The 288,358-nt window shown below is 31.8% G+C and overlaps 8 protein-coding genes across 15 annotated transcripts; 3 read left to right on the top strand and 5 right to left on the bottom strand.

Annotated features, from left to right (window-relative positions):
• The first annotated feature begins 55,429 nt into the window (after positions 1-55,429).
• On the top strand, positions 55,430-73,881 carry LOC143082844 (G-protein coupled receptor daf-37-like). The gene is made up of 2 exons (XM_076258838.1): positions 55,430-55,540; positions 72,125-73,881. Exon 2 carries the CDS (start codon positions 72,142-72,144, stop codon positions 73,129-73,131), a length of 990 nt encoding a protein of 329 aa, XP_076114953.1. The 5' UTR covers positions 55,430-55,540; positions 72,125-72,141; the 3' UTR covers positions 73,132-73,881.
• A 50,371-nt stretch (positions 73,882-124,252) lies between these two features.
• LOC143079533 (cysteine-rich with EGF-like domain protein 2) lies at positions 124,253-149,685 on the top strand. 2 transcript variants are annotated; one of them, XM_076254938.1, is made up of 11 exons: positions 124,253-124,584; positions 127,848-127,930; positions 129,178-129,232; positions 131,760-131,874; positions 132,252-132,340; positions 133,480-133,606; positions 134,423-134,524; positions 135,508-135,588; positions 137,428-137,523; positions 138,324-138,458; positions 142,807-147,585. In XM_076254938.1, exons 1-11 carry the CDS (start codon positions 124,474-124,476, stop codon positions 143,028-143,030), a joined length of 1,218 nt encoding a protein of 405 aa, XP_076111053.1. In that variant the 5' UTR covers positions 124,253-124,473; the 3' UTR covers positions 143,031-147,585. The 2 variants fall into 2 exon arrangements, with proteins under 2 accessions (XP_076111053.1, XP_076111062.1); XM_076254947.1 differs by lacking the exon at positions 142,807-147,585 and adding an exon at positions 149,560-149,685 and having other exon boundaries at positions 124,255-124,584.
• A 5,568-nt stretch (positions 149,686-155,253) lies between these two features.
• Positions 155,254-173,281, bottom strand: LOC143079526 (carbonic anhydrase-related protein 10-like). Its single transcript, XM_076254927.1, has 10 exons — positions 173,193-173,281; positions 171,809-171,862; positions 169,289-169,425; positions 165,500-165,679; positions 163,890-163,985; positions 160,703-160,769; positions 159,724-159,878; positions 158,446-158,574; positions 157,126-157,165; positions 155,254-155,813 (listed from the first exon to the last, which is right to left on the bottom strand). Exons 1-10 carry the CDS (start codon positions 173,236-173,238, stop codon positions 155,269-155,271), a joined length of 1,449 nt encoding a protein of 482 aa, XP_076111042.1. The 5' UTR covers positions 173,239-173,281; the 3' UTR covers positions 155,254-155,268.
• A 5,301-nt stretch (positions 173,282-178,582) lies between these two features.
• LOC143079647 (pseudouridylate synthase RPUSD4, mitochondrial-like) lies at positions 178,583-198,531 on the bottom strand. Of its 4 annotated transcripts, none has more exons than XM_076255134.1 (9): positions 198,436-198,531; positions 197,090-197,303; positions 193,025-193,069; positions 190,340-190,460; positions 186,457-186,564; positions 185,697-185,784; positions 182,478-182,604; positions 181,423-181,562; positions 178,583-178,778 (listed from the first exon to the last, which is right to left on the bottom strand). In XM_076255134.1, the coding sequence occupies exons 2-9, from the start codon at positions 197,286-197,288 to the stop codon at positions 178,584-178,586; spliced, it is 1,023 nt and encodes a 340-aa protein (XP_076111249.1). In that variant the 5' UTR covers positions 197,289-197,303; positions 198,436-198,531; the 3' UTR covers position 178,583. The 4 variants fall into 4 exon arrangements, with proteins under 4 accessions (XP_076111249.1, XP_076111233.1, XP_076111240.1 ...); XM_076255118.1 differs by having other exon boundaries at positions 198,497-198,528; XM_076255125.1 differs by having other exon boundaries at positions 198,417-198,439.
• LOC143079677 (protein LLP homolog) lies at positions 184,208-212,831 on the top strand. 2 transcript variants are annotated; one of them, XM_076255168.1, is made up of 4 exons: positions 184,208-184,300; positions 203,897-204,050; positions 206,760-206,801; positions 209,907-212,831. In XM_076255168.1, exons 2-4 carry the CDS (start codon positions 203,897-203,899, stop codon positions 210,062-210,064), a joined length of 354 nt encoding a protein of 117 aa, XP_076111283.1. In that variant the 5' UTR covers positions 184,208-184,300; the 3' UTR covers positions 210,065-212,831. The 2 variants fall into 2 exon arrangements, with proteins under 2 accessions (XP_076111283.1, XP_076111275.1); XM_076255160.1 differs by lacking the exon at positions 184,208-184,300 and adding an exon at positions 198,738-198,844.
• Positions 212,832-218,608: 5,777 nt separating this feature from the next.
• On the bottom strand, positions 218,609-229,241 carry LOC143079548 (gelsolin-like protein 2). Of its 3 annotated transcripts, none has more exons than XM_076254966.1 (14): positions 229,094-229,241; positions 228,106-228,139; positions 226,074-226,157; positions 224,854-224,927; positions 224,091-224,165; positions 223,590-223,661; positions 223,030-223,157; positions 222,490-222,598; positions 221,955-222,065; positions 221,159-221,245; positions 220,484-220,575; positions 220,029-220,107; positions 219,289-219,384; positions 218,609-218,859 (listed from the first exon to the last, which is right to left on the bottom strand). In XM_076254966.1, exons 2-14 carry the CDS (start codon positions 228,107-228,109, stop codon positions 218,764-218,766), a joined length of 1,107 nt encoding a protein of 368 aa, XP_076111081.1. In that variant the 5' UTR covers positions 228,110-228,139; positions 229,094-229,241; the 3' UTR covers positions 218,609-218,763. The 3 variants fall into 3 exon arrangements, with proteins under 3 accessions (XP_076111081.1, XP_076111087.1, XP_076111074.1); XM_076254972.1 differs by lacking the exon at positions 229,094-229,241 and adding an exon at positions 228,738-228,792; XM_076254959.1 differs by lacking the exons at positions 228,106-228,139; positions 229,094-229,241 and having other exon boundaries at positions 226,074-226,164.
• Positions 229,242-236,659: 7,418 nt separating this feature from the next.
• LOC143079580 (gelsolin-like protein 2) lies at positions 236,660-258,745 on the bottom strand. The gene is made up of 14 exons (XM_076254992.1): positions 258,617-258,745; positions 255,513-255,544; positions 255,065-255,145; positions 253,276-253,349; positions 250,420-250,494; positions 249,298-249,369; positions 247,393-247,520; positions 245,687-245,795; positions 243,245-243,355; positions 242,210-242,299; positions 240,050-240,144; positions 238,856-238,934; positions 238,561-238,656; positions 236,660-236,875 (listed from the first exon to the last, which is right to left on the bottom strand). Exons 2-14 carry the CDS (start codon positions 255,514-255,516, stop codon positions 236,780-236,782), a joined length of 1,110 nt encoding a protein of 369 aa, XP_076111107.1. The 5' UTR covers positions 255,517-255,544; positions 258,617-258,745; the 3' UTR covers positions 236,660-236,779.
• A 4,315-nt stretch (positions 258,746-263,060) lies between these two features.
• LOC143079570 (gelsolin-like protein 2) lies at positions 263,061-287,497 on the bottom strand. The gene is made up of 14 exons (XM_076254983.1): positions 287,357-287,497; positions 278,866-278,903; positions 276,486-276,566; positions 273,012-273,085; positions 272,632-272,706; positions 272,081-272,152; positions 271,173-271,300; positions 268,101-268,209; positions 267,462-267,572; positions 267,033-267,122; positions 266,353-266,447; positions 264,764-264,842; positions 264,216-264,311; positions 263,061-263,383 (listed from the first exon to the last, which is right to left on the bottom strand). The coding sequence occupies exons 2-14, from the start codon at positions 278,867-278,869 to the stop codon at positions 263,288-263,290; spliced, it is 1,110 nt and encodes a 369-aa protein (XP_076111098.1). The 5' UTR covers positions 278,870-278,903; positions 287,357-287,497; the 3' UTR covers positions 263,061-263,287.
• Positions 287,498-288,358: the final 861 nt, after the last annotated feature.

The raw sequence follows: 288,358 nt of genomic DNA, 5'->3' as shown, positions 1-288,358 counted from the left end.
TTTACGTTATTTCTAATAAAAGCTTGTATTTAAGAAAACAACACTTCATGAGAAGTAGTCCTTGATCATCCGAGAAAAATAACTATCTTAACAATGTCATCTTGGTCCAATTCGGTCACAACCGAAATATAGATTATCCCAGACAAAGAGTCTGCCTAATAGATATCATTGATAGTACCATCTTTCCTAAAGAATAAAATTAGTCCATAGTATTGAACAATGTTTCTAACTATGGATATTCTATAATTAATTACAATGATACATTGATCCTTACCGCATATGTCATTCTCTTTAATTAAAAAAATTGACACAGATCTATAACCACAATATTCTTATTATAATGAGAATTATTTATGTATCTTTAATAAAATATGTATTAAATCAATGATTCTAAAGCAATAAGAGCTTTGTTTTGCTGTTTACTGGATTTTCTTAAATTAAATGCACTTTTTTCATCATTTTTTATGTTTTATATTTCTCTTGTTTGAACTTGGATATCTTTTAGATTGCAGTATAATATTATTTGATGGTAATCTTGCACTTGATTTTGTATTGGTATTTAGAATAAGTAGGCAATTGCCAAAGGGGAAATTGAACAAGTTTTATTTAGGCTAACATATTTGTTTTAATGGTTTTAATGATTATGGTCATTTTGTTTGCAGTGAGTATCATCAGTCCAGCAGCCTGCACTTTTGTTAATAAGTAGCTAGCACAAATAATATGTCATCAGGTAAAACGCAATACTTTGTTAGCATTTTGCAAAATATTTGTCGAGGTGAAATTTTAAATTTATCAGCTGAAGCTACTAACAACGACTTGTGTTAATCAAATACAATTTTATACTCAAGGAAAATGCTATATTAAGATAGTGCAAGTTTTTATCTCTTATCAATATATCTTAATGTTTACTTAAAATTTATAAGCTACATCAATTTAGAGTTTGTTTAATCGACAAAACTTATTTTAAAAACTTTGCTCGAAAGTTACATTATGATTTCCTTAAATGAGGGCTGCTGCTCCGAAAGAAGCATTCGAACCAAGAATTCCAAGTTGTTAACTTGAATTCATCCCTTCGGAAATTAACAGAATCCATCATGAGTTGGTTGACTGTTTCACAGATGACGACGGATATGTTCCGAATGTCGAAACTATTATCCCGTCCCTTTTCCTCGAATGTGACCTGCCGAATTAGATTTTTCATCGGGCTTGTACTTACATGCGTATTAATATGGCACAGAAGCTGCTTGACCAGTTGTATCAACAAGATAAAAATCTCTTGCTTTGCATACCTCATCCGTCAGTGAAAGACATATCATTAAGATCAACCAATTTGTAACGGTTACAGTAAGACATAAATGCTGTCAATAATGTGAACATTTTTTGTTTCAGAGATACAATGCTGTAAATAAAGTCCCTTCAAAGAGAATATGCACTTGCGTAATCTTACCAATTTAGGACATGTAAACGTCATTTGATGAAACAAAGAGTATGCCTCTCCTGAGCAATGGAAAGTTGAAAATGTTAAAGTATACAGATACGTGTTATTTTTCAATACACTACAGTGTATTAAGGTTTTTATCGTGTTATTTCTATACACGATAATTTATAATTTTTTCAGTTTGCATGCTAATTTTTATGCTGCCCTTTTCTTAAAAAGAGGACTCTATTTGTTAAGTTTGCTGAATCCATGTAAGTAACTATTTCTGTAGTGTTTTAGGTTTAATTTTCATCGTTAATCAACCCATTGTAGGATAAAAAAAAATAATGGTAACAGGAATATCACAAATCCGTTTAAGCAAAATACGTCAACAGACTATAATGATAAATATTTTTATACTGCAACTAGTTGTGTTTATTTCCTAAATATATTAACGCAGCTATATTTTTTGCAATGCCAATTTCATCATGGTACACTTTTACCACAGTCAGAGGTTCATTAAGGGATTAAGATAATTTTGAAATTTGCGTTACAATTTAAATAGCTAAGAATTTATTGACTTAAGTTGTAGTATAAAAACAATATTAGGTCAATGTCAGTAAAATATCATTTTTTTGTACTTGGCACAAAACTCGGAAGTGCTCGGTAGAACCTCGCCCTTCCCCAGTTTCACAGCCGCATACAAAAAAGTTGATATTTTTCTGACATTGACCTAATATTGTATATATATATTTCAAATCATGTAGACTCACAAAATATAAATGCAATCAGTTATGGATGATTGATACATTGTTTTCTTATTGAAAACACTACTTCAATAGATAATTTCGTATATCGTTACATGAGAAAACGTATTCGTCTTAACCTAAAGATGTATTAATATTCCATAAAGTTGGAATTATCAATTGTTATGAAAGACTGAATGCATCTGTTAAATAAAGAAGCGATAATAATATTTCACAAGCAATGTAGACGTTATTCAATACTGTACAGACAATGAGGAAGTATTCCTGCAATTATATCAAAAACGCTGTCAACTGCCTTTTGAAATCAGGATCTGCAAGTATTCATTTATACTTTTATTTTCGTCGAACTATTCAGTACTCACTAGATAAGACGAGATATTGCTTCAAATTCTAAAAACTAGAGTTATTTCCAAATGGTAAGAGATGTTTTTTTTATTAGATTGCGTCATTAAACCTTTAAGGTATATCTACAAGATTAAACTAACCATAGAGTTTTATAAACGCCATCAATACATCACTTTAGAAATATTTCTTGAAAAACAGTGGTGTAGCGCTTCGATTTATCTTAAATGCAAAGGAGTAAAATATGTTATAATCAAAAACTGCTCATGTAAGATTTTTTTCATTTTGCCTTATAACAAAAGAGGGGCAAAATATATCAACGTGACATTCAAACTCCTAAATAGAAAATAAACTGACAACTTCTTGAAAAGATACCAAAGGGACATTCATACTCATAAATCGAAAATAAACTGACAACTTCTTGACTAAAAAAGAAAAAAAAAACAGACAAACAATAGAACACAAAACACAACATAGAACAATAAAGAATATGCAACATGAACCCCACCCAAACGGGAGGTGATCTCAATTTTTGGTAAATGATTTTCATGAACGAAACATTTCTCAAGTATCTTAAAAATATGGGTACAAAATGGGTAAGCCGTATAACTTTTTGTGTATAAACACCACTTGTTTATGTTATGATATGCATATATAATTAAAATAAAAAATATAAAATTAAAATAACAATAAAAAAAAATAATTGAAAACAACACGTTTCATAATTTCTTGCGTCCGAAGCGCTTTTCTGGATTTACCTTCATCAGGAACGCTCTAAGCCAAACATTTGAAATACGAAAATGTGTAAGTACCGAATATCGTTGGAGAGCTATAATATGTCAAAAATACCTAAAACGAACAGCCAAATTTATCTAAGGCCAGCTTTGCCTGAGGGAGTTGAAACCGTAGTTTCATAATAATTTCAAAATTTATATACGGACAATTTTAGTAAAGTTTGTTAAAATATGTCAGTACCGAAGCACTGATTACTGAGCTGTGGATACCCTCGGGACTGATAGTCCACCAGCAGAGGTATCGACCCAGTGATGTTAACAATTGAAAACAACACGTTTAATAATTTCTTGCGTCCGAAGCGCTTTTCTGGATTTACCTTAATCAGGAACGCTCAAAGCCAAATATTTGAAATCATCATCTTTGCATTATGATTGTCAGTAGAATGTTGAAAACAAGCTTGTCAGAACTTAATATATGTTAGGTAATAATCATACCACATCTTCCTTTTTATAGGTAATATCGGTTTAAATTAATAAAATATCATTATCCCCTCTTTCTAACTCTCCAAACTATCTTACGATTACGATGAAAATAGCAGCCAAGTAGATGGAAGATTGTCATAAATCCGCAAAAGCACATGAGTAAGAGAACCAAAAGTAAGTATTGATAGAATTATGGGTGTAATTCCAATTCTTGTCATCAAGCATCCAGGTATTGAATGAATAAATTAGATAAAATAAAAAAAAATGTAGAAAAAGAAGTTTAGACTGCTTATCCGCCGCAAAAGAACACGAATAATACGTTAACGATTACAAACTCTTTAAATAAAAAGTAGCAAAGATAGCGGTAAGTGTTAGCATATAAATATCAATAAATTTATAATCCTGACATTTATTTGTTTTAGTGACTTTTTCACTGGTATGAACAAGGAGTAGTTGTGTTGTAAGATTATAACAAAACTCATAAAAAATGTCTGAAATTTAACCGTCTAACGCAAATATTGAATTGGTATATAGCAACTGAGGCTTTTACAGTAAACCTGAATATTTTGTTTTCGCAATTTTATCACATCAACTTTTCTATTCTTGGATCGATCGATAAGTTGACAATTAATATTTAAATTATTAGATTTGTAGAAACTATTCATTCTAAGATTGTAAAAAGAAACCAAAATGCAGAAGCGAAAAAAATGAAATACTCGTGAGACAATTTCCATCCTCAAAGTAAGTTTAACGTGATTATGACGTCATAGTGACACAACATCTATCATTTCTGAATTGACAGGTCCATGTTATATAATAGAACACACCTAATTCCAAAGTTTGATGAATTTTACTATTTTTGCAACTTTAGGGGCTAAATGACAGCTCTTTTGTACCTCCCTCAAGTGTACTTATCTAGACGAAGCTAAACTGTTTGACAATTGCACTTAAAGTAACGAAGATATAAAGCAATGAAAAGTTAACTGAGTGTAAAATGAATACTTAGAAATGGGACGTAATCCGTAAAAACTTCTTATCTATTCTATTTGAATTTCTAGCGTCAACAAAAAAATCAAGAATCCGAATAAAATATCAAGATCCTTATCTAATAGTTTGTATATTTTAAAGATAGAATTTTAGGTATTAGAAAACATTAGTATTCTGATTTTAAGAAATAATTAAAAACACGTACAACTCGTCTGTGTCACTAACCTCTCTTTATAAGTTCATTGAATATTAGGTATCAGAAAACATTAGTATTCTGATTTTAAGAAATAATTAAACACGTACGTCTCGTCTGTGTCACTAACCTCTCTTTATAAGTTCATTGCAACATATCCAAAGACAATAACCGCAGTTACTTATTACAGTAATTAGACTGGCCGATAGTAGAATTACATTAATTCAACAAGACACGAGGCCCTCGACCTGTAATTATTTAGACATTCTTACATTTGTCTACTTGTTGAAATTACACGTAACACCATTATTACATTAGTTCTCAAACTAGTGTCAAGAGAAACATTTTAGGTTACAATTTTAATAAGAGGATACTGTTCATTTTCTCTGAAACTTGCGGTTGATATCATTAATTTCATATTTCCAGATATAGCAAGAAAGTATGCATGAATAGCTTAAAAATGCAATTTACATAAAAAAAAGAAGGGATCGTCAAAAGTTCGCAATACCGTAAAGGTAAGCATGTTTCAGTTAATCAGAAAATTTCTGAATAAACAGGAAATAATTCAAATTACTAACATTAATCAAGGGTTTTGAAACAATTATTAAAGGTAACCGTACAGTCTTTATCGATGAGCCAAAAAAAGATATCGTTAATAAAGCAATGAAAGGCACTGGAATTTAAAAAGAAGATCGTTCAACTGAGACAACCAACAACATGCATTGTAATATAGGCTAAATCGGTCACGACCAAATCAAATATGGCAGACAATAACAAAAGTCAACCATTGAATTAGAAGCTCTTGATATGTGCAGGTATATACAGAATACCGCAAGGGTAAGAATTTCAAAATTTTTTTTTTTAAAAATCTACCAAGGGTTAGGTCAAAATTTTATACCACATCATTTTATTGTGTAATTAAGGTTTTCAATCATGCTTTAATTGATTCAACTGACAGATAATTCAAAATCTGAATATCTGGTCTCTTAGTTCCTATTCAATACTTCTTTTGCGTTACTTTTTTTTATCGTTTTGTTGTGTGTTTTATATACATTCAATTAGTTGTTACTGGTTTATTCGAAGATTGTCAAGGCATATGAGATAATACAAATGCCCAAGTATTCCTGTCAAACCACAATTACTGCAAATATCAATCGCATTCCTGTTTCTCATGCGTAATAAGCCTTCCGTCCTTATAGTTCAATTTATTAATGTAATCGTGTTCAGCAAAACAGATTAATAAATCTAATAATTCTTACAAATTAGATGCCATATATTGAGTTACACAACCAGAGGAATTATGTAAACGTATTATATAAATGCGCATGATATGTTTTTCCTAATTATCTTCGCTCGAAACGAAAAGTGTTTGCTGTCTAATGCATAAAGAGAACTATAACATAAATAAAAACAACAAACATAGGTCAAGATAAATATTTTAAATAGTATCTGTTCTATTGTTTACATGTATGTGTGTCAAGAATTGGTTTAGTTCTTCAATCTACTTAAATATCATGATTATTTTTCATTTTTCAAATTTCTCGAACGAAATATTCATTAAATGTAGCGTCAATCTGTTAAATGAAATTTTTTGAATAATATAATGATTCAATTCGAGAGGTTTGTCGATGATTCATTGTTCTTTCTATCATTTTACAGTCTTGTTTCAGATTGATGCATTTATATCAATTTAACTAGACCCAAGGCGTATTCAAACAGAATGGTAATGTCTCTTCAGTGATGCTAAATTGGTTTTTTTTCTTCTAAAAGATATAGAAATGCAAACCCTCAAACAAATATTGGAGAGACGATAAAACAACAAAAGGACCTGAATCATACAATGAATCAGCTTATCCATAAAAAATCCACAAATAAACAATAAATTTGAGTACGATTTACTATGTGTTTACTTCTGCTGTGCTTCCTACTATTTGCTTGAAGAGATGAAGCTTTTGCTGACAAAAGTTATCCTGTAGAAGTGTTTTTTATGGTTTTTTTTATAACGTCATATGATAATTCTATTATACAAAACTGTTTAATATGTTTTGTATTAAGTTGATAAGTTTTACTATAAAACAGGTCTACATGGACTTTCTTTTAAGAGAAAATCTTCAGAAATTTACTGCCATTGAATTCGCCGAAAGCGTTATCGTATGCAATGACCTTAACCATGAGGAAAATCGTTAGCACAACGTCAAACTCGCGATTAATAAAAACGTATAAATATTACACATTATTATACAAACGTGTAAATATTACAGTATGGATTGATACTGAAAAAATAAAATAAACACCAAACAACTGTTATGACAAAAAATTGAAAACAACACGTTTAATAATTTCATGCGTCCGAAGCGCTTTTCTGGATTTACCTTCATCAGGAACACTCAAAGCAAAACAATGAGTGTTGGTAACAAATGGCAACCCATAAAAATGTAAAAAAAAATTAATATATACTTTACAATTGTTGACTGTTGTTGTGGTTGATAAATCATAGTATCAACTGAAATCAAAAGTCAACCCTTGTTTTATTATAGGACTTTTTATCCTTCACCAATTTTCAAGTATTTGTTCAATAGTCTCAATACATTTAAAGCTGATCCTTGTTTTTTTTTCCTAAATATATTATCTGCTTTTGTCATTAGTTGTATAATTAATAAAATGTACTTAAAAAAGAATACACCAAAAACAAAAAGGGGAGAAAAATTACATAGATTACATGAAGAAAAAGAAAAAAAACGGGAATTTAGATGGCGTCAAAACGCCACGTCATTGATATTACCTGGGAATATCTATATTTAGGAACATTGACATTTTTCCAAATCTTATACTTACCTCTCGTGATTTTACCCGCGCTGAATATAATGATTGATCAAAGAAGGTGTCTTATGCTATTAGCCAATAAGAACACAGAACATTTACAGTCATATAATAAACATTTTATTTCATATATATTATCTCACTTCTTCCCCCTGTCCTCCATGATGCTATATTGATTGTTTTTTATGATCACAATCGGTAAACAATAAAAACGGTATTTATTCGTAATAAAGAAAAACAAAAAAAACATGAAGTAAAGTTAACAAAATAACAAAAAATACCGAACTCCAAGTCAAATTAAGATTAAAATCCCTTACCGGTTGTTAAAAACAAAAGCACAAACACATCAAATAAACGAAATACAACAGTTGTATTGTTAACTTAGTACAGGCATTTCCTTATGTAGAAAATGGTGGATTAAACTAGTTGATTATAACTAGCCCAACCTCTGACTTGTATGACAGTCGCATAGAATTTCATTTTATTGACAACAATGTGTTAACAAAACAGATAGACATACTATATAAATTAGTAATAATTGGGGTACAACAGTCAACATTTTGTTTAATTGTAATTTCTTTTAAAAATCAAACAACTATGTCAACAAAGAAAAAAACAAAATGGTATATAAATACTCTATAGACAATGCACATATTTGAAAGTAAAAGACAACTACTTAAAAAACGACTATAGTGAACTAACAAAATGGTGGGATGTATAAATACCGAACTATGACAAAATAATATACTGAAATGCGGATTAATCATTAAAGGTTGTGAACATACAAATACAAATAAAAAGAACACTAGATTAACGTATAACTTTTTCACAGCGTCTAGCAAGAAAATTGTTCGCACTTTTATTTTTAGTTCTACGTTGTTTCTACCACTGGTTCGATTCATTTAATAGTGGTCTGTTAGTCACAGAGAGTAATACCAGCCCAATGGTCAGCTCTTACTCGAGCATACGGATGTTGTTTTATAAGAATTTGCTGCTACAATTTTGCTTATCAAATTACTTTTAAATAAAGAATATATCGCTCTGCTTCCTTATCGGACTAAATTTTAATCGTCCTTTTTGGATTTTTAGCTCTTTTTTTTTAATATCTTTAGATTTTTAAATATTTTGGCTTCGATCACCTCTGGAGGCATTTATTGTCATTATGGTGTACGAAAAATAGTGCCGTTGATGTCATTTTAAATATTGGTCATGCAACAGACCACGTGGTTGCTTATTTTTAGCCATGGCGTTGTCAGTTTATTTTTCAATCTATAAGTTTGACTGTCCCCCTGGTATCTTTCGTCCCTCTTCTAGAAGTTCAGACGTTAAAGCGTAATTAAATCGGTAGTAATGGTTATATTCGGCCTCACCACTACTCAACTAAAATATTCTGAGAATAAAACAAATCCTAAACGTTTATTATTGGATATAGTGTAAAGTACAATACAAACTATATTTTATGTGCTAAATGACCATTTTCGTATTTAAATGTCAGACATTTTGCGAGAATTGCCCTAACGATTCTAATTTTCCATTCTCTCTTCTGACAATATATTATCTCGTTGATAACTCATACACTTACAACCTTCTAGTGGTTTGTTTATTTTGATACACTTGTGTTATAAGCCTTTGGGTTATATAATTAACCAGTGCATCCTGATCAAACATCTTACATCGTCGACAAGAGCATACACTTAGATGTTTATCAATTATGGCTTTGAAGATAATACTTGAGAAAAAAAATAATGCAATGTCATCATATGAAGATGTAAATGATTACTTTGATGTTAAAAGATAAATTAATTGGTAAGTGATCAACATTTCACAATTTGTACAGATCGCACTACGGTCAAAGACAATGCATATGATAACTACAGTAAGAAAATGCACAATTATGTTACCTTACTATTATTTTTAATGACACAAAGGACTGCCAGTAAAACTTCAACGATTACATAAATACTGATATAATATTATATTTTGTAAACCTTTTGTTATTGCAAATGATTGTACTCAATCTGTAAGCAACTTTTGAATAATATTTGTAAAACATATTACTTATATTTGCGTTTATATATCCTGATTTATTGGGTTAAAACGTTTTCTGCGTATTGCTTCACAGGGAAACAGATGAACACTTATTATATAATTCACTATTTATCAGAGATGTTTGAAGCATTTTAAAAGAGGGCGATGCCAATGAGACGGGAACATTTCTGCATCTATCATGTGGGTGGCTTTATAAGTGACCACATATTCTGTCAGTCATCTCAGCTGGTACTCTTTTAAGAAACTAAGACTTAAACTTGTTATGAGATTATTCAAACATGCAATTCATACCTCATCTTGTTATATCAATTAATTGGTTGATTTTTTTCTATACCTGAGTAAAAGTGGGTTTTTTTCAAAGGGGAATTTCATACATCAACTATTTGTGTTTATATACGTATTCTGATAAATATTTGCACAGTAGGGCGTTATTATTAAATAATAATTTCCCTATTTGGGACATTTTTACCTATTATAAAATTGAGAATTGAAATGGGGAATGTGTCAAAGCGACAACAACCCGACCATAGAGCAGACAACAGCCGAAGGCCACCAATGGGTCTTCAATGTAGTGAGAAACTCCCGCACCGGAGGAGTCCTTCAGCTGGCCCATAACCAAATATGTATACTAGTTGAGTGATTATGGACGTCATACTAAACTCCGAATTATACACAAGAAACTAAAATTAAAATTAATTCCAGACTAACAAAGGCAAGAGGCTCCTGACTGAGGACAGGCGCAATATTGCGGCAGTGTTAAACATGTTTTTTGAGATCTCAGCCCTCCGCCCTATACCTCTATCCAATGTAGAAAAGCAAACGCACAACGATACGCACAGTAAAACTCAGTTTAAAAGAAGTCTGAGTCCGATGTCAGTGATATCGAAAACATTGGTGTAATAATTTTTCAGTAATACATTAATTTCTCTCGCTTAAATCTAATACGTTGTTACATATTATGTCTATTTGTGTAGTTTACACGTCGTGTCGTTGTCAATATAATAGAATTTGATCCGACTATCATACAGCTGAGTGGTTTAGCTAGCTATAAAACCAAGTTTAATCAACCATTTTGTACATTCGAAAATGCCTGTACCAAGTCAGGAATATAACAGTTGTTATCCATTCGTTTGAAGAGTTTGGGCTTTTGATTTGCCATTCAATTAGGGACTTTACGTTTTTAATTTTCCTCAGAGTTCAGTATTTTTAGTTTTTTTTCGTACCAAATGATGCCAGTCAAAACTACTCTTTATTCGCTATCTGATTTTTGCAAGCATTTTGTCCGACATTGGGATCTTAACAAATTTGTTACTGTTTTCTAATTTAGATCGCGATTTATATTACCAGAGTTGATGGTAACTAATGGGTCTTTCAAGAATTAACGTAAACATTTTTATTTGACAGCAATTTCATTTGATTTGATGTTAAGAAATATAAATTTTTTTAAAGGTTTGTTCTTAGGCATATAGTGTCATCGACCAAAATATAAACAAATGTCACCAATGTATCATTGAATCGAATCAAGTTTAATTGTAGTTGTCTAAATTGTTATTTGTTATTGACTTGTGTACCTTTAATACCAATATGGGACTAATTTTTGATATGCAGGTCATAACCAATCATAAAACTCAAAAGTGTCGGGGAAGATTCTTGTATGTTACATTGTGTAAATTGGCCATTTCCTGAATTTGCATGACTATTTAAATGCAACTACCTGTAGAGCGTGTGGCATTGTAAATGTTTATCGAAATTTCAGATAACTTAGAAACTTTCATACTTTCTGAAAATTGTCAAATTCGTATTCATGCACCCATGTATTTGATTGGATGCATGAATACGAAAACAAAATTTTGTACATTTTGTTCAGAATATATTTCAATTCATGATTTTTAAAGTAGTTGATAATAGTTCAAAGCTGTCAAATATGATTCTAAAATTTCCTAATGTTTTCAAAACTTTTTGAATTTTCTTCAAGGGGGTCACCAATAGTCGTTTATCTAGTTGAGACAGTTATACTATCTGATATAGGATTTTTGTTCAATTTTTATTGCAATGGACATTGTATTCTTGTGTTGTTTGGCCATTGGTTCCTGAATAGACCGATTATTCATTCTTGTGAACCTGGCTCGTGATTTCCATTAAGCACATATACAATAATTTGTTAATATGTGCATGCTATTACAATTTTATGCCGTGGTCTGTAAATGTAGACGCCAAGGAAGAAATAAATCATGTTTTTTTAAGTGCTTGTAGGTACTAGATCATTTCTTTTAATTGCACAATGATTTGAAGTTGATCTAGCATTCGTTCTGAAACCTTTTTGTTGAAAGGATGTAAGTTGAGCTATTTTAAAAGAAATCAAATGAATGCAACATTAGAAAGTAAAACACAATATCGTGGATAGATTTGACCTACATGGAATAATTCTTAAACTAAATAAAAAACAATTTCGTATTTTTAAAGATCCATGACATGAAATCAAACTCTCCCCCCCCCCAAAAAAAAAATTAAAAAAAATTGTCTGTATACGATTTAACGAGTTTATTTATGTATTTCAATTTCGATGTGGGTCCCTAGGTTTTGGTTTTGTGACACCGATTTGTTTTCGCTTAATCGATTTATCAGTACGTCTATCCTATTTTTGGGAAATTTTTAGAAATTCAAATGTGACGTCACTTTGTGGGTTTATCGATATGGGTAACGCGGCTGTGAATGTTTATGTTCTGGTTTAGGTTGTTTTATCTATCCGTTTTTATTCTGTAGTTAGTCACCGGTTTTATCATGTATATCTATTATATAGGCATTTTATTTTTTTAAGAATTTGAGAAAAAGTATAATATCAAGACTAATTTTGTAGAGTTTTATGGTATTTTAAGTGCTATTCCAAATAGATGGAAAAGTAGGATAGAAGGTAGTTCTAAACTTGATAATATTGAAAATAAATTAGTAGATAAAGTTAAAAAAGAACCAAAATCTTGTAAATTTTTCAATAATTTATTTCTGGAGGATAATAAAGTATTATCACTATCTTCCCGTAACAAATGGGAAATAGACTTAAATATACAGATTGAAGATTGGAATGCTATTTATTCCATGCCCTTCATTATAACAAGAAATTCGTTTTTACAAAATTTTCAATTTAAGATTGTTCATAGAATTTTACCATGTAATTCCTTTTTATATAAATGTAAATTAAAAGAAACTGAACTTTGTACATTTTGTTCAGAAGTTACAGAAAATATTTTTCACATTTTTTGGGAATGTAATGTAACAAAAAACTTCTGGTTTTCCATTATAGATTGGATTAGAAATTATGACATCTTCTTGCCTTTTAGTGCAAAAGAGGTCATTTTAGGTGTGTCTGAGGATTTTGTCAACAGTAAAACAGTTAATAATATTTTGTTGTTACTTAAATACTATATATACAAAATTATGTAGATGTAAGAGCGTATTGCCCACAAAATATGGTGGGATAGAATATTTAAAGTATTGGATCAAAATAGAAAAATACTCTGTATGTTTCTTAACCCCTACACAAAAAATAAAATTGGATCAGAAGTGGCAATTGTTAGAAGCAGCATTAAATTAACAAAATCAATTGTAATATTTATATCTTATTATACCATTATGATTTAATTGACCTTACAAGTGTTATTTAACTTTTTATACTTGTGTCTAATACTGTATTATGTAATTTCACATGTTTCATCTTCAAAAATAAAATAATTACAAAAAAAAAAAAAAAAAAAAAATATTATATAGGCATTTTATAAAAATTTACTGTTTGCAAAAGTATGAATTATTCTAAATAATAAGGCTGTTCTAATCTCAGGCAGAAAACCCTAGCCGTAATGGTCACAACTTTTTGGAAAGTTTGGTCCTCAATGCTCTTCAAATTTGTACTTGTTTTGGCTTTCGAACTTTTTTCATCAGAGCGTCATTGGTAAGTCTTGTGTGGACGAAACACGTGTCTGGCGTACTAAATTTTAACCCTGGTACCTTTTGTTAGCTGTGATTCGTGTGTTTCTCTGTCCTATATGTTCTCCCATTTGTTTGTATTTTTGTCCTATCATGTAATGTTGTCATTTTAATGTTACACGTATATTTTACATTACATAAAAGTGGGAAGTTTGGCATGCCACAAAACCAGGTTTAACCCACCATTTTTTTTTATTATTAAAATGTCCTGTACCAAGTCAGGAAAATGGCAATTGTTATATTATACATTGTAGTTCATTTCTGTGTGTGTTACATTTTAATGTTGTGTCGTAGTTCTCCTCTTATATTTGATGTGTTTCCCTGAGTTTTAGTTTGTAACCCGGATTTGTTTTTTCTCTCAAACGATTTATGAATTTCGAACAGCGGTATACTGCTGTTGCCTGTATTTATCTGCCCTTACCGAGGTCTCCTAAAGTCAATTAATATATTTAAGGGGATGAAAAGATTTTTCATCGCAATTTTTTCTCAGAACTCTTCCCTGCAATTAGTACCAGTTAACATTTTCTGATGTGCTATTCGTCAATACTATTTCATTGCAATTCTGTTATCGTAGTCTGTATTCGCGCTCAAAACGTGAACTTGACTTCAGGAAATCCCACCAGTGCTGTCTTTGTTTACATCTTGAATATCGTAATGTGGTTATCTTTATTGAATTTGATATTAAATTCAGATCTTTTGTAATATGATAAATATATTCACAGCCCTGCACATCTAATTGTAAATGGTCTTGTCTTAATATAAAGCGAATACTAACAATGACCACTGCCCTTTCCTCGATCTTGATATCATATCACTAACGGAAAGCTTAATACTAAAATTTATGATAAAGGAGATGATTTTTCATTTCCTATCGTTAATTATTCATTTTTAGATGGTGACGTTCCCTTGTCACCATCTTACGGTGTTTATATATCTCAACTTGTACGATTCGCTCGTGTATGTAACAATGTTTTAGATTTTAACGAGAGAAATTTATGTATTACTGAAAAATAATTACACCAGGGTTTTCGATATCTCAAACTAGTCAAAACATTTACTAAATTTCATCATCGGTATAAGGACATCATTCGTAAATATAGCTCTACATGCAGACTTCTTATACGTTCAGGTATTTCACATCAAATTTTTATGGAAATATTTTTTATAAACCAGAAAAATGTCAGTATTCACCTCAAAAACTAACAAAACCTTTAGATAGACTTATTAAGAAGGGACATAGTTACGATACTGTTGTCAGGTCATTAAAGATTGCCTTTTTTGGCGTTAATTCTGATTCACTTATAGGGTATTTCCATCGGAACTAAACACATTTATTCAAAAACAAGTTGTTGGCATGACACGGGTTATGTTCTTCTCATATATGTTATGATGGTATGATACTAAACCCCTAACGGGAAGGATTGTGCCTGATGTTCATATGATGAAATCATAATCTTTCAATCAGTTTAATTGAAGCCTGGAGCTGGCATGTCAGTTAACTGCTAGTAGTCTGGTTATTTTTATGTATTATTGTCATTTTGTTTATTTTCTTTGGTTACATCTTCTGATATCAGACTCGGACTTCTCTTGAACTGAATTTTAAATGTGCGTATTGTTATGCGTTTACTTTTCTACATTAGCTAGAGGTATAGGGGGAGGGTTGAGATCTCATAAACATGTTTAACCCCGCCGCATTTTTGCGCCTGTCTCAAGTCAGGAGCCTCTGGCCTTTGTTAGTCTTGTATTATTTTTTAATTTTAGTTTCTTGTGTACAATTTGAAAATTAGTATGGCGTTCATTATCACTGAACTAGCATATATTTGTTTAGGGGCCAGCTGAAGGACGCCTCCGGGTGCGGGAATTTCTCGCTACATTGAAGACCTGTTGGTGACCTTCTGCTGTTGTTTTTTTTCTATGGTCGGGTTGTTGTCTCTTTGGCATATTCCCCATTTCCATTCTCAATTTTACATCTGCAGCTGTGACCATTTGAATATTTTAACAAACTGTTTCATACTGACAGAGCCATTAAACCGTTATCTAGTTCTCTTCAACTAATAAATATGTATTAAATTGTTAATATCTAGGATATTTTGCTCTAAATTATTCGTAATTCATTACTGATATAGCGTATTATGTTGACAAAACTCAACTTTCTAAATCGTTTTTATTTTATTTGAACATCTGTTTATGAGTGAGACAAACCATATTAAAATCGTGGTTCTTTTGTATTGTTAAACACATAAAGAATATGAATCAATTCAATTCAGAAAACTAATTTACAACCTCCTAAAATTGAAAAACAAATATGACAGACATGAACAAACGACAACCACTAACTTCATGCTCTAAATAAAAACAGACACATATAGAATATGGCGGGACTTAACTAGTTTGCTGGCGTCAAACAATCTCCTAAATCTAAGACAGTGACACAACAGTCAGAACAACAGGAAAACAAACTATAAAAACCACAATAAAAAAGAGGTTATTCTCATCAAATCAATACAAAGCAAAAAAACATCTAACAATAACACAGACCGGACTTTGAAGCGTATATATACCCCCTTTTTACACGCACACAGACACTAGGCAAAGGTATGTGTGTACTCGCAGTCACTGACAACTGGTCCAATAATAATTATAAACAATCCTGTATCTAAAACTAAATACAAAGCATAGATGAGAACTTCTGAATAGTTCTAAACATGATACAGCATAAATTTCAGGTAAACGTGTCACAAAATTCATTGCTTATTAGTACTTTATAACTGCTGACATCATTAATGTGTTTTAATTTTTACATTTGTGCATTTTGGTCTCTACTTTTTGCAATATTTCGTATTTCAATTATTAAAATAATCATTAAGATATGATACCTAGCGGCTGTGGTTTCGTGGGGTAGACACACAAAAAAGCAGCTGACTAAATTCTTATGCTTAGAAAACCTCATTTCACCCCCTCCTTATTTACAGTGACTAACAGAAACTAAATACAAGAACAATAAAATTAAATTCAGTAGAAGCAAAGCTCTTAACTTCTAGATAATAAGAAAGATGACAAAACAAGTAAAAAAAAAAATGAAAATTACTTTTTTTTTATTTATATCCAAGAATAATGAAGTTAATATGATTCATTATAATCCTGGTACCTTTGATAACTATCATCATATAATCAAACAGTAGTGCATATAGTGAATAATCTTCAAAATCTTTTAATAACTACGTAAAAATACTTAACCGAAAGTATTTGCCTTCAAATCATTATACGTGCTAAAAAAATATGAATATGTGTTATAAAAGAATATAACAGAAAATATTACTTTTTTAAAATTAACTTTTGGTGTCCAAAAATTCGATATTCAATATTTGCAGATGTCAGATTCAACAGCAGAGTTAAAAAGTTATGAAGATTTATTTAAATAAATGAAAAAAAAACAAGCAAATTCAGCAACTTTTGATTATATACGACAAGATGAACATATAAATTTGTATGTTCCTGTCAGTGGTTGTCATTTGTTCCAGCCTGTGTTATCCGAATTGCTTTGTTATATTGGTATTCTCGTTTGAATTATTTAAATTCTAATGTCGGCGCCTTCTACAGCTGACTACACGGTATATGCTTTTTTTTTATTATTTAAGGCCGAATATATCAGATTTAGAATAATGTGTTGTTTGAAAATCTATCGCAAAGTGTTTCTATAGTAAGGCAAAGTTGCTGTACTCCTAACTCCTCATTACGTTTTTTTTTTGCCTTGAAATAATAAATTGTATTGGTAGTTGAACGTTCTACAGGAATCAATCAGTTTCAAAGTTTTGGAACCTCGGTGACATAATTAGGCACTTTATTAACAGTATGTAACCAAAAAATATTGGTTTGATTCCTCAATGTTAAAACCATTTCTTCTCAAGAAATTAAGTTAAAGATAAGTCACATCTTTAGCTTCAAGGTATGATCGTTTGTAATCGTCTTTGCTTCATTGTGAAGTTTCTAATTGTTCTCTTCAATATTCCATTTTCTGGACATTGCACTATAACTAATACTTTTCAATATATCTAAAGGCATAGTTATTGATTTTGAAATGAACAATAATATTAAGCGAACGAAATCTGTAAATCAAATAACACATCAAGCATGTATTTGCGATATAAAACTAAGGATGTTCTGTGATTACCAATGTGACAACTTTCCACAAAAAACAAAGGGATAACTGTTTAGTCAGGATGTGTAACATTTCGGTATTGTGTCTCTGATGTATCGTAGTTCTCTTATATTTGATAGTTTTAGTTTTAGTTTGTAACCCGGATTTGTTTTTTCTCTATCGATTTATGAATTTTGAACAGCGGTATACTACTGTTGCCTTTATTTAAATACACTACAATCCCAATCAGCATCAGAGCAATTAACTATCTAAATGGTATTCCTTTTAAAATCTCTATATACTTCGGAAACCCAACTGTCGTTGAAAGTGATACATACTGAGTGATCTCTATGATTCATCGTATTAACGTGTCGGTCATTGTCTTCTATTGAATTATATCTACAGTATATCCTTATTAGTCTTACGTCATTTATTAAATACAAGAAAAAGCTTATGTTGTATGTTGAAAACACAAGAATATAACGGCGAAGTAAGAGATTATCTAACCTTTGTACTAAAATTGCAGGTACATTCAAAGGCACTACTACTTTTTTATTGTTTATATGACATGTATAAATGAAATCGATAATTTAAAACTGATAGCGTCCTCCACTGAGGTTTTCTTGATTAAAATTTATCAGACGCTCAGATTGAAAGGTGAAAGCCAGTGATGTATAAACAAACTATTTTGATCAATAAGGAAATTAAGAGAAAAACTAATATTCACAAAATTTTACTCCGTTACATTCTCTGTGTGTCTATTAAAAGCCAGGAGCCTGCAATTCAGTGGTTGTCGTCGGATGTTGTATGTTTTATCTGTTTCTGTGTTGTTTGTTTTATTTCATTGTTTGTCACAAATCAGGCATTCAATTTCATCGTATACATTCTGTGATGTATAGACTTGTATAATTGATAAAACGGAATGTGTTTTGCCTATTGTCGAAGGACGTACAGAAACCTATAGTTGCTTAAATTGACATCATTTAGTAGTTTCATTTACATTGATACCTTATTTCTTTACTGTATAAAACAAAATTATACAAGGTCAGTTTAACCCATTGGAGTTGGATTCAAGGTTTGTTATTTCTTAACTTGGAGTTTTTGAAATCAATATAATACAAAATTGACGAAATACTGAATAATTAGACAAATGTGTTAGGTTAAGGTTTGCAATTATAGTAGAAATAACTTAGGATAACTGATTTGGGGGTTGAGAAAACCCTAGCAGAACTATTTATCATTCCATATTGCGTGTCAATAAGATCAAGAAAGTGTATATAGAATAAAGTTGTGGAGGCAATATTTCTAAGCCTAAGCTATTAATCAATTGTAAATTTTTTTCAGCGGTAATAAGGCGGAGGCTGTGATACCTTCACGAATAACCGAAATTTATGAATTTTATAGAGATCCTTTTCTATGTAATATATGATTTATCAAAACGCATATAGCTTAAAGTCTAGGTAAGAAAAAAAGTGTAGCTAACCTAACTAAATTTCAATATATCTAAAAGTAATTGTTAGGAAAAATTCTACCATAATATTCATCTGTAAACTGCATCCTTTTGATTTTACATGGGAAATAAGGAATACAGAAAAGTTACGATATACATAAATATTTCGATCTTTTATGAATCTATTCAGTTACTTTCTAAAACAATATCATCATACCAAACTTATGTGTATTTCATTGAAGTAATTGAACAAATTACAGAAACATTGAAGTTATTTTTTGCTTATAAATATACCTTAGACTATGTTATCGATTATCATTGGACTGTTTTGTCATCAAGGTCAGATGTTTTGAATTCAAATAGATTTAAATTCTTAAAACTGAATATTTCAGACAAATCATTTCAACTTTCTTAGTTCAATGAAAATTTTAATAGAAATAAGGAGGGAACTTCTAAAATTATTTCTTAGAATTTCCAGATGTTCGATGAATGAAAGTATCCAAAACAAAAGTAAAATAAAATGTGTTGAAAGAATTTCTATAAATCTTGATCTACCAGAATGTTTATGCGTTACCGAAATTTTATCATGATATTCTTTTAAAGTTTTTGGTCATAGCCTGTCGTTCATAACAGCGTTAGTTTTATCCGTCATCAAACATATCTTTTATACAACTAAATCATTAAGACATTGACTATGTACAAATTACTGAATTTTCTTATTTTTTTTTCTAATGTCATATGTCGAAAACAGTCTATTTGATAGATGAAACGGTTCTGTTATACAAGTAGTTAATTAAGCAAAGCAACCCAATTATTTTTTCCTGTAAAATGACGTCATGCGCGTAATAAATCTATTATTACATTTTAAAAAGTACGTCACGAGGAGAAGACATCGTTACAGAAGTGAAGAATGGCTGATGAATCTGATTGTGAGAGGATTGCAGATAACTTTGATTTGCATAAAAGCAAACTTTATTGGTTCTTAAACGTTAGAAGTACACTTCATACTGTAATATTGATATTATTCGCTTGTTAAATAAGCATACATATAGATATGAAAATAGTAAAAATTGTTTAAACCTAATTCCCAGATCATGAATTTACAAGCTGTCTTTATTTTGAATGCAGACAAATGAAAAGGTCGCAATTCTATTAGAAATAGAAATGTATTATTTCAGCTGAACTCTTTTTTGACAGTCGAAGAAATATTGTTCTATTAAAATATAAATACATGAAGACCTATAAATGTAATTCGAACTTTTTTTTAAATGTTTAGACATTTATTTCGGAAATTGAAACATGAAATTAAGTTTTTCTCGAAAAAAGATTGTCATATGAGGTTGAATATTTAAATTAAAGCATTAATTTCATACTCAATACGTTTAGTTTAGTTTAAACATATTTATTTATAGTGGATTGAGAAACAAGTTTTGCAACTTATATCAATCCCTTTCCACTGACTCAATACGTTGAACATCTACTCCATGAATGCTTCATTCAGATATATCTATATCATGTTGAATGCATATGGCAATAATTCTTTGAAGTGTCATAGTTGATTGATAATTTTAATTATATAAGAAAAATAAAAAGACAGTGGCAGATGCGCATGTCTGGTACACCAAATTATAAGTCTGTTTCTTTGATGAGTATTTATGAAACTTGGCCATTGTACTAAATTCATACATTTGATAGCTTAGCATATTCAACATAATATTGAAAATATATAACAGTACTGTGTTTATCGACAGCCATGTTGTTTGATTTTTATATTAAATCATTGAATAATTGTACTGATTATATCTAAATTTTCTGCTCAATTTTGAGAGAGGGACGAAAGATACCAGAGGGACGGTCAAACTCATAGATTTAAAATAAACTGACAACGGCATGGGTAAAAACAAAAAGACAAACAGACACATGATAGTACAGAAAACACACCACAGAAAACTAAAGACTAAGCAACATGAACCCCACCAAAAACTGGGGGTGATCTCAGGTGCTCCGAAATTTACGAAGGGATGATTTCAACTTCACCATTTGAAACTCTTGGTTTAATAGCTTCCTTGTGAGCAGCAATCCTCTATCAAGGAAATCATGATAGGAAATACAAGCCCGGGAATATTGTATCAATTGGGAGATATAGTTTCCTGAGCTGTGATTACCTAACTATTAGTATTTTCTGTTCACTTCTAGGTCGTCTGTTGAAAAAATGTAAGCATTTAAAGTGAAGTGTATAAACGTCTGTACAGATTGTAAAAAAATAATAAAGATTTAGTTCTTATACAGATCAGATGAATAAACCAAAAACAAAATATGGGTGATTCGTGTTTGCAGCATTTTGTAGAATGCTGTTAGGCTTTTCGTCCTATTTTTTGTTACGATTTTGTCGGTCTGTCTTCGACTTCAAGTTTTCAGTCAAGTGTTAGATTAGCAGGAACTTTAAGACCGATGTTAAACATGAGGATCCCACACTCTTTTCCACCACATTTATCTTTATAATTCTTTTATCAATTTTAAAAATATCTACGGTGTAAATTAAGCGCCAGATAATGATTTTCATCCTATGTTACAATTTTATAATAATAATGCACTAAAAGTTCACCAAACGCTGTCTTCGATTGTAACTGTATGTCTGTAAGTGTGGTTCTGTGAAATACTTTAAACGATGTAATACTTTTACAAGTTTTATTCTAAATATTTCTACTGTTCGAAATATTTATTTTTGTGTCTCAAATTTTGGCAAATAAGTAAGTAAATGTTCTTAAACAAAACACCGACAAGGGGTTAAGCATAATTTAAATAATATGCTAAGGTGTTATAATGATGATGTCAATGTGTTTGCAGCTTGTCTGGAACAGAGGCTTTGTGGTCTCCGACGTTTTGCTAATGAGTTACAATATTAAGTCACTCAAGTTTTTTTCACAAAGCACCAGCTGAGTTATAGTGAAAATGTTTAAACATTGCATTAAACGTTGCTGTCATATGAACATATTAGGTTCACAATAATTTGTTTTGGCAACTGCGCTAGAGCAACGCTTAACAGTTTGTTTGCTTACCATAAAGAAAAGCATAACATTCAATCAGGTTCGATTGAGCAACGCGCAATATCGTATTCTTAATGAGTTTTACACCAGTGGATTGATGCCACAGGTGGTGAAAGTTTCGTCTACGAAGGTATCATCAGTTCAGTAGTCTACACTTTTGGGTTGACATGAAATGTCATTGATATGTTCATTTAACACGAACCAGTAAGCACGTGTAGCGTACAAAACTATAGTCCTGGACCCATGCCAATACACTTCAAATAATCTCTTAAATATTTCAGTTTATCTGTAAAAGGCAAGCGTTGCTTCTTTTAAGAAAAAAAGAACCCTGTAATATGTTATATAAACTTACGCTGAGTATAAAATTTGTCATCTGAAAGTATTTTATGGAACTATTTGTCTACGAAATTCAAACAATGTAACACATTTGGATATTTAAACGAAATTTAATAACGAATACTTTATTTATTCTAATTACATCGTGATAGTTAAATATTTGCGTTAGGATATTCGTTATTCAATTTTGTGCTTTATATTGTAATATATGTAAAAATGCAGGATCTATTTGTGAACTAGTCTTTGGACTGAACATATTATCCTATTGAAATAAAGGAAATATTAAAGTCATTATTAAATTTTGCATGCAGAAGTAAATAAGCATACAGGTGTTTTATTTAGCAAGCTATCAAATGTATCGAAAATGGCTATTTTAAGCCCTTCATAAGACACATGTATATATATACTAACTTCATGACCGAAAGTAGGACACATATTATTTAATGAGACTTTCATTTACCTGACTTAGGACTAAGATATGCTCTTATACCATACTAAGAACCACCCTAGTCCTAAGACAGATTGGTAAGCATGACCCCCGATATCGTTGAAGAGATTTTTGCATGCCTTAGGGCAACGGGTTGTTTGCGTTGTTCGCTTTGTTAAATATTTCAAATAACTTGTCTCTTCCGGTATAATTGTCAATCAATTAAATTACTCCATACTCGACAATTTCAAAATGACGATTCAATTTAATCCTATATGAGATGTTAAACAAAAGCTAGGTGCCCAAATTTCAAGATTTATTTTAAAAGGCAGAGCCTGTTAGTAACGGAATGTTTCACCAGCTTATTTAAGAGTAATCTCATATTCATAAAAAATATTCTGATTATATATTAAAAAAAAAATCTAATTCGACAAGTAAGGACTGTTGATTGAGGATTCTTTTGTTCGATAATAAGTGGGATAGCTTTTCGTTGGATTGGCAACCCCTAGAGAAACGCGAATCCTATTCACATTGCAACACGGTACTGTATCGTGCGCGACCAAACTGTTTTAATGAATACGGCAAAAACTACTACGGAATACTCTAACAGTAACCTATAACTTCAGAGGATGCGAACAAACTTGTACACATTAATAATATTGCTCTAGTGGACGTGTTTAAAATGCATTAAAATTTGTAAATTAATTTGGAGACCGCCTGAGCACCTCGTAATAGTTATTGGAATTAACACAGATCAACACAATACATTTTATTTACGTATGCTACAGAAACAGTAGGTCTTCTGCGTGTTGCTTGATCTACTACTCTATGTGTTTAGTTGTTCGCATTGTTGCCATCAACATAATAAAGGTATTGCTTATCCTATATATTTTTCGAGTTTTAAAAACGTGTTTACCTAGAACAATTGGCCTTTAGTCAAAATTTCCAATTGGAAATTAAAACCCATTTTAGAAAAGAAAATTAAAAAAACCATTGTGCTTTACTCGATTTTATTTGGAAATTAATGACTGCCAATGTAGAAGGTAGATCTGTAAGTAATAGTGATGAAAGTATTTCGGAAGGTTTAAATTCATAGAGGACCATGAATTCCGTTCAAGTTTGAGGTGCAATATGAAAATCATGAATAACTAAAATAACAATGTTATGATAAGTTATGAATTGTTTGGTCCCCAATGCTCTTCAACTTCGTAATGTGTTAGCCTTTTTAACTTTTCTTGATTCGAGCGTCACTAATGAGTCTTTTGTAGCGCGTCTGGCGCAAATATAAAATTCCAATCCTGTTATCTAGGATGAGGGTTTTTTACAACAATTTATTTACAAGCATATACAAGCGTATATATATACAACTCGTCTAAAACATCAACCCAACAATGTTAGATCTGTAAATTTGCTTTCGCAAATTTTTTGTTCTTCCCTCGCCGGGATTCGAACCCATGCTACTGAGATATAGTGACACCAAATCGCCTGCACTATATATGTTCCAGACCATATGAGTATTTGGACCATACGCGTATGGTCATTACTATATGGGTATATACTCATATGGTCCGACTAAACGCGTATGGTCCGACCGTACGCGTATGGTCGGGGTCATTAACACTCTGTTACAGTTTACTTTTAATACTTCTAAACTCTTCATATGGTATGGCCGTTCAATGAAAAGACGCTATCATCTTGGTAATTTTATTATCATATTATAATAAGAGGATTGGCTAAATAAAGATTAGAAGTTTCACATAATTAATTTTACTTACTTGTCAAAACTATAATAAACACATTGTATACCGATGGTCGACTTAAAAAAAAAATCCAAAAATGTCTTAATAAACTTACGCAAGAAGTCACTGGAAAGTAGCATAGTTTATTTAAGTTGTCTTGTGAATATGGTGTATTGCAGTCATGTTACGATATTTGAGATCTAGGGCTTCTTAAAAACACCGTAGACATATCAGAATGGCTTCGGTATCACTGTACGGAGCTGCAAAAAGGCTAGCTTTTTGCTAGCAAATAAAAGGTGTAAATGAAAAGGATCGTGCACAACCAGGACTTGCAAATGCAAAAAAGCTATGAAACCGTGTGGAAGTACAGTCACCCCAAGCCTACATGCAAGACTGTAACTAGCGATGAAAACTAACTATGGCATCAATATTTGATTTTTACTTAGTCTTTGAATTATAAAATTAATAGATTGTCATTTAACCATGATTTTTGTTTTAGATAAAGTTTTTGTATTATTGAAACGTTGAAATGTAATTTGAAAAAATTACCTATATGGTCCAAATACTTATATGCTCCGGTCGGTTAATAACCAAACGAGTATTATACTCATATGGTCCGACCATACGCGTACGGCCGGACCAGACGCTTACGGTCGGACCATATGCGTACGGTCGGACTATACGCGTATGGTCGGACCATGTGAGTGTACGCATATGGTCCGGAACATATATACAACTCGTCTAAACATCAATCCAACATTTTATATATACTTATTATATATATATATATATATATATATATTTATTATAGTATATGTCTGCCTGTGTGTAGTGACAACTGCAAATTATACCTTGTCCATCGGATTTCTTATGATTAAGAAATACCAGGCCTTAGAATATGTATAAAGTGCCTAGAAAATCAACCTAACGATGTTAGAGTAGATTTGATTCGTAACTTCCTCCCCGGCGCCAGGGTTGGAACCTGTACTTTATTTTCTAACTTCTACAACAACACCGCCTAGCATTGCACAGAGACCTTATCCCTATAATAATAAGTATTACAAAACAACAGAGCTCCAAGATACTAAAATGGATTAAAACACAGACGAATTCAGATGTTATAATCAAACGATCCGAGTGAATTATAATTGTCATACTTCTGACTTGGTACAGATATTTCCAATGGAAATGGTGGGTTAAACCTTGGTAAATACAACGTCTAACCTCTTACTTGTATCACAACTACGTTTGAAACCACTGAAATCACTTGCATCACTATGACATTACAAACTTATCATTTGGAAGTATTAAAACAATAATATAAAAAAATAGATACGTCCTTTTCAAAAATATAACTTGTTGAATACAAAAACACATTAAATTCATAGATTGACTTAATTTTCTATTTAAATGTGTATACTCTGTTAATTTTAAACAGAAAAAAATAATAACATTAATGAATCTATCACATGGTTTTGAATTCTTGTAATGTTTAGATTTTACTGACCTGCAAAGAAATAAGTTCCATTTCAAAAGAAAAAAAAACCAACTTTTTATTTGTTTTGAAAATCTTGTAAATTACCCTCTTCATACTATTAAAAAAATACTACTGCTTAAAACATTCTAGAGGAGGTTTAATTGCCATTCAGTCTGGACGTTTAATCAAATAAAATGTCAAAATCGGACATTTAATCAAAGTTGAGTGTCAATTGGGAAAATAGTTGATTGCAGTTAGCATTTCAATGCAACCTTTATTAAACGTAGATACAATGTCACATTTTTGATGTTCAATTAAAGAAAACGTTTTTCCCCTTCTTGTTGAGTAAATGATTTAGCGCAGATTCTGAAAAGCATTAGTTATAAATGTGCAGCAAATTCATATGGGAACGTTATCCAATTGTCAAGAAAACAGGACAAGACAGCAAATGCTTTAGAGAGTTGAATCCTCATCTTGTGAGGGTGATTTTGACGAAACTGTATTGACAAAAAGGATTTCGGTAATAACACCCACAACACTAGTTGATTGGACTTAATTTATGACGCCACTCATGTAAATATAATGGCATAATTAATATGTATATCCTTCCAGCTTACAGCTAAATTTACTCTTTGTAGATATGTACGTGCTACAATTTTCCAATCCCGTGATTCATAATAACTATAGTTACTTTTCAAAGCACCAAGAATTAATACTTTTTAAGTCATAAAGCCTTCAGAGAAAACTTGGAAAAAATCGGTCTCAAATTTAAAGAAAAGAAGAACAAGTAAGTGAATGAGTATTTTATATTGATATGGTTGACAAAAATCATAAAACATACAAGCCCTTGTTATTTTTTTATAAAACAGACCACAATTGTTTTCGAATGTGTGTGGTTATTGTTTTCACTTTACAAAGTCCGATATTTTCCTTTTTAGTTATTGATAAGTAGAATGTATTGATGTAGAGATATTTTTCAGATTTGGCTTTTATTTCTATGTTCCTTTTGTTCATATATCTCTTGAAGCGTTTCAATATTTATACATCTTTGGTTTTAAATGTTTTGGTTTTGGTTTGGATTAAAGCAAATAAACAAAGACAATGTAGAATAACATTTAAAAATCTTATTTCCATTTAAGTGTTATAAACCTGTCTTAGTTCAACCTAGACTAGAATGATAGTACGATGCAGTCGATATCTATAAAATTCTAATAAGCCTTTCAAAAAATTGTTGCTGGTTAATTGATTTTGTTAAATTTCATGAATATCCAAAATACAACACAACTGTATACTGAATACTTAAACATTAACGGTCGTTATCAAGAAATATAATGTTCCTCGTAAAAAATAATGCTTTATCACTCAGTTCAACTTGTATTGCCGTTCATAGAACTAAAACACTGAAAAAACGATATCAGTTAAAAGTGATTTTCTATCGACATTTTGACGTTTCGCAATGTTCTCACATTCTTTTAAGTAACAGTCTAATTGAAATAAAAATATTTTGACTTAAAGCTAAAACATTCACTTTAAGCTGGTTTTTTTTTAATTATCTGATACTTTTTTTAATGTCTATCTGTTATAGGCATTTAAAAGAGAACTAACACGTTTTAATCGTTTTAATATTTAAAGTTTTGATATATTGTAAATCAAAAAGTATATTCGAGACTTTCCTATGTATTATTATTTTATTAAAATACATTGATCTGATTATGCACATTATTTTCCACAGTACAGTAAACAACCACCCATCATTATTATTGCAATATTGAAGACATTTTCAAGGTTGTACAATTTGAAAGCCTCTAACCCCCTACTTTTTCCCAAATAATTTGATTACATATAATCCAAAATGTTCCTTTTTGAAAATCTTATAAAATCTCGGTTATTTTTTCATCGTTGTTGTAAGAAAAAGGTGTCAATGTTAAATGTACGAAGAATCAAGAGAGAATTAAATCCCGAATTATTTTCAATGGCTTATATTCCGAAACAAGCAAACGGGCTCTTCATTTTTTTTCTGCTTTTTTAGTTCCATCATTTTCATACTTTCAATTTATAACAGTCTTTTAAAAAGCTTGTTATTTTGAAACAGAGCAACGAACATCCTTTACTCAGAGAGTTTCTAAAATTTCATGTTCACAGTTAATAGGTTAACAAGACAAAAACAACTCATATGTACATGTATGCATATGTTACTTGTATACAAATAAAGTACATTAGTCGTGTACTTTTGAGATTAACTGGATAAAAATATTTACTAAAATAATTTATACTCAAGGGTTGTTTGCCTCTTCGTGTCAAGTTGACGTTCACAGTACTAAAAATGCAAAAGAAATTATACAATCATTTATGTATAGAGACACACAAATTTGTCTTTGTGTTTATAATAAATAACATGAAATTTATCAGAATGCAATGTATAGTTTTTAAAGAGAATATTTAAAGAAAATTCTTAGTCTTTTATTTCTCCTTATCTTTGTTCTAAAAGTTTTCAAAGAGGATCGTTGTTTCCTGGTCACGGTTATACTACAATTATATTTCTCCTGAAAATAACTGCAGCTGCTACCTTTCAATCCGCATTCAAATATATCTTTTGAGTTTCATATTAAATCAGATGTTCCTGATATCTCACAATTCTATCATATTTCTATTTTTGTGAAATATATTTATCGACATATTTGATAGTATTCAATTCATAAATAACTAAGTATTCAATTATGCTTTTTATATTTCAGTAATGTTGTAAAAGCGTTGACCAAATCACTTTTTGCAGCTATTCATACTCAAAATCTGCGCACGAATAACCGCCTCATTCAAAGGAAACACACACAAAAAACCTCCAAAAAAACCATTTGAATCTTAAAATTACATTTTATCGGCAAAGTGGGAAATATCAGTTAAACAAAGATTATTGCCTATTTTCTTAGCATTGTTGTAAAAATAAAAGAAAAGAAGATGTGGTTTGATTGTCAATGAGACAACTCTTCACAAGTGACCAAATGACACAGATATTAACAGCTATATGTCATTACACAGCCTTCAACAACCAGTAGAACCCTTACCGCAAAAGTGAGCTATAAAAGGACCCGAATGACAAATGAAAAACCATTCAAATGAGAAAACTAATTGCCTAATTTACATAGGAGAGTATACGGAGTCATTAATATTTTGTGTTATATGTGCATATGACATTCATTTGAAAATATGGCTGAAATAAAAATGAGAAACTGTTAAAAATTGTGAAACATCTAACTAAAGTAACGATTAAATTACTTAGCAGGGAATGACGGACATTTACTAACTAAAAAGGACACACTTTAGACAAAATACCATGGTATGCTATTGTTTTATTTTTAATATGTAATTGTTACCTGTATTTAAAATTTAAGAAAGTAAAGTGATTTCTAATGAGACAAACCCTTTCAGAAATTGGACATTGTCATTTGTTGTTTTATATCATATTTGTATCTCGTTCAATATTTTTATATATAAATCAAATTTTTTTTTGGTTTGATTTTCTTAACATATGTCATTTCGAAGCCTTTTATAGCTGACCTTACGGTATAGGTTTTATTCTTTTGATTTGGCCGTTGGATGACCTATAATTGTCACTTTGGTGGAGAGTTGTGATACTAAAATTAATTAATGGAAATGAACTTACGATGAACAGCCGTATTTAATTTACTGGTGAAATGCTTTGATCGACCATTAGTTGCATAATAACTGTCATCATCTTCAAAATAAAACAGAAAATTACGTGAGATGATATACTGTATAACATGGTAAGCATGGTACAGTTATAGACAAACATCAAGTTATCAAGTACATACTGAATATTAAAAAATAAAATGCATACCTGCATGATGTTTTGTAATATGGTTATACCTTTTCATGGAAAAGTTTAATCATTGACCTTTATTTCGCTTGATTTTTTTATATCAATTAGAAGAAACTTTAAAAACTCGGTTATTGGGAAGAACAATCAGTATGAGGACCATTTATATGGTTTATTTTAGGGAAAACAAATTAATATTTAAAATGAATAATATCTACCTCAGGAATAGATTACCTTAGCTGAATTAGGCAATACTTTTATGAAAGAAGGTTTAAATTCATAGAGGACCATGAATTCCGTTCAAGTTTGAGGTGCAATATGAAAATCATGAATAACTAAAATAACAATGTTATGATAAGTTATGAATTGTTTGGTTCTCAATGCTTTTCACCTTTGTACTTTATTTGCCTTTAAAACATTTTTTTATTCGACCGTCACTGATGAGTCTTTTTTAGACGAAATGCGCGTCTGGCGTAAATATAAAATTTTGATCCTGGTATCTATGATGAGTTTATTTGATTGGAAAATTTTACAACTTGTCGTGACCATTTATCATATATGATGAAATACGAAAGAGTGATAGAAGCAGGTTTTTTTTACACAAAGACTGTATGTGTTATAATATTTTCCAGCTGAACAAAGCAAACTTCATGTTTTCTTTTGGGAACCCACAAGTTAGTTAGGTAAAAGACTAAAAAACATTTACACGAAAGTATATGCAAGAATTTTATTTAAAGAATTTAATCGAAATCAGTATATTCTTTTTTCTAAAAACTGTAAATTATAGTATTATACCATGTCTTTTATCTTTTTTTATCTAAAAAGAATGAAGCGGTTGTTTTGACTCATTTCATTATTCTTTTACGGAATTTTTACCTGGCTTATAGTTTCAAAGACTTTGGAAAATAAGGTTGCTATAATTGTTTTCGGGTATTTTATTCTTATCTTTCATTAGACAAAAATGACGTTATCGACTAGTTTGTCTCGATAGGAAAAATACTTATATATCTAAAATAGAAAATCTATAAAGTTACTTTAAATCTGTCTATCCTCGTGACCGATTTTTAAAGTTAATCGAATATTCACCACGAGCATTGTTATAAAAAACAAAAAAATATCTACACGAAAACATGTTGACTGACAAGGTATGGGTAGGAACAATTAGGAGCGAACGAATACCATTTTTATGGAAAATACATGCTAGGTGAATGGATACCAAATACCATTGATTAACCAAAACTTGTACCCCGAAAACTTACCTAATCAAAATCCATAACATATTAACTGAGTTAAAGTTTCAAGTCAATTGACCCTGGCTTAGAAAGTGAAGCAAAACAATCACCATAGAAATAAGATGTGATATTCCTAATACTTATCCTTGCCAAATAATATTGACTTGCCCTATGTGGTCCTGTTAAACTGAACTGTTTCAAATGTATTATATCGATGACATCGGCAGATGACACATCGTAAATGAAACAAGACTTTCTAAATTTCGTATGTCAAAAGTGTTTTTTTCTGAATTTACCTTCATCAGGAATGCTCAAACCTTAACATTTGAAAGCACGAGAATCTTTAAACAAAACAGGACATAAACAGAACGTGCAGACAAATTTATGCTTCAAATAGCATATAGTTTTTAAGGATAAAACTTTAAAATGTTGTACTTTGTCATTGTTACATCTATAATATCAGATTTCAATTTATATATCATATAATGATACAACATTGTTCCTAAATGATACCAATACATATAGCACTATGTTTTACATCATTCAATTAGTCCCATGCAGAGACATCATGCCCAAACATTCTGTTCAAAAACTGAAAATGTTCAAACTTGTTTAACCGTAAATTAGGATGATTGAGTTTAAACATTTAAACATTGACAAATGCATATGTATTTGTCATTTAGATTAAAGAATAATCTGCGAATATCAGTCTAATGTTTTATTCTTTTTTTCATGTTATCTGTACAGTACCAGATATCAAGTACATAAATCATTTGCCATTAACCACTTCCTCTTTCCTTCAATGTCAGGTAGGCTTAATAATAAATAATTATTCCACACCATTATCCTTTCTCAGTTTATATACTGTCTTTTCATCAGCAAATGGTTAGGGTCAGTGGAAATCTATCGTACATTTAACGATCGATTCATGATAGCCGATAAAACAGAACAATTCCTACGAAGACAATCTTTTTTGTACACCGGTATGAAAAGAATGTTCATGGAGATATATATATACATATGGTCTACGCATTATTAGTGAGGTAGGAGCATTTTTTGTTTTATTTTATTTTCATTAATTAAATTTCTTTTTTTCTTTTTAATTATTTGATAAGATTTAATGTCTTTCGAATAATACAATGATTTTAAAAGCATGCTAACATCTTTTGAACTTATTAAAGGAAAATGACTTTAAAAAAAAAAAGGGACCGTCAACCTCATAAATCGAAAATAAACTGACAACGCCATGGCTAAAAATGAAATGGACAAACAGACAAACAATAGTACACATATGACACGAAAGACGAAATTAAGCAACACAACCAAACATAAGGTTAATGTTTGTGATGCTCATATCTATGGTACAATTTAGTCTATTCTTGAAATTAGAGGCATAACTTAAAATATATGAATGTATAAAGTTGATGAATGAAAACTGAATTTTTTTCAAGTACATACTATATATCAAGTCAAGTTTATTAAAGAAAAAAACCTTCATTGTTTGGTCTATGAGACTATGATATATTTAACCTTATTTCATGAAAGAAACTAAAAGTATGCAACGTGTTGAATTTTCCTATTCTGTTAAATCATCCAACACGGCTCATTGAAGAAAAATGTCTATTTAGAGTATTCTTATTTTCAGAGTTACATTTATTTAACTAGCAAAATCAATGACGTACTGACAAACCAGAACATTATTCACATTGTATGCTTTTTTGGGTGTATTTAAATTGTTAAACACGCTCTATTCCAAGCGCCATAGTAGTCAAAATTTATTTGCGTTCAGACAAATACAAAAGACAATATGAAAAGCAGAGAAATTTACAGTCCTATTGAAATGAACGTTTAAATATCATCTTTAACTCTAGATCTGAAACACTGAAAAGGTTACCTTTTCCCAGTAGCAAAATTTAACATATAATTTTAAAATCAACATTGACCTTCTTTCATTTTTACCTTTTCAACACTTACCAAGGTAACTGCGTTTAGATATACATGTTCGGTCAGTTTTTTACTCTCAAACAACTGACGCAAAACAATCTCCCAATCTTTTGCTATAGAGTAACATTGTATGTTTGTATGGCATAATTATATAGTCAAATGTAATAAAAATTCTAAACTGACGAAATCATGCTATAAAGTTTAAAATTATGAATACTTTTCGTCTTAAACTCTTGGCAGCGAAATATTTTCATCTCTTATTATCATATGACTGTGTTGCCAAGACTTCTACATTGTCAAAGTTGGTATAAATGTTTAACCGGAGTTACCCTGTAGTGTCAGATTCGTATGACATCTAAAAACAAACACAAAACAAGAGTTGTGTAACATTGCATCTTTCATCAAATAACTTGTGAACACATTTCATAAATAAAAAATCTTAATATTCTTAAAATCAAATGATCTATTTTTAAAAAAAATCTGTAGATAAAAATTTGCCTTTGAAACTAAATCTTATAGCAGAAAATATTACGTAAATCATTGAAAATTGCTAAATATTGCCTCAAATTATCAATAATTAAACCAAAGATCGACATTTAGTTTTGTTTCATCTAAAAATAAATTAAACTGCTTATTGCAATCGACAAATTACATAAAAACTTATTTTGATTAAAAAAAAAAAAAATCCTAATTAAAAGGAAAGCACGTAATGAATAACATGAGAATGGAAATGGGGAATGTGTCAAAGAGACAACAACCCGAACTTGTTACACACTTTCTTTTTCAAAACCACTGAATTTATATCAAAATTAAATCTAAATTTCATATCAAAGTTCTTTTTTATTTCCATATTGTTACCCTTAAAGTTTATAGAACAGACAAAAGTAATCATATCCATAAAACAGTAGTAAAACTTATTGAACGGGAAAACAAATAAAACTCCGAATTCATATTTAGACTTGAAAAATATTTTTCTACATTGTCAACATCGTATCGACATTAGTTAATTGCTGTTGTCTACAGAATTCTGGGTACAAAGTATATTAGACATAGTAACAAAGACAAAATTAGAAAAATCTTATTAAAAAATTATTAAACAAAAGGATGAAAAAAGTGTGATGAAGGTGATTTGGTTTATTATCATGCGTTATAAACATACTCACTATTTTGTCTATCTGACACTCGGGAATATGATATAGACTTCACATTTGCAAACTAAATGTCTTGAAGCAGTCTACAAAAAAAAAAGGAAATTGAATAATATAAATCATTGAAGATTGAATACATCAATGGCATTAACTGTTTTTCGTCTTTAAATTGCAAATTACTTATACATTTAAAAGTTTCTTAATGTAAGAACTAAAACTTTAAAGAGTGTAAATTATAAAAATCATTGCAGACAATTTTATAGATGTTGATTTGGTGTAGTAAAGTTGATTCTTTAAATTTTAGTTTTAAGAAGTGTCACTGTTCACCCAAAGTACACAATTATATTGATTTCAGAAATACTACCAAACTACGATCAATAAATAGACCCCGGAAATGATTATTAAAAAAGCAAATGTTTTAAAACCAAAGCCATACAAGAAGTAACTGCTGAAAGAGAGGTTTCAAACATCTTCATAACATGACGATATGTAGATAAAACACCTACGTACCGTCATAATTGTGGCTATGATTCGACCTATCAAATTATGTAAATAGACACAGAGAAGAATGGTTTTATAGTCAGGACAATAGTTTTTTAATGAAACAAACCTTCTTGATACCAATTAAGAATGTATCCTTACTTATATAAGCTCATATAAACGCTACCTTATACCATTCTCGAAAAAAAAAAAAAAAAAAAAAAAAACCCGTAGAATTTATATACGAATATTTTCCGTATCAGAAGTTTCACTGTTAAATCAATATACAAAATAGAAATTGCATCAAGAATAAGATATAAAATACAATAAATAGAAAGCCTCATGTAACATCTAATCCGAACAGCATTATTCAAACAATGTAGTTACAAGGACAATATAAGCAATTTGACGAATCATAACACATCTACTTATTTATTAATTGGGGAGTGCTTCAATTTTGACTGATAAGACGAGAAAATTCTTGTTAATGTATTATCATAAAAGAAAGCGGAAACTCGTGAACAACTGACTTGATGACCTATTTCATGTTCTACCTATTCAGTCCCCCAATATTTAGTCCTGTAATAATAGTAACTTCATTTATAAGCAAACAGATCATGAAATATAGATATTTAAGATACATTCCAAGCACAATAGCATTAGTATTCTGATAGAATTTAATATATGTACATATGTAAAGACTGTAGCCATTTTATTTGAGAGTTACATGGCCTTACCAATAATTATCATAAATCGAATTATGCACTGAGTTTGTCTTTTGACCCGATTGATCGTACATATGATTATTACATTACCCGATAAATTATAACTACACGTAGTTGCTAATTTTCCTTTTTAATCCTATTGTTGTTTCTTATCAAGTTACTGGACTCGATTTCAATACAACATATAAGAAGCGTCGAGTATAACACCATGATTAAAACTATCTAATGGTGTTAAAATAGAAACAGTTAATCCCGTTATACAATTATTAAATTGTGATTTAATAAGATAACCATCTATTATTACCAATTAGATATACCTTATTACTGGCAAAACTGATGTCAACATTTCCGATAACATTTTCATGACATTTTAAGAAGTACCTTACGAATGATTTTGCTACTTAAATTGTCTTGTTTGAACACAATTCATAACTTTAATGTCGTCATAAATAAGACAAGGAAGACGATTAATAGATAGACTCTGGAAACATACTTAAGAATTATATTTAAATAAAACAAGTAATTATACGGTGTAACAAGATCAGGTAAACAATCTAAGCATGCGTTGTTAATAAGCACCTCGTTATTTATTACATTTGAATGAATTGATAGGCGCCGTACTTTTAAAAGATTTTTGTGATACTGCGTGTACAGTATAATTTCCTTTCATACCAATTTTCGTGAATTCTGTAGGTAATGCCCAGCCAAGAACTAAATTGTACAATATAGAACACATTATTTAAAATCTCCCCTTGCTTCGTCAGGTTTCGTGTTGCTCTTTTGTATCTTTCGCCTCTCTTTTGTCATAAGACTCGTATGCAGATTTGTTCTTATCAATTAATGCAGTAGGAATCTAAAATATGAAGGGTATATGTGACTGATACAGGAAATTATTCCTTTTGAAGTAATCAATTCTTGATATTTACATTGCCCTATAGACCGTTTCATTTTAATTCAAAACATAGGTCATATTCTATTTCAATGAACTCAAAAGAACTCGAGATAGTCGATGAACAGTTGAATTGTACATGTATTTATTACATCACCGGTCTAGATATAACCAATACTGCTATTTGTTTCCAATTCTTAATCCACGCTTGTGTTGTTCTTGCAATTATGTGCATTGATAAAATTTTGTGTTTCATGAATTTACTGATAGATAAACTGAGTAATTTGCAATTAACATTTGCATAAGGTATCGGATTTATCTTTAAAAAATTCACAAAAAGCTTTATTTAATCTGAATGGAATGTTATGAACTTTGGAAACAAGCTTCTTCAAGATGAAAAAACGACATCTGTGAAAATGCTTGAATACCTGTTGGTGACCCTCTGCTGTTGTTTTTTTATTTGGGCGGGTTGTTGTCTCTTTGACACATTCCCCATTTCCATTCTCAATTTTATTGAATCCCTTTCGTATTTTACTGATAATGAACTATTTGTTTTGGTATTTACCATTACACTTAACACTGACGGAAGCAGTAGCAGTCACAGGGGAGAAAGGGATCTCTAACCAATTTTTTACCAATTTTGCAAAACTTTATACTGAATAAACTGATTTAAGCATTTTCTACAACATTTCTCATATTACGTAACGTTAATTTCTCAAGCATTTGTTTTCTATAAATAGTGTCAATGTTCTACAAAAGTGCATAACTGTAATGACGTCACAAATAAGACTGGATAAATGATTAATAGGGCAGACTCAGGAAAAATGTCTTCAAGAATAATACTATTATTGATACCAAGTTAATAGATAAGTATCGAAACAAGTTACACAATCTTACGTATGCACTGTATAACCGTATCTCTCTTAGAAGGAAATAAATAAGAATGTTACTGAAGTCATTACATCATTGAAAGAGGATGTGAAATATGTAACAAAAACAATACTAGATAAGCAAGTCAAAAATCAACTAACAATGACATGACAAAAAGCGAAACACGACCAAAAGACACACAATAGTACTCAAACACAACAAAGAAAACATTAGAATCTAAAATGTTTTTATAATTGTTATCTGAGGATATCTATTTATTGCATTCAATATCTTATTCTTGATTCTTTTTCAATTCTTTATATTGATCAACAGTGAACATTCGATGTGGAAAATATATTCGTATATAAATTCTACAGGTTTTTTTTTCTAGACACGAACCTTTTTTTAGAATAAGGTCGTTGTCCGCCATACCAGCGATTGATTTACAAAGAACCGTCAGTGCCAATCGAATAAAATAGATAAAAGATAGTAAAAATGTAAGAGAATTGAAGAACCAAATTTTGAAAGATTTTGACAAATACAACTAAGATTATCGTAGAAAAATTGAAAGTTGTGTAAAACTTTCTATGATAACTCATGATTGTGATTGAATAAATGATGAAAATTTTACTACGCTATGGAACTAACCAATAAACTATTGTTAACTTGCGAAGTTTTATACGATGGTGTTTGCACGAATTACGCAAGTAGATAAAAAAAAACGAAAAAAAATTGATAGTCGCCAATATGCAAAACTGTCATCTTCTTAGATTTCAATTAAAAAGTTAGAAAATTGCATAATATAATCGACCCTGACACAGTGTAAACGCGGTAACAATAATCCGAGAAAATAAGTAGATTTCCGGCATTGAAAAAAAAACGAACAAAAATACAGACACTTTTTACAGGATTCATTGTATGTTTATGTTAGAGAAAATAAACATCAAAATAAACCAATGTTTAAAGTTGAATGCTTATGTCCGTCACAAGACTGTTTCCATGACGTTATGTCATCGTAATGTAACACGATTATTGTTTTATTGTTAGGATGTTTCTGGCTTTTTTTTCTAATGTTTCAAACAGTTCTTATTTGTTCAGATTTGGTATAAATACTTGCATTAGATACTTTTCCATTTGAGGTATGTATTTCTCAGTATCGTTTTTACAAAAAGAGAATAGGACAAAGTTTTAATTTATTATTTCCAAATTGTATTTGTTCGCTTCAGGAAATTTACCATGTACTTGCGGATTTTGATATTAGTTAATTGTGAATGCTGACCATTTCACAAACATTAATTTCCGTATGTCTAATAGAGTTTTTCCTGCATCTCTGACAGATTGTGCTGTTTATAAAATTAGTTACAAACTATTTAGATGTCATTTGAATGTAACAACGTTATCTAATATCATAAGATTATTTTAAGATGCCATTTCGCAATAACCCATTTCTGATAAATAATACGCAAGTCGCTTACACAATGAATTTCTAGATAATAATGATGAATGGAGCATACTTCCATACAAAATAATGTAATTGGGAAGACATATCACAGAAATGTAAAGAAACTAATAATAATTAAATTACTTCTATTTTTGGCTTTTAATCTCGTATTTGGAGGAGATATATCATAACATCTTTATATCAACTTATATTTTTTCATGTACCTTACTCATATACTTTAATACTTCTTATATAAACTTTAATGGTGACAGCACTACCCTTACAGAACTGAAATGTTTGCAGCAGATCTGCTGCAAACAAAATGCTTGCAGGAACCCTTTGAATAATGTTTGCAGATGTTCGCAGCTAGCTGCAAACCTCCTGCAAACATTGCAGCTTTTTGCTGCAAGCTTGCGGCAAGCTTGCAGAAACAAATATGTTTGCAGTAAGATTGCAGGAAAAACTAGAATATAAGGGATGTTCGCAGCTAAATTGCAGGAATCTTTGACAATTTTATATGCTTGCAAGAGCATTGCAAGAAACTACATAAAACGACTGAGCATGCCTATTGGCAACTTCCTGGAAGATAAAGATTTGAAATTTGAAAATGTTGGTGATGTTTGTGTCATGATATATATTAGTGTTCAGGGAGGCATTATAGTTTGGCAATTAACAGATAAGTTTTTAAAGACATTATTTGTAAGTACATATTCATCGTAGAATGTTAACTTATGAAATTCATTCCTTCCACAGATATATCTGCATGATCAGGTTTGAAATACATTTTCAAATATGTAACCATGCAATATACAGTACTCCCTCATATGCTTAGAGATTATTACTTACAAAATATCTGTAAGTCTAGTTGAATTTTGTGACAATTTTAGTTTAACTATAGCTGTATATAATCATATACATGAGCAAAGAAATTTTCAAATAAATCTTTTTAACTTCAGATTCATGCATGTAATTCATTTGAGAACGTATTTGGAATTAATTTAACTTATTAAACATGTTAAAGGGTATAAACTTATGCTATGACAATTTTTCAAATGATAAAGTAATTGAATTATTTTATGAATGAATGGATGTAACATAACTTTTTAAGAATTTGCTGTGTAATATAGATAAAATGATGTGTACACAACATGCATGACATGACATTGGTTAATTGTATAACAGATTGATTTGAATAAAAATGTTTGCAGCAGGTCTGCAGCAAACACGCAGGAGAAAGATTAATTTGCATAAATATGTTTGCAGCAGGTCTGCGGCAAACACTCATTTGCATATAAATGTTTGCAGCAGGTCTGCAGCAAACAGGCAGGAGAAATATTAATTTGCATAAATATGTTTGCAGCAGGTCTGCAGCAAACACTTATTTGCATATAAATGTTTGCAGCAGGTCTGCGGCAAACACTCATTTGCATGGTAAATTGTTTGCAGCAGACCTGCAGCGTATTTGCAGCAAACACGCCGCAAACACGGACTCTATGTTCGCTGCAAGTCTGCAGCAAGTTCGCAGCAGACTTGCAGCAAATGTTTGCAGGAGGCTGATTTTTTCAGTAAGGGTATTAGCTCGCTATTCCAGTGGATTATTTAAAAATGTTCCTCGTATTACGTGTCTTACATCTAACAAGTAGAATTTATAGAAGGCCGTCTTATATAACAGTTCAATATCAGATAGATTGATGATGCATTTTCTCTCAATAATTCCTTTTCCTGATTTATTAGATATCTTATTTCTTAGTAAAGTTATCATTAAGGATTAATAATTAGCATATCTTTATATTAAGACTCAATTGATTGTGATTAAAGGGAAACCTTTTAAGAATAGAAACGTACAAAACCAAGACTAAATCCATCTCATGTTTCTGCTAGGATAATCAAAGTAGCATGAGTATCCGTCCATCATCGTAAGCCCTTCTTAAATGCTTTACTACTTGTGAAAAGGAAAAACAAAATCTTTCTGTAATTGTTTTGTTGAAATAATTAATAAATTAATATCTGATGAAAAAATAGAAGTTTTATTGTTTAAAGAATCATAAAATAGTTATCCTTTCAAAATTATGTTCCTTTTATCTATAAATGAAGAGGTTGATATAATGTTATGTTGTGATATACATTGTAGAAATGCAATAAAGTAAGACTATACCAAAGGACATACAAAAACCATAAATCGAAGGAAGAAATAAAAGGGAGAACGGACAGTACAATAGCTCTTCAAAAATCGGTATCAATATCGAATCAATTTCTTGATAATTCATTTAATTTTTCTCAGACAAACATCATCGAGAACTTCTCAATAAAATAAGACAAAGTTGGCGTCTTACTTCATTTTTGCTATATAGATGATATCATTTTACTAAATAATTCAAACTGTGGTGATAACCTCAAATGTATTTCATATATCCTATTGAAATTGAAATAAAGAATACCTCCGATACATGACAATATGGTCATATCCAGAACTATTTTCACGCCAAAGGATGGTTTGAAGTTATATTATTGTACTTTCGATTCATGAGCAGCAAAACTTATTTAAAAACGAATTTTAAATGGTAAAGTTGAAGCTATTTCTCTAAAAGTGCCAGCGCCGCCTTCATGATTAAGGTTACCTCTTGATGAAATATCACGCATTTTGCATTTGCTGGAGCCACACTCCCGTCCTTTTTTTCTACAATTCAAACCTCACCTAATATACTTTTCATCAAATTTTGATTTCAATTGAGTAACACCGTAGGTCCTGCTAGTGAGTCAGGCAGTGCTTACTCTTTCAAAGAGTTATGATTTTAAAGTAGTTTATCCTTAAGTATAAGTAATTGATTTAATCTTCCGTCTCTTTTGATAATGGCACCATAGATGAATCTTTTGCAGAAGATAAGTGCATTTCTATACGTATAAATCTGGCGTCTTTTGTTGTTCTTTTTTGTTAAAAATAATGTTTCTGTAGTAGCTAAAATCGTCTTAAAGTAGCCATGAGACATATGTTTGACACGTGACAATTTCTTTCTAATTACAATTAATATAGAACGTATTTTAACAGTCAACGTTTAATTTAGGTCGTAATACGTTCTCTATTTATCTATTTTTTTTTTATTTTTTTTTGGTTTTCCATTTAAGAAATTAACAGGTTTATCAAAGCACGTCGGCAATGCGTTGTTAGTTCAATTTTTTAATGAAGACCTGTGTTGAATAAATAAAATTATATGCCAAGAATTTGTAAAAGAATAGTTCGCCCTATTTTGTCCCAAATAGAACATTGTGTGCCAAGACTGTACAGCTAAATACTCACTGTAAACTTCACTATAAAAAACCAGTAGGATTGAGTTACAGATATTCGGGGCTGTAGTTGTGAATTATTTTATTAACTGTACAGTTTTCCCTTTATTTTTCTCTGTACTTTTATATTCCTATTTGGCCGTACGAATTTTGACTTGGTCTATATGTTTATATAGTTCGTTTTTTCCTCAGCTCGTTTCTGATACGGTTAGGTTTAGAGGTGTAATTCGAACGCATAAGGTTGGGTTTTTTTTTGGTGTTATTTTCATTTTGTATACATTTGTATTTATATTTAACTTATTTTATCCAGAATGTGATAATTTCATCATATAAGCAACTTAATAAAGGGGTTTATATTGCCGTTTTGTCAGATTTATTTGTATGTTGTTCACACAGATAATTTAAACATATTTATCTATAGTGGATTGGGAAACAAGTTTTGAAACTTATACTAATCCCTTTCCACTTTGCGGGTTCGAGTGCTGCCTTGTAGCGGCATTAGCCTGCTATTTTTTCGAAATCTACAAAGGTGTCTTTTACGTGCAAGAGATATGGCTCTCTCTCAACACGAGTCAGCCATTTATCGTCTCCTTCCGACGGAATATCATCGTTTCCTCAAGACCGTACTCGCAAATGTTGTCAAGGGAGAGCCGAAAATTCAGTACCTGAAATTTTCATCCCGGGACGGGAATCGAACCAGGAACCTTTGTGTTAGTAGTCCGATGCACTAACCACTTCACCACGGCTCTCACGTGGTCAATTATATGATTTCAAAAATTCAATATTTGCAATAATACATTCTTATTATATTTTTCAAACAATTGTGTTGTATATCTCTGGTGTATATTTGTAAATAAAAGTGCTGGATCATGATTTTTGTCCCGATAACCAATTATGTTTGTTAGTTTTACTCACAAAATTTTGTTAATTTAACATGTTTAACTAATAACAACTTTTAGTGTGATGTTTAGCTAGTTATAAAACCAGTTTAAACCAGCACTTTCCTCGGAAAATCATGAATAAGATAGGAATTTGAATTCTTTCCATTCGTTGAAATAGTCGAGCCTTTGCTTTTCAGGTTTATGGACTTTCACTGTCTTGAATTTGCCAAGGAGTTCGACGAACTCGGCATACAAGAGCATATATAAATATTCACTTATGATATCCTCGTATATCTATGTAAGGCCTACTCTGCATTTTATGTTCTTCGGGAAACACTAAGCATTATTTCCACGATATTGATGTTAAACCACCAATATATGATGCAATGACACACAATGTCAATTCCCTTCAATTAATAAAATAAATCGTGATATGGCATTCAATACACCAATTGTATATATGGTGTAAGATGTCTGTGTGTGGATGATGTTAATATTCCCACCTCATCATTTATAAATTTTAATCCATTGTACCTTAAGATATTTTGGCAGTGACATATATATATATAAACGAGTCTAAATTGAAAACTACGTTTAAACCTATGATTGCGTTGGATAAAAACCGCAATTTTTATACGTGTGCATGTAAAACAAATTTCGTTGTAGAAGGGTCTAAAACAGCACAAACAACATTTTCCAAAAGACCAAAATAGTAAAAAAGTATATTTAAACAAAACGCATTTGACTAACAGGTCGAACAACTGATGTTCTTTAACCCTGCTGACTGTCATTGGCGATTGCCAAATAAAATTGATCACAAGATGTAACAAAATATATATACATACATTTGTATATTTTATTTTTATTTTTTATGAAATTAGTATCAATAAAATTGAGAATGGAAATGGGGAATGTGTCAAAGAGTCAACAATCCGACCATAGAACAGACAACAGCAGAAGGTCACCAACAGGCCTTCAATGCAGCGAGAAATTCCCGCACCCGGAGGCGTCCTTCAGCTGACCCCTAAACAAATATATATACTAGTTCAGTGATAATGAACGCCATACTAAACTCTAAATTGTACACAAGAAATTAAAATTAAAAATAATACAAGACTAACAAAGGCTCCTGACTTGAGACAGGCGCAAAAATGCGGCGGGGTTAAACATGTGTATGAGATTTCAGCCCTCCCCTATATCTCTAGCCAATGTAGAAAAGTAAACGCATAACAATATGAACATTAAAATTCAGTTCAAGAGAAGTCCGAGTCTGATGTCAGAAGATGTAACATCATATGAATATCAGGCACAATCCTTCAGCGTTAGGGGTTTAGTATCATACCATCATAACATTTATGAGAAGAACATAACCCGTGCGAAGTATATGATTTCGCAAACTCTATGTTTGCAATAACACATGTTTATTTGTTTGATTTCTTATTATATTTTCCCAATAGCTTCCGCTACAGTTTGTTTTAGTTCGAACATTATTTGATAAATGTATTTTGATTTTGAATTTTTCAATGATTAATAAGACAATTTTAATTAGTTTATGGTTGAATCTCTGTCGGGTAGCTACCTGCTAAGATTATTTCAAAACATGTCACCTGTTCACTTAAAGCAAATTCCCAAATTCAAAATGCATAATTTTGTCTAGATTGAGTCTCAGTAGATCTATTTAAAAATGGTTGTCTAGTGACGTGTATCCTTTAATACATTAAGAGAGCGCTCAGCTTTTTCGTTCCTAGTAATAGAAATGAAATATGAAGAGGAAAAAAACAAAGTGTGTTCTTTATAATTTTCATAGTGTAAAACATGCAAATATAAAGCTATAGACCGCATGTATTTATGCATAATTTTCTAAATTAAACAACACTTTTATCAACAATTGCTATGCTTTATTATAAGTAAACAGATCGTCGTTTTTGTTGGATATTTTGACATTTATAACCTACAGTTGATTATGGTATTTTTTATTTATTTAGTTCCATTTTGGATTATAAATCTAAGTGAGATAATTATATGATCTAATGTGATGTATAAAGTACCATCGACTTGATAAGTCTTAATTGCTTTCTTGTCGTATAAGCCTTAAAGAATAGAAAATTGTGATAGTGGATGTGTCTTGAAAGTCGGTCTAAAAATAGTTGTATGGTTAAGCAGAGACTCAATTATCTTTTCCTTTGAAACGTCAAAGTGAAATTGTAAAATGCTCTAAAGACAGACTCGTCGAGGCTGACTGTTTTCATCGCATTTTGCATACAATGATATATCTAATTGTCTGATACGTGCCTTTTTCTTCTGCTTTACATAAACAGTTTGAATGCACGTGATTGAAAATGAGAGAAACGTTGAAACTTCTCAGAACTCAGGGAATCCCAAATCAGGAGCTTTTGACTTTTGTTGGTCTTATATGTTTCTTTAAATCTTAGTTTATTCATATGGTTTTTAGTTTAATGCGACTTCCTTTACCCCTTCAATATTTTAATATTTCAAGTCAGGCATGTGACAGTTATTGTCCATTCGTTTGATGTGTTTTATTATTTGATTTTGCCATTTGATTAGGGACTTTCCGTTTTGAATTTTCCTCGGGTTCAGTATTTTTGTGATTTAAATTTAATTTTTTTATCATTAAGGGACCAGCTGAAGCCCTCCTTAAGTTGCGGGATTTTCTTATGTGTTGAAGTCCCATTGGTTATCTTTGGCTGCACTTTGATTGAATTATCGTCTTTTTGGCGCATTCTCCATTTCCATTTTCTATTTGTTAATAAAAAAAAATGTAAACGTTACATACAGCCCGTAACAGAGTAGTGATCGAATTCGCGTTTCTTTACCGTCAGAATAAGTAACGTTATCGACAAACTTATTTCAGAAGTGACATAATTTAATTTAATTTTCTTCATCGACAAAATATTTCATGTCCAACGTGTAAGTTTTCATTGTTTAAGTCGAAGTTTTTTTAACACAGTATTTTTATAATCAACCTCTGTCATTGGCATTTTCATTTTAACGGTAAAGAATCAAATACGGGATCTCCGAAATTTCTATCATTTTTTACGAGGAAATCATTATTCAATCGAACATATGTCTTTGTTCATGACACATATTATGAAATACAAAGGAGTTGAATACTTTCGAACTGACGGAAACAAAAATATATAATCTAGAATGTGTGTTCTGTCATAAACAATGGCTTCGTCATGCGAATCGATGACATTGATCATGACTTTATCGGGGTCGCATCCATCGTTTCTACAATAAACATGACCTCATCGATTTGCTCAATGTAGATATTATATACTGCTTGTACTGTGAATATTTATGGGATTCAACACTGTAATAGTTTTTCTTTCGTCTGATACAGAATACCCAATATCTTTTCTTTTTCATACCTATCTGTTTATTATGTCAATCGTACATTGTTGCAATACCGACATGCTTGTACTTTGTCACAGAAAAAACTGAAATAAATTTCCTTCAAATCGAAGTAAAAAATACAAATGTACCCTTTAACATTTGAAATGTTGAAGACAAAATTGCTCTATATCTTAAGTTATTGACGAATATTTGAAATTGAAACCTCTATAAGATGTGATGTACGGCATTTCATTTTATCATTGGTAATGATCCATATCTGACAGAGAAGAAATATTCATAATTCTCAGAAAGTTTTCATAAATATTGTTAGATACCACTAATCGTTCCAACAATCAAGACAACAGAGACAAACAGGGAAAAAATATGAAAATGAAAAGATATGACTTTAAGTGTTAGCATGTTCTGGGAGACGGCACTCAATTAACAAAAAAATAATTGATGTTTTAAGGAACTGTAGAGGTCTCCAAGGGTAGAATTCAAAACCTTGAATATGAAAGCCTCGAAATCCATGATACTTTTTCTGTGCGGTAGTTATATCTACAAAATCCAATCATGTACACGACATATAATACATGTATATTCATACATGTATATTTATATATTGGGAATTTATTTTTGTTTCCAAACAGAATTATAAGGTTATGTATAAGTGCCTCCGTTCACTGCACAATTGTAAATTGTCTTCCTAAAGACCAGCAAAAATAAATGGCACAAGTTCACGTAATCATAAAAAAAAGTCGTATAATTTACGTTTTCGAAAAAAAATCAGAAATACGGAATATTATATGTGAATGGTTAGGAAATCCGTTTCCCCTACACTTTTTAAAAGTCAAAGAAAACTGTTTTCCCTGATACAAACGTTTTAAGAACCAGCTTTGTGTAACCTATAGACAAATTCGACTGGATACAAGGAAGTTAATATGTTTACTCTGATTTGAAATTATCTTTTAGAACTTTTTTTAGTAATTGAGAACCTATGTTGTTTATGGGTAATAGGTGAAATGTTGCATGATCCCTCAAAATGACAGCAAGCGCAGTTTTTCGGACTATTTTCGTTTGTACACTGCTAAAAACTGTCAGGTCCTGGCCATGGTATATTTTGGAGAAATGTTTTTTTACTGATTTTCACTAAAAAAAATATTCTCTGTGTGTGCCATTGCAAGAAATAGTTTTGCTCGTTATTTTGTCATATTAAAAAAAGATGTCAACAAAATTTTCCCGTTTAAACTGTACTAGAAAAAAGTTTGGCATGTGAAACGGACGAACATATTCTAACAGAAGTACAAATACCAGCCCTCCCTTTTGTGTATACATATGAGAAAACATTTCAAAGTTATTGATTGAATTCAAATCCATCACACATACGGTACACCTTGTAGTCCGAAAAAAGAAAGGACTTCATTTCTATCAAACACCTTTTTAATTGTTTACCAGTATATTTCTTTTAGTTTTGTGTAAAATTATAAAGGAAATAATACTATCAAGACGTCCTTCCATAAATCTTTTTTTTTTCTGTTCTGACTTTGAAGAAATGACTACTTTTCGCCCAATCGAAATGGTGCATGGACATATTTTGTTTCATATTATTAGAATTATTTTCAATATTATCGGTATTAAACTTGATTATCGACACATGAAAGTGTGTCAGCATTGTCAATCTTTTTAACGTTAAAGTACCAATAGTTCGGTCACTACTCAATTAAGTTTGTCGATAACGTAGCTAATTTTGATGGTAAAGAAACATCAATTCGATCACTTCTCTGTTACGGGCTGTATGTATCTTCAGAAATTCACTGAAACGTTGCATTTTAGTTTTGGAGAACGCTTTGCCTTGTGCTTTGATAGTTTACGATCGAAATTTTAAGATTTGTTTCAATCTTCTTTAAATGGAAATTTAAAATATCATATATTTACTTTTTAATATGAAGTTATATAAATAATGTCGAGGGGACGCCAATTTAATATTCCGACGGAGGGCCAGGAGGATTTTGAAAATAAACAACTCAGTCTTGATGATAAAAAAAATAAATAGTTTATTGGGTAGTTCGAAAATTAAAAAAAAAAAGACTTACGTTCTATTGAAAATAAATAACTCGGCGCATATTTTAAGCCAGTTTTTAATACATGCTATTCTTAAAAGAAGGACGAAAGATACCAGAAGGACAGTCAAACTCATCAATCGAAAATAAACTGACAACGCCATGGCTAAAAAATGAAAAGGACAAACGGACAAACAATAGTACACATGACACAACATAGAAAACTAAAGAATAAACAACACGATCATAAACACATCTCTTAAGTATGAGATGCCGCAAACCACAAAAACAAAAGCTTGTCTTCTTATGAAATTGTTTTTACTGAGAGTGTCTTGCAAGAAGGAAATTCTGTTCACCCTCTGACGTAGCCCCCATTTTTCGGGATCCATGTTTCTCATTTATTTTTAGTTTTTAGTTTTGAGTGTTAGAATTCGCACAGGTAGACATAAAAATAATTTTGTCGTATGACGGCATACATAAATGCAGACTCACGTAAAGTAGATATAACAAAAAAAACAGACTTACAGAAGGACTGTCAAACTCATCAATCGGGCTACGTCAGAGGGTGAACAGAATTTCCTTCTTGCAAGACACTCTCAGTAAAAACAATTTCATAAGAAGACAAGCTTTTGTTTTTGTGGTTTGCGGCATCTCATACTTAAGAGATGTGTTTATGATCGTGTTGTTTATTCTTTAGTTTTCTATGTTGTGTCATGTGTACTATATTCATTTGAAGTGACTCTGTGGTTACGTAAAACCACATACTTTGAACGGCAAAATTATTTCATTTATTGATATTACTTTTACTTAAGGATCTTGACATACTATGAATGACTAAACTATTTTATTCAATAAGACTACTTTTTCTGTTTAGTCTGTTTTTTTATGATCGTGTTGTTTATTCTTTAGTTTTCTATGTTGTGTCATGTGTACTATATTCATTTGAAGTGACTCTGTGGTTACGTAAAACCACATACTTTGAACGGCAAAATTATTTCATTTATTGATATTACTTTTACTTAAGGATCTTGACATACTATGAATGACTAAACTATTTTATTCAATAAGACTACTTTTTCTGTTTAGTCTGTTTTTTATGATATACATTTGACGTGAAACTGTACTTATGTATCCCGTCATACTTTGAACCACACCATTATTTTATTTATTATTATTACTTTTACTGTTAAATCTGGTTTTTGTTATATCTACTTTACGTGAGTCTGCATTTATATATGCCGTCATACGACAAAATTATATTTATGTCTACCTGTGCGAATTTCAAACGCGCAATTTTACACCAGTTATGAAAACCTTCTATCATTTATGGGTAGACTTTACATAGATAAATTCAGCCGTATTTGACGTGAAACTGTACTTATGTGTCCCGTCATACTTTGAACCACACCATTATTTTATTTATTATTTTTACTGTAAGTCTGTTTTTTGTTATATCTACTTTACGTCAGTCTGCATTTATGTATGCCGTCATACGACAAAATTATTTTTATGTCTACCTGTGCGAATTTCAAACGCGCAATTTTACACCAGTAATGAAAACCTTCTTTCATTTATGGGTACACTTACATAGATAAATTCAGCCGTATAAGAAAAGCAAAATGAGAATGTTAAATTTGATGTATGCCTTTTTGTGCTACTTTGTTACATTTGTTGTTTATGTAGTGATATTAAGATGATAACACAATATTGACTGTTGTACCCCTATTTATGACATTTTTACTCTTTGAGTATGTTTGTTTTGTTCATGCATCGTTGACAATGTAATGGAATTTGAAGCGACTGTCATACAAGTGAGAGGTTTAGCTAGCTATAAAACCAGGTTCAATTCACCATTTTCTACATTCGAAAATGCCTGTACCAAGTCAGGAATATGACAGTTGTTATCCATTCGTTTGATGTGTTTGGACTTTTGATTTTGCCTTTTGATTTTTGATTTTGCCTTTTGATTTTTGATTTTCCTTTTTGAATTTTCCTCGGAGTTCAGTATTTTTGTGTTTTTACTTTATACTGCACTATGGGATTTACATGTTTTGATTTATCCTACATATTGATCTTTTGATGTGATCCCCAAAAAAAAAATAAAAGTCTTGCACTGAATATATATATATGTTACTTTGAGACCAAAATATTGTCGAAAAAAACATTTAAAACAGAACTTGGGTTTCAGATGAAGAAAGGGGCTGGGAAACCATAGCTTGCATGATATTGCATAATTTTCTATAGCTTCTTGGGGCCTTCAACAGTCCAAAAACCCGTCGCCGAATTATTTTTTTCGTCTCGCTTCTTCGCTCGTCATATATGTTAACCATTACTTTTAAAAGATGCTAGTTACAGTCCAGCTTAAATAACTTGTATATATGCAATATATACAGTTTGCAATTCAGAAGATTCACTTCCAGCATATCCAGAAGAGGAGGATTGATTCTGAGGTACACAATAACTTAACTATTCATGTATTATTTGTTAAAGAATAAAAAAAAGTTATTTAAAGATTGTGTGCTTTTTGACTAGTATATCTATAATTGTGAAAATAAATAATCAGTCCCTTGTTTTATTGAAAATGAAAAATCATGATTCAACAGTACAGAAAATAAATAATCTGTCCTTTTAATCCACAAAAATAAACAACGGACCCGAAACAAATCCTCCTGCCCACCTTCCATCCCCCTCATATCAAATGTTCGTCCTCTAAGTTTGATTTGAACTGATCAAGTCATCTTCCGATTTGCTGGTGAAACACAGAAATCACTTGATTCTTTCGTAAGAAATACGTGGAAAAAAAAAACGATAAATCGATTACCTTGTTGTCTCGTCTGTCTGTAGATATTGAAAAAAAACATATGTTTGACAAAATATAATCCTTTTTAAACTCGTCAAAAAGCTTTACATTGTGCATCGCAGCTTATATTTAACGACAGCAAATACCAACCAGTACTAATTTGCAACTTGATTTACTTATTCAGAAGATAAATAAAATCGATTGACCGTCGAGACTTGTCGTTAATTGAAACAGAACCAAAAAGTTAAGGTCTCTTTTATGAATGTTATTGTGTGTGTTTGTTCCGTGTTACTGCCACGTAGTGTTTTAGCTCTACTTTTTAACATTATCATAAAGCGGGAGGTTTGGCATACCGTTAAACCGGGTTTATTGGTGTTTGTTTTTGTTGATGTGTTTTCCCCGTTTTTGGTTTGTAACCCGCATTTGTTTTCTCTCAATCGATTTAAGACATTTTAACACCGGTTTACTACTGTTGCCATAACTGAATGTTTGCCATTACATCATATCAGTCTTATTTATAGTTGGTGTTTGTGTTATCTTAAGCTATTTCTATTAATCTTTTCTGTTTTTTGTGTTTTTAGTCATGTTGCTTTTGGATGATACCATTTTTTAACGAGGGACGAAAGATACCGGAGGGACAGTCAAACTCATAAATCGAAAATAAACTAACAACGCCTGGCTAAAAATGAAAGACGACAAACAGACAAACAATAGAACACATGACACAACGCAGAAAACTAAAGAATAAGCAACACGAACCCCACGTGTTTAAACTTCACGTCTTGTGCATTTAATCATTCTTTTCCTACGCTTTATATGCATTTAACCTACAATTTCACCAAGAGGAACAACATATTTACGTGTACGTCTGATAGTAAGTAGGGGGATACTATTATAAACTTTAATATTTGCAAACTGGATTTCTTATGGTGCTTCATTTAGTTTTATGTATGTATTACATATATATTACTTACTTATATTGTATTATAATGGTTAAAAGTAAGGATTAATAGTTGTTATGTTGCAATATGTACCCTGTCCTCTGGACACTTATACATTTATGTACAAATGTATATGTAAACTATTTTCACATGGTATATTTTTCAATTGAAGTTTAATCGAAGGATGGGTTGAAATGCAAAGGTTTTTTGTTTGTTGTTTCGATTTTGAACTACGTTGTAATGTATGTAAATTAATACAATAATGGATTACAATAATACTATAATAACTGTTGATTTTGAGCTCGGGTTACTAAGAGATCGTTCGATTATAATATGAGTTCGTTAATCTAAAATACAATTGAATAGTATAGATTTTTTTTGTGAATTGGTATTAGAAAAAAACAATGTACATAAATATTAATATTTCGTTGAGCAAAAAATATCAATCATACTTTCATGCCAGAATACCAGACGACTTTATTTCATTTGAGGTGAAGTTAAGTGAATTTATATACAAATATATATGTTTTTAAACGATAACCAAACTGATATCGATGTAGCTCAATTGAATCAGTCTATACAAGAAGTAATATATGTCAAAACGTTCTGTATAAAACATCTCTCTTTCACTGTTTTTTTTCTCATTTCTGGAGAGCTCTCATGTCTTTATTTTTCTTGTTCTGGTCTCGGATTTAATGAATGCAATGTTTTAACAGACATATATCGTTAGTAAAACGCTAAAACTTTTACACTTATCGATTAATTTCTTCATACGAGACACATTTCATTAAATTTCCCATTTGTATGACCAAGGTCAATTGTTGTCCCGCAATATTTGTTTCTAAATGCGACAGTATTTGATCATAATTGTACATGTGTATCTTATCAGCATCGTTGCACGAATTGTTAGACTTGTAAAGTATAATAACAGGTTAGAATATTACATAGTTCGACTAATGCAGAGAATTTTAAAGGGAATAGAGAAAATCGAAAAATATTAAAACGTCAGTTCACAAACAAGAGAATTTATTAATCACGCTAAAACTAGAAATACGACTTCAGCGATGACGAGGTGGTATAGATCCATCACATTAATGTACTTGCACCAAAGAAAATCGGGATAAACCGATTGATACTATTTGCTCATTATGGGTAAGTTTATTGCAGTTGGAAACTAGTTTAACTACTGCTAAAAGTCGTTGGTATATCAAATTCAACGAGGGTCAACAGTAGTCTAAAGATGTTCGAACCACATGAATACATTTTGAAATTGCACTGGACAAGAAAGAATGCCTTGACAAAATCAGCATATTTCGTTCTCCATGCGTTGCCAGCTGTGCAAAACAAACCTCATAAAAAAGATCATGATTGATAATTCGATCGCAATCGATAAATTTAACAGATTAGGGAAATGTAACATTTAGGTAAACAATTTTTTTACGATCATTTGTGATAGAATAGCCCGTCCGATCAATTCTTTGAGGAACAGACGCTAGTTTTACAGCGATTATGTTAAATAAGGTTAAAAGTTGATATTAGAATGAACGAGCAGTAGACGTGTTAGTTCTCCAGCAGGTCACTGTTATGGACATACGATCTTAGGAAAATAACACTGATAATGCATACCAGAATAAGTATGTTAGGTCTGTATTTAGCAGATGTAAAATTCATTTCCTTTCAACTAAAACCATAAGGTTTGTCAAATGTTTATCCTTCAAACGTCGTCATAACATTATAATAGAATTATTGTAACTTTTGTACATGAATGTCTTCATTAAACCTGTATATCCGGTTTATTGAGAATAAAGATATATTACAAACGTTGAAGACCAAAACACACAAAAGAATTAGAACGAGAGCAATTTTTACGGAAAACGAAGTTTTCATTATTAGACGAATGCGTCTCGTGAAAAGGATGTATACTATTTCAAACGTTCATGTAGAAAGTCTTTGATAATTGTTTCTTCTAGCTGATCACACCTGTCTGTCAAACATTGATGACGGTAAATTGACGCGATGTCCGTAATGCTCTGAACCACTATTACTGCTTTGACTACGAATGCTTTTATGGGGGTCATCAGTATGCTAGATTTGACAATTAAGTTAGAAATATTGCTGTAATGAAGTTAATTAGTATCCTTGTGGTTTTCATTATAAAATCATGAGTGTGTTATTTCCTCGTGTTATGAAATTACTATAAATAATAAAATGCGTGATCTTTGTAAATCAAGTTCGATTTCATCCTTAATTACTTTTTTCACCTGTTGGTATCAAGTTTCATTAGAATTTGACAAGTCACATACATCTTAAGCAAAGGTCATTTACATGCATATCTATGGTATTAGTAAAATTATAATCATGGTACCTTTGATAACTATTAGTAAAATATCCTCTGTCGACATCAACTATAGTTTTGGAAACAGAAACGTCAATTTGGCTATGATATAATTTTCCGTGGTAAGACTTTTTTCTTTCTTTCTTTCTTTCTTTCTTTCTTTGTTCTTGTTCTGGTTTTATTCTTTATTTTGTTCGTGTGCTGTATTGGTGATATATAATAACTTTGCTGGGTAAGGTTTCGTGGAACGTCCATTTCAAATCAACTTATTGAACTTGTTATGATACTTGTAGGCATTAACCTTACACCAAGTCGACTTTGCTATGTTATCATTAAAGTTGTAATCAAAGAAAATATTACAAACACAACTACTATGTTATTTCATATATTTTTTTTAGAACGGAATTAAGAACACAATATTTTTGCTGTTGGAAATGGCACATGAAAAATCAAAAATATACAATCTATTCAATGCGTTTTACTGGCAGTTATCTAGTTTCTTGTGTTTTCAATTCACTGAATAAAAATATTTTTGTAATAAAAGGGTACATGATTTGTAAGAATTTACGAATAGTTTTACTTTACACTCTGTTTGAGACGACTTATGATAAACATGATCACTTATCAAGAATGTAAAATGTATAGTACCAAATCATTAAACATTTAATGCTACGTTGCAAACATTATCTGTGTCGTAAATAATGTCTGATTATTACCTTCATTTTTCATAAGGTATATCCATGTCTCCCAATCAGAAAATAATTACAACATAACACACAGTAAAATACTTTTTCCCGATATCTCACGTTTAGTGATCAATCCTTCGTCCGATGAAATAGCGGTATTCCGATGAAGATGTCAAGTTGTTTTACGAGAATAGACTTGGATGAATATTAGTTAACAAACTGGAAGGAATTTAATTTTACTCATTTATAGGTAGGAAATAAATTACTTTATAACTTATATGCAATACTATCAGACAGTATACATTCAAAGGATATTTATAACGATACTAACTATGCTAGACTTCATTTATTTAAAACTCAATTGTCGTATCAAGCGATAAAATGTTTCACTATAAATTTCTTCTCGCCATGCTACTGGTTATTTCTTCTATTTATTTTATTCCTGTCATGTATTTATGTAGAATGACGTCAAAAGCAGAGTTATTAAAATTATTTTTATGTGTCTTGAAATCTTAGTCATATCAGTAGTAGCCTGTTGAAACGTTTTACCTCAGTAGACAATCTAAATTATTTCCTGACTTTTTTTAACCTTTGAATCATTTCTAAAATAGATATATTTATTACAATACTTGAAAAAAGAGGATAACGGAAGTACCTTTTATATTTAACAACACACAAAACCACATCAACCAGTAATACCAGACTTCTTAAAAAAAATGCAACAACATACCACATTATATAGGAACCCAGACTTTGTAGAGTAAAAAAACCGAATTAGTCAGTTTATGGTAAGCACAAACCTATCGCTGTGCTCATTTCGACAAAATGTTGTAAATATGCAAACGCGCCATAAAATAACTTGAAATAAAAGAAGCTATTTATTTAGAAGCATGGTCAATATGTGCTCGCTTTAATGATACATTTTGCCCACCTCCCAGCCCTTACTAAAAGAAAATTTCGAAGATTAAAAAACAACAGGTTTTATGAAGTCGTATTGTAAAATCAGTAGTACTTTTTAAGGGGTCACTGTATTTTTATAATTGGCTGACATTATCACATCGTTATCAGCTAGTTCAACTCGTCTGTAGCATTGAAGTGATGAAGATGTTAGCGTCCTCCCTAGTTTAACTTCATCTTTTTGAATGTTGTTTTTTCTATTTACGACACATGTGTGAAATATACTTTTGAAAATTATACAACGATAGCGACTTTAAAAAGTGAAAGTATCCGCTATGTTTAACTAGGTAACGGTAACTTAAGATTTGATGTCAGAGTACGTTATCAAAGTCAGCTTTGATAGAACCCATTTTTTTTTGGTTCAAATACGAACTTTATTTCTCCATGAAAGTAAAGAAAGCTTTAAATTAATTGAAGTTCATTAGGTCGAAAGATTAAATGTTCTGTACCGAATATTTGAAAAAGATATGTTGGAATATGCATACAAGAGGTAACACAATAAGTCATTTTTCTAATTAAAACTTATTTTCAGTAGACTATATATCTTTTTGATACTCGGATTATAACTGATTATAACTTATTCAATCAAAGTCGAATCGTGTAAAATTTTATGTTCCTGTCTTGTTTTTTTCTTCTTCCGATGTTTTTGTTTTATATTAGCTAATATAGCGACTGACTTTTGTTGCATTTTATCAATTTTTTCTTAATGAAATCATTTCTATGTAACATAACGTACGCGAAGATATCGATTCATTAATCCTGGCTTTCTATAATATCATATGTAAGTTAATATTATAATAATCAAATTATTCAAAATAAATAAGTTGTATGCTATACAGATTTAATGATTTTATTATATACAGTTATAAAGTTATCGTATTCAAATCATACATTCATAACGCTTATACATTTGAGTAAATTATTATGTAATGGCCGACCTTAACAGTAAGAACTATATCATGATTAATCACCGACATAAACTTTATAACCACGAAGTAATAAGACAACTGCTATCAATTGAGGGAGAACTGTTTACCTTTCCAGATCACCTGAGTGTACTTCCGACCGGTTATTGTTTGGTGTTTCGTTTTACTTCATCGTTTGTTGTCTCTGTGATGTTTTAGGCTGGATTTGGGGTTATATATATTTTTTCTACAATGGTATCACTGTTTCAGTGACATCTGCAGTACTAATGAGAAAAATGGTAATTGTTTTATCACACCCTAAGCTTATTGCTTTTCTGAGGATGTGCATGGTGTAGTGTCAGATTATATTCCTCTTAAATAGTTTTAAAAGACATTTAATGAAATGCTTTTCTCACAAATAATCTGATCTGAAAATTATACTATTACCTTTAAAGAGGTATACATTTGCTTCATAAAAAGATATCCTTTAAAATAACAGACACAAACTGTATACATACTTGCATTTTCAATTACACACACACACCACAATCATCATCACGGAACACTTGAATTTAAACCTATGGCTTCTTAATTAATACTACTTTTTAATATTAGATAAAACGTTTTTAGTCCGTCAAATAAATGACATTATCGGGGTTTTTTTCTTTATCAAATTGATGGTATAGTAATTTACAGAATGTCTGGTTTAAAACTGATTAATTGTACTCTTCTTTGTTTATAATGGTTTTCTTTCCTGTTACTTGTTAGTTAGAATTGAGATCACATGCAATTTATCTAATAGAACAAATAATTTAATTAAAGTTACTTATTTGAAATTATCATTATATTGATATACATAAAAGAAGGTGAGAAAAAAGTAAAATGACAAAAATACTGAACTCCGAGGAAAATTCAGAACGGAAAGTCCCTAATCAAATGGCAAAATCAAAAGCTCAAACACATCAAACGAATGGATAACAACTGTCATATTCCTGACTTATTGACAACGATGCGTGAACAAAGCCAACAGACACAATAGGTAAAAATGTTAAATATACAGCAGTCAACATTGTTTTATAATCTTTTAATCACTAAAACAAATAACAAACAAAGAAGCACAAAATGGCATAAATTTTGAGATAGCAACTTAAGGACACAAAATAATGACAAAAAAGGAACGACAGATACAAGAGGGACAGTCAAACTCAAAAATTGAAAATAAACTGACAACGCCATGGCTAAAAATAAAAAGGACAAACAGACAAACAATAGTACACATGGCACAACATAAAAAAACTTAAGAATAAACAACACGAACCACACCAAAAACTAGGGGTGATCTCAGGTGCTACGGAAGGGTAAGCAGATCCTGTTCCACATGTGGCACCCTTCGTGTTGCTTATGTTATAACAAATCCGGTAAATAGTATAATTCGGTAGGTCACATTCATAAAAGGGAAGGGGATTGTAGTTACGACGTAAGGAACATATCCAATATCATTTGTGAAACGGTTTTTCCATAACGGTCAACCAACTCGTGATTGCGTAATTTACGAAGAGATGATTTCACCTTCACCATTTGGAACTCGTGATTTAATAACTTCCTTGTAAGCAACAACCCGCTAACAAGAAAATCATGATAGGAAATGCAAGCACGGGAATATCGTATCAATTGGGAGATATATACGTATGCAGGTGCTGCTGGAATGTTGCTACTTAGAAATGGAAAGTTCACAATTGGAAAGCTGAAATCATCTCTTTTGTCGTAAAGTTTTGTTTTCAATCGACCCTCATTGTCATTTTCTAGATGTGAGTCAAATATCACGGCAGTATTACAACATTTGTATCTATAAAGTTTGGTAGTCACACAGTGTTAATTTGTCATTTTAACTTGTAAAAGTGATTCCCATTGGTCGTTAAATTTTCTATTGCAATTATGAAATGATATTGTATGTTTCTTCAGAAAACAGTCCGTAATGTTAGTGTGTGTGTCCATAACTTGATAACCAACTACGAGATCTATTTCAACTCTCAATGTGCACCTTATTTCATCAAAATGAAAGATTAAGACCCTGTCACAACCTATATTTTAGATTGGGGTTGAATGTAGATAAGCTCTCTCGGAAGATATTAGTAAATAATCAGTATAAATATAAAGAAAACATTCCTGTTATTGCTGTTATCCAGCTGAAGAGTCAGAATCTCAAAAATTAATTGTACAGCTCATCAGATTTTTTCTTATCTCAAATTCGAACAGTAATTTCTTATTAATTACTTGTACTAATAAATGAAAAGGTAACTTTACGTAACGTAGCAGCTAATTGCTAAAAAGTAAACGGAACCAACAGGCAAACAACAGCACAACACAACAGTACACAAAACACAACAGTACACAAAACACAACATAGAAAACAAACGACTGAGCAATACGAACTTAACCAAAAACTGATCGCTGGTGCTTTGGAAGGGTTGGCAGATCCTGTTCCAGATGTGGCACCCGTTGTGGACTTCGAAACGTTTTATTTCGAGCATAAATAGTTATCATAGGTACCAGGATTATAATTCAATACGCTAGACGCGCGTTTCGTCTTCATAATACTCATCAGTAACGCTTAGATCAAAATAGTTATAAAACCAAACAAGTACAAAGTTTAATTCATAAATAAATGTCATGAAAACTTTATTTAAGCAATCATATCATACAAATATAAATTTAATGATAAATTTTGAAGTTATGACCATTCCTAAATAATCAGGGTTCTGATACACTCATTGGTAGTCAAGATCAATAAAAAAAAGACTGGTCGATGTAGTATGGAACGACTTACTCTTTGATTTTGTGGAATATAAAAGAAAAAATTGATTTCGATTTCTAGTAAATAACTTTAATTTGAGAGAGAAAAATGCGTACTGTATCCAGGATGAGCACAAGTTGAAAAACGTATACATCATAACGATTTGTAACATATTGACATGCAAACGATTTTTCATTCAAAATTGAAATGATTAACAAATAATAATTAAAAGGAGTAAGATTTATCTCATTGAAATAAAAATAAAATATGACATAATCGACAAAGACGAATCAAAATGATATGATAAACGGATTTGTGTGCGTGGACAAAGTTACTATTGAAATGTTTAAAAATCTAAATTTTCCAGAAGTAATTCAATTGCAAAAATAACTGTAATAATGCTACTTTCAGTCTTGTGCCAATTATCTCTGGAGATCAAAAATGATAGATTGCTATTCAACGTATTATGTTAGTCAAATGCATATTTACAGCGATTGAGCAGAAAGAAAACATTTATCAGGATATTTTAATGACAATTACATGGTCATGTGGAAGATTTGAAAATTGAGACGGTTATTTAACGGTTCTCGTTTTTATTTATAATCAGTTCAGTGGAGATGCATTAAAAGATTTTTTTACTAAAGCTGTACGAGTTGTACATAAATTATCGATGAAAAAAATGTATTTAAAAATGTGCAATTTTCACACACACACACACACACTCACACAACAATAAACGAAAGTTTTAAAGTTAAATAATTTAAAATATAATCTTTACTCAGTTGTCCCCACAAATGAACTAAATTGTAAATCCTAATTCAAACAACAAACTGGATAAAAACTGTCTATTGAAAAAAATGAATTAGATATCATGGTCTTATTGATAGTCACATTTATCTCTTTGCCTCGATATTGAGAAAATTACTTCTCTTTTGATGATTTAGAATCTTTAAATGCATTCATTGTCATTTAAAGGATTTTAAAATAAACTCATATCTGAGTGAAATATATTTTTTTAATATTGATTAGACCGTGGGTTTTCCCATTTGAATAGTTTTACACTAGTACATTTTTGGCCCTTTTGTAAAATGTAGCTTGTTGTTCAGTGTGAGCCAAGGCTCCGTGTTGAAGACCATACCTTGACCTATAATGGTTTACTTTTATAAATTGTGACTTGGATGGAGAGTTGTCTCACTGGCACTCATACCATATCTTTCTATATGTATTAAGATATCTTCAGAGCAAGGCCAAGCAATTATTGTTTACTTTGTCAAGAATGACAGAAGACCATTACTGGCTATAATTACAATCTGAATTGATACACATTTGTTCTCTGTAACGTTACAAAAATATATTTGAACCTTTCTACAAACGACCATACTGCAAATACATGAAAAACTAATGATGCGTTTGCAAAAATTTATATTTGGCACAGATGTCGCCGATAGCTAGGAGTCAAAGCAAGTATTCGGAAACTGTTAGATTCCTATCTAAGTGTTTCAATCAATTAATTACAAATTAACACAGGGGTGATAAAACCAAGAGGTTAAACCACTCAAAAATGTACAGTATAGGGAGAAGTGTCTAAACCTATTAAGAAGCAAAAATATGACATTTTTGTCATTAAAGAATTCTTTAATTTTATATATATATATATACTACAATTCTATTCATCATGCATACTGACTAAGAACATCAACAAGTTTAAAAGCTAAAACCCAGCAAATTGATATGTAAAGGATTTGTAAATATGTGTAATCTGATTAGAATTATATATTTCAATAAGCTCGGTTGTATTTGTTTTTCACTCGGTTTTACATAACGGACAAACAAATCTAACGAATCGGAGTAAGAAATCTGATTGTATTTAGCTATTGAAAGTGTTTTAGTTAGTATATTTGTTTTTCAAAACAACGTAATATACAATGCTGATATGTGTAGTCTTCTTATACGTGTTCAGGTTTAATGTCGAACTAAGGAGAGTTGTGGTGTAGTCCGTTCCAGGAATACATTTTCGGATCTCCCTTGACACCATTTGCAAGTATGGTCTTGGGAAAAGATGATAGTGTATCGGAAGGGAAGATAAATGACTGACCCGTGTTAAGATAGAGCCATATCTCTTGCACGTAAAAGACATACTTTTAGATTTCGAAAAAGAACAGACTATTGACACTACAAGGCAGCACTCGCACCTACAAAGTGGAAAGGGATTAATATGAGTTGCAATAACTTGTTTCTCAATCCACTGTAAATAATTATGTATTAACTAAATCATTGTAGATTTCGAAAAGAAAAGCAGCATAAGGCCGCTACAAGGCAGCATTCGTACCCGCAAAGTGGAAAGGGATTTAAGTTACAATAACTTGTTTCCCAATAATCCACTATAAAAAAAATTGTTTAAACTAAAACCTAGAAATGTTCATCATGATAAATTTTTGTTAAAAGCAGTCTATATGTCAGTAAAGAAGGGTTGTCATCACCTTTACACTGGTAAGACTGGTACGGCAGAATAACTTCATGGTATAGTATTTTTGGAAATATTACCCTTTTGCAAGTACATAATACCATAAGACTAGTAAATGATACGCTTAGTTAAGAGTTCGTTATTTTACTAATTTCACATAGGGTACGAGAAACTGAACACAACCAGCTTAAAAGAGAACATCACAACAACAAAGAGATTTCAATCTCAAAATATATTGCCTTTAAGTTAGCTATCTTTGGCAAAATCTTTTCAGACATTTAAGCCTACTATCTATGATGAGTTTATTTCCTGTTCGACAACTGTATATCTGTTGATCTTTTCATATTTTTTATAATTGTAGATAAATAACTAAAGCGATCATAATGGTCATTATTGATTATGTTAAAATTCGTTTTGTCAATAAAGGGTAGATACAATAAACGAAACTATCAAAATACTAGACTATCTAATATCTATAAATATTTATCAAATTTACCAAGCTTATGATTTAATACAGCAGACGCTCGTGATTAGTATGCTGGAGTTTCTTATTGACAATATATTTGTTGAATTTGAAGGTAGACTTTTTTCAACAAATTTTCGGCATTCCTATTGAAACTGTGCGCCTCTCCTTGTCTACCTCTTCTTTTTTTTATGTAAATCGCAGTTCCTTCAGACACATATCAAAACAAGAAGATCAAAAGAGCCATGATATTTAATTTCACTCTCAGACTTTTCATTAACAAGCCAAACTTCCAGTAATATATCCCCCAAAACTAGAAATTAAAGAAACAACATAAACGTATAAGTTAATCGAACCATGTGTCTGTAAGGGTAAGAATTCGGTCCCATTGCTTAAAATCTTTCAATCTTTTATGGGTAGATTTTACATAGATAAATAAAATTGTATAATAAAACAAACAAAATGAGGTATTTGTATCCCTTTTTTACATTTTTACCTGTTATGTCTGTTTGTTTGTTCACGCATCGTTCTCAATATAATGAAATTTGATGCGACTGTCATACAAAAGAGAGGTTCAGCTAGCTATAAAAAGCTATATAAGCTAGCAGGTTCAATCTATCATTTTCTATATAAGGAAATGCATTTTCACGCCAGGAATATGACAGTTGTTATCCATTTGTTTGATTTGTTCGAGCTTTAGATTCTATAATTTGATTCTAGGAACTTTCCTTTTTAAATTTTCATCGGAGTTCAGTATATTTGTTCTTTTACTTTTTTTCTCACGCACGTATAGACATATTCGTCTTCAGAAGACTCGTCAGGGTCGCTCTGATCAAAATAGTTGAAAAGCCAAATAAGTACAAAATGACTAGCATTGAGGATAAAGAGATGATGTCAAGTGCCAAAAGGCTAACATTTGCATTTCAGGAAGACTGTCACTTAAATTTCTCTGCAAGTACGATACACGAGTTGACTGAACTACATTTTTCACAAATAAAAAATATCTATAAAAAAAACCAAAGAAACTGCATGTGCAATGCTTTAAATTTGACTGAGCTGATACATCCAAATTTATTTGAGTTGTGAAAACCATATTTTGTTTCAAGTTTTTATATTTTAAAATTTTTACCATTTTACCTACTAAAATAATAAAAATGAAACAATTTTAATTCAAGATTAAAGATTTTTTCAAGTTTATACAAATGATCATTTACTGAGATTTAGTAATGAATCAATGTTTACCAGTAAAAAGAAAATTTCTTTGCAAAACAATTCCAAGCACCATCAAACAATTACTGATCGTGTCAGAAATTATAGAAGACTATTACCTTAAATCATTTTGAGATGCAGAAATGGTTTTGAGTCGAATAAAGTCAAAACAAAGGAGACGAGTTGATCACATCTTATCTGCAACGACATTTGCATCTGATCCAAAAGAACTAAGTTAACTTTTATCCGTCTGCATCTTTTACGTAAATGCAGGGTAAATTTGGTAAATCAGATTGATACAGTAAATGAATAAAAAATTTGACATTTCCTTCATCCATAGCAAAGATTTCATCGTACTTTGTGAAAAAAAGAAATGTATAATTCATTTAACTATAACTCCGAATATTGAATATGCTTTTTGCGCAATCGGGACTGTTTATCACATTCATAAGTTGATTAAATGCAATACAAACTCAAAATGTCAAATAAATCAAGGTTAAACCTGCATGCAACGTTTCGTTTTTCTTTAATGCTGTGTCAAAATTTGGCTTTGTCAATGTCCTTGTTAAAAAGAATTTAAAATAAAAAATACGGTCACCAAATATCTTTTAAGGCTGTTCGCTTCTCGTATTTTTTACTTTTGTCAGACATTTGAAATGTTTCGGTTTTATCTATGTCGTGCCATTGAAAACTTTCCACCACCTTACCCTAACATTTCTTTTCTTTATTTATTAAAGATATGTTCGAAAAAAAACAATACTTGAAAATCTTTTAAAATCCTTGTTATTGTAATAGTTTTGAAGAAAAAAAATGTGCTAATGATAAATGTATGAAAAAACAAGCGAGAACCGTTTCCTGTCAATTTATATATGGTTTATGTCTCGAAAACGAAGGCACGGACCATTAATTTTGTCTGCTTGTTTAGATTCGTAAATGATATACATTCAATTTGCAACAGTCTTTTAAAGTGTCATACAAGCTAGCTTGATTCACCATTTTCTACATACGGAAATGCCTGAACCAAGTCAGGAATACGACAGTTGTCTTACATTGGTTTGATATTGAACTTTTGATTTTTCCACTTAAGGGGATTCCCGAATACATTTTTCATATAGTTCGGTGGTTTTTGTATACTTACTTTTTAAAAAGCTTGTTATTTTGAAACAGATCATTAACCTTATACTTCATTCAAAGTGGTAATGTAGGTGGGAAAATACCACAACACGTAGAAATAAAACAACGTTGACTGACAGAGTTTCATTAACTCATTATCATTAAACAATTACCCTGATACATAAAATGAAGTGTACAGATCCGAAGGATTTATTTTTTGCTTTTATTCATCAATATTGAGTGTAAGGCTCTTCCAAATTATACCTTAATGTTTCTCCTGTAACATTTTTGAGGTAAGAACGTATTCACAGTTTTTCTATTCGTTCAAATGTCGTCTGCTGTGGTGCCAAATAATTTTTCTAGTAAAATAATTTCGACGTAAAAGATCACTAATTCTAAGTTTATTTTCTCGGAAAATACTTTTGATATGGTAATACAAGTTTTGGTGTGAAGACGTAGAAAAATACTGTGTGAGATAATTTGACTAAATAATTGTGCTGAAACTTTTATAAAACCAATGCCATTAGCAAAAACAAAATTGCATTTAGGACGTTGACATAACCTTGCGTATAAGTCTTGTATTTGCATCATCCAATCAATTGTTAAACGTTAGTATTTAATTCCGAAGAGAGAACTATAATCTAGTACTCTAAACATATTATAAATATTTTACGGGGCTAAGAATATTGTCAATCAAAAAGTATTACACATTTGTTGTTGATTAAAGATGAAATCTCTTATGATCAATACATATTGTATTGTTGACAAAAGTAGTCAATAATAAAATCATAAAATCAGTAACCACTTCAGAGAAGGGTAGAGAGCGGACTTTAAAAAGTATGTACTTGTATGATTGTGTGTTAATAGTAAAAAACAAATATTGAAATGTCAGCTGTAATTTTTGGTATTTGAGACATTTAAAAATTGAAAACACGATGCCCGATTGTATTAAATACACAAGAAAGCAATATATAAAACAGCACTTTTCTTGCAGTTAATCATCAAAACTAGCTCTATGCGCACTAAATTATGTACATTTTTGGGGTTGTATTTTTATTTAGCAAATACCAAATTCCAATGAATCAATAAATTCTTCTATCGAAAATGCATGTTCATGTTAATATAAAATAACCGAAGGTCATACTTCCTTTGTTTGAATACGAACATCATTTAAGTGCAATGTAGTCCCATTGCACCGCCAGAAAAAAGCAACATGAATGCAAAAATTTGGAGAATACTACATTTGTTTTAACAAACGCAAGATAGCAAGTTTTCTTATAAGGTGCTAATCGTGTTATAACATAAATGAAATAAAATTTATGTTGGAGTGTTGATTAGTGTTACAAATTAAAACGAATTTCACCGATATAAAATCGAAGAAAAAAATTAAATGCATTTATGAATGTCGATAAATATTTTAATTGCATAACACGTACATTTAGCATATTGTTTACGCTTGTGAGTCCTTCCATTTGCTAAAGTGTTCATCCTTTCAAATCCTCTTACAGCTTTTTTTACCAGAATGTTTATGTAATACAGCTGTACAACTGTAATGATTTTTTTCTTCAAATTATTAACACAAATATGGTAAGATTAGTGATAAGTCAGTTGTGAGATACCGAAAGGGTATTCAAAGTAATACAACGAAGACAAACGAATAATGACGAATAGACAACTCAGCAACATAAACCAAAACACAAACCAGATATTAACTATATCATGTTTAAACTTGTTTATTTCTAAATATTTGGTACACTTTTTGTCCACTCAACGTGTCTAGTTTATATACACATACTTATGTCCAAGTTTTCTTGATTTTTATTTTTATGAGGATTTTACTAACTAGTATACTTAAAAAGACTGAGAACTTACTAAATGTTTCCGTGTGCATATATCTTCAGAATTGTCCTTTTAAAACAGAGAGGAGAAAGATGCCAAAGTGTTATTTAATCTATATGGCAAAGTGAACTTACAACGCTATGACAATATAAAAAATACGACGAAGACAACATATGTTTCTAATATCAGAAGCAGTTGGTACTTTATTTTATATTATCTTTTATTTATCCAGGAATAATCGTCCCTGAAACATAAAATTTTGTAACAGCGTATTATGATAATTTTTAAGTCAAATCAAACGAGTTTCTTGTAATTAAAATGTTAAGAAAATGATTATATTTAACTAAGTCATCCATGTACTTTATCGTCACATCTATAACGTATAAATTTGACAATTATATTTTACTCAGAGATTATTTATCGGAAACTGGTTGGTCATTGGTTTCTTGTGATTTTTTGATTACGTTTACCGATCATGACCTTAATAAACAATAAAAAAATAATGATATAGCAAGTGAAAAAGCATGATGATAAACACTGCGATGTTTTTTTTTTTTAGATTGTTAAAGGGTTTGACTTTGACGTATACAAAAATAATTGAATCAATTGAAAAGTTATATTTATTCCATGTTAGTTTCTCTTTACTTTTATCGCGGTATTCTCCCTTTCAACCTCGCTATGTGGTTCCAAAACTCAAACATGATGTCTCGTTATTGAGGAACTACACACGGTAAAGCTATTATAGGTGTATTACTGAAAAGTACGGAAAGATGATAACTAATTAGCAGCGCATTTCTGAAGATTTGGATCAGATACATGTAAAGGATTTCCGTTCAAAAGAATGCCCATGTACAAGTGTTTTATAAAAGAGTTCAACCATCTAAATGCACATTTGGTGAAAACAATGTTGATTTATTTCATATTATTACGACCGCTGAGTCGATATCTCTGCTGATGAACTGTTAGTCCTACAGGTTATAACTAGCCGAGTAGTGAGTGCTTCGGTATTGTCATGGAAAGACAGATATTTTGTCATTTTGATTTCCTGTTACAAATTTTTTGAATTATTTTGAAATTAATGAAAATATTTCCCTCTTGGTCTGAATTTTTGTCTTACTTTGGTTATCCTTGTTATCCACTATGCTTAAGGTCTTCATCTTTTATAAGTTTTTGGCTTTTAACTATTTTAGACTTGATCATCACCAAAGAGACATTCATTGTCGAAATGAGATATGTACTGTTAATGAATTTTAATCTGGAATGTCATGACTGTAATGAACATATTCATTTGACTACGGATTATTTTTTTTAAAGCTACTCCAGTGTATTGTTTGCAATCTTTTTTTGATATTTTGTTGTCTAAATTTTTGAATGAGTGACTGCACGTTTTTGAAACTGCTTAAAATCAGAAAGGACGGAAGAAAATAGCCAAATCCGTCTTAGGTTTTGGGCTTTTAATATTTTAACCTCGAGCTCCATTGATGATTATATCTCACTGATTATAAAAATGCGCATCTGTTGCAGGAAATTTGGAACTGTGTTTTAGAAAAGGTCGTTAATTTGGAGCATGGAATTTCGAAATAAATACGTATAACTATAATTCGTCAAATGACATTCTTCGGATGTTAATAAGAAAATAAATCAGTCAGTAATTTGTATTTCTATTTTCGGTTTTTTTCTTCACGACATATTATGTCTTAAACTCTTGTTTTTAAAGTAAAACAATAAAAAAAAAAAAACTGATAAAGTAGCTGGTAAGATCTTGGTATTCAGGTGTGAGCAGCAGTGTTATCTAAATATAAAGTTTATATATATTTATAAAGTTGAAGACATCATGGTGACATAACAGATGCCAATTCTTGCGTCACTAGTTGAAAAGGATTAAGGATTTTTATCTATTTTGAAAGTACAGTTCTGTCTCTCATCAAACATAATGTTTATAAGAATTTTTGATGTTATTTCTGGTCGTCTCTATTGAGTTTATTCACATCTTATCTAGCAATAGACACGGGGCAATATTGATCATGCCATTAACGGTAGATCACTGTGTTTGTTACATTAGGTTTTTTTGGGGGTTTGTTTTAAACTTTGCTCATATCAAATCATAAACATATGGTTTGATGTTTAATGTTACAGAGTAAATTTTGGTTTGATGTGGGAGGTCGTGGGTTAGATTACTTGCCAGGTCAAAACCCAGATTTGAAAATTGTTACGTGGCGTTAAGAAGTAAAGGCAAAGTCTGGTGGACTGGGCGTCAGAATACGGTGTTTCCGCTAGGGTGACATATCATCTTAAGGACTTCTACCACCTGAACTTGCACGTTACAACTCTGTCTAATCGTGTTGGTTAAGTATAAACCAGGTTTAGTGATATTGGTTTTAATAAATATAAGTATATTGTCTAGCATTATTTTCTTCAATTGAAGCTAATAACAATAAATAAGAACTGCGATACACTATGTCAAGCCCGTACATATGTCATACTGATCTCTCCATAAGCTTGATTGCGCATATTATCGTTTAATAGACTGCGCATTTGTTATTTTGTGGTGTATTATAATCTCCAGGGTTAGTGACGTTGAAATGTATAAACGTGTAATAGTACTGAAGAAAAATAAAATAACAACTTTTATAATTAATAAATCTAGCATTATAAATATGGTCAGTAGGCATTTGAGTCATATCTTTACTACTTTTAAAAGACACACATTACACAAACAAATATATATGAATTTTAAACATCATTTGTTATTCCAGAATTCATTAAATTTTGCAAAACCGGTACTCGATAGTATCAATAGTATTACAATTATCAAATCCTCTAGCTTTTCATCTGATATTTTCTGACATGTATCACCTTTACTGTTTTCGTCCACTTATTTCTTTGGACCACTTGAATTTATTTGTCATTAACCACAATTATACTGCAAATCTAAAAACACTATTTGCTAACTTCTTTGCAATTTCATTGACGCTGCATCTTAAAATCTGACGATAGGTAGTTTTTATGTAAAGTATGCATGCACTATAATAACAATAACCCTCTCAAGAACGGCTTGTGAGTGATATTTATCGCACATATTGAAGCACGCAATATAGAAATGCATGATATTTTGCGGAATCCTCTTTGAAGAAATTAGTTAGATATCTTTTCGGTCAATAGTTTGTTCAGCAAGTAGCCAAAGCTACGGATAGATATAAAAGCGTTATAAAAGTTCGTTTGATCTTGTAATAAAAACGATATGATTAAAAAAAGAGGGACGAAAGATATCAAAGGGACAGTCAAACTCATAAATCTAAAACAAACTGACAACGCCATGGCTAAAAATGAAAAAGACAAAAAAACAACAGCACACACGACACAACGTAGAAAACTAAAGAATAAACAACACGAACCCCACCAAAAAACTAGGGGTGATCTCAGGTGCTCCGGAAGGGTAAGCAGATCCTGCTCCACATGCGGCATTAATCGAACTCTAGCTTATTTTGTCATATTTTGTACATGAGAGTTTTTCCACAAAAGCGTCAGCAATGATCCTAATAAAGTTGAACGGAATTCTATACAGTAAAGTTGATTTCTCGTATTCAAAGAAGCATTTTAATTTGGCTCATATTGATAAAAAAATTAGGCTTTTAAACTGAGTATTGTTTGTTCGTCTTTTTTCTTTTCTTTTGACTATATGGTTGAACTTTTTTTAAGGACTCTCCACCTTAACATTTTATTTACTTTTTAATGTTCCTTTATTTATCCTAAGATGGGTACATTTTAGCTAAACTCCTTCCCTCGGTTTGGCTATAGTTGTTTGTATTTTTGGGCCTCGAGCATCACTCTAGAGACAATAATGGTCGAAATGCGCATCTAGTGCAAATAGATTAAATGGTGTTTATGTTTTTTTTATGGGCCACATAATTATTTTCTTGTTGAATGTGTTATAATGTCACAGTATGAAACGACACATCTGTTGACCTTGTAGAATATGTCTTTAAAATGTTTTACAATTTTTTAGTAAACATTGTATTAATTTATTGACATACGTAAATCATTTATCAGCTGTCACAACAATCGTAAGTTTTTTCCTTTAGTTACAAAATCATTTCGTGTTTTATGAAGAAACTAAGACTTAATTGGGAACAAAATATGATGCAATAATGAAAGAATGTTATGTCTTTTCTGAAAGACATAATGATAATCTGTTATACAGCTTTTTAATTTTTTTATGCAAATATATATTGAGTATAACCCACTTGAGATTGTTAATCTCATTTTAGTTCAACAAATACTAAAAGCGGGATAAAGTGTATAAAGTTGCCTTTAAAGTAGAACTTTTATTTTGTTGTTATAATCATTCAATAGTGCTTGGTTGTGTAAATTTAAAAAAAAAACAACAAAAAAACAGATCTATTAAAATTATCATCATTGTGAATGTCTTCCAAAGTATCTCAATACACTAGTATTATTTTCATCAGTTGTAATCCTTTTTAACTATAATATTCTGCTTATTTCTATAACTGCTGTACCCATATTTTGACTACTTCATTTATTATGTCTGTTTAGTTCACGCATCATTGTAAATATAACGGAATTAGATGAGACTGTCATCAATGTGAGAGGTTTAGCTCTTTAAAACCAGGTTTAATCCACCATTTTCTACATTTGAAAATGCCTGTTCCAAGTCAGGAACATGACAGTTCTTGTCCATTCGTTTTTTATGTGTTTTGTCATTTGATTTTGCCATGTGATTATGGACTTTCCGATTAGATTTTCCTCTGAGTTAAGTATTTATTTTTGTGATTTTACTTTTTTGGAGTCTGATATTAATCATACAATATAGAAATAAATAAAACAATTTCCAATCCTTCTTCTTTTTAACTGATTTCAAGTTTCAATCAAAAAAGCAAACATGATACATGATATATTGTCATGATAATGATTGTTAAAATAACCTCGATAAGGTAAACGGATAAACGATCTCTATTAGAAAATGATTATGTCGACATTATTTTATTACTTCCCCAGAAATTAAAAAAAATGCTTTTGTTATGAGATTTTTTAACAGAAATTCATTTGAATATTCCATATTTTTACTTCAGGTGAGAAGGGAAAAGACATGGAGAATTACACAAATGCAACCAATTTAACTCGAATTTCAGCATTTCTACACAAGAACGATAGTGTTGTTTTCTATAACTTTGTGGCAGGACTGTATGTATATGCCATACCATTAATCTCCGTCATCGGCGTCATTGGAAACGTTTGGTCTTTTAAAGTTTTTGTGTTTACAAGTTTTAACAAACATCCTTCTAGTATATATCTGGCAATGCTTGGAGTATCGGATACTTGTTTTTTAATTGCTCTAATATTCGGATGGATCGGAACAATACACAATTCAACGGTGAATACAGGAGTTTTATGTTTAGTATCAGTGTATATAGCTTATGTGTCAAGTTTTTTGTCAGTTTGGTATGTTGTGTTAATTATGGTAGACCGTTTCATTGTTGTCTGCTTTCCGTTAAGAGGATATCGACTTTGTTCAAAACGACGCTCACTTATTGCTGGAACTGTAGTTACAGTATTTGGTATTTTATTTTATAGCCATTCCTTTTTCACAGTTCAAGTTGTTCCAACACCAGGCGGTTTTTCTTGTCAATTGAACAACGATTACAGACATCTTGTAACCGTCATCACATATATCGATACGGGTATAACTTTTGTATTTCCGTTCGTCGCCATATTTGTTTTAAACATTGTTGTCATCGTGACTATTCGGAAATTTAGCTTCAAGCATGTGACACTACGCGGAAACAAATATTACTCACCGCCCCACAATATTCTTTCGAATGCACAAATGAGACTGACAGTTATGTTGATTGTAGTGGCTATTGTATTCCTCGTTCTTAACTTGCCGAGTCATGGCATTCGATTCTACATTCTAGTTAAAGATCTTGCACAAACAAAGGATTTGGTATTGTTTTTGTCCCAACAGATATGTCAAATATTATATTATATCAATTTTTCGGTGAATTTTACTTTGTATGTCTCTTCAAGTAAAACATTCAGACGTTGTTTGTTTGAAAAAGCCAGATGTTTAAGGCACTGATCGTAAAAGGATAGCAAGCCGTTGATGAAGGTACATTTATAACAAAATTGTTGTTTTGTAAATTATAATCAAACATTCCTTTGATATGATATAAGTTAGGGGATTTTCTCTATGTGTGGTCAGAGTCACACGATTCTGTTAAATCATCAATATGAACATGTCCGTGTGTGTGCCCTTGAGATATTAAAGTTTCAATTCCAGAAACTATGCCGGAAAATTAGTGTATCCGTCGACTGAATTTTAATCAAAGAGAACAATGTATGGAGGACATCCATTTACAACAAGGAAAAGGGTAAAAAGAAATAATAGTTGCAAAATCTGTAACTACGATATGTACACAATAACAATAAAAAATTAGACGAGTTTTGGGCAATTCTTAATGCATTGTTAGAAGACTTACAGAAAAGAAACGAAATTGCGAGCTGCGATCATTATTGCTAAATGACTAGAACATGGTGTTGAAGATTTATTCGTCAAATTGCATTATATATCTAGATGTTATCATTTATTCCATTTTTAATAAGCAAGAGAAGAAAGGAGTGAAATTTGTTTAAGTATTTTCTACCTGCAGCTATTTTTTCATATATGATGATATGTTGCAACATAAACAAAATATGTTGGTACGAAAAGTTCACATTGTATAAATGATCACTGATGTCAGCTTGATACATTTACAAAAAATATCATAAAGATTTAAGGTTTGAATTACATTATGTATTTTTCTGGTATATTATCTATTGATTAAACAAACCGTGATAATTCATTTCTATTTTGGTTTTGCTCAAGCGTTTCAAAAGTCTACGTTCGTAAATTTTAGCAACAAATAAAAGTCATATTTTTCGTTTCCGCACTTTTAATCATAGAATTATCGTTTTTCAACGAACATCAGTAATAACAGTTAGTTTCATGTTAACTTCTATGAAACGCAATTGTTGTCTGCACGAATATGTTTAATTCGATATTTACTTCCTAAAAACACATTAAACATCCTACTAAAGTCCTCCTTTCTCACCGTTTAAACAAAGTTTCATAAGTAATGAGATTAATGCACATTTAAGAATAAACGCTAAAAGAATAAACCGGTGTGTGATGTATATGCACACTCAAATTATCTTTAGCATAACAATGTGCAGATTTGATATGATAGAAAATGAGAGAACTATCCACCAGAGTTAAAATGGAGTGGTGGTAAGCAATTATAAGCAACCGTACGGCATTCATCAATGAGAATAATCCAAAGCGTACAGCCGGCTAGAAAAGGCCCCAACATGGAAATGTGAAACAATTTAAACGAGAAAACTAAGGGCATAAACCTAAGGGCAAAAACTTAATTCATAAACAAAACAAAAGATTCATTGGATAATATGAATAAAATAGCAGGGTCATTTTGTAGTTTACGGTAAACAAATCCGACCAAAACATATTGTTGCATTTCAAATCAATAAGACTTTGTTGTCTATAGACCTGTATATTTTTTTGACATATTTGTTTGTTTATATAGTAGTTCTTGTTATAACACAATGTTGACTGCTGTACCCCTTTTTCGTCATTTTTACTTATTATGTTTGTTTTGTTCACACATTGTTGTCAATATATTGGAATTTCATGTGACTGTCATACAAGTGAGAGGTTTAGCTAGCTATAAAACCAAGGTTAGTCCACTTTTTTTCTACGCAGGAAAAATATTTGTACCAAGAAAAACGACAAGTATGATCCATACGATTGGTGTGTTTGAGCATTTGATTTTGCCATTTGAATGGAAACTTTTCGTTTTCGTTTTTTTCTTAACATGCACAGATGTGTAAAATGTCCTATTTAAGGAAAAATAATGGAATAAGAAACAAAAATACAGACTCAGGGTAAGTTTCGAATTGTCAATATCTATATACACTCATCCCTTGGGAATAGCTGTCTAACACGGTTCCATCAATGTGGTACTTGAAGTATCCACTTACAAAAACAATATCATTTACTTAATGATATCATCTTGATTCCAATGTTTTTAAACGCTTTTTTCGAAACATTTAGCGAGAGATTCATTTCCTTAGATTAAGCCATGATGCGGACAATGCTAACTGTAGTTAGTTGATTACGATTTTCCGTCCTCCTGACAGAATATTTCGACTGAGAGGAAAGTCTGACTTACAGTTAATAGTAAAGTTACTGCGATGGCTTTTCATACATTTTAAAATAAAGCTTTGGATAATAGTCTGTAGTTAAAAAATATACTTGACCATTATATTGTGTCTTATACTTGACCACTATTTTGTGTCATGTGTGCTGTTGTTTGTTTGTCTTTTTCATTTTTAGCCATGGCGTTGTCAGTTTGTTTTAGATTTATGAGTTTGACTGTCCCTTTAGTATCTTTCGTCCCTCTTTTATAACCATTGGGTCGATGTCTCTGCAGGTGGACATTTTGTCCCCAAGGATATCATCCGCCCAGTAGCAAAACTACAATTGCATGAATTTACGAAGATCAAACAGGAAACTGGCACGGACGTCGCCCAGTATAAAAAGGTCAGAAACAGACGTTTTTGATGACACAGTACAACACTGTCGCACGAAATGTGAGACCAAAGGCTGCAAAACTTGTGCAATTTTAATTACAGATGCTGAATTTACTAGCAATTTGACCAAGAAGTCATATTTTACTGTGATCTCAATTGTAAATCGATAAATGTCGTCTACGGATTAGAGTGCAGACTTTGCGGATTGGTATACGTCGGTGAAACGAAAGGAAAGCTAAACAAACGTATGTGCGGTCATAGATCAGACATTAACCTCAATGTTAACGACATTCTATACCAGCATTTCAATCAGCCCGATCATTTCATCGTTTCTATGACAGTTCGCATTATCGAAAAAATATACCATAGCTCTAACAATCATAATCTTTCAACGACTCTCCGTAGACAAAAAAGGACTACTGGATTAGACAATTGCGACACCTTATGGTTGCAATTACAAAATTGATGGTATAGGTATTCTATCTAGTCCTTCGTGTTACTCGGTGAATGTGATGAATATTTTCAACTCGACTCCTCGACGTAGACGCAGTCATGGTCATCGTCATTATACATCACCTTCTCTGCATGATGTATCTGTTAATGACTTGCTGCCATTTATACAAAAGCCGTTGGGTATTCATCACATTCGCACGAAACTTTATTCATTACCCCTTTCAAAACTTCATTCTCTGTTCAATTTATGTTTGGAATCCACTGTTACAAACCTTCATTCAAAACAATACAAACTTGAAGCTATAATTTCGGATATTGAAAGTCACAGACTTTTCAAGCCAGTCCGCATTGGAAAAGATGAAAAAGAGAAAAGATCTTTCCTTAATCTTTCCCTTGCCAACAAAGGTCTCGATGGCGTCAACCTAGGCAATATCCTTCATCATAAATTAGTTCAATCGAAAATACCTCCTTATTTCAAAGACCAGTCTGTACCAATCATTTCTTATACCTATACCCAACCTATTGCAACTAAAATTTTCAATTGCAAACACGTTTTGCAGGATCTCGATATTGACGACTTCAAGTCTAAACCTCCTGATTGCACTTGTGCTACATTTTTTGTAGTTCCCAATTCACATATAATCCTGCTGGCCAAGTTATTACCGAAAACCTCAACATTGTTAATAACTTCTCTACGAAATGTGTTATCGGAAGTTCCGAAATATCGTGAGCCTAAATCCATCAATTGGAAATACAACTTTAAAATTTTGATGGATTCAGTAGAGGATTATGCCAGGGAATGGGCTAAGCGCGAGAAGGAAGACGTAGACACTCTTTTCGAATGGATTAAGGCAGTGAGGTCGTTGACACAAATCAAAATTAAGAAACTGAAAGGGTCTATCAATGCCCATGATACGTCAATCTTTAAAGACCCATCTGTTGCAAAGCACCTATCCTACCTCCATGACATATATGTTGTTGTCCCCGCAGATAAAGCTCCAAACAACATCGTTTTTGTGTGTAAAACTCATTACATTAACTGCTTGATAAACGAATTAGGTATTGACAATTCACTTGAAAACTCAGTACATACCCTCACGACACTTACCAAATAAGAAATCCAGGATAATCATAGGTCTGTTCTGTGTTCCTTTGGAATTTCAACCAAAGATTGCTCTACAAAACCTCTTTCTAAATTATTAAGATCTATTTTATCAGCAATCAAAGACGGGCTTGAAAGATATTGTGAAACTGCCTATTCTAGAGGTGGCGTGAATCAGATGTGGATACTTATAATTCCAAAGATCATTTAGAGTACATACAATCTAACTCTCTTTCATCTGTAACAGTATTAAAACATTTGACTTTTCTACTCTTTACACAAGTATTCCACATTCCAAACTAAAAGACAAATTGAAAGAGTTGGTATTTCTTTGCTTCATAAAAAAGAATGGCCAACGTAGATACAAGTATCTTGTCTTAGAGAGGGATAAATCCTACTTTGTAAAGGATCACTCTGATTCAAACAAAAAATTCTCTGAAACTGATATTATCAAGTAGCTTGATTTCTGGATTGACAACATATTTGTTACGTTCGGAGGACGTGTTTTTCAACAGACTGTCGGCATTCCAATGGAAATAAATTGTGCTCTTCTACTTAGCGACTTGTTTCTTTATTATTATGAGGCTGACTTCATGCAGGAACTTCTTAGGAAGAAAGAGAAGAATTTAGCAATATCCTTCAAATCTACTTTCCGCTATATAGATGATGTTCTTTCACTAAATACTTCAAAATTTGGTGACTACGTGGAACGCATCTATCCCATCGAGCTAGAGATAAAAGATACAACAGATACAGTAAAGTCGGCCTCATATCTTGACTTACATCTAGAAACTGACAATGAGGGTCGGTTGAAAACAAAACTTTACGACAAAAGAGATGATTTCAGCTTTCCAATTGTCATTTTCCATTTCTAAGTAGCAACATTCCAGCAGCACCTGCATACGGGGTATATATCTCCCAATTGATACGATATTCCCGTGCTTGCATTTCCTATCATGATTTTCTTGATAGAGGGTTGCTGCTCACAAGGAAGCTATTAAACTAAAAGTTCCAAATGGTGAAGTCGAAAACATCCCTTCATAAATTTTACGGACGCCATCACGAGTTGGTTGACCGTTACTGAAGTTTCACTAATGATATCGGATATGTTCCTTACGTCGTAACTACAATCCCCTTCCCTTTCATGAATGTGACCTACTGAATTAGACTATTTACCGGATTTGTTATCACATAAGCAACACGACGGGTGCCACATGTGGATCAGAATTTGCTTACCCTTCCGGAGCACCCGAGATCATCCCTAGTTTTTTGGTGGGGTTCGTGTTGTTTGTTCTTTAGTTTTCTATGTTGTGTCATGTGTGCTGTTGTTTTTTTGTCTTTTTTCATTTTTAGCCATGGCGTTGTCAGTTTGTTTTAGATTTATGAGTTTGACTGTCCCTTTGGTATCTTTTGTCCCTCTTTTATGTTTGTACGACAGAGTTTATTTTCTGAAAACTTTGCAAAGGGCTGAAAATACATCGGATAGGAAAAATGACATGTTATGATCTTTTCATCATATGCTTCAACAACGGAGAAAAATATCAGTTAATATATTGATCCTTTTATTAAGTTGTTCTCAAATAGAAGTTTAAAAGGCGAAAACTTTTTGGACGTCGGACGCCAAATGTAATAATCCAAAATCTAATCTTTCTATCATATGCATCAACAAAGGGAAAACCAACAGTGTAATTTATTTTCATATTGACAATACAAAAATAAATAAAACATAATACACAATTTTTGGAAAAGTCAACATTAGAAAAGCTTTTTCTAAATATGATGGAAACTTAAAATGCATTTATTGCACATAATATATATTCCTCTTTTCAAATAATCGTTTTGTTTTTTACTTTGTTATGTTTTTCACTGAAAACGTACCAATGATGCGTACTTTCTAGAATTTTCCAAGTTATTTAAAAAAAAAGGAATGCCATATGATGACATACCTGAAAGGCATTTAGCCGGACGCATGTGATAAACTTGTCATATGAGCCCGGTAAACACCATTTCGAAAATATTTAATTCACATAGATTTCATGCTATTATTTTACAGTAAAAAATCTAAGTTATTTACTCTAATTATTTGATAAACTATAATATTGAAGGCGTTGTAGGTAAGGCAGAATTAAATATATGATTCCTGTTCAAATTTTTCTAACTTCATGTCAATATAAAAAAAGAAGATGTGGTATGATTGCCAATGAGAAAACCGTCAACAAGAGACCAAAATGACACAGAAATTAAAAACTATAGGTCACCGTACGGCCTTCATCAATATCGCATAATCAGCTATAAAAGGCCCCGAAATGACAACGTAAAACAATTCAAACGAGAAAACTAACGGCCTTATTTATATAAAAAATGAACGAAAAACAAATATGTAACACATAAACAAACGACAACCACTGAATTACAGGCTCACTTGGGTGACTGGCGTTAAAGAGGTGTATGAAAAAAAACGGTATAAAGAGAATGTTAAATTATAGTTCACAAATTTCTCTAAATGCACGATTAAACTGTTTTCATTCAAATATTTGCCCTAATGTACATCACGTACAAATATCGGTTTAAAGACGGACCCATATACTGCCAGAACATACGTTTTGATAAAACATTAAGGTTTTGATTAATTAACTTGTTTAATGACTTACTAGACAGACTATTGCGTCGCTCAGCCAAAGTGTGCAGTAAATATAGAGCAGGCCTTCTTTTGTAAATAGTGTTTGCCATGAATTCAGATACTAGACACTATATGTTACAAAAAGATGAGCGATATGTTATTGAACCAGTCGACCATGTATACCAACCAATAATGGAATCGTTTGTTGTAGAACTTCAGTCTGTTAGCGTCAGAATATTGTTTTTTGCTTCTATAGATCACTTCTCTGTTTTTGATAACGATGAAACTATTTTATAGAGTATGCTGACCATTGAAGAAGCAGCAAATGCCAATTGTAATGTCTTTTGTTTGTCATAGCCGGGGTAGATCTCACTACCTCTCGCTATCGAAGAGGGCACTTGACAAAGCGACCAAGGAGGTGGTTTTTTTAAGTAACAACACTATACAATTAAAAATACTGATATCTGGTAGACTCGACATTTAGTAAACATCCAAATGATGTTATTTGATAGATAGATACATCATATTTAAAAAGGGCCCAAAATTGAACTTATCATGCGCTTTCCGATGTTCATCAAAAGCTTTTCTTGGAAGACTAGATACTAAAATGGCCCTTCAGAAACCTATCTTTATTAACATTAAACCAAAACTGGGTGGTATTTCTTGGTAAATATATAAAGGTGTAAAATTTGATACCATCAAAAAACAATTTATATTTTGGTTAGAGTATCAGAATAGTGAGTATCATTCTTTAAATAACACATAATACTTAAACAAATATCAAAATGCTACAGACAAACGATTTCAAAAATAATGCTACTTCTGATGTGTTCTCTTAACCATGAAAATTTATAAAATATCAGACTTTGACTGAAAAAGTTAAGATAGATAATTTGAAATGAAAACAATGTCTGAACAAAACAATGAACCTAAATCGATCAACAGAATGGTAATTTAAGAAACATGAACTGTTAGAGTATATTTATAAATGTATATTAGATTTCGAAGTATGTAATAATTTGTTTATGACAATAAATTGGCGACGTGAATTTCCATTGCATGTCCTTGGAAATATCAAAACAACTAAAATAATCGATCATACAAAGTTTGAGTGTAATATATTCTTGGGTCGTTGTTCAGTTATACTGTCTAGTTTAACATTTCTCACATTCACGACATCTATCCATTTGTTAAAAGTGATTGATGTGAAAGGTTATAGGATTTTTTACAATTTAATTAACCTGATCTGTCCATTTCTAGAAGTCACATTGAATTTGCAATTATACAAAAACCTGATATTATACTACATTTTGAATACTTCTACGACAAAACGAACAATTTGTTGATGTAATATGTGCCAGAACAAGTTTTCGTTAAAGATACTTCTGGATGAAGATGGAGAGTTGTATAAAATTGAAGTTTAGAATTTCTCAATATATCAGTTGAATTTATAATGAGGGACTGTATGAGTCTACTGCTTATATTACGGTCAGGTCATGCGAATCATGCAGAGGTATGCGTTAATCGTTCAATCAGTCATTTCATCATACTCCCTTCTCTTGAAACATAATGAAGCAAGAATAAACATTGAATCTATATCATAATAAAAAGGGCATGTACAATCTTCTTGTTATAATAACAAAAGACTTTCCGTCTTAAATTTCGTTCGGAGTTTGGTATTTTGGTGATTTTACTATTTGCTGTATAATGTAAGTACCTTGACATACGGAATGTGGTTTTTGGGCAGCTATCACTATGTAGAACTGCATTAAATAAAAGCTGTACATTCATATGATGCATTCATAATATTTGTTTGTTTTGTTCTAATTGAGTTTGTGACCCGGTGATGTCTGTTGTAACCCTATTTTGACAATTTTCCCTATCTAGTCTGTTTTGTTCACGCATCGTTGTCAATATAATGGAATATTCTACGACTGTCATACAAGTGGGAGGTTTAACGCTATAAAACCAGGTTCAATCTACCATTTTCCACATAAGAAAATGCCTCTACCAAATCAGGAATATGACAATTGTTTGATATGTTTTATTTTTTTATTCTGCCATTTGATTAGGGACTTTCCGTTGTGAATTTTCGTCGGAGTTCAGTATTTTTGGGATTTTCTTTTTTGTTCATACTTCACAGCATGAGATTGTCCTATGTAAATTTAACTGTATACACTACATATTCTTTCTTAGTCGTGTGACAGTATTGTGAATGATTGATATCCAATTCACCATTCACATATAATCAAAGTCAGGAATATAATATTAGTTACACCGTGTGCAATTGTCCTAATACGAGAATCTATCGGGTCAATAAAATTCATATGGGGTGAGGCGAAGCCAAACCCGATATGAATTTTATTGACCTGATAAATTCCGTATTAGGACAATTGCACACTGTGTAACGAATTTATCCTGATTTTGTTATATTACATATTTTTATATTTAAATTCAATATAAGGACAATATCAACCAAATATATGTTAGATATTTAATCAAAAACTGTGAAAAATAAAAAAAATATTATAACTATAAAGCAACTCAAATTTAAAAAAATAATTTATTAGGTCAATGGAATAAGAGAGATAATCCCAATTGACGTAATAAATAAGGGAGATAATTCCTATTGACGTAATAAAAAGTTGTACTGAAATTTATTAGGACAATATCAGCCAATCAAATTGCGAGAAATTACTCTAAATCAGGATAAAAGTTGTTATCTAGTTGATGTGTATGAGCTTTTGATTTTGACATTTGATTAGGGACTTTGCTTTTTGAATTTTCCTCGGAGTTCAGTAATTTTTTTTTTTTAATTTTACTTTTTTCTCTATGAATGAAATATCAAACATGATATTTAAATGTTTTCAAATGTAGACCTTGTTTATTGGGTTTCATAGTAACACTGATATCTGTATATGGAGGTATGCATGCACTTTTGCTATTGTCCACCAATTCTCTTGACAACCTTCAATACGTTGATAAAATATAACAGATATGGGAAAAAACATTTATGATTGAGTGGCAACAAACCACATTACCACATTGAAAAATATGTAGAATACCAAAATAAAGTATGATACTGGGTCTTTACATTGATAAAAGTCTCTTTGGTAATTAAAATTTGTCGATGTTTGTTTTTTTAATGTTATGTCCATTCATTCAGGAAATTGGAGTTGATTTCATGTCTTTGGTGGACAATTTGTATTGATTAATAAAATTTAAAAAAAAATAGGCGAGAAATGTAAAATGATTTCCTGAAAGTCTTATGGAGGACTTCTATGTTCCTTTCGATATTGCCGAGCGATTTGCACCCTTCTTCACAAGAATCGTGAATGGGCCCCTAGTTACAGCGTTCAATCATCTGAAAAATAAAAATGAACAAAATAATCATTCTTCTATGCATCATTTTTTCTATCTTTATTTTCATTGGCATGAAGAATAAAAGAGGAGCGAAAGATAACAGTGGGACAGTCAAAATCATAAATCCGAAATAAACTGACAACGCCATGGCGTTAAATTAAAAAGAAAAACAGACAAATAATAGTACACAGGACACAGGACACAACACAGAAAAGTAAAGACTTAGTTGTTTCAATGCAATCATACCACATCTTCTTTTTTTTATGTAAGCAACATGTTATTTATCGTGGAAAAAAGGACCAAAATTAACGTTAAAACTCGAATAATGCATAATTAATGGTTTCTTAGACTAAATTTCTAAATCATATGCAGAAAAGAGGTTAGTTTTTACTAATTCTTATATCGCAACTATGTCTATGTAATATTTGTAGTATTTTGTGCAGATGAAACAATTTGAAGTGTTAGGGCCACTATTACCGCTTTGTTTATCACTCCTTTTCAGCCCTGTCTTAAACTTCAAAATACTACATTTAAACAATTTCATTTTATAAAAAAGGATCGATTTGAACACATGTATGTTTGCTAGAAAACAATACTTAAACACTGAGCTGATTTCAACGAATGATCAGTCTAAAATTTAATCATTCAAGCATATGTTCTTCTCAAGATCAAAGTTAAAGGTTTACAATGTATAATATTTCGGACAATTTTTTTCCGATACACTTTGGATATCAGCTATTCTATATTGAACGTGACATATCCGAGAAAGCAATTTCCAAAAGTATGTTCATCAGTTATTAATAATTTCTTGCATACTGAAGCGTCTATACGGTGTCGGCGTTTATCTATCTTGGATCATCTTGGTAAACATTTTGTTGGTCAATGGATTTCTTATTAAGACCCAGATACACCTCCGTTCTGTTGTATGAAATATATATTAAAACAAAACACAAACTAGTCTAAGATGTTTTGACGGATCCATTTATATAAATCATCTCCTTTTTCTAAAGTTTCTAATGATACGAAAACAGCTCTATTAATTACTTGATGTAAAAGTGTTTATCTTAATTTTATCAATGTCAGTTAAAACCATTTTAGGTTGTATCGGAAACAATACAATTCAGATCTATTTATCTAAGGTGCTACAATTATCGTTATCGTGTAAGCTGAATTTAGATTACTTATATTGCCTGATCAACCTTTATTCCATGTTGGAGCACAAAGTGGTTGATAAGTTATAATCACAAAAGGCTGGAAAATAAGCATGCAGAACTGAGACAAAGTCAAAAGAGTATTTTTTAAACAAGTAGGATATCCGGTTTATTGTTTGTTGTCCAAAAGACACGAAAAGGAGTGATCTAAAAGCATTCAACTCCGTCATATCTTTATTTATTAAAGGTGAAAAAATAAAACTTTACAAAATCGCTTTTAAATTGAAACAGATTAATTGCTCGAGTGTTAACCGGAATAAAATACATGTAGTTATTATCATATATGTTATGATTAACGCAGTTTTATTTTTGTGCTGCAATTGATCATTTGGAAATGAGGAGAAATTACTTTAAAATGTGAGTATAGCATGCACGTGTATAAATTAGATCTGTACTTTCTCATTATAAAAGGTAGCAGTCTGGAAATAGAAGGTGTTCGCGAATGACTCGAGGAAAGAGACATATTTAGGTCTGGTGTTACACGACAACACTTTGAATAACGTAAACAAAATATGTATTCTTGATCATTTTTTTATAACCAAAAAGGTCAAGTGTCAAAATATTGTATCTACAAACTTGTCTGAACCTAGAATTGTTTATTTTGGGTTTATGATTGACAAACACTTTTATATAGATAACCGAGTTTAGAGAACCAAGATTCTCTTGAGTGAGTAAATAATTTGATATTGTGGTATAGAGCAAACTAGTCATTGAAAATTTTTAGCTAACTATTTGAAAATCTTGCACGTTGATAAGTAATGTCGAAAAGATGATGGTTTTTAATTTTTTTCTGTATGAAATTGCTCAAAATGAAATAATTTTATTGTTGGAAATCGTCTGTAGATACACAAAAAAATATTCTTATATTGCAAAACAATTTCCGCTTAGTGAATATTACTTTTGAAGCTGTGTCTAATTAGAAAAGCTCATAATGTGAGTCATATAAGTCGAAGTCATATCAGTTTTGTTGATTAAATAAATAGTGTGTATGATCATTTACTACCATGGACCTATTTCAGTCTTATTTTTTGCTACGAGATTCATGCTGGACAACCAAAGCGGGACACACGCTTGGGTTCTCAACCTACAAATTTGCGTACAGACGTTCGGCTAGGTTTTGAAAAAAAATCACACATTCATATATTGGTTTAGTTAAAAATACCTAACCATTCATATATTTCGTAAAAAAAATCATAATCCATTTATATATTATTAACTTTCCAGGCTATGATGACATCGTATTTAAATGAGTTGTTTACACCATATGATACTTGGTTCATTTTATGAGACCAAAATATCAGAAAATATTTTTACAGACATTTTAATAAAAGATTAACATTTATCTTCTAAACATTTCTAGTAATATAATTGGTTAAAAGCAACCACTTGGAGACCGTGTATATTCCATATAAGGTAAGTAGGCGGGGTTTATTAAATACACGGTTACAAAAATGTAGTAAATGTACATTACGTCCCTTTATAAATATAATATGGTACTGAGAAAAATCCTAAAGGTTTACAGACGAAAGAATTGATGATGAAAATTGAAATAAGTTCTTAAAACACATTTAAAGCCAACAAGTTGTTACTGTTGGCATTTGTTTTTGTATGACGAAGGAAATAAGTTTTCTTAATGCTTACGGTATTGAAGACTTGCTCACTTTGATAGATAAATAGTCTAAAAACCACGTGTAAAATAGTAAGATAAATTCGTTACATAGTGTGCTAGTGACGTGATACAGTATATATTGGGTCAGTAAATTTTACTTTGCTCTCCCCATATTGAATGCACTGACCTCATATATACCGTATTAGGACACTAACACACTATGTTACTAATATAGTATGACCCATCGACACAAAGATGTCTACCTATTAATTTATTATATCCCTGAAATTGCACCCCACTGATATGTTTCACATTTTTAAAAACTGACCCAAGTTTATGTTTACCTTTATAATATAAATACAGGATGAAACACCCCTCCTTTCTTTGGCATGATACATGGTTAAAAATATGACGTCATATTCATGTCATTTATTGGCAGGCATGTTTGACTTTCAATTGCAAACTTTCTCGTAGTTTTTGGAGAAAAAATATAGGTTCGAGAAGCCCCAAGCAGTCCTTGCCTAGTAAGTTTCTGTCTTGAAATTATCAATTTACTTCTTGTCAGCACTTGTAACATTTTATTCGTTCTGTTCAGTTAAAATTTATTTTCCAACTAAAAATTTCATATAACATAATTTTATGGATTTAAACTATATTCCTGACTTTAACATTTTTACTTCGTGTGGATTCACATAGCGGGTGATGCATACAGAGCTTACCCTGTCAATACACACAACCTCGCTACTTTTGGCATTCCATAACTTGTTAATGTTTATCTTAGTGTGTCTTCTATACTATTAAATGAGAAGACCCCACTTTGTGTGTCGCTTCTCTTCCTTCCATGATAAATTAATTATCATGCCTCTGTGTTCTATAGGTAACATGCATAGTCGCATTTGTCATCCATTCTTATGATTATTCAGATTGAGTTATTTGAGAAAAACGACAAAAAAGGAGTCCGGATATTGATTCCGCCATCAGACTAACTTTAAGTCATAGATAAGACTTCCGGTTTGAAACATGCACAAGTACAACCAATCGTATGATAGATAACAAAAATGAAAAATAGATAAGCCAATCAGAGCGTTCTCCAGATCGCAAGAACCATATGTATTATACCCCTTAGAGTGAACAATTACTTTTTTTTTCGCGTTTATCTATATGTAAACTACGATTATACTACTTTTATATATAGAGACTCTCTTTATTCTGTCTACTGGTTTCTTTGATGTTTACTATTTAGGGGGTCATACCAGTTACATATTAAAATAAGTAAAACATGTCGGGAAACAAGAATGTGTCCATAGTACACGGCTGATGCCACATCGGCACTATATTTACTAAGTTTCGAGTTGATTGGACCTCAACTTCATCGAAAAATACCTCGACCAAAAACTTTAACCTGAAGCGGGACAGACGAACGGACGAATGAGTAGAGATTGGAGGGAGGCAGGACCTTTTTCGGGACGTCGGGATCGGGTGTTTTTAAGCTCATGATTTGGGGATTGATCCTTACGGGATCCGGGAATATATTTTTCGATTTCGGGATTTCGGGATATGAATTTCTTTGAATTCTGCATCTCGGGATTTCATATTTTTAAGCCCGGGATTTCGGAATCAGGACCCTCCGACCACCCCTCAAATTAGCCTTAGTCGGTCTTAGTCATTTATACCAGATGTATATCCTACCATTGGCATTGGCATGTTAATAAGGCTCTAAAAAGAAAAAAAAACACTGATAAATTGTCCTAGAAGCATATTTTATTAGACTAATAATGGTTTATATAACTTTCAGTTACATTTATTTCATGTTTGAAGCGGTGCAAATTTTTAACTTAATTTGACTTTTACCAAAAGATGCATTGTAGCAAAGGAAAAGAATAATTGTGGTTTGAGGCCAGAAACACGAGAAAATAATTGAACTTAACAGAAAGGAAACAAATATCGGACTTTGGAAAAAGGGAGAGAGCTTTTGATACCTTTTATGAAATTCTCCATACATCATATCTTTTACAAAAAATCATCCAACAACGGTTCACAAGCTGTATATGCCCGCATTTTCGCGGGTGTGTTCTAGTATTAATAAATTTATGAGATTTGACAATCGGTAACTTTCTGTTGCCCTAACGTGTTGTTTACTGATAAAACATTCTATCTCATATGAAATAATGCTTTCCAAACATTATTTGTCACATGGGAGATTTGTTTAAGTTGGGCTTAGCATAAAAAATAATTTTTCAAAACGGCATGGGAAAATTTCGTCACTACTTGTACAACTTGGTCGATATATATGGAAATTTACAGCAATTAGTATTTAAGGGAGCAAGGATACAATATTTGTTCTATCAGACCATGCAGATAACAAATTTTTACAGTTAAAGTTGAACTATCTTTTATTACTAAATAATTTCGATATGAGATAAGACTTCATTAATGATACGTCAAAAAAGCTCAGTATTTATGAATTTCTTTTTTTCAAAGTCATATTTAATTTGTAATTCATTTTGGTTTAATAGTAATAACATATAGTACATGCAATACAATCGATGTAAATTGATTCATTCAAAGATGAATTCAGAATACTTTATTTTAAAAGAATGGTGTTGTCTAAATTCTAATAAATCCAATTATACAAAAATCATGTAAACGAATATTTTTTACTTGACGCAGGTGATTGCCATCCATTGTAATGTAAATTATACTAAAGCGTATTTTAGAAATGACATAATGTAAATATTGTGACATGAGCTATGTGGGATAATGGCAATTGAACTGTCAATATAGACGTGTTGAACTTGACATTTCTTTTCCCGAACATTTAAGTGTAGATAGTTCAAATTGTCTTGTTATTTATAAAAAGCGACATTCATTTTTTTCTATCTTTTGAAGCAGAATCATATTAAGATACTGAGATAAACACAACGTATTATCAAATCCGCTTGATTTCTTGATGTAAACATCGAAAGATTTTTTTATAATATTAGATTTGATCATTATTTTTCATGTAACAATAAATCCAGTCCGGTAAAATTTGTCCCCCAGACTTTTTTGCTAGGTAATCTAGCCCAAGACCATAGTTGCCTAAAAAACTATGTCTTGGGATAAGTGTCGAGAGATTATTCCATAGCCACAAAAAAATATGTCGGAAACTTATTTTGCCAATAAAACAAATTTATGGGACTTACTTTTCGAAGAAATTATGAAATGGAGAAGTTTTTTATTTATATAACTATACATATCTTTTTCGTGTAATGCAAATAGAATACACGAGTCACTGCTTATGTCAAGTTTGCTGTTTAAATTATTTGAAAATTACAATCGGCAGTAGTACTTATATCTAAATATATGTATTATATTGAAACACTTTTTTGTGTAGTGTTTTGTGGTTTTGTGTCTGTTGGTCTCTATTGTTTTAACTTGATTGTTTCCGACTTTATCTTCTTTTTTAAATCTTTTGAAGAACTTCTTTCCTGTTTTTTTTAATCTATCTTAATATTACCAAGAAGTAGAAAAATTCGAGTCTCTCTCTAGATTAGCAGAAACTAATTTTACAATAATTTGCAAAACATAATGACACAACTTAATATATAACGGTTTAAGGTCTTTTAAGGTCTATCATCTTTTCAATTATTTTGTATTCAAAGATTTTTTTTATTGAAAACAATCAATTCAAAAATAACGTCAGCGTAAGTAAATAGTATCCATAGGGAATAATTGGGCTGAAATGGAGTTTTTATTTTAATTACAATGTATCTAAATATTTCGTGTTTTAATCATCATGTATTCTGTAGAAATTGATATAAATGTATCCACTAAAAAACAAATGATTACTTAATTTTATATTTAAAAAAAAACTATCAATGTCAAGTTATAAATAAAGGCAACAGTAGTATACCGCTGTTCAAAAATCGTAAATCTATGGACAAAAAACAAAATCGGGGAAACAAACTAAAACTGAGGGAAACGCATTAAATATAAGAGGAGAACAACGACACAACATTTAAAAATATAACATATTCCTAATATCTTTGAAAAAAGAAAAATACAACAAAATGAATGTTATTACATTAGATGTAAAGGCCGATAATATCAACATTTCTCTAACAAAGATTTTTCCCATTGAATAAATGTTTGGAAAACAAGATCACAAAATAAGAGTTGAGTGTAACAATAGAGAATATATCATCAATTATATCTTTTTTTGGAAATTATACCGATGTCTCAATTTATCCGGACTCTTAATATGGATACTGCTATATCGATTTAAAAATCACTGCATAATAATTGTCAAGGGTTAAAATCTACACATGCCAGATTTCATGTGATCCAGTCATTGCTGAAGTATTTACAAAACATTACAAAAGTAACACAGTGCGTTTAGTTATCTTAAGGAAGTTCGCTTGTCATGTTTTGGATTTTTTTGTCAGATTTTCGGAATCCTCTGGTTTTATCCATTTGAATGCCTTAAAAGAATTGTCCATGATCCCAATTTCTCTTTAATAAATCTTTAACATGAATAGTTATAAGCCAGCTGTAAAAGACTTATGAAATCTTTGTTATTTTTTTATCGTTTTTGAGAACTTAAGCATGTCAATGATAAAGCAATGAAAAATCAAGAGAGAATATTCTCTCGCCAACATTTCAATGACTCATATATCGAAAACAAGTACATTGACCTCTGTTTTATTTAGAATGAAATTCAAAACAGTGTGGCTGTGGCCATTGATTGACACATTAAATTATTCCATTGACTGGGAAAATTTAGGTGAACGTTTGTATGTAACGACCACTGCTCACTATGTACTTTTTAAAGACACTTAAACTATGGGGTCACCAAAGGTTCTCAACACCTTAATAAAGTAATTCGAAAAATTAATCAGAAATAACACGATGTTTTGATTTATATCAATTATATAAATCAAAACATAAAGGTTATTCCTGATTAATTTTTCGAATTATTTTATAATTAAAGGCGTTAAGAAACCTTTGGTGACCCCACAGTTTAAATGTCTATCGTAGGTACGTCGTGAACAGACAAACGTTCACGTAAATTGTCCCAGTCAATGGATGAATTTAATGTGTCAATCAATGGCCACAGCCACACTGTTTTGAATTTCATTCTATGCTCTTTTGGTTCCTTTATTTATCCCCCATCAATATATACTAGTTTTATTAAAAGCTTGTTATTTTGAAACTGAGTAGCGAATTTCCTTAAATCATCAATAAATATCCAGAAGATGTTTACAATATTTATCTAGCTACAAGATTATTTTCAATTATCATATTTTCGACGTGTTCTAAACCAAGACATGAAAGGAAATTACAACATCTTAGTCAGAGGAATCAACTATTCAATAAACTCATCATAGATACAAAAGTTGAAGTTTTGCATGTGTGCTAGGCGCGCGTTTCTAAAGACTAAAGACTCATTAGTGACGTTCGAATCTAAAAAGGTTAAAAAGGCCAAATAAAGTTTGAGCATTGAGATTTTGCCAAATACAACTAAGGTAATCTATCCCTGAGGTAGAAAAGCCTTAGTATTTCAAAACTTCAAAAGATAATATTTGTTTATAATCTAAATTTAGAATAAAAGAAGCATGTTTTCCTTTCTCTATTTCCATGTTTGGTGTAAGATTTATAAACATTAACTTTTCCCTCAGAAAGGTGCCGGATAGCATTTGCCCACGTGACAGCTAGTACTACGTACTTACTTTCACTAAAATATATCATATAACAAATGCATGTAAGAAATATGAAAATAATACAATTTCAATTAATGTTCTGCTTTTCATTTAGAATATGATACTAATAGTTATCAAAGGTACCAGGATTATAATTTAGTACGCCAGACGCGCGTTTCGTCTACACAAGACTCATCAGTGACGCTCGTATCAAAATATTTATAAATCCAAACAAGTACAAAGTTGAAGAGCATTAGGATCCAAAATTCCAAAAAGTTGTGCCAAATAATGCTAAGGTAATCTATGCCTGGGATAAGAAAATCCTTAGTTTTTCCAAAAATTCAAAGTTTTGTAAACAGGAAATTTATAAAAATGACCACATTATTGATATTCATGTCAACACCGAAGTGTTGACTACTGGGCTGGTGATACCCTCGGGGACGAAACGTCCACCAGCAGTGGCATCGACCCAGTGGTGTTAATAGTTATCAAAGGTACCAGGATTATAATTTAGTACGCCAGACGCGCGTTTCGTCTACACAAGACTCATCAGTGACGCTCGTATCAAAATATTTATAAATCCAAACAAGTACAAAGTTGAAGAGCATTAGGATCCAAAATTCCAAAAAGTTGTGCCAAATAATGCTAAGGTAATCTATGCCTGGGATAAGAAAATCCTTAGTTTTTCCAAAAATTCAAAGTTTTGTAAACAGGAAATTTATAAAAATGACCACATTATTGATATTCATGTCAACACCGAAGTGTTGACTACTGGGCTGGTGATACCCTCGGGGACGAAACGTCCACCAGCAGTGGCATCGACCCAGTGGTGTTAATAGTTATCAAAGGTACCAGGATTATAATTTAGTACGCCAGACGCGCGTTTCGTCTACACAAGACTCATCAGTGACGCTCGTATCAAAATATTTATAAATCCAAACAAGTACAAAGTTGAAGAGCATTAGGATCCAACTTCATCAAAATCACTGATTTTTATACAAATAAATCAAAACATGTCAATTGGTTAACAATGTTTGTTATAAAGACATATCATATATAATATTTCACCTGCAATTAAGAAATATTCTTCAAAATAATACTGACGATAAAAAAAGCAAAAGAATACGTTCAGTTATTTAACAGAATTCGTTGATATAATTTTGTATTTACATTTAATTTTACGTTGTCATCTTTAGCAATCCGTACTTAATTCTTAAAGACTTTATAAATGAGTGGTTATACTCGTTGAAAACTATATGTTTCACTATTATATATTTACCTTTGCTTTTAGTCACATGAAAATGTAAATTACATAAGGTTTAAGTAAAGTTGAGGTGTTTTTCTAAAGAAACAGGATTTCGATTACACAACAAATCAAATCACTGAATTGTAAATACTTGTTACCAATTTCCAAGCGCACCCAAAGCATTCCCTTACAGGAAAAGATTGCGATGAGACTAAAAGCGGCTCATAAAAAGAGAAACTGGTTCTTGTTTCATTCGTTGTGTGAATAGAAATATAATTCATTTAAATGCAAAAGTTATCTTGCTTACAGTCACTCTTTAATTTCGCTCCTAAAATGTTAGCTGTTTGAAGAGAAGATGACCAAAATTCATCTATGTGCAGTGTACTGTCAGTTTTATCAGATGATAAAATAATCGTTCGACAACCGAAGTAGTAAAATAGGAACTTATATTCTACACGTATATATAAAAAAAACATAGGTTTACGTCAATCTTATGTTTATGTTGTCGTTTGATAGTCACTCACAGTACTTAATTAAAATACCGAGGAAAATTCAAAACGGAAAGTCCTTTATCTAAAGGCAAATCAAAAGCTAAAACACATCAAACGAATAAATAACAACTATCATATTCCTGAATTGGTGCAGGCATTTTTTATGTAGAAAATAGTGGATCAAACCTGGTTTTATAGCTAGCTAAACCTCTTACATGTATGACAGTCACATAAAATGACGTTATATTGACAACGATATGCAAACAAAACAAACAGACATAAAAGGTAAAAATGTCAACAATAGGGATACAGTAGTCAACATTGTGTTATAATCTTAATCACTATAGAAACAACAAATATGTAACAAAGAATAAACTCTTACGAGTTAAAACATTTTAGCCGGCCATTGTACATTTGATAAAAATATAGGTAGTCAGTAAAATTTCCTTTAAAGGATGCATATGCAACTTTAGTTCTAAGAGAGACGAATGATAAAAAGGGACATCCATACTCAAAAGTCGAAAGTAAACTGACAACGCCATGATTAAAATGAAAAAAACGGCAGACAGAATAATAACAGAAGAAAAACACAACATAAAGAACTAAAGACTGAGCATATCCCTACCAAAATGGTGAATCTCAGGTGATCTGGAAGGGTAAGCAGATCCTTTTCAACATGTCGAAACCGTCGTGTAACTAAATAAGATGGAAAAACATGGCTACTGTAGAATTTAGATAAGTCGGTTGTCAAGTTGGAGTTTCACCTCAATTAAAGTTCTTAGACTTTATGTAAGTTCTATAAACGAGTACTGATTTGTAACACGTCTGCTCCTACATTTGGATTTAGAGTAAACCCTCTGAAAATAAAACGAGGTAAGTTATTTACTACGAAGAAATAACTTTAGTGTAAAATATGTTTATCAATATGTTTAAACGTCTCAAAACAAATATATATCAATTATTTCAATCCGTTATTTAAGATAAGTGATTCTCTAGACTGTAATACACATTTAACTTTTAACTGACGTAATTGACTGTAATTGAGAAACGATTTCTTTCTTGGAGTATAATTATTTGCTCCCGTGTAATTCTTTTTATGGTCTTGATTCAAAATCTAAGATCTCAAGAATCGCTGAGGAATAATCTTTACGATTAAAAGAGATGTCTTCAATTGTGTTATTGTAAATTTTCCATTTAACATGACAACTTTCAGTAGTGATTACGTATGCGATATATATCTCAATGTCGAAACAGTATTCCAGGACTTGTGTTTTCTAGGTTTTTATTTGTTTGATTAAAAGTTGTTGCTTACAAGGAATCTATTGAACAATGGTTTGTTCATGGTAAAGTTGAAGCCAATACTAGTAATGGAATACTGTGTAATTTGAGTCAAAGATGAGAACAGATGTGTTCAAGGTTTTTTTCAACATTATTGTCTAATATGATATGACATTAAATAGATGTTTACTTTTATTGGCAGGAAGAACAAGCCGGTGCCCATCCATGACGTGGAAACTGCTTTCCTTTTTATGGTATCTGCTTTTCCTACAAGTAAATCTAGTTCTAAGTGTTTTGCTTCACTTTTCTGTGCTATTGGATATATTTTTATCTAATTTTGTTTAATCCATGTATTGATTTCTATCGGTCATAATATTGTCCATCTTCTGTCCTTAAACATGGAAAATATTCAATTCTAGACCTAACATTTGGTCATATATTAGGATAAGAGAGTTTATAAGTACTGCTGATTGTTCATGTCTAATGATGTGTTGCCTTGTTACATAGTGATACCGAATTATATTCGTCAGGTGAGCTGATCGAATATTCCCTGTAATTTAATGCCTGCTTATTAACTTCCTGACTGCACAATGTTGACCTCGGGTGGATTTTGGAATTGTTTTCCATGTGATTTTTTGTTAATAAAACTGTTTCTATTCTGATACATTACTGGCTTTCAAATATTCGTGTTTAGTATTCCAAAAGTTGAATTCAGAAAAACGTTTCGGACGTATGCAGTTTATTTAAGGAATGACTGTAATATTTCTTATGTTATTTCGAATAGACAGAAAAAATATTACAGTCATTTCTTATAATTTAATTCTAAATTCCATTTTAAACCGTAGAATACCATGAAAAAACGTTGATGACGTCATGGTCACATGACTAAATTATGTCTATGGGCTCATAACAAAATAACGTCAGCCAATCAGAAGACGCGTTACATCCAAAATTAAATTATAAAGTGTTGTTTTGTTTTTGTTTTTGTTATACACATCGCTTACACTTGCAATCATATTATCATACAGTCTGTTGTCATTTAACATTATTATTTCTTTCACATAATAGTATATGACGCAAACAAAAATTACGTCAAACGCAAGTACAACATACAATCATTATAATGTAATTCGTTTATAACTATGAGTTGCATTGCAATTCGAAGTTGACAAATGTTTTAAATGGTTAAAGTGTACGTTCTTCCCGTACGTAACTAAGGAAGGCACTATTTTGAATACCGAAATTTTTTAGCATTTATTTCTAAAACAAAATTTTGGCTAGAAGTCTTATTTCTGTTTATATTAAAATTATTTAGAAGCATACGAAGTTTAAATACTTCTAGTCTTTATGTAACCAGTTTTACATCGGGGGTACAGCTATGACGCCACATTGTTTGGATGCAAAAGACAATAACTTATTTTTCAATATCACAAATATCCGTTTACGTAGCTCCGCTACCTATTGCTAGATAAACTCAAGTTTGCGACGATAAAATCTACGTTTTACGAAGGCCAAGCTTAAAATACAATACAGTTATCTTATAAATGGGTATGTGATAGACGTTAAAATAATTGTATTTAACGGTTTCAAAGAATATGATCAATTTCATATAGTTAAGAAACAAAGTAATACTCATCCACAGACACTCAAGCCATAAAATACCGTATTGCAATTTGCAATTGCTGAATACATCAAATATGCGTTTATTTGATTAAGCTACGTTAAAATATGAAATCGAGGAAAATAGATAGCTGTAGGCATGAACAAAGTAGTGTCCCATCTGTTTATTCTTTTGTTCTATGTTAGACAGGATGTACACTGAAATTATATCAATAACTTTATATAACTTATATGATCCAATTTTATAATCCTGATAATTAATGTTTTACATGTAAACATAAGTTGCATTTTAATTTCCTTTCGAACTATTTTTATAATGTCAATATTTTCAACTATGTATATGCTTCCCAATTTCTTGGTAATTATTCAACATGTGAACTGTGTCTTACTTAGTCCATACAGAAAGGCAAACAATGGATTCTTATGCATTATCAAATTTCAACTTAAACGTTTTACTTTAAATTCTAATTTACAGTACAGTTCAGGTACGAATTATAAGTGATCTAATGTATACGTCAATCAGCATTGAAGAAGTAGAAACATATCCGCTGAAAATTTAATAAATCCAACGACATTAATTAGCCGTCATTATGCTGTAGAATTAATTTACCCCATAGTCATGTAGGGTAATAGAGGAAGCAAGTGGCAGGACGGACGTGTCAAAACATTTATAAACGCTATGATTTATGATTGCACTACGCTGTGTCCACATAAGAAAACTTCATATGGGATGATATATTTATTTCAGACCATAGGAAAACTATCAGGTAAGATGAGATGGCTATTTCAAATACATTCCTCATTCTTCCATTCGATCTTTCCATTTGCCAGCTACATCAGTTTATAAGTCAAATTAAAGGTAATTCATACATTATACAATAATCATACAGTTTGTTACCAATGTTATTTCAATTGATCGGAGGAGCTTACGTTTTAATTTGCGTAAGGACAGTTTATTTGAAGATGTGTGTAGTAATGACTACCCATCTTAAAACTACAGTAAAGTATAGCTGTGTATAAGTGTAGATCGTTTGTGTAGGCTCTTCCATGGACATTCCTTTTTTGTTTGTTTACAAACAAACGGACTGGCAATATGTTTTTTTTCAGAGGGAGGGGGTTTGAACAACAAGCATGGACGGTTGTCGTATCTAGGTCAAATATGCCAATTGCTATTTGTAACACATTGTAGTCATAATAAATGTATTAGTAACAACATATGCATCATTGGAAAGTTTGAAAGTGTTTTAAGTTGATTAAGTATATTAGATGCATACCAATTTGATAAAATTCATTTTTCTGCAGTAGTCAATATACGCATGTGCAAACAATTTTTAATGGATTTCGAGCATGGGTTTATTTACTAAGCGAAAGAATCACGTCATATTAGAATCACCTATCAGTGTCACCAAACGGATAAACAAATGAACTGAGTGTATGATATGGGACGAATAATTGAACACTTCATTGATGAGTTTATCCGGACACACCTGTCTATAGATGGACTGGTCTTATATCAGCGAACCCGTTAAACCCCGCCCAGTCAAGTGAAATAAGTCAAGTAATAGCCAGTTTCAAAAACCTGTCTTCGGTGACCTTGACGCTACAATCCAGGATGCTGAATTTGCATCAGGACTTTTGAACTTGTTTGTCATCAACATTTATTACATCTCTTAAATTCATTGATTATACATCATGCTTTTTCTTTTGTTCCTGTTCTTATATGACGAATATAGAACCAACCAAAGAAATAAGAGTTTGAGATATAATATCAATTATATCATATTGAATGATTTTGTTTCAATAAGCAATAACATATCATATTTTCAATTAAAGTGCATATTAAGAATAAGTATAGAGAAAGGTAATTGCTTTCTATTTAGATCTGTTTTCTTATAAATTGACACTGAAACCCAACCTCAATTTAACATATACTTTTACAAATCGGTGAATGGTGGAAATGCATCCGTAGATTTTATATTGTTTGTCACTGACAATGACCATGTTTCTTCGTTTCATTGCTTGATTGCTAGCAATTCCCTTGTTCTTGTAAAAGAATGTATATAAATCTGATCAATAGACACAGATAACATTTAGGTAAATGTATATGCATGTTATTTCCTTGTGTGATCTTTTAAAAACTCATCTGTACTGTAAAGTTTGAATAAACGATAGCATGAAGAGAACAGTGATTTTTGTTACATATTTGTATTTATTTTGTATTTGAAAGCTTTTCCTCATGTATACACATGGAAAAAAGTATTGCAACACCTTGATTTTTTAAAACTTAAAAAAAACAGCCTCTTTTTTTGGATGAAATATAATAAAATATGTGTATAATATTATTGAAACAAAGTTTATGATAACATTGGCATTGAAACAAACAAAAAATGTTTGAAAAAAAACTGATTTATATAACCACAATTTTAATAACAAAATCAAGTGTTTTTTGTACAAAAAAAATGCATTTTACAACTTTTACTGTAGTCGAACTTTACAATGTCAGACATTTCAAAATTAATCTTCAGATGACTGTTCACATCATGGTTGATCGTTATACGCAAAAACATTAGAACTTTGTGCGCAGCCTCCATTCAAACGGATAACCGCATCTAAACGTCTTCTGATTCCTGCCATAAATCGACTAATTTGTTGCTAAGGTAGCAGCAACCATTTCTGATGAAGGGCATTGTTTATTTCATGATGCGTTTGAACTGGGGTGTCCTATCGCGCACTTTCCACCCAATAGTGTCCCAAATATGCTCGATATGGTTCAAATCCGGGCTACGATCGGGCCAAGGAAGATGAACCGAATTCCATTTCAACATTGGATCTTCCTCCACGATGCTAATTTCCAACTTTAGCGAGCTCTGCACTACATTGGATACGAAAAACTGTGTGTCTGTTAGTAAGCAAAGGTCTCCGAAATGGTCTTATCGCACGATAACCAGTAGCGATGAGTCGATCTCGAACAGTTCTTGTTAAAAGGCTCCTGTATGGCCACCACTCTTTTTTTATGATTGTCTTGTATGCAATGGGTTTCCTTCTGACCAACCTTCATTATGCTTGATTTTCCCTAGCAAATGGTATAGGGGGTCTTCATTATCTCGGAAGGTCTTTAACAGCGTTTATTGCCTGATTTTTATTCTCAAAACGACTTATAGTGGAATGATGATAACCAACAATACGTGCAGTTGTTACAGCGACATCCCTGCTTCTCTTATGCTGATATTCTGCCATCTTGCTGCAGTTAAGAGTTGTCAAGGACCCATTACAAGGTGTCCATCACATAATTTTAAAAACTTGGTTATTTAAAGTGTTGAAAACAATGAGGATAAAAACATCTGTTTTGCTGTTTACGGGTACAGTAGCTGCATGTGCAGATAAAAACTTATCGAGTCGATATTTATTGATTAAACTCAGGTGATACTTAAATAATGTTTAGCTAGTTCTATTTTATCAAATTATATAACAAAAAAATAAAGAGTGTTTTTTTAATTTCAATTTCAATTTGGTGTTGCAATACTTTTTTCCATGTGTATAGTAAAACAACATGTAATAAGGTCGTTAGTTTTCTCGTTTGAATTGTTTTCGGGGACTTTTATAGCTGACTATTTGGTATGGGCTTTAATCATTGTTGAAGGCCGTACGATGACCTATAGTTATTAATTTCAGTGTCATTTTGGTCTCTTGTGGAGAGTTGTCTCATTGGCAATCATACCACATCTTTCTTTTTATGTTAACGTAAAATTTGTATAAAGATATAAGAGGATGTGGTATTAGTGCCAATAACGTAAAAAAAATACAGGCATGTCATCACTGATAGAGGTAAAGTCTCAACTTAGTGAAAACTGAAATGATGTTCACTCCACAAGATGCAATCACAAACCTGGATTTATTTCAGTTAAATCGACTTATGACTATTGAACAGCGGTATACGACTATTTCCTTTCTTTGTTAAGTTTCTCTATTTACAAAGAACATGTTAACAGATCTCTAGAATCATTGTGTCCACTATCGTCAATCTGATATTATAAGTGGCTTGTTGTGTTCTTAGTTTTGTAACTTTTTATTAGTTTTGACTAAAACCTTTTAATGCATACGCATGAATTGCTAGACTGTCTATCTCTGTCAAAATACAATTTAGTCATAAAACTTATTTCAGTTCTTGATGTATAAAATGTATGCTAGAAACACCAATCAAGTACCTTGTATTTCGATTGGTTAGATAATCATGCGTTTTTACGTTCGTGCTATTCATTTTTTTTTTTAACGTCAATGTTTTGTTTTTAATTTTTCTTTGAAATTAAAGTTTCAGACATGGAAAAACACGGCCTAGAAGTGATAAGATATAAAGGCTTTTACCATTTAACTAACTACATGCTGTATTCTTAGTCAATTCCGTCGTATAGCACTTTAATCTTAATATAGATTATATACAGCTATAGTTAAACTAAAATTGTCACAAAATTCAACTAGACTTACATATATTTTGTAAGTAGTAATCTCTAAGCATATGAGGGAGTACTGTATATTGCATGGTTACATAGAATGAAATTCAAAACAGTGTAGCTGTGGCCATTGATTGACACATTAAATTCATCCATTGACTGGGACAATTTACGTGAACGTTTGTCTGTAACGACCACTGTTCACGACGTACCTACGATAGACATTTAAACTGTGGGGTCACCAAAGGTTTCTTAACGCCTTTAATTATAAAATAATTCGAAAAAATAATCAGGAATAACCTTTATGTTTTGATTTATATAATATATATAAATTAAAACATCGTGTTATTTCTATTTAGACTATTTGCCGGATTTGTAATCACTTAAGCAACACGACGGGTGCCACATGTGGAGCAGGATCTGCTTACCCTTCCGGAGCACCTGAGATCACCCCTGGTTTTTGGTGGGGTTCGTGTTGTTTATTCTTTGGTTTTCTGTGTTGTGTCGTGTGTACTGTTGTTTTTCTGTTTGTCTTTTTTATTTTTGGCCATGGCGTTGTCAGTTTGTTTTAGATTTATGAGTTTGACTGTCCCTTTGGTATCTTCCGTCCCTCTTTTAAGTGTCTTTAAAAAGTACATAGTGATCAGTGGTCGTTACATACAAACGTTCACTTAAATTTTCCCAGTCAATGAATGAATTTAATGTGTCAATCAATGGCCACAGCTACACTGTTTTGAATTTCATTCTATTTGAAAATGTATTTTAAACCTGATCATGCAGATATATGTGTGGAAGGAATGAATTTCATAAGTTAACATTCTACGATGAATATGTACTAACAAATAATGTCTTTAAAAACTTATCTGTTAATTGCCAAACTATAATGCCTCCCTGAACACTAATATATATCATGACACAAACATCACCAACATTTTCAAATTTCAAATCTTTATCTTCCAGGAAGTTGCCAATAGGCATGCTCAGTCGTTTTATGTAGTTTCTTGCAATGCTCTTGCAAACATATAAAATTGTCAAAGATTCCTGCCATCTAGCTGAGAACATCCCTTATATTCTAGTTTTTCCTGCAATCTTACTGCAAACATATTTGTTTCTGCAAGCTTGCCGCAAGCTTGCAGCAAAAAGCTGCAATGTTTGCAGGAGGTTTGCAGCTAGCTGCGAACATCTGCAAACATTATTGAAAGGGTTCCTGCAAGCATTTTGTTTGCAGCAGACCTGCAGCAAGTTTGCAGCAGATCTGCTGCAAACATTTCAGTTCTGTAAGGGAAGGTAATTCATACATTATACAATAATCATACAGTGTGTTACCAATGTTATTTCAACTGATCGGAGGAGCTTACGTTTTAATTTGCGTAAGGACAGTTTATTTGAAGATGTGTGTAGTAATGACTACCCATCTTAAAACTACAGTAAAGTATAGCTTGCATTAATTATTTCGATTCTGATTAGGACAATTAAGGTAATTTCAAAGTCCGATGTGTATAAGTGTAGATCGTTTGTGTAGGCTCTTCCATGGACATTCCTTTTTTGTTTGTTTACAAACAAACGGACTGGCAATATGTTTTATTTTCAGAGGGAGGGGGTTTGAACAACAAGCATGGACGGTTGTCGTATCTAGGTCAAATATGCCAATTGCAATTTGTAACACATTGTAGTCATAATAAATGTATTAGTAACAACATATGCATCATTTGAAAGTTTGAAAGTGTTTTAAGTTGATTAAGTATATTAAATGCATGCCAATTTGGTAAAATTCATTTTTCTTCAGTAGTCAATATACGCATATGCAAACAATTTTTAACGGATTTCGAGCATGGGTTTATTTACTAAGCGAAAGAATCACGTCATATTAGAATCACCTATCAGTGTCACCAAACGGATAAACAAATGAACTGAGTGTATGATAATGGATGAATAATTGGACACTTCATTGATGAGTTTATCCGGACACACCTGTCTATAGATGGACTGGTCTTATATCAGCGAACCCGTTAAACCCCGCCCAGTCAAGTGAAATAAATCAAGTAATAGCCAGTTTCAAAAACCTGTCTTCGGTGACCTTGACGCTACTCTCCAGAATGCTGAATTTGCATCAGGACTTTTGAACTTGTTTGTCATCAACATTTATTACATCTCTTAAATTCATTGATTATACATCATGCTTTTTCTTTTGTTCCTGTTCTTATATGACGAATATAGAACCAACCAAAGAAATAAGAGTTTGAGATATAATATCAATTATATCATATTGCATGATTTTGTTTCAATAAGCAATAACATATCATATTTTCAATTAAAGTGCATATTAAGAATAAGTATAGAGAAAGGTAATTGCTTTCTATTTAGATCTGTTTTCTTATAAATTGACACTGAAACCCAACCTCAATTTAACATATACTTTTACAAATCGGTGAATGGTGGAAATGCATCCGTAGATTTTACATTGTTTGTCACTGACAATGACCATGTTTCTTCGTTTCATTGCTTGATTGCTAGCAATTCCCTTGTTCTTGTAAAAGAATGTATATAAATCAGATCAATAGACACAGATTACATTTAGGTAAATGTATATGCATGTTATTTCCTTGTGTGATCTTTTAAAAACTCACCTGTACTGTAAAGTTTGAATAAACGATAGCATGAAGAGAACAGTGATTTTGTTACATATTTGTATTTATTTTGTATTTGAAAGCTTTTCCTCATGTAGTAAAACAACATGTAATAAGGTCGTTAGTTTTCTCGTTTGAATTGTTTTCGGGGACTTTTATAGCTGACTATTTGGTATAAGCTTTAATCATTGTTGAAGGCCGTACGATGACCTATAGTTATTAATTTCAGTGTCATTTTGGTCTCTTGTGGAGAGTTGTCTCATTGGCAATCATACCACATCTTCTTTTATTTTTTTATGTTAACGTAAAATTTGTATAAAGATATAAGAGGATGTGGTATTAGTGCCAATAACGTAAAAAAAAAAATACAGGCATGTCATCACTGATAGAGGTAAAGTCTCAACTTAGTGAAAACTGAAATGATGTTCACTCCACAAGATGCAATCACAAACCTGGATTTATTTCAGTTAAATCGACTTATGACTATTGAACAGCGGTATACGACTATTTCCTTTCTTTGTTAAGTTTCTCTATTTACAAAGAACATGTTAACAGATCTCTAGAATCAGTGTGTCCACTATCGTCAATCTGATATTATAAGTGGCTTGTTGTGTTCTTAGTTTTGTAACTTTTTATTAGTTTTGACTAAAACCTTTTAATGCATACGCATGAATTGCTAGACTGTCTATCTCTGTCAAAATACAATTTAGTCATAAAACTTATTTCAGTTCTTGATGTACAAAATGTATGCTAGAAACACCAATCAAGTACCTTGTATTTCGATTGGTTAGATAATCATGCGTTTTTACGTTCGTGCTATTCATTTTTTTTTTTAACGTCAATGTTTTGTTTTTAATTTTTCTTTGAATTTAAAGTTTCAGACATGGAAAAACACGGCCTAGAAGTGATAAGATATAAAGGCTTTTATCATTTAACTAACTACATGCTGTATTCTTAGTCAATTCCGTCGTATAGCACTTTAATCTTAATATAGATGAATATGTGTAAAAGTCAAATGTTTTCTGCCCTTCCTGCATAAGACTATATTGTAATCATCATGCACATGATTTCAGCAATTACGTAATTCTATATATCTAATCAATAAGTGGTATTGAATAAACATGTAGGAAAAGGAATGCATCAGCTCATTACCTCATTTGATTTGAGTTTAAGATAAAATATAGAACTGTAATCAAAGGATGATTTAAGCAGTTAGTTCAAAAACACTCATTAAGTTACAGGTATCTGACAACAGGTATTGAAAAAGTTGAGTTTTTTTCAAATGGATTGCTCAAGTTTAAGGCACTAACCGTATTGATTTTTAACAAGTGCAAATAAAACATCTTAGTTTTCTATTGTACGTAACATTTTAATTCTTATTGAAAAGGTATTACTTTAAATTCAATTTCTAAGAAACACTTAGACAATCACAGAAATAACCACCAATGAATTAGTATCAATGATGTAACTTTGTGCGTTATCTTACTCTTTGAATTTGTTTCAAAAAAGTATCAATTTATACGAGAAAACAAATTTTTATATTACTAAAAATTACTCGTTTGCTAATGAAATTGCAAAAAGTTCTTTTAATCATCTGATCATGGAGACACGAAATAACCCTTAGCTTCGTATTGAGATATGGCCTAGAACTGACTGACCTTATGGTATTATAAACAGGTTTTAAACATGCAAGGTTTTTTTTAATAAAAGTGCGTAAGATCATTTCTGCAAATAATGAAGGAGAGGAACGCGTTAAATAAAATGTACATAAATAATGTCATCGTGTTTTGAGTTTGTAATTGACTGTCCCATTGTTACCGAATTTATTATCTTTGTTGTCAAATTGAAGACTTTCTTAACAATATGTAATATGTTTATCTGCGTTTCCAAAATTTGGTAGACAGTTACCATGATTTGTGTTAATTAGATTAAACTTAACGGCCAATCAATATATAGCTTTCCAATTCTTAGGTTCGGATTTTTCTGATGAAGGGTAAACCAAAAAAGAGCTGCGGACGTATCAAATATGTCAATTTCGAACTGCAACACATTACAGTCATAACAAATGAATTAGTAGCAACATGTGCATCATTTAAGAGTTTGAAAGTGTTTTAAATTAATGAAATATATTAAATGCATGCTAATTGAATAAAATTCATTATTCTGCATAAGTCAATATACGCATGTGCAAACAAATTTTATTGGATTTAGAGAATGGATTTATTCACAAAACGACGTCATATTAGAAAAGTATTTAATTCTTTTTAAAATGTTTAACTATCCTAAACGCTCTAGAACTTTGTAATTGATTTGACTTTTGTGCTCTCTTGATTTGAACATCATTAATGAGTGTACAAAATTACAAGTCTGATAAGTTTTTATATATACTAGTATCATAATAAGTCTAATAGGGTACAAAAAAATCATTAACTAATATCCTTCATAAGTAAGATGTAAAATGATTCTTGGGAACAAGTGTTGGTAGGGACTAATTCAATGTTTTTTTTCATAAATGCCCTCTGGTGAAACTGTCCTTAACTTTCTTATCCAAAACTTTCCGGATCAAGCCAGTCGGCCATTGACCAACCCTCGTTGTGGTCTATGATAGTTATGGTAAGGTTTTTGACATTTGCTTGGGCGTGCCCAGGTGATCTAAAATGACACAATTTTCAGGGAAGTCGGGCTTGCATGTGTAGTCAAATTGATGAGCATGTGTTTGTTGAATTGCTGCACTTTCTCGCAAGCTTACTTCTTGCCACATCGACACTGAAGAAGGTATAGCCTCGGTCACACCTTACCGGATAGCTCGAACGGACGCCTAACGGATAACTTTTTTCAATCCGTTCATGTCCGTTAGACGTCCGTTCTTATCCGTTAGACGTCCGTCCATATCCGTTGCATGTCCGTTAAGCGTACGTTTTATCCGTCGGCGTCCGTTCTGTCCGGTGGAAAATTTTGAGCATGTTCAAAACTTTGAACGGACGTCCAACGGATAAAATGTCCGTTGAACGTCCGTTAGGCGTCCGTTTTGTACGGTACTCGTTCGTTTCGTTTCCGTTTTGTATCCGTTAAGTGTCCGTTATACATCCGTCTGGGGTCTGGAAGATAAATTCACCAACGGACTTCTACCGGACGTTTAACAGATAAAACGGATGTTGAACGGATGAGAAATGGACTTCTACCGGACGTATAACGGATAAAACGGATGATGAACGGATCTGAAACGGATAAATGCCAATTTAAAATTTTGCGTCAGAAATGCCAATTATTGGTATGTCAGATTTCTTAAGGTTCATGAATTCTTATTATTCATAATCGATCTTAGAGGCACGTCTTCACAATCAAGCAGTTCTTATTCAGGCCAGACACTACCCTTTGGTGGAATTCTGAAGAATAAACCAAAACCAGTTACACAGAAACATTTTGAATATATATGTGATTTACATGTATTATTATTGTCGCCTTTGATTTTTCCATATATCTTGTTCATCCGTTTTATCTGTTACGCTTCCGTTAGGTGTCAGTTTTATGCGGTACTCGTCCGTTGGATTTACGTTCGACATCCGTTCTGTCCGGTACGTGTCCGTTTCTCGTACGTTGCATATCCGGTGTGTGTCCGTTATGCATCCGTTACATGTCCGTTTTATTCGGTCAGTACATCAACGGACTCCCAACGAATCGCAATTTTGTCAACGGACAACTTTTATTTTCATCCGTTAGGCGTCCGTTCGTGTTATCAGGTAAGGTGTGACCGATGCATATACAACATTCTGAATTTTGCAAGTGACTTGCAAAATATAGTGTACACAGATCTATTTGAGGAGAATCTAGAGTTAACACAGTACATGTAGTCCATCAGCTGGTAAGGTAAAATTTCAGTTCTGTGTTACACCCCAGGGTACCGCAATTTTTTTTAAATAAATCTAAAGTAATGTCTGAAGAATATTTTAAAAGGTGTTAGACTTTTAAAAAAGTGTCCAAAAGGGGTTAAAAGGGGTCTTATTAAAGAGTATATCAAAATCTTTGTTTAACCCATATATATATATATAGAAAAAAGAAAATGTAACCAAGTATTCGGTACTATTTCTCTTATCAAATTAAACGAATCATATCTTATTAATACGGAGGCTAATTTTTATTTAATTTTTAAATCGTATAGAACCAAGAAAAAAAAGGGGGAGGGTAATATCCAAAATTCATGATTTTGAATGAAACAAAGCATACATACTAGTTTTCTTGATAAAAAAGGTATCCTTTTTACATTGAAACATAGAGCATCAAGTTACTAAAGGCAGTTGAACAAAATTCAAAGGTAAGAAAGGGAAAAACATGGAATCAATGACAAACACAAACATAAGCAATGTACATCACAGTCATTAAAAAACACACATAGTACTAAAAAAATAAAAGAACTGTCAGGGTTTCAAGATCTTGATTAAAGTTCTTTTAACAACAGAATCACCACATTTCAAGGTCATGAAAAAGGTCAATCCATAGAATCATCTTCCTTTTCGTCAACGCCATCTACCGAATTATCATCACCATCATCTTCATCATCTTCGTCGTCATCGTCAGCCATATCAACGATTTGATTATTCTTGTTGCTACAAGCATTCGTACATTTGCAGTCATCTGTACAGAATAAACCTTGTCGAACACATGAACATCTTTTGGTGGCACAACCAGCTTTATATAAACAGCATATCAGTATCAATAAAGCATCTAACACTGGCGGTTGGTCTAGCCAATTGATGCTGATCAAATCGTTCTTAACAATCTAACCATGGTTGCTTGACGATGGAACAGTGTTGTGTTGAAGAGCAGATTTCCAAATCTTTGCCTGAAAGTTGGTTCGTTTGATGTGCTTTAACATTGCATCTTTTGTTGGGGGCAGTAGATGATAATTGCACAATTATTAATCTGCATTTGGAATAATAATATTAGAACTGATATAATTCTGAAAATAGCAGGCCAATACTTCCATATCCGTGTCAGACGATTTTATACCAATGGAATCGTAACCTTTGTCATCTACGTGTTTTGCATGAATAAACATCTTTTTGTCGGCTTCTTCCTGTATGCTTAGAAGCTCAATGCATTCTATACTTGTCACTATTTCATTTTCGACATATATTTAATATTTTTGTGGCACATACTTCCATATGATACAAATAAACTGGGACTATTATACTAATAGTATAAGTCTTAGTCTACTAACTGACAAAAATTTCTTCAATTGCCGAGGACAAGATTTTTTTATCTAGAAATTGTCGTAATGATTTGACCTCCCAAGGACCTGCGATCCCGTTCTAATTTTTTTATGGATATTGTGGGATACTGATCAGTGACAAAATCAATGCGGGGAGCTCTTTCTGAAACTAAAAGGGTGTTTTACTAAACAACAATTGCCAAATCAGAAAAAAGTACTTGGTATCCTAGTAAAGGATTGAATAACTGCCGTGCCATCAAATATCCACATGCTTTCCGGAATAGCTTGCATTTCTTCAACGTCCTTTTCTTAAAGACCACCTAGGACAGATTTATTTGTCTTTACAGGTGTATCATCAACGTTTGCAAGAGACCATGGACGAGGATATAATTCAAACAGGAGTACCTCTCGTATATCCAACTGTCTAGTCTGGGCTATGACATGCAGGCTACCAAAAAGATTTTTATCTGATTTCAATATGATGCTGTTCTTATTACCCATTAACTGTTAACCTTTTATTTCCTTTGTTGAAAATGTAAGCAACGATTGTATTTTGATTAGTTTGAAGATATTGGTTGACTTTTGAATAAGCCGTTCATTAATGACATTTTCTGATGCCGACTTTCCCTTTTTATACGCGTTTGGAAGGTCGCACCTTAATTCCGAAGAAGCAACAGTACCCGAGGAAAAGCCAGATAACTGCTTAGATGTTTCAAATGGATTTGTCCACCTTTGTAGTGTCTGTACCAATTCTAATAGTCAGTTTCTTCTCGCTTCATTTGAGTTTTTCATGTTCTTTTTTGCGGACAATTCCTGTCAAATCTCGACATTTTAATGATATTGAAGCTCTTTCATGTGCATTTAACAACCAACATTTAGTAAAACTTTGATTTTAACTGAAACCAACAATGCCACCTATTGTTTTCGTATCTCTGTTCAATGTTTGCTCTGTTGTTTGGTCAACTGGAGATCTAGAAAATCCATGAGAGCTTCTCTGAACACAAACACAACCAGATGAAAGATATTCATGCGCATCAGGATGGATATTTTGCATATGAAGCAAATAGACTGCAATGTATCGGGAATAGTTTTGACGGTCAAATGCAAAAAACTGAATGCAAACAAAGTAACAAAATCATTTGAAAATATGTACAAAATTTAAAAAACAAGATTAAATTCATTGAACAGTGAAGCAAAAAGTAAAATCACAAAAATACTGAACTTAGAGGAAGATCAATTGGGAAAGTCCATAATCACATGGCAAAATCAAATAACAAAACGCATCAAAAACGAATGGACAAAAACTGTCATATTCCTGACTTGGTACAGGCATTTTCAAATGTAGAAAATGGTGGATTAAACCTGGTTCTATAGCGCTAACCCTCTCACTTTGATGACAGTCTCGTCAATTTCCGATATTTTTACATTGATGCGTTAAATAAACAGACACAATAAATATAATAGTCAAAATATGGGTACATCAGTCATCATCGTTTAACAATTTTAAAAGGAACAATTTAACAGAACACAAAAACATCTACTATCTACGAACACATTTATTGAGTGTCTGACGTCAGAAAATTTTATACGTCACATAAATTTGTCGTTCAATGTGCGTACAAACAATTTTAAAATTAACATGGGAATGTTAGCATACAGGGTTAAAAAATCAAAAGTATGTAAGAATAAATTTAAGAAATAGACCGAGATTTAAACTAGTCCAAAAGTTATATATAGAATTTATAAGAATCCAAAAATAGTTAATTCCACTACGCGATTGAATGATTTTGACGTTTGTGGTTCAACGTATATTGTAATTCATAATAGAAATATATCATAATGACATATAATAGAACAATATCATACTGACGGGATCTTTTAAAGTACAGAGTCACGTTATAAGAACAAAAGAAATACAAAAAGTCGCAAATACAAAACAAACCACAAACAATGAAAGCCAATACAAACACATTGACGAGATGTATAAGTACCGAGCCACGTGAAACGGATATCACATGAAACCATTCAACAGTAAAAGTAATATTAATAATAGAACAAAGACAAATGAAAGAACTATAAAACACGTTAAGATGATAAACAACATCAGTACGAAGAATCTATACATCAAGACCATCGTGTATTATTTGAGAAGTTGATACGGAATATTTATCAACAAGGTCTTGGTACCTTCCGATGAACTTTTTTAGAAAAAGAACGAGACGTTCTTTGACATACCCCTGTTTCATCAACTTTCTACTCAGACATGATGACGTATTACAAAGTCTGAGTAGGAGCTGCAAGCTCTTGAATATCGAATAAGTTGGGAAATATATATCCCATATGCAGGTGAAGTTGCAATATATCCAAGCAAGAAGGAAAGAAAATGAAAAAAAAATATCAAATGAGGAACAATGTATACATTACGAAAAGCAAATAAATAGTAACCAGGCTATGTCAAATCGACATAGTTTTGGCCAAAGAAAGTAAAAAGTCTTAACAAATTCCCCAACTGACTATTTGACCTTCTTTCAAAGCAATGTTTGTCGATTAAATGACTTAACAATCTTAACTTAAAGGAGCACTAGCTGTCAAATTCATGGTCACCAATTTGACTCAAATTCTCATTTTTGATTTATAACAATGCGAAACATTTATCCAAACTTTCAAAAGTCTAAAATAAACAGTTTACAGAGCATGGGGTAGAAAATATGTAGGTTCGTTTCGTGTGTTTTTTAGTCCAGACGCCATCTAATTACCTATCGATTTGACCTCAGATGACCATATAAGCGATGTAAACATAAATAAAGATATGAATAGATTAAACCAACACGTGCAATTGGATTTTTATAGATCTGTTTGATTTTATTTTATAGATTAATAGATGTTTCTCATTGTTTTTAACCATATAAGAATGATTTTATGTGCATCGAATTAGTAATCAAATGATTTATCGTAGTTTCACTTTCATTGTTGACATTATTTTTCTTTAAATAACCAATACACGTACAATGCATGCGTTGTCAATCTCTAGCTAGGGGTTAAATTGAAGTTCACATGAATACGGATTTAAAGAGGTCGACTCATTCACTTGCAAGTGAATTACTAATTATCAATGTTTCTTAGCGTAATTTGACAAAATTGAACCTTTTTGGCTGAAAAAGCGAATTGTTATTTCACTATTTCACTTTCATTATTGATTGAACAGAAAAAAATCCAACTTAAGATTTTTTTTATATATCTCGTAGCTAGTGCCCCTTTAACACGACATAGCTAAAACACAAAATGTAAACAAGCACACCTTTATTGAGTTCGATAGAGTGCACCCTTTCAGAACGCAAAAAAAATAACTTTTATTTGTCATTTTTTCATAAATATTTTTTTACACATTTACTTTATAAAATAATTTGTCTCACAAAAGTCAATTTAATGTTTGTTTTCAGTTGAAAATTAATAAGCTTAAAGTGCTTATGTGTGCACTCAAGTATGAATATATTATCGACTGAATCGAAGACGGTAATGTGATGATTTCCGGTATTTCAAGAGTATTTGCACGTACATATGTTTTATTGAATAATTCATATTTTAGACGATATATAAATACTGCAAATAGTTTAAACATTGCATACCGGTCAATTTTAAATTTTAATTCACAAAAACATTTGCATTACGAATTTCTTTATGAAATGAGAATATGCCTTAATTTTAACCCAAAAAATCGGATTGTTTGTTATGTAAATAAACATTTTTTTTTAAAACAAAAAATCTTCAGAGTTACATTAAATATGATAGTTTTATATCTGTTTTAGTTGTTTAAACCTATAATTTATTTTTTTTTAAATCGCTTTATATTGAGAATTTTAATTAAAAATTACTTAGTCGTGATAGCTAAATGAGGGGACCATTGAAAGGGACGTTTTTAAACCTCTTTTGGACACTTTTTTTTAGTCTAAACCTTGTATTTTATCAATAAGATAATGAAGTTGAATTCTATCCAAAACAAATCGCGGTACCCTGGGGTGTAACACAAACTCCTTAACTAGAGCGCTTTTGAAAACTAGCTGATGGACTAATGATATATTAGGCAAGAACATAGAATCGATTGCAGATTGGGTAAACATCTATCGTAAAAGATCGTAAGATGTCTAAACAAGTGATAACTCTAGGACATATCCAACCATTTGATCATCATACAAGTTAAAGGTTTAGCTAGCTATAAAACTAGGTTTAATCCATCATTTTCCACATACAAAAAAGCCTGTACCAAGTCAGGAATATGACAATTGTTATCCACTAGTTTGACGTGTTTGAGCTTTTGAATCTGCCCCTGATTAAGCACTTTCCGTTTTGAATTTTCATCGGAGTTCGGTATTTTTGTTATTTGACTCTTCACCAGTAAAGGTGATACACGCCTGAAAACACATGTTATATATGTTGTTGGAAAACCATTTGATGCTATATTTATTGTATATTCTCACTTGTAGTGTCAAGATGTCATCCTTTTGTGCATGCGAAAATAATGTTAAATGTGGTAATGTATAGGGGAAAAAACATGTACCACACTTACAGCCTAAACACAATAATCATTAAACATCACATACATGTATCTCGTTCATAATCATTTTCCGTTAAAAGTTTGGTACCTTATGTTTTAAATTTTGACATTATACTTAATCAATTGACGATGCTGTGTTGTATCTTGTATTTGGCAAATACATCGATTGAATGATAAAGGTTGGTTCATTAGGTTTGTTGATATTCTATCACTATGATCAATGTCTTCACTAAAAATGAATTAATGGTCTTTGAAACAAAAAAAGCTACACCAGACCGACTGTTACATGACATTATAATTGATTCAGGATTATGTATGTCCACTCCTTTTTCACTTTTTTGCTACGGAAACCATGTCACGATCAATTGTGTTTAGAACTTGAGGCTGATATGTACATTACTATAAATGTACAGAAATGACGACGGATATGTTCCAATTGTCTAAACCACAATTCCGTCCTTCTTTCTCCCGAATGTAACCTACCGAATTAGAGATAACACCTATGTTTTACTTACATGAACAACACCACGGATGCCACATGTGATGCAAGGTCTGCTTACCCTCCCTGTGCACCTGCGATCTCCTCGGTTTGTATGGGGTTCGTCACCGGTTTCTATGTGTTCAGTTTTATGTGTGTCTTTTGTAAATTGTTGTTTGTATTTGTGGTATTTTTCTTTCTTTTTGCCACGGCGTTGTCAACTTGTTTTCTAGTTTGGGTGTCCTTTTTTGTATGTTTAGACTTTGCTTTAGAAAAGATTTATTATCAACAACTGAAATTACACACGACACCGACTATGAATCATACTGGAATAAGATTGACAATAAAAACAGCAAATGACTTCATACTGGTTTCTATTATAGACCACCTGACAACAGAATAGAGTCCATCGAAAGTTTATATATACACATCACTTGCCTGGCTAACACATTCGAATAATCTTCCAAACATAGTACTCACTGGCTATTTCAACACGACAGACATTAAACGGGAAACCCAAAATGAAAACAACTTCCAAGTAAGGGATCGGTCAAAATTTATCTACACATAGGACCGGTGCAAAGTGCAGTAGGACAGATACTTTTTTCCGGAATCGCTTTTGTTTGGACATCACTTTTTTCACCGATAATAACCATAGGACACAACTTTTTTTTCAAACGATTACTTTGAAATAATTTTTATTAACATTATAACAAAACTTGAAATAACAGTCTATAACATATAAATGTAAAAGAAGATACAACTATCTAATGAAATTGGAATTATTAACATAATTGGAATAACTATGTACATGTAAACAGGTTCAAATATATATAGAGAGTTAAACCAAATGCTATTGAGTTTCATGTTTCTCCTGGAGCTTGTTTTTATAATTAATACTTAAAGGTATTGATAAAATTCTATATAAGATACATGCAGCTTCGTTAATTTTTCAGCACCGGTCCTATGTGACGATAAATTTTGACCGGTCCCTAAGAAAACCAAACCAAATTTATAGTATGGATATCAATCATACGTTGATTGAACCACTTGAAAATTGTATAATCCAAACAATAATGGAACCAACACACCGAGATAACATATTAGACCTTTTACTAACAACTGATCCATCAAGTATTGAAAAAGAATCAGTCCAAGATGGAATTAGTGATCATGGCATAGTCATCACTGACATAAATTTAAAAGCAAATAAAATGGGTAAGTACCGAGGAATGTATATATTTATGAAAAGTGTGATATGAATGGAGAAAACAAAAAACCTAAAGATAACTAAAGGGTGGACAATTTTCATACGAAAATCAAAAACAAACACCGTACAAGAATGCTTAAATGGATTTAAATATACAAATATTCCAACCAAATGCTGATAACCAGATGGAATGTACTCTGGATCAATAGAGAGATTAATACAATGATAAACCCTAAAAAATAAGAGCCCACAACAAGGCTTAACGTGCGAACAATGAAAACACTGTGAAGAGTTAAACCTTATAAGAAAGACGGTTCAATCTAAACTGGAAGGAGCGGAACAAACTTTTTTCATAGAAGACATAGAAAGGAAAACGTCCGTTGTAGGAAAAACGTTTTAAAAATACTTCAAACCAAAACAAAAGAGAATCGCGTAGAATAGCACCACTAAAATGGGATAAGACAGCTTTTGGACATCAATATCCAAAAACGGCTAATTGACCTAATAACATCAATAATAAGGTCTTCAAAGATTGTGTTACAATTATAGCAATAGTTTGTGGTGAAAACCTACGAATAAGGATCCGTTCCAGATGATTGATTAATAGCAATCATTACATCAAGTTTTTAAAAGGGAGATGAAATAAAATTGAGAATGGAAATGGGGAATGTGTCAAAGAGACAACAACTCGACCATAGAACAGACAAAAGCAGAAGGTCACCAACAGGTCTTCAATGCAGCAAGAAATTCCCGCACAAGGAGGCGTCCTTCAGCTGGCCCCTAAACAGATATATATATACTAGTTCAGTGATAATGGACACCATACTAAACTCCAAATTGTGCACAAGAAACTAAAATTAAAAATATAATGCAAGACTAACAAAGGCCAGAGGCTCCTGACTTGGGGACATGCGCAAAAATGCGGCGGGTTAAACATGTTTATGAGATCTCAACCCTCCCCCTATACCTCTAGCCAATGTAGAAAAGTAAACGCATAACAATACGCACATTAAAATTCAGTTCAAGAGAAGTCCGAGTCTGATGTCAGAAGATGTAACCAAAGAAAATAAACAAAATGACAATAATACATAAATAACAACAGACTACTAGCAGTTAACTGACTGCCAGCATCAGACTTCAATTAAACTGATAGATAGATTATGTCTTTATCATATAAATATCAGGCACAATCCTTCCCGTTAGGGGTTTAGTATCATACCATCATAACATATATGAGAAGAACATAACCCGTGTCATGCAAACAACTGGTTTTTAAATAAATGTGTTTAGTTCCGGTGCAAAGACCCTATAAGTGAATCAATATATAGGCTAAAATATGCAATCTTTAATGACCTGACAACAGTATCGTACCTATGTCCCTTCTTAATAAGTCTATTCAAATGTTTTGTTAGCTTCTGCGTTGAATACTGACATTTTTGTGCTTTATAAAGAATATTTCAATAAAAAATTGGATGTGAAATACCTGAACGAATAAGAATAAAATTGAGAATGGAAATGGGGAATGTGTCAAAGAGACAACAACCCGATCAAATAAAAAACAACAGCAGAGGGTCACCAACAGGTCTTCAATGTAGCGAGAAATTCCCGCACCCGGAGGCGTCCTTCAGCTGGCCCCTGAACAAATATATACTAGTCCAGTGATAATGAACACCATACTAATTTCCAAATTGTACACAAGAAACTAAAATTAAAATAATAAAAGACTAACAAAGGCCAGAGGCTCCTGACTTGGGACAGGCGCAAAAATGCGGCGGGGTTAAACATGTTTGTGAGATCTCAACCCTCCCCCTATACCTCTAACCAATGTTGAAAAGTAAACGTATAACAATACGCACATTAAAATTCAGTTCCAGAGAAATCCGAGTCTGATGTCAGAAGATGTAACCAAAGAAAATAAACAAAATGACAATAATACATAAATAACAACAGACTACTAGCAGTTAACTGACATGCCAGCTCCAGACTTCAATTAAACTGACTGAAAAATTATGATTTCATCATATGAACATCAGGCACAATCCTTCCCGTTAGGGGTTTAGTATAATACCATCATAACATATATGAGAAGAACATAACCCGTGTCATGCCAACAACTGTTTTTAGAATAAATGTGTTTAGTTCCGATGCAAAGACCTTATCAGTGACTCAATATTAACGCCAAAATATGCAATCTTTAATGACTTGACAACAGTATCGTAATTATATCCCTTCTTAATAAGTCTATTCAACGGTTTTGTAAGTTTCTGAGGTGAATACTGACACCTTTGTGCTTTATAAAGAATATTTCCATAAAAAATTGGATGTGAAATACCTGAACGTATTAGAAGTCTGCATGTTGAACTATATTTACGAATGATGTCTTTATACCGATGATAAAATTTAGTAAATGTTTTGACTAGTTTGTGATATCGAAAACCCTGGTGTAATAATTTTTCAGTAATACATAAATTTCTCTCGTTAAAATCTAAAACATTGTTACATACACGAGCGAATCGTACAAGTTGAGATATATAAACACCGTAAGATGGTGACAAGGGAACGTCGCCATTTAAAAATGGATTATTTACGATAGGAAATGAAAAATCATCTCGTTTATCATAAATTTTAGTATTTTAGCTTTCCGTTGATGATATAGATATCAAGATCGAGGAAAGGGCAGTGGTCCTGGTTAGTATTAGCTTTATTTAAAGTAAGTTTAACAGGCTAAATTTCTTTAGTATACATACTGAAGTCGTCATTATTGAGAGCCAAAATTTCATTCAAATATCGAAAAGTATTATTAAATTTGTGTATCAGATGTTGTTTCGATGGGTCTTTGCTGATTTTTGTCATAAATTTTAACTCATAGCAATACAAAAACAGGTCCGCAATAAGTGGTGTACAGTTTGTCTCCATTGGAATTCCAATAACCTGACGATATACGGAATCTCCAAAGCGAACAAAAATGTTATCTAGTAAAAATTCCAGGGCAGATATAGTATCAAAGCTTGTCCAATTGACATAGTTTTTTGTTTATTGCTACTACAAAATGACCTGAAAGAGTTTGAACATAATTATATATTCACATTCTGACTTTTTAAATGCCCATTTAATTAGGTGTGTGAATGTCAGTTGATAAGTGACCTGATTTTTTTTGTTTTTATCCTTCACATGTTACTTCAAACACATAATGTAACATCTAGAGAAATATGTAATCTTAATCTTGCAGTTGCTAATCAGACTTTGTAAAACGTCAACATTGTCTTAGCAAAAAGTAGATGAACCAGTGTTATGTCATGTCAAAGAATGGCCTGTCCTTTTTCTATAAAAAAAAAAAAGTCATTAGAAAAAAACAAGACCGTTTTTTATCAATATTCAGTTGAATGCGATATTTCTGGAAATGCCTTTGTGAAATCAGGAGTACCTTAAGCAATAGTTTTGTGTCAAGAGTTTTAAATTTTGTTCATCATTGATATTGCAGTGAAATCAAGTCAAAGCTGTGCCTTTTGTACCTGGGAATATATTGTACTGATGCAATCAGTTATACAAATATATCTTGAAGAATTGGTTGAGCTGAGCATTTAAATGGCAGATGGAATTAAATGCTTCAAAAGGTTATGTATTAAGAATTTCCAACAAGACAAAGATATAAAGCACTCTACCACATATATGGCCAAATATGGAATATGCAGCGATAACCCCATATCTTGGAGTTCATTCTTCCGGCAACCTAAATTGGATATGTACAAATCAACAAAATCGTAGTTAAATCAAATTAAGCATTAGCTTCCTGAGAAGATACATCAATAAATTTAGAAATTAAGAAATGAGCATACCAAGCCATTGGCATACCAATATGCGAGCAGTGCTTCGGATCCATACCAAGAAAAACACATAAAATAGATAGAAATATTATAAAGATTATCAGCACGTTTCATCAAACATCAGTAAAGCAGAGAACCAAGAATCCAAATTACCGTCATTATAGAGACTAGACGAAAAATTAAAAGGGTTTGCTTGTTTTTTAAAGCCCTACATTATAAATTAGCCATGAATATAGCCGATTAACGATCAATTATTAGTGGTGAACAAACACAGCTTAAGTTCTCGTACAAACGAAGACCTGAACAGAGCTCACCAACAAGACTGTTAACTGTAGATGGTACATGCGGAGGCATTCCAAAGTAGCACCACATCTTATTAAATAGAGTTGTCACACAAAAAACAGCATAATTCTAATTTTAACGCGTATTATAAGCAACTGTCATCATCAAAACACACACATCCATGGGTTAACATCCAGACTCGCCGCTTGAGTAGAAGGAAAACAAAAGCTTAAGGGAGATCAAACACCACCAAAAACTTGAAGGATTAGGCACGTTATATAGACAATAACTGTTTAGTGTCTTTAAATATCAGCTGTATTTGTACGAGGCTAGGAAACAAAGTGTATGCGAGCTTTTAGCAAGCTACTACACCTGTTCGAGCCTCACATTACGCTGAAGACGGGTTCGAAAAAAAGAATCTCGAATGGTCAACCTTAATACATCGCTCAAGGTGAATAATTATCTATTTTAACAAAACAACTAATTTAAACAGTAAAAACAAATAACAAAACATTGTCAAATTTGAAACAGAAGTGTACGAGTTGCCCTACGCTTCAGACTTGACATTCACTAAACATACATGCTGAAATTGACATGACTGATTTTGTAACACAATCATACACATTCAAGTTTGAAATCGACAATTGTCATCGTCATTGGAATGCAACTGAAATACACATTCTGAGGTCACACAGGTTCAAACAATACTCAGTCCGGCAGTGGGCGGAGCTTTAAAGCGATATCTGTAGGGCTGTATCTGTATAGTAGGACACCCAATTGCAGGATAAAAGCAGAAACACCGAGATGAATGAGAACAGCACAGCGTGAATTTATAAAAAAAAACATCAGTTAATCAGTCACCAATTTCAATCTGTGTACACAGAAGAGGACTTAACCACAATGCCTGATAAAGGTCCAAGTCCATATGAAAGCATGAATGACATCCGAATCCATGAAATTTGTATCAGCAAGCTATTGAAAGGACTTAATCGATACAAAGCGTTTGATCCAGACCAAATACCAACCCGGTTCCTGAAAACATGTGCACCTGAGATCTCGCCAGCACTCACTCTACTATTCCAGTATTCCATCAACTCAGGGACTGTTCCATCAGACTGGAGAGAAGCTCTTATTACACCGCTTTTTAAGAAAGGAGAGCGCAATGTTCCATCAAATTACCGACCAGTGTCCCTCACATCAGTTGTCAGCAAAGTTCTTGAACATGTTATTTATTTAACCATCATGAGACATCTAGATAATTTCAAGATTCTGACAGATTGCCAACTTGGATTCCGCTCCAAAAGATCATGCGAATCACAGTTGATATCAACGATCTAAGGAATAGCAGAAAAACTGAAAACAGGGAAATTTCAGGTTGATATAATACTACTGGATTTTGCCAAGGCTTTCGACAAGGTGCCACACCAACGCCTTTTGTACAAGCTAGGATTTTATGGGATTAGAGGAAACACCCAAAAATGGATTTCATTATTTTTGTCATCTCGAACACAAAGAGGAATAGTAGAAGGCTCTACCTCAGAGAAACTAGATGTTCTTTTTGGAGTTCCTCAAGGCACTGTCCTAGGTCCACTCTTGTTCCTGGTATACATTATCGACCTGCCCGATACAGTGTCATCTTCTGCAGTTCGCCTTTTTGCCGACGACAGCTTGTTATATAAGCACATCAAGCAGATGCAAACAACCTTCACCAAGACCTGGCTACCCTAGAGCAATGGGAACATGTATGGCAGATGAGCTTTCACCCTGGTAAATGCACAGTCATCAGAATAGGCACCAACCGAGAAAAAAATATCTTTGAGACACAGTACCACCTACATGGACACCAACTCGAAGTTGTGGACAGCAGCAAATATCTTGGTGCTACTCTTATAACTCTTAGCGAAGATCTCACTTGGAAAAAGCACGCAGAGATAGCAGCAACCAAAGCATCAAGAACTCTAGGATTATTGGGCCGCAACTTCAGGGACTGTAACAAAACAGTCCAAGAAACAACCTACAGATCCATGGTCCGACCATCACTGGAGTATGTCTTCGCTGTACAAAGTAGAAGACATAAACCGACTCGACAAAGTGCAAAGAAGGGGAACCCGTTATGTCTATAATAACTTCAGAGATTAAACCCGTGGAAGTGTCACCAACATATTTAAGCTTCTCAAATGGGAATCAGTACTTGTACAAGACCGACGTTAGAGCCAGCGCCTATTGATCATGTGCAAGGCCATCAATGGCATGATTTCCATACCAGAAGCCGACAGTATCATCAACAAAAGTGACAACAGAACCAGAGGGGCAAACAGATTGAGGCAGATCTACACCAAAAACAGAAGTGTTCAGAATATCCTTCTTTCCTCGCACTATCCAGAATTGGGACCAGCTGCCAATAATTAAGGGTGACCAACTCATCCACTCTGGACGACTTCAAGGCCATCCTCCCTCCATGCAGCTGCGGCCTGAGGACAACCACATAAACCACCATTCGATGTAGATAGTTTTAACTGTAAGTACCAGCTTTTTATTTGTACATATTAAACCTGTGTGGAGAGGGGCTACCTCAGACCTACGCCTGGTCAATATTTACAGTCGTCTACAACTCCTGACCATTATTGGAAGATGATGATGATCATGAACTTATTGGACGACTGACTTTATACTTGGTGGATTGGTATTTGCATTTCAACCCCGTAGATTGGGATGTAATTTTAGATGAGGAAGTCAAAATTACAAAGGTAAAACTCGACTCACCTAAATGAATATGTTTCACTGAGCGATGTTGATTTCAATTTGAAACATGCTTGAACAGTTATTGATAAAGTGTATTGAAATGCCAAGCTGCATGCATGGAAATTTGGTAAATAAAATTGAGAATGGAAATGGGGAATGTGCCAAAGAGACAACAACCCGACCATAGAGCAGACATCAGCAGAAGGTCACCAACAGGTCTTCAATGCAACGAGAAATTCTAGAATGAATGGTGATATATATATATAGCATATGTATGCTATGGAATGTGGTAAATAGGTGAAGCCGAGCATTGAATGAATTCTTTAATGATCAAGAATACCATCATGATATCATTATAAGGACTATGCTTTAGGTGCATACATGTACCTCTCTGGTTTAAGCACGACGATCTTAACATATGTTAGGCTTGGAAAAAGACAAGTAACGAAGGTTATCAATTTAGAGGTTATTTTTTATCTTTTTCTTTTTAATTTTTACTAGAGGAATTACAGCTGCTTAATGTATGGCCACAGTGCACTGAATTCACTCAAACGTTTATTACGAGTCATTTAAATGAAGAAAAAAAATAACAAATGCATGGATTGTTGATCTGTATTAGGTCGATGTATTAGTGTCTTTCAAAACAATTATGTTTCATCGAATTTTCAAGTTGAGCTTATCAGTTTGACCACCAAGCATATACCCAGTGCCCTTGGTGTCACTGTTACATCTGTGTACTCATTTCAACCCCTATTCTTATACTGAAAAAGAAAATATCCCATAATTGGACATGTTGGATAATGGTACATATTTAGAGACATTCTATTTTAATATATTTCTAAAAAAAATCTAAAATCTAAATCTTTTCGTTTAGCGTTATGATAAAAAGACCCCTCCGTAGAGCCGATGGAAAGGGCTAACTGCTCTTAAAAAGATGGGGACCATAAAAAGTCGGGTATATATTTACAATTTCAATCCTATAGGAAATCACATAATTATGTATATCATACTACTATATACTATACCAGAAGTCAGTTACTAAAGATCTGGAACTACTTGATTAAAAAAAAAAGATACCCATTGGTGCATTTTTTTAATTTGATAAAAAATCTAGGGTACGTTTTACATTTTAATTTTTTCTCTTCCTGTTGTTCTGTTTTCTTTCTTTTTTATTTTAAATTTATATATATGTTGTGTACAAGTTATCATTTTGTACAAATTATAATTTGTATTTTGACTTTGTACAAATTACAAATTGTACAAAACGTGCTTGTACAAATTACAATTTGTACAGAAATTGACAAAAAATCACTTATAACTTGTACAATAATTTATAATATGGATTTTGGTGAAAAAAGCATTGATACATATTATAGATTTGTTATGAAATGACTAGACAGTACACCTTAGTTACAAAATTAAAAAAAATAGTTCTTGATCATTGTCTGAGCAGGTGATCCATTTTTTGAGTGATACAATAAATCACCAAGTGTTCTTTATATAAATAATTTGTCTGACCAATAAATCGCAAATCTGTCTACAATTTTGCAGATTTGGGCAAATAACTAGACCGAACTTGGATTGTACAATCCAAGATGGCGGTATACCATGAATCTACCTTAATTATAAATGTGTTTGAACTTTAAATTCAGTTGTGTTGTATGTCTGTGATGTATGCTGCTTGATTCCAGATATGGCCACATTAAACATTAGTATGTATGTTTGTATTGCTCCCCTCAACATTAAACAACTGTCCATACAAATGGGCGTATTAGCAAGAAAGAAAGCGAGATCAAACCCTCCATTTGCTAAGGAATATGCCTATTCCAGATCAGGAATATGTCAGTTGTTTTTCTGCTTTTTTTTATCAATGCTTTTAGTCCAATTTTTGAAAAAAATCAGCAAGGATCTTTGTTTTATAGATATGGCAACAGATCTTTTAAGGTCCTTTTCATGATCATAAAAATGATGTACACGATCTTTCACGATCCGAAATATCATTTTTTACAAACATTATGGTTTTCACAAAGTTTCTGATAAAAAAAATATCATCAAATTAACGATTATAACCATTTAAACAATAATATTGAATGATATTGTTAATAAAAGTAGTTTATGCTTTAAAATTTGAAACAATATGTTTGTTAACATTTTTTCTCTTTAAAATTTTGAAGAACAATCTGACTTTTGTAGTTTTGTAAAAACGGGGTATTTTGTTATTGAAAATGTTTACTAAGTGGTCATAAATTACAATTCTATCATGTGAATCAATGCTATTTTTTCACCAACATTTTTATTCTAAATTATTGTACAAGTTTAAGTGAATTTTGGTCATATATTGTACAAATTATAATTTGTACAGGCACGTTTTGTACAAATTGTAATTTGTACAAAGTCAAAGTACAAAGTATAATTTGTACAATATTTTAGTACAAATTACAATTTGTATAAAATGATAACTTGTAGACAACATATACATATAGCTATCCCGTGCTGATTACAGGACTGTTATACTGTTTGTAGACAAACCGGATATTGACCCGGTTTGACGATCGTGGCTTACTATGATTGGATATTAATTACTGAGTTGTCAACAAAGATTTGGCCGGTACACGTGAAAATGAAGACTGTTATCATGGTGTTTAAATGTTGTTAAATATACGATATCTACTGCCAAGAGCAAAGAGAATCAAAAATCATAGTACTTAAATTGAGTCTGCAACATAAGTTGATACGCAGAGACAACCATCAGCTGATTTGTGAAATTTGTCACTATACCTCTGACAGAAATGACAGTTAATCGCTTGACAGTCTTCAGCTTATTTATGATAAGTTTAATTGAATATGTGGCTCTAGACAAATGTTCAGTATGCAGGGGAATTATAGATAATTTTGATGAGGTAAAATAATTTGCTTCAATGGTTACACTACATCTGTACATAGTTAATATGAAGCAGGCATTACCTGTAAATGAGGACGAAGTCTGTATGAATTATTTTTTTTGTAACTTAAATATTTGTTAAAAAAAGTAGAGGAAATACTGTAACGATGCCGATTTTGGTTCTGTTGTTAGGGATTTTAGTTGTGACATTATTTAAGTTATGACGTCATATGCAATGTAAACAAAGAAACACTATCATCAGGTAACGTTATTTCATATCAAGGAATTATTAAACATGAAATTGGAATTGCGTTCCTTCCTATTTCATACTACACTGATAAATATATATTTTACTCAAAGTTTCATACAAACGAGACCGGAAAAAGGAAGTACATTGTAGATTTCTTCGCAGATGCGTGATTTCAAAACATTACATCCAAAAAATTTTCCTGATTTTGAGTTCATTAGTACAATAAAAAAACTAAGGGAAAATTTTCCCGATTTTTTTTTTTTTTTATTATTTATATAAATTGATTTATCTACTGTTATTGGGGACTTCATCCCCATATTATACACCCGTTTACAGGACGTATTATAGTAAACTGTTGTTGGTCGGTCTGTCTGTCCATCCTTTTGTCATCAACATGTCGGACAATAACTCAAAAACACTGTAACCAATTTGCATAAAACTTTGGTAAATTGTTTATATCTATTGACGTGAGCTCCCTTTCGTTTTTTTTATAAATTTTAGATTTTATAATTACCAGTTATGGCAGGGGTTCAAATAAGCGGTGGTCCGAGGTTAGCGACCTTCCATTTTTGCAATCAGACTTACGTTTTGGTTACTAGCTAGGCCCGACGGACCTTCGACTTGAAAGAAAATAAAAATAAACTTTGCAAACCTTTTTACCAAATTTCCAAATAAACGATCTCAAAACTTATTTTCATCTAATTTATTCATGACAGAGATGTTCATTTTGTTCAACCGCTAGCTGTATACCGAAAGTCATCAAGTAATGTGTAAATTGAGTAAAATTGTATTTGATTAACAAAAAGACATTGAAAAACAATGGATGCCGGGAATTAAGACAATCACAATACCAGATCCAATTATGGAAGCGAATAAGGGTAATTCCGGGTTTTGGCGATCAAATACATAAAAAAAAAATCCAGGTTGGTGACTAAATACATCTATGATTATGAAATATAAACACTAGAATTGAAAACTAAACGATATACATGATATATGGAAAAGAAAGAAAATGCAGAAAATATTTTATTCAGAAACTCAAAATAACTTTTTGATAAATTTTCATTTCAAAATCCAATTCAATATGACAGTAATTTTCTTTATCAGTAATAAATGTTGATAATGCATGTAGATGCTTTTAAAGTCTTTTTTTTTAAAAAACACATTACAATATATATTAATGTCAAAGGGTATTTTTTTCTCAATTTTTGGGCCAGTAAATAGCTGGAAGATTCTTACTTTATTTTCACAAATAGTGCAATTAGATATGATACAATGTAAGCAAAGCAACACAAGCTCAAATGGACTTTTAAAATCGAGCTGAAATATAGACTAGTGCGAGCCCTGAGATAATCATGGCAAAATTAGTAATTAATTACCAATCGTTGAGACAACACATCCACCCACAGTGACACCCTCCCAATACTAAAAAAAAAGATTACTTGAATTCATAATACATGTATATACAAGACAATTACATTTATCATGAACAACCATGAAACTGACAATGAAATCAGCTAACCTAATACCAAAAGCACATTTAATTTTGTATCTTACTGAGTTATGGAATCTTTTAAGTAAGAGCAGGACCTGGAATTAAGGTTGTGGACCTTTCAGTTTGGAGAGTCAAAGGTCCTGAACCTTCTAGTACCAAATGTTAATTTGAACCTCTGTATGGGTGTTTTTTTTAAATAATAAAAAAAGGCGGGGGGATTTTCCAATTTTGAGACAATAACTCAAAAATGCTTTTAGCAGTTTTCATGAAACTTTGGCAAATTGTTTATATCTATTGACCTAAGTTCCCTTACAACTCTTATAATTTTAGATTTTATGTGTCTGGGTTATGGGGTTTTATTCATTTAAAAAGGGTGGGGATATTCCAGTTTTCAGACATTAACTTAGAAATGCTTTCAGCAGCTCTCATGAAACTTTTGTGAAATTGAGCAGTTACAGTTTTGTACATGTAATGCGAAAATGCGACCAGAGTCTCATGTGCACATGGCACATCTGTTTATTTTATACTTCTATACACTTAACTCATAGTCATACCTTTATTCTTTACCCATTCGTACATTTTTGTACTATTACCAAGTTTTTCTACCAAATGGGAGTTTTCAGTGGTAGCAAGGAGCCTGTACTGTGTCTAGTTAAAATTACATTTTTTCCACAAAATAGTAAACATGTACTGATTGTGATTGTAGGGATGTGCACTTTTTTAATCTTTTAATTACTACAACTGCAGAATGTCATGCTATCTGTATCAATATTAAAAAACTGAAACTCCCCTTATTGTAACAATACTGTAAACCAGTTTCGATGGTTCCTTATCACCAATACGCTTGATTCAATGCAGGTGTTATCTTTCCGTCAAAGTGTTTGGTTTTAGGTGACGTCATTAGTGCATTTGTTGAGCATCAACTCTACTTCAGTATGTTCAAGCAAAGTGGTGAATATTCTAATGAGGATAACTTCATTGCAAAAATGTATGACTGCTTCAATTGCAATTTTTAAAGATACAAAATGTAGAATTAATATATTACTTTAGGCAGGGTTGGGTTATCATTTACGTATATTAGATTAGAATAAAGACAAGTGTTTATAAAATGTCAAATAGTCACAATTACTTTATCAGTTCAACGATTCAAGGATCGAGTGAGCACTGCCCACATAAATGTAAACGTTAAAATATATGTAAAATGTAGCATGTAATCAGCAAATAGTTAATGAGTATTTTTGGAAGTGGAAATGATATACATGATACATGTATAGGTCCAACATTTTGACTTAAATGAAAATAAATGGTCAGTATACATTTTTGTACCATGTTTTATCCAGCTGTCAAATTTAGGTAATCATTGATTGAATTTTGTTGCGTTAACCAAAAAAATAATATTCATAACTGAAAATTTCAAACAATTGTTGTTAAATTACGGTACTATGAATATACATCTCATTTTCTCATTGTGTATAAAAACAATTTAATATTTGTGAATAGATTTCAATGTAATGTTTTCTTTCAATATATTTTGTAGGGTCTTAAAAAAACTGCTAAGGCCAACTTCGGTGGTGGTAATACAAGATGGGAAGAGAAAAGTCTAGGAAGTTATGCTACAAGGTTTGTAGGCTCATTAAGTTTACATTGTTGTTTCATGTACATTTTTGTACAGCAGTGCATACAAAATTAGGACATTTTAAGATATGGAATTATATCCAATAAGACAACTATCCAACAGAGTCTAAATGAAGTTGAATACCAATAAAGCAGATAACGGACACCAAAAAGTCTTCAACAATGAGCAAAGCCCATATTTCAGGCCTCACTTTATAGGGCAACTTATACTTTGCTTTTCCATCTGTCAAAATTGACATCTAGTTTCCAAGATGTTCATGACAGTGCTTTAAGACACTTTCATCATCAGTAAATTTTAATAATTTTAACCAAGTTGTTGAAACAGCAATTTTCATTTATATCTAAAACAAACAAAGACATAAAAAATGTATATCTGTAGAAAGTGGGTCTCATTGAGGTCTACATGTAAGCGTGACACGGGAATGATGATTTTTTGTAAGCGTGACATGTGAAAGTCAAATTATTGTGCCGCGAAAATGGGAAATGAATTCTAGCGGGACACGGGAAATGACAAAAAAATGAGAATTGCCTACACATATAGTGTAAGCGAGGTACGGGAATCTGACAAAACAGTAAGTGGGATCCAGGATCAGAACCCCCAATGAGACCCCCTAGAAACCTGGTGAAAGCATTAACTATACATGTATATTGGTCATATTTTATTTGAAAGAAACAAATTTTTAAGACATACTTTCCTTCTCTTCTGGTACTTTAAACTACTTTTGCCTAAAGAGTGTACATCAAAACATTCTGCTGTTTTCAGAAAAATAGATTTGTTACTTAACTGTGAAAAACTTACTTTTCTTTTAATTTAAATTTGCAAATTTTGAGAAACCTTTTTGTGCTTGGATTTCAATAAATCATTAAATATGCAATTCCAGATTTTTCTTGTAGTCAAATATTGGGTCACAAGTTAGTTTTTGTGAGAGAGAAAAATCACTCTTGTTTTTATTCCCAATTGTTCCCTTTGTGTATAAATTTTTGGAAATATTATACATGTATACGTTTATGCAAGGATTTAACTAGAAATTGATATGGAGGTACACTATATAATTTACTATTCCAAAATGAGTTCCTGTGGCAAATCATTGTTTGCTCACCATTTTGGAAAATGACCACCCAAATACACAGTGCTTACAAATTGATAAATAACACTTTAGTATATATATGTAACAAGATCACATCCTGAATTAACTGTTTTTTAGTTTAAGTTTTATTTTCTTTTTTTGCAGTGAGACAAGACTTGTGGAAATTGTTGAAAATTTGTGTTCTAAAGATACCAAAGAGGTAATTTGAAATAAACATAATGTAACTAATTGCCTACATATACGGGTCATTTTCAAAAAATGTCGAATTTTGAAATTGAAAAATTTATTAAAAGTTACTTATTCAAACAACCCTCTACATAAGCAAATCAAAACAAACAGTACTTTAAGAACAACATATTAAAAGATGCAATCTTAATGATGTCATACAAGAATATCTTGAAACATTTTTTGATCGGTGGTACAATATTTTGTCTATCCTGTTACCATTTTCAAAAGAAATTTTTGGTTATTAAGAAAAGGTTTAGATAAAATGTTAAACTTTTTTTACGTTACCAATTAGATGGTTTTCAAGAGAATTAACTTCTATATATATTCATTCTGTAAAATAATAGATTATTTGCCAATTTTCTAGGTTGTACTGAAAAATGGCTCTAAAAATTGGTTTTCAAAGGTTGTAAAAATTACCACCAGTAATGCAAGTCTAAGATAGCAATTTATATTGTTCGGACTTTTTTCACCCTTTCAAATAAACCCAACATCAAGTAAATCCCTCATAAGTTAATTTACTTTTCTCTTTATTTCGTTGGTAACAGGAACGTACGTTTCTGATATATCACTATATAAAAGTCTATCCTGTTACCTTTTTGTCTATCCTGTTACCGATATCAGTATTGCACCTGCAAATGGTTAATTGATAAGATTAAGACGTTATAACCTTAAGATGAGTTCAAACAATGAAATATTTCATTCCTTTTCCACCTACATGTAAAGATAAAAAATTTAACGACGTTTGTGTCTATAATTGTCTATCCTGTTACTGTAACCATAGCAACCATAGTAACAGGATAGACATAACAGGATAGACAAATTTCTGCGTTTTTGATTGCTGTTGTGAAATAACTACTCCCTTTGGTGAAGTGATTATGGTTTTCTATTGTGAATTTGGTTTCCAACACGTTATTGCACTTTTTACAACCATACTGTTAGTGTAATTAATCAAAATGGTTGGTAACAGCATAGACATGAAAAAAAGTACGCTCTATTTTTTTCACTAAATGTCTTGAAATTTCTTTTCTCTACACTGTCGTTCAAGAAACGAGGCGTTTTAAATGTAAAGATTACTTTGTATATTTGAAATCAACACTGACTGATTCAATATTCATAGGGAGAATAATTTAACGACTGATTTAAGTAGCGGTAACAGGATAGACATGAACCTCCTGTACGCTGATTGAATTCAGTTTGTAGATAATCTGTTACATACAATGATAAAGAAGCTACGATTTTTCGTAAGAATTATAATTAACGTTCTTAAAAAGTCCCTTTTGCAGAATTCAAGGCGATCAGAAAATCGAAAAAAAATCATTTGAAATGTGTTTTTCTGACAATGTACGCACACAAATACCCCCAAAATCGGCCTTAAATGCAGTTTAATCTTATCAAAATAGATGTAAGGTGTGTTTATTATTAATGTTCTGAATCACAAATCCGACAAGCTTTCATTTAAACCATTACAGCTGAAATTTCCATTAGAAATAAAAATTTTAGCATGGGTGTACTGAAAATTCGACATTTTTTGAAAATGACCCATACATGAAACAGATAGGTCAGCATGGAATTCTTGATGTTTAGAATGGATCCTTGTCAAAATGATATGATTTGTTGCAGACTGACAACAGATTGGAAACAAACAAATCTGTTTGCCTGAACAGTTGTAAAAATAATCATATGTTTTCTGCAAACATGTTAGTCTGTAACATCCTGGTAAAATTCTGACAAACCTGTACATATAAAAGGACATGTTGAGTACAATGTATATGTCAATTTGACAGCAACGTTAACCCATCAACAAAAATAACCATGATTCTTTATCTCTAAAGCAAATATAGACAATAGATAAGTGCCGATAACATCTTTTGAAAATATACTGAGATAACCTAGAGTGAATCACCAGCATTCATTGTAAAAAAATTATCAAGAGTGTTTCTTTTACGATTCATTCAGCATATACTGTACTGAAAAAATGATAACTTCAAAAAGTTTAAAAGCAATGACTATCTATAAAAATGCATTAAGATACAATACTTGACAAATCACAATAAGACAGTAAGGACCATTTGCTGTTTAATTGTTAACTAATAGAAGTTGGGAGTACTAATTCTTATACCAGCTTATTATGGTATGGTGAGTCCAAATTATATTGTAAGTCTCATCATTTTAAGGATATAAAATTCTGCAATGGTCAGTGTTAAAATGAGAAGCCTATGAGTAAATTATAACATGATTTTTTATTTAGTTGTTGTGTAACTATGAACATGAGGAAAATATTTACATTTTTCAATTTGCCATCATTAAATTTTTTGGTATTTTCTGTCTCTTATTAGAATTGTATATACCAGGTACTTTAAGGAATTGGATGTTATTATAACATCACAGACTTTCTTGCATTTTAACACTAAAATTATGTGACGTCAGAACAGTCTTTTTAATTTCAGATGTGCTTTAAAAAGACTAATTATAACTTTTTTTATTTTTATGAATATCAGTGTCATACCATGGTAGAAGAATATGAAGACTTAGTTGAAAAATTTTGGTTTAACCAGTTTAAAAAGAAAAGAGATGCAGATTTCTTCCAGTGGTTGTGCATAGAAAATGTAAAAGGTATTAATTTGATACAAATCTAATCCAATATTTAGTTGTTTTGCTTTAATTTTGTTTACATCTATGACTGTTATATAAGCGAGAAATACAAGCATGGCATGTAAATGATTTTGGGATGTCTTTAAAAGTTTTAAAAAAAGAGGAACTTGTCTATAGATATTGAAATAGGCTTAATTGTCATTTTGGTTTCAAGGTAAATAAAAATAATTGCATTCATCACTGTTGAATGATTCCTACTCCCACATGACTTCCCCTTAAATTTACATAAATAATTTGACTACATATGAAGATGTTTTTCCTAATTGCCATAATATTCCATTTCATGTTTTAGCGCATCATAAGTTTTAAAAACTTTTCTTTTTAAATTTTCATTTCAGTTTGTTGTCCAAAAAATACCTATGGACCATCATGTTCACAGTGTAAAGGAGATAAAGATGGACCTTGTACAAGCAATGGGAAATGTGATGTAAGTAAATACATGAAAATTAAAAGAAATCAGAAATTAACAAACATATTGGACAGTATAATAGACCATACCTATCAACTTCTCCAAAAAAATAGATGTTTAAACAAAAATAACAGTGAGCAACACATTCTCTTGATAGCCTGATTTAGAACATTTTGCACATGCTTTCCTCCTTTCAGGAAAAGATGAATTTTTATCTTCTAGTATAATAGTGGAATCTCAGTGACTGATCTATTTTGGTGCAAAAGGACAAATTTGATATTCATTCTTAACTTCTATGTCATTTTGGATTCTGATGGAGAGATGTCTCATTTGCAATTATACCTCATCTCTTTATTTTTATATTAAACATACAGTTGGTGAACAATTTCAAAATAGACCAGATTTATTCAATATTTCAACAGTGAGTTGCTATTAGTAATTATAATATAAAAACACTGAAGCACCTGATTATTGTGTATTGTCTATCTATTATATCTTCCTCAAAAACCACAAAATTGATCAGCAGAACAAGATTTACAAATAAGTCAACTGTATAATAGTTATCTCCCTTAAAAGACACTTTTTACCAATATTATGTTTTTTTGTGGAAAAAATTATCGGCAGGGCAAAATAAACTAAAAAGTGACAATGGCCTCATTTATTATTGGAGTAATTTCCCTTTAAAGACTAAATGAACCCACTTTATGAGAGCTTTAGTAGATAGATGTCTGACAGCAGGAAAAGAATTACAAATTAGTCTATTTTGCCAAAATTGTCAGTTTGACTTCTTTAATTTTTATCTTTTTGTGTTTGTTTGGCTTAAACAAAATTGTAGATTGAGAGAAACTGTAAATAGTCAATTTATCAAAAAGTCAAGATCTACAATCAGTCAACATGCTTGAAAGAGTTATTACACATTATGGAATTACATTTCTGGTGTGTTTTTGCTAGAAACTTTTTGAATATTCTACTTGCATGGTATCATTTTTTATCAAATTGACTTGTGAATGATTCAGGTGCCCTAGTTTATTTTTTAAAGTTGAAGCATATAGTGTAAGTCCCCCACATGCAGGCATATAAAAAATTACTAATTGGCAAAACTCATCCTTCATGTTCTTCATAGTTCTATTTTTTCAAATGTTTGTATATTTATTCAGGGAGAAGGCACAAGAGAAGGAACTGGAAAATGCAACTGTGATAGTGGTTACCAAGGAGATCTGTGTGATGAATGTAAAGATGCATACTTTGAAGAAAGTAAAAATGATACACATATAACATGTACAGGTAAGAGTCTAATCACAGCCTGAATCCTGAATGATAAAATCGTATGCTTTTTTAGCATCTTTTCATTGTAAAATGACTATTCTTTAAGCAAAAAAGTTTATGTAATTAATTTTTATTACATTAATGTCTGTCCGTCCATTCAACCGTCTTCAACATGTTGAACAATTACTCAAAAACACTTTCATTAATTTTCATGAAACTTTTGTGAATTTTTATATAAATTGATGTTAGCTATATTTTGGTTTTCATTAATTTTAGATTTAACTTTTTGGACTCTAGGCACTTTATTCATATAAAAAAGTGGGATTCTCCAGTATTTCCGACAATTACTCATCAATGCTTTTAACAGTTATCATGAAACTTTGGTAACTTATTTTACATCTATTGAAATAAGCTCCCTTTTGTTTTTGTCCAGTTGTGATGGGCATAGCATGCACTCATATTGCAGCTCTTTATTAAAGTTTCTGAGATTATTTATGATTTATTGAAAATATGGAATAAAGTTGCAAGTATATTGAATGCACATTAAAATTGGGAGAATATTAAAATAATAATGTGATTTCTCATAAACCTGTCCTGTTAAAATGCCAGTAGTTACCAATAGTATCCTACTGATATGAAATTAAAAACTCTATATGGGTGGCTGTACTTTGGAGAAATTATCAGACAGCATAGTCATATAAAACAGAACAGGAATACTTATTCTAGCATATATTGTTGTTATAGTCACACAATTATTACATTAACGATACTATATTATGTTTACATACATGACCCCTTAAACCTCTAATACAATTGTTAATGATTGCATTGTAGCTTGTCATATGTCATGTAAGTCCACATGTTGGGAGGCTGGTCCTAAAGGATGTGATGAATGTGGAAAGGGATGGGAACAGAATGAAGAAGAGGGTTGTAAAGGTAAATAACTCACCTTTTGATAAGTCTGAAAATTTATTATAATTCTTGTCAATAGGTCAACTTCATTCAGAATGACAGTAATATTAATGACAGTACATATTCTTGTACGTAAAGATGAGAAAAGAAGATGTCTATTAGTATGGTCGTGTCCACAAAATTTGATTCATTTTAAAATTTTTATCAATGTACTGTTGCATGCATTATATAAACATTTAGTCGCACTATGTCTTAAAATTATATCCAAATTGAGGTTTGATCAACATCATTTTAAATTGAAGCCAAACATGCTTTAATGTAAGAGATAAATTTTATACCAAAAAAAGTTTGTTTGAAACAATTGTATAATTGAGAAACATTGTTATTGCTCTTTGGTTGGGTTGTTGTCTCTTTGACACAATCCTTATTTCCATTCTCAATTTTATAATTGTAGTATTTAAACTATTGATATTATGTAAACCTCATGCTTCATTTACTTTATCTTATCTTTGTTTAGGAAATAATGCATGTACGTCATAGGTTTGTTGGAAATTGGGCCATTATTATTATGTATATTTCTGAAATTCTGAGTCTGCCCTAACTATAGATATATCGAGAATTTTATTATGGTGATGTTTACAAAGCGAAAGATACATGTCATATTAGAAATCTTGATAGATATAAGAAGATGTGGTATGAGTGCCAATGAGACAACCACCACATAGAAAGAAACACTATAAAATATCAATTGAAATGGCTTAACTCAATCAAAATATATTAACACAAGTGAACATACACTGAATGAATAAATTTGATTTCTGGTACATTGTAAATACAGTTCACATTTTGGAAACTTCATGTGGCTCTTCACATTTTTAGGAAGTAATACATTCTTTGCATTTATAATTTTTTTGGATAAAAGAGTTTCTGATGAAGGTTATCCAGAAAAGTGCCAATATTTATACATTTTTAATTCAATAATTTATACTCCTGACATTTAATTTTAGATATAAATGAGTGTGAAACAGATGCTACATGTGAAAATGGACAGTATTGTTCCAATACACAAGGCTCATACCATTGTGCAAGTAAGTTTGACCATGTATATTACAGCTCAGGTCTATGTTATCCTTTCTACTTGTTAGCATTTGTAGTACTAGTGGGAATATAATTGGCAAAACTTCTAGATGATAATCTGTGTCCATCCAAAGAATATGTGTGTCATCTTTTGTTCTTTCATTGTAAGACTTGCATATATGATACCCCATAAAAAAAATTCTGTTTTTTACCTCTAATAAAAAAAAATTAGATTTCATATATCTTCAAAAAGAGCAAAACCCATTCTGCATATCAGCTATGAAAGGCTCACAGTTACTGAAAACTATTTCAAAGTGAAAAACAGACAATAAAAAGTCTTCATCTGAGACTTTAATATCAATCAATACACATCCAATATCCAATGGACTTAGTTTAAACATATTTATTTGTAGTGGATTAGCAAACAAGTTTTGCAACTTATATTAATCCATTTCCACTTTGCGGGTGCAAGTGCCTTGTAGCGGCATTAGCCTGCTCTTTTTCGAAATCTACAAGGGTGTCTTTTAATGTGCAAGAGATATGGCTCTCTCTAAACACGGGTCAGCCATTTATCGTCCCCTTCCGACGGACTATCATCGTTTCCTCAAGACCATACTGAAATTTTCACCCCGGAACGGGAATCGAACCAGGAACCTTTGTGATAGTAGTCTGATGCACTTACCATTACACCGCGGCTCTCTTTTGGATTTAGTGTAAAGACTTAAAAAAAGTAACAGTCAGAGAAAAACGTGACCTTGTGTAATGCAGACACAGGTATCCACAGATTGTAGAGCCATGAATATGCATATTAATATATAAAGAGTATTTAGTTTGCTGTTAATTTACTGATAACATAATCAATACAAAACCAATTGTAAGGTATATTTGTCTTAAAAAAAATAATCCAGAAAGAGAATGGCCGATTTTTATGGAAAGTTCATAATTTTAAATTAATGTCTCAATATATCAGAACCATGTTATACCTGAATGCTTGGAATGCTGTTATTTATGGCCTGCTTTTTGTCGAGCCTTCGACTTTAGTCGAAAAAGCGAGACTAAGCGATCCTACATTCCGTCGTCGTTGGCGGCGTCCACAAATATTCACTCTGTGGTTAAAGTTTTTGAAATTTTAATAACTTTCTTAAACTATACTGAATTTCTACCAAACTTGGGCAGAAGCTTGTTTATGATCATAAGAAAGTATCCAGAAGTAAATTTTGTAAAAATAAAATTCCATTTTTTCCGTATTTTACTTATAAATGGACTTAGTTTTTCTGCGAGGAAACATTACATTCACTCTGTGGTTAAAGTTTTTAAAATTTTAATAACTTTCATAAACTATCCTTGATTTGTACCAAACTTGGACAGAAGCTTGTTTATGATCATAAGATAGTATCAAGAAGAAAATTTTGAAAAATAAATTTCCATTTTTCCGTATTTTACTTATAAATGGACTTAATTTTTCTGCGAGGAAACATTACATTCACTCTGTGGTTAAAGTTTTTAAAATTTTAATAACTTTCATAAACTATCCTTGATTTGTACCAAACTTGGACAGAAGCTTGTTTCTGATCATAAAATATTATTCAGAAGTAAATTTTGTAAAAAAAAAAATCACTTTTTCCGTATTTTACTTATAAATGGACTTAGTTTTTCTTCCAGTTAACATTACATAGAGTCTTCAATCAAAAGACAGTACCGAGAGGGAAATTTTTATTGATGTTTTTCCTTATTTTTGTTGAGTCTGCCATTAACAGCAAAAGTAGGCGAGACACTGGGTTCCGCGGAACCCTTACAAATTTTTATTTACATCTAGATAAATGGTAGATATCTTTTGTATGTATTTGCAGCTTGCCATAAAGCGTGTGATGGATGTACATTGTATGGTATAGATAAATGTGATAAATGTGCAGAAGGTTATACCATGGAAGATAACTCTTGTAAAGGTAATGTATGCAGCAGAAGCATTTAGAAATAATAAAAATGTTTATTTGATAAAAAAAGAAAATGAGATTTTTTTTTCTCAACTAAGTTTCATAAAACTTCTAAAGAAGACAAAAAGACATAAAAAAGTCCACTAAATACTTCACACAAAATGACTTTGGAAAAAAACAACAACACAGGAACACTTGAATCTCATAAATGTCTTGCAAAAAATTATAATCAAGTGAAGAAGGTTGGATTACATATACTATAAATGACATATATCAACCAAGCCATTGTTAAATAAAAAATGTTTTGCCTGCCAAAAGGCCAAGTTCACTTAATTATATATAATTGATGTAAACCCTCAAAAGTTTCATTTTAATCCAGGCTGGAGGAAGTAGTATAGATCTAACGAATCCTCATCTTTCCTATTTAATTTTATTTTTACTTCATCAATAATTGTGATTGAATTTTTTTTTAATCCAAAATAAGTAGATTAATAGATTCTTAAAAACAGTAATTTGATTATCATTTGTAGTAGTCAATTAATAACTTAACTAATTGATAAACTTCATGTGCTACTTTACTTAGTTCTGAACTAGTTCCACTTGAAAGACACAAAAACAAACAGAAAAATAATAAAATAAATAGTATCTAAAGATTTATGACGGTACTTGCAGAAACAGAAATTACAGTGTCTGACAACAAGTTAGACAAAAGTGTGAATATTGGGTATGGAAGAAAATTATCAAACTTTTACTTTGAAACTTGCTTTCTTATCTAGTAAAAGATATCATCTCAGAATTTGAGTATTTTGCAGATGTAGATGAATGTCTGCTAGAAGATATATGTGAAGATGAAAATAAAGTCTGTACAAATAAAGATGGCGGCTATGATTGTAAATGTAAAGATGGATTAATAGAAGAAAATAATACATGTATACCAAAACCAAAAGGTAAGAGTCTTTCTTGTATCTAGAGTGAGTGTGAAGCTTTATTATTTTTTTAACGCTAGATCTGTAATTTTATTAATTAACTTTGATGGTAGATTTACCTTTAGATAAAGAATTTTCTTTTGTTGTCATTGTGAAGTTTGAAAGCTCTTCTTTCAAAAATGCATATGCCATCATCCTTGAATCTTTAAAAACCGGTTCATACACTTCAGAAATATAAAAGAAAACAACTAATTGATATTTTATCATTTATATTTACTTATAGTCCTTTCTTACTATACAACATTAATTATTGTTCCCGTATTGTAATAAATCACAATTTATGGTCAAACTCAGTAAAAATTCAAAATACTTACCTTTATCTTGATGCTATTATTTGTTAAATCACAATTATTCACTAAATATATAGCTGAAACTTAACCCAAGGAACTTACTTTAAAAAAAATGAAATATAAACAGCAGTATTCTTTCATTTAGATATTTAAGTTTCACATGGGAAACTGTAAAAAAAAATTTACAATGAAAAAATATTTTTTGTTCCCTACTTACTATTTTTATTATGTTAATACATATTTTATGATTAAAACATAATGATTTATGGGCATTATGTTTTCTGGAATGTGCGTCCGTTCTTTCATTCGTCATACCATTCGTTCATCCGTCTGTTCGTTCGTCCGTCTTTCCTGCTTCAGGTTAAAGTTTTTGGTTGAGGTAGTTTTTGATGAAGTTAAAGTCCAATCAACTTGAAACTTAGTACACATGTTATTTATGATATGACCTTTCTAATTTTAATGCCAAATTAGAGACTTTACCCCATTTTCACGGTCCACTGAATATAGAAAATGATAGTGCCGATTGGGCATCCGTGTACTGGGGACACATTCTTGTTTTCTATAAATAAAATTTATTCTATACTTAATGGAAGTAGAAATAAAAATATGGGTCACCATTCAGTTAACCTCACAATCTGCCTTTGAAAGAAGCATGCATTTTTGTTGAGGTACCTTTTTTCTGTTGAACTAATAGGAGAAAAAAATTAATATCGAAAAAAGAAAAAGACAGAAATTGCTTAAATTTTACAATAGTTTAGTTTAAGTACAGTTTATTTGAAAAAAATAATAAAAAATGTAGGTCACCCATGGTCGAGGTAGTTTTTGATGAAGTTGAAGTCCAATCAACTTGAAACTTAGTACACATGTTAACTATGATATGATCTTTCTAATTTTAATGCCAAATTAAAGTATTGACCCCAATTTCACGGTCCAGTGAACATGTAAAATGATAGTGCGAGTGGGGCATCCGTGTACTATGGACACATTCTTGTTTGTACCGTCAAAGCCTCCTTATATATACTTTGTTTTCCTGTGATGTTCCTTTAGCCTCATCTTATGTGTTTATATACCCCAACTTGTTTGCTATGCCTGCACTAATGGATTGTGAATAACATAAACAGGGTATACATAATTTGTAAATGCATGATCATATGACAATACTAAAGTATATATGAATGCAGCTAATACATGTGTGGAAGTTTTGAAAAGATCTTTTTTCTACAAATGTATACCCCTGCAAAATTTTTAATTTTCAAATATCATGAAAATATGGATTGAATGATTTATAAGGTAAGTCCAAAGGGGTTTATTCCTACATGGAATCCTTTTAAAAACTTCGTTACAGCATTCTGTTGCAATCATTACTTGTTTTTACAAACTCAGTACTTCAAGATAAACACATAAGACAATACAGTAAGAAAATGTGATGTAGAAAAAAATTGTAAAATGATGGACCGCAAAGATTTTGTTTTTATTTGAAATATTAGAATTGAGTCTAGGCCTGAGTTTTCAACATCTTTTATAAGGAAGATTGAATACACTTGTTTATATCTTAAGTTGCAACAAAATGCCTTGATTTCCCAGTCAGATATAGATAGAATAACTAAATTAAGAATTCAAAAATAAATTTAAAAAAACCAACTATCAACATTGATAATTCATATGCAACTTGTGTGGTTTGCACATGCATGAATGTTGTTCAAAAATCAGATTATGAAATAAGCTATTCTATAATAATTTATCATAATAAAAAATTTAATAGTGAAATTTAAATCTCGCTCAAAATATTTGAGAACTATTAATTGATTAATCATATGAAAACACATGTACAGTAACTCCAAATTAGCACGATTTTTGTCGAGCCTGCGACTTTTGTCGCAGAAAGCTCGACATAGGGATAGTGATCGGGCGGCGGCAGCGTTAGCTAACTTCTTAAAAGCTTTATATTTTAGAGGGTGGAAGACTTGGATGCTTCATACTTTGTATATAGATGCCTCATGTTACGAAGTTTCCGTCAGTCACATGTCCAATGTCCTTGACCTCATTTTCATGGTTCAGTGACTACTTGAAAAAAAAGTTTAGATTTTTTGTAATGTTAAATTCTCTCTTATTATAAGTAATAGGATAACTATATTTGGTATGTGCGTACCTTGCAAGGTCCTCATGCCCGCCAGACAGTTTTCACTTGACCTCAACCTCATTTCATGGATCAGTGAACAAGGTTAAGTTTTGGTGGTCAAGTCCATATCTCAGATACTATAAGCAATAGGTCTTGTATATTCAGTGTATGGATGGACTGTAAGGTGTACATGTCCAACTGGCAGGTGTCATCTGACCTTGACCTCATTTTCATGGTTCAGTGGTTATACTTAAGTTTTTGTGTTTTGGTCTGTTTTTCTTATACTGTATGCAATAGGTCTACTATATTTGGTGTATGGAATGATTGTAAGGTGTACATGTCCAACTGGCAGGTGTCATCTGACCTTGACCTCATTTTTATGGTTCAGTGGTTATAGTTAGGTTTTTGTGTTTTGGTTTGTTTTTCTTGTACTGTACGCAATAGGTCTACTATATTTGGTGTATGGAATGATTGTAAGGTGTACATGTCTAGCTGGCAGGTGTCACCTGACCTTGACCTCATTTTCATGGTTCAGTGGTCAAAGTTAAGTTTTTGAGTTTTGGTGGGTTTTTTTAATACTATATGGTCAACTAATTATTGGGTGTATGGAAATATTGTATGATCTATATGTCAGTCGCGCAGGTTTTATTTGACCTTGACCTCATTTTCACAGTTCATTGGTCAATGTTAAGTTTATCTGACAGTTGTAATAAAGCTTTGTATTTAGGACTATCAACATAATATCAATGATTAGTAAAGAAGGCGAGACATTTCAGTGTGTGCACTCTTGTTTTTTTGTGAAATTGACTTGTGAAATCGACTCCAGAATATTTTTTTTAGGAAAACCATAAAACAAAACATACCCCCTTTTGAATTTGGAAGTTAATTGTCGTTCCCTAATGATTTAAATCTGTGGAAAAATGGATCATTTCTCAATATGTCGCAGTTTGATGTAGCAAAAAGTAACATATAACATGGGCAATGTCATTACTTCCCCTGTAACTGTATCGAAGGGCCCTGAATGCTGTTCTAGCTGTTTCTGAAAAGTCAAACTGAGTTTTATTCTTTGGTCTGTGATCTCTGGTGGATGGTTTTCTGATTGTCAACCATACCATATCTCATGTCTAGTTTTGTGCGGTCCTATATTGGTATCACGTCGTCGTTGTTGTCATCATTTTTGGAATGAGGGAAGGGGGAGGTGAAAAAAAAATTGGGTTGGTTCAATTTTTCTCATTTCAGATTTCAGAAATTAAAAAGAAAATTTCTTCAAATATTTTTTTTTGTTGATAGGATTAATTTTCAACAGCAAAGTGAATTGCTCAAAAGCAAATACAATTTTCTTAAGTTTATTAGACCACATTCATTCTGTGTCAGAAACCTATGCTGTGTCAACTATTTAATCATAATCCAAATTCAGAGCTGTATCCAGCTTGAATGTTATGTACATACTTGCCCAAACCGTTCAGGGTTTGGCCTCTGCGGTCTTATAAAGCTGCACCCTGTGGAGCATCTGGTTTTAAAGAGTTCTAAATTTTGATTGCCCTGTTGTTATCTTCCCCCCTATATATCCTTTGAGGAAGGCAAGTTAGGTGTACATTGGAATATTTGGAAATAGCTGGGACTCAGCAGTTCAAAAGGGATAAGTACAAGGACTCACCATGATATATCCTGTGTCAATGTCAAAGCAATTTAGATCAAAGCAAAACTAATAAGGGGATTAGCTCTCATTTATGTCAGTTTTATTCTGTCATCATCATGGTTTCCTTCTGATTGGAAGTAAAGAGACAAGATTATTTGGAATGGAGGGATCCTTGTCTATATTTTGTTGAGGAAATTGCTATTCATAATAGGATTCTCTCTTGCATTTCTATGTCACACTTTCTCTTTTCCTTTGTTTCAGATATTCCCAAAAAGAAGGAATCTAAACCACATAAAAAGAAATTTTCAAGCAAAGATAAAAAATCTTTAAAGAAAAGGAACAAATACTCCCAGCCAAGTTTACTTCTTCATTTTGCAATTCTTGGACTTTATGCATTGTGTGGATTACTAGTCAGAGGAAATGTTGTCATTATAAGTGTTCTAACAGTTTTTCTTGGCATATATGTTTACTGGTTTGCAATATGAAGGTCTTGTCATAGGAATAAAACTGGTGTGATTTTTTGCTAGTAATAAAACCATTGATATTATTTTTATACGCCCGTCAAAATTTTGACGGGACGTATTATGGTATACAAATGTCCGATGTCCGTCCGTCTGTCCGTCTGTCTGTCTGGCTGGCATAAACATGTCGCACCGTATCTTGAGAACGACTTGTCCAAATTTAATGAAACTTAATATGGTTGTTTCTTATGATGGTCAAATGATCTGTATACTTTTTGGTGATGATTCAAAATTTGATTTTTTTAGTTATTGAGTATTTTGTAAAAAAGGGGGAGGGTTTTTTTTACATGTCGCGCCATATCTCAAAAACGATTTATGATTATTGCTTAAAACTTAACACATGTCTTTGTTATATTAATCTTAAAATCTGTATACTTTTTGGTGATGATTCAAAATTTCATTTTTGAGTTATTGAGTATTTTGTAAAAAAGGGGGAGGGTTTTTTTACGTGTTGTGCCGTTTCTCAAAAAACAATTTATGATTATTGCTTAAAACTTTACACACTTCTTTGTTATATTAATCTAATGATCTGTATACTTTTTGGTGATGATTCAAAATTTTTATTTTTGAGTTATTGAGTATTTTGTTATGCCCGCGTCACACTGTCCCGATTTTTACGCCGATGGCAACACGATAATGGAAATTTTCAAAATCGGGACTGATCGTATCCAGATCGGGCTATTCGTAGTGCCATCTTTAACCATCGTAGAACCATCGGCCACTTTTTCTAGCCTTGGGGACAACTTCGGGAAGGGTTCTAAATTTTTTAACATGTTAAAAAATCCCCGAAGGTGCGTCCGATGTTGAGGGTTCGTATTGAGTTCGTATCACCATCCTCACCATCGTAATGTCACCGGGAATGCATCTTTGCACATCGTATTGCATTCGTGTTTCCATCGTTTCCATCGGGCAGTTTTGACATTGCGATGTCTACACGAATGAATCACGAAGATACCCGAAGGTCTTACGATGGCAACACGACTTCGTAAAGACCTCGTAATCCCGTCGTGTTGCCATCGAATAAAAGTACGAAGGCGACAAGATGGAACTACGACGGCAATAAATCCAGCTAAATGTAAGTTAATTTTCGCGCTAAAATACATTTAAAGTGTCATGCGCGATATGCACTGGTCAGTCTAATACGACAGTTAAGAAAGACGTTCACAAAATATGGAGCTCATATCATATGATTCTATGAGAACAAGAAAGGCGACAGCGTTGTTTCTATTAATTCAAATGGAACAAGAAGAGCAGCTATTACAGGCTCAGGATTTACTTTTACAAGTAAAATATTATTTTTTGTCAATTTTTCATATCAAGTAACATAATGAAAATCATAAACGCGCCTCGTACACCAATACTGCAGGTACACGTATATAGGGAAACCAACTTTTTCTGATTTTTTATGTATCGTCTGAGTTGTTGTCACACGAATGTTTACTCCATAACCATTTTGTTTTCTATATGTCATATTTTGCCGCATTTGTTGCTTTCCCCACATCCTTCCTTTTGTCTATATTATTATGATATTCTCCTGGAAAGAGCTCTTTTTGAATAAAAGGCATCAACGAACCCATTACCTTACCTTTAAGATAGATCAGTAAACATGGGCATAATTATGGGTGATTATTCAGACTAGTGCACACATTTTACAGTTCAAACAAGGCAATGCCGAGCGTGGCATCCCCTCGTATGTAACATATTGGGGACAAATATGGATCCTATATTTGTATATGACACATGCAGAAAATTGTAAATTGAATATGCATATTTGATACATAAACTATTTTTTTAGAAATCAGCCAAAACATTCAGTAACTGGAAATACCTTTAATATTGTCTTTAGAACCAGCAGGTTAAAAAATGAGCAACCAATTTCCTGTGTATTATGCTATTTCAAGGAGAAAAAACAAGTCCATCTGCATGACCTTGACCTTTGGTCTTGAACGTAAAAAATGTCAGATCATTACAAGGAGGAACAATATACCAAATGTGGTTAAAATCTTTTGAAGCATATTGGTTTTAGAGTGTCCACAAGAGCGATATTGCCTTGTATTACAACTGCCACTGTGACCTTGACCTTTGAACTTTAAAGTCAATAGCGCTTAAGATATTCTTAACGAGTAACACCATACCAAGTTTTGAGCATTTTGGTTCTAGAGTGTCCATAACAATTGTATCTACACGCAACTTACATGTAGTAGGCGAGGGGATAATAAACTAAGTTTTATAAGAATTAGACAAAAAGATCGATTTCCCGCCATGCATGGCAGACTTGTACAGAAACGATATGTTGTCGAAATTCTGTTCGTATCTTTTAGACATCGTATGGCCATCGCGCCATCATCGTAATCCATCGTGTAGCCTTCGTAATCCATCGTGTAGGCTTCGTGATCCATCGTGTAGGCTTCGGCTGAGATATGAAGCTTAAATACCCGTCTTCGGTTAACCTTCGTATGTCCATCTTTTGCTATCGTATATAATTTCGGCACCATCGTATAGACTTCGTTATTCATCGTACTTGCTTCGGTCACTTTTTGGTATTTTAACGAGATCGGGACCAACTTCGTACAAACTTACAATTTTCGCATTCGGGTGTCCATCGTATATAAAAATCGGGACAGTGTGACGCGGGCATTAAACAGGGGAGGTTTTTTTTACATGTCACGCCGTATCTCAAAAATAATTTATGATTTTTTTCTTAAAACTTGACACACTTCTTTGTTATATTAATCTAAAGATCTGTATACTCTTTGGTTTTGATTCAAAATTTTATTTTAGTGATATTTAGTTTTTTGTAAAAAAAAACAGGGTTGGGGGTTTCACATGTCCCGCCATGTCTAAAAAACAATATATGGTTATTGCTTAAAACTTTCTCAGAAACTATTTATGATTATTGCATAAAACTTCCACACAAGACATCGGGCGTGTCATGCGCTCATGGCGCAGCTGTTTATTCAATTTTGTAACATCTGACTCAATCATATTTTCTTCAGTAACCATAGGATCATTTTGAATAGATTCTTTATGTTTATTATTATAGATATAGATGAAAATGTTTTCATGGGTATATGGAGAAATAGCATCTTCATTTGACTGTTCATAACATTTAAATGAACATTTGGTTTGACCAAGCAGACATTTATGTTGAAAGAAATAGAAGGTAGAAAATTAAATTCCCCTGCAGTACATAAACTTACTGATAAAACCAGAATGTACCTTTTGTTTGAATTAATCTTCAGAGGTTTTGATAGCATGCATTCTTAGGATATAGTAGCGAGAGAAAAGAAGAGTGATTGAAACAATGTATACGTTTTTTAAACAAGTATGAAATAGCAAAATGGAGGAATATTCTATGTAAAAGAATGAATCCAAATGTGAGTGAAATGAAAAACTAGAAGTTGTAAATTGTTTTAAAAAGTGCAATTAATGATATTGATGAAAGGAACTATCTGTTTCTTGCTATTACTAAGAATTGAGTCCTGACTGATTTTGATTATTCAAGTGATTTCAGGCTATAAAAATAAGAAGATGTGGTATGATTGCCAATGAGACAACTCTTCACCAGAGACCAAATGATGCTGAAATCAACAACTATTATAGTTAACAGTACTGCCTTCAAAAATGAGTAAAACCCATACAGCATAGCAAGTCATAAAAGGCCACGAATTGACAAATGTAAAACAATTCAAACCAGAAAACCAACTGTCATTAAGTCTTTTATGACTGTATGTTCACATCTATCATTAGTATAAATATTGTAAAAGACATAAATGTTAATTGATCAGAATTTTCATTGTGTAATTTAATGTTTTTGTATTTGTACATGTTGTATATGCATTTAAAATTGTCCTAAATCAATGTGCAATAGCAAATCATGTCATGTGTAGTTGTAAAAATGTAAACTTTAATTTTATACACATTTGTTAAACTTTACCTACATGAAAATTTAAAAGCAATAAGAGTGCAAAGCAATGAAATCTTAGACATTTGAGGGCAATTTTTTGCAGTTTTCATTACAAGAGAAACCTTTTCTTAGTATTGTTTGCTGCTTTTACTGACCAGTTCAAATTGCAAGTGGTTTAAAAGTACAAAAATCATGTTGAATAAAGTAATCTTTTGTGTTTTATTCAAGATGAAAAATAGAAACTTTGTCAAGATGAAAAGTAGAAACTTATGTTTTTGGTGAGGAATGAGAAGAAAATCTCACCCACCCTGGGTTTATAGATGACTGACTCAAAATTATTAGAGATTGTTAAAAATTTCGTCTTTTTGTTTTGGTGGTGCTTGTTTTACATAATGTAATTTTGAAGGAACATTTCAAGTATGTTTTGCATTTAATGTTACCAAGCTTGTGGTATTAAACCATACTGATTAAGATGTTTTTAGCAATTTGGTATGACTTTGTGTTTACATCCATTATTTTTCTGTTTATATGATGTTCCAAGGTTAATAGGACTTCCAAAGAATTATCTATTTGTTATTGATTTTGCTCTAATAAACTTTTGCAATTTTTAAACTGTTTGTTATTATACAGATAAATATATTGGCTGTAGCAGATAGAGTACCTAAGACATAAAATTTTTAAAATTTAATGCAGTTTAAATAAATCTGAATAATTATATCTGGTATTGACTTATACAAGTTTTTCATGCGATACACTTGCAAATATTCAAGACTTACAGTGATTATTGTATCTGTTCATTCATTATAAATTTGAACCACTAACATCCCTAAAATCGATAGCTAATTTTTTTTTAATCTTTCTGACTTTTTTTGATACAGCATTGCATTACTTTTTTTATTTTATTGATTTTTATGCCCCATTTATGAGCATTATGTTTTCTGGTCTGTGCGTCTGTCAGTCTGTTTGTCCATCCATCCGTTCATCTGTTTGTCCGTCTGTCCCGCTTCAGGTTAAAGTTTTTGGTTGAGGTAGTTTTTGATGAAGTTGAAGTCAAATCAACTTGAAACTTAGTACACATGTTCCCTATGATATGATCTTTCTAATTTTAATGCCAAAAAAGAGATTTTCTCCCGTTTTCACTGTCCACTCAACATAGAAAATGATAGTGAGGATGGGGCATCCATGTACTGGGGACACATTCTTGTTTTATCTTGTTTTGTGGGGGTGACGATAGGTGGGGCTTATGTAGAATATGACAGACCAACCTAACCCTATAGTTACATCCCTCACATCTCAACAACAATGTGACAGCAATCTACAAATACACAAATAGCAAAAAGATAACTAGCAGTCAATCAAGAAATAATTCATGGAAGCCATAGATTTGTTAGAATTTCATCATGAGCATTAGCGTGGGATAAAATTAACAAATATCTCGGACCAGGCCATGTGTAAATTTACAACAAATCCATGGCTTCCATGAATTATTTCAATTCTAATAGGACAAAAACTGTTATTCAATAACTGAAGCCAGGGTGGGTATGCCGTGTGTGTGGCAGGTATGGGGTAATGCAAATTTGTAATTGTAATGCATGGTACTAATGCATTACATATTCCCAAGTAATTTCATGTAATGTGTAATGCAGCAATTTGTGCATTACATGTAATTGTAATACAATGTATAATGCATTACTTTACCAAAGATTTGTATTACATTGCATTTAATACATGGCATTTCTTTTCTCACATACTATATATCCTTAACAGATTGTTGGAGAGTAATTAAGTTTTTGATTAACTAAGAACATACTCGTTAGAAAAATCATTTTCTGTTTTCTCTTCATATTTCACCCTTTACATATATCACTAGAGGAAATTTGGAGATTAATCTTTGCCCCAGGTATAGAACTTCTTTTTTAAATACTAGAATGACCAAATTACAATTCTAAATGAATAACAAAATTCTGTATATCATAGGTTTTTTTAAATTCTTTATTTCATACATTTTCATTCATGTTCCTATGTATAAAGATTGATATTTAAAAAGCTTTACTGTATTTGATTGTTGTCAAAAGATCAATGAATACTTTGTTATGATTAAATAACAGATAATTAATTGTACATTGTCATAAAACACTAACTATTGTAATAAAAACAGCAGGAGAATAAGTCTTGCTACTATTAATCTAAGAGAAATGTTGTATCAAACTTAAATGCAAACAAAAAAAGAATATGTAAGTGACAGTGAGTCTTTCTTCAATCTATCAACTATAGATCAATAAAATTATTGTTTATAAAAAAATTAAAAAAAAACAATTGCCGAATATCATCATTATGGTTATAATCATTATGCATGTTGTGGTTTGATTGCCAATGAGACAACTCTCTAACAGAGTTTTCAAAGGGGAAAGATTAAAAGCATAATTTATAGGTTACTGTACAGCCTTCATTAATGATTGGTATATTTATCCAAAATGATAGATCCTGTACATCAGTACTTAATACACAATTTGTTAGATAAGCAATTTTTTTGTATCATTGATTTAAGTTTAGAATAAACTAAACTTTTTTTCTATTTGTTTGTAGATACATCCGAGGATAACAATACAAAAGATTCAATGGAGAAAGAGGAGTTATGACAGGATATTAACTTATAAATGTGTATAATTGTGTAATTGTGTATGACTGTTTCAAATATAGTGCTTTCGTTTTATTATATTCTTATTACTAGTTACTGTTACCCAAAGTTTTTTCTTTGATTTTGTGGATAAAAATAGATTTGCTATACATCATATAGTATACAAATGTATAATTTTGTTCTTGCATAAATTTTACACAAAAGAGCAAGTTATTATATCTTCCCTAAGTTTAAAAGCCTTTCATAAACTTATTAACAGCACTCCAATTGAGAGATATTATGAGACCAAGGAAGGACAGATTTCCTTTAAATTTGATCAATTATTTTTCATATGAATCAAAGATGGTCTTTTCATCAAATTTATTCTATTCCATTGAATTCTGACAATCATAAATCTCTGTGGATTGAGCAATCACTCACCATATTTCAAATATTTGTCGCTGGACCTTACAAATTTAACATCCAATCAATAAGCCTACTTTTTAAATGGTGCCCACAACTTTCAAACTTATACACATGACTTTTGAGCTCCCTGCTCACAACATTTTTAGCTCACCTGGCCCGAAGGGCCAAGTTAGCTTTTCTCATCACTTTGCGTCCGTCGTCGTCTGTCGTCGTTATCTTTTACAAAAATCTTCTCCTCTGAAACTACTGGGCCAAATTTAACCAAACTTGGCTTCAATCATCATTGGGGTATTTAGTTTAAAAAAATGTGTTCAGTGACCCGGCCAACCAACCAAGATGGCCCCATGTCAAAAAATAGAACATAGGGGTAAAGTGCAGTTTTTGGCTTATATCTCAAAAACCAAAGCATTTGGAGCAAATCTGGCAGGGGTAAAATTGTTTATCAGGTCAAGATCTATCTGCCTAGAAATTTCCAGATGAATCGGACAACCCCTTGTTAGGTTGCTGACCCTGAATTGGTAATTTTAAGAAAATTTTGCTGTTTTTGGTTATTATCTTGAATATTATTATAGATAGAGATAAACTGTAAAAAGCAATAATGTTCAGCAAAGTAAGATTTACAAATAAGTCAACATGAACATCGGTATAAGGACATCATTCGTAAATATAGCTCTACATGCAGACTTCTTATACGTTCAGGTATTTCACATCCAATATTTTATGGAAATATTCTTTATAAAGCACAAAAATGTCAGTATTCACCTCAGAAGATAACAAAACCTTTAAATAGACTTATTAAGAAGGGATATAGTTACGATACTGTTGTCAGGTCATTAAAGATTGCATATTTTGGCGTTAATATTGATTCACTTATAGGGTCTTTGCATCGGAACTAAACACATTTATTCTTAATAAACCAGTTGTTGGCATGACACGGGTTATGTTCTTCTCATATATGTTATGATGGTATGATACTAAACCACTCACGGGGAGGATTGTGCCTGATATTCATATGATGAAGACATAATTTTTCAATCAGTTTAATTGAGGTCCGGAGCTGGCATGTCAGTTAACTGCTAGTAGTCTGATGTTATTTATGTATTATTGTCATTTTGTTTATTTTCTTTGGTTACATCTTCTGACATCAGACTCGGACTTCTCTTGAACTGAATTTTAATGTGCGTATTGTTATGCGTTTACTTTATTTTTTGGCCTTTGTTAGTCTTGAATCATTTTAACTTTTAGTTTCTTGTGTACAATTTGGAGTTTAGTATGGTGTTCATTATCACTGAACCAGTATATATTTGTTTAGGGGCCAGCTGAAGGACGCCTCCGGGTGCGAGAATTTCTCGTTGCATTGAAGACCTGTTGGTGACCTTCTGCTGTTGTCTGCTCTATGGTCGGGTTGTTGTCTCTTTGGCACATTCCCCATTTCCATTCTCAATTCTATGAACAAAATGGTCAGTTGACCCCTTAAGGAGTTATTGCCCTTTATAGTCAATTTTAAACCATTTTTCGTAAATCTTGGTAGTCTTATACAAAAATCTTCTCTGAAACTGCTGGGCCAAATGAAACCAAACTTGGCCACAATCATTATTTGGGTATTTAGTTTAAAAAATGTGTCCGGTGACCCGGCCAACCAACCAAGATAGTTGCCATGGCTAAAAATAGAACATAGGGGTAAAATGCAGTTTTTGGCTTATCTCTCAAAAACCAAAGCATTTAGAGCAAATCTGACATTTAAATTGTTAATCAGGTCAAGATCTATCTCCCCTGAAATATTCAGACCAATCGGGCAACAGTTGTTAGGTTGCTGCCCCTGAATTAGTAATTTTAAGGAAATTTTGACTTTTTTGGTTATTATCTTGAATATTATTATAGATAGAGATAAACTGTAAATCGCAATAATGTACAGTAAAGTCAGACCTAAAAATAAGTCAACATGACCAAAATGGTCAATTGACCCCCTAAGGAGTTATTGCCCTTTATAGTAAATTTTTAACAATTTTCATAAAATTTGTAAATTTTTACTATCATTTTCCACTGTAACTACTGGGCCAAGTTCATTATAGATAGAGATAATTGTAAACAGCTAGAATGTTCAGTAAAGTAAGATCTACAAACACATCACCAAAACACAATTTTGTCTTGAATCCATCTGTGTCCTTTGTTTAATATTCACATAGACAAAGGTGAGCAACACAAGCTCTTTAGAGCTTCTAGTAAAAAAAGTTACATACACCAATTTAAAGTCGTGAGCGCAATTTTTAAAACCGGTACAGATAGAAAACTCTGAGATACTTCATATTTGTATATACTATTCTAGTAGATGCCTTAAGTTATGATGTTATGTCTGTCATATGTCATTGGCGGATCCAGGGGGAGGGGGGGGGGTTCGGGGGTTGGAACCCCCCCTTTTTGGGCCGATCAATGCATTTGAATGGGAGCATACAGCTGGACCCCCCCCTTTTTTTGAAATGGCTGGATCCGCCCCTGTGTGTCCATTGTCCTTGGCCTCATTTTCAGGGATCAGTGACTACTTGAATTTTTTTTAGTATTTTGGTCTGTTTTTTCAATACTATAATAGCTATATTTGGTATATGGAATAACTGTAAGGTGAATATGGCAGTTCTTAACTGACTTTGACTTATATCTCGTGGTTCATTTGTCAATGTTATTAAAGTTTTGTGTTGGACAATGTTTAGTTGATTAGGTTTGGTATGTTTCTCAAATATTATAATCAATATGTCAATTGTATTTTGTGTCTGGAATGATTGTAAGGTGTACATGTCTGTCTGGTAGGGTTCATATTACCTTGACATCATTTTCATGGTTCATTGTCAATGTTAAGATGTTAAGGTTTTACCTGATTCTCAGGTACTATTAGCGAGAGTTTCACTATACTTAGCTATGGAATGATTGTAAGGTGCAAATGTCTGTAAGGCATGGTTCATATGACCGTGGCCTCAATTTCATATAACATTGATAATGTGATAAATGTAGTATAAAAACCTTCACAGACTGCCAACATGAATTCAATGGTAATTAAATTTAAAACAGATGAGTTGTTGGTTTGGTTCATAACAAACTCATCATAGATACCAGGATTGAATTTTGTAAATGCGCCAGACGACCGTTTTGTCTACTAAAACTCATCAGTGACGCTCGAATAAAAAAAGTTAAAAAAAAAAAGGCCAAGTAAGAATTGGAGAGCATTTAGTACCAAACATCCTAAAGGTTTTGCCAAATACAGCTAAGGTTATCTATTCCTGAGACAGAAAGCCTTAGATGATTTAAAAAAATGAAGTTTTGTAAACAGTTAATTTATAAATATGACCAAATCAATGATTTCACCACAGAATTGCTGAATTGCTTCTCCTTTCTCGTTATAGGTTAACTTATTAGACCGTTCTTGTTCCTGTTCAAGTTGTTTTACACTAGTATTTTTGGGGCCCATTATAGATAGCTTTTCGGTATGAGCTAATTTAAGCTCCGTGTTGAAGGCCGTTTTAAACGTTGATCTATAATTGTTTACTTTTTAAACACATCTACTCGGATGAAGAGTCGCCTCCTTGTCACTCATATCACATCTTCTTAGTTATAAACATTTCATCATGGTAACTTCTGTTTCATACCCTATCAAATATCCTCTAGCTTAAATGGTGAATATGTTTCAATAGCACAGATAGTCACAGATGAAGGCTTTTTAAAAATTTCCTCGACTAAAAGAAGTAATTGAGAAAAAAAATCTTGCATATTCAACCAGTTTTAAACAATTATTTGTGACTTTCAGCAATCTTCGTTTCACAGGCACTTGTCTCAGAAAAAAAAAATCTTATATACCTTGATAAAGTATTTTTTTCTGAGACAAGTGCCTGTGGTTCGTTTACCTCAATTAATATATAGCTAAGGTCTCCTGTGAAGATATTTAAAAAAAATAAATTTATAAACTAAATAATCTGGATGGATGCGACAAGCCTTTTCCAAGCTTATACGTTGTACCTATTCTGTAGTTCAAATATTACAATGATAGCTTTAGGAGTAGACACAATTTCAACAGCATTAGAATCACAAAAGAGTTTAAAAAATAACATTATTTTTAAGGCAGGATATAGTGATCAATATCCACTTCCTTTTCACGAGACTTAGTGACTGACACAAAACGTGTGTGATAGCTCATTTCCTCTGTCATCAGAAAAGGAGTACAAACAGTTAGAATTGAATTACAGCTTGTAACTTTTTCATGAACCTGTGTCAATTATATTGTGAACGTTACATGCAAAGGACATACATATTTGAAGTTCTTATCCGTCAAAATTATAACAGGAATAATCATGTGGAACAAATGAATTGACCTTTGTTTGAATGCTTTTGATGTGCAAAAGTTGAAATGAATATTTCTATAGAATGGTTGGAAAAAAGTGTATTGCTTAAATAGTATAATCATATAAAAAAGATGTGGTATGATTGCCAATGAGACAACTCTCCACAAGAGACCAAAATTACACAGAAATAAACAACTATAGGTCACCGCACGGCCTTCAACAATGAGTAACGCCCATACCGCATAGTCCGCTATAAAAGGCCCCGAAATGGTATACATGCAGATAAACGCGAAAATAATTGTCCAGCCTCGAATATCCACAAAACATCATCAGTGTCAACTCTTTGGATCAGTGTAAAAACACTGATCCAAAGTCAGTATATTTATATATCTACCCTGTTTGTAAATGTATGCAAATGTTTTTATCTTTAAATTTATTTTTGCACAAAATTATTTTTGATTATTGCACTCTCAAAATTGTTATCTTTTGATAATGTTAAATGTTTTCGACGGAATGTAATATCGCAATGACTCGCTTACTTGATTTGATATCATCGCATACTCGACATATATTAGTGGAGATGTTTATTTAACCATAAGTTGCTGTTCTTTACTTTTGTACTTCAAGTTAGATGGAGAGTTGTCTTTTTGGCACTCATACCTTATCTTCTTATGTCTATTGAACCTTTGGATTCATACTATTGTTCTCCCATTTAATATCCTTTTAAACAAAAGATGATTGACAGTTTTTCGTATGATGCTTGACATTTTCTTTTTCAGTTTTCGACTGATCATTCGGGATTTCATCTTCGCTAGCCAAGGATTACGATCCACCCCCTCCTCTCCAGAGTGGATCGTAACCCTTGGCAAGTGAAGATGGAATGATTGCCACCAGCTTCTATTCAAGAAGATAAACAACACAGATCTTTTATTTTAATAATATATACATCAAACTGATGGATAACAAAATTATTGTGTTTAAATAGTCCACTTTTGTATTTGCTCCTCTGCTAAAAGCATCCAAAATCAGGTCAAACCAATTTCTGTCTGGAGGTGGTTGTGTTTTGGTTGGCGGTGGTGGTGTTAAACTTTTACATTCATCGTCTATTGACCGCAGATTTGGACATTTCCCCCGACTTGTGGTTTCTGGATCACTCCATTGCTGTAGTTCACATATGCCTTTTAATATTTGAAGGTTTTCAACAGTAGGTGGAAAAGCTGACGAATGCAATGGGTACACATTTGCATATTTCATAAACCCACTGAGTTGAGGTGTTAGTCCGATAATATAATCCTCCCCTACATCAGTCTGATAAGCAACATTCGCACATAACTCCTGTTCGTCAATTGATTCTATGATGAGATTTCCTGGAATCCGAAATTTCCCTGATTTGATGACACAATAGACTACAAATCGACTGTCTACATCATTTGGACTGCGGAATTTTCCATGTTCGACATCTTTTCCATACACTACAACATCAGATTTAAATAGTATGTCTTCCATTGTAAGGTTTCGCCATTCTTGTACATAACAACCGACATTTATATAAACAAAGATTGAAAACAGTGTACACATAAAAGTGATTCCAGCTGAAGCCATTATGTTTTAATAACTAATCTGGTAGTCAAAAGATTTATAGAAATCTTTTAAAATTCAATACAGCCCACCTTTATGTACCAAATAAAACCTTACTTTTTGACACTGTTACACTATGATTTATTATGTTAATACAATTGTTAAAATTATACTAAAAATATACAAATAAGACACGCGATATATATAGTAATTACTTATTCAATATCATTATAATGATATTATCATATACAATTGTTTGCTTTCTAACTATGACTGTCCTTTAGAACAAGTCATTTCTGCTATGTAACATAACAGCCTCATGAGTAAAGAAGCCCCACTGAAAAAGAAAAAGAAAATAGTAAGAAAGCCTCTTAAAAAAGTTGTTTTTCAAATTTCAAACAATAAATGTTTTTTTTTTTAATTCAAACAGTTCTATATAGATCATTTCACATTTCAAATCTCTCTTTTTTACACTAAAAAGAACAATTTAATAATTGAACATAACGTTATTGTCTCACACTTGTCAGTATCATGAGAAGAGTCGTAGAAGGTGTTTGACAAAGTTAATTTGCATTGCACTGCATGTGTTTCCTTTCTCATCAGCTTTTAGATCATTTTCTTTTGAAAGCTAATGATAAAGAAAAGGACAAATAAACCATATACGGATACCAGGACTACGTGATTTGTTTTATGCCAGACGAGCTTTTGTCTACAAAAAAAACCCTCATTAATGACCTTCGAATCAACAAATTAAAATTGATATAAAGTATAGAAAGTTGAAGAGCACTGATGACAAAATTACGACATGTTTGCCAACTACATCTAAGGTTATATATTCCCGGAGTAGAAACTACTTAGTAATTAGAAAATCCAAAGTTTTGTAATTATAAAATTGAGAATGGAAATGGGGAATGTGTCAAAGAGACAACAACCCGACCAAATAGCAGACAACAGCCGAAGGCCACCAAACTGAATAGCAATGATTAAGTCATGTCAACACCAGCAATAGCACCGACTCAGTGGTTGTAAATAAATTCATCATAGATATCAAGACTATTTTTTTAGAATTAATATATGATGTATTAAAAAATATTTTGTTGGTGGTTTTTTTCACCTTATGTTATTTAAAATCGAACTGTGGTCCGTGAATATAACTGAAGGAAATAATAGGTCGATTGTACAAATTGTAAAACTATATATACTTACTTCCATACTGCGTATTAATCTTCATGTTACATTGTCTCGTCTAAAAATCAAATGTAAATTCATTAAAAAAAGAACAAGAGACATAGGACATTTTCTTTCCCACTTTCTAAAATATTGAAAACATTGAGATAAATAATCTCCATCAAATCAATTGTATTTTTTTCAAATTTTGTTGATGTTGTTTTTATCACCAATCAAAGGTTTCTGGTATATGATCTATTTGTAATTAGGGAAAAGACGATCAGAGATTACAAAAGAGGCGAATGAATCCGGTCAAAGAGCTAGTCAAACTCAGAAGTCAAAGCTGAACTGACAATGTCATTGGGGGGGGGGGGGGGGGGGGATGTCAAAAGACTTACAAGCTTACAAATCACAAATGTTTAGCAATATGAACCCTGCCATCCTACCATAAATCTGGGTGAACTCATTTACACCGAAAAGGTAGACAGATCCTGTTCCACGTGTTGCTCGTGTAAGTACAAACCCGGCAATAAAGACTAATTCAGTAGTTCATATTTTAGGACGGGATAGTGGTTACGAACAATACATATATTTCATTTTGTCCTACCAGCTTCACCACTTGGAACTCTTGTTTAATGGCCTTTGCTAGTTTAAACACTCATTTAGGAAATCATGAAAGAAACAAATATATCACAATTGGGAAGCTGAAATCATTTCTTTTGCGAAAAAGCGGGGATATTTCAGGGACTAGATAATAAGTAAACGTACTTTCCTACTAGTCTAATACAACAAATAAAAATAAAACTATGCAGGTTTATGTATCTAGTCATTTTATATCTCCTAGTATATATTTCATTATAAAAATATCTTTTATTATTCTTTCAAGGCATTTATTTTTATTAGCAGTAGTATTTTAGTTAAAAAAAAAAACGCATATTAAATTATCTCTGAGCTTATATTGTATAGCAAATTGATTTATTAAGATCACATTTTTTTTTCAATGCTGCAAGCAACTTCAATTCTATATTGATGTGCATGCGACCGTTTTCCTTTAAAATATTTGTATGAACGATTTCATATACCACCTATTTATGAGATTGCCTTTTGGTGACTGTCCCAAGGCAAAATATAGAATTTGCACTTTGTAATTGAAAAACTTCCAACATGTACATAATTTGAATAAAGAACAATAGTTTGCTAGATTGTTGTTCAATTTATTAGGGGATAGTGAACGTCATGTCGATATATTCATTTTGTATCGATTGGAGCTGTCTAATTGACGATTCCCAGGTCTTATATCGCTCTTTATATAAAAAATGAAATAAAATAGCATGACTACATTATAATAGCTTGACATACCTTTTGATAGAAGTTTATATTGGTTTTGATAAGCCTGTCATAAGAAGGCATAGCTGGCCGTACATTATGTTCTAAGTATGCCTCTGGACCACCCAATATTCCCTTACTCAGGTGGCGGAATCTGTCGAGCTTTGAAAACATAAAATGAATACCATTTATGTTTTCTTTTTTTGACATTCAACTAATAAATTAAAATGTCTTCATGATAGAGGTCGGACCGGTTTCCAATGTACATGTTTTTGTTTGAATTGCATTGTTATAATCTGAAAGTTGTCAAGCCCTGCTAGAAATTGTCTATATCATATGCTTTGTACATTCAGTTTCACGATTTTTTTCTCGATATTTCCATAAATCAAAAAGCGATTTAGTGCTTTATGTTGCTCTTAAAAACATTTTGATAAAAATTGTTAGTATTTTTTTTTTTTTGCATCGAAGGATGTTGCTAACCAAAATGACTTGATTTGTACCAGAAAAAAACAATGTTAATTTTCCAACATAATTTGGTTTTGGTTTATTACCATGTCTTCTAACATATTTTAAGATTTGTTTGTTTAAATTGTTAGAACTTTAAAATTTTACATGCACATTGGGGTGTGTTACTTTGAATTCTAGTAAAGATTGAAAAACATAACGAAAACGGTCCTTGTGTGAAGAAATTGACCTCTTCGTCCAAACCTATATTGATGAAAAGAATTGGTTTCATAGTATATATGATTTACATCATATAATGATGTTAACTACATGAGCACTAAAACATCATTTCCTATAAATGATTGCTTTGGTACTTGTATAATTGTGGTCAATTGAGATATCGATAATTTTCAAATCAAAGTCCATTGCCTGATTTCGTACCTACTTGTCATAAGACTTTCACAGTTCCCTCGCTCACGAAAATACATTACTAATCTTTTTTCTTATTTCAAACTTTCGGCCGCTGACTTTATTTCATTGCAAAAGCAATTTTAGCTCAGATGTAATTTTACCTTTTTTTCATTTCAAACTTTCGACTGCAGACATTCCTATTGAATTCCAGGTTTTCACTGTTTCGCTAAGTTGTGATTTCGTTTTAAGCATTTTCAAACTTTCGGTCAAAGAAGTTCATAGTGCATTGCAGGTTTTGAATTTTATACCGATATGATATTTTTTATTTTTTGGGTTCCAACTTACCGTTATTTTCTGTATTCAAAAGTGGTTCATATCTATTTTAAGGAAAGTCTACACACAATGTTCTTTTTCTTGGACTCTTTAAGATTTAAAATCAGTTTACAAAATACTCACATGTTCTTGTTTGACGTTGATCGGACGGTTAAGGACAATCCATGTGACAGATTCTGAACATCCGGGTGTTGTCAGTGAACCATGGTATGTCACATACTGGTCAGTATTTGGAAATAAAATCTCTAATGGTATTCCGGATATTGTTGTCCTTTGACCTGTTAGGTTTAAACAGTTGCTAATCATCTTTTTTTAAACAATTTTTTAAAACATTTGCATCGTCAAATTTTTAAAAAAGATGACTCTTTAACTTTACTTTTTCACAAAAAAAGTGAAAATTACGATAAATTGTTTCTTGTCTATCTTGTAGTTAAGCATGCGACTTGTCTAATACTGGAAAACTACACAGGCATTCAAGCTAACGTCACGGTTCACAGAATATCCAAGTTTCACATATTTTAAAAAGCGAAGGCCATCTCATATGTGCTTTTTAGAGACAATTATCCATTATCATAAATTGTTATTTATGTACTTCCTCAACAGAGCTAAAAACTTTTATTTCTTGCATAGATCGACGTCAAAATGTTCCAAAATTTGGAGAGAAAACCCAAACATCAGTTGTATTTTATTTTTACAGCTGTGTTATTACGCATTAGGTACCCCGTCCTCGATACAGTAACGTTGATAACTCGGTTAGAGGTCGGTTCAAACCCATTTTCTATGATTACGTTAGACTCAAAATAAAATGTGTGGAACTATAAATAATAGTAAATAAAGACACATCTACAAAAATAAACACAGAACGGTAATTTTTGTCTGTTTCTTAATTATTATATGTATGTGATAAAAACTGCTAAGGCTAAATAGGTGAAATTTTGGTACTCGGTCACACTTCTTTTAATGCGCCTGCTGGGCGCCTTTCCCTTCAAATTAAACTGTACATTTCCGAAACGTAACAATAGCGTTAGCAAAAACATTTAACAGTAAAATTGTTATGTTATCATGAGTTTAAAATCATACAAATCATTAATGTTGGTATTACCTTTTAGTCTTACAATCTCTGTATATTTTGACATAAGTTGAAAAGCCTCATTACTTGGAACACCATACTGGAAATATGCAAATATTTGAAATGTCAATTATACTGCATATTCATCGCTTTATTTGATATACGTTAGAGGAGCCTAAGAATTTACAAGTTAATAATCGCATGCTGTTCAAAGAAATTCCATACAGTCGGATACATGTACTGTATGTAGTCACACAAGGATTAAATCTTATGTGAATCAGCTTATGGAGTTATCACAAATGTATCTAGCCTAATGCAATTGATCATTTTTTGTGCAAAGTGTTTTTTATAAAGGTGTACCCATCCTTCACTAAAGTCATTACAATACATTTATTACTAGTGGAGAAGCAAGGAACCTCTTACCCTTTCGGATTTCATACCCAGTTTTTGTGCGGTTCGTCACGGTTGCGCAGTCATTATTTTTCTGTATAGTGTTTTGTTATTAAGTCTCCCAAACAAAGTTTGGAGACTTATTGTTTTTGGTCAGTTCTTATTATTTTTATTATTCTTCTTCCTCTTCCTCTTCCTCTTCCTCTTCCGCCACTTTAAAAAATGAACTTGTCCGCAGCGTTTCTCCAAAACCGCTTGTCAGATTGACTTAGGATTTCGTAAAATGGTAGACTAATATGTCTAGGTGAGCCATCAATCTTTCGTTTGTGCATTGGGGTCTATTAAGGGCTATTTTGGGGGGTAGAAAGAAGGGAGGGTTTTACTATAGAACCCTATGGGATTTTATTTTCTAAAAATTTCAAATGAATATAACTTGAAAACTGTAAGTGGTAGATACATGCAGTCTTCAGAAATGATTATAGGACAATAAAACAAATCACATGAAATATAGGGGGAGTCCCTGGGAGTTCATCCCCACCCCCTTCAATTTGAGAATATGCTTATATCTTGTAACCGATCCAGATCCCCACCCCTAAACCATATATATTCCTGATTGGGACAATAAAACAAATCAAATGCAATTAAAGGGAGGTCCCCGGGGGTCATCCCCACCCCGTTCAATTTCATAATGTGCTATTATCTTGTAAATGGTCCAGATCCCCACCCCTAAACCATATATATTCTTGTAGGGGACAATAAAACAAATGAAATGAAGTTAAAGGGAAGTCCCTGGGGGGTCACCCCACCCCCTCTTGTTTGAAAACTTGTAAACGGTCAACATCCCCACCCCTAAACCATATATATTCTTGTAGGGGACAATAAAACAAATGAAATGAAATAAGAGGGAAGTCCCTAGGGGGTCACCCCACCCCCTCTTGTTTGAAAACTTGTAAACGGTCAACATCCCCACCCCTAAACCATACATATTCTTGTATGGGACAATAAAACAAATCACATGAAATTAAATGGAAGTTCCTGGGGGTCACCCCCACCCCGTTCAATTTGAGAATGTACTATTATCTTTTAAGCGGTCCAGATCCCCACCCCTAAACCATATATATTCTTGTAGGGGACAATAAAACAAATGAAATGAAATAAAAGGGAAGTCTGGAGGGGGTCACCCCACCCCCTCTTGTTTGAAAACTTGTGAACGGTCAACATCCCCACCCCTAAACCATATATATTCTTGTAGGGGACAATAAAACAAATGAAATTAAATTAAAGGGAAGTTCCTGGGGGTCGCCCCACCCTGTTCAATTTGAGAATGTGCTATTATCTTGTAAACGTTCCAGATTCCCACCCTAAAACCATATATATTCTTGTAGGGGACAATAAAACAAATCAAATGAAATGTAGGTAACTTCCCTGGGGGATCACCACCACCCCCTCCTGTTTGAATACTTGTAAATGGTGGAAATCCCTACTCGTAAGCCATATATATTCTTGGGACAAAAAATCAAATCAAATGAACATATGAATGGCGAGTTATGGGAGCTTTGTTTGGGAGACTTCTTAACATGCATCCTGTTACAATTACTTCTTGTTGTTGTGTGTTTTTGTCGTTTTTTCTTTTTAACCATGGTATAAATGTTGCCTTGTTATGTTGTACTTTGTATCTTCTGTCTATCTTCATCAAATCGGAACATTACGACTTATTCATGCACCTACAAAAAGATTGAGTTCAAAGCCAAAGTGTGTCGACTGTAATTTTAAAACACTGCTTATACAACGGGACCATTCCGAAAATTCTTAGTAATAGAGGTGTAATGTTTTCATATCGAATAACCATTGTTGTTTCAACGACCTAAAAGCAAGCATTTCATGTAACAATTGAAAAATAATCAACTACATTCTCTCAAACAAAATACCATTTAAAAATATTGGAAAAGGCTGAATAAAATTGAAGTATGCATACTAAGAGTACAAACTAGGACTTATTCAAACTTCTGATGGATACTATTATCTTCGTTATATACAAAAGCGATTTTAAATGGCCGCTGAGAATTCCGTTTCTACGCCTGCAAATAAACGGTGTTTTGAATATCACATAGAAGAACTAAAATCATCATTCTGTTGGATTTATTTGATTTAATTTGACATGTGATATAACAATGTGGTTTTTGCATAGCCCGGTCAGGGTGAAAGAAAGACAGCAACAGGAAAGAAATGGCTTGGGTTCGAACTTCTAGTTTATAAGTATACTTTTTAGTCAGTTGCCGAATACACTACAAGGAGGTGTTCTGTTTTCACAAAAATATGTTTTGCAGGATAAAATGAACATAACATTTTTTGGAATAATTGGGTTTTGCTTAAACCAGCATGCAAAAACTGTTCACAGCTGACAGTACTTTCTATTTCTCTCAATATGGTTATTCCGCAATTCCATTTAAGTCGCTTTATTTGCAATTTGTTAAGAGTGCAATATTCAAACTCAACTAGACTAGATATTTTTACCTTTCTTAATAAAATTTCCAGGCCATACCAAATGATATCTACACATTTTATGTATATACGTCAATATTTTATGAAAGATCGAAAACACCATGTTCAATGAAAAAATAAGGAAAAGACATACATATAGTTAATAAACAATACTAGTAATAAGGAACCTGAATATGAAGCATGTCACATAACCACCAAAAGGAACGAATAAATTACGATTGCATACATAAATCCATTGATTTGTAAATTGACAAATCCGTGATAAAACAGTATGTAACACCTACTTCAAGTATGGATGAATTCAAATTTTCAATAAAATAACTATTACCTTGCAGAAAATAGCGATGATAGCAACTCCCTGGAATGAATCTAAAGCTTGTGACAAGTTATGATAGAGATCAACATTATATGTTATCAAATGTATCTGAAAATAAAATAGGAAGATTCAAAATACAAGTTGTCCGAATTTGCCTTCCCATGTGCGTTATACAGAATATGTAATATACATTCATAACAATACCACTGGGGCAATGCTGTTGCTGGTAAGATAAGATTAACTAGCTTGTTTCCAATGGACATTTTAATTTGGATCTGCCATGATATTTTTTAGACAACTTTGATGTAAATGTTCCTATGTTTTTCATAATTATGTGATTGATCTTAAATTAAAGTTGCAAACTCACTAGGCAAAGGTAAGCCATACATCTATAGACGGACAAGGTAATGCAGTCTATGTACGGGTTTATCTGATGAGTTATACGCTCTCCCCAAACTTAACACAATTTTAAGAATCTAGAACAATTTTACATGCAAAGCCATTTTGTATCGGCGCATTTAAAAGTATTGATATACAATAAATTATTGTTGGTTGTAACTCAGTTATTACATTCCTCATGATGAATATTGATTATTGGTATTTGCCAAAAAATACTCTATCCGACTGGACGCTTGTAACGTCACGATCATCAATACGTTTTTGAACATTAACATTCGGGTGTAATTAAACAGATATAGCATGTTCTTGAGGGGTATTTGCGAAAAATACCAGTCTTGAGAATGAATTTCCCTCAACTTGCGGCTCGCGAAATTTAACATTCTCTCGACTGGTATTTTTCGCAAATACCCCTCCTTAACATGATATATCTGTATAAAATACCACGGCAGAGAGGGTAAAAAAGGCATATCCTTTTAGCAAATACCCCGGCGGCGTTAAAAATGAACGATATTCATTTGACAAGCGATAGCCTTTCAAAAAGTGCTAAATTCGACTCTTAGCTGATGAAAATGGAAAGAGCTCTCGCTTTATATGTTAATTCATTTACTAGAATAGCCACGTGCATCAATCAACAAATTTTACCACACACGTGAGGTCACACGTTATGAACTTGTAGTAGCGTTTAACGTTGTTGTTTACTCCAGAAGATTCGTCTATTTATAGATAAAAGATACCTGTGTAAAATCTAATTGCTAAAATAGAGACGACAAATCCGATACTCTACGGGATTGAAGGACATTTACTTGGTTTGGATTGTCCTAACCAATCAATAAATTTTAATTATTCACGTCTCGTGATATCTTCCAATCAGGTAGCAAGAAAAATTCACGCCCTTAGTGTCCATCGTTCAATTCTTAATCTCGCGACTCCTAGGAGTCGAGAATAACAGTAAATTGGTGAAAAATACACTGGCTATTAACCAATCAAAACCCCGGATTCTTACATAAGGTGTAATTATTTTATAAATGATGTGTTGTAGATTCGATTCTTAGAATGGACAATCTTTTAATTATGTATGCACGGAATAATGTAAATAGTTACCTCTGCTGGACAGGTATTACATTCCTCATTATGATTATTAATATAAATGATGTGTTGTAGATTCGAATCTTAGAATGAACAATCTTTTAATTATGTATGCACGGAATAATGTAAATACTAACCTCTGCTGGAAAACTTCTCCCATCAATTGAATGCTCTGAGCCTTGACTGTGATTACGACCAAAATGGACTTTTAGCTGTGCTATTTTGTGTCTATATTTCAAGGGTCCTGAGAAAACAATAGGACCATCCTCAACATCAACAGTAATCCCACGTCCAGTGTTCGTTATGTTGCCAGATACCTACATTGCATCCATATAGTACTTCAGGTCTTAACTCGACATTCAATTCAATATTTTGCGTCAAAACTTTATACCAAATGCTTTACTAGTATATAGTCAGCCATTTCAAATAAATTCTTTGTGTATATACATACAGTGTGAAAGAAATATTCAAAGTTAAAAATATCCAAATAAGTGTCTCCTACTTGTAAGCCATTTTTTTGCTGTATTTTTATAATATTAGTATCATGCCATAACTTATAAATGCACATTTATTTTGCTTGCCGTCAAATTCCTGATTTTTTAAATTTGTCTCACTATCAACAGTTTAGTAATTGCATAGACATGAGTCTTTTGTTGGAAGGACGTATACTCTGCATTCTCCATTATTCCTACACATATCCGGTTGTATTTTTATTTTTGCATAAAAACAAATTGTTTTAATCTTCAGGCTTTATTACAATTCGATGATATATAAATTATTTTGATTATGATGACATATTACATCTTTGTCAATTGATAGCTGTCTTTTGGGAAATTATACCACATCCTCTTTTTTCAGGTTTTATTACAATTTGTATATATTTATAAATTATCAAATCTAAAATACATGTATACTTACTTACATGTATACATCACAGTGCATTTGATTTGTTTCATGTGGGACTAAACCACATCTTTTTCATTTTCATATTGGCACGTCATACATGTATGTACACATGTAACATATCAAACAGAATATGTAGTACAAACTTACTTATCCGAAGCACGTTAAACACACGACACATAGAAATCGGTTTAAAATTGAACTATGTTTCTCAAAATGGTAACGTACGTGGTTTTACCTCATCGTCAAATAACCAAGTTGTCGAATTAATCAAGTCGACTCCTCATTACTATGTCATTACAATTATATTAAACACAACATAACTTAAAATTCCGATTTAATTGCAACAAAATAACTTTACTAGGGGTGTACCATATGCGCTTCCATGATTTATAGATATAGAAAGATGTGGTGTGAGTGCCAATAAGACAACTCTCCATCCAAATAACAATTTATAAAAGTAAACCATTATAGGTCAATGTACGGCCTTCAACACGGAGCCTTGGCTAACACTGAACAACAAGTTGCTTTCTTTGAAAAAAGAAATGCAATCGTAAACCCAAATGCCTGTTTGGCATCCTATATTATATAATTGTTTAATAAAGATGTATTGTTTTATATTACTTTTTTTGTATAAAAATTACAAACTGACATTGATTGTTTACTTAATGTAATACCGGCGTCACACATCCGCGTATAACTCCGACGTACGTCGGCCGTGGTAAAAAATAATGCACGCTACCATTACGTCAGTAATTTTGGATGCATTCAACTTGTCTATCATATCTGTATCGTGTGCAAAACGAGCTTAAAGCGTGTATTGAGCATGCGAGAAGCGTATCTAAGCGTGTATCGGGCCTTCGGGTGACGTATGTTGGCTTTGTCTGGCGTTTGTCTAACGTAGATGGAATGTACGCTACGAAGGAAAACGTTCTATTCAGTATTAAACGTATTATTTGAGACGCGTCCCGGTCGTATCTGGAACGATAATCCATGCTTTCGGAGTGTTTGGGACGTTAATTATGCGGTGTTTGTTTTAGTTAAAGTCTCGAACGATTTTGAAGCGTATACAACGTGTCTCAAACTTATCTGTATCGTTTTAAACGCCCCTGTAGCGTGTATAGTATGTGCGTATAGCGTACAGGTATACGCTTGACACACGCTTGAGCTGAATGAATTTTGTTTCTTTTTTACACAGGCGTCACACATCAGCGTACAGCTCTGACGTACGCCGGACGTGTTAAATAATCATGTACGCTACCAATACACTATTAATTTTGGATGCATTCAACCTGTCAATCATATCTGTAACGTGTACACAACGAGCTTTAAGCGTGTATTGGGCGTACGAGATGCGTACCAAAGCGTTCAAGAAACCGGTATGTTAGCGTATGCCTGGCGTTTGTCTAATGGTTACAAACACACCTGCATACGTTTTAGTTCAAGTCGAACGATTTTGAAGCAAAAACAACGTGCCCTAAAAGTGTCTCAAACTTATCTGTAGCGCTTGTATTGTAACGTATGTATTATATGTATGTATAACGTATGTACTATATTGTAGGGTACATGTATACGCTAGACACAAGCTTGAGATGGATGAAAATTAGTATGCTGCATAAAAATTTCCTAGAGTTGAAGCGTTCCTTTTTATTTCGACGTAATTTAAACTTATGCAACGCGCGTTTTACGATTGCTCAGCGTGCAACTAACGTATACCGACATTGTCAATTTTCTTTGTACGTTTTGTGCACGCCGGTCTATATGCCAATGTGTGACGCCGGAATAAGCTTCATAAATTAACGCTTGCTTGGCGTTCCGCTGGCGTGCAACTACGTATACGGACTTTGTTGATTTTCTATTTTGACTGATTGTTTTAAATTGTCATTTCGGGGCCTTTTATAGCCGAATATGCGGTATGTGCTTTGCTAATTATTGAAGGCCATACGGTGACCAATAGTTTGAAATTTCTGTGTTATGTTGGTCTCTTGTAGATAGTTGTCTCATTGAAATCATATCACATCTTCTTTTTTTATATTTGATGTCTTATCGCCGACTGTGTTAAGTTTGCTAGAATTGCATGCATGATTAATTTTAAGGTTATCAGTCGTAATTAAAGCAGCACATTTAATTCGTTTTTTTTCATTTATTGAAGTATTATTTCTAATATCTGCATGGTCAAATGTATTTTTTTTTAAATATATTTTAGATTAAGATTTCAGTTTCAGTTTTTTTTTTTCATATTGAATATCTACTTATTAGTCACATTTTAATGACGAAAAGGAGCCAGAGGTTATGTGACCTCCTTGTTTTGATAAAAAGTAAATAATGTTGCAATATTTAAACAAAGAAAATAACTTTAAATTTGCAATTTTAATGAAAATAAAAACGGAAAAATACTTTCATAATTAATTTTAACGTTATTTTCAATAAACGATTTTTTTTTTTTGAAAAATCTTTGTTTTTTTGTTCTATTCGAGAACGTATTTTAGATTATGTATACACGTCCTTGGTCTATCTTAGTAGACGTAAAAAATTCAGTATGAAAAAACTAGCCTGCTTTGTATATCATGTACATATTCCCTAGACTCATAGTCTTAAATGAAATGATAGTAATACTTCTTTTATAGATTACAGTTAACAAATCTCCTTTCGAATATAAATCGTATTGCTTACATGAAATCTTATCTCATATCTAAACACACTCAGCTGGTTTTAACGTTTGACTATAATAGAAATAACTACGCATATATTGAAAGTAAATATTAGCAGCTTGTACGTATTCAAATACTAATTAAAGTAGCTTGCGTCATAATAAATTATGCATCATATGTAACATATCCCTATAGCAACTTTAAGATGCTAATATTAATGCATATTCAACAGGTCAATTAATAAGCTATTGCGCATGCATATGCATGATGGCCATGGAAAGAACAGATGTATTCCGAATAGCATCCGGTGTTCCGAAAGACTACGGACATCGTCCAATATATACTGCGTAAACCCCAACAAGCTATACCTACTTTTCTGGGAATAATATAAAACGGATCCAGATTAGGATCATACAATAAATGACTTGTGTTAATATCTATTGGAGACTGGAATTTTCCATTGGAACATATCAGCCATTCGTCTATTGTTTTACCCCAGTTTTCTGCTCCTTTAACATAAAAAAGACATGCTTGATAAAGTTACTGTACATAATCTTACAAGTGGATAAATTAGTATATATGGCGATTTGTGACCAATAAACACAATTATAACAAACTATTTTGTATAAGTTTTTATTTACCATAGGCGATCCAGGGGGGGGGGGGGGGCTTGGGGGCCCGGGCCCCCCCTTTCGTGGGAAAAATTTGGTTGATTATATAGGGAATCACTGAAGCATGACTGGAGCGCCCCCCCCCCCCCCTTAGGTCAGTCAGCGCCCCCCCCCCCCCTTTAGACAAAGTTCTGGATCCGCCACTGTTTACTAACACTGATTGACTGCTAGAAAGCTTGAATGTAGTGTGTAATAATGCATATTGTATGACCCAACCTGCGGTAGTATAGAGTCATTATATTTATTTACTTTACATTGCTTTCGTCTGTTTGGTTGTCCATCCTTTATCATGTTAAAATTTGCAGTTTAGGTAGTTTAATTTACCATAAATTTGTGGTCACATCAACTTGAAACTGTGTACACATATTTATTATGATCTTACTTTTAACATGTAACATTATATACCAAATAATCGTTGGACACCTGTTTAATTGGTGCAGTGCACATAGAAATGGTAAATTTCAGGTTATGTATTACTTTTGACCTCTTTTTCATGGTTCACTGAATATGGACAAACCATAGTACAAGCGATCATATGATTTCCACATGATGATCACACAATATATTTTATAATGATGTAAGTGTAAAAACGAGCAAAACTATTGTCCATTTTGTTTATATTCAATTACCAAAATGATATCCCCGTTATATCAAAATTACAGGATATATGATAGTAAACTGATTCGCGGAAGTCAAACAACACATTGATTTCAACTTTACAGTCTCTATCAAATTCGCCATTGTATTTATGATATATTTGTCTTCACCTTTCCACTTTTATAATTGATAAGGGGACGACCATTTGATATTCTGGGGGGGGACTGATTATTCATTATCACAACTGTATTTATGATATTCGAAAACATACAATTTTTAAACGATTTGTTTTATCATAAATAATACATGTATAGTCAAGTCATTATGTACCATTTAATCAGAATTAATCATCATCCTCTGCAGAAATGAATCTTTTATATTCCCAACTGCATATACATGTATTGCATACATACATAGTATTAAAGTTTGATTGTAACTAGCCCCTTTAAAAAAGTATTGGCAAAGATATTTCGCCGAGCGGAGCGAGGCAAAAGTTTTTTTGAAGGGTTTTGGAGCTACTGAAGGCCCAAGAAGCTAAGAACAAATGATGCAAAATCATGCTTTCTGGGTGTTCCTAAGACCCTTTTATAATCTGAAAATGCAAGTTTTGTTTTAATGATTTGTTGACAATATTTTGGTCTCAAAGCAAAATGCATAAATTTTGTGTAAGACTTAAGTTTTCTAGGGACAACATCAAAAGACCAATGTGCATGATAAAGCAAAAATGGAATTCACATAGTTAAGTCTGTGGCTGCTGGTTTTTTTTAAACTCATGATCAAGTTCATAACAAAACTATTAGATGACAAAAAGGAATGCAACACTAACAGAATATAGAAGGGCAATCAATGAACAAAAGACAAATAAATAAGAAACATTGATCCCGAAAAATCAAGGCTACGTCTGAGGGAAAACAGAACTTGCTTCTTGCAATGGAATCGCCGTGAACACAATTTGATATGCAGACAAGCGTTTGGTTTTGAAATTTCCTACATGAGGCATTTGCCTCAATGTAGTTACGATCCTGTTAAAATAAAAGTGAGTCAAGGTTTCCGGAGACAATATACCTCAAGTTAAATGAAACCAATTTTCAGACATTTCAAGTATATTTGAATGATATTTATACTTTTATTATTAAAAAAATTGGGAAGGGTTTCACGATTTTTTTGGGGGAAAAGATGAATTTATGAAGAATCTGGTGCCATCTCATACTTTCGATAAGACCTGCTGAGTTAGTCATTTTCAATATATTGCAAGTCAGGTAATTTATTTTCAAACTACCACAGAACAAACCATTTATTTTTGTGATTATCAAGGCCAAGTTATTTATTTTCAAAATCCTCCTGCCCCCCCCCCCCCCCCCCCCCCCCAGAATATCAAATGGTCGTCCCCTAACAAGGTTAGCACTCGTCGCGAGCAACACTCTTGGTTGAGGATACACTAGCTGCCTCCACATCAAGTTATTTTTAAGTAAGATCAAGTCAAATTCTTGATTGCTTCCGGTATATTTTTCATTGATATTCTGAAGCATTAATCCTGACGTGTCTAAAATCTTTATTATTAATGATGTTGCAAAACGAGGAACATCATCTCTCCTTATGATATTAAATTTCATTACAGACTTACCAGAAACTCCTTCATATGTCCACCATTTTTGCCAAAATGATCCAGATCCAAGCACTACAAACACAAAAAAAACGGCATCATCAAGGGTATTCATTTTTAGTTAGATAGGGGTCACCGAGCTTCTTTTTTTTTAATATCACATGTTATGCAAAAATGTTAGATTTTTGATTAAATTATGCATCGAAAAACCAATTTGGTGTGATATTAACAAAAAGATAACTTATTCAATACATATGATTTTGTGAAAGAAATAAGAGAATGTAGCTCTTATAATATGCTTTCAGATATGAAAAAATGTGTAGTCACCAGACTTGTTTTCTTGCTCCATAATAAAATTGGTAATTCAGTAAAATATTCTTCTATACAAGTACTTTATCTGAATTATCTACCCTTATCCCTTATGTGGCAACGTTGAAAAAATTGAATCAAACTTTCTTTGGGGGGGGGGGGGGGGGAACAGCCGTTATTACGACAAAACATATAACAAGACAGGGGCGGATCCATCCATTTTAAAAAGGGGGGTGCCAACCCAGGACAAAGGGGGGTTCCAACTATATGTCCACATTCAAATGCATTGATCGGCCAAAAAAAGGGGGGTTCCAACCCCCGGACCCCAACCCCTGGATCCGCCAATGCAAGAAATGACAAGTCGTATACATGAATTACATATTAATTTTATTTAAGAACTAGACCGATTGTTATCTGCTGTTTCAAAATCCATGATATAAGAAGAAACCCCCGCTAGTTTACTTAAACAACATGTATAATACTAAGAAGTTCCTTGTATTCTTAGACTAAAACGGCATGCGATGACCAGTATGAATTAAAAAAAAAGATATATTGGATATATGTCAATGAGACAGCAACCTTAAAACTAAATTAAATTAGAGTAAATATATCATGTGAGAGCGGCATCGTACAGTCGCCAAATATAAAAGTATTTGCTGCTCAGTACCATTAGACACTCGTTGGTTTCCAGTTTTATAAGTGCTAAGAATACGGAAAGAGTTAAGAAAGAACGAAACGAAATTAAAGTGTCAAAATTACTCATTTGTTTATTTTTAACTCAGAATTGGACTCCTATAAGTTTTCTATAGTCGACTACATATTAATTCAATATCAAGTAATAGTATTTATGCTGCAATATTTTGTTTAGTTATTTTGTTTATTCAGAATATTGTTTATTAAACTAAACTGCTCCGAAAAGTCATGATTTTGAATGTTTTACGGAAGAGCATTTAGCTTATATTGCATAATCTTTCAACAGTCCTAAACATAATCAGTATACTTAGATTAGCTATAATTTCATGGTCTTGCTATTTGTCATTGACTGTAGTCGCGTTTTATCTTTGCCAAAATAATAAAAAAAAAGAAAAATTCTTACCAGAATTAGCACCAAATATGGTTATTATAACAAAACTAATCCTCATGTCTCAGACAATGACCAACCTCGATAGATAGAAACTTTATTTCGATATGCACCAAAGATCGAATCGTTAAATAGTTAATTAACTTGAAGATGCACTTCAGAGTATTGTATTAGACTATAAATGTTGTTTAGATTTGACATCTTCTCCCATATATTACTGATAGCATCATAACACAGATAAGAGGCTATAGAAGAGCATTGAAGAATACTTAATTAAGATAAATTAAAGAAAACAATGAGGTAAAACATATAATAAAATGTATGTCTAAGAGCAATTAAGATGAACAATTTTACACTTTAATTTTTTTAATACTTATATAAGAAATATCAAATAACACAGAGCAGAAGAAATGTTAATGAATTCAGTGCATGATAAAAAAAAAAATGCTATCAGCTGCCACCTGAAATATTGATTTCCACATAAAAATCTAGACTGCTTACAATTTATTTGTTTATTTTCATTCCTTGGTCTCTTATTTTTAAAGAGGTTCTCTTAAATGTTAAAAGTAGTCATACAGAGCACTGTTTTTAAACAGAACTAAAATAGCAAGCCCATATTGCCAGTTACAACCGATTTTTTGTAAAGTTTTCTATTTTGTTTATTGACTTTTTTTTATGATTTTTCCTACTTCAAAACAGTACAATTGGTGGTTGAAAATCACTGTGGTGCCACCATTTCCAGACAAGTGGGATAACGACGTATGGGCGGATTTTTTTTTTCAAACCAGGGAACTGTATCAGTCATCAAAACTTGATAAAGATTCTCAAGTTATGTGTAAGATTCAAAAACAATCATTGCATATTTCTGAAGATGGACATGGACTCGGACATCTTTTGAACGAGTTGTACTGTGCGTATTGTTGTGTGTTTGTTTTTCCTACATTTGCTAGAGGTATAGGGGGAGGGTTGACATCAAAATATGTTGGTAAAATGTTTGTCATTTACTGAGATATTATGTTTTTACAAAAACAACTATAATTTTTAATATTGTATTAAACTTGTCGTCAACAACAAATGTCATAATATTTTAATTTAACTTATAGAGTATGAGTAAAACATTTGTAAATCCCATAATGTGTACGATGTTTATGTAGATTCCTCAATTCTTAATATTGTAGGTTTTTTTTATAGAGAAGTTAGTCAGTGTCCTCTTTCTTTTTTTTTACATTTTTCTAAAAAAAAAGTGGGCGGTTGTTATTGACCCCTTGCCCCATGGCTTGTACGCCCCGGATAATTCCTTGGACCATGCAGACGTGAATTCATTTAATTGCACGTGCACTCATTGATAAGTTGTGATATGTTAGTCTATTGGGATGTACATCTAAAGGCGGGTTAACCTCTTTGACACCCTCGTGCAATATCAGACACCACCACTACTATTCCTTAAATTGACATCACTTTTATAACTAGTTACAACGAATCAATAGAAGCATCGCTCATTTGAAAGCAATGTCAAAGCTTAAAATGATCATCAATCACCGCTAAACAAAGTCTAGATTACATTTGTAGCCAAATTCATACAATGTTATTGGAAATCTAGTAAAGATCAGACTAATTCATTACGAACTTGTCTAACAAATTTCTTTATTGGTATGATCAAACTTGATGAAATAACAGTATCATTTCAGAATGGTTGAGATAAATATTGTCTTGTTAAGATTTAAGATATAAATATAAAATGCATTCCAATTGGTGTAAGTGGCCAAAAATGCCTAAATAAATTTTTAGGTTCGCTCAGAAGTCTTGTTCAATATGTACTAAAAGTATGTGTGCAATTTTTTTTTAAATGGTTACCATGTATGCCTTTTAAAGTTCCTGATAAAAATGAGTGAAAATTATCCCACAGGCCTTTACTCTTAAAATGAGTAGACTGACAATTTCGACTTTGATGACAAAGGTTTTTTAAAATGTCTTGCTCATCGTTTTTGCTATTCAGAGTTTCACTCTTTCTATTACAAATCTCAAGATAATAAGCAAAAATGGTATAAGTCGTCACTCAAAAATATTAAAATACCTGCAATTTCAAAAATTGTGTAGAACTGAAATGACATTGTAAAACAATTCAGACGAGAAAACTAAGATCAACTAACGCCCTTATTTATGTACAAAACATGAACGAATAACAAATATACAACACATAAACAAACGACAACCACTGAATTACAGGCTAAAAATATCCATTTATCTTTACAAAAATGTACCCTTATTAATGTATGTTGATACAAGTCAAGATTAACATCATTTTTGTGACAAAATAAATGATAAGTGATTCCTGCAAGAGTAAGATTCAACAAAATAATCCACCCAACATCACCTTTACTCCATTTTGTCTACCAGTGTACATCTACTGTTTGTAAAAAAAAACATTTTAATGGAATAAAAAGAATATTCAGGAGAAAGAAATTAACAAAACTTTTCAACAGGGATTGAAAAGACTTATTGGTTTTTGAAAGTTGCTTTTGTGCATGAAATAGATCTTTAGAGTTAAGCCAGTTGATACTGATTTATACAGTTTGTTTTTGTGTTGTGTTGTTTCACCACTGTCCCAGGTCAAAGAGATGATTCAGTTCTCACAAACATGTCTATCCCCTGGGATAGATTCAGACATTTTGAAAAAAAGTAATGCTTGAAAACAGATTATATATTTTGGACAATATTAATATGCTAATAATCATATAAATCGTGAAAAACCTGCCTCATTCTTTTTGTTCCTGTCTGAAGTCAAGAGAATGATGATCAGTGGTTGTTGTTGGGTTATGTCTTTCATATAATTTGTTTTTAGCTCACCTGGCCCGAAGGTGTTAACTTTTACAAAAATCTTCTCCTCTGAAACTACTTGGCCATATCAAACCGAACTTGGCCACAATCATCATTGGGGTATCTAGTTTAAAAAATGTGTCTGATGACCCGGCCAACCAACCAAGATGGCTGCCATGGCTAAAAATAGAACATAGGGGTAAAATGCAGTTTTTGGCTTATATTACTCAAAAACCAAAGCATTTAGAGCAAATCTTACATGGGGGTTTAATTGTTTATCAGGTCAAGATCTATCTGCCCTGAAATTTTGAGATGAATCGGACAACTCATTGTTGGGTTGCTGCCCTTGAATTGGTAATTTTAAGGAAATTTTGCTGTTTTTGGTTATTATCTTTAATATTATTATTGATAGAGATAAACTGTAAACAGCAATAATGTTCAGCAAAGTAATATCTACAAATAAGTTAACATGACCGAAATGGTCAGTTGACCCCTGTAGGGGTTATTGCCCTTTATAGTCAATTTTTAACCATTTTTCGTAAATCTTGGTAATCCTTTAAAAAAATCTTCTCCTCTGAAACTAGTGGGCCAAATTAATCCAAACTTGGCCACAATCATCTTTGGTGTATCTAGTTTAAAAAATGTGTCCGGTGACCTGGCCATCAAACCAAGATGGCCACCACAGCTAAAAATAGAACATAGGCGTAAAATGCAGTTTTTGGCTTATAACTCAAAAACCAAAGCATTTAGAGCAAATCTGACATGAAGAAAAATTGTTTATCAGGTAAAGATCTATCTTCCCGGAAATTTTGAGATGAATCGGACAACCCGTTGTTGGGTTGCTGCCCCTGAATTGGTAATTTTAAGGAAATTTTGCTGTTTTTGGTTACTATCTTGAATATTATTATAGATAAAGATAAACTGTAAACAGCTATAATGTTTAGGTAAGTAAGATCTACAAATAAGTCATCATGACCAAAATTGTCAGTTGACCCCTTAAGGAGTTATTGCCCTTTATAGTCAATTTTTAACCATTTTCAAAAATTTTAGTATTCTTTTAAAAAAATCTTCTCATCTGAAACTACTAGGCCAAATTTAATCAAACTTGGCCACAATCATCATTGGGCTATCTGGTTTAAAAAATGTGTGGCGTGATCCGGCCAACCAACCAAGACGGCCACCATGGTTAAAATAGTACATAGGGGTGAATTGTAGATTTTGGCTTATATCTCTGAAACCAAAGCATTTAGAGCAAATCTGACGTGGGTAAAATTGTCTATTAGGTCAAGATCTATCTGCCGTGAAATTTTCAGACAAATTGGACAACCAGTTGTTGGGTTGCTGCCCCCGAATTAGTAATTTTAAGGAAATTTTTCAGATTTTGGTTATTATCTTGATTGTTATTATAGATAAAGATAAAGTGTAAACAGCAATAATGTTCAGCAAAATAGGATCTACTAATAAGTCTCTATGACCGAAATTGTCAATTGACCCCTTAAGGAGTTATTGCCCTTTATAGTCAATTTTTAACAATTTTCATAAATTTTTGTAAATTTTTAGAAAATATTTTCAACTGTTATTACTGGACCAAGTTCATTAAAGATAGAGATAATTGTAGCAACAAGAATGTCCAGTAAAGAAAGATCTACAAACACATCACCATCACCAAAACACAATTTTGTCATGAATTTATCTGTGTCCATTGTTTAGTATGCACATAGACCAAGGTGAGCGACACAGTCTCTTGAGAGCCTCTAGTTCATAAAAAAAATTGTTTTAAATTAAAATGCAGCCGTTTTTTCATTTGAATTGTGTCCCGTTTCATGTGGAAGCATTTTATAGCCAACAATATAGTATGGGATTTTTTTTATCTCTGAAGGTCATACTGGTGGATAGTTGTCTCATGGGGAAGCAGACCATATCTCAGTATCTGTGTGACTCTCGGTAACTTAATCATTCTGTATTGTTGTGTGTGTGTCTAAACTAAAAATTGATTTCATTAGAGGTTTTTTAAACACAGTTTTTTATATTTTGTTTTTCCTTTTCTCCTTTTTATACATAGTTCATTTCCATCCTGTGTGTGTCATTTCTGCTTCCTTATTTTGATTACACTATAGAGTTTGATAATATCTTTATTGTAATTCTAAAGTTCATTACTTGTTGGTGCTGTTTATTGTTTTGACACTACTTCTTGACTCATACAATCAGATTGACTGAGGTAATTCAGTCTTAGACAGATGTAGGAAGGACGCAAAGCTCCCAGTATAATTAAGTACTAAAGCATAAACTCTGGAGGGCCTAAATACAAATTGTTGTCATATAAACTTCACATGTACACCTGCTTTAAAAAACTCCTCTTGTTCAATGGCAATCAAAACATTTTAGAGTTTTCAGATCATACAGACTAGTTAATTGTATTAAAGCTTATTTTTCTTCTGCATTAAGTTTTTGCACTGAATGTAAAATTGATTATAATACCTTGACATTTACCACAGACACTTTTTTATATAAAGATGGCAAAAAAATAAGATTGGCCCAAAGTTTCCCAAACCAAGGCAATATGCACGTAAAAATAAATAATACAGGCATTCAAGTTACATCTAGCTTTAATAATTTTAAAGTGGTCTTAAAGTACTCAGGTAAATCAGAATAGAATGTCATCTGCTCTGACTTCTTTGTTGGAAATTTTAAAAGTTCTACTCTAGATCTATGTAAATGCAGCGGCATTTTTAGCATGTTTTCAGTGCTTATTCCTAGCTGGTCTGTAACTTTGGTTGGCAATTTCTGAAAAAAGAAAATCCAATGATAAAAGTATTTAAAGTGCCAGTCTGTCATTTGGTCTCTTGTGGAGAGTTGTCTCATTAGCAATCATACCACATCTTCCTTTTTTATATTTGTAAGAATCAGACAATTTAAAAAAAATCAAAAAAGCATGGCCTAAAAATACACTGACCTAATCATCCTGAATAAGAAATGGTAAGTCCTTTGTTTCTGCATGTCTGGTAATTCCAGAAACCTCAGTTTCCATTTGGTATTAATCATAGAAAATTACAGAGTAATATCCCTCTAATTATTAATTTCAACCAAATTATATCTTGAATTCAAGAACAAATTTTATAATGGGGTATATATCATGATACATTTTAAAAATAAATTAATGTCAACTTGAGTGGGTTTTTGTTTGTCATGTTCTATCGCAAGCCTGATTCCAAATATACACTGGCACTTAACCCTCTCCCTTTCACACCGGTACAGCTTACCGGTGAAACCAATTTCAAGATTTTTTTTGGACATTTAGACTTGTTTAATCGCCATTTGCTGACGTACAGATGTGGTTAAGGGCTCAAATTAATCCTCAGATAACCAGCAATGCGATTTAATGTGCATCAAACCTCTATCATTATTAGTTAATAAACAAGTCGACCCTTACTGATGTGTAATTTTTTTGTAAAAACCATTTATTTTTCTTCGAATTTTGAGGGATATTCTCAAAAAGAAGTGCAAAGAAAACTGCTCTTTTAAGAGGATTTATGTCTTTTTTCAATAACGGTGCAGTGGGTTTTTGAAGAATAGTATTAAACTAATAGTTCTAACTTGTACACTAGTTGCAAATGTAATTTTTAGTGTAGCAGCGCAATCACAAACTTGAATTACGCTAAAAATCCAAAGTCATTTCTTATAGATATTATGAGAAAAGAGACAAAAACCGTTAAAATATCCTGAATTTTTTTTTGCAAAGTTGAAATAGATGTAACAAAACATGGTTTCGTAAGTGTTGCGGTATACTTAAGTTGAAAACACTTTTGTTTGAATAAAGGAACATGTATATTTCAATGAAAAAATGACAGTTTAAAGAGTGGATTCCTCCTAGATTTGCGTAAAAATCATGCATTCGGCAACAAAAAATTATCATCTGAACACATAATTCCAAAAAGGAAACAAACTGGGTAAGAATCTTTATATTATTATTTTTTTTTTTTAATTTCTTCTGTAGTAGTAGACTTAAGTACTTAAATTTCGAAAAATTCACTACCATGCCAGTGGCGCAGGGGTACGCTGATCTATCCCAAGGCGCTAAGATTGAGAGTTCGAATCTCACTGCCAGAGTTGGAAAAATAATTTCCTATATCAAATGTAACTTAACTTAACTTTACTTTCAATTTCAAAAAGGAAACCTACGAATTTTTTTTTAAAAGAATGTGTGTGTGCAAAATTGCCCCCCCCCCCTTTTTTTACCCACTTTGCTCCATCGGGCTCGTTCAAGGGTGTCCCAGATCAAGCTAGCATTGGTAATTCAATGAATTTTCCCTTGTAAAAACAAAGTTTAGATTGCTGATTGATTGAAAACGAATTAGACAAATAACTAGGGTCCAAGTTTGCAATCGGACAAAAAGAGCGTCTAAAATCAATTATTTTGAATGTTACGGACATCGATATTTCAAGGCCTATAGCACGTTGTGCGTCTATTTATACCACTATGATAACTTATATGGCTTCAACAGACTCCAGGCATTGTGTTTCCATCAAAACCTGACCCTATTAGCCCACCAATATGTCTCTGCACGACTTTTTGCCCAAAGATTTCGTATTTTTTCACTTTTTCTCCAACAGTCACTTGACTTTTGGAAATATACCATGTGACCAAAAAATTACGAATTATCTTTAAACTTAATTTTTTGAAATATTTTATCAATTATCTTTCATTTGAGCCCAACATGGCATGTGTATGACCATTGATGCGAATTCTGTATTCATTTAAACTTCGATAATGTATTTTCGATAAGTAAAGGTCTAAAATGCATGAAAGGGAAAGGGTTAAATGATTGTTCCATGTCTTTTCACAATTAATATACTGTAGAAACTTTAATCTTCATGGGGTTAAAATTTCCTGGTTATGTCTCTATATGAGATTTCATGGAGATTTAATTTCTCGGGTTTCCATTAAATGGAAGGGATATTATATGTAGTTTAAATTTTTGTGGGGTTTTTAATTTCATGGATATATTCTTTCCACCAAATAAACAAAATTAAATCCTCCACAAAAATTTCTGCTTTTACAGTATGTCATATATCAGATACGTATATATGATTGTTGTTCCTTGAAATGTCCAAAGTGCATAAATTATTGTACATGCTTTGATATTTAATTTCTATAAGTAGTTTTTGAAGTGTTGACAAAGGTTTGAAAATCATTTATATTCATAAAATATATATAAAAGAGTCAGTTGTACCAGAAATGAAATCACAAATCTACATACAATTTATCTGGAGCTAAAAAAAACTCTTATCAGCCAGCATAAAACGATTTTTACTCATCTCAAAAATATCAAGTACCAGTATGCAAAACTAAAATCTATCATGTGTAAATAACAGTCTGATAAAAAAGAAATTACTTGTCTACATGTTCTATAAATGCAAAAAAACATACCTGTGGTCCTTTATCAGCTAATTCTGGGTCTACACACACTAACTGCCCAAGTAAAGGTGCCACTCTGTTGGAGTATGTGTTGTCTCCTAGAATTGGTGCTAATTTCTGAGTCATTAACAGTTCACAACAATCCCATCTTGCTACAAGATAAACAAAAAATGTAAATCATTAAACAATTTTGACCACACACAATTATCATGCAAACTGCATCTCTACATGTTTTACAAACCAGCATGTAAATGTCGCATTAAAATTTCTCCAGACAATATTGGTCTAAACTTTCAGCTGATTTAAGCAGATAGTTATGAAGCTAACCTATTTATTATTTACAAGCATTATATCCACTTACATATCTTATAAATATCTATTCTAAAGGTGCAATCTTCTTGCATTACATCTTATATAGTTATATAGAGGCCAAAATTAATTCAAACTGCCCTCATAAGCCAGCTTTCATTGAGACACATTTTGACAAATAGAATTATTAAAAACTTGTCTGCTTGTGAGTGCACCCCTGGAATTTAAATTTGTCAATTTATATTATAGTCCTAGTTTTCTTAATCAAGTATATGAGTATGTATATCAAATGATGATGGACAATCTTTTGTACCATCATAACTGTTTCAATCTAGTACCATCTTCTTTGATCTAGACATATGTGACCAATTTCACTTACATCTGGTCAAAATTAATTAGTTGCTGTAACCTGAATTTGAACATTACAGTGACTAAATGCTATATACATCCACAGTATTAAACTGTAAGTTTGAAATATATTCTTGGTGCTCAATGCATGTATATAAGTTGAAACTATTTTTAAAGAGTGTAAAGTGGTCTTGTAAATCAGCAAAATACTACATTGACTCCGACTTCTCTGTTTGAAATATCACTAGCCTCTACATATTAAAGTAGCACATTTTTGTGGGGTTTTTAATTTCATGCATATATTCTTTCCACCAAATAAACTCACTGTCTACTTTTCCATATTAACTTGTTGTATTGAAGTTGTGCAGGGTATGATAACAATCTATAAATCCTAGTTTATTTCTACTTACATGTGTTAGTCATTAGTTCCACATATCCACATTCCAGTCTTTTTGACAGTGTTTTTATCTGGTATGTGCATATAACACCTTGTCCTTTTTTCCTTTCATTCACTGACAATTTGTTCACCTCTATAGACTATATAAAATGTAAAATGAATTTATTTTGTAACAATAAGGATATCATGATGATTAATCCAGAAAACTCCTCCAGGGTAGTAACTACCTATAAGGCAAACAAGGCAAATGCGGTGTCTGATTTTCTAGCAAAAGTAAGAAAATGGAGAAAGCTATTTTAACAACGTGAAGTAAAACCCTCTCCGCCTAAAAAACATCGCCATTTGGTTCTGCAATTATTTATTTCCCATCAGGATCTTTACTACTATTGACATTGATGGTTGATTCTTGCTTGTGTGAGAGATCTTTTTCTGCCCTTTAAAGTTTAAAGACATGGTCAGGTCAACGATGACCGAGGACAGATTATATGGTTCAGCAGCTAAACTTGAGCCATGATTCATGTCAAACGTACAGACAGGCAAGTGAACGCAAAAGCTGTTATCCAATAATGAGATCTTAGTGGCAGACAGTGACTTAGCTCCACTATTTGGGCTTTTTTAAATGTTATTAAAATGTGTTATTTTTAATAAAACTTTTACCACAAACACTTTTCTTGCTTTTTTAACTATCAAATCTATATCCTACTGTAAATGGATACATTTTTAATAGTAAAAAAATTAAGAGCAAGTTTTAGCCAATCAGCTCTGATAGCCTCATTTAGTTCTTTTAAAATATGGTAAACATATTAAACAAAAAACTTAACAAGTTTTATTTCAGACCCATATATTACAATTTTCAAATGAGGGCCTCAATTGCATGGTGGCCACCGTACCTCTTGCCATGACTGCTTCTGATGTCTAGTTACTGCCCTGTCATCAAATGCACCACATTTATAAAATGTTATTTTCATTTACTTCAATTACTATTTCTTCAAGGTTAACTCTGTTTCAAAATAAATATTTCAGCTGATGGCTAGGTAAAATGAGCTTTGCTCATTGTTGAAGGCAGTACTGTAACCTACAGTTGTTAATTTCTGTGTCATTTGGTTGCTTGTGGAGAGTTGTCTCATTGGCAATCATACCACATCTTCTTTTTTTATATTCACAAATAAACTTTTGATTTTATTTTGATTTTAATTATCTCCAATTGGCCTGCATAGATGATTTTTGCACGCTCCACAGCACTTTTTGCCAGCTGGGTTAGTGTGTCTGTGGCAGAGCACAAAGACTGCTTTAGTAATCTATATTTGGTATCTCCTGTGCTCAAATTCTTAAGAATGATAAAATTGACAAACCTACAAATTTTGAAGAGGTCTAAAATAAGCTGACATATGTATTCCTTCAAAATATCTAAATATATATATAGCTAAATGTCTTATAGAATATGAATGTTGTTTACATTTCAATATTGTATGTTTGTAATGATTGTCATCATGGTCATGTTTGTCTTGGTAACAATCCAATATTTTGATTTTACACCAATAAAATGATTTGAATTGATTTGATATATAAGAAAAGTCAACTTTGCTTCATTTTGATGGTTGATTAGACACAGGCAAACAGACAGACTTTTGCCTGCCATCAAAACTAAAAATAAAGAGAGTTGGAAAGGTAAGAAAGTTTTACCTTTTATCATGTTTATCATCTGAAATCAACACACTATTTATTCTTATTTTATTTATTTAGTTCTTAACAAGATACCTCAAAGAGGCTGAATCATTATCTGACATAGGGATCTTTCTGAACAAGTTTCCTTTGAAAACTGCTGAAATAAATAAGGTAAGGAAGTTTTGTCTTAGGTGAAGGATCTGTTTTTTAATCAGATTGCTCTTGGGGAAATTTGTTCAAGTACCTTTATGTATGGTAAAGGGACAATGGAGGTTATCATCATTGTCCACATAATATAAGAACTTTCGCTTCAAATTAAAGGAGGAGCTAAACCATTTGGTACACTATGATAAATACATGTTAAATGATAAGAACTAGGATGATCTTATGATTTATATTTGTTCAGTTAATGGGAAGTGAATACAAATACCCAAAAAAAGTGTGTTAAACATCTAACCTTATTTTCTTTGTGTACAAAGAAATACAAAAATGAGCATTTAAATATTTATGAACCATGATTTTATTACCATTTTCTTGATGTAGGAAAATCTGATTATATACAATTAATGTCTGACCATCTGTCATGATGTCTGCAGGTAATTGAATTACATAATTTATGCATTACTTCAAATCCTTATCTGCCAAGGTACTTATTATATTCACACCAAAAATGTTATATAAAACTTCTTATTTTTGAGCTATTTACATGTAAATTAATTTTTTTTAATAATGTTTTACATAGTAAATAAAGCAAAATTGACTTACAACAAATTTTTTTGGACAGTGAAATTCATCATGAAATACTTTATAATATAATTTGTCTGAATCCTTATTCTGAAATTACCTTCATCAGTAGCCCTCAAAGCCAAAAACGTTTGAAAGCCATGGATGTAGAATTACTTGAATATTTAAGAAGTTATATGAACTAGAAAGGACCTAAAAAGAAGAGGTAAACCCACATACGGTCAACTTTGGCTTTTTTCTACAATACCAATAAAATCATTCTTGATGAGTGAAACCAAACAAAATATAGTAGTTTTACAAAATTGTTAAAATGTAAACTTTTAGCTTTTTATTGGAAAGTAGAATACTTATGTTACATAAATAGGGGCTGTTTTTGACAATACAATGCACATGTATCGAGTTCTAGCATCAGTAAGTCATGCTAAATTACTGAAATCTTCACAATTTTATCATTAGAGTTAAATTTTAGATGTTTTTTGTTTTAAATGGAAGTGGCTGCATTTATGTTCGTTAATATTCAAATGTAAGTTGTATTTGATAATAATACATAACATAGATAAAGGTTAATTTTTGACAAAAACCATCTGAAAAGTGACATATCATTTTTTTCATATCTAAGCTTGAATTTAAGTGTCTTTAATGACTCAATCAGTTCAAATATTGCACAAAAACTAATGGAATCAACTGAAGTAGACACTTTTAAAAAAAAGGGTTTAAAAAGTGTCCAAAATTTCATCAGATGAACCTGAAATTTGAGGCTAAAATCAGCCCTTACCAAACCTACTCCTTTCAAATGTGAACAACTGCTTGAATTCATAAATACCTCAAGTTTACCCTGAATCTCTTTCTTTTTCAGAAATATTTGTTTAATCTCTTCTAACAGGTTATCAGGATTCCCAATACATAGCAAACTAAAAATACAAAAATTAAAAAAATATTTTTAAAGAAAAAATAAGTTTCAAAAGTTTGCTTCAAACATTAACTCTAAATCATTAAAAATCTTCTGCAATAATTTTATAAAATTTTATGAAGGTATGACAAAGTAATTGATGAGTAACAAACTTAACACCAGACTGTATCTTCTTTTCAACTGGAAAAAAGTCCATTTATCAGTAAAATACGGAAAAATAAAGTAAATATTTTTAAACTTTTGTTCTGGATACTGTCATTTGGTCATAGATTCAAACTTTTTTTGCATATCTTTAAAGGTAGTGACAATGCTTACTCATAAAATTCTTTCTATTGTAACATTTTGAGATTATTTAAGGGAAACAACAATGGAATGGCAATTTCAGCAAAATGATGGATAACTAATTTGTTGTGTGGGGATAGAACAGTCACAAAATATGTATTTTTCATTTTATCTACTGTGGATTCATTAATTTTCGCTGGATACCAGTTTTCATGGAAACAGGTGAACAACGAATTTAAATCTTCAACAAATTGCAAATTTTTCATTGGTTTGTATGCAGACTTTGGCAAAATCACAAATTCAATATCCATGAAAGTGTAAGTGTTTCTAAATCCACAAAAATTAGTTCTCACGAAAATAAATGAATCCACAGTATAACAACTAAACTTACTGAAACTGCTGATGCAGCTGCTTATTTCCATAAGCCAAATAAAATTTATCTGCAATACTTTGAGTAATAACTTGATTCTTTCCAAATACAACTATGCCACTGTGATTCCTGAAAGTTGTATAGAATCAATATCAATGTCTGGGCCTAAACTGTTCAGAAACTTACACTATGAATCCCTCTGTGAAATAATTTGACCAATAATTAGAAGGAAATAAGAAAATCCTACAAAATTGTGGTCCAATACACATACATGTAACTACTAACCATTTCACTCAAATACTGTAGAATATAAACAAGAGAAAAAAACATCCTTAGATAATGTTTGTGAGCTACTCTTGTTTCCTGTATACTGTTGAGTTTAAATACAAAATGTATTACATGTACTTTTAAATGCATTTTTTTTTCTAGTCAAATTATGATAAAATAATTCCATGTGATCTTTCAGGTTGTTGCAAGTATTTTTCATTTGCACATATGACCTACAGTATCAATATCACATAATCAAGACTTTCTCAAAAGATTGTATCTAAAATTACTAATTTGAAAAAATATTGTTTTCCCAAGGTCCATTGGCAGAGGGAAGATAATCTTGCCCAAATTTAAAGATTGTGATATAAACTTTTGATATAAGGCATAAATGTTTTATATTTAAAAACTGAACTTAATATAACTTAAGGTAATGCTACTTTTGTTGCATGTTTTATGTTTTTAGTCTTCTGCTGTATAATAATTTTTATGAATGATCAATCAAAACTTGTGGCTTCATTCAACAACAAATAGTTATTCTGTCCACTTTCAAAAGCATGACAAATCAGAAAAATACAAAGAAGAAATATATGACAATTCCTACCTAAATCTATGCAAAATTCGACAAAACTATGTACAAGAGGCCTTAGAAGAGTACGAACACAATCCTGAACTCTTTACAGACACAGACATAGAGAAAGCAATAGATTGTCTCAACACCAAAAAAAGTCCGGATGAATTTGGACTTACAGCTGAGCATCTTAAATATGCCAAGAGCACAATAGCACCAGCGATGAAGACAATATTTAACAACATTCTGATACACAGAAAGGTACCATTATTTTTCAAATCTGGTATACTCACACCAGTACTTAAGAAAGAAAAAGACCCAACAGAGACCAGTAACTATAGAGGCATAACAGTAACACCAATAACTGGGAAAACCTTTGAATACTCATTTCTAAACAAACTGATGATAGAGCCAAAAACAGACCTCCAATTTGGATTCACCAAAGGTCTATCGCCAATCATGGCAAGCTTAATTATTTCAGAAGCTAGATATGAGAAGAAAAAGGGGAATGACAATTTTTATATAAATATTCTGGATGTAAAATCAGCATTTGATGTAGTCCAACACACTATACTGATGGATAAAATGCTCAATCAAGAAATCCACCCAATATATTGGAAAATATTAACAGAATTATATTCTGATCTAACTACAAAAGTTAAATGGCTTGATGGTATAAGTAAACCCTTCCAAATTAAACAAGGTGTAAGACAGGGAGGAATATTATCAACCCATCTATACAAAATCTTTGTCCAAGATCTCCTAGTAGAATTAGAACAAAATTCAATAGGATACCAATTAGGAAATATATATGTAGGATCACCAACTTGCGCCGACGATATAGCCTTTATATCGAATGACAAGCATGAACTACAACTAATGCTAAATGTGCTTGGAAGATATGCAAATGAACACCACTACAGCATACATCCAACAAAAACCCAAATCATAGATTGTTCAAAAACAAAAAGTGATTACAAATGGACACTTGATGGAAATGATGTAACAATTGCTAAATCAGGGGTACACCTTGGATTAACAAGAGCTGAAAACAACGAAAGTCATATAAATGTACAAGAGAGAATAAAATTAGCAAGAAGAACTAAATATGCTCTTATGGGATCAGGGTGTCATGGTACAAATGGTCTAGACCCCCCAACCTCATTTCAAATCTACAAAACTTATGTCATTCCAAGGTTAATTTATGGATTAGAAGTGTTACCTCTAACCAGATCTGATATTGAACAGTTGGAAAGATTTCATAGAAAAAATCTTCGCCAGTTACAATCTCTTCCAGAAAGAACTGCCAATTCTGCAGTGTTACTACTGTTAGGAGCACTACCAATAGAAGCAGAAATTCATAAAAGAGTATTGTCTCTCCTACTTGCGCTACTAACATGTGAAAATGAAAAAATACATCAGCTTATAGAAAGACAAATAACAACAAATTTTGATAACAAAAATAGCTTCTTTTCTAGAGTTATGGATATCTTAGATCTGTATGAACTTCCAACCATTATACAACTTAAAAGTAATGTTCCAAAGAAAGAACAATGGAAAAGAACTATCAAACTGAAAGTAGACAAATTTTGGAAGGACAAGACCTTAATAGAATCTGAAAGAAAATCTAGCTTAAAATTCATGAATACGGAAAACTTCGAGATCAATAAACATCACCAAGTCTGGAAAATAAAGCATTTGCCTCGTTTTGAACTTAGAAAAGCAATAATCAAGACTAGAATGATAACTGGAACATACATACTTCAGGCAGATCAACATAAATTCACTCCATATACAGTAGATCCAACTTGCCAATTATGTAAAACTGCCAATGAAGACATAACTCATTTCCTGACAACATGTCCCATACTCAGTACTATGAGAGAAAAATATTTCCTTGATATAAGAAAAGAGATCACTGATAAAATCACTCCAGCAAAATGGAACTGCACCTTCAAGAGCAAAACTGCAATAGTACAATTGCTAATAGACTGTTCAAAATACAAGGAGGTGTTTGATAGCTGTGAAAAATTCATGGAAAACATTGAAAACAAAACTAGAAACATGCTATTTCAAATGCATATAGAGAGACTGAAAATTTTAGACAACAAATAGAAACACATAATGTGCATATATATATAGTTATATAAAGATACATATATCATAAAGTGGAAGAACTGACAACCAAATGAGAACAATGATTATCATAAGTAACATATATATATTGTACCAACACAGAGTCTGTCATTTAATTTAATAATAATTGTAAGAATCTTAAATATTTAAAGATCACTCCTATCCTCAACAGCCTTATACATCTATTATATGGTGCTTATCATTTATATAACCTTTTAAAATCTATTGATGGTGACAAAACAAGTTTTAATAACTTTTTAAAAAATTTTAATATACAATTGATCATGAAGTACATATAACATTCCACTGAGAAAATCTGCCTTTTTAGATTTTATTAAATTCTTACATCTTAAACTATTATTATTTTAATACATAGATCTTATTAAATGAAACCTCCTTTTAATGTACATTTTATGCATATTAAAAAGCAAATTCAAATGAAACATAATTTTAAATATAAATAAAACTAAGTCACATACTTAAGTGAATATACTTGTATGGTTTGTTATAAAAAGGTCCATGTAAATATGCCTTGCATGACATTTCTATTGTTTATTGTTTATTTATATGTGCTGTACATATGTTGGAAATTTTGTTTTATCATTTTAAAAAATTTTAAGTTAAGGGAAAACTCCATATATATTTGGAGGTGCTCCTAATTAAAGGAGGCTTATACCAAGAAGAAGAAGAAGTGTACATGCTTGCACTTTGCTGCAGGTGAAAGATAATATTTTTGTTGGAGGAAAGTAAACATGCTGTTATACATTTCTTATTTCATAACTGGTTTATACTTTTATAGAGAAGTATAATAATAAAATTCAACTTTTTTCAACTACCATGACTGTAGTATAAATAACAGAATATAAGGGGTTTCATACAATTTAGCTAGAGTTTTTTTTTAGTTATTTCAAGTGATACTATAACACATACCTTGGAAGTGGCAAAGCTAAGTTCATGTCAGGGGAATTAAAATGGTGACGTAAATCTTCAATAACTTGATACAGGGAAAAATTGTCTATTAAACGTGCATCTATCTGTGATGTCTTTTCAGCTGAAAAAGTAAAAATATTAACATCAATAAGCATGTATATAAATCCCAATATCATAACATTTTTCAAAAAGGTCAAACTGTGCTCCTTTTCAAGAAAAAAGGAGTTAAGGGACAAAAAGAATTAATGAAAGGACTTGAAATGGAACAAAAGGTAGCCTCTGGTCCTTTGTTCTCTTGTATGGTTTTTAATTTTAGTTTCTTGTGTATTTTTCAGAGTTCAATATGACGTACCTTATCACTGAACTAGTATACATTTTTGTTTAGGGGCCAGCTGAGGCACACCTCTGGGTGCAGGGGTTTCTTGCTGCATTGAAGACCCATTTGTGGCTTTCGGCTGTTTGGTCGAGTTGACACATTCCCCATTTCCATTCTCAATTTTATGTAACTATACAATCTGTTCAGCAATTTCTCTAAATGTAAAGGAACATAGCTCTAGAACTGTTTAAGTGATGCCCCTAAAATTAAAACTTGATCTGTATTTTGTGGTAATAAGCATTGTGAACAAGTTTCATACCATTTGGTTGAGTCAAACTAAAGTTAGAGAACAGATATAAATAATTTAGCAATTTTTCAAATTGTAAAGTGGCATAACACTAGAATGGTTAAAGTGATGCCCCAAAAAATTAAAATGTGATCTGTATTTTGTGGTTATAAATATTGTGTATAAGTTTCATACAATTTGGTGGAGGAAAAATAAAGTTAGAGAAAGGAAATCAATTTTTGGACTTACGGACAGACAGACATACATACGGACAAGTAACTCTTATTACCCTCTCCCCTGGGGCCAAGGCATAATAAAATAAATGTGGAATGTGTCAATGGAACACAGATGATGCCCCTGCTTGCATATAAAGGGACATAACTCAAAAACTTTATAAGTAATGCCACCAAAATTCATTGATCCTTATTTTATTGAAATAAGCAATGTGTATAAGTTTAAGAACATTTGGTTGAAGAAAACTAAGATAAGAGAACGGAAATAAAAAATTCAAATATTTTACATTTGTAAAGGGGTTTAATTCTAGAACAGTAAAAGTGACGCCACCAAAATTCAAACTAGATCTGTGTATTGTGGTAATGAGCATTGTGTATAAGTTTCAAAATATTTGGTTGAGGCAAACTAAAGTTATAGCACAGAAACAAAAATTCAGCAATTTTTCCATTTTTAAGAGGCCATTACACTAGAACAATATAAGTGATGCCACCAAAATTCATTGATCCTTATTTTATTGTAATAAGCATTGTGTATAAGTTTCATAACATTTGTTTGAGGCAAACTAAAGTAAGAGAACGGAAACAAAAAATTCAGCATTTTTTTTACATTTGTAAAGGAGTATAACTCTAAAACAGTAATCATTTAAATGTGTTGCCACCAAAATTTAAACTTGATCTGTGTAGTGTATCAATAAGTAGTGTTATGCCCCAGTGCTTTGAAAGCTGACATTTTTACTGTGTTCTCCATTCCACACTTGATATACGCAGATGTCCGTTGTTGTGTTCGGATTCGTATTTTACAGAAGAAATAGCTGACTTTGACCTTATATTATATACTGACTTCTTTAAATCTATATATCTATTTTGTTTATATGTGTAATTGTTCTTTTTGTATTTGTTTATACTTAGTTTGAGTATAGCGTGCCAAATGTAACGTGACGTGTTCTTGTTTATGAATAACTTGTGTATTACGTCACACGTTGTATAAAATACGGAACGCATGTTCCTAAGTTGAGATTCTCTCCAAAAACCTCCATGCAGTTAGCAGTCTCTCTTAAAACTAGAATTTGCTGCATCAAGTAAGAGTACTTGGTGATAATGCAGTGCACCAAGTAGATTTGCTGCACCAAGTAAAGTTGCATGGTGAAAGTATTTGAATGCAGTGCACCAAGTAACTTTGCTGCACCAAGTAGATTTTCTGCACCGAGTACGCTGAGTATTTAAATGCCGTGCACCAAGTAGATCTTCTTGCACCGAGCACTAGAAGAATTGTTTTATTAAACTTGGTACAAGTAATGCACCTTGCCGTATTGCTTATAATGTTATTAACGTATTTTGTTTCATGAACCACTGTATTTGATGTATTGTTTAAATAGAAATATTACAATTAACGAACTTCCATTATGATTTTTATTATTACTTCCTTCACCGGAGGCCAACAAAAGTAACTACCGGTGTATATCCTGACAAGAAAACCCCTGAACGTTACAGTATTAAGTATAAAATTTTATAATATTTGGTTCAGGCAAACGGAAACCAATTTTGGGACTTATGGGATGTACGCACGTAGGATGTACAGATGGACAAGGGTCAAACTTAATGCCCCTTTTGCAACAAGGGTGCAATAAAATGAAGTATGATTGCTAATGAGAAAACTATCCACCAAAGCTCAAATGAAGTGGATATGAGCAACTTAAGGCAACCCTACGCACACAAGAAACACAAAACTGTAAAATGGTCAAGCCCTTATATATGGCTTGTATGAATCCATAACTTTTAAAAACTAATCTTTGTGTTGGCATTTTCTACCAGATGAGTGCTTGTATGTGAACTGTTTTGATTAACCTTACCTTTCATAGGCAATCCTGCTGGCTTATTAATAGCAACCAAATGATCTGAAAAACATTTATTAAAAGAAGACAGAATAACAAAAATATTACTGAGGATAGTGAGGAATATTGTTTAAATTATGATGTTATTACATGACAATATTTTTAGAGCTACTTGCGATTCTAATGCAACACTGTTTGTAATGTTAATTTTGATTGGATAACGTCACCAATTCTCATGGCATCAATTGAGAATTGATGCTATGAAATGTTTGTGCATGAATGATAAATTTTAAATGTGTGATTTAACGTTTGTTTCTGTCAGTTTCATTAGAATGGAGATAACAATATTGTGTTTCAAGCTCTGATGGCATCAATTGGTGATTTGATGGTTGCAAATCTCGTTTACTGGCTCCACTAACGTGTCACCAGCAAACTTAATTTGCTACCATCAAATTACCAATTGATGCTGTTGGAGATTGACATACAATCTTGTGATTAAAGCCAGATGTAGATTGTTATATACATATGAGACAATATCTGAAAAAGTCTAATTTCCATGTCCCATCTTTCACCAGCAATAATTTTTTTATTCAGGCATCTTTTTGGAAAATTTTAAGTTTCAGTATTAATTAGAGTATATAATGCACCAACTGCACCAAATTAAACATTCTTTTTAATATTGCTTCTAATAAAAAAAATTATAATTTAAAGGGTCAACCCCCCAAAAATCATGTTGTCCCATGTTATTTTCTGAAAATTAAATCATTCAAAGAATATCTAAATTAAGTAAACAGCCTTCCGATTTTTACAAATCTGCAAGATTATATAAAATCCCTATTACTGGTCTGATTTTGTTATAACTAAAGCATGTAAGAAAATTTTGCATTTTTAAGGGTATTTTAAGTGTTGTCCCCAGGGGTAATTTCTTTCATGTTCCCTCTAGGTTTTTTTCCACCTGTGGACACTTTTGAAAGACCAAAATTTTATTTCTTTTAATGCAAAATCATTTCCTGAATGTATGACTCCACATGTTAAGGTGAATAGCAGCCAGTTTAAAAAATTTGGAGAAAAATAATTTTGTTGTTTTCTCCTGTTAGCCTTTTTGTGTACCTTCTAGGAATATTTCATTGTCTGACAGCACTATAACAGTACATGTGTTTTTATAGTACCTTATCAAATTGATATGTAGATGGAAGTAAACTTCTACACAATTCGAGTAAATGAACAAAAAGTACTGCATAATTCCTTTCTGTTACGTTCTATCATGTTACCTGATAAAAAGTAACAGCATATCCATAATCAGTAACAGGAAGGATGTTCAAGACAATTTCACTGATGAATCAAAAAAGTTAATCTACTATATGCCAACCATTTCATTTAATATAAGTTATCATCACCATATTAAATAAATTTCAAAATAATATACAGTATATTGAATGGAAAAATAGGTTTTTTGCTTTTGATAACAGCAGAGAACATTGTGCAATTCTATAATAGTAGATAGTAACAGAAAGGAAATTAGGAATTTATTTTAGAATTTTTCATTAGGCAGCAACCATTTGATTTTCTGGGGGGGGGCTATGGTTTTTTTTTTGAAAAAAAAGTTTGTTTCCAGTTTTTGGAGAAAAAAATAATTTGTTTTTGATTCTGAGAAAAAAAAATTGTTTGTTTCACGCTCAGCTGCCACTATATGTAATGCTAAAATTGAAAGAAAAAAAATTGTTTTCGACTTGTCGCGAAAAAAATAAATTGTTTTTCGCCATAGGCGAAAAAAAAAGTTTGTACAGAAAAAAAAACCATAGCCCCCCACAGAAAATCAAATGGTTGCTGCCTTACCTAGGCAGATTTGTCATCTTGCATACAGCATGTACAGTTTCAAAGGATAAATGACATTGCTTGCTGTCGTGACCAATCTGAAATAATGTATTTTTCTTAAACTATATAATAAAGCATTTTTTTGAGAAAAAAATCCTTTCTGTTACCAACTCTGTCCTGTTACTCAAGATTCTTTCATGTTATCGACATACCGGTATCTGACTATATTTTAGTATATTTTTAAACCTTTCTTATTGCAAATGCTAGAATCAATAATTGGCATTTGATAAACTATTGCATGATATACTAGTAAACCACCAATAGTGTCTTAAACTTATTCCTTATTCCTATTAGAAACTTTTTAAAATTGATTCACTTTGGTAACCATTGGTAACAGGAAAGAACTAAATTTTTTTGTATGATTTTTAAAATTGCCATTGTTTCCACATTAAACAATTGTTTGAATGACAGACAACAGTTCCTAGATCCACAATGTGTGTTCTTCGATTTGGGCTATTAAAATATGGGGTCTAATGAATTTTTTTGTTTGTTTTTTCTTATTGCCAAAAATTAGACTTTTTCAGATATTGTCTCATATACTAAATGTTGTATCAATTACATAAATGTATTTATGGAAATATCTTACTTATCTTTTAAAATTACCATTTGTAGAAATATTGCTCTTCTTTTTCATGTTTTTACCTAATTAATAATGAATTTGTACTTCCAAATCGAATTTTATGGTGGACTCTAGTATTTTCATGGTTCTTTTCTTTTGAGACATTTTCATTTTGACTGGAAAGTATTTAATTTGTTGTTAATTGTCTTCTTCTGTATCGAGAGCCCAAGAACTTGTAATTCAATCTTATAAAATATGCCTTTTTGCCTATCTTTTCAATGTTCTCCCTGTCAAATTTTCTATGAAATATGAATAACAAATGTGGGTTAAATATTATTTTTAAAGACATGTTTTTGGGATGGTATTTGATGATGTTTCATACTCATAGACTTATACCTCAAATTTCTTTTTATTCAAATCAGAGTTTCATGCAATTTGCCAAAACATGATAATCAATGACGTTCATTCCATAATAGAAAACACATTCATGACATTAAGGCATTCAAGTCTCATGATAATAATACATAGAATTTAAAAACAAATTAACTGTACAAATAAAAAAAGCAAGTTTGATGAACAATGTACATAAACATTATAAATATATATATATAAAGATTAAGGTGGTACCTAACACTTTCACTAAAATTAATTTGGCTCGTTTAATTTTGATAAAATTTTGACAAAGTATTTACTTTAACCCTTTAACAAAAATTATATAAAAATTTCAAAAATTTTGAACCAACTGTTTTGTCAGAAAAATTACACTGGTTATAGGAAGTACACCACCAGTGGCGGATCCAGAGGGGGGGTTCCGGGGGTCCGCACCCCCCCTTTATTTTGGCCGATCAATGCATTTGAATCGGGACATATGTTTGCACCCCCCTGCACCCCCCCTTTGCCCTGGGCTAGCACCCCCCCTTTCGAAAATTCCTGCATCCGCCACTGACCACTAATTCATGGTCCCATTGCTTTCTATGTTAAATTCCTCCATTTCAAGCAGGCACACCTCTTTTATTTTAAGTTCAAATAAAGTGGCAATCATTACATGTCAAAGCAACACTTTATGGTGTCTTGTACTGAAAAAATCAACATACCTTTAATATAAGAAAGAACTGGTTCCCGGAACTTCGGATGTACCAAAACAGGTACTTCAGATCTGACAAACAGACAAAATGTACCCTCTTTTTAAAATTTGGTGCAGTTTTTTTAATAATTTAAATTAAAAGTCCAAAAGTGTTCTACAGTGATCACCAGTCCTTCAGCTTTCATTTGATGCCAAAAATACCTAAATATCTTACATATTTTGAAAGTTACACCCATGCGTAGGAACTATTTTGTGTTAAATATGTACTACTTTCTGGTATGTGCTTTCTGGCCAGGCCCGAATTAGTGATGTTACACCTATATAGCAGTTTGACAAACACCAATTTTGATCTTTGAGAAGCTTATTATTCCCTTTACAACACAACGTAATTAAAACGTTTAGCTGACTTTACAGAGTTATCTCCCTGTAGTGTTAGGTACCACCTTTAAAGAACCAAGGGAAATAAAAGGAAATTTAAAATAAAAAAACATTGTACTAAACTACATCTTACATGTATACTTCATCAACAAATACACTTGTTTGAATAATTACTAAGATAACTTACCATCCTCAAATACAACATTTTGACACAAATGATTAACCAGAGTGTCCTTGTTTGTAAGTATGTCTCGCAATTTTATATAATAATCAAGCAAGCCATCTGACTTTCCATTGGTCTGTGACATACAGGTCCTGTGCATTACTTTTTTGACTTGGTGTCTACATAATTTCCTTACTGACATCATTACAGTCATAAACAGCATTCACATTCAAGATCCCTAAATAGAGGATAGAAAATATTACAGTCTAACAAAATCCAATTTATTTTTCATATGTTCAAACAACCTTTTTGCTACTAAACTAGTGAACTATATAAAGGCTAAATATCATCATAAAGCAAGATCATATCATAAATAGATACTAGAAGATGTGGTGTGAGTGCCAAAAAGACAAGTTAACTCTCCATTCAAGTCACAATGTGTAAAAGTAAACCATAATAGGTCAAAGTAAGGTCTTCAACACAGAGCCTTGGCTCCCACCAAACAGCAAGATATAAAGAGCCCCAGGGGCCCCCAAAAATGACTAATGCTAAAGAAAAACATTAACGAACTACATCAACAAACGACAACCACTAAACATCAGGTTTCTGAAAACCTATATATTTATTGGCTTACAGGGGGAAATGAGTTAAAAGACAAAAACTATTTTTATTACGAGATTGACAATGCCTGAAAGCATTGTTAGGCCTGACATAAGCGTGACGTCGTTTGAAGCCTTATGGTAGAGGGCATTTAATACTACCCTCCAAGATGCCAGCAATAAAATATTTGTATGCATACTGGTATACATGTAGAATGTAAGACAGAGAGTCACAGGACAGAAAAGTCACGGACAAAATGTCACAGGACAGAAAGTCACAGGACAAAAAGTCACAGGACAGAAAGTCACAGGACAAAAAGTTACAATTAATTTTTTCTGATTATTTTCTTTGAATTATAAAGAATTTAACGCTTATTTTTACAAATACATTTTAGTATTTTTCTTGAACTAGTGCAAATAAACCATCTTTGTAAACAAAATTTATCAAAAATATCAAAGATGATCAAATAATTGTTAAAAAAACAAAATGTCAAATATTTGTGACTTTTTGTCCTTTCAAATTTGTGACTTTATGTCCTTTCAAATTTGTGACGTTTATGTCCTGTGACTTTCTGTCCGTTTCAGTGGCGGATCCAGAACTTTTCCTAAGGGGGGCCCGCTCCAGTCATGCTTCAATGATTCCCTATATAATCAACCAAATTTTTCCAACGAAAGGGGGGGCCGGGCCCCCCAGCCCCCCCCCCCCCCCCCCCTGGATCCGCCTATGCGTTTACCTAAAAGGCTACATGTACATTAATAGAACAATAATACTATTCGTATCAGTGATAAGTCTAGATGATCTTATACAGGGGAATATAAGTAAGTCTTATACATGTATGTCAGATTTATAAAGATCGTCTGTAAAGTGTGTTGATAAAAACTGGATTCGGTTATATCGAGTATGTACGTCAATGATGTTAGCAATCATGAAAGCTACAATTCTTAACCGATTTGACTTATATAATATTACACGAAAAATGTAAACTAAATAATTATTAGGGGAGCTTTATATTCCAGTGTTGAAAGTGTTGGATGAGTACAAAAAATGTAAATATGTAGCATACTTAATTTAGATCTACCTTCTAACCGGAAGTTTACATTCCACACGTGGGGAAGAAAGACCGAAATATCCAAGGGACAGTTTTTATAACGAAGCAAAGGTCTATTAATAAAATCTAAGGTATATACGTTATTATAGCACTCGAATATATCTCACTCAGATTCTTTAGGCTATACAGGTCTTTGATACATGACACAAGTTGACTTTTCGGAGGATATGTCATATAACTTTCGCACTTGTCCTAGTCCAAATAATTATGACGTCTGGCAAGGCTATTTTAATTTTTTTCTGGGATGCCTTCCTACATTTTATTTTTTTTCCTTGCCAGACGTCATAATTATTTGGACTACACTTGTTCATGTTGTCTCAGAAGTTTTTCTTTGATAGTATAAAACTTGAATAATTTTGAATTCTGGAAAATTGATGAGAAATGTATAATGAAAACTAACCAAATTTAATAGGGTGACACATGGCTAACATGCCTAAGGGGGGATTTTTTCAATTTTCCAGAATTCAAAGTTATAAAAAAGAAGATGTGGTATGATTGCCAATGAGACAACTATCCACAAAAGACCAAAACGACACAGACATTAACAACTACTGTGGATTCATTTATATTCGTGGGTATCAATTTTCGTGGACAGAGAAAAAAAGACGTTTCGTGGTATACATAAATTCGTGGATCGCTGATTACAACAAAAAAAATTAGATACGTAATTCATGGATTTCTTTTTGATTTAGGAGATCATATACATATGTAACATCCTTGGTTCGATCAATAATAAAACAAAAAAGAAGGAATTCATTGAAAAAGTTTTGAATTGTCAAAATCCTCGCTTAATTGGTCATTTTAGGTTAAAGTGTTCATTGATAACTTCGATTACAATAATGGGCAGAGACAACTAATTATTTGTTTGTTTTACAATTTATAAATTCTTGTCTGAATTCTATAAGGCATTCAAAACTTTATGATTGAAAGCTAATTTCCCTAATCACGATATAATAAACAGTGATATAAGTATAAGGTGTGAAAATAAATGTTCCTGTCATAAACAATATTACCTACGGGCAATATCCCCGTACTTAATCCTATTGATTTTTAATCACAGGTAAACCAAACTATGACACGGTAATTAACAACTTGCAGTTATTTTCCATGAATAGTTTTAATCAATTTTAAAAGTAAATTATCACTGATATTCGATATATTTATTATAGATTTAATCAAAATACTTGTATCTTCTTTCAATAAAAATCACGTGTTATGTTACAATGTTTATCGCTAGTCAACACTATACTAGAACTGCATAACACAACCAGAAATAAACATCCAACTCAATACACATTTCTCTGGATTATTCTTCGTTGAATTCTTAAATTCGTGGTTCGCTGTGACCCACGAAACCCAGGAAAATTGGTATACCACGAATAAAAATGAATCCACAGTATAGGTCACCGTACGGCCTTCAACAATGAGCAAAGCCCATACCGCATAGTGAGCTATAAAAGGCCTCGATAAGACAATGTAAAACAATTCAAACTAGAAAACTAAGTTACTCCAGATTCCAATTATTCCTTGTTTAATGGTTATTCCTGACCTGTTCAATACATCTGCTGCAGAATATGATTTTCATATCCATTACCCCTTATGATTTCTCAGGAGTCTTACATGTATATAGACAAACTGTGCATGCTTTCAAGACTTTCTGCCTTCTACCACTTGGGTCGTTCCAGAAAAAGGTCTTTATCATGTTTATCGCAGTAATAAGAAACTACTGTAATCCAAATAATTATGACATCTCGAAAAGATAATATAAATATTTTCTAATAGCCTTTTAAGACATTTGAATTATTTGGACTAGTGCTAAGGACATTTTTCAATTGATCATGACATAAGGACTGGATATGAGGTCTCAAATTGTTCCTTTAAATATAGTCTGTACACTTTAAAATCTTTAATTTATGATGATACAGGGGTTCAAATTAGCAGCTGTCTGTGGTCTGTGATCTCCCATTTCTGCAGTCTGACTTTCATTTTGGATACTAGCTACACCCAACAGACCTTCCATTTGTGAGAAAATTAAAATAAACTTTGCCAACCTTTTATAAACAAAAATTTCCAAAGGCAGTGTTCTCCCCAGGCCGTTTTAGCATCGCGGTACCGCGACGCTATAATAATTTCCACGACGCTATAATTATTTTAAGAATGTTATTTTTCTCGTTTCTATATGGCAAAGCCATGTCCTAAATTTTGAACTTTCATCTAATTACCGCTTATATATGATCATAAAAATTATATCACCTTTAATCCCTTCTAGTCGGACAATAGACAATTAAGAGTGATGACATAGGTGTTAATTGCCCTTTGGGCATGTTGGGGGATAACTGTTTGGATAGGAATACCCCAAGCTGTCACTTGTGACATGATTAATACCACGTGGTCTGCAAAATATTACAGTAGTATTACTTTCTTTCTCTTCCTATCACTTTTTGCAGGGCCATAACTACATTGAGGCAAATGAGGCAAATGCCTCATGTTTTAAATTTCAAAAAAAAAAAACTAAAATAAAACAAGATTGTCTTCTTATGATTGTCTTCATATCAAATTGTTTTCACTGAAAATGTCTTGCAAGAAGCAAGTTCTCTTTACTCTCTGATATCGCCCCTGCATATTTTTCGTAATCCATGTTTCTATTTTACTTTTGGTTTTCAGAGTTGATGGTCTATTGTTTGTACTTCTGTGTGCCGGGTTTATCTTTTGTTCATTTATTGTCCTACTAAGTGACTAGTCTGAGTGTTGATTTTCATTTGTAAACGTGTCGCACTGTGTAATGTTGCATGTCCGCCGATGTCCAGGCATTATGCGAGAAATATTTTAAGAATATACGATGCTACTGGATCCAGAAAAAAGTGGTTGTTTCTGCATGGAGAATTGAAGTTGATATCAAAGAATACGAAACTGCCTTTCTTGTATATAAAATCATACCCAATTTTTCTCAGTATGGATTGCAAAATTATGTATTTTCTGTAGGTGAGATATGCACAGAAGTGATAGATATGTATTATAAATATAGAAAATTGAATAATTATCTTAATCAACAACAAAAAAAAACCAAAAAAACTATCATATAGTATACCCAAGCGCCTGTGGATTAAACTAGATAGCTGACATGGTTTAAATTAAAGTAAGACCACCAATTTCCCGGTATCAAATCATTTGTTGAAAAAAACATCAATGTATTGCCATATGACCTTTTACGTTTGCATTAAGTCGTGTTCAGACCCTTTAACAGAAAATAAAGGAATATGAAGTACACGTACACGGAAGCTAATCGCACACAATGTCAATGTATAGAAAAAAATACAAATGATCAATGGTCAAAGTTTTTATTCCTGTTCTTCATCTAGATAGTTGCTGGAGGGTCTTCAATAATGAAAGAACCATAAATACCGTAAAACAAGGTCAATATGGTTCCTAGTGTCGACTTGAGCAATACTAGTATTTAACGTATATTACATGTACTGCACTAATGACTGTCACTATATTTAAATCTAGTCATAAAAAAATCTCAAGTCAGCACAATACAAGACAAGAACAGACAGACAGATCCGGTATTAATGATTATGAGAATTACGATTTTTGCTTTATCCTACATATCGGTCTTTTAATGTTTTGAATTTCCCTAAAACTTTAAAGTCTTAAATAACAATGAATCTATGTTTTTGCTTTGAGACCAGAATATTGTCGAAAAAATAGCTATAAATAATTTGCGTTTCTATGTAAGAAAGAGTCCGGGAAACGCTCAGAATGCACGATTTTGCGTTATTAACCCAGACCCCTCGCCAAAATTTTTTCGCCTCGCTACGTTCGGCGAATATATTTTGCCTCGGTATTAAAAGGGGCTAGTTACAGCCCTGTTTTGTAATCGAGAGTGAACAGTGTGATTATGAGCTAAATAAGTTTTGGTCTTTCTTGAGAAAGTGATCATAATTGGCTTTAGTTCATGTTTCATCCATTTAATGCATTTAAAACGCCATATTTATTCCAAATCTCTTGTCAAACATTGTTTATTTTTTTATTTTTTATTGCTTTCGGCAGCCATTTAATATTTTAGTGTAAACTACTGGTCAGAACCGGACCAGATATGACAAAAATCTGTATTTTACGATAATAACTACATTTGCACAAATGGCACAGTAGACAGAAAACAATGATACCTAAAGAGAAAACTAAGCATTAACAGACTTTTTGTTAGATAACTTTGTTAAGAATATATATCATTTTGATAAAAAGAAACAACTGGGACTGATTCAATCATTGAATACCATGAACCAATATATTTTTGTAGATTTTTTTTAACTGGGTAGGTAGGGTAACTGGAACCACACATATATTATTATTTGGCCCAAGAGGAAAAAATAATTCTGGAACTATAAATGAATATACAAAACATAAACTGAGAATACTGTTATCATGGTTATAGTTTAATTGTATTCTCAGTCATGAATTCAACAATATTGACACAAAGAATAGGGTTGAAAAGAATATTTTATTCACCAAATAAGGACCTATAGCATACAAAAAATATAATACATTTTGTAATAAACTATAACGCATATATCATCATTGCCACGACGCAACAAATTACATTGAAAAAATTACATTTTTTTTTTTACGCCAAATGTGATGCTATCCAAAATTTCTGGGGAGAACCATGAGAACACTGCCAAAGGATTTCAAAATTGATTTTCATCTTTATTATTCATGACAGCGATGCTCATTTTGTTCAACCGCTAGCTTTATACTGAAAATTGCCAATGTGTAAATCGGAGTAAAATCGTATCTGATGCTGATCTGATGATAAAACAACATTGAAAAACATTCCAGATGCCATTAACCGGAAATGAAGAAATTACAATAATGGTTGAAACCAACCCCTTTTTTTGGATGATCAACATGATCAATGCATTTGAATGGGGACATATAGTTGGAACCCCCCCCTTTTGTCATGGGTTGGGACCCTCCTCCCCCCTTTTTTTTAAATGGCTGGATCCGCCCTGCTTGAATGTTGTGTCCATACGGGCCCCAATTGTTCAGAGTTTGACCTTTGCGGTTGTATTATGCTGGGCCTTGCAGAGCATTTTATGTAATAAAGCATTTTGATGTTTTAGATGGCTAAAAGTATCAGAAGCAAACACAAGAGGAAGATGAGAGCTATAAAAAGAGAAAGGTATGGGAAAAAAGAATTAGAAACCCTCAAGAAAACAGTTACTACAGAAGTTGCTTCTGCTATTAAGGAAGAGGACATGAAAGAAATGTTTACAGGTTAGCATCACAAATACTTTTCTTTATTTTATGCTAACATGGCAAATGTACATCTCATGAAGTCTATATGTACAATGCATGCTGCTCTTGTCTAAAGTAATGCACAGAGTTAAATTTCCATTGAAATGCAGTGATTTTAGATTTTATCTGTCAGTCAGACTCAAACATTGTCAAAGAAGACAAAACATGTTTGGAATAACCGATAACAGAAATAGGTTGAATGTTTAAGAAATAATTCAAGGCAGCTGTAGATTTGTTTTCATTTAACCATGGGTCATGTGGGTTGGGCATTTATATTCGATTATTTTACCCTGAGCTTCAAATAAAGAAGGGGTAAAATATGAATATAAATGCCCAACATATGGTTAAATGAAACAAATCAACGGATGTCCTGAATTATTTCGATTCTAATAGAACAAATTCAGTAATTTTGTTAACCATTTAAGTCCTATACACATATTACTGTTTTGGCTGTTCCTTTATACCCACATTTGATAATATTAGTAAAATTATATAATTCAATAATAAAAAATTTAAAATTGCATTTTTCACCTTTATATTTTCTTTTATTTTATTGCATTCTGAGGTGTACAAGAAGCCTTAAAACACCAGATGTTTTAATTTATTTGCTTTTTTGTTAAAGGAAACATACTTGTAATGTCACCTTGTTTTGTTGCCATGACAAGATGATAAAATCATTTCGCAGAATTTTCGTTTTATGAAATATTACTAAGAACATAATGGACTGACTTGTTTATTTTTGCTGTAGAATAGAGATAACTATATTGTGTCTGAATCTTGGCCTACCTAAACTGTGGCTTTTGATGTTGAAAATTGAGAATACCTGGTAGTATAATTCAGATGGGTGTAACACTAAAAGTAGATATACTGTGATTATACTGGTTGAAGATAATAGGTCGTCATATTAGAATTAGAAATACATATATATGCATGTACATGTACCTTTCTTTTTAATTGGTCTCTTTGGGTATCAAACAATTGCAAAATGACAGCAGTCAATTCAAACTTTCTTTATAATTGTGTCACATATCCTGGTACCTTTGATAACTAATTACTCCATAAGGTCAAGGAACACTCGTAAAAGGCATTGTCACAGATTTTGGTATAATCTTGCATATAATTTTGCACATTTAACAATATCTGAAAATAATTGCGTGTTTATTGAAATTTTTTTGGGGGTTCTTGTAATGGTACAATGTTGTAGTGGTTGTTGTCCGAAGACACATTTGGTTTCCTGACAAGTGAATGAATCTCTATGAAATTTTACAGTAAGGTTCAATACCACAAAAGGAAAGATGGGATTGTTATTGGTACCAAGTTCTCTACCAACAGTTTAGGAATAAGGGGCCAAACAAGCATTTTTGTAGTTTCCAGACAATAACTTGTGTGTAAGTGTATGGATCTCTTTGGCATTGTACCACAAGATTTCATATCACAAAGGGAAGACTGGGATTGAGTTTTGGTAATTGGCCCAAACATGCAAGAATAACGGGCAAAAAGGATGAAAGGTGCCAAATCAAGCATTTTTAAAAAGAAATGTTCAATTGTGCAGTATTGCGCAATATACTTTTAAGATCTTTGACCACATTTATTTTGTGTAAGAAATCTATATTACAAATGTATGTCAAAAATTATCACAATCCAAATTCAGACAGTATCATGAGTATTAAGCTTAATTATTGTGTACAAATTTGCACCAACTGTTTAGGATTCAACCACTGCGGTTGTATCAGGCTGCACTCAGCATGCTCAGGCGGAGTCAGGGAAGCATTTTAATTTTTTTAATAAGATTATCGCAGGCATTCTTTTAAAATAAATATACATGATGTACATTTTTTAGCTAAATTTCAATTTCGGATTTATTGACCTACATGTATATCACTAGGACAATACATTGATTGGTTTAATAGGAAATAAGCCTTTTTTGTTGAAAAATTTCTTTCCTGTTTAAGGTACATATTATTTCGGAACATTTACAATGACAATACATGGACTAGATAGGAAATAAGCCTTTTTGTTGAAAATTTTATTTTCTGTGTTTTAGCTACATATTATTAGGAACATGCCCTGTAAATTGTTTATTCAAGACTTTTTATAATTTGGATCCATGTTTTATATTGTTAAATAACAAATATGAAAATATAAGTCAAATCGGTGATCTTGAATTTGACAGCTAGTGCTGATTTAAATCTGAGCTCTGTCTGTAGTAAGAAATGGGCAGTTGTGAAAGTGATATGATAAAAATTGAATTATAAATAAATTGTAAGTCCTTAATCTTTTGGTGTTTACAATTCTACTAGTCATGCTAGTGCAGATTTAGAAAATAATTACTTTTATCATGTTTATAAAAATGAAATATTGAAGTAAAAGTTTTAAACTTGAATAAGAAACTTAAAATTTGTGAGGTCTGTTTGTCATGTTATAGCATTCATTGTTATCCATATCTTATAAGTACAGATTTTGGCATCTTTCTTGAAATGCTGGTAATCTGTTTTGGTTATAATGATTCATCAAAAATCCTGATCATTGAAGTAAAGGCACCAACTTTCTTAAAATAAAGAATACATATCTAAGTTGCAAGTCTGGTGACAAATCTGTTGGTCTTATTGTGCAATAAAAAAAACCTGTATACAAATGCTTAAGAGTCTATTGTACTGTTCATAAACTATTTATTTGTTTTTTTTTCAGTGAGAAAAGGTTCTGAGGTTGTCCAAGAAATAAGAGATGAAGGTAATTTTAACGTGTCTAAAACACATGTTTAAGTGATTTTTATACAACCGCAAACAAATTTTTTGCGTTGTATAATGGTATCATGTCTTTTTCGTCATCATCTGTGTCGTCGTCCGAAGACACATTTAGTTTCCGGACAATAACTGTTGTTTTAGTGAATGGATCTCTATAAATTTTTACCAGAAGGTCCAATAGCACTAAGGAAAGGTTGGAATGGATTTTGGAGGTTATGGTCCCAATAGTGTAGAAATTAGGGGCCAAAAAGGGACCTCAAAATAAGCATTTTTATAGTTTTCAAACAATAACTTGTGTTTAAGTGTATGAATCTCTTTGAAAAATTATACCACAAGTTTCCATACCATGAAGGGATGGTTAGTATTGACTCTGGGTTTTTTGCTCAATTATTTTTGGAATTAGGGACAAAAGGGCCAAAAAAGGGAGAAAATTATGTTTTTCTGGTCAATTAAAGGGCCTCCTGGGTATGAATCAAATTTTTTTTCTAATATAAGATTTCGCTATATTTTTTTATAAATGAACTTTATCATATACTTTAAAGAAAAATGAGATAAAAAAATGGGGTCACTGTTCATTTAAGCTCGCAATCTGCCTCTGGAAGAAGCATACATTTTTGTTAATGTCCTTTTTTTCTGTTGAACTAATAGGAGAAATAGAGGTAATATCAAAATAAAAAAATAACCTAATTACAGAAATCGCTTTTACAATTATTTAGTTTATGTACAGCTTATATGAAAACAATAATAAAAAATATAGGTCACTGATGAGCTGAAAAAGATATTTCAAATTTAATGCCAAAAAATGGCATTTTTGCACCAAAGGGAGATAATTTGGAGCTTTTTCAATGATATAAACATTTTAAAAGTCATCTGGGGTCAAACCAAATCGATTTTTGGGGTTGATTTGTTTACCATATCATAAAGTATAACTAATAGTGTTATAAGTAAAATTTGTAATGAAAAAATAAAGGTTCAATTTTTTGCTGAAATTTTTGTACCCACGAGCCATCTTAAGACAATTTAAAAGCAGTGTAAGGGAGGTAATTCAGAAACATTTAACATACTATGTTGGTTAGGTTCTGGTTTACCTCCCTTACACCACTTGTAAATCATGTATAAAGAAATGTCAGGTTTTGGATTAATTGCAAAAAAAGGGGGGTGGTAGCAGTTTTCATTTTTTTTCCTCCAAATTTCTCAAATTCGAAATTTTTGAAAAGTTTAAATAAGAAATTTTTAATTGCACAATATTGTGCAATAGATTTGTAAGATCTTGACTGTTTTGTGTCAGAAACTCATATTATGTCATAAATTTGATCACAATCAAAATTCAGAGCTGTATCAAGCTTGAATATTGTGTCCATACTTGCCCCAACTGTTCAGGGTTTGACCTCTGCGGTCGTATAAAGCTGCGCCCTGCAGAGCACCTGGTATTTATTATGACTATTTCTGCAGTCAAAAATTACATGTATACTGTATACATATAAAAACGTTAAACATAATTGCTAGCATAAGCTTGAAAGCTGAGTATTAGAGGAGGATTGGAAAGGTCCGAAGGGTTTGCTAGGGGCTTCTGCAGCCCTTATGGAGCTACATACATACCGGTACATGGTTAAGACATTTTTTTTATATATCTAGTCCTCGTGTTACTTAGTTTACTTTTATCAAAATCTTGGATCCACATCTGAATATAATGAAAGTATCTAGCTATATATAGTGCAGTAGTGGTTTCATCTCGACAAGAATAAGTTGTTTACAATACTGTATAAAGTTGGGCAACACTGGCCTGAAATTTTAATTTTATGCATGAACAATTCAAGTTTGTTTTTTGTATCCCCTCATCAACTGTGTCAGATAGGCATGACAAAGGTGTGCTGTTTCCAGCTATGACAGAGTCAACAGTATGTTAAACTTTGTGATAAGGTCATTTAAAGCGGATACATGAACATGAAGTGTAATTCAATAGTCTACTTTTGCTAACGATAAAGTAAATATTTTTATTCATAACAAAATATGCCACATTAACAATTTATCAAGTCACTACAAGCACATGACAATCTGACTGTTTCCAGAAAAAAATCCAGATATTTTTTTTTTCACGCTCGTCCTGAAAACAGAAAAAATACATACATAAAGCGCACCTGAGTATAACACGCAGGGACAAAGACAGAGAAAAAACCTGCGGCTTATTTAACGATTTTAACGGTAGTTCATTTGTTAAAGATTGTAATTAGATCAGTTTTGAGGGAAACTAATAATGGTAAGTCAATGCATATGATATTTGGTATACAGTTAACATTGGCAATCTCTAATCCACAGAATTTTTGGACTGCTGTCTCATTAATGTTATATTGACCAACACTTTTGCAATGTTAAAAGGTTGAAAGTTTGTGTTAATGTTAGTTTCAAGATGAACCATTTTTGTAAGTCAATGATTTTGGTATGCAGTTGCACATGTTGTATTAGCATTATTACATTTCACTTCAACTAAACATATATGTTTACAGTGGATTGGGAAAGAAGTTAGGAGTTATAGCAATCGCTTTCCTCTTTGTGGGTGGGAGTGCTTTTTTGTAGCAGTATTAGCCTGCTCTTTTTCCATATCTACAAGGGTGTCTTTTGTGTGCCAGAGAAATTTTTCCCTCTTAACAGCTGGGGTCAGCCATTTATCGTCCCCTTCTGAAGGACTATCATAAATGCTCTCAAGACCATACTCAGGAATATAGTCTTGAGCAAAGATGATAGTCCTTGGGAGTGTCAAGGAAGAGCCGCAAGTTCAGTCCCTGAAATTTTCACCCTTGAACATGGATCGAACCAGGAACCTTTGTGTTAGTATTCCAATGCGCTAACCACTACACCATGGCTCTCTAAATTATTTGTTGCAGCAGTTATTATTTTATGTTTATTAAAAGTGACTTTTGTTTTTTAAAGTTTTGAGTTATGATTAAGTCCATGCAAGTACAAGTCAGGCAGTCATATAATATTAGTGGATGTATTATGATTAGTAAGATCTTCTCAAATGTCACCACTGTTATATCTAGATGGCAGTACAGAGATACATATTTTACATGTTTATTTTTATTTATTTTTTCAGAAAACATGGACCTTGATTCAGGAAAAAAATACAACACAAGGACAAAGTTAGATGAACATGGAAATTACCCAGTGTGGATGAACTCTAGACAAATTAAAAAGCAGAAGAAAAAGAATAAGACACAGAAAACAAAACGAGCAGGAAAAGCAAAGAAATGAAAATGATTTCGATAAAAGCTGACCGAAGTTTTTCAAAGTTATGGACACTTTTGTCTAATTGTCTGCTGATATCATTGAAAATGATCTGTCATTCTGTATGATATTTTCATAGTTCAGCATAATTTAATGCCACATATTTACATTCTGACATTTAATCATTAATGATATAAAGAAAGTAAATTGTATGGGATATATTTGAAGGTACATGTATTTATTAAATGCATTTATTTACAACTTTGTCAAAAAAAATGTGTAGACTGTTTAAAATGAGATTGAAAATAGATTGATGTGTTCAAAACTTTGTTGTCACTTAATATTAAGTTAGTCTTTCTAACCTAGGCTGAAAAAAATTTATGTTAAGAGTGTTATATATAATTTGTCTATTATTTGGAGAAAACAAGATAAACCTGTTTCACTGTGATCATAAATATATATAAAAAAGAAAACAAAAAAACACACACACACGATATAGCCATTTCAAATCTACAATTAAATGGACACAAGTCGACCTTTGTAATGTCATGTAACTCATGAATAATAGTAGTCAGCTGTAGGATTAACCATAAAAACATCTTCAACATATGGATTTCAGTCGAAGTTCTTAAAATTTGGCATTTACATGATTTACATTATTTACAGGTATACATTAGAATGAAACATGATTGTTTCAAATATTTTATATGGCTGTTCCCATGGAAATTTCTAGTTTTCTTGTTTGCTTGAAAATTAAAAAAAATACCATTTGAACTAATAAGATAAGAAGAATTTTATTAATCTAATCAAGAACCCATTAAGGGCATCATTTTACAACACAATATGATTGGAAAAAGCAAAACAGAAAACTAATACCATACTATAACATTATGGACAGGATCAGAGCCTAACACAACATGTGTTTTATATAACTATTATATTAAATCTTATAACAATAAAATATTATATTATTTCATATATTTTGTTTACATCTGGATCTTATTTCTAAACCTTTAATAATGTAATTTCCTAGGCACATGAGAGTTGGTAAATGCTCATTTGTGAACAGCCAGAAATATTTCTTATCATTAAGTAGTTCTTTAAAATTAGTACAAAAAGTGATAACTTTATCAAATAATAGTTTCCTCTGTTCATCATATAATGGACAATTTACTGTAAAATGGGTCTCATCTTCAATAGAATTTGATCCATGTGATAAGCAGTGATGACACGTTGAGTTCTCTCTATGTATTTTTTACTATATCTATCTTTCTCAATTCTAAGATCATGAGCACTTATTCTCATTTTACATATAGCTCGACTTATACTAAATCTTTAATTGATAAATAAGCCTCCTTTACAAAGTCAGTCTTGAGGTTGAAATAATTTTCTAATTTACTATTACCTTGTGATAAGGTTTCAGATCTTTGACCAACCAAAATGTTTTGAAACTATTACAAAGTTTACCTTTTACAAATTTAATTAATTTATTGAGCTTTGTATCTAAATTTTGTATATCAAGTGATTGAAGTACATATTTCATAGATGATTACCAACAATTAATGTTTTCTGCATCTAAAATTTTATTACAAACATAAGCATCATAAAGTAACCCTTTGTCCAACTTGTTAAGCCTGTGTACATATTTTACCATAGATATAATGACAGAAAAATAAAGAGGAAATCTTGCAACCTCTGATAACACTGCTAAATTTGAGGCTTTCTTATTTACACAAGGAATATACTTTAAATATCTGAAATGTGATTTTTCCAAATAATCATTTATGTAGATAAATTCAAATAGATAATCACTTTTTTTCTTGCAAGCAGCAGAGTTAATTTTAAATGAACCCCAAATTTCACTACAATATAATAAAATTGGTTTTATTGTGTGATCATATAAATGAATTGCAGTATCAATACTTGGATTACAAGCTGACATGGATTTTTGTAATTTGAATTTTGCCTTTAAGGATTTTTTGAATAGCTCTTCTTTCCCCTGTTGAAAAAGACCACTAGAGGTAAAGACTATCCCTAGATATTTACATTTATTAACACATTCTACAGCCTCTTTATCTAAATAAAATGATTCCTTCAAAAATTTTCCAGGCTTGTTAAAAATTAAAACTTTTGTTTTGGACAAATTTACATCTAGACACCAGTCAATACAATAAGTATGCAATATATCAAGTCGGTTTTGAAGACCTTTTTTAGTGTTTGATAATACAATAATGTCATCAGCGTACATAAGACAATCAATTCTACGCCCATTGATATCAACAGCATCTGGACTTGGCTCAAATTTTGGAGGCAGGTCGTTAATGAAAAGCTTAAATAAGTTTAAAATAGATTTATTCAATGTGGATTAGCTTGTTCTAGAATTAATGTAAAAAAAAACATGTTTAAGTCAACATGGTCAATCATATCAAGAGTTATTTACTGTACATATTGTTCCTCTGGAGTCTGGTTATGGACAATATATATATATTGAGGATTTTTTTTTAAACATAGCTTTATGAATACCAGGGAAAGAACAACTTGGAATTTAAAAACAAAACATTGTTGATAAGAGTATTGCTTAGCTTCCACCTTGTAGAGGTGATGATTTGTAATGTTTTACATACCATTTTCTTGATGTAATACATATAGAGATTCAGGGGATTTAATTTTATTAAAACACAATTTATTATTTTTATGATATTCATTATATTTGAATGATGAAAATTTACTATTATTGGGTGTAATAAACATGATAAATTTGTTGTTTTTATGCAATAAAATGTTCTACCAAAAATTTAATAAAATTTTTAAATTTTATTAATAAAGCCAAAATTATATTTTATACATATTATTAATTATATCTAAAAAAAAATAGCTTGAGTTGTAACACTTCTTACATTATATAAAAAAGTGGTATGATTGCCTATGAGACAACTCTCCACAAGATACCAAAATTACACAGAAGTTGACAACTATAAGTCACTGTATGGCCTTCAACAATGAGAAAAGCCAATACCACATATAATAGTCAACTATAAAAGGCTCCAAAATGACAAATGTAAAACAATTCGAACAAGAAAGCTTGGGATAGGCATGCAGGCAATATATCCATCCCTTATTCCTGACAACAAAAGACAATTAAGTACAGGTCTGAGAGGACTAATATTTACTGACATTTCATAGCCAATAACTGAAAATAAGAAAATGTCTCACCTTCTTTACTAACCAATGACATGTTTTGATAGAGTGGGGTGCTCATTTTCACTATATCTTTCCATGTTTTGTACAGTTTATGTTCAGGTCTATATGTATTTGAAGTATACTGATATTTCTATACGAAGATAACTTCAACTGCAAAATATTCTTAAGCTTGAAAAAAACTTGTTTGTTTGAAAATAATCATCTGATAAATTAGATTAAAGGGTGTTTGAAATTGCCTGATGTTTTGTCTATGGGGGGACACATATTCGCCGTTTTTATACATCTACTTAAATCCAAATAACTGCAGCTTTAAATAATATTTTTCAAATCTATTTCATTATAGACGGCAATAGCAGACATTTCATAGGTGTACAAAACTAATAAATTTAGGGCGATCAGTCAAAGAATTAATAAGAAATACTTCTTTGAAATTGGGTTTTTCATTCAGGAAATTGGACGAAAATCGTTGTCCATTTTTCGGTTCTATGCGGTAAACGACGCAATTTTGTCGTAGTTTAAAAAATAATAATGTTTGTTATAAAAATTTAATTTACCGGCATATTTCTTTCATTTTAGCCATCCTTTGAAGTTTTTACACCTCAAAATCATAAAACGGCGAAATTGTGTCCCCGACGAATATGTGCACCCCACTCTAGACCCAAATATAATCAACTATCATATTAACTTAACATGATCCAAGAAATTGAGGTTGAACCAAACGAGAAATACATGTACGCCTTACAATCATGCACTGCACTACATATATTTGATCTATTGCTTACAGTTTCTAAGAAACAGACTTAACCAAAAAAACTAAACATTGACCAATGAACATGATGAACCATGAAAATGAGGTCAAAGTAAGATGTCAGGCAGACATGTACACCTTACAACCAATGTATGCATAAAAATATAGTTGACATATTGCTTTTAGTATCTAAGAAACAAAATTGACCATGAAAACTAATTAATGCCCAATGAAAAACAAAAATGAGGTCAAGATGAATTGATACCTGCCAGACAGACATAAACAGCTCACAATCCTTCCATACAACAAATATAGTTGACCTTTTACTTATAGTTAAGAAGAACCGACTAAGACACAAACACTACACTGAGCAACTTAACTTTGACCACTGAACCATGAAAATGAGGTCATGGTCATATGACAACTGCCAGTTGACATTTATACCTTACAATCATTCCATACACCAAATAAACTAGACCTATTGCATGCAGTGTAAGAAAAACGGACCAAAACACAAAAACTTAACTATAACCACTGAACTATAAAAATGAGGTCAAGGTCAGATGACACCTGCCTGTTTGATATGTACACCTTACAAATTGAATCCTTCCACCAACTATATTACAAAATTCGCAGAAGCTACTTTAGTGAATATATTATTTTCTATATCATCTTGAATATGTTTTAAAACATTTGCCACTGTACAGTAAACAAGCAATGTCAGGGCATGCTAGCTGTATAGCTGACAATATGGTATGGTTTGGCCCCACACTCTTGGTCTCAATGTTGAAAGCTGTATAGTGTTACCAGTGGTGGATCCAGCCATTTTAAAAAGGGGGGTTCCCAACCCAGAGTAAAGGGGGGGTTCCAACTATATGCTCCCATTCAAATACATTGATCGGCAAAAAAAAGGGGGGTTCCAAGAAGAAAAATATTTTTCAAATTGAAAATTCTTTTTAAAAATACGTTTACATAAAGTAAAAAAAAGTTATAAAAGACAACAACTGTCATATTCCTGATTTGGAACAGGCATTTTCAAATCTAGAAAATGGTGGGTTAAACCTGGTTTTATAGCGCTAAACCTCTCACTTGTACGACAGTCGCATCAAATTACATTATATTGACATCGAGACACGTCCTTTTATAATATATTATAGAAAACAAAGGATATTGAGTATCCATGACACACAATCTGTTAATATACAACAACAACAAAAAAAAAAAAAAACAACAACACCCACACACTCAAAGCAACTGTGTGTCATGCATAAATGGGCTATTATATGTAAAAAGTATTTCAATGTCAACCCAAATAATTAAAAAAAAAATTGGCTTCACAGTCCCATAAGGTAAAATTTACCATCCGCTGTATAAGCTATTGATGCAAAAATACTACATGCATATAAATGCAACTGTATGCCAGATATCAATTTTATACTATCATATCTTTTGAATTAACCGGCAAGCGGACAGAAAGGGACACATTTGACAGGACAAAAAGTCACAAATATCTTGCAGACAATTGTTTGAATATACATGTATAAGAGAAAGATCTTGATATAATTTTGTATATTACATAACGTTATATTCTTTTCACAGTTTAGAAAGTTGTTAATAAGATTTGATTACTGAAGATTTACTAAATTCTAATCATACAAAGGATACATATTTCTTAGCACCATGAAGCCGTTTAGGTACCAAGCCACTTTGACATTTTGTTTTCCGAACAATTATTTAATCATTATTGATATTCTTTAACACATTTTGATTACAAAGTTGAGTTATGTTTTCAAAAGTTGTAGAAAAAAATCAAAATTTTGTTTTTTTAAATAAGTGATTTGTTATTCAAAGAAAATAATCTCAATTGCGACGTTTTGTCCTGTGACTTTTTGTCTGTAACTTTTTGTTCTGAGACTTTCTGTCCTACATTCGATAGACCGTTGCCCTAGCCTTCACGCAAGTCGGTAACATGTAGTTTTTGATATCTTGAACTCATGTCTTGGTTCGTATGTTTTGTGACCTTTTGAATAACATCGTTCAAATGTTGAGCTTCTTATTATGAGTGTCGTTTGACCAATAATTGTTCATCATTTAAATCCGATTAATAATCACGGTCTTACGAGCTGAGGATTTTTTTTAACGTAACTTGTCTGTGAAAGAGGGACGAAAGATACCAAAGGGACAGTCAAACTCATCAATCGAAAATAAACCGACAACGCCAAGGCTAAAAATGAAAAAAACAAAACAAACAATGGTACACACAACATAGAAAACTAAAGAATAAGCAACACGAACCCCATTTAAAAACTAGGGGTGATCTCAGGTGCTCCGGAGGGTAAGCAGATCCTGCTGTACATGTGGCACCCGTCGTGTTGCTTATGTTATAACAAATCTAGTAAATAGTCTAATTCGGTAGGTCACATTCATGAAAGGGAAGGGGATTGTAGTTACGACGTAAGGAACATATCCGATATCATTTGAGAAACGGTTATTCCATAACGGTCAACTAACACGTGATGACGTCCGTAAAATTAACGAAGGGATGATTTCAACTTCACCAATTGGAACTCTTGGTTTAATAGCTTCATTGTGAGCAGCCTCCCTCTATCAAGAAAATCATGATAGAAAATGCAGACACGTGAATATCGCATCAATTGGAAGATATATACCCCGTATGCAGGTACCGCTGGAATGTTGCTACTTAGAAATGGAAAGTTCACAATTGGAAAGCTGAAATCATCCCTTTTGTCGTAAAGTTTTGTTTTCAACCGACCCTCATTGTCAATTTCTAGATGTAATTCAAGATATGAGGCCGACTTAACTGTATATTTTATCTCTAGTTTTATGGGATATATGCGTTCAACATAGTCACCAAATTTTGAGTTATTCAGTGAAAGAACGTCATCTATATAGCGGAAAGTAGAGTTAAAGGATATTGTTAACTTCTTATCTTTCTTCCTAACAAGTTCCTGTATGAAGTTAGCCTCATAAAAATAAAGAAACAAGTCGGCAAGAAGAGGGCGCAATGGGTTCTCATTTAAATGTCGACAGTCTGTTTAAAAACACGTCCTCCGAACATTACAAATATGTTGTCAATCAAACATCTTGATAATGTCAGTTTCAGAGAATTTTTTGTTTGAATCAGTGTGATCCTTTACAAAGTAGGATTTATCCCTCCCCAAGACAAGATATACTTGTATCTACGTTGGCCATTCTTTTTAATGAAACAAAGTATTACTAACTCTTTTAATTTGTCTTTTAGTTTAGAATGTGGAATACTTGTGTAAAGTGAAGAAAAGTCAAATGTTTAAATACTATTGTCAGATGAAAGAGAGTTAGATTGTATGTACTCTAATTAAAAAATCTTTGGAATTTTTTAGTGTCCACATCTGATTCACTCTTTCTCTAGAATAGGCAGTTTCACAATAACTTTGAGCCCGTCTTCGATTACTGATAAAATAGATGTTAATAATTTAGAAAGATGTTTCGTGGAGCACTTGGAAGACCCAGCAATATACCGTTGTTTGTAAGGACACTTATGTAGTTTAGGTATCCAAAACAGTGATGGAAGATCTAGTTCATCATCTTTGGTTGAAACTCCAAAGGAACATAGAACAGACGTATGATTATCTAGGATTTCCTCTTTGGTAAGTGTCGTGAGGGTATATGTAAGTGTTTCTATCCAGCTTTTGCAGTTCATTCAAAATTCGTACCCAATTGCACTTTGTTGTTTGAAATCGAACTACTCAACTGGTATTCCGATTTCGAGTAATAACATGAATTGACGTAGTTCAATGTTAAGTTTTTAAGTTTTTGAGTTTTGGTATGCATAAACGACCTGCACTTAATTGACATGATATGAAATTTCGAGCAAATTACTGCTTAAATATTTAAATTAAATTTTGAACCTCCAATAAAATGTTTTACATAGTTCTATCAACGACAAACCGTAATAAAATGTGCAAGATGTCAGCACCAAATTTGATTATTTGGTCAAATGAATTGTATATGTGTTTTATCACTGCTTTCCCAAAAGTTTCGCAAAGGTTGTTGGATATCATTTTTGATCAGTTTCTACTGAATATAGAATTACTTTGATAATTCCAGTCAAGAACTATGTTAATTTTATAGGTTGGTTAATTGGTGTCTGTTATAATCATTTATCCAGCATTGTTCTGAATGACTTCTAGGTTAGGGAGAGGGTTGGGATCCCGCTTACATGTTTAACCCCGCCACATTCTGTATGTATGTGCCTGTCCCAAGCCAGGAGCCTGTAATTCAGTTATTTTCGAGAACTTTGTTGATGTGTTACATATTTGTTTTCCGTTATTTTTTTTGTATTTAAATTAGGCCGTTAGTTTTCTCGTTTGCATCGTTTTACATTTGTCATTACTGGGCCTTTTATAGCTGACTATGCGGTATGGGCTTTGTTCATTGTTTAAGGCCGTACGGTGGCCTTAAGTTTTTTAATTTCTGTGTCATTCGGTCTGTTGTGGAGAGTTGTCTCGTTGGCAATCATACCACATCTTCTTTTTTTATTTATCTGCTGTTTATGTATAAATATGAGTTTATCCAATACCAACTTCTGCTAAAATGATTGAAAATAACAACAGAAAGACGTCTTTAGGCTCAAGAATATCAAAGATGTTTCTGATGGAAATAACAGAAATGTTTGTAAGTCTATATTTGTGAAGTATAAATGGTCAAATCACTCAGCAAATGTATATTAAAATATATATTGAAAGCAAATTTTTAAAGTTATTTAGTATATAAATTCCTAATTTCCCAATGCAGAATTGAAGACCGTAGATTCTTGTCCTTCGTTTAGAACTGTTATTGGTATAGTTGGATGATCTGTTCCCATTAGATATTTCTACAACAAAAATACATTTTCAATAAGCTTGTTAATTGCAAACGTACTACAAACGACTTACACAGAAGATATACATTTCAAGTTTCAAAAAATATTTTCATTAGACATTGTGTTATTTTTGTCGTAAAGATATATTTGTTATGTGAACAATGATGGTTTTTTTTTAAAACTATAAAGAATGAATTTTGAATTTCATACGTCAATACATATGTTTTTCAACATTACAAATAGTGATTGTTTCCTTTACAAATTGCTTTATATGATCTACATTTCTGGATGTTCCCAATAGTTCTTCACTTGGCCCACCTTACTTAATGACATGGAACATTTCTTAGTTTATACCTTATATATGTTTACAACCAACGTCGGATAAATATAAATGTTTAAATTAATAAAAGATCCAGATTATTCTAGGCAAAATGATCTTACATGAGCGTATGCCATTCCATTCTTACGTTCATCTTCACTGGTTCTTCTACCTATCCATACAAAAACCTCTCCCTGTGTATCAAAGATGAAGACATCCTGGAAAGGCAAAATCAGTGTCATATCAAATCTAATAAAGGCGAAATAATGTATATTCTAAGTCTAGACAAAAAACAATCAAAAGAAAGAAAAACAATGTTTAAAAAAGATATTGATGACCTTTTAGATGTAAAACGAAGGAATAATTACAAAATAATGTGGATTTTTTTCTTCAGCAAAATAACATTTATTCATCTTTACAAGTGGTTTTTGAATTAATTTGGACATAAAATGTGAAAAGTCGAAATTAATATGCATCCCTCGAAAGGAAGGTTTGTCTCCAACACAAATAAAATTTAATAAAGTTTGGTAAAGAATGAAAATCAGATTGATGTGTACAAAAGCAACTAAATTAGGCAACTTTACAACTATTTGTCACTGTTTCATTTTTCTAATGATGGCATTATTATATTTAATATTATCTGCATTACAAGGCCACAAGGATTTTTTTTCAAATAGGAACATTCAATCAAAATAATGAAAAAAAAGGATTCTGAAATTTCCATCTATTAGAATAAAGTTCATTTATATTTTCAGCATTCAGTAGATGCCAAGAGCTTTGTTCTGTCTGGGTTTGTATGATCTGATGCAGCGCACTTCTTTCAGTAGAACAAATCTAATTGAGTTTGTGTTGTTTGTTTTACCTGAGATTTGAAGTCATTTCTTGTAACAGTACCATCACTAACTAATGAAAATTGTAATTCACCAGACTCGTTTGACAATCTGAAATAAATTGAAACATGTGTTGCCTATAATTACCAGAAAATAACATTTTTGTAAGAAGATTCAGGCTAAGTATTTCGTGGATTCCTACACTCAAATGCATACGCTATATATGGTATTAATGCAATTATTATGAAAACAATTTTAAATAAATAGCATTCTTTGACGTTATGAATGATTGAAATAAATAAGTTAACAGAAAATTTATAAACAGCACACTTTTTCACTTTTTTAAAATTTAGTTTAAGTGAAGCGTATCGTTTTTCTTGTTTTTTTTTTTAAGTATCTGCTCATGTTTAAGCTCAATTTTGATAAATATTATTTGACACATCAGTTGCTAATTAGTTCACATTATATAGAATAAATTTCTACTGACCTATGTAACGTTTTTCTAAATTTTTGTGCCTCATATGTTTCATCATCATCGTCCTCCTCGTCATCCTGATCAAGATAGCTGTAAAATTTGTGCTGAAAATGAAAAATTATATTAATACACTCTTGGAGCAATATTACAAATTATGTAATGACTTATTTACAAAATTATTATTTGAAATACTTTTTTCATTTTCCATGTCCTTATCTCATTCCTGAATGTTTGAGTATTTTTACGCAACTGCTATGTCACCAGTTCTTTTCAAAGCATCATTCTGTACACAAGTCGGTACTGAATCATTTGATTTGACACTTACGGTATCAGGTGTATCACTCTGTACATACGTCAGGACTAAATCATTTGATTTGACACTTACTGTATCAGGTGTATCACTCTATACACACGTCAGGACTGAATCATTTGATTTGACACTTACTGTATCAGGTGTAATCACTCTGTAAACACGTCAGTACTGAATCATTTGATTTGACACTTACTGTATCAGGTGTAATCACTCTGTAAACACGTCAGTACTGAATCATTTGATTTGACACTTACTGCATCAGGTGTAATCACTCTAAACACGTCAGTACTGAATCATTTGATTTGACACTTACTGTTTCAGGTGTAATCACTCTGTAAACACGTCAGTACTGAATCATTTGATTTGACACTTACTGTATCGGGTGTATCCACTTCATCTAGTGTTTCCACTGAAGCCTTTCCACTACGTTTGCTTTTCAGATCTTGGAGATATTGCATTGCCTGAATTAAATAATACAAAATTAAAATGATGCCTTCGCCAAAACAATTTTATTCTGATACTTAAATTCTTTTTAAATTGATAGCTAATGATGCAAAATCTGGCTAAGGATGCAAATTGAGTATCATTTCAAACTAAAGTTTTTCTTTTGGAAGTAAATTATATTTTCTATAAATGTATAGATGCATAATAACTCTCATGATTTGTTTCGTTTTATTCAAATATAAGAATAAAATGAGTTATTGGGTGCATATTAATGAGACAGCAACACAACGACAAAAATATTAAAAATACATTTACCGCCTTATATTACTGACTTCCACAATATGTTAGTATTTATACAAAAATATGCAAGTGCTATTTTAAAATAGTAAATAGTTTGGTTTTTTTCTCGTTTCTCGTTATTTTTATAGATTAGACCGTTGGTTTTCTCGTTTGAATGGTTTTACACTAGTAATTTTGGGGCCCTTTATAGCTTGTTGTTCGGTGTGAGCCAAAGCTCCGTGTTGAAGGCCGTACAATGACCTATAATGGTTTACTTTTATAAATTGTTATTTGGATGGATAGTTGTCTCATTGGCACTCACACCACATCTTCCTATATCTATATATGAATCGCTAAAAAGTATGAATAAATTTAACAGAGACACTCAAAGATCTGCCATTATTAAAATAAATTCGTTAAAACAAAACTTTATACTGTGTAGCTTACCTTGAATTTTTCATCTTTGTTACAATTCTCACCATTCCACTGATATATTTGCAAGCCAAGGTCTAATATATACACATCACTGGAATCCAATTTGCTTTTTTTCCGCAAAATCTATGCGAACAAAAATAGAAGATCAAGTTTTGAAGGAAAATATATTTTCTTACTTACAACGGTGTTTGCAATATAGCAATATAGTAAAAATTTCTAACTGCCTATAACAGATACAAATATATTCGTGGTTATAATTAATTCTGTGAATAATCCATTCAAAATGACATGATTGGTATTTTGTGTAGACGTACGCTTGAGTGCGGTTACTAACGCATCTAATCGAATTTTATTTTTAGGAAAATGCAAACCAAAAATATTTAGAAAAAAATCTGAACACTCACTGAAACTTTCTTGTTTTGACTTGTCGATTGTATAATACAACATTAAAATAATGTGCATATACTCTCCTTACACACAAAGTCTTAACATAAGAAGGTATACATTTTGTTATTACTAGCTTAATATGTATTTCATAATTATATACCTCTTTAACTACAACTCCTTTTTTATCACCACGGAAATGAAGTAGGCGTTTGATTTCTGCTTGTTTTTGTGCGCTTCTGAATCCAGTTTCTGCTCCACCTTCCATCAGACTAAAATATAATGAAAAATAGTCTCAAATTCATTGCATAGAGATGATAATTGTGATATCATGACAAGAAAACAGAAACACTGCTTCTTTTTTAAATTACAAATCAAGAATAATCAAAATGTACTCTTTTTTATATATATTTATTCACTAACCACTGAACTAAGTACATTATTGCCAAAAAATGACTATTTATTAAAAATTACATATTTTCTGTAATAGCCCTGTTTTTCCTGTAATGGCCCTGTTTTTTCTGTAATGGCCCTGTTTTTCTGTAATGGTCCTGTTTTTTGTAATGGCCCTTTTTTTCTGTAATGGCCCTGTTTTTCTGTAATGGCCCTGTATATATTAATGGCACAATGTATTTAACAGAAAATTATAATACTAACAAGAGAAACAAAACAAAAATACAGAAAAACAACAAAAGTGTCTTACGTTATTGATGGAAAGTAGCCTTTAAACATGGATGATTCATTACTTTGAACTTCTCGGTGTTGAATGGGTACACCATCTAGTAAGGTATCTAATTCTACGGTTTTATAGGCTGCAGTTCCATATTCATCCTGTAAAAATAATGCATCGTGAAAACTTATCAAAGATACCAGGCTTATAATTTGGAATCCCCAACGATCGCTTTCTCTGCAGAAGAATTATCAGTGGTGCTTGAATAAAACACTAAGTTAAAAAAAATATGTCATTCACTTCAACTTACGTTTTTGTTTTGATAAAATTCAACAAAAATGGAAAGGAACTTAAAATGAAGATTGTTTTAAGGAAAAGTTGTCAACGGTATTTGGATCAAATTGGTATACCAAGTAAGTAAAAGCTTTTTCAGAAACAGTAACCTTTGACCATGGCTTTTATTCAAGATGATCTGCCAATATTGTTTACATTCAGGAAAGTTATCTCAAAGACTTTGTTGATTTGAATTCCCTTGTAAAACAAAATGATGTTTGTGGAATATTATAAGATTGTTTACTATGGTGGTAAATTACCTGAGTACTGTATTTCCCAATCCAAAAATGGACATCATATAAGAGTTTATCTGAATCTTTGTTTTTATAAGTCTACAAAATAAATAATAACAATGATACCACTATGAAGTAAGCGAAACCAAATAATCACATTTCTTTATATTTTTTGAATCATGAATCAAACAAGATACATGTTAATATGAAAACTTCAAAGTAAAGTTGCTCAAAACGAAAGTTCAGATTAATCACATGAGCTTGTGAATGCTATTCATATTATAACATGAATAAAGGGGATTTCGTTTATTTAACAACTTTTCGAGCAAAACTCCAAGTGTATTGTAAAGACAATTTTTGAAGTTATAAAAATATTATGTTTACCAATCTATTAAGTGATTTTACATTCTCGTTCAATACTACAGAATAACATTTCTTTTATAACGTTTTTAATTAACTTAATGTCCTAAATGTATATGTATATGACACTCACCTGAAAATGAATATGTTTTATAAAGCAATACTTACATTAAGTATGATATACGAGTCTCCATTATAAAAGCTACCGTATTCATCCTTAGCCCAGTTGGTGACTTTAAATTTCTGTTAAAAAAATCAAAAAGAATATAAAGCAAACAAGGCAAATTATCTAATATGGAAAAGACAAAGTCCGAATATACTAAATATTAATTGTATTTACTCAAGAATATTTAAGCGAATAAGATTCAGATACGCCAATATGATAAATGCAAGGACGATACTATTCATGTATTAGTTGATTGTATCACATCTACTCAGGTTGAGAAAATGGGTTCAGTCGTTATCTGTATAAAAAAATTTATCTTAATTTAATATGTTAATCCTGTTCTACTATGATGGTGGTATTACTGTTACAGTACAGTTGCATATTTTTTTTCCCAGTTTGCCACAAACATGACACATTGTTTTTAATTTGTTAATATTTTGATTTGTATGTGTATAGTCGCAATTTTAATGGGGGCTCTGAGATTATTTCACGCCTGTTTATTTTTGTCACTATCATGGCTTATCATTTTCAAAAGTCATTATTCATTTTTACTTTTTTTCATATTCCATATGTTTTATTTCTGTGCCAGTCCAATTTTACAGTAGCATAGTTTTGCTCCAAATATTTGTTCACTGTGTGTTTTTGAGGAGATAGAGGTAAGCTGATGAAAACTGTTAAATATAAAAGATATTCTAACTATATGTGTAAGGCATATATCCCTTTCCCGAATGAAATATCTTATTTAACCGTAAAAAAAATACGCACAACTATCCTCCAGATCTGAAGTCCAACTTCTTTACCCGCATTTTTCCAGGCTGGTTCAGTTAAAGCGGACTCCTCTGAAAATAGACAGCTTATTTCTGAATGGCATACAAGCATGAAATTATTTGTTGAACTTGTTAACATGAATTTGACTGTACTACTGGTATCTTTCGCCTCTCTTTTATTAGACTTATTTCAATAATACACTGCCTTACCTCGTAGATCTTGTATATGTATGAGTTTGTGTATGATATGTGTTTTTTTCCTGGAATAGATTCTATGTTACATGCGATAATTCATTTATTTATTTTAATCATGAATTGTTCATACTTATGAAAGCTCCGTCTTTAGCTGTCTATGTTGTTTCTTGTGTATTATTATTTATCTGTTTGTCTTTTTCATTTTTAGCCATGGCGTTGTCTGCATATTTTCGATTTACGAGTTTGACTGTTTCTCTGGTATCCTTCACCCCTCTTCTAGTAAAGAAGTTGAGCATTTTATTTTCTTTTCATTTTAACTATATTAAATTAAGATACATAAACGTAATCGAGCAGTTAGTCCTACACAATGCGTATTATATATATGGAATTTACAAATCATAAAAGCAAAAAATACACTGAAATTATACTAGTAACTTATAATTCAGTTTAAGAATGGTCAAAATTACTGAAGGCAAGCTACGAGTCATTTCTATCTTATTGTTGATAAATATGATGCTTAAAAACCTGATTTTTCATGACACGAGCGAAGAAGGGTTGTCATATAAGGATAACGAGATTGATTCGAAGACTTAAACCTTACAATCAGGTTAACTACATAGTATCTGATAACTACATGTACCAATATGTTACACTTGTCGTATCAACGACCCCATCTTCATTTCCTTGATTGTGACATCATATTTACTTGCCATGAGCTATAAGTTGGATACCACTTTTGAACAGTACATTTTATGCATAATCCGTCTAGAGAACATCGGCTTACCCGATATTCGGGGGAATTAATGTTAATGTTAATTTTCCGTCCTATTTTTCCAGCCATATAATGGTCCTCTCTCTCTCTGTCTCTGTCTGTCTATCTCTCTCCCTCTCTCTCGATCGAAATCAATGTACATTGGTCAATCTTTGTTATTGTCAAGCAGAAAGATACTTCACACGTGTTTTAACACTACTGGTTATACAGTTCAGTTTTCTTTAATGTACTATTCTATTAGTAGTACTTACTTTTGACATTCTTTTCCGTATCTGATCCAAATAAGGCCATGTTAGAATCTTTCCAGTCATATTTCTTTGCTTTCCTTAGTCCGGCTGTCATAAAGTTGCAATTCAAATAAATCATCAAACCAAACATATATATACAGATAACAACAAATACAAAATATATAACATAAACAGTAAAAGCATGTATATACTCAGCACAATTAACACTATAACATCCGTACGCAGTTTGCTCAAATCTGATATTCGTTGAACAAATAATTTCGTTACACAGTAATCATTTTGGTAGTTTTGAATAACTGTAACTTACAATTAAATTTTGATTAAATGTATTTTTCAAAGTACATGCTATTGTCTATAATTCTTGCGAGTATTAATTTTACGGTCAAGAACTTTGGAAACATTATAACATTTGGTTTCCCAATAAAACTTTTTTTTTAATTTTATATTACTTGCTATCAAATTTCTGATTTTGTGCGTGTAGCAATATTTTTGTAGCTTGAAAAAACCGTTATCAACTGTTACAATGGATTTTAACGAATTAATTTTAATAATCCATTAACCAATACATTTACAATTTAATAGAGACACAACAGATCAATGCATTAATTTTTTTTAGAATGAAACTTTTACAATGATAGTTTATTTGAACATGTAACTACACATGAGATAGTGGCTACTGGTCGAGATCTCCATGAAACGCAGTTACTTTTTTCATAACTTCAGAGCATTTATAATAATCTAAGTAGATATTTATAGGTTTAGTATATTATGGAAATCATACGGTTTACTGCCCGTGATTGAATGATTCTTTAAGGGAGTAGTCTGCATGCTTTAACATTAGGCTTAACAACCCATTGAATAAGCTGGTTTGTAAGATTTAACCTTGGGGATTAAGAAGAGGTAAAGTCACTTTCAACCGTAAAATCTGTTTATTCATTGAAATACAGTATAGAGTCCCACTTTATGACCCAATTTATTTTCACTTTGTAAAAATGGGTGCCTTGACTGTGTCGACTCGGAATATATATGAAGTATAAACTTCAACGTTTACATATAGATGTAAAAAAACTAATTAAGTAGAAATAACTCATTTATGTTTGTTATGATCAAGGTAGTTGTAAAATATGACATTAACTTATATTTTATCTGTTTATGACATTGTATGGGAATATGACGATATTTCCGTATTGGTCGTGTTATCATTGTGTACTCAATGTGAGGAACCGGCTTGGTTACAAAGAAATGAATGGTAGGTGTTTATGTGGTTTGGGTGTAGCCAGGTTTACCACGGAACAAACTGACAAAAAAATCTTTTTGCCACTATTCAAACCAGTTGTTTGTTGATGCTTTTTCTTCAGTGTATATACAAAACGGCAATGATAACCTACTGCATTTATGTTATAATATGTATTGCTTATTGAATATATTCGCAAACATAAATAGGTCAAGCTTTGTGAATTTTAACACCGACATAATGTTCATGCTCTCATGTATACGTGTTATAGACATTCTCATTTCAAACCCCAATTACGCCCCCTCTATACATTTCATTTACATAAACTGTCATTTAACTTTTTACACCTTTTAACAATATTTTTAGTCATCTACCTTGTATTATCCCAGTGAATCAATTTAAGTACACAATTATATATAATACAACATACACGTAGATTTTGTATGAGTTGTAAAAGGGAAGGCAACCCTGTGTAGATGGTCAGATTTTTTTCTAGTTTCCCTCTTTTGTTATTTTATTAATTCTTTTTTTGGGAAATGAGCAAATAATACTTTTTGTCATAGCAAATACAAAGACAAAACAAATATAAGAAAAACTTTACTAGTGATAAACAAGAACACAACTATATCATATGTTGCAATCGGTTTCCGGTTATCATATGTAGTGGTTAAAAAACCGAGACCTCCCATTCTTTTTTATGTCGGTCTGAAAGGATATTTTATATCACATAGTCTCATTCGAATACAATGCTATTTAAAAATCACACGAGTTGGTTAAAAATCACAAATGGAAAGTACTTACACATTATTGTCGTCTTGTATTAACCACACCTAGTCTACAACATATAATTATGAAGATACTAAAATAAAATGGATTTTTCTGCATCAGCTGTGTTTTAAGATCAATGGATCAATATCAGGATTAGCGTTCTACAAAATGACCCATTCGTTCAATTTTTAATACAATTTCAAAATATGATTGAACAAAAATTTAAATTAAGGGTGTTGTCAGATCAAACCACCACCCACGCAACTTAAAAGACAATAAACACCGTGTATGCACAAAATAATTTTGAAAAATAAGGATACAATGAGATTTAACGAAAATGGATTCAGATTTTTCTAAACAAAGATTCAATTCAAAAATATTTGCAAATCAATTTTGTTCGGAAATCTGAATATTTATCGATTCCTTGTACACTGTTGCCATCTCCTATTGCATACGTTAGTTCAATCATCATACCTCGATGAACATTAAACGACATATATTTATTTATAAAGAACACTGTGTCAACCATATCAATTTGAACAATTTCCATAGAATTTATATTAAATTCGTTTTAATTACACATACTATTAAGAAAAACGACTTGAAAATTAACTTTTTGAGTATTGACTTGAGATGAAAATTAAAAAGATACTACATATACTCACCTTTTCAAATGAAATGACGTTGAAGACGTACAATTGTCTTATTAAGTTATGATAAATATATTTATGTAGCAAGATAAAGAATGAATGCTGAGAATGTTAAGGAAGAGTTTAAGTTACATATATATTTTTTTTCAAATTAGGGTTTTAAATAAGAGTTTCTTCCTGCTTAAATGGCCGGCACATTCCCCTTTGAATTTTAAATTCCCTAACCGACTAAATAAAAAGTGTGTGCCGATGCAATTCATTTTCTTCTTGGCTACAGTAAATTGCATCGAGATAGAGCATAATCAGTCTTAACAAGTTAAACATTTTTTAATTTGATATCAACTTTTAAGTTCTTAAGTTATTTTACTTACTACGAAAGCGAACAAAAATATAGATCCAAATACGATCAGATATGGTTAAGTTGTTTGTCAAGTGTACGCAGGTATATACTTTCACACTTGACAGGATAAGACATAAACATTCCGTCTGTCAAGGATAACACACATGACTGCTTAAGGCGTAATCGAAACATTGACTTTTTAGGAGATAACTCTTTTTTTATTACATACAGTCAATAGATGGTTCGTTTATATGCACACATATACATATAACAACCTGATAAACAGGAAGATATGAATATGTATGAATCAATTTTAACTTGTATTTGTTAAAATGAACCGTTTAAATAGCTATGACTTCAAATATTTATATAGGAATATTTCGATCTTGTAGAAGAAAGCAATGTTTTGAGAGCTTCATCACTGAAATAATTTGAATTATAAGGTCCGGTTTTGGTGGACAAGATACAAAGTTCGATCAATAAAATATTTTAGATAAAAAAAACCTTTAGAAATGCGAAACATAAGCAATGAGTTATAATTAAATGGCTTAGTTGAAGTAATCTGTCTGAAAGTTTGAGGACGTTATTATGTTTTGGTTGACCGTTATGGATACGGTGATTTGTCATAGATGACCACCGAAATGTGTCGTAGCGATATTTTTTTATTATTTGGATACTTGTTTATCTTCTATTTTCTCGAGGCTTTGTGTGTTAAATCTTTGTTTACAGTACATGTAGCTGTGTTTACTATTTGGACAATTGGATGTCTTTTATTTTCTTATTACAATAGGAAAATAAAAGACATTCAATGGTTTTGCTGTTTTTTCTAATTTTTTTTTTTTTTTATTGTTCCTGTGGCATGTTCCTTCCTTTTTAAACAGATTTGAAATAAAAACTTAAAACAACTGAAAAAATAACTAAAACGAGAGCGTAACATTCATAGATATCAGAGCCAGGTATGTGGAAAATATCATAACTGCTTACTACTATCTATCTAAACGAAATCCGTATTTTTAACGACAAAATTCCTAAATTGTGAACATACAGTCTAACAACAGAGGTATCGATAAAAATTAATAGCAATGTAATGATATAATTTTCTTGTTGTGACAGAGTGCATAAAAATCTTAATTCCTGAGTGATCAAGATTTAATTTAATTGTGGTTCTTTTTTAACAAGAAGAGGGGAACTTATCTTATTTGATTATTGCATGACATTGATTTAGTGAAAACAATATGTTCAGGATAAAGTTGTTCGTTTATAAGAATACAAGTTATTATGAAACTCAGACAAAGCTGACCTAAGATGGATTTGGCTATTATTTCTAGTTTTTGTACACCCTTGGCTTCAAAATATTCGTCTTTGAGCGGTCCTGATAAGAGTTACTAGTAATCCAGAAAGGCGCTTCAAACGCAGGCAATTTATATTTCCTCCCATTTAATAACATGTTCATGCCAGATATTATATTTTAATTGCATGATTGACTGTGCCGTTTCAGTGCATAATGACTATTATAAGGAAGAAATTAAATGATGATACAAGTATTTTTAGTAGTAATAAATAGATCTTGTTATAAGCGACATAGACACATTCTTCATTTCATCATCTCCAAAATCTCTATTGAAATATATATCAGTTTCATCATTCAATTAAATTTACCTCTGAATTTTCAAGCGAGAAAATTGCTTTTCTAGACACCACCACATTTCAAATTTGTAAAAAATGGGGTCACGACAATTGATCTCAACACAAAGAAAACTGATAAACATCAGTTTCTTTCTCCAAGAAGTTGTCACCCGAACACTGCTTCGGAAGCATTTCTAACAATCAAGCCATCAGACCAAAGCGGATTAGCTCCTCGGAATCCAAACTCAACTATCGTTTGGGACAACTCGGAAAACAACTAAAATCAAGAGGATACAAAACCGAACATATCACAGACGCTTTTGATAAACCCCAAGAAAAAGAGATCATCATGGAATACAAAGATAAGACGAGACGCCAAGATAGAATTGCGTTTGTCGTCACCTTCCATCCCGACTGACAGATATTTCATCTACTGTCCGCAAGCACTAGCGTCTTATCGAAAATGACTCTTTCTTCAAAGAAATTTTTCGATCAACTCCTGTCATTGCCTATCGCGGACCCTAAAATCTTAAAGACATACTTGTCACATCTAAAGTAAAAAAAAACCAAGAGACTTCTAAAATTGGGTGTCACAAACAATGCGGAAAAAGCAATTGTAAGTGCTGTTAGGTCGCTAACACTGGTAACGTTTTCAGCAGCACAGTAACGAAGCAACGATACAATATCTATGTTACATCTAATTGTAAAACGGAAAATAGTATTTATATTCTTACTTGTGGAACTTGCAAGCTGCAGCATGTTGGCGAAACAGAAACTAAATTCAACATCACACTAAACAATCACCGGTCTTTTTATATAAAAGGAAGAAACTGCCCAATCACGAGACATCTATCAAGAACAGCCATACTTTTGAAAATATCACCTTTCATATTATTGAGGTAAACCAAACATGGGACTCCCAAAGTAGAAAACAGAGAGAGAGATTATGTTTGCATCAGCTACATAATCTTGAACATGTTGATGGACTGAATGAGAGAGATGGAAAACAGTCTTGCTCAAAACCAAAGGAATAAATCCTGAACGTCATTCTATTTAACTAAAACCACTATTTGTTTTGGTTTAAGAATTGTTACAATAAGCGGCAAAAACATCTTTATAGACATTGAACGTTAAGCTGGCAATTTTTTTTTCTTTACAGCCTCCAATTTTTTACCTGATTGGCTGCACACGCCTGATGAAGCTAATTTGTTTAGCAAAAATATTGCGTGAATTTATAAAATATAACAACTATTTTTTATAACACTCATCAGTGTGTTAGAGTTACATTCTTAAGCACTTGTATTATATATAAATCTCTAGATTCGCCTTCCGTGACAAGGTAGCAATGCGACTATTGAAGTTATAGTTTTATATAGCGAATGTGATCGAGTGGTCTAGAGCGCTGGACGTAAGGCTAAGCGATTGGTGCTATAATTTATCAAAGGTGTGAGTTCGAATCCCGCTGGGGGACAGACAAAAAATGTCAGCATTAAAAAGCTTATTCTAAAACTGTAGGGTGTATTTTTTTTAGACTTATATATATCAGTAAGAAATGTGTACGTATGAACATTAAAGAGACGGCTGTGTAATAATCAATTGTAAGGTGGTAGTATATGGGATCGAGGATTCAACCGTCTTGGATCACAAAAACCGGCGTCCGCGATTGATTGGTTTTGATTGTTTTACTGAATCAGTATTTGATACGGAAAGCATTTTATTTGTGGGACTTTACATTTAAAAATGAAGAAACTAATAATGGTTCTTTTAAAAAATGCAGAGCTAATTCATCTTTGTTGATATGCAGCGAAATTAACTAAGTAGGGTTACAATAAATATTCTTTTTTATTTTCTGAAAGGTTTGAAGAACTAGTTTCTCGTCTTTCGTATTAAAATACCTTTTTCTTTATAGCAAAACATTATTGCATTTCTTGATATAACCGTCACAAAATTTAAAAATATTTGATCTACCAGTAGATTGAAAACAGAAATCGTAAATAAATTGTTTTTTTTTAAGTTTCTAAACGGCTATTTGTTAACTGCATATGCACATATTAATTTAGTGGTCAAACATAGTGTTTTGTTTATAAAGAAACACAATATACATTGTATTTGAAAAGTTTGCTTTTAAGACAAATGTTCGAACAAGTTTATAATTAACAGCTGTTTCTGAAAGAGGTGTTTCCAAAATTGAAACATTGTGGTACAAAGAAAATAACCGAAATAAAACCTGTTGTATTTTCATGGTGAAATAACCGTTTACAGAATAGCCTTACTTAGTTTAATAAATTATAAGTAGTAGTTTATATAGTTTTAACCGGAACTGACATCCAGATTATCAATGATTTAAGTCAAAAGAACCACATATCAATCTATGAAGATGTTAATTTTAACTGGACAAATAAACAATACTAAACAAAGTCATTAGTGTCTATTAGTAGAATGTTTACCTTAAGGTTCATCATAACAAATGGACAAATATGGCCGTATTTTCACCTCAAAAACTACTCTGTGTACAGACTTACCTGTGCTGTTTGGAAAGTTTTAATGCCTAGCATCCACTAGATATATAAAAGTTAAATGCATTTTGTGTTTAAGAAAGATAAAATCTTTCTTGGTTTTTGATGGGCATTTTTTTTCCTTTCTGCAGAAGGTGCAAAAATAAACAAACACCTGAATTACTTTGATACTGTCCACTCACTGACTCAGATAAACTCTTTAACTCACCTATAGCCGTGAAGATACCTGGTGTCCATGTCAATTAAGGACAATGAAAACAATACAAACCGGTTTTTTACCTGAGGGAGCATCTCAAAGTTGTACCACAACTTAGTCAATTTTCACACCTTTTGCATGAAGGAAAAAAATGCCCATCAAAATCCAAAAGAGATTTTATCTTTCTGAAACACAAAATGCATTTAACTTTATTATATCTAGTGGATGCTAGGCATTAAAACTTTTCCAACTTTACAGGTAAGTCTGTACTCAGAGTAATTTTTGGAATGTAAATACAGCCATATTTGTCCGTTTGTTATGATGAACCTTAAACAAGTGACATTATTTTAGTTTCTAGTAGGTTTACATGTTGCAGATAAGAGAAGAAATTTAAACATACAGTAGTAGAACTATTACAGGCGTCACGCTTTAGATGTGACCTACGAAAAAAGGTACTGCGTTAATTTGTACTATATGTTTTGTTTAATTAAAGTTACTTGAATGTAAGTGTTTCTCCTCAAATTATTGAAGTTCATTGCATATTCTTATCTTATTGCAATCTGTTTCAATAATCAAACCTGTTCAACTAGTTAGAAATTTTAACCAAATAATGTATAAGAATCTCAGCCATGTCATAATATGGACAAGGGAGAAAATGAAGCATACTAACAATCTAATAAGATTTTGGTTTACATCACACATACTTTGAAAAGAGGTTGCCTTCAATTTCTACACATATATTTGTTGAAATTTGTAAAGTTATTTCAAAGGTAAGGAAGTAATTTATGAAGTGCTAAAATATGTTCAATTCAAGTTTTTCAAATTATTTGCTCTTATATGTGGGTTATCTTAAGTTATAAATATGTCTTAAGCTAAATAACAAGTGAAATAAACTTTTTTTTATGGCTCAACATGTTTTATGAAGTTTTAAAGGGAGCTAAGACAATCAAATGAATATCTTATGTTAATAAGGGGCTGGGTAGTTATCCTCCATGAAACCTTATTGACAACATAGTGTTACATCACAGTTTCCTACTGAATATAAAATCATATACTTCGACCTGATGTATGAATCTTATAAATGTAGAAAAATAATAAATAGAAACAAATCTTAATTGGGACATTTTAAAAAACAAATTCAAAACATTAGTACCTTACTTTCAGAAATTTTAAGCAATCTTTTTAAAGTAGTATTGGGTCTTATATCATATACATTCAAAATACAAAGGAGCCCATGAAACTTGTTCAACATGCAGACTATAGTATAACAATAACAACAGATACAAAACTTACATTTTCACGATGTGGAAAATTCAAAACGGAAAGTCCCTAATTAAATGGCAAGATCTTAAGCTCAAACACATCCAACGAATGTATAACAACTGTCATATGCCTGATTTGGGACAGGCATTTTATTATGTAGAAATGGTTGATTAAAACCGGTTTTTATAGCTAACTAAAGCTCTCACTTGTATGACAGTCGCAAAACAATCCATTGACAATGATGTGTGAACAAAACAAACAGCCATTAGCAAAAATGTAAAACAAGAATACAAAAAGGCATATAGACAAAGCACATTTAGCAAAAATGAAAAACAATAATACACAATAAAAATAATCTGATATAAACACAAGTATAAATATAAATAGATAGCGAGCACTAGCAATTGGATTTTTTCTAGGCCTGTTTGATTTCATGTTATAGGTCAAAACGATTTGATAATTATTGTTTTCACCTTTAATAAAACGATTTTTCGAATGAGTTACAAAACGGTTCACCACTGCTTTACTTTCAGTGGTGACATTCTTTTCCTTTTAATAGTCGAACACATCTAGTAGAAGCGTAACCCATCTCTAGCTACGTGATTAAATTAAAGGTCACATGAATACGGATTCATGAGGTTGAATGGTTGACTTGCAGAAATAAAAAAAAAAGGAAGATGTGGTATGATTGCCAATGAGACAACTCTCCACAAGATTCCAAAATGACACAAAAATTAACAACTATTGGTCACAACCGTACGGCCTTCAGCAATGAGTAAATCCCATACCGCATAGTCAGCTATAAAAGGCCCCGAAAGGACTAATGTAAAAAGTCAATAATACATCACCGATGTTTTTTAGCTTGTTTCGACGCGCCAAACTAACTGTTTATAATGAAATATTTTTTCGAAATTCTGTTATATTATTATTAATTGAAAAAAGAATCGTATTAATCATTTTGTCGAAATATAGCGATAGATTATTCTACTTTTAAGTAACAAAATGCAAAGTCCTAAATTGAATGCAATTGTATTTTTTATTATTATTAAATCATAGCAAAAGCTGTTTTGCTGGTGTGTTTTGTATATGCGACTTTTTGTGCTTCTTTTGGTTTTTATAACGTGACTCTGTACTTTTAAAGATCCCGTCATTATGTTATTGTTCTATTATGTGTCATTATGTTATCGTTCTATTACAAATTTGACAATACTTTGAACGACAAACGACAAAATTATTTTACTTGCGTAGTGGTATTAACCATATATGGATTCTTAAAAATTCTAAAGAACTTCTGGATAATTTTAAATATCGGTCTGTTTCTGAAATTTAATATAACATAACTTTTGATTTTTTAACCCTGCATACCACCATCCTCATGTGAAATTATAATTGTTTGAATATACATTGAACGACAAAATTTCTTCCTATGTGACTTTACATTGGCTGACGCCAAACACGCGTAACAATAAATGTGTTTTTTAATTTGATAGATGCTTTTTGTGTTTTTTTTTTGTAAATGTTTGTTTGTTTTGAGATTGTAACACAGTGATGACTGCTGTAACCATATTTTGACTATTTTACCGATTATGTCTGTTTTGTTCACGCATCGTTGTAAATATAACGGAATTTGATGCGACTGTCATACAAGTGAGAGGTTTAGCGCTATAAAACCAGGTTCAATTAATTATTTATTGAAAATGCCTGTAGTGTACCAAGTCAGGCATCACAGTTGTCCATTCGTTTGATGTGTTTTTTCGTTTTATTTTGCCATTTGATTAGGGACTTTCCGTTTTGAATTTTCCTCGGAGTTCAGTATTTTTGTCATTTTACTTTTTACAAACTTATTTTTTTTGTTATGCATTCTTAATCAAAACATTAGAAAAATTGCTATACCGGAATCAATCATATCAGGAAAAAAAATATGGCGTAAATCTTAGTGCATATACTATTCATTGAATTTCTTGTTCTGGTGTGAAAATAAAAATGACATCTCGCAACATGTTTTGTACAATTTATGAAACTGTGAAAGTACTATGATTATGTAAGGTAGGTAACTTTATTTTTTTTTTTTGACATATTGCAATCTTAGAACTGTTACAGAGTTGAATATCGTTATCTAAGCGGCTATAGCAGTTTGGAAAGCCTCGGTAGTTTTCCCTTCAGTAAGGCAGCTAACAGGAACTAATGGATGATCAGTTTTCTTTAAATAGTTCTGAAAAAAATCAACGAGTTCAAATCAAGAAAGTAGGCTTTAGGGTGTATTCAGTCATGTATTCACGCATATCACATTAACAATCCAATTGATGAACCTTAAACGTTGTTTAAGTAAAGTTTTGTCCGCTTTATTTATGTACTATAAAAATTACGTAGTCATATGACATCATAAGGTAAATAGAACTAGCAAATCATTAAACAGGCCATTCTTAATAACTTGTTATATAAGTAAAATTAAAAGTTAAAGAAATTTTGTTATTTTTTGTGACATTCACAAATGTTAGATAAAACAAGTACATCTGCACACATGATTATTAAAAAATAAAGTATATTTAGCATTCAACACATTATTTCATTGTGATTTAATGATTGTCAATACAATTTATTAATATTTTGTTGTACTGATGGTATTATCAGTCACAAAAGTATTGCTTAAAAAATACATCCTACAAAGACTGCTATCAGGTTTTTTTTATAAAGAAATACTAGATTAATAGGATTTAAAATCTGAATTTTAAATCACTTAGCGTATGTGCTCATGTCATCATGTCCGTTGTTCTTCTTCGCCAGTAAAATATTTGTATTTTGGTTGGATTATCAATCCTTGCAAGCGATTGATTAACCAATTCGACATAATATTGGAAGAAGGCAAACGCTTTGGGGTCATATAAAACTATATACATTAAACACGCCTACTCTCTTTAATTTGGATTATAATTGCAATGCGTTTGGCAAATACTACCGTCGGGTTTGTTTGTATATTTTAGGTTTGCATGTTTTCTGCATAATTTGAATCATCACTGCTGTTTAAATTTGTTGAAAGCTGTACAATAGTTTAAATATTAAGGCTGTCAATACATGTAATTTGTTGCAATTTTGCACTTAACTTTGGTAGCGTTACTTTTGATACACAGGATTGGTCGCTAGTTTTATGGCATACCATTTCCATGGCACTCGTCGTAAGAAACATGCGTTAAAATATGCACACCGTTAAAGGGCCAAGCCACCTTGATTACATCTTTGTAGTTTAAACATTCATTTTAATTGTATGATAGCGTTATCTCCTGATTTGAAAGGTATATCTTTTCTTGAACTGCCCCCTTTTTAAATGAACATTTATTTGTATGTCATCATATAACATTGTCATACACACATGTGTATTCACCTCAAAGAATTATAGTTCATATCATAAATTGTTAAAATGTAATTGGAAAACAGTCCTGTGGCAGTGTCTTGCAAAATCTGATTATATTTAATGATCATAACGTGCATTATTGTGCTGTAGAAATGGTCTCAGCATTTTTAGTAAGTACATTCATAACAAATTCTGGATGTGAGAGTATGTTTGACGCTGAATGAAATTCAATGGTAATCACCATTTTTCAACTACAGCTTGGAAACAACTTGTCTTTCAAAGTGAAAACATTGTCTGTATTATCTAAAATAACTTTTAAAAACTAGTGAAAAATTGTAACCAAGTCGACATTTGAATTGATCAACATGACCGTCTATTCCGGCCGTTCAAAATGGCAGTCATAAAATGCAGAAAAGTAACATCAGGACTGAATTGACAGAATATTCCACAAAAGTAAATGCATTTTTTTAGAAAAAAAACTTCTTTCTAGCATTTGAAATCGTCATAGCAATAGTTTTCATTTTACTTTAATTATTTTTTTCACTCACGTGCGCATATGTTATAGCATTTTTACGCTCAGCATATGTTGTAGAATTTCCAATCCAAACGAATAATTCCTTCTGTGTATCCAAAATAAACACATCCTACAATGGTTGAAATTGATTGAAATACTGAAATTTCTTTAGTCGACGACAAATTGTCCTTTGATAGGAATTAAGGAAATGAGCACACCTCAACGATTAATCGGAAATGGCAGCAGTTATATATCATAGTTTTGAAAAAATGACATTCAATTAAGCAGATAATTTGGTTCAATAATTTACTTTTTAACGTTGTACTTACATCTGATTTTAAGTCATTCTGTTCCATATGACCTGTCTTTTCTAAAGACATTGTCATTTGTCCGGATGCATCAGACAACCTAAAACATATAGGAAGATGTGATGTGAGTGCCAATGAGACAACTCTCCATACAAATAACAATTTAAAAAGTAAACCATTATAGGTTAAAGTACGGCCTTCAACACGGAGCCTTGGCTCACACCGAACAACAAGCTATAAAGGGCCCCAAAATTACTAGTGTAAAACCATTCAAACGGGAAAACCAACGGTCTAATCTATATAAACAAAACGAGAAACGAGAAACACGTATATATTACATAAACAAACGACAACTACTGTACATCAGATTCCTGACTTAGGACAGGTGCAAACATTTGCAGCGGGATTAAACGTTTTAATGGATCCAAACCTTCTCCCTTTTTCTGAAACAATAGCATAACATCACAACAAAGAAAAACATACGATAAAATATCAATTGGCAGACTTAACTAAATGTTCTCATCCTATACAAGTATTTTATGATGGTATGATATACTAAACGCATAACGGGTGGTATTGTACTTAATTTTCATATGACAATGACATAATCTTTCAATCAGTTTAACTGAGGTCTGAGGTCTGGAGCTGGCATGTCAGTAACTGCTAGTAGTCCTTTGTTAATTTACGTATAATTGTCATTTTGCTTAGTTTCTTTTGTTACCTATTCTGTCATCGAATTCGGACTTCTGTTAAACTGAACTTTACTGTGCGTATTGCTATGTGCATCCTTTATTTATTCTACATTGGCTAGAGGTATTAGGGGGGTAGTGATCTCACAAACATGTTTTACCTCGCCGCATTTTTGCATCTCTCCCAAGCCAGGAGCCACTCGCCTTTGTTTATCATATATGCTTTTTTAATTGTAGTTCATTTATATTTTATGGAGTTGAGTATGCCCCTTTTCACAATGTAGAACACAATTTTATCTTGGATGGAAGCTGAGGACGACCTCCCGATGCGGAATTTTCTCAATGCGTTGAAGACCCGTTGGTGGCCTTCGGCTGTTGTCTGCTCTTTGATCGGGTTGTTGTCTCTTTGACATATTCCCAATTTTCATTCTCAATTTTACGTAATTGACTATTTATAACATTTTAAGACAATATTTTCATTATGTCTTCTTCAATTTATTCTACGTCATGTGTGCCTTAAAGTTACCTATATAGTTCTTTTTCTGTTTTTGCTGACACAAAGTCTGAACTGCTGTCAAAGTCTTCTTCTTCTTCTTGATCTAACGCTTTGAAAAATTTGTGCTAGAATGTTGAAAAATAGTGTAATCTACATTAACTCCATAGGTTAAATAAAGTCAGATATTCATGTCCTGTAAAATTAGACACAATAAGCAAAACACATTACACAAGTCAAACACAGGTTTTAAAACTTTTTTAATAAAAAAAAAATGCAAACCCATTACTAAGTACTGATACCACATGTGATTGGTACAAGGAAATAATCCCTTTCCCCGTCTGTAGAGTACAGAGCTAGAGGCAGCAAGTTCAAACACAAACAAGTTTTGTAAGAATGAATACGATTAAGAACACATTAGTGATGGGAACATAATTCAAATTAAAAAAAATCAAAATCAAAATCCATTAAAAAAAAAGAAAAAAAGTGCTGTGTCATGCCAAAAGCATCCTCTGTTTTACTTTGTAGCCCGGATTTGTTTTTTCGCAATCGATTCCTGACTTTCGAACAGCGGTGTACTGCTGTTGCCTTTATTTGTTTGATGATTCAGTTTCTAAATCAATAAGAAACATTATTACTTCTAAGAAAGCAAATTTGATTTTAAACTACACAATTCAAATTGTCCATAAATAATCTCAGTAACACCTTAATATTCTCTTTCTAAACGAACGTGTCTTTTACAATGAAATCGAAATCAAACGTGTTTTAATAAACATAAAAATTACAATTTATAAATTGCTTATGTACGAACCATTTAATACCGCAGTTCCACTAGGCCACGATCGCACTACGATCTGTGAAAAAAATGAAAATTTTGACGATCGTAGCGCGACCGTGCAGATCGCAGTAAGGTCGTAGTACGGTCGTGGTGAGGTCTTCAAGATTGTGATGAGAGTGGTCAACTTTGAACATGTTCAAAACAATCGTGGTGCGGTCTTGGAGAAATCAGGTCGTAGTAGAAGCGTAGTGAGAGCGCAGTACGATCGTGATAAGATAGCAAAGGTCGCTGTACCATCGTAGCGAGAGCGTAGCGAAAGCGTGATTCTATTCGGATATACTTCGCTACGCTCTCACAGCGACGTTACTACGACCTCACTACGACCATCACGTTCTCATCGCGACCCATCTACGCTTCCACTACGACTATATCACGTTTACACCACGCTGTTCAAGACCATAGTACGATTCTAACACGCCCATGTCGTCCTCATCACGCTCTTCTTACGACCTTACTACGTTCATACTACGACAATCATGCACATTATAATTTTCACATGAAATACATAAAAGCTCTCTAGGTTTTGTTTGTATGTACATTTGTTTTGGACTTCTTGTCCTTTTATTCCAACGGTTCAACCATGCTCGACACATCTGTGTCATCCCTGTTATCGTTCACTAAAACATCATCATTTGAGAATGATGGACCATCAATAAATTGTGGTTGGATTTGTTGATCCGGCATCTCTACTGGATCATGATTCGTTACTATCAGATCTGCCTCTGCCTCTGCCTCTAACCCTACCACTACGCCCACGAGTTCTCGTAGATTTTTGTTGCATGACTACGTTGTTTCCGAGAAACTACGCATCAATGAGAAATAGAAGGAATGATACAGTATTTATATGGAACACGATGTTGACGATATATTACGGGAATGTAGTAAGATCTCAGTATATGAACGTGGTATGGTCGTGGTAAGAGCGTGGTATAATCGCAGTAAAAGAGTGGTAAGATCGTGTTGCAATCGGATAAACAGTGGTTTGGTCGTAGTGAGGACGTGATGAGCGTGGAAAGATCGAGACTATCGTAGTGAGGTCGCAGAATAAACGTGGTATAATCGTAGCGGGATCGTTGTAGAAGCGTAACGAGGACGTAGTAGCATCGTGAAAGCAACGAAACTTTACATTTTCATGCCGCTCATACCTCGACCTTACCACGATCTGAATTCATTTTAAATCGCGGTTAGCGTGGTGCGATCGTGGTCTAGTGGGACTGGGGCTTAAGCAGAGCAAATCAAGCTTCACCATGAACGCCAAAACTTAAATATTTGAAAATGAAGGGTGTACAAATATTTGAATACCAAAGAGACTTTAAAAAGAAACATTATTAAGACAATAACAAATGGCTTCTCACCGTGTTTCGTGTTGTTAATTCTTCCAGTATTTCTGTTTCAGTCCTCTTCCCACTTCTCTCATCTTTTAATGAATTAACATACTGCAAACCCTGAAATTCGAACATTTTGTGTTGATTTTTCAAGATTTATTTCTTAAAAGATTGTCAACTTTATAATTCCTAAGGAACAATTCAAAACCATAGCGCAATTTACGAATAAGATAAACTTATCCCCTTGCAACTTATAGTTTTTCTTAAACTTCATACATTTTTTTTTTGTAAACGAAATCAAGCATAAAGAATAGAAATAAACCGTCCATTTTCAGGAAACTATAATAATTTCTAAACAGTTATTTACGATCACATTTCTGTGAAAATCGATCTTTAAAAGATATGTTTATCTCCAAACTTACTTTAAGCGAGAACACATTATATATACATATGAATTGATTCTAGTTTTGATAAAACATGATTTACCTTTAGTACCCACAGGAAGTATATTTACTACATATGGACAAAAATACCTCACATTTACCGATCCGCAACTGACGATGTCTTACTATAATAACGTATAAGTATCTACTTATTTCTAATAGGAATCTCACAGGAGTAAAGTATAGTCGAGCAGTTTATTTATTTGGCAGGAGTTGGGTGGTGTTTTTTCGACTTACATATATATCAAAACATATGTTATATCTTAGGTTGTAAAATAACCGGTTGTATCTAAATGCCTAAATATTGCTATTTGTTGTTTATATTTATCATTTCTGTAAATTTTAAGAGACTTTTTTCCATTTCAGATGAATCAATTTATGCTATTTTCTTACTTCAGCGGATACGTTCAATATTGATTAGAAAATTGAGTGATACAACATACAAGCACATGTATGTTTTAACTAATCAAGGAATATATTGGTTATAGACTTTAGTTTCGGTATGCTTCACCATTTTCGCTGCTGAAAATGATCCTTTTCAAGGACAATAAAGTAAAACATTGATATTGTACACTTTAATGTTAGTAACCTTTCATTGTGTGAATGTAATGCATTATAATACCTTAATTTTTTCGTCCTTGTTGCAACCTTTACCATACCAAAGAAAAATTTTAGCGCCCATATCGAGAATGAACACATCTGTAGAATCTATGTTGCTTCTTTTTCTTGAAACCTGTAATGCATTAAAATGTTTATAAGAATTTTTTGAAAAACTAAAACATAATGAATTATAATTTTGAACAGATTCTTTAAATGGTATAAAAGATCTAAAATCGAAGAATATTGGATTAATTGTATTTTTTTTTCACGTGAAAGTTAAGACACTATAAATAGTGAGAGAAAAAAACTTCATGGTTTATCTACTGACAATAATTTAGATTTAACAAATAGATAATAATAGATGTTTTATGTAATATAAAATAAAATAAACGTATTGCAAAACATACCGAAGTTTTTGTGTTGATAACTTATTCAGCGAATAAAAAACTGTTACATTTACCAAATATGTTTTTATATTCATATATGCATAAATTGCTTGATAATTGCTCGTGCATGTTTATGACTTACGGACTTCATTTACAGGGATTGCTCCGAAAACTGGTCCAAAAATACCTATGAGGAGAAGGACAAACATTGACACGACATAAGATTTACGGATACGTTCAATGCAAGAATTGGTTGACAAATAAAATCCTTCGAAGACTCTTTTCAAAAGTAATCAAATGTTTCAGCGATCTTAGATATTTAGTCATCTGATCGATAATCTTATTAATTGCTTCCGATTCTATTATTCTATAAGGTAACATTGAGTGTAAATTTGCATGTGGGTGATGCATGCATAGCATGTGATGCACACCCTTTCGGTGTACCCAGTTTCGCTCTTATTGGAAAATGCGATACTCTCAGTTTTTGTTTGCAATCTTAATTTGTCTTTTCCTAGTGTTTCCCGAGATTTTAACATAGATAAACTACTGTAACCTTAATTCCGTGGATAAAACAAATGTGTAAATCTGCCTATTTATTGTGTAATAGAATTAGATTTGTTTAATACTTTCAGTTTATTATAAAACTGTGCATTATGTGATTAAAATGTCTTCGACCTCTATGCGTTAAAATTAACAAATTGAAATGAAATCGTATTCTTATTTGGCGTCTTACCATATATCCACAATATAAGATGATAGTTAAAATTAGCAGATATGGACACTGAACATTCATTAGAAGTATATTCAAAAATAAGACGGAGTAAGCATCTACAAACTGAAGAGATGAATATCAACGGTTTGAAAATTACAAATGTTTTTCAAACAAATTTTAGAAAATGATTTTCAAAAACCTGGTCCATGAAAAGTTATCAAAGGTACCAGGATTATAATTTAATACGCCAGACGCACGTTTCGTATACATACAACTCATCAGTGACGCTCAGACCAAAATAGTTATAAAGCCAAACAAGTACAAAGTTAAAGACCATTGCGGACCAAATATTCCCAAAAGTTGTGCCAAATACGGCTAAGGTAATCTATTCCTGGGATAAGAAAAAGTTTGGTAAACAAAAAATTTATAAAAATGACCGTATAATTGATATTCATACCAACACCGAAGTGCTGACTACTGGGCTGGTTATACCCTTGGAGACGAAACGTCCACCAGCACTGGCATCGACCAAGTGGCGTAATTGAATATCAAAGGTATCATAAAACAACACATAGTTTTTGTGTGACATATGTGTTATATGACTTTGTAGTAACTTTTTCATAACTGTTTAGTTTTCATAAAGATTTGTAGGTTCGTTGACGTTACTATATACATTTGATGTTCTGGAAAATGAGAAAGTTAAATATCTTCTTTACTTGTCAGTCTCAAAAGAAGTGGAAGGCTTAGTGTTCTTTTTTAAACAGACATTAGAACAGAAGACAGGGAACTCTTGATTTATTAAGATAAAGATTCAAATTGAAATTCTTTATCAACTTTAATAATTTTTTAATAAATATATAAATAGATTGTTTTGGTTTTTACTTGTATACGTTTTATTTGATGATTTGGTTTTTACTTGTATATGTTTTATGGAATGTTTTGATTTTTACTTTATATGTTTTATCGGATATGTTTTCTTGAGGTTTGGTAAATTTGTGTATGTTTCCATTGATACAATGTTCATATGTTATATTTTTGTATGTAACTACCATAAATCTTTTTTCAAATTATTTATATGAGAATGCAATTATAGTATATTGTATTATTTTTGCTGACCAACTGATTTTCGCTTGAATTAAAGTTTTATATTTTATGCTGTCACGCTTTGTTAGCTTAAATGTGTTTTATTAGTGTATTTCAATCTTTTATCATCATTTTCGTCGCCTGTTGAAACCTTTCAGATTTTTCCTTAACATCGGTTTGTTTTTCCCCTCTTCTGTTTTCGAATGATGGTAAGAAATAAAAGAGCGACCGCAAATTACTATACTACTTTTTTTCAAGTTATGATGAGAAGAATATGATATACCTCTTTTACTGATACTCCATATTTGTCTCCATGGAAATGAAATAATCTTGGTTTGTATTCATCTTCTTTGACATGGTTGAAACCACTTTCCGCACCACCATGTAAATATCTATCGAAGTGTTAATATTAATTTAATCTATAATCCACCACGCCTATTATATTTGCTATTTATTGGTTTGTTATCATTACGAAGTTTGTTTCGTTTTTGAGTCAAAGTAAGAACTGCCATAATCAAAATATTTTCTACGTTGCTGTAACAAGTAGCAAAAAATAAATAAACAGATGTTTGAAACAAAACAAAAATGGAAATGGTCTTTTTGATAACACTTTTTTCAATTAGTGTAATCATTGAAGATCATTGAATCACAATACAGATCCGCGTTCGTCAATTTACATTTTTTGTTTCTTAGGCAAGCATTGTTTTATTGTATACACATACCATTATCATGATGTTCATATTGGAATTTGTTTTAATTACACAAGATAACTTATAATTCTCCTATTTTTGTTTCTTGTGGCTGTATAACATTCTTCAGTACATTTTATCATGGTTGTGATTTAAAGAGATAACAAATAAATTAGTTCAAACTATCTCATTTGAAGCTCACATACAGTTTTTCACTATAAACACAGTTGGAATTATTTTAACACAAAAATTAATTGCATAACTAAAATTTTCCTAATTAAAAAATATCTACACGTAACTGATAAATAACTCCATTTACAAAAGTTTAATTTAGTTTTGTCAAAGTTAGGTACATATATTTCTGGATTGCAGGTTAATAATTCAAAATCATTTGAATCTGTTATAATGCGAACTCTAATGTGGCTCTTACCTGGATTTTGATAACGTATGTGTTAAAAACATGTTCGGTTTTGATAAGGAAAGTATGTCAACATTAAAAGGAGAAACAAAGGAATAACAAATTTTAGGACTGATTAGCCCACAAAAAAATGATTCTGATACCGGTAAAACGACGAATTATATAGTGTTTTTTTTTATATCTATAAGAAAAATCAAACAGACCTGTTAGATCGTAATGTTTGCAGTAGCACAGGCGTGTATGTCTATTGTTTTTATACCGGGTCAAATGACCACCGAAAGTCTTTGGATGTCATCTCTAATGATAATTAAATGGCTTCTAGTCTTAAATACGCACGAAATGCATAATATGCAATATGATAAGTACATTAATCTTTAATTAATTCTTTCGAACTTTTTGGTAAAATACGAAAAGATACAGTTTATTGCTATTTTTGGTTTGTTCATGTAATAAAACATTAAAAATCAAAGTTTTTTTAATTTTTAATTGTTGAAAGTTCTTTTAAGTTATACAGTTCTTACGGTTTTTACGTAGTTTAATATTTCATGATATCAAATATCTAGTCTTTAGCGTTCATAATGCAGGCCCATGCATGCGCTTCAGTGACATGTAATTTTCCTTTACACGAACTAGATCTCCGACTGCAATGTTTACATCAAGAGGAAACTTCGGCCAAAGATGACACTGAACAAGCCAATCACAATTTAAAAATTAATGCTTAACCTAGTAGAATAATTTGATGTTATAAAAAAAAGACTATAGAAATGTATTATCGGTGTATAAGAATGTTCCCAATATTAGAACCTTCATATTCAAAGAGGTGTATCAGAAATGACACGTGGGGCATTATATAATGATTGAATAGTTAGGAGTTTAACTCACGTGATTGTATCAAAGTAAGATCTAAAAAGTTTTGATTCATGGCCTTGAACTTCCCTGTACTGAATTGGGATATCATCTAAATATGTGTCTAATTCTACTGTTTTATATGCAGCAGTCCCATATTCATCCTGTAAAGTTCAATTTGAAAATAAATTATTGAGAATTCGAGAATTAAAAAAAAGTATAGTTCAAGCTTTTTTTCAAAGTTCAGAACAAAGTATAGTTTTTTTCCAAGTTGATACGATATTCAAAGCTTGTATTTCATATCATGATTACTTTGATATAGGGTTTCTGCTCACACCAAGAGTTCCAAGGGATAAAGTTGAAATCTATTTAAGCGCTTTAGAGGGAACAGACGCACACGTCTTAATTCCTTTTGAAGGAGATCAAAGGACTCTAATGTTTGTTTGTTGGTTTTATGATACGTCATTTTCATCTGCTGCATTTAATATAATTTGTTTATATCTGTTTTAACTATTCGATAAGTTTGTCTGACAGGTCAAAGTATTCATTTCAAAAAGATAAACTAGAGGCTCTTAAGAGCCTGTGTCGCTCACATTGGTCTATGTGCATACATGTATTAAACAAAGCACACAGATAGATGCATGTTGTGTTTTGATGATGGTGATGTGTTTGTAGATCTTACTTTACTGAACATTCTTGCTACTTAAAATTTTCTCTATCTATAATAAACTTAATTTACAGCGGAAAACTTTTTAGAAAAATTTACTAAAATTTACCAAATTAATGAAAATTGTTAAAATGTGACTATAAAGGACAATAACTCATTAAGGGGTCAACTGACCATTTTTGTCATGTTAACTTATTTGTAGATCTTATTTTGCTGAACATTATTGCTGTTTACAGTTTATTTCTATCTTTAATAGTATTCAAAAACCAAAAACGGTAAAATTTCTTTAAAAATTACCAACTGGGGACAGTAACCCAACAACCCGTTGTCCAATTCATCTAAAAATTTCAGGGCAGATGAATATTGACTTGATAAACAATTGAATCCCTCGACAGATTTGCTCTAAATGCTTTGATTTCAGAGTTATAAGCCAAAATCTACATTTTACTCTATGTTCTATTTTTAGCCATGGCGGCCATCTTGGTTAGTTGGCTGGGTCACCCCACGCCTTTTTTAAACAAGATAACCTAATAATGATTGTGGCTAAGTTTTGTTACATTTGGCCCAGTAGTTTCAGAGGAGAAGATTTTTGTAAAAAATTACAAAAATTTACATAAAATTATAAAAAAAAGACTATAAAAATCATTAAGGGGTCAACTGACCATTTTGGTCATGTTTGACTTATTTGTAGATCTGACTTTGCTGAACATTATTGCTGTTTACAGTTTATTTCTATCTATAATAGTATTCAAGATAATAACCAAAAACGGCAAAATTTCCTTAAAATTACCAATTCAGGGGCAGCAACCCAACGACCGGAGTCATCTGAAAATTTCAGGACAGATAGATCATGACCTGATAAAAACAATTTTACCCCTTTGTCAGATTTGCTCGAAATGCTTTGGTTTCTGGGTTATAAGCCAAAATCTACATTTTACCCCTATGTTCTATTTTTAGCCATGGCGGCCATCTTGGTTGGTTGCCCGGGTCACCGGACATATTTTTAAAATTAGTTACTCCAATGATGATTGTGGCCAAGTTTGGTTAAATTTGGTCCAGTAGTTTCAAAGGAGAAGATTTTTGTAAAAGTTAACGACGACGACGGACGACGGACGCCAAGTGATGAGAAAAGCTCACTTGGCTCTTTGGACCAGGTGAGCTAAAAAGGAGTTTTTAAAATAAAAAATCATGATAAAGCTTTTACATTGAACATTTAGAAAGCACTACATAAATAAATATATGAAAGAGTAATAGTAAAAAAGGATAAAACTTACAGATGTGCTATATTTGCCAATCCAAAAATGTACATCATAAAGGAAATGTTCAGTTTCTTCTTTTTCATATGTCTGGAAGAAATATTAAATATAATATATGTCAAGATACCTTGCTGGAAATAAAGTTCACCAGACAAACTCTTCGTCTACTTGTATACAGAAGAATGGTCACTAGAATCAGTTGGAAAACATAAAACAAATCCGGGTAACAAACTAACACAGAGGGAAACACATAAATTATAACAGGAAAATAAAGTAACAGCAGAAACACTGAAGTGCAACGAAAACTAAACGCCAGCAAACATGGCACCACTTTTTGGAATTTTGGATCCTCAATGCTCCTCAACGTTGTTCTTGTTTGGCTTTATAAATATTTTGATATGAGCGTCACTGATGAGTCTGATGTAGACGAAACGCGCGTCTGGCATACTAAATAATAATCCTTGTAACTTTGATAACTATTTACACCACTGGGTCGATGCCACTGCTGGTGGACGTTTCGTCCCCGAGGGTATCACCAGCCCAGTAGTCAACATTTCGGTGTTGACATGAATATCAATAATGTGGTCATTTTTATAAATTTCCTGTTTACAAAACTTTGAATTTTACGAAAAACTAAGGATTTTCTTATCCCAGGCATAGATTACCTTAGTCGTATTTGGCACCACTTTTTGGAATTTTGGATCCTCAATGCTCTTCAACTTTGTTCTTGTTTGGCTTTATAAATATTTTGATATGAGCGTCAGTGTGATGTAGACGAAACGCGCGTCTGGCGTACTAAATTATAATCCTGGTACCTTTGATAACTAATTAGATAACAAGTGTGGTTCAAATTTGATATGAAGATTCAAAAGGGGGGTAAAATGAAAAGCTAATTGATAACGAACGTCAAATCATGACAATATCTTATATAGGCACTGACGACCATTATTTATTTCATGTATCCAAAACTCAAAACCTCCAATCTATTCCGTGAAAATAATGAATTAATGTCTTTTCGGGACAACCTTGCATTTGGATTAGCATTGCTGATGGTTTAATATCATTGCAGTTATTGTTACAGTTTCATGCAACAAAATATGACTTTATAAAATTAAATCATAAAACGAATAGTATACTTGCATTTAGTATTATATAAGAATCCCCATCAAAGAATTTTCCATGATCTTTCTCCGGCCATTGTATTACTTGGAATTTCTGAAGCATAAAGTAAAGATAAGAAACAGTCAATAAATCTAAATCTTTCTGAAAGTAACTTTCATATGTTGAATTATAATGAAATAGCTTATGAATTCAAATCTCGAATGTAGAAAAATTTACATCGCCTTACCGAATAAGCAGTGGTGTTCTGTCCAAATGAATGCTGTACGCACTCGCTGTATTATTAATTTTTTTCTCAGACTTTCAAACTTTATTAATCAAACTCAGACGCAGTAACTGCGCTACAGGAGCATCAATTATATATAGTATACTATAAATACAGATGACAGAATGAGTATAGAAATTATCTTACATGTATATATTAAACAATATGATTTTAAGTTATTTGAACTTACACAAATGTATTATATATACAAAGTAAATATAGATAGCATTACCGTATATATATATATTATAAGTATTAACACATATTTCAAAGGTAATACAGAAGTTCATGCGTCAACTATGTTTTGAGTGTACTCGATTCGGTTACAGTACGTCACGTCACCACGTGTAAATAGAGTGTTGTGTTATGGAATGTAAATAAATATGTCATCCGAGTACTAGATCATGAGAGTACTGTGACCTTTCAGTTTGACTCTATAAGAGTTTTACAATCTTTTGGAGGAACCATGATAGGTGATTAAGAACTTGTGTATTACCTATATTCAACATTTTATTCATTTTTGACTCACTGGGTACATTAACAAAGTAACCCATTATATATTTAGTTCGACTATCTTTCAAGTCATTACAGCAGAAAATATAATGGAATTCATTTCCAACAACTTGTTTACAGAGATTGCACAATCTTTCATTCCTTGGTATACCAGCCCATGTCTCTATGGGAAATTTGAGATTGCATGTTCTCAGTTTACATATATAGTTTCTATTTACAGGATTTAACCGTAAAAGATAATCTTCTAATTCAAACTCTGTCTAAAATTTAGAATAATATTCACCTCGTGAAGAATAAGCCACATCTGAAAACCACTTTAATATAAATTGATCGTGCAATCTCTGTCTTACAACATTTTTTATAAATTCAGGATTTACATATTCTTGATTATTCCATATTTCACTATACCCCGTTTCATCAAATATGGACTAATATAATTAATCCAGAGCATATTTCTATTGCCATTTTCATTTAATTTGAACAGTAATTTGTACATTTTACCAGATAATTTGTCTGTATTTCCAAACTAGTTTGTTCCAGAAACACAGCATCTTTAATTTTATCTGTATTTCTAAAGGGTATCGCCCGAGTTCTCCATACACCATAAAAGTAGGTGTACTTGATCTAATTCCTAACATTTTCTTACAAAACTGTAAGTGTATTTTGTCTATGATGTTCTTATTTTCAAAACCCCAAATTTCAGATGAATATGTCAATATAGGAGACACCAATACATCAAAACGTTTTAGTTGCAAATCTAGGTACAAAAACATGTATACTAATATTACGAATTTTCGTGTACAATGAGTATAGTGATTTCTGTAATTGTTCCAAAAGTGTTTTTCTTGCTTTACAAAAATTACCATTATAATTAAACAAAATATCTAAATAGTTATAATCATCCGGCTGAAATTTTTTTTACCAAATATTTCGAAATCATAGTCGACAGTACACTTTCTCTTAAAGAAAATTACAACTTTTGCTTTTAATACATTAACTTTGAGTTTCCATAAGTTACAATAATTTTCAAACACATTAAGTGCTTGTTTTAATTCCTGTGGTGATTCTGCAAATATAACAGTATCGTCTGCATATAGTAATACAAATAGTTTCATATATATACCAAGGTTCTCAAAACTTAAAGAGCTTAGAGTGTCAAGACTGATTTCACAATTTTCACATAGATATTTCTTCTAAGTCGTTTAAATAAACAGCGATAAGATATAGAGATAAATTCTCCCCATTTCTAACACCAATATCACATGTAAAAAATTATGATGAGGTAAATACGTGGTTAAATGGCTTTCAAAAACCTGATCTTTTTAAGTCAACAACCGAAATCAGTACAATATTTTTGAATGTTTTAACTACATGTTTATTACTGAAACAAAAGACTGCTACGGTTTTGTTCTATAAATCACATGTTTTATAGAAAATAATGCATTAAAAATCAACCATATTAAAATGATAAAATAAATTGAACAGAATCTTTTATGTTTTCAAAAACAAACAAAAAATAAATGTTAAGTTAAACTATCAATAGTAACAGCTATAACATAAGTGATACACTAATGATCGTTAATATATTTATTTCAAAGATCACTTTAACAAAAAAAAAGTCATATCCTTAAAGTTATTTATTGAGTCAATCGGCAATTGTATTATAATTTTGTGTTTAGCTATTTGACGAGAAATGTGTACTACTTAACTGACAAAATTTGTGTATGATTATTTTAAAATTATATTTCCTTATGATTTTAGCTTGGTGACCTTTTATTTAGATGAACAATTTGCAATAGAACTAATATGGAATATTTTTTGATATTTTACCTCTTTGATAAGTTATCGTCTTTATTTCGTCGACTTTTAATGGAAAAAGTGAAATTGCAAGCTGTATATTTTTTTGTCTTATTTTTATTTCTTTTTGATGCAATGTTTCTGACAATACTTATTTTGTACTGGTATGTAATGAACATGATATGATGATTCAGTAATGAATTTTACTTGACTGTGTAATTATGATATTTCACTGGAACTAATGTAAAAAACAACAACCGTTTTTAACACCGTTAAATAAAAATGTGTATCGGTACACATACCACAATTCTCCAAATTTGTATCCCTGGCTTTAAACCAGCCTTTTTCCAGGCTGGTTCCTTCTCTGCAGAAGATTCTGAAATAGAAACGAAGTATTTCTCATATGAATCGTAACATTTGAATTATTTAGACATACATGTATTTGTATGGAGAAGTAGTAATACTGATTAGTTTGAAAGTCATTTTAAATTCTTATTTTCAATATCCTCGAGTGTGATACGCATGTTTGAGATATTATTATGATAGCACACTTGCAATAACTATTATTTTGATACAGTTGATAATCATTACCTGATAGAACTTTGATTCTGCTAACAATAAAGGTTCTAATTAATTCAAGGCACTGCACCCTAAGATGTTAACGGTGTTCTTACGTATATATGAATTTCTTTCCCCAGTAAAAGATTTCCTTTGTCGATTTTGATTTGGCTCTTTATCTGTTTAAGTCGAGTGCCACCAATCAGGAGAAGTATAATGTAGGCATGTCTTTATTCTGACTATACAGAATATCAGAAACCTCTATGTTTTAGTTTTTTGTCAATTTTATTATCAGTGTCACTCAAATACAACCAAGGCCACATCAATTCAGAATACAACAGCTCTGATTACCAAAATTTCCAAAGAGATATTCTAAATTATGCTTACTTTTTAAAGGATTTCCTAACAAGAAAATATATCGAAAATGACCGTTACTAAATTGTTTTTTGTAGAGCAGAAGCTATCACTAGTTGGCTGCGACAATTTCTAGAAAGAGACCCAAAAGTCGTCAGAAATACCAGATTTATGAAAATCCTACGCTAAACGATTTTCGTCTGCTTCAATGCCGCGCAATTAAAAACGTTTGAAGAGAAAATGAATGAAAGATAACGGAAGAGTATTGAAACCAAAATAATGAATAAAAAGTTTTCAAACATCTGGATTGAACGCCATGTATTCTTTGCAAAAAACAGAAAAAAAGCATTTTATCATTTTATCACCAGAAAAATATTGAAAATGGTTCACATAATATATATAATATTTTATGTTTTAATTTTTAATTTAAGGTGGTGACAAACAGAAAACACAAATTCCAAACGAATAAGAAAAGACAAGTCCACAGCAGAATTAAGATTGGAAAACTTAATCAGTACTAAAAATTGTGGAGTTTCTGGACTAAATAGATTTATTATATGAAGCCGATCATGCTACACTAATGTGGATTGTAGCATATGTTTTGATCTTCTATGGGTTGATTATGAAATAAAACAATTACTATAGAATCTTCTATAACACTTTTCCTGTCATATAGCGTCATTCTTTGCTAAAACACAATGTGAGTGTGTAAAATTGCATGTCCAAGTTTGCGGAAGAAATAATCACAAAAACTCGTTGTTATGATTAGTTTTAGCCTTTTATTTTGACATTTGATAAGGGAATTTTCGCTTGAAATTTCCTCGGAATTCGGTATTTGAGTTATTCTACTTTGTTCTAAACAATAGAGATAGGAAGCATTCCAATTGTAAACAATCTGATATTTTCTTTTTCATTTTCTTAGACTGCACTTGGTAAATGAAAAAAGTTCTTACATTTGAGTAATCAACAGAATCTTCAAGACAATCTACGATGAAAACCCCGCGTTTCAAATTATTGACTTGATAAACATTATGAAAACAACAACAAAAATTGTAGAAGTAAAATTAAGCATCAATGTGCAGGTTACTTGAGGAAGTCCCTTATATTTGTATTCTTTATATAAATCGAGAAACCTTTCTGTTTTTCTAATATTGCATTTAAAAAAATGCAAGCACTTACTTTTTATATCTTTTTCTGTATCAGAACCAAATAAAGCCAAGTTAGAATCCTTCCAGTCGTACTGTTTAGGTTTCACCAAAGCTGACACATTGAAAAGATAGTATATTTTAACTTGTGACAATATATTATTCAAAACTATGGGGAACGAAACATTAAGCTATTTACTACATATGTACATTACCTTGAAATGTAATCACACAAAAACTGTTTGAATAACTAAAAATGCTAGTATTGAAGAATATATTTCAGGCGAAAGAAAAAAAATATTTTCAATTAAGAGCAGTATTAATTCTCATCAAAAATATGTAGCAAATTATTTTGGATCAATTTGTATCACAATAAAAACAAACATAAACATCTTCTTTCCTTAACTGTTGTTGTTTGATTGTAGTTATATTTACTTTTATGAATATATGAGTAATAAAACTTTGAGGTTAATAGTACCTACCCATTTTGTATGTGCCTTCTTATTCTTGAAATCTGGAATAATAATAGAACCTTTGGGTGTTTGAGAGGTTATTTCTTGTTTTGTAGCATGTCTCATGTAAATGTATAACGAAGCATAAAATAACAAAACAAACAAAGAATGTGTCTCAAGTATACGGATGCCCCACTCGCACTATCATTTTCAGTGTTCAGTGGACCGTGAAATTGGGATAAAAACTCTAATTTGGCATTAAAATTAGAAAGATCATACAATAGGGAACATGTTTACTAAGTTTCAAGTTGGTTGGACTTCAACTTCATTAAAATCTACCTTGACAAAAAACTTTAGCCTGAAGCGGGACGAACGGACGAACGGACGGACGGTACGACGAACGGACGAACGAACGGACCCACAGACCAGAAAACATGATGCCCCTCTACTATCGTAGGTGGGGCATAAAAAGAAGTGACCACTCAGTAATCGTACTCTCTTGATTTTTTGATCGACTAATGATATGACTTCTTCTTCAGTCATATCATTTGTACGTAAAACTGGAACATTCTGCTGTTATTATTTCTCATGCATTTCGGACGCATGAAATTTATAAATATTTTTTTCTAGCACTCGGTCGATACCGCAGGTTGTGCACAATCGCCCCCTAGAGTGCCATTAGTACAGTAGTCAGTTCTTCGCTTCGGTACCGACATGATTTATAACAAATCTTTTTTAAAATTGTAAGGGTTCTTTTCCCTCGTGCAAAGTTGACATAGAGAGATTTGGATATATCAAAGAGCTTTTTTGGTCCAAGCTTTTCGAATGTTACGGTTATTATAAATCCTCGGCTTTCAAAAAATCTGCTTTGAGCTTTCCCTGATAAAACGAATCAAGAAAAACTGTTCGGATACATGAAATTGATAAAGTGCAGTTTTCATGTTTTACAGCATTGGGTCGATATCGCTGTTAATATTCAATAAAGGACTTCGATCGTTTGGGCATGATTGATTTATTATTGAAAATAAAGCGACACATATTTCATGCAGGAAAAGACCAAGCTTAAACATTTAAGCTTGTGCAAAATAAAAAAGTTTGTAACATAGATGAAATATCGGTCTTGATCCTGTGATACTAAATAACTTTTATTGGAAAACAAGGGAACATCGGGCAGTTTGAAAGAATATCGCTTGTATTTCAAATGTTTCTCTAATGAGTGATATAATTTCGATTGGCTATGTGTGCTTTATTTTCACCTTATTATTATAAATAAAAAGTAAACATCTAAGTATGTAAATTAAACTGCTGGGTCATTATCTCACAGGCCTTAACGATACAATTTTCCAAGAAGTTGACATTCCATGCATTACATATCGAGTATTAAGATTACATAGTTATTTAATGATTTCTTGGTACAAAGTTTGTGTTGGAATGTAATAGATTTTTCGAAAACTGGTAAAATTAAATGCTACCCATATATTTGTCATATGACCTAATTTAGATTTCCAGGAAATTACCTACAATGCATTGCATTAACTGTTCGCCGAAAACATTTATGTCGAATGTTTTTCAGTATCGTAATATTTTTGAAATCATGACTCTTGTCATAATGTATTGTGTTTAGCTGTATTAACGACAGCATTTATGGACATTTTCGATATTGTAACCCTTGTATAACGAGGATAATAGTTGACAAGTTGATATTAAGTAGTTGAAGCAATCAACGAAATGATAGAGAAACAGTTGCAATACAAGGGATGTCAGACTGCACTCAACATAAAATACAAGGGATGTCAGACTCCACTCAACATGAAATACAAGGGATGTCATACTGCACTCAACATGAAAAACAAGGGCTGTCAGATTGCACTCAGCACTCAACATTCCATTGTTTTACAATAGAGTATCTTTGTATTGTCACAAGAGCAAGGCCGGCAGAAAATACCGGTACTTCATATATGTTACAGGTCCTCAAATATTGATACAGTTGTTTAAAAAAAAGTATTTCAGAACCACCCAATTTTTCTATATTTTTTTAAATTTTTGTCTTCACCTGAGAAACTAAAAAAACATGAAACATTTGCCCCTGAACATTCAATAACAAATCAACCATAGTAACCAACTACTTAAATATAACGATGAATCGCTGCGCATATGCAATATGCCTTAAAGATAAAAAAAAATCCAAAAAAAATCAAGAAGCAGACAATACGTGTTAGATTATGTAACTAGTGTTTCTTTAACACATCGAGTATTGAAATCATTTATTCGATTTCAAGGTTTTTTACATGTAGTACTTAATCTAAAAATGAACGAAATCTATTTTTTAAAAGAAAATTTTGTATTTCATTAAATCTTCCAAAATGAACGAACTACTATGGAGTTATTATCTTCCTAACTCTAGTTCACCGTATGTAGTAAACTTAAGAGGTTATCATCTATCGATTTGAAAGAAGCAACAATTGTGACAATTATTAATTAACTAATTAGAACGCATGGACAGTATATAAAAAAAATCTCTATCAGCTTTTGCGAGTACTCCATGATTGTAACTTGATCCCAAAGTAAATTAGCTGCGAAAGTTTTCGATTTACGATCAATAAATGCTTTTTTGGTCGATTATACGTTAAGGCTGATAACGAATAATAAAAAACGTTCACAGAGGACTTTATTTAGTATAATGCATGCATTAGTTTAATATTTTCTATAACATTATAATCTCCAAAACATATGACTTTCAATACCTTAACTTTAGTTATTGCGTGTGAATATAATAAAATTCTGAAACAAATTATGTTACAAGGTTTTCATTTGACACTTGCAATTGAGTTATAATTCGTTAATTGATAAACTTAAGTTATATCTGTAATACTTATATGTCATGTTAATTAATTTAGATTAGACTCAAAGTTACCTACCATATACATTGATTATTTGTTCATAAAAATCGACATTTATTTGTTAGGGGATACGATATATAAAGTATAAGAAAGGTAAAAAGTAAATAGATTAACAAAATTATAAGATAATTTTATAAAGTTGTCACATAATCTCGATTTCTGGAAATTAAAATGTAATTTCAGCATATTCTCAATGCACAGTTAAACCTTAAAAACTATATTCAAAATACTTACATGTTTTTCTCCCTTCAAAAATTGGAATACTAGCTCAATATAGAATTGACTGTTTTTCAAATTACTATCAACAATGATTAAATTTAATTATTCCGATCATTGGATCATAATGTAATACTTATTTGATCACATGGCGAATCACTAGTTTCAAAAAGCATTACGAAGAACTGTGATTGGTTTACTTACCTTACATGGATTTTCTTGGAATTTGATAATAATAGCAACTCAAACAGTAATCGTTTGACTAAGAAAATAACTAAAGCGTTAAGAAGACTATTTGTTATCAAGAAATTACATGTTTATTAAATGATCAATATTGTTTAGTGATCTGTGGTACATAACATATTTCTAGTTTCTCAAACGTAGGGCAGATGCTGACAATGATTATATTTTTTCTTCGGGAATCTTTGCCTAAATAAAAACCCGTAATCATAAAAGGTGTGGTACAATAGCTACACCTTTGTTTTAAATTATACTATTACAGGGTATATGCATTAATGAATAACATTGTTTATAGGGCATCGGTTTTATCTATACAACTCTAATCGGACGAATTTTGTATTTTGTTTTGATGTGTCATGATATTTGTTGTTTGGTTTGGATTACGGATCAGTTCGACCATATGTCAAACACAGAAACATTGTTGCATCAGATTCCACTCCTCGCAATATTGGCATACTCTGTAGCATTAGATTTCTCAAAAATGCATCAGAGACTGATGTAGAAAGTATAAAATCACAAAAATACTGAACTCCGAGGAAAATTCAAAACGGAAAGTCCCTAATCAAATGGCAAAACCAAACGCTCAAACACATCACACGAATGGACAACATATTCTTGACTTGGAACAGGCGTTTTCAAATGTAGAAAATGGTGGATTAAACCCGGTTTTATAGCTAGACAAACCTCTCATTTGTATGAGAGTCGCATCAAATTCCATTATATTGACAACGATGTGTGAACAAAACAAACAGACATAATAGGTAAAATAACAGACATAATAGGTAAAAATGTAAAAAAAAAAACAACATAGGGGCACAGCAATCAATATTGTATAAAAACAAATAAATATGTAACAAAGAAGCACAAAAATGCATATAGACAAAGCACATTAGCAACAACGAAAGACAAGAATCAAAACTTTACAATAGCACAATGACATAATGACAGGGTGTATAAGTACAGAGCCACTTCATATGTGTCAAAGAAACACAAAAGGCATATAGACAAAGCACATTAGCAAAAATAAAGATAAGAATAAAAAACTTATCATACTTAGAACAACAACACAATGACGGAACGTATAAGTACAATACAACGTCATATGTATCAAAGAAACACAAAAGGCATATAGACAAAGCACATTTTCAAAAATGAAAGTCAAGAATACAAAACTTATCATACAACAATAACTCAATGACGGGATTTATAAGTACAGAGCTACGTCATGTGTATCAAAGAAACACAAAAGGAATACAGACAAAGCACATTTGCAAAAATGAACGACAAAAATACAAAAATTATAAATGTTCATGGGTAGAAGATATCAAGGGGTCAAGCTATCGTCCATATGTCGACTCAGATGAAAAATATAAAGATATAGTCGATCTGCCAATTTAGGATCGGGCATTTTAGTGAAAGCATAGAAAGATCAAAAGAATTAATATCACTGCAGGGACACCGCTTGTTAAATATGTAATAGTTGTGAAGGAAATCTGTAGTAATAGAAAAATAATTGGCTATACATCGTTCTTTATAAGACCTTTTCAACAATTGTATTCACCTACACACCTACAGTTGAGAACGACTACGATAGGTAAGATGTGAGGGGTCGTCTCAAAAGTAAAAAGTGAAAATAATAGTATTGATCACAATAGATTTTATTGCTTGAAATTTATTTGATAAGCAATGATTCAACTTTTCAACAAAGTCCAAACGAAATGGGTTTTTTTAAATTAATTTAGTGTGAAGAAAAGGATAGGCATTAAATCACATTTCAGCTTTAGACGTTGGGCATTCTAGCTATGTTTGTACAATTTTTTGGGGGAAGAAAACAAAACAAAATGTATTGTTGCAGTTGATGTTTTATTAAACAAAGTTTGAGAAACCAAAAGATCGTTTTCGGGAAACTCTACGACAAAGGAATAATGAATGTTGTTTGACCTTTGAAATCCAAATGTGTGTACCCCTCCCGAAATTGAATGTGTATCAGGTAAAGTAAAGATTGATCGAAAAACACTTACTCGACCGTGTTTACAAGTGTGTAACGGACGGACTGACAGACCAGTTATAATGTTTTTTTTTTTTATTTTGATAATTCATTAAAAAATTTACAGAAACAATTGAATCGTTATTGTCATGCGGCACAATTAATCTTTGATGGAAGACTCGCATTATAAAAAAATTGAAGAGAAAGCTAATCAACATTTTAATCACTTCAACGTGAAATGTCGTGTAAATACATATAATAAGAATAGTATATGGAAGAGAGAAACATATTTATCATTTTTTTTGGTTTTATATATCTTCTGTAGCTATAGGTTAAAGACAGTGCATATGATAATCATGATGTTTTTGTCGTTGAGACGACCCCTCAAATTTACCTGTAAACTGTAGGTGTCATTTGTCGGTGTCGAGAGTTGTTGAAAAGGTCTATTAGGAAAGCATAGGTATCAAGTATAAAGACTGGAGATTGTTATCATCCTATTTTTAAGTTAATAGGAAAGATGCACGTGTTTGTGATATTCTAAAATCTTTGAACGGCGTAGGTCTTTATGTAGGATTTAGTTTTTTTTCTGTGAGTGCCAATTTGGTAAGGTTGACATTCCAAAAAAAGATTTACGCTCATAAAATATTGTCATTTGTTTGAAGATTTGTCTGTTGGAAGGACAATCCAGACCAGATGTTTGTTTCTGTATAGCACATGTGAATCAAGATCTGCTTACACTTCGGCAGCACCTGATATTGACCCCACTTTTCGGTGGTGTTTGTGTTGTATGACATCTTTACCTATTGTGTCTGTTTTGTTCATACATCGTTGACAATATAGATTAATGGAATTTGATGTGACTGTCATACAAGAGAGATTTTTATCTAGCTTAAAAACAAGGTTTAATCCACTATTTTCTACATAAGAAAATGCCTGTACCAAATTAGGAATATGACAATTGTTGTCTATTCGTTTGAAGTGTTTGTGCTTTTGGTTAGGGACTTTCCGTTTTGAATTTTCCTCGGAGTTCAGTATTTTTGTGATTTTACTTTTTATCTCCTCGTGTGGTCTCTTTGTGGCAGGCTCGCCTTGAGTGCGGGAGGTCGTGGATTGGAACCCTGAGGTCATGGATTGATCCCGGCTGTTTCAATCTAGACCAGTTGTTCAGTGGTTGCCGTTTTTTTTTCTCGGTTCATTCTTTTTTTTTTACATAAATCATACCTTTGGTTTTTCTTGAATGATTAGGTTGATTTCGGTGACCTATAATTGCTAACTTCTAAGTCATTTGGTATCTTGGAAGCGAGTTCTCCTATTTGCAACCATGCAACATTTTTTTTATTTTTATATCAAAATTGGTATTTGCTGTTTCTAGCGTTTCAAAAATCTGCCCTTTCGTGTCGGTCTTGTTCAAAGCAGGATTAATATTCATATCGAAAATGTGCTCACCCTGAATATGAAATTATTTTATGTGTATCATCATCGTCATGTATTTTGTGTGCATAAGTTTTACAAAATGACTTGTGCTTGAACTTGCATGTGGTATGTAGATGTTTATAAGGATTTGTCCATGGCTATAACTTTTTAAAATATTTTACATGTAAAATCTACAGCCTGTCCATGAAGGATGTTTTTTATTCGGCATGTTTTAACTGTGTAGACCTTTAAACCACAAAATAGTGTAGTCTCAAAAGGAACTAACATATTAAGGATGAAATTTCTGAGAAACTGACAAAGCTATTGCAAATAACAACAGACGAAAGACAGACTAACAAGTCAACTTAACACTTCATAGAAACATGTTAAACCCAACCAAAACATGTGATTATATCAGGTGCTCCAGATCACTAAGCAGAATAGGCTCCACTAGTGATACCACTTATGTTGAGCAATGAAAGAACAAGTTCGTGATAAGTCTCACTCGTTGATGTCACAATGGAGGAAAAGAGAACGGGGATGTGGTTACAGTTACCACATATGTGTGGTTATCAGTTACACAGATGTTCTATAATGCTGAACCAACGTGTAATCGAAGCAGTTAAACGTTCGAAGTGATGGACTTATTGTTATAATCATTTCTTTTGGTTTTTATGTTTGTATCGTTGTAATATTTGAAAATTTGTAAATGGTATGCCATGATATATGATGTTTAAAAAGTGTAAAGAAAAAACGGACTGGAGTTGTGAGTGATTTTTAAAGCAACTCAATTACTCAACAGTCTCACAAATTATAAACAGCTACAGTTAACAAAATATTTATTACAAGTTGTTAACAAATATCATTAATTACTTCAGGATTAATTTCCAAGGCATACATTCAGAGTTGAATAAATAATTCGAGAACTTCACAAATTTATAAACTTCTTGAAACCCACCCTGTATGTTATACACAATTCACTTAAAGATGAAGATATACATATACATATGTTTATATAGATGAAGATATACAATACAAGTTTTGATTGTTTATGCAGCAATTGCAGAGTGGAACGCTTTTGTTGTCTTTCCTTCATTAAGACAGCTAACAGGTACCAATGGATGATCTGTTTTCATTAAATAGTTCTGAAATTAATTGCAAAGTTAATTCAGTGTGGAATTCATCATAGACTATTCATATATATTTTTCAAAATAACGAAACTCGCGCGTGTGTCTGTGTGTAAAGTATTGAAAACGCAAATCATTATGTCTTAATCATATATAGTTATATACTACTCATCTTTTACTTTGGTCATTTTTGCTTCACATTAGATAAGATATAATTCGTTCGAGTCCAACATTATTTGAATTTAAAGAAAATAAAACCCCACCAATTGAATACATTTATAAACTGTTGACACTTGTCTCCCCTATATATAATTTCGATTTTAGTATATGAGTGTTAAAATCCAAATTGCAACTCTTTTAAAAACATATAAACTGCAAAACTGTCAAGGTGAATGGAGTATCACTGAGGGATGGGATCAAAACAAAATTAATGAAAACTTCAAAAAATAATATTAGCCAATGCTTAAACATGAAACATGAAACATATACCTACAAAATATATTTTAATTTATTATTTCTCTTGTTTTTGTGATTCCCTTAAAATGTACTCACAAAATTATTAACTTACAACTCTAAAATATGCAAAGTATCAAGGTCAATGGAGTGTGATCGAGAGGTAATGCCAAATAATTAATTTCAATGAAAATTGGATGCTCTCTCCAGCTGTTTGGCAATTTTTTATCTGATTTTGAGACATTTCTTATTCTTGTCCTTATTTACTTTATGAATTTAAGGTTTCTCCATCAATATTGTAATTAAATTGCTAGCCTCTATATTCAAATTACATAATTCATGCATATTATAAATTTATATACGGAAAAAGGGAAAATACTACTAATGTAAACTCACATGTGCATAGGTCATGGCATTTTTGCGTTCAGCATATGTAGTAGCACTTCCGATCCATACAAATAGTTCATCTTGTATATCCAATATGAAAACATCCTAAACAATTGAAAAGAAACATATCAGACCATTTAGAATATTTTATGCATTGCAAAATGTTTTTTAAACATGTTTATTTTAACCTATTTTTCCGCTTTTCTATTTTAGAAACAATCAGAATTCAGTGTATGATAAATTTTATCAAATTTTATTTTACTCTTTTACTAACCCTGTACCAAGTCAGGAAAATGGGCATTGTTACATTATAGTTCGTTTCTGTGTGTGTTACATTTCGGTGTTGTGTCTCTGTTGTCTCGTAGTTCTCTTATATTTGATACGTTTCCCTCAGTTTTAATTTGTAACCCGGATTTGTTTTTTTCTCTATTGATTTATGAATTTTGAACAGCGGTATACAACTGTTGCCTTTATTTGGAATGTTGAAAAGGCAAATTTTTCACTGATTACTCAAGATACGTTTTGTTCAACAAATTATTATTTATGAGCTAAATTACCTCTGATTTTAAATCACCCTGTTGTACTTGACCCGTCTTTTCCAATGTCATTTTCATTTCTCCAGTTTGATCAGATAACCTACAGAAAACAATTTAGTTATATACGATTCCAAAGAATTTTTTCAATGATATATATATATATATATATACATATATATATATATGTTTGTATCAAAGAGGGACGAAAGATACCAAAGGGACAGTCAAACTCATAAATCTAAAACAAACTGACAACGCCATGGCTAAAAGTGAAAAAGACAAACAAACAACAACACACACGACACAACATAGAAAACTAAAGAATAAACAACACGAACCCCACCAAAAAACTAGGGGTGATCTCAGGTGCTCCGGAAGGGTAAGCAGTTTAGGCTGTCGTCAGTCCAAAAATCTAATGACAATCCCAAAAAACTTTTTTTAAATTGCTTTTAGGGAATTCTTTCGCGACATAACTGAATTATGTTTGTTAGCATAGTTTTAATGTTGACTGCTTTGTCCCAATTAGTGACATGTCAATGAAATGGAACTTTATGAGACTGCCATACAAGTGTGAGTTTTAAATAGCTATAAACCAGGTTTTACTTTAGTTCATTGTTTTCTACATAAAGAAATGACAGAACCAAGTCAAGAATATGACAGTTGTTTTCAATTCGTTTGCTGTATTGAGCTTTAGATTTTAACCTCAAGATAAGGTTCGTCTGGAATTTTCCTTTGAGTTCGGTATTATTGTAATTTTACTTTTTCCTAACCTTGAAAATTCCAACACATACTGCTTTTAACATTTACTAAATAGAAAATCAACACTTATAGATTTTCGTTATGTTCAATTTGACTGTCAACTATCTATGACAAGCTGAATCTTCATCCACTTAATTGGATACAGAATTTACATAAGTGTCCCTGCAAACAACGCAAGTGGTACATGTGGAGCAGAATATGCTCATCCTTCCGGAGCACCTGTGATCACAACACGTTTTTTATAGATATTATTTTATCCTCAATCATCAAATCATTTTAAAATCCGACTTCAAAATGACTGAAAATTTCAACTTTAGGAGTGATATAAATCTGATGAGATGTGGATACTAAAAAAGGCCATGTGTTTGAGCACATTCATTTTAGTGCTTCTCCTTTAATTGCATAAAAATTGATTTATCTGCCTTAAAGCTATTATTTGTCGTTCTTTGCTTATAGACAGACGGAAAGAGCAAGTCCAATTTTGCTGAATAAATAGCAATGGCCAGGCCATTAAGAAGCGAGAAAACATACCCTCTTAAACCAGTCTGATTCAAACATCAAGTTCTCTGACATGACACGAAAAAGATGGTTGTTTTTTGTTTGTTTAAGGGCACATTATCTATATCTATATTATGGCAAAAGGAAATAAAAATTAAATATAAACGGGTGTTGGACATTGCTCATATCAAGTTATATGATATAAAGGTGTGTAAAATGTAAAATGTTGTTTCATGTTTATCAAAATTTTGATATTTAAAAATTATTGCGAAAATGTTTCCAAAATTTAATTTTCCTCTGATTTATAGCTTTATGCACACAACTTTCTGATACTATTTAAATGACAAGCATACCTGTAAAGTTCTTTTTCTGTTTTTGAAGAAACAAAATCAGAACTGCTATCAAAATCATCTTCATCTCCTTGGTCCAAAGCTTTATAAAATTCGTCCTAAAATAGTTAAACAATCAGAACAGTTATCATCTACAAACCCAAAGTAAACAATGACGAACTACTCACAATGACCTGTAGAATTCCTGTTTTAGTAATAAAACAAATGATACAAAGTTTTGGCAAACTCTTACTGTTACAGCAAATAAAGAGTTTGACACTAGTTACCAGGAGCAAAAGGTTTAGTTCATTTAATAGCACTTGTAAATCAATGAAAACAGTGAGTGCTAACAGTAGTGGAGTTTCTTTTAATCTTAACAAAAAATTCACATATAGATATTGTCATTACCAGATGGATTTCTAATGATAAATAATTATTAAATATGTTGTTTTCTTATAAGGATTTTGAAGATTTTACAGGAGGCTATTTAGATTTGAAACGAATCTTACCCTTTGCAATTTAGATTAACGTTTCAGCTTGATACAATTTTTTACATATTTTATATATATAATATCGAAAAAGAATAATCTCAATCAAAACCTTTACAACAGAAAATAAAGCTACAATGTTATAACATGCAACAATGCTGCGCCTACTGTTGTTCTATAATAGATTCATATAGGTATACAAAAATATGTACTTACTGATTCTGAGGTTGTTTCCTCTTCTAAAGTCTCAGTTTCGGTCTTCTTTCCTCTCCTCTCATCTTTCAGAGAATTGACATACTGCAGACCCTATAGAATCAGATGTTCAAATATCAGTTTTTCAAACATTGAAAAAAACCTGTTTTATTCATAAAAATATTTTAAGAATCAAAAATATTTTTAACAATTTTCAAAGAATAATACAAGTTTTGAATTATGTAGCTTCAAAAGTAAGAATATTTAGTCTTAAAATTCGAGATTGAGCTCCACAGATAAGAACTTTTTAATTTTCGAAAGTGGACTGAAATTCAGTTAAAATGAATTCACTGCAAATTTCAATTCGTCATATAGTAGTTGCCATTTCAGTGTAACTTTAAGAACATATAACTGTATATATACAAAGCATGTGTAGATTTCAAGGATACATACCTTGAATTTTTCATCTTTATTGCAACCTTTTCCCAGCCAGAGGTATATTTTAGCACCCATGTCAAGAATATATACGTCTGTCGAATCTAAATTGCTTCGTTTTCTTGTTACCTGTAATTTTCAAATATTGATATTATTTTAGTGTCATATATATTTTTAAGTAGTATTTCGTTTATTTTAAAAGTTGTCAGTCTCAAAGCATTTATGTTTTCTTCATTGCTGTATATTAATTCCAAATGTTTAATGGCAATGACAAGGCAAGATAAACGTTTTATAACATTTTTTACATTTACTGATATGTCATTATGATAGATGTACCTCATGCACCTTCATACTAACATTTGCAACAGTACTTTATTGTGTGGCCTGTGATAAAGGGCGGGGATATCGACTATGACTAGAAAATTAAGAATTGTTGGATAAGGGTCTAAAGTTTATTGCAACAGGCCACTTACTCTGTTATATTCTAATTCTGCTCCATTTAAACAACTTTCGGAGTTTGACCCTGTCGATAAAATAAATACCTACCTATTTGTCCTTTTTCATGTAAAGTATTGCTATTTGTAAAAACATAATTTCTCCAATATTTGAGCAGATATCCAACATGAATCAATAAAGCTTAAATTGGGAAAAATTTACCTCCTTAACTTCTACTCCGTATTTATCACCATGGAAATGAAATAATCTTGGTTGGTATTCTTCTGGTTTAACATGTCTAAAACCACTGTCAGCGCCACCATGAAGATATCTAGAGGTAGTATTATAAAAGTATTAAAAACAGGTACAACAATAACGACTTTTAATATAAGAGAAATAAAGATATAACATAAAGGACAGTTAAATAGGAAAAAACATAATCATGGAAAATAGAAGAAAAGAAAAAAAAACGGACTTTAAAACTGCCCTTTCCTCGATCCTGATATCTATATCATTAACGGGAAACTCAATACCAAATTTTATGATAAAAGAGATGATATTTCATGTCCTATCGTTAATTATCAATTTTTAGATAGTGACGTTCCCTTGTCATCATCTTATGGTGTTTATATATCTGAACATGTAAGATTCGTTCGTGTATGTAACAACGTATTAGATTTTTTAGCGAGATAAATTTGTGTATTACAAAGTTTTCGATATCACAAGCTAGTCAAGACGTTTGCTAAATTTTGTTTCGTTTCAAGGTCATTCGTAAATATAATTTAACATGCAGACATCTTATACGTTAGTGTTTTTCACATTCAATTTTTCATAGTGGTATAAATAAAGGCAACAGTAGTATACCGCTGTTCAAACTCATAAATACATGGACAAAAAACAAAATCGGGGTAACAAATTAAAACTGATGGAAACGCATTAAATATAAGAGGAGAACAACGACACAACACTACAATGTAACACACACAGAAACGGACCAAGCATCAGACAAAATCCAACGAGAATAACAAATATAAAATCAAAACCAAATACATGAATTTACTATAGACAAGTACCGTGACACGTCTTATCGCAATGTGAATTTACACTAAAAAATAAGTATCCTTTGCAAAGCACAAAAATGTCGGCATTCACCTCAAAAGCTTACAAAACCTTTAAATGGACTCATTAAAGAAGGGATATAGTTACGATACTGTTGTCAGGTCATATTTTTGCGTTAAATATTGATTCACTTGTAGGTCTTTGCATCGGAAATAAACACATTTATTCTAAAACCAGTTGTTAGCATGATACAGAGTATGTTCTTCTCATATATTTTATGATGGTATAATACTAAACCCCTAACGGGAGGGATTGTACTTGATATTCATATGGTGAAGACATAATCTTTCAATCAGTTTAATTGAGATCTGGAGCTGGCATCATCAGTAACTGCTAGTAGTCCTTTGTTAATGTATGTATTATTGTCATTTTGTTTAATTTCTTTTGTTAACTTTTCTGACATAGGACTCGGGCCTTCTTTTGAACTGAAGTTTACTGTACGTATTGTTGTGTGGTTTTTTTTCACATTGGCTAGAGGTATTAGGGGATGGTTGAGATCTATAAAAAAAACATGTTGAACCCCGCCGCATTTTTGCGCCTGTGCCAAGTAAGGAGCCTCTGGCCTCTGTTAGTCTTGTAAGATTTTTAATTTTAGTTTCTTGTGTATAATTCAGAGTTTAGTGTGACGTCCACTATCTCTGAACTAGTATACATTGTTTACGGGCCAGCTGAAGCACGCCTCCGGGTGAGGGAGGTTTTCGCTGCATTGAATACCAATTGGTGGCCTTCGGCTGTTGTCTGCTCTTTGGTCGGGTTGTTGTCTCTTTGACACATTCCCCATTTCCATTCTCAATTTTATTTAAAAAATTCTTAAGACTGAGCAACACAATGTCCAAGAAGGACATGATCCGGACACTTAATCAGGTTAGCAGTTCCACTTGTGTAACAACACCTGTTGTTATGTTGCACATGGTATGATAATAAATTATTAATGGTAATTAAAGTATCATTTGATTCAATTTGAAAAAAATTCTGTTTCCTGGTAAATTCCTTGTAAGCATTTTTGGTAACTTATTTTACTTCAAGTGTTCAACAAAATAATAGAAAATTTTGGTATCTTCATTCCGTTCATGTTTATTTAATACAAAAATGTAAACAACAAGAACATGGTTAAATATTATATTAGAACATTTTATTATGTTTCATTGGGTTGTAAAATAGGTTGGGCTGATAAAATGGATAAAACGGCCACTAAAGAACTGCAAAAATCCTACAAGTACAGTTTGAATGATGTTTTGTGTGCAAATTAACGACTAAGGTCTATCCAAACAATGACTGCAATTTTACTGCATCTAACTTGTATACAAACGGGTTTTGAAGACATTATTTTTTTTTAAATCAAATAATTTTTAAAACCCTTAAAATATACGGATACACAGCAACAATTAGGATCTGCTAGAATAGGAGATCATATTGAATATATATCATTGAGACATAGAAGCATTGTGTCACAAAATAAACAATCATGTTTAGAGGTCACGGTAAACTCTCAGACAGGTGAGCAAGTGTCAATACAATACACAAACCATCTATTGTCTTTTGTCTTAAAAAGTGAATAATGTTTCAAACAAAGGCTATCAAAGATTGGCCATATAAAAAACATAAATTTTCATATATATTCAAACATCATCATCAGTTTGCAACACTTGACACCATGTTAGAAGTTCATTACAAAGGGAGCAAACATGAACATTTGATCCACAGTAACTGTTAACGTATTGTTTTACCATGAAATTTTGTAAGAGTTTGTTAAACTTCACAATTAGCCCGTGAAATGAGTTTAAAACGGTTTTTATTTGGTCCATTTGAAGTTACATTGTATAATTTGTTTTCTCTTGGATGAAGACAATAACTGGGGACAAACAGGCGCTATTATTTTAATTGGAATGCTTTAAAAATCTGAAAAGGCTCATTCTTAAAAGAATTGTAATACAGAACATGTAAAAATGTCAATGCTTTAAGTCGATAATTAGTGGGCCATCGCTTCATGCCCGCTGTTCCACAATATTGGGTTAAACCCCCTTTAACAAAAGAGACAGCAGTTTTTATGCATTGAGCTCAGTTTATTTTTGCTGCCAATCATTGCATAATTATAGAACATGAAATACCAGGTGGTTCAAAACGTTTTTTTTTTTTAAATAGTATATAATTTGATAGGTCCTCAATATAACTTACGTGATGGTTTTAAAGTATGATCTGAACAATTCTGACTCATGGCCTTGCACTTCTCTGTGTTGGATTGGCGCGTCATCTAAATAAGTGTCTAATTCAACTGTTTTGTATGCTGCTGTTCCGTATTCGTCCTGAAATTTAATTAGTATCAGGAAAATCAAATTCATTTCTTAAATTTCAATATTCTCAAGTATTACTGGGTTGAAACGTCATTTCATTCAGCTGACGTCAGGGTTTGAGCATTGGAAAGTTCACATATTATACTACCCTCACGTTTATTGGGTGGACAATAAACAACAATTTAATCTTCTAAGAGATTTTTTTCCTACCAGAATATCAGTTCATACACATTACTTACACATGCTTTCTTTTGTTTTACTCCTACTAAAATAAATGTTTTTACATTTGATTTTGTTTTATGCTGTCGAGTCATTTTGAGTTTTTATTGCACGTTCTCAAAACGTCCCGAAAGAACCCGCCGTTAGACATAGAATGGTATAAAGCGTTTGATAAGATATTTGATGACTATGATTTAACTGCAGCGTACACTTGTATCAGGGATTTGAAAATGAAATTACCTGTACCAATTGAAGGGTTGAAAATGAATAGTTTAAATAGAGCAGAAACTTTAAAATCCTTTATAAGATCTTAGTTTAAAACAAAAGAAACCACGACCAGTCCCGTCTGTTTAAAAAACGCTAAACAGAATATGGATTAGTTTTACAACCTCATTAAGAAAGTTTTTTTTTTAAAAATAGAACAAAGTGATTGACGTTGGGCCATTGTGTTATTCATTGTGAAAAGGTTATATGTGGAACAGACATCAAATGTTGAGCATCAGAGTCTGAATGTCAAACAAATAAAAAAACAAATCAATGATAATTGGTATTCAAAATAGTTATATAATGTACCTGTGTGCTGTATTTTCCGATCCAAAAATGTACATCAAACAACAATTGTTCGTTCCCTTCTTCTTTGTATGTCTGGAACAAGATTTACATATATATATTTTTCAGATATTTATTACTAGAGTGAGAAAGGAACTTAGATATTTAAAAATGTATCATCATACAGTTCTGGTATTTTAGCATCTTTAATATCTCTATGAAAATATTCAACCTGTAGAAATTGAAAATATTTTTTTCATAAATAAGTTTTCACCTATCGTATACAAATTAAAAAAGTCATGTACTTGTATCTAAATTATGAAATAGAATCGGTCTCTGCATACTTTGTGAATTGCTTATTCATGCATCAGAACACTTATGAAATCTAGAATAGACAAAGAATAGCCTTTTCTCATGTATTATTTTGCCATATTTTGATACAGAGAAATGTTTGGGAAATAGAAAATATCGTTGTCTAACTTAAGCTTTGATTATTCACAGAAAATTGATTTCGCATCAGTGAATAACAATTTAGAAAAATTGTGCAATAACATTGCCTGTAACTAATTACTTACATTCAGTATGATATAAGAATCTCCGTCATAAAATTTCCCAAAATCTTCCTCTTGCCAATGTGTAACTTTGAATTTCTGAAATGAGCTTTTATATTTTAAAATGGAATTGGTGTTGCCAATTATCCGGATATGAAAAACTAACTTGGTCTTCCTAAAAGAATCATGCACGTCTATAATGTTGGTTTCATTTATTCATAAACTTAAACATTTTTATATTTGCTAGCACGTTGTTTGGAAAAATTAAAAATTGTAGATTTATTTTATACTTCAGTGTACATTACGTTTGACAGTTCGATTTACTTATAAATTTCCTTTCCAAACATGAATAAGGACAAAAGCAAACAACTAGTATGTCTAACTAATAAATCGAATGTACATACCACAATTCTCCAAATTTGGATACCTGGCTTCAAACCTGCTTTTTTCCAGGCTGGTTCATGTTCTGCCGATTCCTCTGAAAGGTGTAAAGTATAACATTCATCATCTTAGTAGTGAAAATTATGATAATTATACAAAACAGAGTAATTTAAGGTTTATTCAGAGATCTTGAAATAATGCTTGTCATGTCGTTTGGGATGTTGCTACTTGGGTATTTCTGATGTTGCTAGTCTGGTTATATGTGAAGTTTCTAGTCTGGCTATTAATGATATAAAACAGTGTTATTTGATGTTAAGTCAGATTTCTTGAGATAATGCTAGTTAGATTATTTTGATAGTGTGGTTATGTAGGTAATTTGTGCTGTTGCTAGTCTTGTTATTTGCGATGTTGCTAGTCTGGCTATTTGTGATCTTGCCAGTCAGGTTATTTGTGATGTTGCTAGTCTTGTTATTTGTGATGTTGCTAGTCTTGTTGTGTGTGATGTTGCTAGTCTTGTTGTGTGTGGTGTTGCTATACTTGTTATTTCCGTTGTTGCTAGTCTTGTTATTTGTGATGTTGCTAGTCTGGCTATTTATGATGTTGCTAGTCTGGCTATTTGTGATGTTGCTAGTCTGACTATTTGTGATGTTGCTAGTCAGGTTATTAATGATGTTGCTAGACTTGTAATTTGTGATTTTGCTTGTCTTCTTATTTGTGATGTTACTAGTCGGGTTATTGGTGATGTTGATAGTCGGGTTATTGGTGATGTTGATAGTCGGGTTATTTGTGATGTTGCTAGTCGGGTCATTTGTGATGTTACTAGTCGGGTTATTTGTGATGTTGCTAGTCTGGTTATTTGTGATGCTGCCAGTCTGGCTATTTGTGATGCTGCAAGTCTGGCTATTTGTGATGCTGCAAGTCAGGTTATTTTTGATGTTGCTAGTCAAATTATTTGTAACGTTGCTAGTCAGGTTATTTGTGATGTTGCTAGTCATGTTTTTTGTGATGTTGCTAGTCATGTTATTAATGATGATGCTAGTCTTGTTATTTGTGATTTTGCTTGTCTTATTATTTGTGAGGTTACTTGTCAGGTTATTAGTGATTTTATTAGTCGGGTTATTGGTGATGTTGCTAGTCGGGTTATTTGTGATGTTGCTAGACGGGTTATTTGTGTTGTTGCTAGTCGGGTTATTTGTGATGTTACTAGTCGGGTTATTTGTGATGTTGCTAGTCGGTTTATTTGTGATGTTGCTAGTCTGCTTTTTGTGATGTTCCAGTCAGGTTATAGTTTGTGTTGCTAGTTTGGTTATTTATGTTGTTGATTGTCAATGTTTTTTCGCCATACTTCCTTGTCATTCTTATTGTACACATATGCCAAGAACGATCATATTTTATGAAATTGAAAATTCTAAGAAAGGACTATTAAGTTGCAAGGAAAGCATGCATCAGTCAATATGAACTGAGGATTGAACAGTCTTCTTATCCACCGATCATTAGATTAGTTGCAATATTAATGTTACATATAGAGTGTATGCCAATGATGGTTATACAAAAAAAATCGATTATATTTAATTAAAGAGGGTAAGCTGTGAGCAATTGTTGATAGCAAAACGATATAGTCCATATACAAAAAAAAAATTGATTTCTTTTATATATGATGCCTCTCTTTTCTTCCAGGAATAGATGGGGCGTCATATATAACCGACTGTTATTTTAATTTGAGCAAGAACCCATTGAATAATTTTAAAAAGGTTAGAATATCAAAAATATTTTATACAAAGCACCTGTGTTTAGTATTGACATATGAAGTGAATTGTCAAAATACAGAACGTCACAAATTCAAAAGTATGTTGAATATGTTTATGATTTGTATGACCATTTAAAGATTTAAACTTCGATCACTATTTACTTTAATAGACATTTGTGTGCTGGCCATTACATTAGTCAGCACATTTATTTTTTGTCCGATTATTTTAAGCCGATGTAATAATACAGATATAATCTTTATATCAAATATGTCGATCAATAGTTGACTGATTTAAATACAGGATTTTTTTTATACCTATGGATATACATGTACAGGAGAGATTATCTGTATATTAAGTACAATTTATAGTTTTAAGCAGTATATGCAGATATTCGATTGACAGATGGATGAAAACTTAAGCTCTTTTAATAGAACAAATGCGTTGACTGATTCATATCACTATATTTACACAAAATTAGGACAACATATATATGTATACGGTAGTTTTAACACAAAACAACTTATTTCGTTAATACTCTTGCAGTGAACTATATCCTAGTGGGCTTGCGAGTATTTTTTATTTGTATGATAGAACGCCATTGTATTATTTTTTTTTTCACATTGTAAGTCAGTTAGAGAACTCCTATTACACTTTTCCACACAAAAAATACAGTCATCTGCAATTACATCCTTGTTATATTTCAAATTTCACACGATCATGTAATGCGGACATTTAACTTTCTGTTATAATTTTTATTGCAGTTAAAAAAAAAACTTAAAAAATTTTCAGACATTGTTAAGACGTGATCTATTTCAATGTTATCTCGGAAAGTAAACAGCATAAACAAGTATGGTGCAGTAAAGGATACAATTTACAGAAAACAGGAAATGTGGTTAATAGCCAGAACGAGATTTTTTTTTTATTATTATATTTATAAATGTGTTAACAGAGTCTTTTTATATTAAAAATGGTCATGAGATACCATGTGAATATTAAACAATTCAAAAGCGAAAATGTTTACCTAAGAAAATAGTACTATAGCAAAAAGTGTGATGCTCTAGAAGGGCAAATATTGATTGTGGTGGGGTTAAATAACATGCTGGTGTAACAGCACAACACTGAACAAACTGTAATAATCAGCTGAAAAGGGTTCGAAAGATCAGCTTAAGTACTTAAAAAAATTACAGTAGACACAGAGTACCGATACAAAACACTTGCAGTTCGACACAGCTAGCTCAAAGCAGCGATACAAAAACATTTTCAGTTCGACATAGCTACTTCAAAAACAACAGATACGAAAAGCCTTACAGTACGAAAAAGCTTTTATTATAATTCAAAGCACCGTTTCAAACTTAACGGTTCAAGCTCGTTCACGTTCAATACAAGTAAAAAAAAAGCGAGTCATAGGCATGACAATGCGACATAAAAAAATCTTGAGGTTAAAACATGGTCTTCTACAATTGTCAAAAAGTTGAGATTTCATATCAGTACTGTTCATGACTGTTTATAAAACTTTAGTAATATTCATATCTACTCATCTGAAGAATGTTTGAGTAAACTTCGATTCAGTAAAGTACATAATACTGTATATAAGATCGAACTTTTTAAGGTTCACTTGCCTCCAAATAAGATGTCTGTTTTATCTATACTATTTAGCATCAAGATAATTTCAGTAGATTTTTTTTAATTAACATGAAATACTAAAAAACCAAGTTTACTAATATGTGTATGAGGTTCATATATACTTACTTTTGACTTGTTTTTCTGTATCTGAACCAAACAAGGCCAAGTTAGAATCCTTCCAGTCGTACTGTTTTGGTTTCACTAAAGCTAACAAGTAGAAATGATACAAGTTAATGTTTTTTTTATTATTTTTTTAAATATAGTTTGCATTAATACTTGTACAACGTGTACAGTTTTAATTCTATCAAAAGCTGTTTCCCGGCTTTTATCGACTAAATTATATCTCATTACATCCTGTTCTTTCTAAAGCTCCATACATCTCAGTATGGACATCCCTTATTGTTATCATTATTTTTATAAATTTTAATTCATATATATCCCGTTTCCTTTTTAATAACAGATTCACAGATCTCAATAAATCAACCCGTTCCATATACGCAGCTTTCTACACATCTATATGCCTATTTTGTTACCATTCAGTTACTTTATGGATCTTTATATATACATTGCATTATTAATATAGTATATTTTTTATGTTGTTTTTATGTACAAGTCAGGTTATTTTAGATGATGCAAGACAGGTAATTTGTGATGTTGCTAGTCTATGTTATTTGTGATTTTGTTAGTCTGTTATTTGTGATGTTGCTAGTCTTATTTTTTGTGATGTTGCTAGTCTTATTTTTTGTGATGTTACTAGTTTATGTTATATGTGATTTTGCTAGTCATGTTATTTGTGATGTTGCTAGTCATGTTATTTGTGATGTTGCTAGTCTAATTATTTGTGATGTTGCAAGCCAGGTAATTTGTGATGTTGCTAGTCTTATTATTTGTGATGTTACTAGTCTATGTTATTTGTGATCTTGCTAGTCATGTTATTTGTGATCTTGCTAGTCTTTTTATTTCTGATGATGCAAGCCATGTAATTTGTGATGTTGCTAGTCTTGTTATTTGTGAATGTTGCTAGTCTTATTATTTGGGATGTTGCTAGTCTTGTTTTTTTGTGATGTTGCTAGTCAAATTATTCATATCTACTAATTTGAAGAAAATTTGAGTAAGCTTCGATTCAGTAAAGTAAATAATACTGTAAGATCGTAGTTTTTATGGTGATGCCTTCAAATAAGATGTCTGTTTTATCTATACTATTCAGCATCAAGATAATTCAAGTAGATTTTTTTAATTGACATGAAATACTAAAAAACATGATTAGTATTATTAATATTATTTACAATATAAGTCCGAGATCAATCGGACGTCCATCGGTCTTTTTAAGGGGCTGGTATTAGGGACTACCTTGTTGTAAGCAGTATTATATATGTATATAATTTCCAAATGCATGCAGATTAAGACTTACGTCAGTTTGTTTGTTTTATTTTTCCGACGTAGTCGGTATAGTTTCGGTTTGTGCCCTTTGAACTTAAGGACGCTTAACTATGGCAACAGAATACGCATGCTCGAAAATCCTTTCTGTGATTGGACAAAATGCTGTCATGGTGGGTGATTTGGTTGTGTTTGAAAAAACGTCTCGTTAATTATATCGTGATGGAAAGCAAGTGAAAAACTATAAATATTTGAACTAGATCTTACAAAGATTTATATTTTTATTAAAATGATTGTTTCTCCAATAGCTCTTTGCATCCGTGACAGCTGTTTATTCGAGACAATTGTAAACTTTGTTGTACGAACGTACATGACTTTTAAAACGCACCTGCGCATGTGAGATTTCCGCGGGGTTTTGGTGAATGTAAACAGGAAGAAACGTGGACCGAGAATACTGAACACAAACAGAGAAAACATTCTTTAAATGGCATCTTTGTACTTCTGAAGGTTATCGAAATGATAGTTTTAAACATATACTCCAATTTAAATACGTCGGATACATCTTTTTTAAAGATAGTTCTTGTTTTAATGTACAATTGTAATTGGGAAAACATTAAATCAAATCTAAACATAATAATAATATATATATATATATATACAAGTTTAACTACTTTTTTGGTATGTCTGTCTATATTAATAAATTTAATCTTAATTTACAATGCATGAGCTAACGTTTATTTAAAGCAAGCAATCCAACCAAAGTCTTAGCAAACTTTAGGAAACTAGCTCTAAACATGAACGATAAGAGAAGTTGAGTATATATCAGTGAGATGGCAATCTAACGACAAATTAGACGCATATTTCATTTAAAAAACACATAGGCGGAATGGAGTATTTCTTAAGCACTGAGTTAAAATTCTGGACCGTGGAATAAATAAATGTAAGTTAGTAAAATAATGCATTGTGAAAGAGCACTTAACTTATAATATACTATAAAACAATACATACAAATTAAAACTAAATAAAAGCATAAATAAGATGAAGAAAGTTCACTGTTGCTAAAAACAATTCAAATTTCTGACCCAGTCTTCATCATAAAAATAATAAATAAAAAGCCCAAATTCCTTACCCATTTTTGTTTCTCTTTCTAATCGTTTGATTTCGTATCTGAAACAAACAAAACAAGTTAAAGAGGAGGATGTTTGTCAATGTTTCCGGGTTTAATACGTTATTAAAATCATTTATTTGATTTTATGTCACGTATTGATCATTATGGTTAACATAGGAAGTCATTTTCACATGTTGTTAAATATTGTCTGTGACAAGGATGCTATATTTTTTTTAAGTTATTTTACAACTCTACTTAGTCATTATATGAATAAAAGGGGTTTACGTTAATGAGACAGAAACCCAAAAACATAACTGACATCTGGATATGATATAGAGCTTTCAACAACAGATAGGTGTTTCTGTACAATAAGTCAAGCAAAAAAAGATTACGAAAAATAAAAAGATACTTAAAAATCTGGTGAAGTAATAGTCAATGCAAATACGTCAAATTCGCATCGAAGCACACATGTGCAGTATATATCAAAACATTGATAAAATAATCAAAGTAATGAAGTAATGAACATCGCCGGGCTACTACAAGTTCTTGTGGATTGTCTCAGAAAAAAATAACATCTCTTAATATAGAGAGATATATTTTTGTCTGAGTCAGGTTCGTGCGTATAGATGATGAATAAATGACAGCAAATTCAATCTTACCATAATAAAACTATTATATTGTAGTTATACAAATCAGTATACTCTGGTTTGTTGTTGCATATTATATTAATATTTGTATATAAATGTAACAGTTACATGAATATATTATTTTCACCCATTTGTATATCATTCTATTCTATATATATATAAAATGACTGAATAAATAGTCAACGATCAATCTTACAAGGCGATGGATCATGTGATATGATTCTGTACACTACAAAATATAATATATAACAAGTCAAAAAGGGTACATTTACATGATTCATTTGACATCGAGCTATTATTGAAGAAGGATATCTGTTATCCGAAATATCTAATATTTGTTCATTTTATAGACGAGGAAAGGTAACACACGGCCACCGAAAGCTTTATTTTTGTGAAGCCCAGGTGGTCTAGGAAAGGTAACACACGGCCACCGAAAGCTTTATTTTTGTGAAGCCCAGGTGGTCGTGTGGTCTAGCGGGACGGCTACAGTGCAGGCGATTTGGTGTCACGATATCTCAGTAGCATGGGTTCGAATCCCGGCGAGGGAAGAACAAAAGTTTGCGAAAGCAAATTTACAGATCTAACATTGTTGGGTTGATGTTTAGACGAGTTGTATACATGTATATATATATATATATATATATGAAGAGACATTTATTGTCGAAATCCGGATCTGGTGTACTTAAAAATATTGACACCGTATGTTTGTGGCATAACATCGTGGCCACAGGTTAAACTTTTATTTCTGTTTAGTATTAAATTTATATTAAGATCCATTTTGTGACATCTTGTGATCAATTTTATTTGGCAATCGCCAATGGCAGTCAGCAGGGTTAAAGAACATCAGTTGTTCGACCTGTTAGTCAAATGCGTTTTGTTTAAATATACTTTTTCACCTTTTTGGTCTTTTGGAAAATGTTGTTTGTGCTGTTTTTAGACCCTTCTACAACGAAATTTGTTTACATGCACACGTATAAAAATTGCGGTTTTTATCCAACGCAATCATAGGTTTGAACGTAGTTTTCAATTTAGACTCGTATATATATATATATATAGTCACAGCATGGGTTCGAATCCCGGCGAGGGAAGAACCAAAAATTTGCGAAAGCAAATTTACAGATCTAACATTGTTGGGTTGATGTTTAGACGAGTTGTATATATATATAAGAAAAAGTTAAGTAAAGTCCGTATGCTGGTAACATATAAGAAAATTATTAAAAGATAATAACGGTTTCAATGCATCACCTTTTTACTATATATATAAGTACGTCTGAGTCAGTAACAACTTTACAACAGATTTATCCATCGGATCGCCATCAATGATGGTGATACATGGCTGTGTACATTATGTATATACAACTCGTCTAAACATCAACCTAACAATGTTAGATCTATAAATTTGCTTTCGCAAATTTTGTGTTCTTCCCTACGTAAGTAGAAATCTCTGCGACAACAATACATCGAAATGCCCTCACGGTCATCGCAATGTAAAAGAGAATGACATAGAGATCTCGGTCTATGTACAGGAAGATTACCGAAACGGCTGTCCTTTTTTATGTGTTTTTGTTTTATTTGTATCATTTCCATTTTCTCGTTCAGTGAACATAGAGAATACAAATATTACTCATTTATGATACTTAGATATAGCAGGATGTGGTGCGAGTGCCAATGAGACAACTCTCCAACCAAATAACAATTTATAAAAGTAAAACATTAAAGGTCAATGTACGGCCTTCAAAACGGAGCCTTGGATCACACCGAACAAAAAGCTATAAAGGGCCCCATTATTACTAGTGTAAAACCATTCAAACGGGAAAACCAACGGTCTAATACTGTATACTACAATAAAGACAAATATGTAGACCGATGCCATATCGATTGTTTTACTTTTATCCCATTGATCACCGTCGTAAAACTGAAATGAATATTTAAGTTTTCCATGAATGTTAAATCTGTTTCTGTTTATTTGATATCATTTATTGATAATATATATATAACTCTCGTACGATCGATGACGGTTTCATCCTGCAATTAGCCAACTATTGTACAAATAACAGACATACAAATAAATTCTGCTTTATTTGTACTAGTACTTGAAGAGTTTTGAGACAGATTTAATAACTAACGTTTCAAGTGTTGGGAGTTAATTTCAGGATAACTAGAGGCTCTTAAGAGCCGGTGTCGCTCACCTTGGTCTATGTGCATATTAAACAAAGGACACAGATGGATTCATGACAAAATTGTGTTTTGGTGATGGTGATGTATTTGTAGATCTGACTTTACTGAACATTCTTGCTTCTTACAATTATCTCAATTTATAATGAACTTGGCCCTTTAGTTAGAGGAAAATATTTTGTTAAAATTTACAAAAATTTACAAAATTTACAAAATTATTAAAAATTGACTATAAAGGGCAACTGAGACTACTATAACAGTGTTACATTGTATAGTAGTTTCAGAGGGCAATAACTCCTTAAGGGGTCAACTGACCTTTTTCGTGATGTTGATTTATTTGTAGATCTTACTTTGCTGAACATTATTACTGTTTACAGTTTATCTTTATCTATAGTAATATTCAAGATAATAACCAAAAACACCAAAATTTCCTTAAAAAATGTTCTATGTTTAGCCATGGCGGCCATCTTGGTTGGTTCGCCGGGTCACCGCACACATTTTTTTAAACTAGATACCTCAATGATGATTATGACCAAGTATGGTTAAATTTGGAACAGTAGTTTTAGAGGAGAAGATTTTTATAAAAGATTAGAAAAAAAATAGGAAAAATTTGTAAAAAATGACTACAAAGTGCAATAACTCCTTGAGGGGTCAACTGACCATTTTAGTCATATTAATTTATTTGTAGATCTTACTTTTTTGAAAATTATTGCTGTTTGCAGTTTATCTCTATCTATAATGATATTCAAGATAATAGCCAAAAAAACGGTATAATTTCCTTAAAATTGCCAATTCAGGGGCAACAACCGGTTGTCAGATTTGTCTGAAAATTTCAGGGCAGATAGATCTTTACCTGATAAACAATTTTACCCGGTGTCAGATTTGCTCTAAATGCTTTGGTTTCAGAGTTGTAAGCCAAAATCTACATTTTACCCCTATGTTTCTATTTTTAACCATGGCGGCCATCTTGGTTGGTTGGCCGGGTAACGCCACACATTTTTTTAAACTAGATACCCCAATGATGATTGTGGCCAAGTTTGGTTTAATTTGGCCCAGTAGTTTCAGAGAAGATTTTTGTAAAAGCTAACGACGACGACGGTCGATGGACGACGGACGCAAAGTGATGAGAAAAGCTCACTTGGGCCTTCGAGCCAGGTGAGCTAAAAACAATATATGAACATTAAATGTTGGAAATTATACAATGTATTTCTTTGAGCTTTAGAAACAGGACGAAAAGCGTTTTCTCCTATTTCGTAGCGAGTATATTCATATTTAAACGTCATACAGTAGTTATATCATCGTGAAAACAGATATATATCCCCTGCAATTCGATCCGCTTTTCTGGCTAGTCAAAAAAATTAAAAGTTTTTTTCTAAGAAATTTAGTTTTTAACAGGAAGTTTCAACTATTACGCAAGTCAAGTAATGCTGAAAAATTCAAAACTGATGTTTGGTGTTTGTACATTTTCGTGTTCGCTTTATTGCTTTTTAATGTCTATTTTGGTTGGGTATAATAATATTAAGTATAGTACTATTTCAGAAATTGATGTCCTATGTCCTAGCTTGTAGTATTTCTAAGATTTTAATCTGGTTGTTTTTCTTTTCTCAGAAAAATGTACCTGTAGCTCACGCAAATAACGACCTTCCTTGTTTGCCCAGAAGTTTAACTTAAAAGCAAACTCGAGCTTTATTTACTTTTTTCCATCCTTTTTTTTCATTTCAAACTTGCTATATAATTTGCTGTCTAATTATAACTAATAAGCTGTATTATGTTGTTACTGTTTAAATTGTGCTTAAGCTTATTTCTTTCACATGATTGTTCTTAAAACTTCCATGTGTGAGATATCATATAATAATATCCTGTATGCGTTTTATTTGAACATGCTGATCTGTATCGATATCGTACACTTTAAATGCTGTGTGTGTCAGTTTATATGTACATGTTGATTTGCTTTATATATGTTGCTTATGCTATATGTCTTGATATACGCTGCTTGAATTGATTGTATGACTTGCATATATATATATTATATATGTGTTGACATATATATTATATATATGTGTTGACATATATATTATATATATGGGTTGACATATATATTATATATATGTGTTGACGTATATATTATATATATGTGTTGCTTATCGGTGGTTTTCAGTCGGTTAAACAGTTGGGGAAAGATCCTCATAAATCGGTACCCTCACACAGGCACTTGTCTCAGAAAAAAATTTCCTATATACCTTAATATTATTAATTCGTATATTTTAACAAATTTGATTCGTTTAGGGATAGTCACATGTTAAACTATATTTTCGAAGGTAGAGAGAAAACGGCGGATAGCAAAAAGCATATTGACCTGCAAAAGCATATTGCACGGTTATTTTTAGAATATCTAAAAACCAATATACTTTGTGACGTATTGTAATGAATTTCAGGATATTGTTTAACGTTTTGAAACACATGATATCTGTGGTCGATTATTTGACGGAAAAAATCTTCAAATACATAAGATGTCAAAAAAAAAAGTAAATGAAATAACAACTAAAATGTTGTTATTGTCAAGGAGACAATGTAATATCTATAAAATTCCAACAAACCTAAATGACGATTTTGATACAAATATGGTAAGAAATTAATAATATAACAAATATAGCCTTTGTATGAGGTCAATACAGGATATATCGACCCAAAGAAGTATATCGACCTCGGACTTCGTCCTCAGTCAATATACTTCTTTCAGGTCAATATATCCTTGTATCGACCTCATACAAAGGCTATATTTGTATAAAATAACACCATTTATTGGTAGAATACCAAAAATCGGTAATCAATATACACTAATGAAAAAAATAATCTACAAAATGCGTATTTCATCATAATAGCTAACAAGAGTGCACACACTGAAATGTCTCGCCTTCTTTACTAATCATTGATATGATGTTGAAAGTCCTAAGTATAAAGCTTTATTACAACTGTCACATAAACTTAACATTAACCAAGATAGCTAAACAAAGACCAATGAACCATGAAAATGAGGTCAAGGTCAGATGAACCATGCCAGACAGACATGTACAGCTAACAAAGCTTCCATACAACAAATATAGTTGACCTATTACTTATAGTTTAAGAAAAATAGACCAAAACACAAAAACTTAACACTGTGCAATGAACCGTGCAATTGAGGTCATGGTCAAATAAACCTGCGGGACTGACATATAGATCATAATATATTTCCATACACCAAATATAGCTGACCTTTGGCATATAATATTAGATAAAAAGACCAAAACTTAAAAACTTAACTTTGACCACTGAACCATGAAAATGAGGTCAAGGTCACATGACATCTGCCCACTAGACATGCACACCTTACAATCATTCCATACAACAAATATAGTAGACCTATTGCATAAAGTATGAGAAAAACAGACCAAAACACAAAAACTTAACTATAACCACTGAACCATGAAAATGAGGTCAAGGTCAGATGACACCTGCCAGTTGGACATGTACACCTTCCAGTCCTTCCATACACCAAATATACTAGCCCTATTGCTTATAGTATCTGAGATATGGACTTGACCACCAAAACTTAACCTTGTTCACTGATCCATGAAATGAGGTTGAGGTCAAGTGAAAACTGTCTGACGGGCATGAGGACCTTGCAAGGTACGCACATACCAAATATAGTTATCCTTTTACTTATAATAAGACAGAATTCAACATTACAAAAATTCTGAACTTTTTTTTCAAGTGGTCACTGAACCATGAAAATGAGGTCAAGGACATTGGACATGTGACTGACGGAAACTTCGTAACATGAGGCATCTATATACAAAGTATGAAGCATCCAGGTCTTTCACCTTCTAAAATATAAACCTTTTAAGAAGTTAGCTAACGCCGCCGCCGTAGCCGCCGCCGCCGCCGCCGCCGGATCACTATCCCTATGTCGAGCTTTCTGCAACAAAAGTTGCAGGCTCGACAAAAATTGGTATTTCATAATTTCATAATAATGGCTGTCAAGGTTCTTTATAGAATGTCACTCTTTTGATTTATAAAATTACTATTTTATTCAATGTATATATTATGATGGTTGTATTATATGTATAAAAAATGGTGAGACTAAATATTTAATCTGAATCTACAAACATTCACATTTTTACCTTTTAGTCCATGATTGTTCAAACAATAACTGATTACAAAGATAATGGTCGCAAAAGCCCACTTTTAGAAGGCTTTTATCTTTTATTTAGAATAAATTCCATTCATGCTGTTTAGAGTAAACCGTGTCCTACAGTTATATGAATATATATGTTATTTGAATGTATGCGTTTTACAGAAAATATCTTTGAAACCAAAGTTTGTTTTTAACACTGAAAATTTATATCCGTTTTGGGGTACAATACCCATAAATGTCAATAGTACCTATTTATGGGGATCTTTCCCAACCTGTTAAGGTGCTCTAAAAAGTTCATAAAATTGAGAATGGAAATGGGGAATGTGTCAAAGAGACAACAACCCGACCAAATAAAAAACAACAGCAGAGGGTCACCAACAGGTCTTCAATGTAGCGAGAAATTCCCGCACCCGGAGGCGTCCTTCAGCTGGCCCCTTAACAAATATATACTAGTCCAGTGATAATGAACGCCATACTAATTTCCAAATTGTACACAAGAAACTAAAATTAAAATAATACAAGACTAACAAAGGCCAGAGGCTCCTGACTTGGGACAGGCGCAAAAATGCGGCGGGGTTAAACATGTTTGTGAGATCTCAACCCTCCCCCTATACCTCTAACCAATGTAGTAAAGTAAACGCATAACAATACGCACATTAAAATTCAGTTAAAGAGAAATCCGAGTCTGATGTCAGAAGATGTAACCAAAGAAAATAAACAAAATGACAATAATACATAAATAACAACAGACTACTAGCAGTTAACTGACATGCCAGCTCCAGACTTCAATTAAACTGACTGTTTCTATATTGATTGTATATATGAAATATTGACTTTAAATAAAGATAACTTACTTTTTATAATTACATTCTGTTTAACAGAAAGACATTTTTATGCTCTTGTTTATTTGCTTCCCAATCTATAAATAAGTTATAGAATTGAGAATGGAAAAGGGGAAGAGACAACAGCCCGACCAAAGACCGGAAAACAGCCCAAGGCCACCAATAGGTTTTCAACACAGCGATAACTTTGAAATCCCGCACTCGGAGTCGAACTACAGCTAGTTCAGTAACATGAACGCCACACAAACTCCGAAACATAAATTATCCAAAATTTAAAAACACACATGACAAACTAAGGCTATGGTTCCTAACCAAGGACAGGCGCATAACTACGGCAGGATTGAACATGTTTTGTGAGATCTCAAGTCCCCACCCTAATACCTCTAGCCAATGTGGAATAACATCTCAAATGGCATTAAAATTTACAATGTAAACACAGTTTGGATATCTTTGGAATTGATCGGATTCTTACTTATGAGATCAATAGTACCATTTAGTTATGATTAACAATTTTTAAATTATATCAGGAAATAGTTACAGAAAACAATTTAGGACTGGCACCATTATGAGTTCACTATGGTGACCAGTTGTTCCATATGAAAGACAATAAACTGGGATAAACATGATAATTTAATTGATAAAACATACCATAAAGGGTTCAGCGTACTTACAGTTTTGATTCCGTTGTATTTCTGATGTCAAAATCTTAACACTCCAATATATTATACAACTGACAATTACTCAATACCAAAAAGGTCGTTTCGAAATAGTACAGAAAATCATTCAATGCATGCACTATGAACCAAAACAAATCATCCCACAGGTAAAAAAATTTAAAAGTTACCTGTGAAAAATATCTGAACAGGTCAAGGTATTGGGTTATTTTTAAAAATATTCTTACTATTTCATATTATTATATATGAATGACTCTGCTTTTATCAGATTTCGAAATTACCAATTTGATTTCCGTGATTATTTGTCATTTTGTGTGTGTCTTTTCGTGTACATGTTTACAAAATTTGTTTAAAATATTGTATTCGTAAACAACTTTGAATGTTTATTAACAGAATGGTATGTTAACTAAATGTTGTATTAAACCCGTTATTTTTAATTTTAGATTTTCAGTTGTCACACAAATTTGCGGTGTAATCAATATCTTATTCTGCGAAAAGTGTAATCAAATATGATATTCAATTATGCATCCAATTTCATTGTTATTTATTGTGACCATACATTTACTCGGAATTGAGTTCTAAAAATAGATTTAAATTTCAGTAATCATGTACTTCGCCAAATTGCAGAAGAAATTTTCGAAAAATCGGAAATTAATTGAAATATGGATATAAATAATGATTGAATACTGTATAAAAGTCCCAGTTGTATACAGCCACCAATTTAAGTTGCCACTACATGTAGTACAAGTTTTCTTTATTATCCACAAGGTTTCTTTATCATTCGCAGGTTTCCTACAGGTTTTTTTTGTAATCCACATGGTTTCTTTATCATCCGCAGGTTAGGTTTTCTTTATTATCCACATGGTTTCTCTGTCATCCTCAGGTTTTCTTTATTATCCACAGGTTTTCTTTTTATCCACATGGTTTCTTTATCATCCGCAGGTTTTCTTTATTATCCACAGGTTTTCTTTATTATCCACATGGTTTCTAAATCTTCCG

Source organism: Mytilus galloprovincialis, chromosome 1 (genome assembly GCF_965363235.1).
Source record: "Mytilus galloprovincialis chromosome 1, xbMytGall1.hap1.1, whole genome shotgun sequence".
Classification (NCBI taxonomy): domain Eukaryota; kingdom Metazoa; phylum Mollusca; class Bivalvia; order Mytilida; family Mytilidae; genus Mytilus; species Mytilus galloprovincialis.
This window is presented reverse-complemented; position numbering and strand designations above follow the sequence as displayed.

Coding starts and splice junctions, on each gene's coding strand:
- LOC143079570 (XM_076254983.1), bottom strand. Junction 273,086..276,485: donor TACAGAAAAACAAGTCAAAA/GTAAGTATATAT, acceptor TACACCTTTCAG/AGGAATCGGCAGAACATGAA. Junction 267,123..267,461: donor ATAAAGATGAAAAATTCAAG/GTATGTATCCTT, acceptor CTGATTCTATAG/GGTCTGCAGTATGTCAATTC.
- LOC143079548 (XM_076254959.1), bottom strand. CDS start 226,164: ATGACAGCCGGACTAAGGAAAGCAAAGAAATATGACTGGAAAGATTCT. Junction 224,928..226,073: donor TACGGAAAAGAATGTCAAAA/GTAAGTACTACT, acceptor GTCTATTTTCAG/AGGAGTCCGCTTTAACTGAA. Junction 222,599..223,029: donor GGCTACTTTCCATCAATAAC/GTAAGACACTTT, acceptor ATTATATTTTAG/TCTGATGGAAGGTGGAGCAG.
- LOC143079526 (XM_076254927.1), bottom strand. CDS start 173,238: ATGAGGATTAGTTTTGTTATAATAACCATATTTGGTGCTAATTCTG. Junction 160,770..163,889: donor TCATCGCTATTTTCTGCAAG/GTAATAGTTATT, acceptor GCATATTTCCAG/TATGGTGTTCCAAGTAATGA. Junction 157,166..158,445: donor ATATAAACTTCTATCAAAAG/GTATGTCAAGCT, acceptor TTTGATTTTTAG/ACGAGACAATGTAACATGAA.
- LOC143079677 (XM_076255168.1), top strand. CDS start 203,897: ATGGCTAAAAGTATCAGAAGCAAACACAAGAGGAAGATGAGAGCTATA. Junction 204,051..206,759: donor CATGAAAGAAATGTTTACAG/GTTAGCATCACA, acceptor TTTTTTTTTCAG/TGAGAAAAGGTTCTGAGGTT. Junction 206,802..209,906: donor CCAAGAAATAAGAGATGAAG/GTAATTTTAACG, acceptor TTATTTTTTCAG/AAAACATGGACCTTGATTCA.
- LOC143082844 (XM_076258838.1), top strand. CDS start 72,142: ATGGAGAATTACACAAATGCAACCAATTTAACTCGAATTTCAGCATTT.
- LOC143079647 (XM_076255134.1), bottom strand. CDS start 197,288: ATGCTGTTTATGACTGTAATGATGTCAGTAAGGAAATTATGTAGACAC. Junction 186,565..190,339: donor TTAGCTTTGCCACTTCCAAG/GTATGTGTTATA, acceptor TACAACTTTCAG/GAATCACAGTGGCATAGTTG. Junction 182,605..185,696: donor AGATTCAGGGTAAACTTGAG/GTATTTATGAAT, acceptor CATTTTATATAG/TCTATAGAGGTGAACAAATT.
- LOC143079580 (XM_076254992.1), bottom strand. Junction 243,356..245,686: donor ATGGAGTATCAGTAAAAGAG/GTATATCATATT, acceptor AATGCATTACAG/GTTTCAAGAAAAAGAAGCAA. Junction 240,145..242,209: donor AATTAACAACACGAAACACG/GTGAGAAGCCAT, acceptor TCAACATTCTAG/CACAAATTTTTCAAAGCGTT.
- LOC143079533 (XM_076254938.1), top strand. CDS start 124,474: ATGACAGTTAATCGCTTGACAGTCTTCAGCTTATTTATGATAAGTTTA. Junction 124,585..127,847: donor TTATAGATAATTTTGATGAG/GTAAAATAATTT, acceptor TATATTTTGTAG/GGTCTTAAAAAAACTGCTAA. Junction 133,607..134,422: donor TACACATATAACATGTACAG/GTAAGAGTCTAA, acceptor ATTGCATTGTAG/CTTGTCATATGTCATGTAAG.